This window comes from Mobula birostris, chromosome 31 (genome assembly GCF_030028105.1).
Source record: "Mobula birostris isolate sMobBir1 chromosome 31, sMobBir1.hap1, whole genome shotgun sequence".
Taxonomy (NCBI): Eukaryota; Metazoa; Chordata; class Chondrichthyes; order Myliobatiformes; family Myliobatidae; genus Mobula; species Mobula birostris.
This window is the reverse complement of record NC_092400.1, coordinates 30,779,968-31,024,664: the sequence shown is the minus strand read 5'-3', so window position 1 is coordinate 31,024,664 and position 244,697 is coordinate 30,779,968. Positions and strand designations below refer to the sequence as shown.

General features: G+C 42.8%; 1 protein-coding gene across 1 annotated transcript; it reads right to left on the bottom strand.

Annotated features, from left to right (window-relative positions):
- Positions 1 to 112,497: 112,497 nt before the first annotated feature.
- Positions 112,498 to 243,171, bottom strand: LOC140190729 (2'-5'-oligoadenylate synthase 3-like). The gene is given in 21 exon segments (XM_072247545.1): positions 112,498 to 114,789; positions 117,408 to 117,540; positions 123,789 to 124,042; positions 127,050 to 127,084; positions 127,087 to 127,221; positions 127,401 to 127,695; positions 129,012 to 129,181; positions 156,970 to 157,429; positions 191,053 to 191,185; positions 193,215 to 193,465; positions 194,690 to 194,865; positions 196,385 to 196,682; positions 205,390 to 205,636; positions 209,992 to 210,044; positions 218,767 to 219,237; positions 224,984 to 225,116; positions 227,100 to 227,350; positions 228,591 to 228,766; positions 230,297 to 230,594; positions 238,560 to 238,835; positions 242,981 to 243,171. Coding segments are annotated over 20 exon segments (4,383 nt in total). The 5' UTR covers positions 238,731 to 238,835; positions 242,981 to 243,171; the 3' UTR covers positions 112,498 to 114,546.
- Between the last annotated feature and the right edge of the window lie 1,526 nt (positions 243,172 to 244,697).

Here is a 244,697-nt window from a genome sequence, read left to right as displayed (position 1 = left end):
TTTATAGATCTCTGCCTTAAATATACGTAAAGACTTGGCCCCCACGGCCGCCTGATTCACCACTTTCTGGCTCAAGAAATTCCTCTTCATCTTCATTCTAAAAGGACACTCCTCTATTCTGAGGCTGTGTCCTTTGTCCCTAGACTCTTCCACTATAGGAACCAGCCTCTCCACATCCACTCTATCAAGGCCTTTCAACAGTTGATATGTTTCCCAATTAGTTTATCCCTCATTCTTTTGAATTCCACTGAGTACAGGCCCAGAGCCTTGGAGCATTCTTCATGTGACAAGCCTTTCAATCCCCGAATAATTTTTGTGAATATCCTTTGAACCTTCTCCAGTGCCAACACATCCTTTTTTAGATAAGGGAAGTAAAACTGCTTACAATGCTCCAAGTGAGGCCTCACTGGTGCTTTTTAAAGCCACAATATTACATCCTGGCTTTTATATTCTGGTCCTCTTGAAATTAATGCTAACATTGCATTTGTCTTCACAGACTCAACCTGCAAATTGACCTGTAGGGAATCCTGCACAAGGACTCACAAATCCCTTTGCACCTCAGATTTTTGAATTTTCTCTCCATTTAGAAAAATATTCTACCCTTCTGTTTCTTGTACCAAAGTGCACAACCAAACACTTCCTGACACTGTATTCCATCTGCCGTTTGTTGGCTCATTCTCCTAATCTGTCTCAGTCCTTCTGTAGCCGCTCTACTTCCTCAAAGTGACCTGCTCCTCCACCTACCTTCATATTGTCTGCAAACTTTGCAACAAAGCCATCAATTCCATCATCCAAATCATTGACATATAGCATGAAAAGAATCATTCCCAACACAGATCCCTATGGAACCAGCAGCCAACCAGAGAAGGTTCCCTTTATTCCCACTCTTTGCCTCCTGCCAATCAGCCACTGTTTTATCCATGCTAGAATCTTTCCTGTGATACCATGGGCTCGTAGCTTGTGAAGCAGCCTCATGTGTAGCACCTTGTCAAAAGCCTTCTGAAAATCCAAGTACACAACATCCATCTATTTCCTTTGTCTATCCTGCTTGTTATTTCTTAATGGACATTGTGTCATAGTGTCTACATGATATGCACGCCAGGGCAGTATGATATGGAGAGCAAACTGTTGTCCATGCAGAAGGCTCCCCATGCAGCTGATTGGCATTGGTTTATTATTGTTACATGTACCAAGATAGAGTGAAAAGCTTGTCTTGCAAACTGTTTATACAGTTCGAATCATTACACAGTGTATTGAGGTAAAATAAGTAAAATAATAGCAATGCAGAATAAAGTGTAAAAGTTACCAAAGAAGTGTATTGCAGCTAAACAATAAAGTTCAGGATCAAAACAAATATAGATTCAGATTTATTTAGCATCATCATTATCTGTCATGTTGTATGACGTGGGTGATGATAGTCTTGACCATGATTGTTTTTGGCAAATTTTTCTATGGAAGTTGCTTGCCATTGCCTTCTTCTGGGCAGCGTCTTTACAAGACGGGTGAGCCCAACCGTTATCAATACTTTGCAGAGATTGTCTGCCTGGCGTCAGTGATCACATAACCAGGATGTGTGATGTGCACCAGCTGCTGATACGACCATCCACCACCTGCTCCCGTGGCTTCACCTGCCCCCCGATCGGGTGAGGGGAGGGGAGCTACACTTTGCCCAAGGGGTGACCTGCTAGCTGGCAGAGGGAAGAGCACCTTATACCTCCTTTGTTAGAGATGTACCTCCACCCCACCACCCAGTTATTTATCATATGTACATTGAAACATCCAGTGTTAATGGTGAACACACCCCAGGATGTACAGGGAGCAGCTCGCAAGTGTCGCCACACATTCTGGCGTCAAAATAGCATGTCCAGAATAACGCCAGCAGTAACAATAACAATGACAAAACAAAACAAAATGAAGAAACAACAACCCCATGGGTCTCAGCCTGAAACATCAACTGCTTACTCGTTCCACAGATGCTGCCTGACCCGCTGAGATTTTCCAGCATTTTGAGTGCATGGGTTACGATTTCCTGCATCTGCAGGTTTTCTCGTGTTTGCAACGCCAAAACAAGCCTCTTTCCCAGCCTATCCACACCCATCCACTCACACAAACACACACAAACAGGCTTCCAAGCCCAGGGTAGGCCATCGCTTGGGCCCTCCAGTCCTTGGCTCCAGACTCCAGACTCCAGTCCATTGGCACAGACAATGGGCCTCTGACCTCCAGATAAACTGATCCAAGGACCTTAACTTTTGGACCTTAAACTCCAGATTCACTGACCTCAGTATTCAATATTTGGCTTTCTACCTCTAGAGTTGCCAAGCTCTAAACTTTGACCTTCAGCTTAGTCTATGGACTTCAACGACTTCTGGGTATCAGCCTCAGGACTTGCTGATCCGGTGTTTCAACTTTGGGCCATGACCTGTAGACTCGCATGGACTGTGATCTGGTGGGGGTGGTCACTGGCCCTTATGACCCAAGTGCACACGCACCTCTGACCCGGGACTCAACGACATGACCTCTCTGATTGCTGACCTTCAACCATGGAGCATTCCCATCTGGAATCCAAACACTGGCTTCTGCCCTGACTAGTTATTTACTGCCCCTGACCTCTAACTCTCCCTCATCCCTGTCTCTAAACCCTGACCTGACACCCAATTCTCCGCATTGTCTCCAAAACCATCTCTGAACCTGAAAAAATGCAACTAACTCTGAGACACAACATCAACGGGCATTACAGTTTGATGCCATCTTGATTCAGACAAGGTACAGTAGATTGTGAAGCCGCGAGTCCATGTCATAGCGCAAAACGTCCATTCAGGACACAAACAAGAGAAAATCTGCAGATGCTGGAAATCCAAGCAACACACAAAATGATGGAGGAACTCAGAAGGCCAGGCAGCAGCTATGGAAAAGAGTACAGTCGACATTTCAGGCTGAAACCCTGCAGCAGAACTGGAGAGGAAAAGCTGAGGAGTAGATTGAAAAGGTGGGGGAGGGAGAGAGAGAAATGCCAGGCAACAGGTGAAACTTGGAGGGGGAGGGATGAAGTAAAGAGCTGGGAAGTTGATTGGTGAAAGAAACATGTAACACGCTGTAAGGTTTCACTGCTAATGTAATGCCTCTCTGTAATGTTTCACTGCTAAGGCTGAGGTAATGGTTTCCCTGTAGCAGCAATGTTTGGGTTATGACTAGAGATAACGGGGTATTTTAGCCAATGAGTGGGATGCTGTTCTTTCTTGTGTGTCTGGGAGAGGGATTTCGTGGTCTTTTGTCAGGGAGCAATGAAGAGAGAGGACGCAAATGGAAAGAGTTGGTAGACCACTGGATGGAGTGGACTGAGGACCGAGGGTCTGAGGGTCTGAGGGTTGGCTACACTCGGAGGAGGACGACAGGAACAAATGGACGACACTGTGAGTATCAACGTTTTTGCATTATACTGTTTCATGAGAATCGGCCCTTTTCTTTTTATTTGTTTCTTTACTAACCATATAGTCAAATTAAGAATTATAAAGCTCAATTGTTTAATTGCATATTGTGTACTGTTTGTTATTTCGTGGTACTGATTTGTAACAGGGAACACATCACACAGCATTCACCCAAATGAGATTTCTTTAAGTTTGGCCTATCACCCCTAGATTAAGCCGCCAGCCGAACCGAGGGTCACAGACAGAAGGCCATGGAAGAAAGAAAAAGGTGGGAGAAGCACCAGAGGGAGGCGATGGGCAGGCAAGGAGATAAGGTGAGAGAGGGAAAAAGAGATGGGAAATGGTGAGGGAGCATTCCCGGAAGTATGAGAAATCAATGTTCACGTGGTTGGGTTGGAGGCTACCCAAACGGAATATAAGGCGTTGTTCTTCCAACCTGAGTGTGGCTTTAGCACGACAGTGGAGGAGACCATGGATGGACATATGAAAATGGGAATGGGAAGTGGAATTAAAATGGGCGACCACTGGGAGATCCAGCTTGTTCTGATGGACGGAGTGTAGATGCTCGGTGAAGCCCAACCTAGGTCAAGTCTCACCGATATACGGGGGGCCACACCAGGAGCACCAAACACAGTAAATGACCCCAACAGACTCACAGGTGATGGGTTGCCTCACTCGGAAGGACTGTTTACAGCCCTGAATGGTATTGAGGGAGGAGGTGCAGGGGCAAGTGAAGCACTCGTACCACTTGCAAGGATAAGAGCGAGGAGGGAGATCAATGGGGAAGGACGAATGGACAAGGGAGTCGTGTAGGGAGTGATCCCTGTGGCAAGCAGAAAATGGGGGGGAGGGCAAGATCTGCTTGGTGGTGGGATCCCATTGGAGGTGGCGGAAATTTCAGAGATTTTTTTTGCCGGACGCAAAGGCTGGTGGGGTGGTAGGTAAGGACCAGAGAATCTCTATCCCTGGTAGGGTGGCGGGAAGATAGGGCAAGAGCAGACGTGCATGAAGGTCCATTCAATAGTCTGATAACAGTGGAATAGGAGCTGTCTTTCAGTCTGGTGGTATGTACTTTCAGGCTTTTGTATCTTCTGTCCGATGGAAGATGGGAGAAGCGGGAATTGCCAGGATGGGTGGCATTATACTAGCTACTTTACCAAAGCAGTGAGAAGCATAGACAGAATTCCTAGAGAGGAGGCTTGTTCCTATGATGTGCTGATCTGTGTCCACAACTGACTACAGCAGGGGTTTCCAACCTGGGGATCAGGAACCCTTCAGTTAATGGTAGGAGCATGGCACTAAAAAGGTTGGGAATACCTGCTCCAGAGTTTCTTGAGGTCTCATGTGGAGCAGTTCCCATACCAAACCATTAAGCACCCAGAAAGCTTTCTATGGTGAATCAATAAAATTTGATAAGAATTAACGGGGACATGCCGAATTTCTTCAGATTCCTGAGGAATTACAGGTGTTGGTGAGCTTTCTTGGCTAGGACATCAACGTGGTTGTATCAGAAGGTTAAATCTAGAATTTGAAGATCTCATTCCCCTCAGCCTGAACAACAATGATGTGGACAGGAACAGGTGCTCTACTCACACACACACACCCTCCTGCCTTTCTGAAGTCAATGACCATGACTCCATGTCACCAGGCTCTCTATCTCCTTCCTGTACTCCAACATTGTTATTTGAGGGGAGGCCCACTACAGTGGCATCATCTGGAAACTCAGAGACAGAGTTAGAAGATATTCTGGCCACTCAGTCAAGAGTGTATAGGGAGTAAAGAAGGAGTTAAGGATGCAGCCACATGGAGCAACAGTGTTTAAAAAACTGGAGATGGAGATGTTCCTGACGAAGGGTCTCGGCCTGAAACGTCGACTGCACCTCTTCCTAGAGATGCTGCCTGACCTGCTGCGTTCACCAGCAACTTTTATGTGTGTTGCTTGAATTTCCAGCATCTGCAGAATTCCTGTTGTTTATGTTGCTTGACCCCTATTTTTGTTTATGCTGAATGTTTTATTTCTAACAGAGTAGAATTGACCATCCTTATGTGTTGACTAGATTGACGAAGTACAACAATTTCATTTTTATGACAAGATTCCAAAAACCACTAGTGTTTAACCTCAAATAGATTACACATAATTTCCTGTGTTGCTTTTATGGTAACTACATTACTTCTACAACAATTAGTCATTTTGTGGTTTAATTTATATTGGGTATCTGGCTGATACTGAAAAAACTACAATTTTTTACCTATTCCTTTTAGCCCTTGAGAAAATGCCGGTTGGCCGTTCGGTGTCACCATATTTGTTCCATGGATGATGTACAGGAGGTATCTTGATATGTTCGTGGTCTTCTGCTGCTGTAGCCCATCCACATGTTGTGCACTCAGAGATGTTCTTCCACACACCACTGTTGTTACGGGTAGTTATTTGAGTTTCTGTCAGCTTGAACCAGTCTGGCCATTCTCCTCTGACCTCTCTCATTAACGAGGCATTTTCACCTACAGAAGTGACACTCACTAGACATTTTATGTTTTTCACACCATTCTCTCTAAACTCTAGAGACCTTTGTGCATGGAAATCTGAGGGGATCGGCAGTTTCTGAGATAATCAAACCAACCCACCTTGCTCCAACAATCATTGTACAGTCAAAGTTGCTCAGATCACATTTCTACCCCATTCTGATATTTGGTCTGAACATCTTGACCAGTCTGCATTGAGTTGCTGCCACATGGTTGGCTGATGAGATATTTGCATTAACGAACAGGTATACAGGTGTAAAGAACAAAGTGGCCGCTGAGTGTGACCTCATGGTGCTGTTGGATAGGGACCTGCAGAATTTAGATCCAGCTATGATGAGAGTCTACATGGCAATGTAGTTCCAAGTCAGGATGGTGTGTGGCTTCAAAGGGAACCTGCATTTGGTGGGGTTCCCACGTGCCTGCAGCCTTTATCCTTCTTGATGGTGGAGGTTGTGGGTTTGACAGATGCTATCAGAGCAGCCAGGACAAAAAAATACTGCAGTGCAGTTTGTAAATGGTTTACAGTGGAGCTACTGTGTGAGGGTAATGGAGGGAATCAATGTTTGGAGCTGCTGGTGTATTGCAGCTAAACAATGAAGTGCAAGATCATAACATATACTCATTCAGATTTATTTAGTATTGCCATCATCATTATGTGCTAAGTTGTATAACATTGGCAGTCATGGCCTTTCCATGAGAATGATTGTCCTTGGCAAATTTTTCTACAGAAGTTGGTGCCATTGCCACCTTCTGGGTAGTGTCTTTACAAGACGGGTGACGCCAGCCATTATCAATACTCTTCAGAGATTGTCTGCCTGGTGTCAGTGTTCACATAATCAGGAGTTGTGATGTACACCACCTACTCATACAGCCATCCACCACCTGCTCCCATGGCTTCACTGGACCCTGATCTGGGGGGTACGTAGGTGATATTCCTTGCCCAAGGTTGACCTGCTGGCTAGTGGAGGGAAGGAGTGCCTTACACCTCCTTTGGTAGAGACACATCTCCAGCCCACCACCCATTTATTTATCATATGTACGTCGCAACATCCAATGAAATGTGACATTGGTGTTAATGGTGAACACACCTAAGGATGTGCATGGAGCAGCTCGCAAGTGTCACCACACATTCTGGTGTCAAAATAGCATCTCCAGAATAATGTCAGCAGTAACAATAACAACAACAAAACAAGTTGGATTAGTTGGATGATCAGCCATAATCATACTGACTGGCGGTGCAGGCTCGAAGGGTGAATGGTCTACTCCTGCACCTATTTTCTATGTTTCTATGTTTCTAAAACAAAACAAAACGAAAAAACAACAACTCCAAGGATCTCGGCCAGAAAATGTCGATTGTTTACTCTTTCCACAGATGCTGTCTGACCTGCTGACTTCTTCCAGCAATTTGAGTGTGTGGCTTTCGTTATCCAACATTTGCAGACTTTCTTGTGTTTGCAACAGCAAAACAAGCCTCTTTCCCAGCCTATCCACACACACACACACACACACACACACACACACAGGCTTCCAATCCCAGGATAGTCCATCACCTGGTCCTCCAGTCCTTGGCCACAGGGCTTCAACTTTTAGGCCTCTAACCCAGTTAGCAGGTGGTGGATGGTTGTATGAGTAACATATCACAAGTCCTGGTTATGCCCCTAACTCCAGTCACACTGACCTCAAACTTCAACCTTTGACCTTCTACCTCTAGCGACATCAAGCTCCAAACTTTGACTTTCAGCTTAGCCTCTGAACTTCACTGACTTCTGGGTATTGACCTCAGGACATGCTGATCAGGGGTTTGAATTTTGGGCCATGACTTGCAGACTTGCACCGACTGTGAGTGGAGGAGGTTAGGGTGGGTGGGGGAGGGTGCTCACTCGTCCTTATGACTCCAGCACGTACATACCCCCAACCCGGGACTCACCAACCTGTCCTCTCTGGTTGCTGACTTTCAACCGTGGAGCATTCCCATCTGGAGTCCAAACACTGGCTTCTGCCCCTGACTTGTTATTTACTGCCCTTGACCTCTAAATCTCCCTCATCTCTGTCTCTAAACCCTGACCTGACCCCTAACCCTCTGTGTTGTTCCCAGAACCATCCCTCTGAACCTGAAAAAATACAACTAAATCTGAGCCACTACATGAACAGGCATTACAGTTTGATGCCATCTTGATTCAGACAAGGTTCAGTAGATTGTGAAGCCGAGAGTCCATATTATAGCACAAGAGGTCCATTCAATAGTCTGATAACAGTGGAATAGAAGCTGTCTTTGTGTTTGGTGGTATGTACTTTCAGGCTTTTGTATCTTCTGTCTGATGGAAGATGGGAGAAGCGGGAATTGCCAGGATGGGTGGCATTAAACTAGCTACTTTACCAAAGCAGTAAGAAGCATAGACAGAATTCCTAGAGAGGAGGCTTGTTCCTATGATGTGCTGATCTGTGTCCACAACTGACTACAGCAGGGGTTTCCAACCTGGGGATCAGGAACCCCTCAGTGAACGGTAGGAACATGGCGCTAAAAAGGTTTGGAATACCTGCTCTAGAGTTTCTTGAGGTCTCATGTGGAGCAGTTGCCATGAAAGCCATTAAGCACCGAGAATGCTTTCTATGGTGTATCAATAAAATTTGACAAGAATTGATAGGGACATGCTGATTTTCTTTAGATTCCTGATGAATTAGAGGTGCTGGTGAGCTTTCTTGGCCAGGAAATCATGTCTTTGTGTAAGATGGTTTGACCTAGAACTTGACGACCTCCTTCCCCTCAGCCTGAAGAACAATGATGTAGACAGGAGCAGGTGCTCTACTCGCACACACCCACCCCCGCCTTTCTGAAGTCAATGACCATGACTCCATGTCACTTGGCTCTCTATCTCCTACTTGTACTCCAACATTGCTATTTGAGGGGAGGCCCACTACGCTGGTATCACCTGGAAACTTATAGATAGAGTTAGAAGAGATTCTGGCCACACAGTCATGAGTGTACAGGGAGTAAAGAAGGGGTTGAGGAGGCAGCTTTGTGGGGCACCAGTGTTTCGAATGATGGAGATGGAGATGTTGCCTGACCCCTATTCTTGATTATTTTGAATGTTTTATTTCTAACAGGATACAATTAACCAACTTTATGTATTGGTTAGATTGAGAAAGTACAGCAATTTGATTCTTATGACAGAAAATTCCAAAAACCACTTGTGTTTAACCTCAAATAGATTACACGTAACTTCTTGTGTTGCTTTCATGGTAACTACATCACTATGAAAACAATTAGTCAGTTTGTGGTTTAATTTATTTTGGGTATCAGGCTGATACTGGCAAAACTACAGTTTTTTTGGCTATCCCTTTTAGCCCTTGAGAAAATGCCGATTGGCCGTTTGGTGTCACCGTATTTGTTCCATGGATGATGTACGGGAGGTACCTTGATATGTTCGTGGTCTTCTGCTGCCGTAGCCCATCCACATGTTGTACACTCAGAGATGTTCTTCTACACACCACTGTTGTAACGGGTGGTTATTTGAGTTACTGTCAGCTTGAACCAATCTGGCCATTCTCCTCTGACCTCTCTCATTAACGAGGCGATTTCACTTACAGAAGTGAGACTCACTAGACATTTTATGTTTTTCACACCACTCTCTGTAGACTCCACAGACCTTTATGCATGAAAATTGCAGTAGATCAGCAACTTCTGAGATAAGTGAACCTTTCCACCTGGCACATGGTTGGCTGATGAGGTATTTGCATTTTTGAACAGGTAGACAGGTGTAACTAACAAAGTGGCCACTGAGTGTGACCTCACGGTGCTGTTGGATAGGGATCTGCAGAATCTAGATCCAGCTATGATGAGAGTATACATGGCAATGTCGTTCCAAGTCAGGATGGTGTGTGGCTTCAAAGGGAACCTGCATTTGGTGGGGTTCCCACGTGCCTGCAGCCTTTATCCTTCTTGATGGTGGAGGTTGTGGGTTTGACAGATGCTATCAGAGCAGCCAGGATAAAAAAGTACTGCAGTGCAGTTCGTAAATGGTATATAGTGGGGCTACTGTGAGTGGGTAATGGAGGGAATCAATGTTTGGTGTGTTTGAGGAGCCAGTCAATCTGTTTTTACCAAGATGATGATGGGCTTTTTGAGAATTGTTGGTTTTGCACTCATCCAGTTAAGCAGAGAGTATTCCATCACACTCGTAACCTTTCCTTTGTAGGTGGTGGTGACACTTTGGTGTGGATGGGAGTCACTTACCAAAGGATAACTAACCTCTTACCTTCTCTTAAAGCACAATATTTCTGTGGCTGCTCCATTTACGTTTTGTCAGTGGTAGTCTCCTGGATATTAATGGTGTGAGACTTGGCAATGGTAATGCCATTGAATGTGATGGGTCAGTGGCTACATCTTTCCTTGTTGGTGACAGTTATGCTGTAAGTTCCAGATGTTTGTGGCCATCGATCAGTTGATATGCTGTACGTTGTCTTTGTTTTGCTGTGTGTATGGATATTGTGTCCTGGCTCTCTACACGATATGCAAACCAGGGCAGTACGATGTGGAGAGCAAGCTGTTGCCCATGCAGTAAGCTCCCCCTCTCCGCTCAGCTGAGCGGAATTGGTTTATTATTGTGACACGTACCAAAACAGAGTGAAAAGCTTGTCTGGCAAACTGTTTATACAGATCAAATCATTACACAGCGTACTGAACTAGACTAAGGGAAAATAGTAACAGTTCAAGTGTACTGATTCAACACCCACGTGTAAAGCTACCAAAAAGACGTATTGCAGCTAAACAATATAGTGCAAGATGATAACATATACTCATTCAGATTTATTTAGTATTCCAATCATCATTATATGCTATGTTGTATAACGTTGGCAGTCATGGTCTTTCCATGACTATGATTGCTCTTGGCAAATTTTTCTACAGAAGTGGTTTGCATTGCCTTCTGGGCAGTGTCTTTACAGGACGCATGACACCAGCCATTATCACTACTCTTCAGAGATTGTCTGCTTGGCATCAGTGTTCGCATAAACAGGACTTGCGATATGCACTGGCTACTCATATGACAATCTACCACCTGCTAACATGGCTGCACATGACACTGATCGGTGGGGTTAAGTAGGTGACAGACCTTGCCCAATGGTGATCTGCTGGCTAGTGGAGGGAAGGAGTGTTTACACCTCCTTTGGTAGCGATGTATCTCCACCCCAGCACTCATTTATTTGTCATATGTACGTCAAAACATCCAGTGAAATGTGACATTTGTGTTAATGGTGAACACACCCCAGGATGGACAGGGTGCAGTTCGCAAGTGTTGCCACACATTCTGGCGTCAAAATAGCATGTCCAGAATAACGCCAGCAGTAACAATAACAACGACAAAACAAAACAAAACAAAAATACAACAAAGGCATGGGTCTCGGTCTGAAATGTCGACTGTTTATTCTTTCCACAGATGCTACCTGACCTGCTGAGTTCCTCCAGCATTTTGAGTGTGTGGCTTTTGTTTTCCAGCATCTGCAGATTTTCTTGTGTTTGCATCAGCAAAACAAGCCTCTTTCCCAGCCTATGCACACCCATACAGACACACACACACACACACACACACACACACTCACACACACACACAGGCTTCCAAGCTCAGGGTAGGCCATCACTTGGGCCTCCAGTCCTTGGCCACAGACTTTCAAACTCACAGACATTAGGCCTCTGAACACAAGGGAAACTGATCCAGATCTTCAACTTTTGGGCCTTTAACTCCAGCTGCACTGACCTGAAACTTCAACCTTTGACATTCTACCTCTAGAGACTTCAGCTTAGCCTCCAAACATCACTGACTTCTGGGTATTGACCTCGGGACATGCTGATCTGGGGTTTGAACTTTGGGCCATGACTTGCAGACTTGCACAGACTGTGATCAGAGGGGGTTGGGGTGGGTGGGGGAGGGTGCTCACTCGTCCTTATGACTCCAGCACGTACATACCCCCAACCCGGGACTCACCAACCTGACCTCTCTGATTGCTGACTTTTAACTGTCGAGCATTCCCATCTGGAGTCCAAACACTGGCTTCTGACCTGGCTTGTTATTTACTGCCCCTGATCTCTAACTCTCCCATATTCCTGTCTCTAAACACTGACCTGACCCTGAACCCTCTGTGTTGTTCCCAGAACCATCTCTCTAAACCTGAAAAAGTACAACTAAATCTGATCCACAACGTGGACAGGCATTACAGTTTGATGCCATCTTGATTCAGACAAGGTTCAGTAGATTGTGAAGCCGAGAGTCCATATTATAGCACAAGAGGTCCATTCAATAGTCTGATAACAGTGGATTAGAAGCTGTCTTTGTGTCTGGTGGTATGTACTTTCAGGCTTTTGTATCTTCTGTCCGATGGAAGATGGGAGAAGTGGGAATGGCCAGGATGGGTGGCATTATACTAGCTACTTTACCAAAGCAGTGAGAAGCATAGACAGAATTCCTAGAGAGGAGGCTTGTTCCTATGATGTGCTGATCTGTGTCCACAACTGACTACAGCAGGGGTTTCCAACCTGGGGATCAGGAACCTCTCAGTTAACAGTACGAGCATGGCACTAAAAAGGTTGGGAATACCTGCTCCAGAGTTTGTTGTGGTCTCATGTGGAGCAGTTGCCATGAAAGCCATTAAGCACCCAGAATGCTTTCTATGGTGTATCAAAAAATTTGATAAGAATTGGTGGCAACATGCCAAATTCCTTTAGATTCCTGAGGAATTAGAGGCGTTGGTGAGCTTTCTTGTCCAGGACATCACTTAGTTGTATCAGATGGTTAGACCTAGAACTTGAAGATCTCGTTCCCCTCAGCATGGACAACAATGATGGAGACAGGAGCAGTTGCACAACCCACATTCCCCACCTCGGCCTTTCTGAAGTCAATGACCATGACTTCATGTCACTAAGCTCTCTATCTCCTTCCTGTACTGCAACATTGTTATCTGAGTGAGGCCCACTACACTAGAATCATTTGGAAACTCATAGATAGAGTTAGAAGAAATTCTGGCCACTCAGTCATGAGTGTACAGGGAGTAAAGAAGGGGTTGAGTATGCAGTCTCGTAGAGCACAAGTGTTGAAAAAAATGGAGATGGAAATGTTGCATGGCCCCAATTCTTGTTTGTAGTGAATGTTTTATTTCCTAACAGGGTAGAGTTGACCATCTTTATGTATTGGTGAAATGGAGAAAGTACAGCAATTTCATTCTTATGACATAAGATTCCAAGAACCACTTGTGTTTGACCTCAAATAGATTTCACATAATTTCTGGTGTGGCTTTCATGGTAACTACATTACTTTTAAATCAATTTGTCAGTTTGTGGTTTAATTTATTTTGGGTATCTGGCTGACACTGGCAAAACATACAATTTTTTTGCTTATCCATTTTATCCCTTGAGAAGATGCTGACTGGCCGTTCGGTGCCACCATACTTGTTCCATGGATGATGTACAGGAGGTACCTTGATATGTTCGTGGTCTTCTGCTGCCGTAGCCCATCCACATGTTGTACACTCAGAGATGTTCTTCCACACACCAGCATTGTAACGGGTGGTTATTTGAGTTACTGTCAGCTTGAACCAGTCTGGCCATTCTTCTCTGACCTCTCTCATTAACAAGGCATTATCACCTACAGAAGTGACACTCATTAGACATTTTATGTTTTTCACACCACTCTCTCTAAACTCTACAGACCATTGTGCATGAAAATCCCAGGGATCGGCAGTTTCCAAGATAATCAAACCACCCCATCTGGCACCAACAATCATTCTACAGTCAAAGTTGCTCAGATCACATTTCTACCCTATTCTGATATTTGGTCTGAACATCTTGACCAGTCTGCATTGAGTTGCTGCCACATGGTTGACTGATAAGATATTTGCATTAACGAACAGGTATACAGGTGTAACTAACAAAGTTGCCACTGAGTTTGACCTCATAGTGCTGTTGGACAGGGACCTGCAGAATTTAGATCCAGCTATGATGAGAGTCTACACAGCAATGTCGTTCCAAGTCAGGATGGTGTGTGGCTTCAAAGGGAACCTGCATTTGGTGGGGTTCCCACGTGCCCGCAGCCTTTATCCTTCTTGATGGTGGAGGTTGTGGGTTTGGGAGATGCTATCAGAGCAGCCAGGACAAAAAAATACTGCAGTGCAGTTTGTAAATGGTACATAGTGGGGTTACTGTGTGTGCAGCCAGTCAGTCTTTTTTTACCTGGACAATGATGGGCTTCTTGAGAATTGTTGTTTTTGCACTCATCCAGTTAAGCAGAGAGTATTCCATCACACTTGTAACCCTTGCTTTGTAGATGGTGATGACACTTTGGTGTGGATGGGAGTCACTTACCAAAGGATAACTAACCTCTTACCTTCTCTTAAAGCACAATATTTCAGTGGTGCTCCATTTGTGTTTTGTCAGTGGCAGTCTCCTGGATATTCATGTTCTGAGACGTGGCAATGGTAATGCCATTCAATGTCATGGGTAAGTGGTTATATCTTTCCTTGTTGAAGACAGCTATGCTGTAAGTTCCAGATGTTTGTGGCCATCGATCAGTTGATATGCTGTACGTTGTCTTTGTTTTGCTGTGTGCATGGATATTGTGTCCTGGCTGTCTACACGATATGCAGGCCAGGGCAGTACGATGTGGAGAGCAAGCTGTTGCCCACACAGTAAGCTCCCCCTCTCCGCTCAGCTGAGTGGAATTGGTTTATTATTGTGACACGTACCAAAACAGAGCGAAAAGCTTGTCTGGCACACTGTTAAAACAGATCAAATCATTACACAGTGTATTGAACTAGAATAAGGAAAAATAGTAAAACTGCAAGTGTACTGATTCAACACCCAAGTGTAAAAGCTTCCAAAAAGACGTATTGCAGCTAAACAATATAGTGCAAGATGGTAACATATACTCATTCAGATTTATTTAGTATTCCAATCATCATTATATGCTATGTTGTATAACGTTGGCAATCATGGTCTTTCCAGGACTATGATTGCTGTTGGCAAATTTTTCTACAGAAGTGGTTTGCATTGCCTTCTGGGCAGTGTCCTTACAAGACAGGTGACCCCAGCCATTATCAATACTCTTCAGAGATTGTCTGCTTGGCATCAGTGTTCGCATAACCAGGACTTGTGATACGCACCATCTACTCATACAACCATCCACCACCTGCTATCATCGCTGCACGTGACCCTGATCCAGGGGGCTAATTACGTAATAGATCTTGCCCAAGGGTGACCTGCAGGCTTGTGGAGGGAAAGAGTGCCTTACACCTCCTTTGGTAGAGATCTACAGTATCTCCCCCACCAGCTACTTATTTGTCATATGTATGTCGAAACATCCAGTGAAATGTGATATTTGTGTTAATGGTGAACACACCCATGGATGTACAAGGATCAGCTCGCAAGTGTCACTATGCATTCTAGTGTCAAAATAGCATGTCCAGAATAATGCCAGCAGTATCAATAACGACAAAACAAAACAAACTGAGTAAACAACAATGCCATGGGTCTCGGCCTGAAATGTCGACTGTTTACTCTTTCCACAGATGCTGCCTGACCTGTTGAGTTCCTCCAGCATTTTGAGTGTGTGGCTTTTGATTCTCAGCATCTGCAGAATTTCTTGTGTTTGCAACAGCAAAATAGGCCTCTTTCCCAGACTATCCACACCCATCCACTCACACACACACACAAACAGGCTTCCAAACCCAGGGTAGGCAATCACTTGGGCCTCCAGTCCTTGGCCACAGACTCTCGGACTCACAGACATAAGGCCCCTAAACTCCAGAGGAACTGATCCAGGGCTTCAACTTTTAGGCCTTTAACTCCAGTCGCACTGACCTTAAATTTCAACCTTTGACCTTCTACCTCTAGAGACATCGAATTCCAAACTTTGACCTTTAGCTTAGACTCCAAACTTCACTGACTTCTGGGTATTGAACCCAGGACATTCTGATCAAGAGTTTGAACTTTGGTCCATGACCTGCAGATTTGCACAGACTGTGATCGGAGGGGGTTGGGGTGGGTGGGGAAGGGTGCTCACTTGTCCTTATGACTCCAGCACGTACACACCCCAACCCGGGACTCACCAACCTGACCTCTCTGACTGCTGACTTTCAACCGTGGAGCGTTCCTATCTGGAGTCCAAACACTGGCTTCTGTCCCTGATTTGTTATTTACTGCCCCTGACCTCTAAATCTCCCTCATCCCTGTCTCTCAACCCTGACCTGACCCCTAATCCTCTGTGTTGTTCCCAAAACCATCGCGCTGAACCTGAAAAAATACAACTCAATCTGAGCCACAACATGAACAGGCATTACAGTTTGATGCCATCTTGATTCAGACAGGGTTCAGTAGATTGTGAAGCCGAGAGTCCATATTATAGCACAAGAGGTCCATTCAATAGTCTGATAACAGTGGAATAGAAGCTGTCTTTGAGTCTGGTTTTGTGTACTTTCAGTCTTTTGTATCTTCTGTCTTATGGAAGATGGGAGAAGTGGTAATTGCCAGAATGGGTGGCATAGTACTAGCTACATTGCCAAAGCAGTGAGAAGTATAGATAGAATTCCTAGAGAAGAGGCTTGTTCCTGTGAAGTGCTGATCTGTGTCCGCAACTGACTACAGCAGGGGTTTCCAACCTGGGGATGTGGTATCCCTCAGTTAACGGTAGGAGCAAGGCACTAAAAAGGTTGGGAATATCTGCTCCAGGGTTTGTTGAGGTCTCATGTGGAGCAGTTCCTATGAAAGCCATTAAGCACCCAGAATGCTTTCTATGGTGTATCAAAAAATTTGATAAGAATTGGTGGCAACATGCCAAATTTCTTTAGATTCCTGAGGAATTAGAGGCGTTGGTGAGCTTTCTTGTCCAGGACATCACGTAGTTCTATCAAATGGTTAGACCTAGAACTTGAAGATCTCATTCCCCTCAACGTGAACAACAATGATGTAGTCAAGAACAGGTGCTCTACCCGCACACACCCACACCCACTCTTTCTGAAGCCAATGACCATGACTCCGTGTCACTTGGCTCTCTATCCCATTTCCATACTCCAACACTGTTATTTGAGGGGAGGCCCACTACGGTGGTATCATCTGGAAACTCATAGAAAGAGTTAGAATAGATTCTGGCCTCTCAGTCATGAGTGCATAGGGAGTAAAGAAGGGGATGAGGATGTGGCTTTGGTGGAGCGCCATTGTTTAGAATAATGGAGATGGAGATGTTGCTTGACCCCTATCCTTGTTTGTTTTAAATATTTTATTTCTAACAAGGTAGAATTGACCATCTTTATGTATTGGCTAGATTAAAAAAGCACAGCAATTTCATTCTTATGTCATAAGATTCCAGAAACCACTTGTGTTTAACCTCAAATAGATTACACATAATTTCTTGCGTTGCTTTTATGGTAACTACATTACTTTTAAATCAGTTACTCATTTTGTGGTTTAATTTATATTGGGTATCTGGCTGATACTGGCAAAACTACAATTTTTTGCCTATCCCTTTCAGCCCTTGGGAAAATGCTGATTGGCCGTTCGGTGTCACCGTATTTGTTCCATGGATGATGTACGGAAGGTACCTTGGTATGTTTGTGGTCTTCTGCTGCTGTGGCCCATCCACATGTTGTGCACCCAGAGATGTTCTATACACCACTGTTGTAGTGGGTGGTTAAACTGGACAACAAAGATTTTGCGTATTAATTTACAACCACGTCCTGTTACTGCAATCTTTGGGTTACCAAAGATGGGAGATAGTTACTTGTCCCTTTACGCCTGTCAGATGATTGCTTTTTTAACATTAATGGCTGGAAAATTTATCTTATTGAACTGGAAAGAGGTCAATCCCCCTACTACATTTCAATGGTTTTCTCAAACTACATCTTGTTTAAATTTAGAGAATATTAGAAGTGGCACCTCCGACCCTTCGATTAAATTTGAAGAAACTTGGAGACCATTTATTCAACATTTCCATATGACATAGTTTGACCTTTTCGAATCCTTTTTTTAAAAACTTAAAATACATGGATAGAGGAGTGGATTTAACAACATTAATGATTCTCTCCTTGTAATATGTTAGCCTGTCTTTTTTTCTATAGTTTTATTTTTAGTTTTATTTAGTTTAGGTTAATATCGCCTAGTTTAATTAATATGTCTTTTTTTTCTTTTCTAATTTTGGTTTTCTTTAGATTTTTTCTCATTTATCCCTCTACCATGTAAATACATTTAGAGTTTGGGAAACTTTATACATCCGTATTATTGCCAATGCTATATTTGCAATGTCAATTATTAATAATGTAACCCCAGTCTCTGCTCATTAATATTGTTGTTATGTTCATAACATTGAAAATTAATAAAAAGATTGGAAAAGAAAGATTTTGCTTCCTGAATACCTTTAGGTGTATCTTATGAACTTTGGGCTGCTGATCATGAAAATCACCATGAAATTTCCCTATCACGCACCATTTTTTAATAAACTTACGTTTATTATTTCAATTCATAGTTCAAGTCAATTAAAAATGTTGCCTACAATGCAAGCTGGAAAGTTTCCTATCTTGTCCGGGCATGCTTGGGCATGCTTAGGCAGTGCGGCTGATGCATGGCAGGACAGGTTTTAGTAATAATTATTGGGTTCAGGACTGTAAGGATGGAATTTGCTATCACCAGGCACAAAAATTTCTAGGAAGAATTTTGATATTTGAGACAGACGCTTCCCAGAATAACTGATGCCAAGATTAAGGAAAGTATTTTTGTTGTTCCACAAGTCAAACAGGTCATCAATGACAGGCAATTTGAAGAATTTCTAGTGGGACCGGAGAAAACCACATGGAAGGCATTCAAGGAAGTTGTTGATAATTTTCTCGGCATCTACAGAGCATCAAACTGCATGCAGCTGGTTGAAAGCATACTTCAAGCACATAAAGTCATGAAATGCAACATGTCACTAAAGATTCATTTTCTACATTCCCAATTAGACCTCTTCCCAGCAAATCTTGGTGCCGTTAGTGAAAGGTTTCACCAGGACATTGCGGTCATGGAGAAAAGATATAGGGCAAACTGGAATCCATCAATGCTGGCAAATTACTGTTGGACACTTAAACGAGAAGATTCAGACACGGAGTACAAATGAAAATCATTAACAAAATATTTTAACTTAGTTGAACTGTTGCAAAGCATCAGCACCATTTTGCAATTAAACACATTATATTCAATAGAATTTAATTTGATTTTTCTCCAAATTCCAACGTGATACACATAGTCTGAAATTATATTTGTGTTCATCTTCAAGCAGTCTAGAATAAATAAAAAAAATTCTGAAGAAGCAACACTTTTGAAAAACTTTGTTGTCCAGAGTTATTTGAGTTACTGTCAGCTTGAACCAGTCTGGCCATTCTCCTCTGACCTCACTCATTAATGAGACATTGTCACCTACAGAAGTGACACTCACTTGTCATTTTATGTTTTTCACACCATTCTCTTTAACTCTACAGACCGTTGTGCATGAAAATCCCAGGAGATCAGCAGTTTCTGAGATAATCAAACCACCCCATCTGGCACCAACAATCATTCTACAGTCAAAGTTGCTAAGATCACATTTCTACCCTAGTCTGATATTTGGTCTGAACAACAACTGAACATCTTGACCAGTCTGCATTGAGTTGCTGCCACATGGTTAGCTGATGAGATATTTGCATTAATGAACAGGTATATAGGTGTACCTAACAAAGTTGCCACTGAGTGTGACCTCATGGTGCTGTTGGACAGGGATGTGCAGAATTTAGTTCCAGCTATGATGAGAGTCTACATGGCAATGTCGTTCCAAGTCAGGATAGTGTGTGGCTTCAAAGGGAACCTGTATTTGGTGGGGTTCCCACGTGCCTGCAGCCATTATCCTTCTTGATGGTGGAGGTTGTGGGTTTGACAGATGCTATCAGAGCAGCCAGGACAAAAAATTACTGCAGTGCAGTTTGTAAATGGTACATAGTGGGGCTACTGTGTGTAGGTAATGGAGGGAATCAATGTTTGGTGTGTTTGAGGAGCCAGTCAGTCTTCTTTCACCTGGACGATGATGGGCTTCTTGAGAATTGTTGGTTTTGCACTCATCCAGTTAAGCAGAGAGTATTCCATCACATGAGTGGTGGTAAAATTCTTCTGAGGTGTATATATATTTCAATGCTAGGAGTATTGCGGGGAAGGCGGATGAGTTGAGGTCGTGGATTGACACGTGGAATTATGATGTTATAGCAATTAGTGAAACTTGGCTACAGGAGGGGCAGGACTGGCAGCTTAATATTCCAGGGTTCCGCTGTTTCAGGTGTCATCGAGGCAGAGGAATGACAGGTGGGGGAGTGGCATTGCTTGTTAGGGAAAATATTACAGCAGTGCTCAGGTAGGACAGATTAGAGGGCTTGTCTACTGAGTCCTTATGGGTGGAGCTGAGAAACAGGAAAGGTATGGCCACATTAGTGGGATTGTATTACAGACCACCCAATAGTCAACGAGACTTGGAAGAGCAAATCTGCAGAGAGATAGCAGGCAACTGCAGGAAACAAAGTTGTGGTGGTAGGGGATTTTAATTTTCCATACATTGATTGGGACTCCCATACTGTTAGGGGTCTAGATGGTTTAGAGTTTGTAAAATGTGTTCAGGAAAGTTTTCTAAATCAATATATAGAGGGACCAACTAGAGGGGATGCAATATTGGATCTCCTGTTAGGAAACGAATTAGGACAAGCGACAGAAGTCTGTGTAGGGGAGCACTTTGGTTCCAGTGATCATAACACCATTAGTTTCAACTTGATCATGGACAAGAATAGATCTGGTCCTAGGGTTGAGGTTCTGAACTGGAAGAAGGCCAAATTTGAAGAAATGAGAAAGGATCTAAAAAGCGTGGATTGGGACAGGTTGTTCTCTGGCAAAGATGTGATCGGTAGGTGGGAAGCCTTCAAAGGAGAAATTTTGAGAGTGCAGAGTTTGTATGTTCCTGTCAGGATTAAAGGCAAATTGAATAGGAATAAGGAACCTTGGTTCTCAAGGGATATTGCAACTCTGATAAAGAAGAAGAGGGAGTTGTATGAAACATACAGAAAACAGGGAGTAAATCAAGTGCTTGAGGAGTATAAGAAATGCAAGAAAATACTTAAGAAAGAAATCAGGAGGGCTAAAAGAAGACATGAGGTTGCCTTGGCAGTCAAAGTGAAGGATAATCCAAAGAGCTTTTACAAGTATATTAATTAAGAGCAAAAGGATAGTAAGGGATAAAATTGGTCCTCTTGAAGATCAGAGTGGTCGGCTATGTGCAGAACCAAAGGAAATGAGGGAGATCTTCAACAGGTTTTTTGCGTCTGTATTTACTAAGGAAACTGGCATGAAGTCTATGGAATTGAGGGAATCAAGTAGTGAGATCATGGGAACTGTACAGATTGAAAAGGAGGAGGTGCTTGCTGTCTTGAGGAAAATTAAAGTGGATAAATCCCTGGGACCTGACAGAGTGTTCCCTCGGACCTTGAAGGAGACTAGTGTTGAAATTGCGGGGGCCCTGGCAGAAATATTTTAAATGTCGCTGTCTATGGGTGAAGTGCCTGAGGATTGGAGAGTGGCTCATGTTGTTCCGTTGTTTAAAAAAGGATCAAAAAGTAATCCGGGAAATTATAGGCCGGTGATTTTAACGTCAGTAGTAGGTAAGCTATTGGAGGGAGTACTAAGAGACAGAATCTACAAGCATTTGGATAGACAGGGACTTATTAGGGAGAGTCAACATGGCTTTGTGCGTGGTAGGTCATGTTTGACCAATCTATTGGAGTTTTTCGAGGAGGTTACCAGGAAAGTGGATGAAGGGAAGGCAGTGGATATTATCTACATGGACTTCAGTAAGGCCCTTGACAAGGTCCCGCATGAGAGGTTAGTTAGGAAAATTCAGTCGCTAGGTATACATGGAGAGCTGGTAAATTGGATTAGACATTGGCTCGATGGAAGAAGCCAGAGAGTGGTGGTAGAGAATTGCTTCTCTGAGTGGAGGCCTGTGACTAGTGGTGTGCCACAGGGATCAGTGCTGGGTCCATTGTTATTTGTCATCTATATCAATGATCTGAATGATAATGTGGTAAATTGGATCAGCAAGTTTGTTGATGATACAAAGATTGGAGGTGTAGTAGACAGTGAGGAAGGTTTTCAGAGCCTGCAGAGAGACTTGGACCAGCTGGAAAAATGGGCTGAAAAATGGCAGATAGAGTTTAATACTGAGAAGTGTGAGGTATTGTACGTTGGAAGGACAAACCAATGTAGAACATACAGGGTTAATGGTAAGGCACTGAGGAGTGCAGTGGAACAGAGGGATCTGGGAATACAGATACAAAATTCCCTAAAAGTGTCGTCACAGGTAGGTAGGGTTGTAAAGAGAGCTTTTGGTACATTGGCCTTTATTAATCAAAGTATTGAGTATAAGAGCTGGAATGTTATGATGAGGTTGTATAGGGCATTGGTGAGGTCGAGTCTGGAGTATTGTGTTCAGTTTTGGTCACCAAATTACAGGAAGGATATAAATAAGGTTGAGAGAGTGCAGAGAATGTTTACAAGGATGTTGCCGGGACTTGCGAAACTCAGTTACAGAGAAAGGTTGAATAGGTTAGGACTTTATTCCCTGGAGCGTAGAAGAATGAGGGGAGATTTGATAGAGGTATATAAAATTATGATGAGTATAGATAGAGTGAATGCAAGCAGACTTTTTCCACTGAGGCAAGGGGAGAAAAAAACCAGAGGACATGGGTTAAGGGTGAGGGGGGAAAAGTTTAAAGGGAACATTGGGGGGGCTTCTTCACACAGAGAGTGGTAGGAGTATGGAATGAGCTGCCAGACGAGGTGGTAAATGCGGGTTCTTTTTTAACATTTAAGAATAAATTGGACAGTTACATGGATGGGAGGTGTATGGAGGGATATGGTCCGTGTGCAGGTCAGTGGGACTAGGCAGAAAATGGTTCAGCACAGCCAAGAAGGGCCAAAAGGCCTGTTTCTGTGCTGTAGTTTCTATGGTTTCTATGGTTACTTGTAACCTTTGCTTTCTCGATGGTAGTGACTCTTTAGTCTGGATGGGAGACCCTCACCAAAGAATAATCAAACTCTTACCTTCTCTTAAAACTCAATAGTTCTGTGGTGCTCCATTTGTGTTTTGTCAGTGGTAGTCTCCTGCATATTCATGGTGTCAGACTTGGCAATGGTAATGCCATTATATGTCATGGGTCAGTGGTTACATCTTTCCTTGTTGGAGACAATTATGCTGTAAGTTCCAAATGTTTGTGGCCATCGATCAGTTGATATGCTGTACGTTGTCTTTGTTTGCTGTGTGCATGGATATTGTGTCCTGGCTGTCTACACGATATGCAGGCCAGGGCAGTACGATGTGGAGAGCAAGCTGTTGCCCATGCAGTAAGCTCCCCCTCTCCGCACAGCTGAGTGGAATTGGTTTATTATTGTGACACGTACCAAAACAGAGTGAAAAGCTTGTCTGGCAAACTGTTTATACAGATCAAATCATTACACAGTGTATTAAACTAGGTTAAGAGAAAATAGTAAAACTGCAAGTGTACTGATTCAACACCCAAGTGTGAAAGCTACGAAAAAGACGTATTGCAGCTAAACAATATAGTGCAAGATGATAACATATACTCATTCACATTTATTTAGTATTCCAATCATCATTATATGCTATGTTGTGTAACGTTGGCAATCATGGTCTTTCCATGACTATGATTGCTCTTGGCAAGTTTTTCTACAGAAGTGGTTTGCATTGCCTTTTGGGCAGTGTCTTTGCAAGACAAGTGACCCCAGCCATTATCAATACTCTTCGGAGATTGTCTGCTTGGCATCAGTGTTTGCATAACCAGGACTTGTGATACGCGCCATCCACCACCTGCTATCATGGCTGCACGTGACCCTGATCCAGGGGGCTAAGTACGTAATGGATCTTGCCCAAGGGTGCCCTGCAGGCTTGTGGAGGGAAGGAGTGCCTTACACCTCCTTTGGTAGAGATCTACGGTATCTCCCCCACCAGCCATTTATTTGTCATATGTACATTGAAACATCCAGTGAAATGTGACATTTGTGTTCATGGTGAACACACCCACAGATGTACAAGGATCACCTCGCAAGTGTCACTACACGTTCTAGTGTCAAAATAGCATGTCCAGAATATCGCCAGCAGTAACAATAATGACAAAACAAAACAAACTGAGTAAACAACAATGCCATGGGTCTCAGCCTGAAATGTCAACTGTTTACTCTTTCCACAGATGCTGGCTGACCTGCTGAGTTCCTCCAGCATTTTGAGTGTGTGGCTTTTGATTCCCAGCATCTGCAGAATTTCTTGTGTTTGCAACAGCAAAACAAGCCTCTTTCCCAGACTATCCACACCCATCCACTCACACACACACACAAACAGGCTTCCAAACCCAGGGTAGGCAATCACTTGGGAACCAGTCCTTGGCAACAGACTCTCGGACTCACAGACATGAGGCCCCTAAACTCCAGAGGAACTGATCCAGGGCTTCAACTTTTAGGCCTTTAACTCCAGTCGCACTGACCTGAAATTTCAACCTTTGACCTTCTACCTCTAGAGACATCGAATTCCAAACTTTGACCTTTAACTTAGCCTCCAAACTTCACTGACTTCTGGGTATTGAACCCAGGACATTCTGATCAAGAGTTTGAACTTTGGTCCATGACCTGCAGATTTGCACAGACTGTGATCGGAGGGGGTTGGGGTGGGTGGGGAAGGGTGCTCACTTGTCCTTATGACTCCAGCACGTACACACCCCAACCCGGGACTCACCAACTTGACCTCTCTGACTGCTGACTTTCAACCGTGGAGCGTTCCTATCTGGAGTCCAAACACTGGCTTCTGTCCCTGATTTGTTATTTACTGCCCCTGACCTCTAACTCTCCCTCATCCCTGTCTCTAAACCCTGACCTGACCCCGAACCCTCAGTGTTGTTCCCAAAACCATCTCTGTGAACATGAAAAAATACAACTAAATCTGAGCCACTACATGAACAGGCATTACAGTTTGATGCCATCTTGATTCAGACAAGGTTCAGTAGATTGTGAAGCCGAGAGTCCATATTATAGCACAAGAGTTTGATAACAGTGGAATAGAAGCTGTCTTTGTGTCTGGTGGTATGTACTTTCAGGCTTTTGTATCTTCTGTCCGATGGAAGATGGGAGAAGCAGGAATGGGCAGGATTGGTGGTATTATACTAGCTACTTTACCAAAGCAGTGAGAAGCATAGACAGAATTCCTAGAGAGGAGGCTTGTTCCTATGATGTGCTGATCTGTGTCCACAATTCACTACAGCAGAGGTTTCCAACCTGGGGATCAGGAACCCCTCAGTTAATGGTAGGAACATGGCACTAAAAAGGTTGGGAATACCTGCTCCAGGGTTTGTTGAGGTCTCACCTGGAGCAGTTCTCATAAAAGCCATTAAGCACCCAGAATGCTTTCTATGGTGAAGCAATAAAATTTGATAAGAATTGGTGGCAACATGCCAAATTTCTTTAGATTCCTGATGAATTAGAGGCGTTGGTGAGCTTTCTTGTCCAGGACATCACATGTTTGTATCAGATGGTTAGACCTAGAACTTGATGACCTCATTCCCCTCAACGTGAACAACAATGATGTAGACAGGAACAGGTGCTCTATCTGCACACCCTCCCCCCCCCGCCGCCTTTCTGACATCAATGACCATGACTCCATGTCACTTGGCTCTCTATCTCCTTCCTGTACTCCAACATTGTTATTTGAGGGGAGGCCCACTACGCTGGTTATCATCTAGAAACTCATAGAAAGAGTTAGAAGAGATTCTGGCAACTCAGTCATGAGTGCATAGGGAGTAAAGAAGGGGTTGAGCATGTGGCTTTGGTGGAGCACCATTGTTTAGAATAATGGAGATGGAGATGTTGCTTGACCCCCTAATCTTGTTTGTTTTAAATGTTTTATTTCTAACAGGGTAGAATCGACCATTTTATGTACTGGCTAGATTAAGAAAGCACAGCAATTTCATTCTTATGTCATAAGATTCCAGAAACCACTTGTGTTTAACCTCAAATAGATTACACATAATTTCTTGTGTTGCTTTTATGGTAACTACATTACTTTTAAATCAATTAGTCATTTTGTGGTTTAATTTATTTTGGGTATCTGGCTGATACTGGCAAAACTACAATTTTTTGCCTATCCCTTTTAGCACTTGGGAAAATGCCAACTGGCCATTCGGTGCCACCGTATTTGTTCCATGGATGATGTACAGGAGGTACCTTGATATGTTTGTGGTCTTCTGCTACTGTGGCCCATCCACATGTTGTGCACTCAGGGATGTTCTTCTACACACTGCTGTTGTGTGTGGTTAAACTGGACAACAAAGATTTTGCATATTAATTTACAACCACACCCTGTTCCTGCAATTTTTGGGTTACCAAAGATGGGAGATAGTTACTTGTCCCTTTACGCCTGTCGGATGATTGCTTTTTTAACATTAATGGCTGGAAAATTTATCTTATTGAACTGGAAAGAGGTCAATCCCCCTACTACATTTCAATGCTTTTCTCAAACTACATCTTGTTTAAATTTAGAGAATATTAGAAGTGGCACCTCCGACCCTTCGATTAATTTTGAAGAAACTTGGAGACCATTTATTCAACATTTCCATATGACATAGTTTGACCTTTTCGAATCCTTTTGTTTTAAACTTAAAATACATGGATAAAGGAATGGATTTAACAACATTAATGATTCTCTCCTTGTAATATGTTAGCCTGTCTTTTTTCTATAGTTTTATTTTTAGTTTTATTTAGTTTAGGTTAATATCGCCTAGTTTAATTAATATGTCTTTTTTTTTCTTTTCTAATTTGGGTTTTTTTTAGATTTTTTTCTCATTTATCCCTCTATCATGTAAATACATTTAGAGTTTGGGAAACTTTATACATCCGTATTATTGCCAATGCTATATTTGCAATGTCAATTATTAATAATGTAACCCCAGTCTCTGCTCATTAATATTGTTGTTATGTTCATAATTTTGAAAATTAATAAAAAGATTGGAAAAGAAAGATTTTGCTTCCTGAATACCTTTAGGTGTATCTTATGAACTTTGGGCTGCTGATCATGAAAATCACTATGAAATTTCCCTATCACGCTTTTAATAAACTTTTAATAAGTTTTAATAAACTTATGTTTATTATTTCAATTCATAGTTCAAGTCAATTAAAAATGTTGCCTACAATGTAAGCTGGAAAGTTTCCTATCTTGTCCGGGCATGCTTGGGCATGCTTAGGCAGTGCGGCTGCTGCATGGCAGGACAGGTTTTAGTAATAATTATTGGGTTCAGGACTGTAAGGATGGAATTTGCTATCACCAGGCACAAAAATTTCTAGGAAGAATTTTGATATTTGAGACAGATGCTTCCCAGAATAACTGATGCCAAGATTAAGGAAAGTATTTTTGTTGTTCCACAAGTCAAACAGGTTATCAATGACAGGGAATTTGAAGAATTTCTAGTGGGACCGGAGAAAATCACATGGAAGGCATTCAAGGAATTTGTTGATAATTTTCTCGGCATCTACAGAGCATCAAACTGCATGCAGCTGGTTGAAAGCATACTTCAAGCACATAAAGTCATGAAATGCAACATGTCACTAAAGATTCATTTTCTACATTCCCATTTAGACCTCTTCCCAGCAAATCTTGGCGCCGTTAATGGAAGGTTTCACCAGGACATTGCGGTCATGGAGAAAAGATATAGGGCAAACTGGAAGCCATCAATGCCGGCAATTAATCGGACACTTAAACGAGAAGCCTCAGACACTGAGTACAAATGAAAATCATTAACAAAATATTTTTAACTTAGTTGAACTGTTGCAAAGCATCAGCACCATTATGCAATTAAACACATTATATTCAATAGTGTTAATTTGTTGTTTCTCCAAATTTCAACGTGATACACATAGTCTGAAATTATATTTGTGTTCATCTTCAGCAGTCTAGAATAAATAAAAAAAATTCTGAGGAAGCAACACTTTTGAAAAAATTTGTTGTCCAGAGTTATTTGAGTTACTGTCAGCTTGAACCAGTCTGGCCATTCTCCTCTGACCTCACTCTTAACGAGACATTTTCACCTACAGAAGTAACACTCATTTGTCATTTTATGTTTTTCACACCATTCTCTTTAACTCTACAGAGCGTTGTGCATGAAAATCCCAGGAGATCAGCAGTTTCTGAGATAATCAAACCACCCCATCTGGCACCAACAATCATTCTACAGTCAAAGTTGGTTAGATCACATTTCTAACCTATTCTGATATTTGGTCTGAACAACAACTGAACACCTTGGCCAGTCTGCATTGAGTTGCTGCCACATGGTTGGCTAATGAGATATTTGCATTAATGAACAGGTATATAGGTGTAACTAACAAAGTTGCCACTGAGTGTGACCTCATGGTGCTGTTGGACAGGGATCTGCAGAATTTAGATCCAGCTATGATGAGAGTCTACATGGCAATCTCGTTCCAAGTCAGGATGGTGTGTGGCTTCAAAGGGAACCTGCATTTGGTGGGGTTCCCACATGCCTGCAGCCTTTATCCTTCTTGATGGTGGAGGTTGTGGGTTTGACAGATGCTATCAGAGCAGCCAGGACAAAAAATTACTGCAGTGCAGTTTGTAAATGGTACATAGTGGGGCTACTGTGTGTGGGTAATGGAGGGAATCAATGTTTGGTGTGTTTGAGGAGCCAGTCAGTCTGTTTTTACCTGGACGATGATGGGCTCCTTGAGAATTGTTGGTTTTGCACTCATCCAGTTAAGCAGAGAGTATTCCATCACACTTGTAACCTTTGCTTTCTCGATGGTGATGACACTTTGGTCTGGATGGGAGACCCTCACCAAAGAATAACCAAACTCTTACCTTCTCTTAAAGCACAATATTTCTGTGGCGCTCCGTTTGAGTTTTGGAAGTGGTAGTCTCCTGGATATTCATGGTGTGAGACTTGGCAATGGTAATGTCATGATATGTCATGGGTCAGTGGTTACACCTTTCCTTGCTGGAGACAATTATGCTGTAAGTTCCAGATGTTTGTGGCCATCAATCAGTTGATATGCTGTACGTTGTCTTTGTTTTGCTGTGTGCATGGATATTGTGTCCTGGCTGTCTACACGATATGCAAGCCAGGGCAGTACGATGTGGAGAGCAAGCTGTTGCCCACGCAGTAAGCTCCCCCTCTCCGCGCAGCTGAGTGGAATTGGTTTATTATTGTGACACGTACCATAACAGAGTGAAAAGCTTGTCTGACAAACTGTTTATATAGTACAATCTTTACACAGTGTATTGAACTAGGTTAAGAGAAAATAGTAAAACTGCAAGTGTACTGATTCAACACCCAAGTGTGAAAGCTACGAAAAGGACGTATTGCAGCTAAACAATATAGCGCAAGATGATAACATATACTCATTCACATTTATTTAGTATTCCAATCATCATTATATGCTATGTTGTATAACGTTGGCAATCATGGTCTTTCCATGACAATGATTGCTCTTGGCAAATTTTTCTACAGAAGTGGTTTGCATTGCCTTCTGGGCAGTGTCCTTTCAAGACAGGTGACCCCAGCCATTATCAATACTCTTCAGAGATTGTCTGCTTGGCATCAGTGTTCGCATAACCAGGACTTGTGATACGCACCATCTACTCATACAACCATCCACCACCTGCTATCATGGCTGCACATGACCCTGATCCAGGGGGCTAAGTACGTAATGGATCTTGCCCAAGGGGGACCTGCAGGCTTGTGGAGTGAAGGAGTGCCTTACACCTCCCTTGGTAGAGATCTACAGTATCTCCACCCCACCAGCCATTTATTTGTCATATGTACGTCAAAACATCCAGTGAAATGTGACATTTGTGTTCAGAGTGAACACACCCATGAATGTACAAGGATCACCTCGCAAGTGTCACTACACATTCTAGTGTCAAAATAGCATGTCCAGAATAATGCCAGCAGTAACAATAATGACAAAACAAAACAAAATGGGAAAACAACAATGCCATGTGTCTCAGCCTGAAAATGTGGACTGTTTAAGTCAATTGGAAAAGTAAACTAAATGGAGGGACGGCAGAGCAGAATTGGATGAAATTCCTACAAGAAATAAGGAATGCAGGAAAAATATATTCCAAGAAAAAAGAAAATCATGAATGGAAAAATGGCACAAATGTGGCTAACGAGAGAGGTTAAGGCAAAAATAAAAGCAAAAGAAACAACGTACAAGGAAGCAAAAATTAGTGGGAAAAATGAGGATTGGAAGACCTTTAAAAACTTACAGAAAGAAACTAAGAAAGTCATTAGGAAAGAAAAGATGAATTATGAAAGGAAGTTGGCGATTAACGTAAAAAAGGATACTAAGAGTTTTTTTAAATATATGAAGAGTAAAAGAGTGACAAAGGTAGATATGGGACCAATTGAAAATGACGCTGGAGTAATTATAATGGATAACAAAGAGATGGCAGAGGAACTGAATGAGTATTTTGCATCAGTCTTCACAGTGGAAGACATGAGCAATATACCTGATAGCCAGAGGTATCAGGGAATAGAATTAGGTACAGTCAAGATAACTAGAGAGAAAGTGCTTGGGAAGCTAAGTGGACTAAGAATAGATAAGTCTCCCGGCCCAGATGAGGTGCACCCAAGGGTTCTGAAGGAGGTGGCTTTGGAGATTGTGGAAGCATTGGAAATGATCTTCCAGGAATCAATAGACTCTGGCATGGTTCTGGAGGACTGGAAGGTCACAAATGTAGTTCCGCTATTTAAGAAAGGAAGGAGGTAGCAAAAAGAAAATTACAGACCTATTAGTCTGACATCGGTGGCTGGAAAGATATTGGAGTCAATCCTCAAGGACAAGGTTATGAAATACCTCAAAGTGCATGACAAGATAGGCCAAAGCCAGCATAGTTTCATGAAGGGAAGATCCTGCCTTACCAACTTATTGGAATTTTTTGAGGTAATCTTGAATAAGATTGACAAGGGAGAGGCTGTGGATGTTGTGTATTTGGATTTTCAAAAGGCCTTCGATAAGGTACCGCATATGAGGCTGCTTAATAAGATGAGAGCCCATGGAATTATAGAAAAGATATTGAAATGGGAGGAGCATTGGCTGATAGGCAGAAAGCAAAGGCTGGGAATAAAGGGATCCTATTCTGATTGGTTGCCGGTTACTAATGGTGTTCCGCAGGGGTTGGTGTTGGGGCTGCTTCTTTTTACGATGTATATCGATGATTTGGATTATGGATTAAATGGTTTTGTGGCCAAGTTTGCGGATGACACCAAGATAGGTGGAGGAGCAGGAAATGTTGAAGAAACGGAAAGGTTGCAGAGAGACTTAGTCAGTTTAGGAGAGTGGGCAAAGAAATGGCAGATGAGATACAATGTTGAGAAATGTACGGTTGTACATTTCGGAAGAAGAAATAATCGGGCAGATTATTATTTAGATGGGGAGAAAATTCAAAAATCGGAAGTGCAAAGGGACTTGGGGGTCCTCATGCAGGATACCCTAAAGGTTAACCACCAAGTTGGATTGGCGGTAAGGAAAGCGAATGCTATATTGGCATTCATTTCACGAGGAATAGTGTATAGGAGTAAGGAGGTGTTGATGAGGCTCTATGGGGCATTAGTGAGACCTCATTTGGAATAGTGTGTGCAGTTTCGGGCCCCCTATCTTAGAAAGGATATACTGATGTTGGAGAGAGTTCAGAGAAGATTTACGAGGATGATTCCTGGAATGCAGGGGCTAACATATGAGGAGCGTCTGTCGGCTCTTGGATTGTATTCATTGGAATATAGAAGAATGAGAGGGGATCTCATAGAAATGTTTCGAATGTTGAAAGGGTTGGACAGAGTAGATGTCGAAAGGTTGTTTCCCTTGGTGGGTGAGTCTAGAACAAGAGGCCATAGTCTTAGAATTAGAGGGCACCCAGTTAAAACAGAGATGAGGAGAAATATTGTTTAGCCAGAGGGTTGTGGATTTGTGGAATTCGTTGCCACATACAGCTGTGGAGGCCCGATCATTGAGGGTGTTTAAGGAGGAGATTGACAGGTATCTATTTAGTCAGGGTATCATGGGAAATGGGGAAAAAGCCGGAAATTGGAACTAGATGAGTGAATAGTTTAGCTCATGGGGAAGCTGCGGAGCAGACTCGATGGGCCGAATGGCCTACTTCTGCTCCTTTGTCTTGTGATCTTGTGATCTTTACTCTTTCCACAGGTCCTGCCTGACCTGCTGACTTCTTCCAGCATTTTGAGTGTGTGGCTTTCGATTTCCAGCATCTGGGGGTTTGTTCACAACTGCAAAACAAACCTCTTTCCCAGCCTATCCACACCCATCCACACACACACACACACACACACACACACACACACACACACACACACACACACACACACACACACACACACACAAAAATACAGGCTTGCAAACCCAGGATAGGGCATCACTTGGGCCTCTAGCCCTTGACCACAGACTCTCGAAATCATAGACATTGGGGTTCTGACCTTCAGAGAAGCTGATTCAGGGCTTCAACTTTTGCGCCTCTAAATCCAGTCTTGGTGACGTCAAACTTCAATCTTCGATCTTCTACCTCCAGAGACATTGAGCTCCTAACTTTGTCCTTCATCTTAGCCTTTGACCTTTACTGACTTCTGGGTATTGACCCCAGGACATGCTGATCAAGGGTTTGAACATTGGGCCATGACTTGCAGATTTGTACAGACTGTGATCGGAGGGGGTTGGGGTGGGAGGGGGAGGGTGCTCACTCGTCCTTATGACTCCAGCATGTACACACCCCCAACCCAGGACTCACCAACCTGACCTCTCTGGTTGCTGACTTTCAACTGTGGAGCGTTCCCATCTGGAGTCCAAACACTAGCTTCTGCCCCTGATTTGTTATTTACTGCCCCTGATCTTTAACTCTCCCATATTCCTGTCTCTAAACCCTGACCTGACTACGAACCCTCTGTGTTGTTCCCAGAACTAGCTCTCTGAACATGAAAAAATACAACTAAATCTGAGCCACAACATGAACAGTCATTACAGTTTGATGCCATCTTGATTCAGACAAGGTTCAGTAGATTGTGAAGCCGAGAGTCCATATTATAGCACAAGAGGTCCATTCAATAGTCTGATAACAGTGGATTAGAAGCTGTCTTTGTGTCTGGTGGTATGTACTTTCAGGCTTTTGTATCTTCTGTCTGATGGAAGATGGAAGAAGCAGGAATTGCCAGGATGGGTGGCATTATACTAGCTACTTTACCAAAGCAGTGAGAAGCATAGACAGAATTCCTAGAGAGGAGGCTTGTTCCTATGATGTGCTGATCTGTGTCCGCAACTGACTACAGCAGGGGTTTCCAACATGGGGATCAGGAACCTCTCAGTTATTGGTAGGAGCATGGCACTAAAAAGGTTGGGAATACCTGCTCCAGAGTTTGTTGAGGTCACATGCAGAGCAGTTCTCATGAAATCCATTAAGCACCCAGAATGCTTTCTATGGTGTATCAAAAAATTTGATAAGAATTGGTGGCGACATGCCAAATTTCTATAGATTCCTGAGGAATTAAAGGCATTGGTGAGCTTTCTTGGCCAGGACATCACGTAGTTTTATCAGATGTTTAGACCTAGAACTTGAAAATCTCATTTCTCTCAGCATGGACAACAATGATGGAGACAGGAGCAGTTGCACAACCCACATTCCCCACCTCGGCCTTTCAGAAGTCAATGACCATGACTTCATGTCACTAAGCTCTCTATCTCCTTCCTGTACTGCAACATTGTTATCTGAGTGAGGCCCACTACACTAGAATCATTTGGAAACTCATAGATAGAGTTAGAAGAAATTCTGGCCACTCAGTCATGAGTGTACAGGGAGTAAAGAAGGGGTTGAGGATGCAGCCTTGTGGAGCACCAGTGTTGAAAAAAATGGAGATGGAGATGTTGCATGGCCCCAATTCTTGTTTGTAGTGAATGTTTTATTTCCAACAGGGTAGAGTTGACCATCTTTAGGTATTGGCTAGATAGGGAAAGTATAGCAATTTCATTCTTATGATGTAAGATTCCAAGAACCACTTGTGTTTGACCTCAAATAGATTTCACATAATTTCTGGTGTGGCTTTCATGGTAACTACATTACTTTTAAATCAATTTGTCAGTTTGTGGTTTAATTTATTTTGGGTATCTGGCTGACACTGGCAAAACATACAATTTTTTTGCTTATCCATTTTATTCCTTGAGAAGATGCTGACTGGCCGTTCGGTGCCACCATATTTGTTCCATGGATGATGTACAGGAGGTACCTTGATATGTTTGTGGTCTTCTGCTGCCGTAGCCCATCCACATGTTGTACACTCAGAGATGTTCTTCCACACACCAGCATTGTAACGGGTGGTTATTTGAGTTACTGTCAGCTTGAACCAGTCTGGCCATTCTTCTCTGACCTCTCTCATTAACGAGGCATTTTCACCTACAGAAGTGACACTCATTAGACATTTTATGTTTTTCACACCTTTCTCTGCAGACTCTACAGACCTTTATGCATGAAAATCACAGGAGATGAGCAGTTTCTGAGATAATCAAACCACTCCATCTGGCACCAACAATCATTCTACAGTCAAAGTTGCTTAGATCACATTTATAACCTATTCTGATATTTGGTCTGAACAACAACTGACATCTTGACCAGTCTGCATTGAGTTGCTGCCACATGATTGCCTGATGAGATATTTGCATTAATGAAGAGGTATACAAGTGTAACTAACAAAGTTGCCATTTAGTGTGACCTCATGGTACTGTTGGGATCTGCAGAATTTAGATCCAGCTATGATGAGAGTCTACATGGCAATGTCGTTCCAAGTCAGGATGGTGCGTGGCTTCAAAGGGAACCTGCATTTGGTGGGGTTCCCACGTGCCTACAGCCTTTATCCTTCTTGATGGTGGAGGTTGTGGGTTTGACAGATGCTATCAGAGCAGCCAGGACAAAAAAATACTGCAGTGCAGTTTGTAAATGGTATATAGTGGGGCTACTGTGTGTGGGTAATGGAGGGAATCAATGTTTGGTGTGTTTGAGGAGCCAGTCAGTCTTCTTTCACCTGGACGATGATGGGCTTCTTGAGAATTGTTGGTTTTGCACTCATCCAGTTAAGCAGAGAGTATTCCATCACACTTGTAACCTTTGCTTTGTAGATGTGGTGACACTTTGGTCAGGGGCCAGTCACTTACCAAAGGATAACCAACCTCTTACCTTCTCTTAAAGCACAATATCTCAGTTGCTGATCATTTACGTTTTATAAGTGGTAGTCTCCTGGATATTAATGATGAGAGACTTGGCAATGGTAATGCCATTGAATGTCATGGGTCAGTGGTTACACCTTTCCTTGTTGGAGACAGTTAGGCCGGAAGTCCCAGATGTTTGTGGCCATCGATCAGTTGATATGCTGTAATTTGTCTTAGTTTTGCTGTGTGCATGAATATTGTGTCCTGGGTGTCTACACGATATGCAAGCCAGGGCAGTACGATGTGGAGAGCAAGCTGTTGCCCACGCAGTAAGCTCCCCCTCTCCGCGCAGCTGAGTGGAATTGGTTTATTATTGTCACATGTACCAAAACAGAGTGAAAAGCTTGTCTTGCAAACTGTTTATACAGATCAAGTGAGCACACAGTGTATTGAACTAAAGTAAGAGAAAATAGTAACAGTGAAGAATAATGTGTAAAAGCTACCAAAAAGGTGTATTGCAGCAAAACAATGAAGTGTAAAATCATAACATAGACTCATTCAGATTTATTTAGTATTACCATCATCATTATATGCTATGTTGTATAACGTTTGCGGTCATGGTCTTTCCATGTCCATGATTGTTCTTGGCAAATTTTTCTACAGAAGTGGTTTGCCATTGCTTTCTTCTAGGCAGTGTCTTTACAAGATGGGTGATTCCAGCCAATTATCAATAATCTTTAGAGATTGTCTCCAACCCCCTGCCCATGTATTTGTCATATGTACGTCGAAACATCCAGTGAAATGTGACATTTGTATTAATGGTGAACACACCCCAGGATGGACAGGGAGCAGCTCGCAGGTGTTGCCACACATTCTGGGGTCAAAATAGCATATCCAGAATAACGCCAGCAGTAACAATAACAACGACAAAACAAATGAGAAAACTCCATGGGTCTCAGCTGAAACTTTGACTGTTTACTGTTTCCACAGATGCTGCATGATCTGCTGAGTTCCTCCAGCATTTTGACTGTGTGGCTTTTGATTCCCAGCGTCTGCAGGTTTTCTTATGTTTGCAACAGCAAAACAAGCCTCTTTCCCAGACTATCCACACCCATCCACTCACACACACAAACAGACTTCCAAGCCCAGGGTAGGCAATCACTTGGGCCTCCAGTCCTTGGCAACAGACTCTCGGACTCACAGACTTTGGGTCTCTGACCTTCAGAGAAGCTGATCCAGGGCTTCAACTTCTGGGCTGCTCACTGACCTCAAACTTCAACCTTTGACCTTCTACATCCACAGACATCGAGCTCCAAAATTTGGCCTTGAGCTTAGCCTCCGGACTTCGCTGACTTCTGGGTATTGACCCTAGGACATGCTGATCATGGGTTTGAACTTTGGGCCATGACTTGCTGACTTGCAATGACTCCTTTCTTTTTAAATCTTTTTATTAAATAAGTATACAAAAGGTAAACCATATAGGCACTAATACACTGTTAGAATATAATAAAATTACAGGAAATATTAATACAGAAAAAAATTGATACAAACAGTGCAATTTAAACATAAAATAATAAGGTAAAATAATAGTATACTAATTTATATATATATATATATATATATCAATAGAGAAAAGGAAAAAAAAACCCAAGAAACCCCCCCCAAAAAAAACCCACCATGCAACTAAACTAAAAGCAAAGCAAAGCAATGGGCTAACTTGGAAACAGGTAGAGTTAAAGAACTTAAAATCACGTCCTCAAATCCGACCTCCATTAAAATCAGTTAAAAAAAAAGCAAGAAGGGAATATAAATATGGACCAAAAGAGAAAAACAAATTACATTAAATGAAAATATTGAATAAAAGATCTCCAGGTCTGTTCAAATTTAAGTGAGGAATCATAAAGATTACTTCTAATTTTCTCCAAATTTAAGCGTAATATTGTCTGGGAAAACCAAAAGAAGGTAGTTGGAGCATTAGGCTCTTTCCAATGTTGTAAGATACATCTTTTTGCCATTGAAGTAAGAAATGCAATCATTCTACGGGCTGAAGGAGAAAGATTACTGGAAATTTTAGGTAATCCAAAGATAGCAGCAATAGGATGAGGAGAGATATCTATATTCAATACCTTTGAGATAATATTAAAATTGTCTCTCCAAAAAGTTTCCCGAGTAGGACAAGACCAAAACATATGAGTAAAAGAGGCTATCTGCCCCAGACATCTATCACAAAAAGGATTAATATGAGAATAAAAATGAGCTAGTTTATCTTTGGACATATGTGCTCTATGAACAACTTTAAATTGAATTAGGGAATGTTTAGCACAGATAGAGGAAGTATTGACTAATTGTAAAATTTGCCCCCAGTCATCCACGGAAATAATAGAACCCAATTCCTGTTCCCAATCTGACCTAATCTTATCAAATGGAGCTTTCCTAAGTTTCATAATAATATTATTAATAATAGCCGTTGCACCTTTCTGACATGGATTAAGGTTAATTATAGTATCTAAAATATATGTAGGAGGGAGCATTGGAAAGGAAGAAAGTATAGTACTTAAGAAATTTCTAACTTGAAGATACCTAAAAAAATGTATTCTTGGTAAACCATATTTATTAGATAATTGTTCAAAAGACATAAGGGAACCATCTAAAAATAAATCCAAAAACCGTGAAATACCCTTAGTCTTCCAAATTTGAAAAGCACGATCCGTGAAAGAGGGAGGAAAAAATATGTTACCTAAAATAGGGATCGCTAGCCCAAATTGGTTAAGATCGAAAAATTTTCTGAATTGAAACCAAATACGTAAGGTATATTTAACTATCGGGTTAGAGACCTGTTTGAGGCGTTTCAAATCGAAAGGAAGAGAGGAACCTAAAATAGAGCCAAGTGCATAACCTTGAGCAGATTGTAATTCCAATACTACCCATTTAGGAATGGATAGTGTATCTTGGTCAAGTAACCAAAATTTCATATGTCGAATATTAATTGCCCAATAATAGAATCTAAAGTTAGGTAATGCTAAACCTCCATCGCTCTTAGCTTTCTGTAAATGTATTTTACCCAGTCTCGGGTTTTTATTTTGCCAAATAAATGAGGAAATTTTAGAGTCAACTTTATCAAAAAAAGATTTTGGAACAAAAATCAGTAATGCCTGAAAAATATATAAAAATGTTGGCAGAATAAACATCTTAACTGCATTAATACGACCAATCAAAGTTAAATATAATGGAAACCATTTAGATGAAAGTTGAGTAATATGATCAATTAAGGGTAAAAAATTAGTCTTAAATAAATCTTTGTGTTTACAGGTAATTTTAATCCCAAGATATGAAAAGTAATTATTAATCAATTTAAACGGAAAGTTATGATACAAGGGAAGTTGTTTATTAATCGGGAAAAGTTCACTCTTACTAAGATTTAATTTATAACCTGAAAAAAGACTAAATTGTGCTAATAAATCTAAAGCAGCAGGGATAGATTTTTGAGGATTAGAAATATATAAAAGTAAGTCATCAGCATAAAGTGATATTTTATGGGACTTTAAGCCCCGAGTTATACCAGTAATATTTGAAGATTCTCGAATGGCAATTGCAAGAGGTTCTAATGCAATATCAAATAATAAAGGACTAAGAGGACAACCTTGTCTAGTACCTCGAAAAAGAGGGAAAAAAGTTGAGCTTAAAGAGTTAGTACGGACACAGGCCATAGGAGAATGATATAACAACTTGATCCAGGATATAAATTTCGAGCTAAAATTAAACATTTCAAGCACCTTAAATAAGTAAGGCCATTCTACTCTATCAAAGGCTTTTTCAGCATCTAAAGAGATAACACACTCAGGAACATTTTGTGAGGGGGTATAAACAATATTTAACAGTGTGCGAATGTTAAAGAAAGAGTAACGACCTTTAATAAAACCCGTTTGGTCTTCCGAGATAATAAAAGGAAGTACTTTTTCTAATCTGTTTGCTAATAATTTAGAAAAAATTTTAGAATCAACATTTAATAAAGATATTGGTCTATAAGATGCACATTGAGAAGGATCTTTATCCTTCTTTAATATTAAGAGATTGACGCTCTATAGAAGGATTCGGGAAGTTTACCAAGTTTTAATGAAACCTCCAAAACCCTACAGAACCAAGGGATTAATGAAGGTGCAAAAAACTTATAAAATTCCGCGGTAAACCTATCAGGGCCAGGAGCTTTCCCTAGGTTCACAGAGGAAATAACATTCTTAATCTCATCAGTGGTAATGGGAGTATCTAGCATAGAAGACATATCCTGTGAAATCTCAGGGAAATCTAGGTTATCTAAAAAGTCATTCATATATTTAGAGTCTCGTAAAGACTCTGATTGATATAAGGAAGAATAAAAATCAAAAAAGGTTTGATTAATCTCCGCATGATCAAGTATCGGTCGATCATTTTGATTATAAATCTGATTAATTTGAGATTCAGTATAATTAGACTTCAGTTGGTTAGCCAACAGTTTGCCAACTTTGTCACTATGTACATAAAATTCACTTCTTGTTTTCTTTAATTGGTTTACAATCGAGGACGAAAGTAATAAACTGTATTCCATTTGAAGTTCAGTTCTTTGTTTATACAACTCCTCAGAGGGAGCTGTAACATATTTCTTATCAATTTCCTTAATCTTGTCCACAATTACCAGCTCCTCCTGCTTCAGCTTCTTCCTCAAAGCAGCAGAATACGAGATAATCTGACCACGAATATAAGATTTAAAAGTATCCCAAAGAATGTTCACAGAATTATCCTCTGTGTAGTTGATTGTAAAAAAAAGATCAATCTGTTCATTCATAAAGTTAACAAAATCCAAGTCCTGAAGCAGCAACGAATTAAAACACCATTGTCTATTATTTTGTGTATTGACCTGAATTTTAATAGAAAGCTTAAGTGGAGCATGATTCAGTGATTAAATGTGACTTGCAATGACTCCTGAGGAATCAGAGGCATTGGTAAGCATTCTTGGCCAGGACATCTCATAGTTGTATGAGATGGTTAGATCTGGAAATGGAAGACCTCATTTCTGTCAGCCTAAACACCATTGATGTAGACAGGAGCAGGTGCTCTACTCGCCCACCGCCCCCTATTCCCCGCCTTTCTGAAGTCAACGACCATGACTCCATGTCACTAAGCTCTCTATCTCCTTCCTGTACTCCAACATTGTTATTTGAGGTAGGCCCACTATGCTAGAATCATGTGGAAACTCATAGATAGAGTTAGAAGAGATTCTGGCCACTCAGTCATGAGTGTATAGGGAGTAAAGAAGGGGTAAAGATGAAGTCTCGTGGAGCAGAAGTGTTGAAAAAAATAGAGATGGAGATGTTGCTTGAACCCTATTCTTGATTGTATTGAATGTTTTATTTCTAACAGGGTAGAGTTGACCATCGTTATGTATTGGCTAGATTAAGAAAGTACAGTAATTTCATTATTATGACATAAGATTCCAAAAACCACTTGTGTTTAACCTCAAATAGATTACACATAATGTCTTGTGTTGTTTTTTATGCTAACTACATTACTTTTAAATCAATTAGTCATTTTGCGGTTTAATTTATTTTGGGTATCTGGCTGATACTGGCAAAACTAAAATTTTTTTGCCTATCCCTTTTATTCCTTGAGAAAATGCTGACTGGCCATTCGGTGCCACCGTATTTGTTCCATGGATAATGTACAGGAGGTACCTTGATATGTTCCTGGTCTTCTGCTGCTGTGGCCCATCCACATGTTGTGCATTCAGAGATATTCTTCTACACACCACTGTTGTAGTGGGTGGTTAAACTGGACAACAAATATTTTGCATATTAATTTACAACCATGCCCTGTTACTGCAATTTTTGGGTTATCCCCTTATGCCTGTCAGATGATTGCTTTTTTAACATTAATGGCTGGAAAATTTATCTTATTGAACTGGAAAGAGGTCAATCCCCCTACTACATTTCAATGGTTTTCTCAAACTATATCTTGTTTAAATTTAGAGAATATTGGAAGTGGCATCTCCGACCCTTCGATTAAATTTGAAAAAACTTGGAGACCATTTATTCAACATTTTCATATGATGTAATTTGACCTTTTCGAATCCTTTTTTTAAAACTTAAAATACATGGATAGAGGAATGGATTTAACAACATTGATGATTCTATCCTTGTAATATGTTAGCCTGTCTTTTTTTCTATAGTTTTGTTTTTAGTTTTATTTAGTTTAGGTTAATGTCGCCTAGTTTAATTAATCTGCTTTTTCTTTCTTTTTTAATTTGGGTTTTTTTTTAGATTTTTTTCTCATTTATCCCTCTACCATGTAAATACATTTAGAGTTTGGGAAACTTCATACATCTGTATTATTACCAATGCTATATTTGCAATGCCAATTATTAATAATGTAGCCCCAGTCTCTGCTCATTAATATTGTTGTTATGTTCATAATTTTGAAAATTAATGAAAAGATTGGAAAAGAAAGATTTTGCTTCCTGAATACCTTTAGGTGTATCTCATGAATTTTGGGTAGATCATGAAAATCACCATGAAATTTCCCTATCGCGCACCATTTTTAATAAATATGTTTATTATTTCAATTCATAGTTCAAGTCAATTAAAAATGTTGCCTACAATGCAAGCTGGAAAGTTTCCTATCTTGTCCGGGCATGCTTGGGCATGCCTAGGCAGTGCGGCTGCTGCATGGCAGGACGGGTTTTAGTAATAATTATTGGGTTCAGGACTGTAAGGATGGAATTTGCTATCACCAGGCACAAAAATTTCTAGGAAGAATTTTAATATTTGAGACAGACAATTCCCAGAATAACTGATGCCAAGATTAAGGAAAGTATTTTTGTTGGTCCACAAATCAAACAGGTCATCAATGACAGGCAATTTGAAGAATTTCTAGTGGGACCAGAGAAAATCACATGGAAGGCATTCAAGGAAGTTGCTGATAATTTTCTCGGCATCTACAGAGCATCAAACTGCATGCAGCTGGTTGAAAGCATACTTCAAGCACATAAAGTCATGAAATGCAACACGTCACTAAAGATTCATTTTCTACATTCCCATTTAGACCTCTTCCCAGCAAATATTGGTGCCGTTAGTGAAAGATTTCACCAGGACATTGTGGTCATGGAGAAAAGATACAGGGCAAACTGGAATCCATCAATGCCGGCAAATTATTGTTGGACACTTAAACGAGAAGCCTCAGACACTGATTACAAATGAAAATCATTAACAAAATATTTTTAACTTAGTTGAACTGTTGCAAAGCATCAGCACCATTTTGCAATTAAACACATTATATTCAATAGTGTTAATTTGTTGTTTCTCCAAATTCCAACGTGATACACATAGTCTGAAATTATATTTTGTTCATCTTCAAGCAGTCTAGCATAAATAAAAAAAAACTCTGAGGAAGCAACACTTTTGAAAAAATTTGTTGTCCAGAGTTATTTGAGTTACTGTCAGCTTGAACCAGTCTGGCCATTCTCCTCTGACCTCACTCTTAACGAGACATTTTCACCTACAGAAGTGACACTCACCAGATATTTTATGTTTTTCACACCATTCTCTCTAAACTCTAGAGACTTTTGTGCATGAAAATCCCAGGAGATCAGCAGTTTCTGAAATAATCAAATCATCCCATTGGGATTAACAATCGTTCTACAGTCAAAGTTGCTTAGATCACATTTCTACCCTATTCTGATATTTGGTCTGAACAACAACTGAACATCTTGACCAGTCTGCATTGAGTTGCTGCCACATGGTTAGCTGATGAGATAGTTGCATTACTGAACAGGTATACAGGTGTAACTAACAAAGTTGCCACTGAGTGTGACCTCATGGTGCTGTTGGACAGGGATCTGCAGAATTTAGATCCAGCTATGATGATAGTCTACATGGCAATGTAGTTCCAAGTCAGGCTGGTGTGTGGCTTCAAAGGGAACCTGAATTTGGTGGGGTTCCCATGTATCTGCAGCCTTTATTCTTCTTGATGGTGGAGTTTATGGGTTTGAGAGATGCTGTCAGAGCAGCCAGGACTAAAAAATACTGCAGTGCAGTTTGTAAATGAAACAGAGTGGAGGTGCTGTGTGTGAGTAATGGAGGGAATCAATGTTTGGTGTGTTTGAGGAATCAGTCAGTCTGTGTTCACCTGGATGATCATGGGCTCCTTGAGAATTGTTGGTTTTACACTCATCCAGTTAAGCAGAGAATATTCCATCACATTCGCAACCTTTGCTTTTTTTTTTACCTTTTTATTAATTTTCAGGTTCCTAAACATAGTAACAGCAGTAATACAAAGAGATTGGAATTACATTATTGGTAATAGACATATGCAAATAAAGCTACAGATAATACAAGTATAGTAGACCTCCCAAACTCTCAGTATAGTTAATCATGATAAAAGGAAAAAATTTTAAAAAATCACAAAAAACCCCAAAGTTACAAAAAAAAACTAAATTAAACTAAACCAAAAACTGATCTGAACAAAACAAAACAAAGCTGAGCATATATTACAAATAATACAATCATTAATGTTGTCAACTCCGCTCCTCTATCCATATATTCCAGGCTAATAAAAAGGATTCAGAAAAGGTCAAGCTACATCATATAAAAGTGTTGAATAAATGGCTTCCAAGTCTCTTCAAATTTAACCAACGGATCAAAAATGACACTTCTGATTTTCTTCTGAATTTAAACATGATATAGTTTGGGAAAACCATTGCAATGTAGTAGGGGGATTGGTCTCTTTCCAATTCAATAAAATGGATCTTCTAGCCATTAATGTGACAAATGCAATTATTCAACAAGCTGAAGAGGATAAAGAGCTATGATCCATCATTGGCAAACCAAAAATTGCAGTAATGGGGTGAGGTTGTAAATCAATGCACAAAACTGTTAAAATAATATCAAAAATATCTTTCCAAAACTTTTCCAAAAGAAGGCAAGACCAGAACATATGAGTTAAAGAAGCTACCTCAGAGTGACATTTGTCACAAACAGGATTTATATGAGAGTAAAAACAAGCTAGTTTACCTTTAGACATGTGGGCCCTATGCACCACCTTAAATTATATCAGCGTATGTTTAGCACATATAGAGGAAAAGCTAATTAATTCAAAAATTTTCTCCCATTTCTCTATAGGTAAGTGAAGATGAAGTTCCCTTTCCCATTCATTTTTAATTTTATCAGATATACCTGGCTGTATTTTTATAATTATATCATAAGTAGTTGTTATTAAACCCTAAGCTAAGGATTTAAACCTAATTTTTTTTCCGCGATATCAGTTGAGTATGAATTCGGAAAGGTAGGTAGCATAGTATTTAAAAAGTTTCTTATTTGTAAATATCTAAAAAAAAATGGGATCTGGGCAAATTATATTTATTGAACAACTATTCTAAGGACATGAAACAGTTATCCAAGACCAAATGACGAAAACATATTATACCCTTCATTTTCCATATCAAAAAGGCTTGATCCATTACAGAGGGTTGGAAAAAAATTAGATATAATAGGGCTTGATAAAATAAATGTTTTCAAACCAAAAAAATTACGAGATTGAAACCATATCATAACGTATGTTTAACTATTGGACTAACCATTAGTTTATTCAATTTAGAGAGAACAAATGGAAACAAAGTTCCTAAAATAGAAACCAATGAAAACCCTTGTGCAGAGTAACATTCAAGGTTTACCCATTGTGGACTTGGGATTATATCCCAATTTTGTGTCCATAATATTAAATATTGAATATTAATTGCCCAGTAATAAAATATTAAATTCGGCAATGCCAAACCACCAGCTTTTTTGGACTTCTGTAAGTATTTTTTACTTAATCTAAGGATTTTTATTCTGCCATATATAAGAGGAAATTTTAGAATCAACAGTATCAAAAAAGGATTTAGGAATAAAAATTGGTACCGCTTGAAATGGATGTAAAAATTTAGGTAAAATAATCATTTTAATAGCATTGATTCGGCCAATCAGTGATAAAGACAATGGGGACTATTTAGTAAACAATTGTTTGACCTGATTAATTAATGGTAAAAAATTGAATTTAAATAAATCCTTTTGCTTCTTAGTAATTTTAACACCCAGATAAGTAAAATAGTCAGTATTCAATCTGAATGGTGAACGTCTATAAATGGGAAACTGCATATTTAATGGGAAGAGTTCACTCTAACTAAGATTCAATTTGTAGCCAGAAGAGTTACTAAACTGAGCAAGCAGGGATATTACTGCCGGAATGAATTTCTCAGGGTTGGAGATATATAGTAATAAGTCATCTGCATATAGTGATAACTTGTGTATCTCATTCCCACGGGTAATGCCAAGTATATTAGGTGAGTCACGAATAGCAATAGCTAAAGGTTCCAAGGCAATATTGAATAATAATAGACTAAGAGGGCAACCCTACCTAGTACCATGAAATAACTGAAAAAAGGGAGATCTTTGATTATTGGTAAATACCGAAGCTGAAGGGGTAAAGTATATCAATTTAATCCAAGATATAAATACCAGACTAAAATTGAATTTCTCGTGTATTAAACAAATACGTCCATTCGACTCTGTCAAAAGCTTTCTCAGCATCCAGTGAAGTGACACATTCTGGAGTTCTAGGTGAAGAAGTATAAACAATATTCATTAATTTCCTAACATTAAAGAAAAAATAGTGATTTTTAATAAATCCAGCCTGGTCAACAGAAATAATTCGAGGCAATACATTCTCTAGTCTACAAACGTTTGTAGTTGCCAGCATTTTAGAAAAAATCTTGGAATCCACATTCAGCAAAGATATAGGCCTATATGATGCACACTCAGTAGGATCCTTGTCTGTTTTAAGAATTAGGGAAATAGAAGCTCGATAAAAAGATTGTGGTAATTTACCTATAAATACTGCATCCTTAAAGATTCTACATAACCAGGGAGAAAGTATAGTAGAAAAGGATTTTAAAAATTCTACTGTATAGCCATCTGGACCAGGTGCTTTACCTGAATTCATTGAGGAAATAGCATCCTTTATTTCTTCTTCCGTAATAGGTACATCTAATTTTAAATGTTCATTGGGTGGTAATTTCAGAATATTCAATTTCCTCAAAAATTCATGCGCTACAGTCGGATCACCAGGAAATTCTGATTGATATAAAGAAGTATAAAATTCTCGAAAGGATTTGTTTATCTCATCATGATCAACCGTCAAGAGTACCATCTTTTTTATGAATCTTAATGATCTGGCGTTTAACCGAAGCAGTTTTCAATTGATTAGCCAGTAATTTCCCAGATTTACCTCCATGTATATAAACTGATTCCTAGTTTTAACTAATTGATTTTCGATCGAGGATAATAGTAATAGACTATGCTCCATTTGAAGTTCAACTCTCTCTTTATAAAGCTCCTTATAGGGAGGAATAGAATACTTCTTGTCAATTTCTTTAATCTTGTCAACCAGCATAAGTATTTCATTATTAATTCGATTTTTCAGTCCAGCAGAATATGAAATAATTTGTCCACAGATATATGCTTTAAAAATATCCCATAATACCCCACTGGAAATTTCTTCTGTAAATTTTGTTAAAAAGAAAAAGTCAATCTGTTCCTTAATAAAGATGATAAAGTCCGAGTCTTGAAGCAGAGTGGTATTGAACTGCCATTGTCTAGAGCTAGAAGATGTATCCATTAACTTAACAGACAGTTTCAATGGCAAATGATTGGAAGTAGCAATGGAATCATAGTTACTGTCAATCGCAAATGGGATTAAATGAGAATCAATAAGGATGTAATCAATTCTAGAATAATGATAATATACATGAGAAAAGAATGAAAACTCTTTATCCTTGGGATTTAAAAATCTCCAAATTTCTGAACCTGCATTTGGTGGGGTTCCCACATGCCTACAGCCTTTATCCTTCTGGATGGTGGAGGTTGTGGGTTTGAGAGATACTATCAGAGCAGCCAGGACAAAAAAAAATACTGCAGTGCAGTTTGTAAATAGTATATAGTGGAGCTACTGAGTGTGGGTAATGGAGGGAATCAATGTTTGGTGTGTTTGAATAGCCAGTCAGTCTGTTTCTACCGGGACAATGATGGGCTTCTTGAGAATTGTTGGTTTTGCACTTATCCAGTTAAGCAGAGAGTATTCAATCACACTTGTAACCTTTGCTTTGTAGGTGGTGGTGACACTTTGGTCTGGATGGGAGTCACTCACTAAAGAATAACCAAACTCTTACCTTCTCTTACAGCACAATATTTCTATGTATGATCCATTTATGTTTTGTCAGTGGTAGTCTCCTGGATATTCATGTTCTGAGACTTGGCAATGGTAATGCTATTGAACGTCATGGGTCAGTGGTTACATCTTTCCTTGTTGGAAACAGTTATGCCCGAAGTTCCAGATGTTTGTGGCCATCAATCAGTTGATATGCTGTACGTTGTCTTTGTTTGCTGTGTGCATGTATATTGTGTCCTGGCTGTCTACACGATATGCAAGCCAAGGCAGTACGATGTGGAGAGCAAGCTGTTGCCCATGCAGTAAGCTCCCCCTCTCCGCGCAGCTGAGTGGAATTGGTTTATTATTGTGACACGTACCAAAACAGAGTGAAAAGCTTGTCTGGCAAACTGTTTATACAGATCAAATCATTACACAGTGTATTGAACTAGACTAAGGGAAAATAGTAACAGTGCAGAAGAAAGTGTAAAAACTGCCGAAAAGGTGTATTGCAGCAAAACAATAAAGAGCAAGATCATAATGTATACTTATTCAGATTTATTTAGTATTACAACGTGGGGGATCATGGTCGTTCCACAACCATCATTGTTCTTGGCAAGTTTTTCTACAGAAGTGGTTTGACATTTCCTTCTTCTGGGCAGTGTCTTTACAAGACGGGTGATCCCAGCCATTATCAATAATCTACAGAGATTGTCTGCTTGGCTTCAATGGTTGTATAGCCAGGATTTGTGATGTGCACCACCTGCTCATACGACCATCCACCACCTGCTAACACGGTTTCACATGACCCTGATCCGTGGGGCTATGTAGGTGATACACCTTCCCGAAGGGTGACCTGCAGGCTAGTGGAGGGAAGGAGTGTCTTACACCTCCTTTGAAAGAGACCTATCTCCACCCCACCACCCATTTATTTATCATATGTACGTCGAATCATCCAGTGAAATGTGACATTTGTGTTAATGGAGAACACACCCCAGGATGGACAGGGAACAGCTCGCAAGTGTCGCCTCACATTCTGGCATCAATATAACATGTCCAGAATAACGCCAGCAGTAACAATAACAATGACAGAACAAAACAAAATGTAAAAGCAACAACGCCATCGGTCTCGGCCTGAAATGTCGACTGTTTACTATTTCCATAGATGCTGCCCGACCTGCTGAGTTCTTCCAGCATTTCGAGTCTGTGGCTTTCGCTTTCCAGCATCTACAGATTTTCTTGTGTTTGCAACAGCAAAACAAGCCTCTTTCCCAGCCTATCCACATCCATCCCCACACACACACACACACACACACACACACACACACACACACACACACACACACACACAAACAGGCTTCCAAGCCCAGGGTAAGCCATCACTTGGGCCTTCAGTCCTTGGCCACAGACTCTCGGACTCACAGACACTGGGCCTCTATGACCTCCAGACAAGCTGATACAAGGCTTCAAATTTTGGGCCTCTAACTCCGATCTCACTTAACTCAAACTTCAACCTTTGACCGTCCACCTCTAGAGACATCGAGGTCCAAACTTTGACCTTCAGCTTAGCCTCCGAACTTTACTGACTTCTGGGTATTGACCCCAGGACATGCTGATCAAGGGTCTGAACTTTGGGCCATGACTTGCAGACTTGCACAGACTGTGATGGGAGGGGGATGAGGGTGGGTGGGGGAGGGTGATCACTGGTCCTTATGACTCCAGCACGTACACACCCCCAACCCGGGACTCGCCAACCTGACCTCTCTGATTGCTGGCTTTCAACAGTTGAGCATTCCCATCTGGAGTCCAAACACTGGCTTCTGCCTCTGACTTGTTATTTACTGCCCCTGACCTCTAACTCTCCCTCATCCCTGTCTCTAAACCCTGACCTGACCCCGAATCCTTTGTGTTGTTCCCAGATCCATCTCTCTGAGCCTAAAAAATACAACTAAATCTGAGCCACTACATAAACAGGCATTACAGTTTGATGCCATCTTGATTCAGACAAGGTTCAGTAGATTGTGAAGCCGAGAGTCCGTATTATAGCACAAGGGGTCCATTCAATAGTCTGATAACAGTGGAATAGAAGCTGTCTTTGTGTCTGGTTTTATGTACTTTCAGGCTTTTGTATCTTCTGTCCGATGGAAGATGGGAGAAGTGGGAATGGGCAGTATGGGTGGCATTATACTAGCTACTTTACCAAAGCAGTGAGAAGCATAGACAGAATTCCTAGAGAGGAGGCTTGTTCCTATGATGTGCTGATCTGTGTCCGCAACTGACTACAGCAGGGGTTTCCAACATGGGGATCAGGAACCTCTCAGTTAATGGTAGGAGCATGGCACTAAAAAGGTTTGGAATACCTGCTCTAGAGTTTCTTGAGGTCTCATGTGGAGCAGTTGCCATGAAAGCCATTAAGCACCCAGAATGCTTTCTATGGTGTATCAATAAAAATTGATGGCGACATGCTGAATTTCTGTAGTCTCCTGAGGAATTAGAGGCATTGGTGAGCTTTCTTGGCCAGGACATCAACGCGGTTGTATCAGATGTTTAGACCTAGAACTTGAGGATCTCATTCCCCTCAGCCTGAACAACAATGATGGAGACAGGAGCAGGTTCACTCCTCAAGGACCCCCTGCTTTTCTGACGTCAATGACCATGACTCCATGTCACTAAGCTCTCTATCTCCTTCCTTTACGCTATCATATTGTTATTTGAGGGGAGGCCTGCTATGGTGGTATCATCTGTAAACTCATAGATAGAGTTAGAAGAGATTCTAGCCACTCGGTCATGAATGTACAGGGAGTAAAGAAGGATGCAGGGATGCAGCTTTGTGGAGCACCAGTGTTTCGAATAATGGAGATGGAGATGTTGCTTGACCCCTATTCTTGATCGTACTGAATGCTTTATTTCTAACAGGATAGAATTGACCATCTTTAGGTATTGCCGAGATTGAGAAAATACAGCAATTTCATTCTTATGATGTAAGATTCCAAGAACCACTTGTGTTTGACTTCAAATAGATTTCACATAATTTCTGGTGTGGCTTTCATGGTAACTACATTACTTTTAAATCAATTTGTCAGTTTGTGGTTTCATTTATTTTGGGTATCTGGCTGACACTGGCAAAACATACAATTTTTTTGCTTATCCATTTTATCCCTTGAGAAAATGCTGACTGGCCGTTCGGTGCCACCATACTTGTTCCATGGATGATGTACAGGAGGTACCTTGATAAGTTCGTAGTCTTCTGCTGCCGTAGCCCATCCACATGTTGTACACTCAGAGATGTTCTTCTACACACCACTTTCGTAACAGGTGGTTATTTGAGTTACTGTCAGCTTGAACCTCCTCCAACCTCTCTCATTAATGAGGCGTTTTCACCTACAGAAGTGACACTCATTAGACATTTCATGTATTTCACACCATTCTCCCTAAACTCTAGAGACCTTTGTGCATGAAAATCCCAGGGATCGGCAGTTTCCAAGGTAATCAAACCACCCATCTGGCACCAGCAATCATTCTACAGTCAAAATTGCTCAGATCACATTTCTACCCCATTCTGATATTTGGTCTGAACATCTTGACCAGTCTGCATTGAGTTGCTGCCACATGGTTGGCTGATGAGATATTTGCATTAACGAACAGGTATACAGGTGTAACTAACAAAGTGGTCGCTGAGTTTGACCTCATGGTGCTGTTGGACAGGGATCTGCAGAATTTAGATCCAGCTATGATGAGAGTCTACATGGCAATGTCGTTCCAAGGCAGGATGGTGTGTGGCTTCAAGGAGAACCTGCATTTGGTGGGTTCCCATGTATCTGCAGCATTTATCCTTCTTGATGGTGGAGGTTTTGGGTTTGCAGGATGCTATCAAAGCAGCCAGGACAAAAAAGTACTGCAGTGCAGTTTGTAAATGGTTTACAGTGGAGCTACTGTGTGTGGGTAATGGAGGGAATCAATATTTGGAGCTGCTGGTTTATTGCAGCTAAACAATGAAGTGCAAGATCATAACGTACACTCAAACACGAGAAAATTTGCAGATGCTGGAAATTCAAGCAACACACATAAAAATTGCTGGTGAATGCAGCAGGCCAGACAGCGTCTATAGGAAGAGGTACAGTCGACATTTCAGGCTGAGATCTTTCATTAGGACTAACTGAAAGAAGAGATAGTAAGAGGTTTGAAAGTGGGAGGGGTAGAGGGAGATCCGAAATGATAGGAGAAGACAGGAGGGGGACGGATGGAGCTAAGAGCTGGACAGTTGATTGACGAAAGGGATATGAGAGGATCATGGGATGCGAGGCCTAGGGAGAACGAAGGGGTGAGTGGGGAAGCCCAGAGGATGGGCAAGGAGTATAGTGAGAGGGACAGAAGGAGAAAAAGGAGAGAGAGAAAAAATATATAATAATAAAAGATAAATAAATAACGGATGTGGTACGAAGGGGAGGTGGGGCATTAACGGAAGTTAGAGAAGTCAATGTTCATGCCATCAGGTTGGAGGCTACCGTGGCTTCATCTTGACAGTAGAGGAGGCCGTGGATAGACATATCAGAATGGGAATGGGACGTGGAATTAAAATGTGTGGCCACTGGGAGATCCTGCTTTCTCTGGCAGACAGAGTGTAGGTGTTCAGTGAAACGGTCTCCCAGCCTGCGTCGGGTCTTGCCAATATATAGAAGGCCCCATCGGGAGCACCAGATGTCTTCTCCTATCATTTCTGATCTCCCCCTCCCCCTTCCACTTTCAAATCTCTTACTATCTCTTCTTTCAGTTAGTCCTGACGAAGGTCTCGGCCCGAAACGTTGACTGTACCTCTTCCTATAGATGCTGCCTGGCCTGCTGCGTTCACCAGCAATTTTATGTGTGTTGCATAACATATATTCATTCAGATTTATTTAGTAATACCATCATCATTATGTGCTATGTTTCATAACGTTGGCAATCATGGTCTTTCCATGACAATGATTGTTCTTGGCAAATTTTTCTACAGAAGTAGTTTGCCATTGGCTTCTTCTGGGCAGCGTCTATAAAAGACGGGTGACCCCAGCCATTATCAATACTCTTCAGAGATTGTCTGCCTGCGTCAGTGTTCACATAGCCAGGACTTGTGATACGCACTATCTACTCAAACAAGCATCCACTATCTGCTAACATGGCTTCACGTGACCCAGATCCGTGGGGCAAAGAATGTGACACACCTTCCCAAAGGGTGATCTGCAGGCTAGTGGAGGGAAAGAGTGCCTTACACCTCCTTTGGCAGAGACCTATCTCCAGTCCGCCACCCATTTATTTGTCATGTGCACGTCGAATCACCCAGTGAAATGTGACATTTGTGTTAATGGTGAACACACCCAAGTATGGACAGGGAGCAGCTCGCAAATGTTGCCACACATTCTGGCGTCAATATAGCATGTCCAGAATAATGCCAGCAGTAACAATAACAACAACAAAACAAAACAAAATGAAAAAACAACAAAGCCATGGGTCTCGGCCTGAAATGTCAACTGTTTACTATTTACACAGATGCTGCCTGACCTGCTGAGTTCCTCCAGCATTTTGAGTGTGTGGCTTTTGTTTTCCAGCATCTGCAGATTTTCTTGCGTTTGCAACAGCAAAACAAGCCTCTTTCCCATCCTATCCACACACACACACACACACACACACACACACACACAAACAGGCTTCCATTTCCAGGGTAGGCCATCACTTGGGCCTCCAGCCCTTGACCACAGACTCTCGGACTCACAGACATTGGGGCTCTGACCACCAGAGTAGCTGATCCAGGGCTTCAACTTTTGGGCCTCCCACTTCAGTCGCACTGACCTCAAACCTCAAGCTTTGACCTTCTACCTCTAGAGACATCAAGCTCCAAACTTTGACTTTCAGCGTAGCCTCTGATCTTCACTGACTTCTGGGTATTGACCTCAGGACATGCTGATCAGGGGTTTGACCTTTGGGCCATGACTTGCAGACTTTCATAGACTGTGATCGGAGGTGGTTGGGGGGGGGGTGTAGGGGAGGGGGCTCACTGGTCCTTATGACTTCAACACGTGCACATCCCCAACCCGGGACTCACCAACCTGACCTCTCTGACTGCTGACTTTCAACCGTGGAGCATTCCCATCTGGAGTCCAAACACTGGCTTCTGCCCCTGACTTGTTATTTACTGCCCCTGATCTCTAACTCTCCCTCATCCCTGTCTCTAAACCCTGACCTGACCCCTAACCCTCTGTGTTGTTCCCAGGACCATCTCTCTGAACCCAAAAAAATATAACTAAATCTGAACCACAACATGGACAGGCATTACAGTTTGATGCCATCTTGATTCAGACAAGATTCAAAGGGAACCTGCATTTGGTGGGGTTCCCACGTGCCTGCAGCCTTCTTGATGGTGGAGGTTGTGGGTTTGAGAGATGCAATCACAGCAGCCAGGACAAAAAATACTGCAGTGCAATTTGTAAATGATACATAGTGGAGCTACTGTGTGTGGGTAATGGAGGGAATCAATGTTTGTGTGTTTGAGGAGCCAGTCAGTCTGTTTTTACCTGGACGATGATGGGCTCCTTGAGAATTGTTGGTTTTGCACTCATCCAGTTAAGCAGAGAGTATTCCATCACACTTGTAACCTTTGCTTTGTTGATGGTGGTGGCACTTTGGTCAGGGGCGAGTTACTCACCAAAGGATGTTGTTGGTTTAGGAGTTAGAACATAGAGACATAGAAATCTACAGCACATTACAGGCCCTTCAGCCCACAATGTTGTGCCGACCATGTAACTTAGTCCAGAGACTGCCTAACATTTCTCTACCGCATAGCCCTCTATTTTCCTAAGCTCCATGTACCTATCTAAGAGTCTCTTAAGACTATTGTATCCACCTCTACCGCCATTGCTGGCAGTGCATTCCACGCTCCCACCACTCTGTGTAAAAAAACTTACCTCTGACATCCAAACACCTTAAAACCATGCCCCCTCGTGCTAGCCAAATCAGCCCTGGGAAAAAAACTCTAGCTATCCACATGATCAATGCCTCTTGTCATCTTATAGTCATAGTCATAGTCATAGTCATACTTTATTGATCCCGGGGGAAATTGGTTTTCATTACAGTTGCTCCATAAATAGTAAGTAGTAATAAAACCATAAATAGTTAAGTAGTAATATGTAAATTATGCCAGTAAATTATGAAATAAGTCCAGGACCAGCCTATTGGCTCAGGGTGTCTGAACCTCCAAGGGAGGAGTTGTAAAATTTGTTGACCACAGGCAGGAATGACTTCCTATGACGCTCTGTGCTGCATCTCGGTGGAATGAGTCTCTGGCTGAATGTACTCCTGTGCCCACCCAGCACATTATGTACTGGATGGGAGACATTGACCAAGATGGCATGCAACTTAGACAGCATCCCCTTTTCAGACACCACAGTGAGAGAGTCCAGTTCCATCCCCACAACATCACAGCCTTATACACTTCTGTCTGGTTACCCTTCATCGTCTGTTGCTCCAAGGAGAAAAGGCCAAGTTCACTCAACCTATTCTCATAAGAAATGCTCTCCAATCCAGGCAACATCCTTGTAAATCCCCTTTGCACTCTCTCTATAGTTTCCACATCCTTCCTGTAGTGAGGTGACCAACACTGAACACAGTACTCCAAGTGGGGTCTGACCAGGGTCTTATATAGCTGTAACATTACCTCACAGAGTTGTTGGCATTGTCAATGACAGAACTTCATCACTTTGTAGATTGTAGTGTAATTTGCCGAATTGGATTTGTCCTGGTTACTTCTGGGCAAATTTCCAATTGCTGAACTGATGCCAGTGGAAAACATTGGCTAAAGACATTCTGGTTCATGAGCACAGACCTTCAGCATCGCATCTACAACAGTGCCTGGCCCAGCAGATTTTTGCCATATCCAGTGCTCTCTACTACCTATTGTGTGTTCCCCTATTCTTTCTTCACCTTTCCTGCCTATCACCTCCCTGCCTCCCCTCCCCCACCCCTTTATCTTTCCCCTTACTGGTTTTTCACCTGGAACCTACCAGCCTTCTCCTTCCCACCCTCCCCCCACCTTCTTTATAGGGCCTCTGCCCCTTCCCTCTACAGTCCTGACGAAGGGTTCCGGCCCGAAACGTCGACCAATCTTTTCCACAGATGCTGCCCAACCTGCTGAGTTCCTCCAGTGTGTTGTGAGTGTTTCTTGATACTCTAGCATCACAGATTTTGATCAGATTGTAGTATTTAACATTAAATGACAAAAGCTGTTGGCTAAACTTTCCAATCAAAATGGGGATTGAGTTGATGTTTTAGAACAATCGCTTGATCCAAAGCTATACAATCCGAACACTGAAAGTGACATGACCCTTAGAATGATTCTTGTCCAGTGTTGAGTACGCTGATGTCAGCCAAAGAGAAACCTTGCCAGGCTTGTGCAAACCTACGACTGAGAGCTGAGGGTAAAAGTTGAGGCAGTTGTGGCACCAACCAAAGTGGATTTTCTTGCTCAGTCTAACTTCTCAATAAACAACAGCCCTTGAGAGGAGGCATTGAAGGCTGTCATGTTAAATCAACCCAACTCCAAGTGAGAGTCTGCATCTCGAAGAAAGGAAATTGGAAGATTTTATTGGCAAGTGCGTGTGTTGTTACTAAGATGCCTATTTAGTGTTGAGGTCTTGTTATCAAGAACCACTCTCATTCTCTGTTGCTGGAGGAAGGTGTCTGCGTTCAATTGCTCTCTCTCTTCCCCCCTGCTCGATTCTCCGGCAGGATAGTGCCGGAGTCTTGAGTGTTGGGCAAGGTTTAATTGATGCGCTTTGTGGATTGGACTCTGTCGTTCATGTTATGGCGTGTTTCTGATTTCCGGTTGCTCCATCTTGTTGCTATTTTGAATGATTTTGATCGGGGTGCTCTGGCTCTGCGGCCTGTAGTTAACGAACACCACGGTGCTAAAGTGAACTGAACTGAATATTCCTGGACAGTTTCATTGACTTTGTGGTTTGATGGTTTATATTCTCTGCACTTCCGCTTGTTTCCTTTTCTCCATTTGCGCGATTTGTTCATTTTTTCGCGCATTGGGTGCTCGATGTTTTTTGTCGATCATGTTCCATGGCTTTCTTTGTTTCGTGGCTGTCTGCTGGAGGACAAGTCTCAGGGTGGTACACTGCATATATACCTTGATAATAAATGAACTTTGAATCTTCTGAATTTAACTGAATTCAAACTGCGTTACTGTTTGGTGCCATAAAGCCCACATTAAAATGAAGGAATTCTAGACAATTCAGCAAAAATTATTTAACCTCCTGTGGACTCTAGATTATGAAATCACACTTACAGTTAAATCTGCTTTCATTCGGAAAACTGATGAAAGAAACAGATTAGTGGTAAATTGAATTAGCTCAGGGTGACTTTTATCGCTGATATAAATAACCATTCTTTATATAGTATTATGGGTTTCTGATCTCATCCCTAACAGATGCCTTCAAACACACATTTACATTGACAAGCACATGTTCATCCATACATACTTCCTACATCCAATGCTATGACCAAGCAGCAAACACCGATACAGCAGGCCTGTGTGCAAACACGAGACGACACTACAGAATTTCTGAGAACAAGAACAGAAATGGTGGAAGAAATGGTCGCCTCACTATAGGAAGGATGTGGAAGCATTGGAAAGGGTACAGAGGAGATTTACCAGGATGCTGCCTGGTTTAGAGAGTATGCATTATGATCAGAGATTAAGGGAGCTAGGGCTTTACTCTTTGGAGAGAAGGAGGATGAGAGGAGACATGATAGAGGTGTACAAGATAATAAGAGGAATAGATAGGGTGGATAGCCAGCACCTCTTCCCCAGGGCACCACTGCTCAATACAAGAGGACATGGCTTTAAGGTTAGGGGGGGGGAATTCAAGGGAGATATTAGAGGAAGGTTTTTCACTCAGAGAGTGGTTGGTGCGTGGAATGCACTGCCCGAGTCAGTGGTGGAGGCAGATACATTAGTGAAGTTTAAGAGACTACTAGACAGGTATATGGAGGAACTTAAGGTGGGGGGTTATATGGGAGGCAGGGTTTGAGGGTCGCACAACATTGTGGGACGAAGGGCCTGTAATGTGCTGTACTATTCTATGTTCTATGTTCTATAAGTCAGGCAGACAATCAGCATCTGTGGAAAAAGAAGCTTTCTTGTCAAACAGAGTATGGAAACCTTTTGGGCAGAAATATAAATTCTATGGTGTACCACAATCATTTTTTTGCAACAGAAGGGTAAACTGCTTTGATTTACTCAAAGAATGTCTGGTGCACTGTCGGAAAGTTCGAAGTTTTCTTTAAGTGATCTTCCTGGTGTCTGTTTCCAATGAACACAACTCACCTCCTATGATTCAGGGGGCCCTTGACAACCTCCCATTCTCTCTACCAGACTCCTTCATGTGCAATCTCTGCCTGCCTCAAAGTGTGACCCATGATTCTCATCTCCACTCCCCATCTCATGGTCAACGTGACACTGGGCTGCGATGTCCGTTCTTGGTGTGAGCTTGGAGAGACTAATGGCTGCTAGTCTGAGATTCCAGGGCCAAGGACTGGAGGCCCAGAGTGGCCTGTCCTGGGTCTGGTGGTCTGACTGAAAGGGACTTGAATCACTGTTATTGTCTTGTTGTTGTTCAAAGTTCAAGAGCTCAGAGTTAATTTATCATCAAAGCTCATATATTTCACCATATACAGCCCTAAGATTCAATTTCTTGTGGGCATTCTCAATACATCATTACTATAATAATAACAATAACAGAATTAATGAAAAACCGCATCAACTTGTGTTCATTTGTTGAACATTACGTACATGCTATGTTGTCACCATAATTTGTGACGACACTTGTGGGCTGCCCTCAGCACATCCCCTTCACCACGATCATCAGGAACCCTTGTGCCACAGCTTCATGATCAGCCCTGTACCACATCCTGAGTCCTGAAGAAACGTCCCGGCCCTGCTACGGACCAGGTGAGAGACGCACGCGGAAGCACTACAGTGTGGTTGAGCTCAGCTGGGGCCTAGCCTATCCTGTCAGTGCTGCCCTCTTGTGTCCGAGCAGTGTAATGACAGCCTGGGTTGCATGTGCTGGGAGACTACCATCGATCGCTGGACATTGTCGCTCAGGGTCTTAGACGACATATGTTTTTCTTTCCGAGTGATATGCTTCTTTGCTCAATATTTTAAATTTTATTACTCGATATTTTCTCTGTCTTGTTCAGCTGTATCTATGTATGGTTTGAATGATAATTAAACTTGATTTGGTTTGACTTTGAAATGTTGACTGTCTGTTCGTTTCCATGGATGCTGCCTGACCTGCTGAGTTCCTCCAGCATTTTGTGTGTGTTGCTTGGGCGTGCTGGTCATTAATGCTAATGACACATTACGCTGAATGTTTTGAAATACATGTGAGAAATAAATCTTGATACGAATTGAATCTGAATCTGAATCTCGGCCCAATTAACTCTCTGACCAATCTGGGGTCCATTTCCCAATCTCAGGGGCAATCCTCCTCTCCAACCATCCCAAGGCTGATCTTCCCCCTAAAGCAACCCAGTGCTGATCTCTTAGTTGCCGTGGCCCATTTCTTTTCTAATTGGCCCAGGGCCACTTTCCTCTTCTACCTACCTGTAATTAATCTTCTGCCTGACAGCCTGACTCCAGCTCGATCTCCCCAAGCTGCATTCTTCCAGTCTTCCAATCTTTTGTACTTTCTGTTCTGTCACCACATCTGATCTCTCTAGCCACCAACCTCTTCTTCACTACTATCCTCTCCACCATTTGTGCCACAGCTTCACAATCATCTCTATAGCTTATCCTTGCTTTGGAAGGCAGCCCAACTAATATCCAGCACTTCAAGCAACACACACAAAACACTGGAGGAACTCAACAGGCCAGGCAGCATCTATGGAAAAGAGTACAGTCGAAGTTTCGGGACGAAGCCCTTCGGCAGGACACTAGCAGCACTTCAATGGCAAATTAGGCTTCAGCCCTTTTAGACTCTTCAATTTCTACCATTGTGTCAGGAGCATCAGGGGGCACCCTTGGGCATTATGTAACCCCCCCTCCTCCCACTGATCAGGGTCATGTGAAGCCACAGGAGCAGGTTGTGGATGGTCGTATGAGCAGCCGGTGCACATCACAAGTCCTGGTTATGTGATCACTGATGCCAGGCAGGCAGTCTCTGAAGAGCATTGATAAAGACACTGCCCAGAAAAAAAGCCATTGGCAACCCATTTCTGTAGAAAAACTTGCCAAGAACAATCATGGAAAAGAGTTCTGAATGGGCCATATAGAGTTTGATGTTGAGGTGTTAAGCTTTAATGATTTTAATAATAACCTAGAAAAGGAAGCTGAAGTTTCAAGTCTGGGAATGCTGCCAGAGGATTTGGATTGGGTGACATACCTACTGCCTGTTATGCCACTGGCATTTAGGGCAGTAATGAAGGTCCGCCATCTCTGTCAGTGTTCAAAGCTTCCTTCACTGTGTCAGCAGCTTCTTCTTGGTGTTCACTACTGTCAGTCATACAAGTCCCAGGTGGAGACTCAGGAATACTATCACACTCAGATGTAGAAGGATTCTTCATTGCTGTTTCCGTAACAATTCTGTTTTACCAGTCAGGGTTGTTAGCCCTGAGCTGAAGCCCCCTAACCTGGAGGACAGGTGGACCACTCTTAGTCTGGTCTCTAACCTTCGACCTGTTTGGTATGGGTGGCCCTACCAAGACCCAAAGCATAAAGCCCTGACTCCAGCCAATGTAGCTCTCTGGATCATTGAGGCACGCAAGCCTCCAAACCCAACAACAAGGTTGTGTTCCTCTTGGATGAGTGTTTGGCGTGGTGGAAGGTAAAAGTGGATAAGAAAATTCAAAGATGAAGTTTAAACTTAGGGCATTATATCATAGGATAAGGAATTGAGTGAGAAATATATTCACGGAAATATACAGACCACCATAGTCAAGAAATCGATAGGTGAATAAGATCTCTTGGGAAATTAACCCAATATTTGTCAGCTATCTACAAGCTACACTGAAATTAGGTTGAAGAAAAAGAAGTTTAAAAGGAATATTGCTATTGGTTAGGTTGTGTCAATATGCAGAGAACTGAGATGCTTAGGGTGTCGGGGTGAAGATACATCTCTACCAAAGGAGGTGTAGGTCGCTCCTTTCCTCCGCTAGCCTGCAGGTCACCCTTGGGGAGGATGTAGCACCTGCTCAGCCCCCCAAATCAGGGTCACGTGAAGCCATAGGAGCAGGTGGTGGATGGTTGTATGAGCAACTGGTTCATATCACAAGTCCTGGTTATGCGACAGGCAGACAATCTCTGAAGAGTATTGATAATGGCTGAGGTCACCCGTCTTGTAAAGGCACTGCCCAGAAGAAGGCAATGACAAACCATTTTTGTAGAAAAATTTTCCAAGAACAATCATGGTCAAGGACCGTTGCAACAATGAAAACAACAGTAAAATAAGATTAATTTAAACCGTTATGAAGACAGCATCAGACATTCCCATTCATCAGATTTCATGTTACCTCTATACTTGAAAATAATTCCCTCTCTAGGAGTGTATTTCTAACTTAATCAGTATATATTTTGCAACTCTCAATAAATCTTGCATCACATCCAGTTTCAAGAAAAAGTTTTGGGGTAAAGTTCTGAGAAAAAGTTTTGAGGAAGATTTTGTTTCACATCCAGAGTTCTGAGAAGTTGTTAAAGTGAAATGTTACTTCCATTTTTCCCTTCATATTTGTTGCCTAACCTATTGCATGGCTTTAGTATTATTATAAGACCATAAAACATAGGAGCAGAATTAGGCCATTTGACCCTTCGAGTTCAGTCTGCCATTTGACCATGGCCAGTTCTTTCCCCTCTCAAACCCATTGTCCTTCCTTCTCTCCATAACTTTTGACACCCTTACTATTCAAGAACCTCTTAACCTCTGCTTTAAACACTCCCCTGGATTATCTCTGCAGTTTGGTGGGTCTTGATGTGGAAATGTGGTTGGCATTTTGTAAACACAAGAGATTCTGCAGATGCTGGAAACCCAGAGCAATCCACAGTAATCCACAGCACGAACTGCCAGAGGAACTCTGCGGGTCAGGCAGCATCTGCGGAGAGGAATAAGCAGTTGATGTTTCAGGCTGAGAACTTACATCAGTTTCTTCCTCTCCATAGATGCTGAGGGATGCCTTTGTAAGCTCCAACTCTGCACTAAATTATTATAGAAACAAAGCCAAGTGAACCAGCCAACATCAAGATGGGTACCTGGTACAGTCCTGCAAAGTTCTGCTCAAGAACAACTAGAGATTTGTTCCAAGTCACATCTGAAGATAGAGCACTTACAGAGTGACACTCTAAAAAAAGTTGATGGAGTTAGTGCCGTGACCACCACAGGAGAATGACTCAGGGAACAATCCAGTTGATGAGATTTTTCCGTCTATTATTTTAAATCACTAATAAACCTAGAATTCTTCCTCCCACAACAGAGTTATCAGAAATACATGGGTAAATGGCCAGAATATTAGCAGCAGAGCAGGGGTGATTATCCCAGAATGGAATGCTTGACTGTTCATGAAGATAAAGGGACTAAGTAAAGGACTATTCTCATCCACCAAACAGCTTTTTGATTGTAAACTTCATCTCTCTGGCCATACCACTGCTTCTTGACTGAAAGTTAATCTGGCTGATCATATATTATGATTATGAGGACACACAGTTCCCTTTTATTGTCATTTAGTAATGCATGCATTAAGAAATGATAAAAATGTTTTTCCAGGATGATATCACGAAAACACATGACAATCCGACTTAGAAGCTAACAAAAACCACATAATTATAACATATAGTTACAACAGTGCAAAGCAATACCGAAATTTGATAAGAACAGACCATGGCCCAGTAAAAATCTCAGATAATTAGATATGAGAAAAATGCAAGTCCCTGCTGTCAGTCTTCAGTACAAACTGTGTTCCCTATCCATCGATTTGATCCCTTACTCCAGTCAGAGCCTGAGGATGGACAACATTTTTCAAAACCTTGATCCACAGATGACCTCTTGATCACTTTTTTCAAAGCTACACCTGTCTCAGCTCCTCTGCTTTGAAGGCTTTACCACCCCTGCCTTTGTTTATATCCTAATACCCTGTCATCCAAACCTTGCAGCAAATCTCATTCATCTAAACCCCTAGAGGGTCTGAGTAACTGTCAAGAGTTGTGAATGGGCACGTGGACCATGTAGAGCTTGATGTCAAAGGGTTAATCTTTAATGATTTTAGTAATAATCTAGAAAAGGAAGCTAGTTTTTCAAGTCCAGGAATGCTGCCAGAGGAATTAGGTTGAAGAAAAAGTTTTAAAGGAATATTGTTATTGGTTAGGTTGTGTCAATATGCAGAGATACTGAGGTACTTTGGGTGGTGGGATGAAGATACGTCTCTACCAGGAGGAGTAAGTCACTTCTTCCCTCCACTAACCTGTAGGTCACTCTTGGGCAAAGTGTAGCACCTGCTTAGCCCCCCTCCCCCCCCGATCAGAGTCCCGTGAAGCTATGGGAGCAGCAGTGGATGGTCGTGTGAGCCCCTGGTGCATATCACAAATCCTGGTTATGTGACCACTGACGTCAGGCAGACAGTCTCTGAAGAGAATTGATAATGCTGGGTCACCCATCTTGTAAAGACACCGCCCAGAAGAAGGCAATGGCAAACCACTCGTGAAGAAAAATTTGCCAAGGCAATCATGGTCATCCAATCGTGATCACCCGATGCCTTAACCACTTGGCCACGTGCCACTCCAGTACAACCCAGGATGTAATATTTGAAGAAGTGGGGAAAAAAATGAGTGACCTAAGTGCAGTTTTCAAAGTAATTTCCCAGCACCGTATAGCAGATCCTGTGGCAATGTTTTAACTGGTACGAGAGAGCAAAATGAGGGACAGAGTACAGGGAAAATGTACATGAAAGCGTGCACAGAACATTTACAAGGGTGTTGTCGGGTCAGGAGGACCTGAGTTATAAGAGAAGATTGAATAGGTTAGGACTTTATTCCTTAGAACATAGAAGATTGAGAGGAGATTTGATAGAGGTATACAAAATTATGAGGAGTGTAGATAGGGTAAATGCAAGCAGGCTTTTTCCACTGAGGTTGGGTGGGACTGCAACCAGAGGTCATGGGTTAAGGGTAAAAGGTAAAAAGTTTAAGAAGAACATGAGGGGAAACTTCTTCACATGAGGGTGATGAGAGTGTGGAACGAGCTGCCATGTGAGCTCGATTTCAACATTTAAGGGAAGTTTGGATAGGTACATGGTTAGCAGATCAACAGGAGTAGGCAGTTTATGTGGTTTTGGCATGGACTAGATGGGCCAAAGGGCCTGTTTCTGTGCTCTATGACTCTATGAATGGATATGTAGTCAGAGAAGAAAGGTTTAGCTCAGAGGTTCCCAACCAAGGGTCCTCAGACCCTTCAGTTAATGGAAGGGAATCCATGGCATAAAAACGATTGGGAACTCCTGGTTTATCTGAATGTGGACGGGCGATCTCTGAGCTTCTGTAACTATTTATAAAGTTTTGTGGACAAGAAGCTTATATGAAGATGGGAAAAAGCACAGTCGTATTGTCTGCTGGATAGTATGGAAGTATAAGCCGTCTGGATTAGCTGCCGTGAAAAAGCATCATTGAAATACCCAGTAAAACAAATAAATACCATCAACATTTCCGATGGTTGAAGGAAAAACTCATGGTTGATTACACCTGGCTGGGGTTCAAAGCAGTGTTCTGTTCGTCCGGTAGCTCATAGGTTAAACAAAAATAAAGATCTCCCTGTAAACACCTCCACGGCAGTGCAAGGCAATGTTAAAGTTGGAAAAGAAAACCCCTTTCTCTCATCCTTCTCTGGTTTCCTTCACAGAGTTCCTCATGTTCTGTCAGATAGTGCCTCCAGAGGAGCACAGCTTTGTCGTGGGGTCTGGGGGCTTGCGTTGCTGAATGATCTGGAGAGCTAGATGATCTCTGGACAGACAGAGATGGGAGACCTTCATTCCTGCCCTTAACATCAGCAGCATAACAGGCTTTAGATAATTAAATGTCAGACAGTGACTTTGATGTAAACTAGTGCAATGACCTATGAACCTGTCAACATGTGGTGATCAATGCTCTAGTTGATTCTGCTAACCTTTCCTGTGCCTTCTGATAGCAATCTGTGATTACCAAGGTCAAGTTCACTGTGAAAACATTTTCAAATATCAAGTTTTCTTCATGGTGTTTACAGAGTTCTGAATCTCAGGAGTTAGAAGTTATTACAACTGGTGGGAAAATGTGGAGAGAGGTCCACAGGAAGGAAGTCAGGAGCGGGTGAAACCTGTTGAAAGATCTCATGATGGCATACTTCCCTCCATGAAAGACTCGAGGCTAAATTGCAATTCAGCTCATAATAATGGCCTGTCAGTCAGTGTGCAAACAATGAGCAAATCCTCCAGCAAATTCTTGTCTATTGCTTCACAGGTGTATGTTTAATAAATACAATGAATAAATAAATACATTTATTGTTTTCATTGTTACCATCAGGTAGGAGGTACAGAAGCCCGAAGGCACACACTCAACGATTCAGGAACAGCTTCTTCCCCTCTGCCATCCGAGTCCTAAATTGACATTGAACCCATGAACATTACCTCACAACTTTTTTATTTCTTTCTGTTTTTGCACTTTAACTTAAATATTTAATATACATATATATACTTACGTAATTTACTTTTTTCTACATTTATCATGTATTGTATTGTTCACGACACATGCCGGTGATATTAAACTTGACCCTGAACCGATAATGCACACATGTAGCTAACCGTATTACCACTACATTCGTATAATTTATTCCGCTGTCAAAATATCAAACACAGGAGATTTAGGGGGTAATTTTTTTTCATACTGTTGGATGTTGGAATGCACTGCTGCCAGGCAGGGTACTGGAGGCAAGTGCAAAAGATGGCACTTCGAATGTGCAGAGAATGGAGGGATATGGACATTGCATAGACAGAAGAAATTAGTTCATTTAGGCATCTAATTAATAGTTCATTTAGTTTACCACAACGTTGTTGGGCTAAGGGCGTGTTCCTGTGCTCTACTTTTCCATCTTCTGTTCTGTGTTCTATGACTGATAATGCAGTAATGGTCGTTGACTGCAAAACGTGCATAAAATCACTTGTCTCTGGTGAGTTGTGGGTCCGTTGATTTGACAAACTCACATTCACAGAATGCTGTAAGTCACAAACAAGAGAAAAACAGTGGATGCTGGAATTCCAAAGCAACGCACACAAAATGCTGGAGTAACTCAGCAGGTCAGGCAGCGTCCATTTCGGGCCGAGACCCATCTTCAGGACTGGAGAAGGCATTGTTGCTATAAGTCACCCCTTGAAGAACTGGCTGACAGAGCTCGAACTTGAGTAATTTGCAGTTGTCCTCCAAGGGGACCACAACCTTGTTGCAGCGTCTGGAGGCTTGTGTGCCTCAATGACCCGGAGAGCTGTGTTGGCTGGAATCAGGGCTTTATGCTTTGGGTCCTGGTAGGGTCACCCAAGCCAAACAGGTCAAAGGGTAGAGGCCAGACTAAGAGTGGTCCACCGGCCCTCCAGGTTGGAGGGGTTCAGCTCAGGGCTAACAACCCTGACTGGTCAAACAAAATTGTTATGGAAACAGCAATGAAGAATCCTTCTACATCTGAGTGAGACGATATTCCTGAGTCTCCACCCGGGACGTATAACTGCCAGTAGTGAAAACCGAGAGGAAGCTACGGACATAATGAAGGAAGCCCTGAACACCGCCAGAAATGAAGGACCTTCATTGCTGCCCGCAGTGTAACAAGCGGTAAATAATTAAGCGGTTCTATAACTGACAGTACAGTCATGGCTATTGCATGAAAAACAAGTAGATATCGCCTGTCTCTGTTAAATTGCCGATCTGTCGATTCAACAAACTCACATTCACAAGATGCCCTGAAGAAATGGCTGACTGAGTTCGACCTTGAGTGATTGGCAGCTCACCTGATAAAGCAGTGTGAAATGTAAGAGAAGCAATTTGTGATTGGAGTCTAAGTTGTGGTCGGTAAACTGCGAGACTTTATTTGTGCAGACGGTTTCAGATGGGTCATCATTTAGAAGATAGAGAGTACAGCACAGGGACATACCCTTCACCCCATGATGTCTATGCCAAACACGGTGACCATTTCAACTAGATCTCTTCTGCCTGCACATGATCCATATCCCTTCCATTCCCTGCCAACTCATGAGACTGTCTAAAAGCCTCTTCGTTATCGTATTTGCCTTTACCACTAGCCCTGGCAGCCCATTCCAGGCACCCCACTATTCTCAATGCGTGTGAATCAAACATCTCCACATATCTCCTTTATACTCTCCTCTCTCACATGTCTTAAAGCTTCTCAAGTGTCCGCTGAATGAAAAATCCCAGTTAGCAGAACCACTCCCCCGCCCCAACTAAAAGAAAATCACTGTTTCCCTCTCTTCCTTTCTTCCACTCCCTGGAGCAAAGGTCTGATCCTGCAAACAAGGGCACATGCTTCCAAAAGTGAGACACGAGTAAAGCATTCAGAAGCTGACCAGCAGGGTTTTAGGGTGATTATACCTGCACCTCTAGGTAACAAAGGCAGGGGTGAGGCTTCAGCAACGTGTGAGCTGCCTGCGGTTATCATGGGCAATGGATCTGGGAAACAACAGCACGTTGGAGGAACAAAGAGATGAAAGAGAGGTTGAAGGTGGGGGAGCAGGGTTGAAAGGGTGACAGGTTCAAGTTCGTGAGGAGAGAAATGATGAGAAAACATCGAAAGGAGAAGCAACCGTACCTGAGGGGAGAAAATGTTCACAATATCAAGTAACATGGGGACCATGAAGGGACAATAGGGGCTCAGCAGACCTTAAGTAGAAGTTAGTTTGAGGGGTTAAAGACTGAATGTGGACAATATCAAAGTACAAATTACAATTATTATCGAAGTATGTATATATTATACAACCTCGAGAATCCTGTCTTTTCAGGAAGCCACAGAACAGAAGAACCCATTAAAAGAAAGACTGACAAAACACCCAATGCGCAGAGAGAAGAATGTGGGAGAGAATGTGAAAAAGATGATAATTCAGTGCTTAAGCCAGGGCAGCATTATATATGTGGCACGGTGACAACAGAAATGGTTCCTGGTGTGAGATGCATGGGCTACTTAGGCGTTCAGGAGACTGCAATATTAATGAGGTAAACTCAGAATCAGGTTTAACGTCACCAAGTATTGTGAAATTTGTTGTCGTTGTGGCAGTAGCATGTTGCAATCCTTAATAATTGAGAAAAAAACATTCATTACAGTAAGTATTTTAAATATTAAACTAGCGCAAAAATAGAAATAAAAAAGTAGTGAGGTAGTGTTCATGGGTTCAATGTCCGTTCAGAAATCAGATGGCAGAGGGGAAGAAGCTGTTCCTGAATCATTGAGTGTGGGCCTTCAGGCTTCTGTACCTCCTTCCTGATGGTAGCAATGAGAACAAGGCATGTCCTGGGTGATGGGGATTCTTAATAATGGACGCTGCCTTTATGAGGCATCGCTCCTTGAAGCTGTCCTGGGTATTACGGAGGCTAGTGCCCATGATGGAGATGAGTAAGTTTACAACTGTCTGCAGCTTACTTTGATCCTGTGCAGTCATCCCACCCCTGACACCAGAGAGTGACGCAGCCAGTTAGAATGCTTAGAAAGCTGCCAAAAAAAAACAGAAGAGCCCAACCCTTGTGACATTATCTGACAATTATACTGGAGGTAAGTGGGTGCCTATATTTTATTGAGTGTTAATTTGTACACTAAAAACAGAATACTGCAGTGTTACATTTATTCTATCCTGACTTATGGAAGTGAATGCTGGACCATTTCTCCAGCAATGGAAAAGAGACTAGAAGCAGCTGAATTATGGTTCTACAGGAGAATGTTAAAAATATCATGGACCACACACACATCAAATGAAGAAGTTCTCAGAAGAGCCCAAGCAGTTCGATCACTCATACCAACAATAAGAGAAAGACAACTCAGATTCCTAGGACACATCATGCGGAAAGATGAACTAGAAAAACTCATACTCTCTGGAAAGATTGAGGGGAGCAAACCTAGAGGAAGACCTCAGCTTATGTACATCAAAAACATAGCCAGGTGGCTACACGTCGAGGAAATGGAAGTCATCCAAAAAAGGAAGGATAGATCTATATGGAAAACTATGGTCACCAAAGTCCACATCGGATATGGTACCCAGACAGACAGACAGTGAATTTGTTACTTATTTATTGATTATGATTATGAGGACACACAGTCCCCTTTTATTGTCATTTAGTATTGAATGCATTAAGAAATGATAAAAATGTTTTTCCAGAATGATATCACTAAAACACATGATAAACCGACTTAAAAACTAACAAGAAACACATAATGATAACATATAGTTACAGCAGTGCAAAGCAATACCGTAATTTGATAAGAACAGACCATGGCACAGTAAAAGTCTCAGAGTCTCTCGAAAGTCCCATCATCTTACACAGATGGTAAACCCCCAGCGCCGCCGACTTGCCGATGCAGCATCCTGGAAGCATCTGACCACAGTTCGACCCGAGTCCATCCGAAAAACTCCGAGCCTCTGTTCGCCTCCCGACACCGATGCACGGAGCACCATCTCTGCCGAGCGTTTCGACCCTGGCCCCGGCAACAGGTGCTATGCAAAGCCGAGGATTTGGGGCCTACGTCTCTGGAGATTCTCGTTCGCACAGTAGCAGCGGCAGCTGTTACATGCTTAAGGAGATCTGTTTTTTTTTGTGAGAATGATGTAATAGTCTTTTGGAGGTCACCTGATGTGATTTTCCCGCCGATGTGAGGTCACGTGATGACATGTGCCCCCGTGACTATATAAGGATCGACCCAGGTGACGCAGTAGAGTTTTTGAGTTTGTAGATTTCCAGGTAGAACGTGTTGCGCCTCTGTTTCTGTTGCCTGTTTGTTTTTGGTGACGCAGTTTCATTTTTAAAATGGAGTGTGCGTTCTGTTACAAGATTCCATATTATTGGACTGGAAATTTTTGCTAGATGTATTGATTTACCCAATTCTGACATGAGAAGGGAGAGTGAAGAATTTATCGAAGTTACAGGATCGAAGGATCGAGAGGAGTCAGCATTGTTTGGCAGTTTAATGAAGAATCGACCTTATTGAGTCTTCGCTGGAGGAGTACCTGCATCGAGATAACTCTTGCCAAAAAGAACAAGGAGTTCATGCAAAAAGGTGCTCTCTCTCTCTCTCTAAAGGAATTTAAGGTCAGTTGATTTAAACTGTTTATTTTCGGCATTGTGACTCCTGTGGACAGAACCAGCAGTAAAGTTGCGTCTGTGAAGAAATCCTTCTCCAGAGAAGTCGCTCCCAATTGAACGTGTAAATCTGTTGGACTTTTGAAGTTATCGCTTTAAGAACTATTATTGACTTTATCGCTTTAAGAACTGTTTTCGCATTTAACACTTCAAGAATCAGAGCCGAGTGGCGAGTTGGTGAACGGCTGTATATCTGTTAACTTCCAGTTAAAGTTTTCGTTTGTTTTTATTTCCTCATCGTTTATCCATAATAATAAATTTTGTTTGTTTTTATATAACCTGTCTCGATTGAATTCATTGTTGCCGCTTACGTTACATAAACAGTGGGAGCTCGGCCAGGATATATTCCGATTTTGAGTTTAAGTGCTGGTAATTGCCATTTTGATTTGGAAAAGGGAAATACCCAATTTTTTTTTGGTTTGATTGGTGTGTGTGTTGTATTCGGCAACAATGGATATTAACGGGTTTTTGGAGACGCCTGACTCGGGATCTTTAGAGAATGCGAGAAAACCTGAGGTATTGGAGATTGCTAGGAAGTTGGATATTAAAGGAATTACGAGAAATTCTACGAAGGCTTTCATACAAAGAAAAATCGCTGAACATTATATTAATTTGCAATTGTTTGATGCTGAGGTATTAAATAAATTTCCACTGAGTAATCTGGAAATGCAGTTGCATCTTGAACAGTTAAAGTTTGAAAGATTTAAAGTGGAAATGAAAGAAAGAGAAGCTGAAAACCAAGGAAATTTGAGCTAGAGATGGAGGAAATTAAAGTTCGAGAGTCAGCCTTCTGGTTCTATGAAACAGTTTATTGCTAGTCGTGAGGTTATTTTGGCTCCTCCATTTAATGAAGCCGATGTGGACACATATTTCCAACATTTCAAAACAGTTGCTCTGAGTTTAAGCAACACACATCAAAGTTGCTGGTGAACGCAGCAGGCCAGGCAGCATCTCTAGGAAGAGGTACAGTCGACGTTTCGGGCCGAGACCCTTCGTCAGGACTAACTGAAGGGAGAGTGAGTAAGGGATTTGAAAGTTGGAGGGGGAGGGGGAGATCCAAAATGACAGGAGAAGACAGGAGGGGGAAGGATAGAGCCAAGAGCTGGACAGGTGATAGGCAAAAAGGGGATACAAGAGGATCATGGGACAGGAGGTCCGGGAAGAAAGACAAGGGGGGGGGACCCAGAGGATGGGCAAGAGGTATATTCAGAGGGACAGAGGGAGAAAAAGGAGAGTGAGAGAAAGAATGTGTGCATAAAAATAAGTAACAGATGGGGTACGAGGGGGAGGTGGGGCCTTAGCGGAAGTTAGAGAAGTCGATGTTCATGCCATCAGGTTGGAGGCTACCCAGACGGAATATAAGGTGTTGTTCCTCCAACCTGAGTGTGGCTTCATCTTTACAGTAGAGGAGGCCGTGGATAGACATGTCAGAATGGGAATGGGATGTGGAATTAAAATGTGTGGCCACTGGGAGATCCTGCTTTCTCTGGCGGACAGAGCGTAGATGTTCAGCAAAGCGGTCTCCCAGTCTGCGTCGGGTCTCGCCAATATATAAAAGGCCACATCGGGAGCACCGGACGCAGTATATCACCCCAGTCGACTCACAGGTGAAGTGTTGCCTCACCTGGAAGGACTGTTTGGGGTCACCTGTGTTGCCTCACCTGGAAGGACTGAATGGACAAGGGAGTCGTGTAGGGAGTGATCCCTGCGGAATGCAGGGGGGGAGGGGGAGGGAAAGATGTGCTTAGTGGTGGGATCCCGTTGGAGGTGGTGGAAGTTACGGAGAATAATATGTTGGGCCCGGAGGCTGGTGGGGTGGTAGGTGAGGACCAGGTCGGCTCTCAGGATGAGGCTTTTCATTCTAGGACGAGGGAGATGTCTTCCTTTTTTAGCATCTGCTCTCAGGATGAGGCTTTTCATTCTAGGTCGAAGGAGATGTCTTCCTTTTTTAAAGAAAGGGGCTTCCCTTCCTCCACTATCAACTCTGCTCTTAAACGCATCTCCCCCATTTCACGTACATCTGCTCTCACTCCATCCTCCCGCCACCTCACTAGGAATAGGGTTCCCCTGGTCCTCACCTACCACCCCACACGCCTCCGGGCCCAACATATTATTCTCCGTAACTTCCGCCACCTCCAACGGGATCCCACTACTAAGCACATCTTTCCCTCCCCCCCCCCCTGCATTCCGCAGGGATCGATCCCTACGCAACTCCCTTGTCCATTCGTCCCCCCCCCATCCCTCCCCACTGATCTCCCTCCTGGCACTTATCCGCGTAAGCGGAACAAGTGCTACACATGCCCTTACACTTCCTCCCTTACCACCATTCAGGGCCCCAAACAGTCCTTCCAGGTGAGGCAACACTTCACTTGTGAGTCGACTGGGGTGATATACTGCGTCCGGTGCTCCCGATGTGGCCTTTTATATATTGGCGAGACCCAACGCAGACTGGGAGACCGCTTTGCTGAACACCTACGCTCTGTCCGCCAGAGAAAGCGGGATCTCCCAGTGGCCACACATTTTAATTCCACATCCCATTCTCATTCTGACATGTCTATCCACGGCCTCCTCTACTGTAAAGATGAAGCCACACTCAGGTTGGAGGAACAACACCTTATATTCCGTCTGGGTAGCCTCCTCCCTGATGGCATGAACATCGACTTCTCTAACTTCCGCTAAGGCCCCACCTCCCCCTCGTACCCCATCTGTTACTTATTTTTATGCACACGTTCTTTCTCTCACTCTCCTTTTTCTCCCTCTGTCCCTCTGAATATACCTCTTGCCCATCCTCTGGGTCCCCCCCCCGCTTGTCTTTCTTCCCGGACTTCCTGTCCCATGATCCTCTTGTATCCCCTTTTTGCCTATCACCTGTCCAGCTCTTGGCTCTATCCTCCCCCTCCTGTCTTCTCCTATCATTTTGGATCTCCCTCTCCCCTTCCAACTTTCAAATCCCTTACTCACTCTTCCTTCAGTTAGTCCTGACGAAGGGTCTCGGCCTGAAACGTCGACTGCACCTCTTCCTAGAGATGCTGCCTGGCCTGCTGCGTTCACCAGCAACTTTGATGTGTGTTGCTTGAATTTCCAGCATCTGCAGAATTCCTGTTGTTTGCTCTGAGTTTAAAGTGGCCGAAAGACCAATGGCCAGTGATGTTACAAAGTGTAATTAAAGGCAAGGCACAAGTTTATACAGCTTTAAATGCTTAACAAGCATTGGATTATGATATTGTTAAGCAGCAAATATTAAAGGCATATGAGATGGTTCCGGAAGCGTATAGAGAAAGATTTAGAAGTTTGAAGAAATCGGTGGAAAAAACTTATGTGGAATTTGCCTATGAGAAATCTGTGTGTTTTGAGAGATGGGTTTCCTCTAAAAATGTGAATGGGGAGTATAACAAATTAAAAGAGCTGATTTTGCAGGAGGAATTTAAAAGAAGCATTCCTGTTGAAGTGAGAACATACTTAAATGAACGAGACACTGCTACATTGCAGGAGATTGCTAAATTGGCTGATGAGTATGCTTTAATTCACAAGAATAAATTCTCTCCAGGTAAAATTTTTAAAAGGAAAACTAGCACAGAGAGTCAAGGTAAACCAGAAATTAAATCTGAAGTTAGTGAGAAAAGTAAGGATGAAGGGAGACATGTGAAGGAAAGACATTTTGGTATTATTTGTAATTATTGTAAGAAACCTGGACGTGTAGTATCTAATTGCTTCTGATTGAAACAGAAAGAGAAAGAAGTGGCCCCAGATGCCTATGTGCAGCATATTGGAAAACCTGTAAAGCTACAGGGTTTAGAAAATACTAATGAAGATGTGTCAGAGTCTGAACAAGTTAAGAAGGGATATGAAGCTTTTATAACAGAGGGATTTGTATTCTTGAAAGAAGAATCCAATGCAGTACGAATAAGGATACTTAGAGATACTGGAGCTTCGCAATCACTAATGTTAGACAGTGTGTTAAGGTTTAGTGATGAGTCTGACATTGCTGAGGTAAATTATATAAAAGGAGTAGGAAGTGCCCTTATGCCAGTACATTTACATAGAGTAAATTTAAGGTCGGGATTAGTTACAGGGGTTGTTAAAGTAGGACTACAATCCAGTTTACCTGTGAATGATGTTTCTCTTTTGTTAGGGAGTGATTTAGCAAGTGGACAAGTTTTTCCTGATTTGACAATAAATTCAAATTCTGAGGAACCACAGAGGGATTCTAACACAGATTCTTCCTGTGTTGTAACAAGAGCTATGGCTAAAAAGACTGATGTAAAGGATGAGGTTGTCACCCATGACAGTTCAAATCAAGATTTGAATTTTGAGGATGGTCAGGATTTTGATGGTAAGCCTGATCAGGAAGATTTGTCTTTATCTCGAAAGGAGATGACAGCAGTGCAGGGTAGAGATCCTGAGATAGTTAAGTTAAAAGAACAAGCTCTTCCAGATAGTGAAATTGAAAAAGTGCCTGTTGGATATTATTTTGAAAAGGGGGTATTAATGAGAAAGTGGAGATTGCCTACAATTCCTGCTAGTGAGGAATGGGAAGTTAATCATCAGGTAGCTATTCCTAAAATTTACCGAAATGAGATTTTGACTATGACTCATAGTATTCCTTTGGGTGGTCATTTAGGTGTAAACAAAACTATGAACAAAGTTTCTAAACATTCTTATTGGCCTAGTTTAAGACAAGATGTGGCAACAATTTGTAAAACGTGTCATACGTGTCAAATTGTTGGTAAACCTAATCAGGTTACTCCAGTGGCCCCTCTGCAACCAATTCCTGTATTCGGTGAGCCGTTCTCAAAAATTATTGTAGACTGTGTAGGTCCTTTGACAAAAACTAAAACTGGACATCAATATTTATTAACTATTATGTGCACAGTGTCTAGGTTTCCAGAGGCAGTACCTCTTAGGAATATAACAGCTAAAACTGTGACAAAGGCTCTTATAAAATTCTTTACTTATTTTGAGTTGCCTGAGGAAATACAATCAGATCAAGGTAGTAATTTTATGTCTGGGTTATTTCAGCAGATAGTTTATAAACTGGGAGCAAAACAGATTATTTCCTCAGCCTATCATCCAGAATCACAAGGAGCCTTGGAGAGATTTCATTCTACACTAAAAACTATGATTAGGACATATCGTGTAGAAAATGAAAAGGACTGGGATGAAGGCATACATTTACTACTTTTTGCAGTAAGGGAGGCAGTACAGGAATCCTTTTGAACTTGTGCTTGGACATAGAGTTCGAGGACCTTTGGCTTTGTTGAAGGAACAGTAGATTAATAAGGAAGTACACACTAGTTTGCTAGATTATGTTTTGAAATTTAAAGACAGACTGTACAAAGCTTGTAGCTTGGCCAAGGAAAATTTAAAGTTAGCTCAAGAGAAGATGAAGACGTGGTATGATAAGGAAGCTAGGATGAGGTCATTTAAGCTTGCACATAAGGTGTTGGTTCTTTCCCCAGTGCAAGAGAACCCATTACAAGCCAAATTCCATGGTCCTTATGAGAATAAATCTAAGGTAAATGATGTGGATTATGTGGTAAAAATCCCAGATCGGAGGAAGACAATACAGCTGTGTCATATAAATATGATAAAACTGTATTATGAGAGAGAAGTTGCTACTATGACTGTTGTGATCAATAATGAGTCTGATCTTGATGAAAACTTAATAGAGGATTCATCTGAAACTCATTTTAAACCCAACATTATTTCAGCCAGGTTGCCAAATTCAAAAATTCTGGAAAATATTGATGAAAAATTAGCTCATTTACAGCCAGAGCAGAGAGAGCAGATGAAGCAGTTAAATTTTAAGTATAGAGATTTATTTCCAGATGTCCCTAGAAGAACCACCGTAGCTACACAAAGATGTAGATGTGGGAGATGCAAAACCCATAAAACAACATCTGTATCAAATGAACAGGGAAAAATGTGAACTTGCCGAACAGGAGATTACGTATATGTTAGAGAATGACATTATTAGACATTCTAATTCAAATTGGAGTTCATGGTGTGTTATGGTGCCTAAGCCAGACAATAGTATTAGGCTTTGTACGGATTACAGGAAGGTGAATGCTGTGACAAAAACTGATGCATATCCAATCCCTAGGGTAGATGATTGTGTGGATAAAGTTGGACAGGCCAAATTCCTTACAAAAATTGATTTGTTGAAAAGTTATTGGTGTGTTCCATTGACGGATAGAGGTAGAGAGATTTCAGCATTTGTAACCCCATCTGGGTTATATGAATATAATGTTCTTCCATTTGGGATGAAGAATGCACCAGGTACTTTTCAGAGAATGATTAATGGCGTGATTCAGGGATTAAAAGATACAGATGCCTATATTGATGATTTGGTTACAGGGAATAATACGTGGAAAACACATGTTACTGCGGTAGAGAAATTATTTGAGAGACTTTCAAAAGCTAACTTAACTATTAACAGCTGAAAGTGAATTTGGTCATGCCACTGTGACAGTTAAGGAAAAGGGTTAAGGAAATTAGACTCCAGTTTAATAATCCAATTTAATGTTACAGGAGTACAATATTTTGATCACTCATATTAAAGGTAAAGATAATGTGATCGCTGATTGTCTATCTAGATGTTAAATGGATAATGAAAATTTGTTTTTTTTTTGAGTGAAATTTTAACATTTGCAACACTCCTACTGTACATTAGTTTGTAAAGGGCTGAAAGATAAGATTGTATGTATTGTGTATTTTGTAAATTTTATACCTTTGTATTTTTTTTTGTATACATTGTTAAAATTTTGTTCTTCAAGAGACCAAATTTCTTCTTTTGGAGGGAGGTGTTACATGCTCAAGGAGATCTGTTTTTTTGTGAGAATGATGTAATAGTCTTTTGGAGGTCACCTGATGTGATTTTCCCGCTGATGTGAGGTTACGTGATGACATGTGCCCCGTAACTGTATAAGTGTCGACCCAGGTGATGCAGGGGTTTTTTTTAGTTTGTAGATTTCCAGGTAGAATGTGCTGTATCTCCGTTTCTGTTGCCTGTTTGTTTTTGGTGACGCAGTTTCATTTTTAAAATGGAGTGTGCGTTCTGTTACAAGATTCCATATTATTGGACTGGAAATTTTTGCTAGATGTATTGATTTACCCAATTCCGACATTAGAAGGGAGAGTGAAGAATTTATCGAAGTTACAGGAGCGAAGGATCGAGAGGAGTCGGCATCGTTTGTCAGTTTAGTAAAGGATCGACCTTATTGAGTCTTCGCTGGAGGAGTACCTGCATCGAGATAACTCTTGCCAAAAAGAGCAAGGAGTTCATGCAAAAAGGTGCTCTCTCTCTCTCTCTAAAGGAATTTAAGGTCAGTTGATTTAAACTGTTTATTTTCGGCATCATGAATCCTGTGGACAGAACCAGCAGTAAAGGTGCGTCTGTGAAGAAATCTGCAGAGAAGTCTCTCCCAATTGAATGTGCAAATCTGTTGGACTTTCGAAGCTATCGCTTTAAGAACTATATTTGACTTTATCACTTTAAGAACCAGAGCCGAGTGGTGAGTTGGTGAACGGCTGCTATCTGTTAACTTCCGGTTAAAGTTTTCATTTGTTTTTTTTTCCTTATGGTTTATCCATGTTTAATAAATGTTTGGTTGTTTTTATATAACCTGTCTCGATTGATATTCATTGTTGCCGTTTACGTAACACAGCGAAGCAGGCATTTCAGAAGTTACTCCAGGTGTTCCTTTGCACTTCTCACGGCTGTCTCCATCAAATCCGGATTGATGCACGGCCCCCTAGTTAACACATATCGATATCAATTCGGAACGGCCGTGCGCACTGCATCGCACCGCCATCTTCTCCTCCCTCCTGAGATACATCATGGAGTGGGCTCTTCTAGTCCACCCAGTACCACCCAGCAACCCCTGATTTAACCCTAGCCTAATCATGGGACAATTTACAATGACCGATTAATCCACCAACTGGTGCAACTTTGGACTGTGGGAAGAAACTGGAGCACCTGGAGGAATCCCACGTGATCACGGGGAGAACGCTCCTCACAGGCAGGGGCGGGAATTGAACCCGGGTCTCCTGTAATGTAAAGAGTTGTGCGAACCGCTATGCTACGGTGCTGCCATTTGTGTCTGAATGTATCTGGCTTTCACTCAAAGAGGTTGGTAGGCACTGGGCTCGGGGAAGATCGGGGAGAGGGGGCATCACAAAGTCAACAGATTTTACAGTTTTAGAGCCTTGCATGTATTGCTGGAGGTGATTGCAGGGAGTGAGCCAAAATATATGCAATTGAGAAAAGATACCAGGAATTAAATTTGCATTGTAAAGTGTCCCTGGAATAGTAAACAGCTTTTTCTGATGAGAGAAGAATCTAAGAGAACATTAGGTCTGGTGATAAATGACTAGTCCAGTTCCCTGGTTAGTGGTGACCTGTAGGAGATTGATAAGGAGGGGGGATGCATTGATTGATGACTCTCTTCCTGTCTGCACTGGGGAAAGGTACATTTACCTCAGGGTGCAGTGGATCAAGAAGGTGCCTCACCACCATCTACTCAAAGGCAATTAGGGATAGACTGTAAATCCTGACACAAAATAAAACCAGGTCCCAGAAATGAATGATATCTAAAGCCAACAAACCCATGTGATTTCCAATCTGCTTATCGCACCTGAATGCTTGCTTTTAGTAATTTGGGTGCAAGAGACTTTGGTCACTTTGAACATCAGCAATTGCTCTTTTTTTTTTAAAAGTGGTGTTTGTGTTTTTCTACTGAAGTAGATACGATCGTACCTCCAAGATGACCACAAACTTGTGGTTTGGACACTTGCGTGCCTGAATCACCAGAGAACTACTTTGGCTGGGGTGAGGACTTCATGCTTTGACTCTTGGTAGGGTCACCCGTGCCAAACAGGTCAAAGGGTAGAGGACAGATTAAGAGTGGTTCATTGGTCCACCAGGTTTGGGGGTTCAGCTCAGGGCTAACAACCCAGACTGGTTAAAAAAAAATCTGTTATGGAAACAACGATGAAGAATCTTTCTACATCTGTGTGCGATGGTATTCTTGAGTCTCCATTCGGGAATTGTGAGACTGACAGTAGTGAAAACCAAAAGGAAACTACTGACATGATGAAGGAAGCCCCGAAAACCACCAGAATTAGAGGACCTTCATTGCTGCACCAAATGCCAGTGGCGCAATGGGCAGTAAATTAAAAAAAAGATTTCGAGATAGTTTTTAACATTTTCTCATCTCCCAGTTGTTAGCATGTCTACGTACTCTTGAAGCCTTTAGATCCTCTTGACAGTTGCTCAAGGCCTAACCAAGTGCACCCTTGGACTGTGTGGGAGGTCAGGGAAGAAATCCGTGGAGGCTCTTATAGAGAAATTTGTTTTGCTGTTCGACACTGGCAAAGTTCCGGAAGACTGGAGGCTGGCTGATGTCTTCCATTGTTCAAGAGGGTCACATGGACAGGCCAGTGAGCTTCAGCTGCAAGGAAGTTACTTAAGCAAATTCTGAGAGACAAGACCTACCATCTGTGTCATTGGTTGATTTTTGCGGATGAGTGACATGCAAATTGAACCAATGGAATATGGGTGAAGCAATTGCTGGTGTTATTTACCCAGGACACTTTTTAACTGCACTAATCATGGCTTGTTCTGATATAAATTTCTGTTTTCAAATACACTCAGTGACCATTTTATTAGGTACATTTGTACACTTGCTCATTAACGCAAATATCTAATCAGCCAATCATGTGGCAGCAACTTAATACATAAAAGCACGCAGACATGGTCAAGAGGTTCAGTTGTTGTTCAGACTAAACATCAGAATGGGGAAGAAGTGACTTTGACAGTGGAATGATCGTTGATGTCAGATGGCGTGGTTTGCATATCTCTGAAAATGCTGATCTCCTGGGATTTTCACTCACGTCAATCTCTAGAGTTGAAAGAGACTGGTGTGAAAAACAAAACAAAACATCCAGTGAGTTGCAGCTCTGTGGACAAGAATGACTTGTTAATGAGAGAGATCAGAGGAGAATGGCCAGACTGGTTCAAGCTGACAGGAAGCTGACAATAACTCAGGTAGCTACATGTTACAACTGTGGTGTGCAGAAGAGCATCTCTGAATGCACAGCATGTCAATGGGCTACAGCAGAAGAAGTCCGCCAACATTACCCAGTGACCACTTTTTCAGATTCAGGAGGAACCTGATAAAGGTTCTTTATTTGCACTTAACTGTAAGTGTGCAACTGTGTCGAGCATCCTGCTGTGTCATACTGTTGCCTCCTGGCAGTTCGGTGGCGTCCTCTGAGCTGATGTGCTTGGGTCGGTTTTATGGTGCCCTTCCCGCCATACGTGGTGGAATATTCTACTTCTTTAGCAATGGGGATGTGTAAATGTGTATGTATTGTTTGCCTACTGTATTTAAGGTAGGTACTTCTGTTCATTTTGTAATATGATTGTAACTACATTGTGGGGTGCATCATATTCAAATTCATGTGTCATCTTAAGTTAACTTCGTGGGTCATTAAAGAAGGTGTTTATAAAAGGAGTTCATTGCAGTCAGTATAGATAGACAGATAGATGGATAGATACTTTATTGACCCCAAAGGAATAAACAGACAGTAGCATTACAAGTGCACAGACATAAATATTAGAAGAGAAATAGAAATAATTAAAAAAATTAATTACCTCAAATGGTCTAACAGGAGGGCCTTATCACTTCCCCAGCTATAGGTTTGCTCATTATAGAGATTAATGATCAAGGGTAAGAATGACCTCATATAGCGCTCTTTGGAGCAGTACAGTTGTCTTAGTCACTGACTAAAAGTGCTCCCCGGCTCAGCCAGGGTGGCATGCAGAGGGTGAGAAACATTGTCCAGAATTGTCAGGATTTTCCGTTGTTCTACCACAGACTCCAGTGTGTCCAGTTTGACTCCTATAAAAGAACCAACCTTTCTAATCAGTTTATTGAGCCTGTTGGCATCACCCGTGTTGGTGCCATTGCCCCAGCACACCACTGGTAGAACACGTGAAGGAGAGGCCTGCACACTCCAAAGGACCTCAGTCTCCTCAGGAAGTAGCAGCAACTCCGGCCCTTCTTGTACACAGCCTCTGTATTGGTGCTCCACTCAAGTCTGTCATCCAGGTTCACCCCCTGTAGGTCTTCACCACATTCACGTCCTCACCATCAATAGTAACAGGGAGAAGTGCAGGTTTAGTCTTCCTAAAGCCCATCACCATCTCCTTTGTCTGACTGATGTTGAGCCGTAGATGATTCAGCTTGCACCCTTTGACAAAGTCCTCCACCAGGGTCCTGTATTCATCCTCTCATCCTCCCTTTATACACCCAATTATTGCTGAGTCATCAGAGAATTTCTGCAGATGACATGACTCAGTGTTGTATCTAAAGTCCGAGGTATACAGGGTAAACAGGGAGGGAGCCAATACAGTCCCCTGTGGGGTCCCAGTGCTGCTTATAGCCATGTCTGACACACAGCTCTGAAGCCACACAAACTGTGGTCTGCCAGTCAGAGAGTTCATTATTCAGAATACAATGGAAGAGCCATTCTGCATTCAACAGAACTTTTCCCCCAGCAATGAGGGCTGTATGGTATTGAAGGCACTTGACAAATCAAAAACCATGATCCTCACAGTGCTGCCCAGTTTATCCAAATGAGAGCAAGCTCTGTTCAGCAGGTAGATGACAGCACCACCAACTCCAATGTGCCCCTGGTAGGCAAACTGCAGGGGATCGAGGGGTGATCGGACCAGAGATCAGAGATGAGCCAGGACCAATCTCTCTAGGCTCTTCATGATCTATGAGGTCAGAGCCACTGGATAGTAGTCATTCAAAACTTTGGGTTGGCCCTTCTTGGGTACTGGGACCATACATGATGTTTTCCATACAGTTGGGGCCTTTTCCAGGCTGAGAGAGAGAATGGGGCTGTCAGGAGTCCACACCGGACAGGAACAAGTATGGAGCTATTGTAAGTTTGATTTTTGATGCACTTAATAAACGCCCTTGCACTAAACACCCTGGGGCTAAGTGACTCTAGCCATTTTCCTTCTGGTAAAAGTAAAGGTCATAACCCAAGTTTTTTAGCATATGATACAGGAGGAACCTAATAAAATGGCCACTGAGTGTAACTAGAGTTGTTCTCAGTTTGCTGGCCTTAGTTTTCCACGGTAGATTTTCCCAGGCAAACTATTTTAAAAGAATTGTAAATCTTTGGCTTGTGTGCTTTATCCTACTGCAAATATAATTAAATTAAAACTTCAATAACTCTAATCAAAGAGCAAACAACCAAACATGCAAAAGCAACGTGTTCCATACACAAAGGCAAAAGTTATTGAAATAAATAAAATAAATATGAGATTGTATGCTCGATTATAATTGACTTCTATTATTGCACTTCCCTGCCAATTATTCACTTAAAGTTAGGCTGTCCTGTGCAAATGGATAACCAAGATCGGAGAACAACTCAACCCAACCATTTTCCTCCAAATGCTATCTGAATGTTTTTGAGTAGTCTTCTCATTGCTATTCTTTTGTTGCTTTCTGCTTAGCATGTTCAATGATGGAGTAGTGATTAGCACAATGCTAACACACACAAAAATGCTGGGCCTTGGCCCAAAACCTCAACTGTACTCTTTTCCATAGGTCCTGCCTGCCCTGCTGAGTTCCTCCAGCATTTTGCATTGTGCTGCCCTGGATTTCCAGCACCTGCAGATTCTCCCCTGTTTGTAGCACAATGCCATTACAGCTCGGGACATTCCAGAATTCGGAGCTTAATTCTAGTGCCATCTATAAGAAGTTTGTACGTTCTCCCCATGAACTCCGTGGCTTTCCTGCGGTTGCTCTGGTTTCCTCCCACTGTCCAAAAACGTTCCGGAATTCGTATGTTAGTTGGTCATTGTAAATTGTCCTCTGGTCGGGCTAGTGTTAAACAGGTGGGCTGCTGAGCTGTGCAGCTTGTTGGGCTGGAAAGGCCTGTCCGTTGCTGTATCTCCAAAATATTAAGACGTGTTCATTTATGAGAACCCAGGGCTTTATGAGAAAAGTAGATGAACCAATAAAACCAAATATAGCTTTCATTTTCAGGTGTGCTTCCCTCAAATGTAACACTGAGGTGTTTTCGGCATGCTCTCTTAGTAAAACATCATTCATCTTGTTAACCTTGCTGACTGGACAACAGATTCTTACCCCAGGCTGTTAGAATTCTTGATGCTGTGCTGTCACCATCTCCAAAAGGCACCCTCTCCCTCCGTTCCCAAACTCACAGACTCGCTCTCGTCCTGCACTGGCTGCTTTTCATCTTTTATTGCTGCTGTTTCACATATTTATACATCTGCTTATTTTCTTAAGCTCAAGTTTAATTATCATTCAACCACACATTAATACAGACAAACAAAACAGTATTCCTCCAGGGTCAAGGTGAAAGACAGATTACCAACAGCACACAGCACACTGCATATAGTACAAATAGTTGTAATTTCAGAAAAAAAAATAGTCAGAAATAAAAAATAATTATAATGTAGTCCAAGTTCCTATATGGCTTGGCATGGTAAGTTGTCCTGGTCCAGCTTGTTCTTCTACCAAGCGAACACCAGAGGGCAGCATCGTCTCAGTGTCTCCTCCCCTGGGCAGTTGCAACAGGCAACTCCGTGGCCTCGGCCTAGGCCCAGCCCTTGCCACAACTGAGGCATACTGTCTTTCATGAACATGTACCTCGCATTTCATGGTAACCTGTCAATCTCCAGGCCACGACACTCAGGGACTTGTGCTAATATTATTCTGTGACTGTATGTGCTGGATCGTCAGTGTCTGTGCTGAGTGTGGCTTTATGTACTGTGTTTTGCACTTTGTCCCCAGGAGAATGATGTTTCATTTGGTTGTATACATGTTTATGGTCACAATAAACTGGAATTTGAGCTTGAACTTAAGAGACAAGCAACTACCTTGCCAGACATCCCACCCTGCAAAAACTCATTTCAGGGAGGTAGCACCATCAATTTGCGGGAGACTTCTGGGAGAGGTGGGATGTCTGCAATAGAGTAGCTCCTTAGCAGCTGGCCAGCTAGTGTAAATAACGTTAGCTATGCTAATGAATGAATGACACCTGTTAAGCCCACCTCAACATGTCTTTTACAGTCTTAACCCACCCTGGGCAACAGAAAAGTCACTGTTGCAAACAGGGCAGCGAGCAACACTGTCATTATTTTGACCCCTATTAGGCAGGGCTACACTTTAGGGTAGTCTGGGGTGACGTACGATTTATACTTTCCTTTTTTGGAACACTCTGCCACGGCGCACTCTCTCTCGCTCGCACTCTCTCTCTCTCTCTCTCTCTCTCTCTCTCTCTCTCTCGTGGTCGCTCTCTCTCTCTCACTTGCTTGCTTTCTCTCTCGCTTGTGCACTCTCTCACTCGCTCTCTCCCGTGGTCACTCTCGCACTTTCTCTCTCTCTCGCTCGCTCGCGCTCTCTCCCTCTTGCTTGCTTTCTCTCTTGCTCGCACGCTCTCGCTTGCTTGCTCTTGCGCTCTCTCTCTCTCTCTCGCTTGCTCTCTTTCGTGCTCGCTCTTGCGCTCTCCCCCCCTCTCTCTCACTCGCTCTTTCTCGTGGTCTCTCTCGCGCTTTCTCTTTTATTTTCTCTCTCGCGCTCTCTCACTCGCTCTCAAAAAAATTGATTTCCGTGACATTGTATATAATTTGCGGGCATCAGGGAGCCACTATTAATATGCGGGAGACTCCCAGAATTTCCGGGAGAGGTGGGATGTCTGCCTTGCCACCTTTTGCCAATGATCACCTCCAGCAGGAGAGACCAGGTTTATTGTCAGAGCACCGGACGCGCAAGTAATGTCCCTTTTAATATGATTCTGTGCTTTGCAATCGGCACAGCAGTGGGAACAATTCATACTTACTGACCAAAAATGAAATTTATGCGAAGGACTGTTGTTTCAAAATTACATGCTGCTGTCCTTTTGCAGTTTGTGCGTTGGTCTGCTTGGGGCAGTGGAAAATGCACAGGCTGTGAGTGGTCGCCTTAAAAACTGAATTCCTTATCCTGATTAGCAATAGGGGCAGAGATTTCACCACTTACCTCCTGCACCGGCTGAGTATGTTGAAGTCATGTCTTTAGACCATACAGCAGAACACAGAAAACCACAGGCCCTTCAGCCCACAATATTGTGCTGACCCTTTCACCTATCCAATATCAATCTAACCCGCCTTTCACACATTGAGCTGTATTATTCTTTCACCCATTTGCTGAAGAGTCACTTAAACGTCCGTAATGTATCTGTCTCTACCTCAACCCTCGGCAGTCCATTTAATTCACCCACCACTCTCATCCCTCCTATAACTCACACCCACCCCCCCCCCGACACCTTGAAGTTATACTCTCTTGTAGTAGCCATACGGGACATTTTGAAATCTGTGGAATTCACTGCAATTAAAAAATACATCATTGTGATAATTTGGTTGTTTTGTACAGCATTCAACCAAAAAGGTATTTTGAAGACACCACTGAATGTGAGAGATGGTTGGAAACCATTTTTTTGAGGGTTGGCAAATTGTTTTATTCAATTGCAGGACGTTTGTGTCACTGACATTATTGCCGTCTGTATTTGCCCTTGAAAAGCTGATGGCAATCCAGTCTCTTGTGTGTTAATGGAACAGAGGTCGCACTGTGGATGTTAAAAGTGAACCAATCACACTGTGGATTGGGTGTGCACGGAGTTACAACCAAGAAAAATGGAGGAATGACAATGCATTTCCATGTCAAGACTGTGGACTCCCAACTACCAAGGATATCTTCAAAAGTAATTGCCTCAAAGAGGTGGATTCCATCTTTAGGGACCGTGACACCCAGGACATGGCCTTTTCTCTTTACTATCGTGAGATATCATTAAATATCTTGGCAGCCTAATAACAAGTAATGGCAGGTGCGACACAGATATCAAATACAGAATAGCAATGGTTAAAGAAGCTTTCCAAAAAATGAAGACTGTATTAACAGACAGAAAGATGAGCATGCACACTAAAAGCAGAATACTGCAGTGTTACATTTATTCTATCCTGACTTATGGAAGTGAATGCTGGACCATTTCTCCAGCAATGGAAAAGAGACTAGAAGCAGCTGAATTATGGTTCTACAGGAGAATGTTAAAAATATCATGGACCACACACATATCAAATGAAGAAATTCTCAGAAGAGCCCAAGCAGTTCGATCACTCATACCAACAATAAGAGAAAGGCAACTCAGATTCCTAGGACACATCATGCGGAAAGATGAACTAGAAAAACTCATACTCTCTGGAAAGATTGAGGGGAGCAAACCTAGAGGAAGACCTCGGCTTATGTACATCAAAAGCATAGCCAGGTGGCTACACGTCGAGGAAATGGAAGACATCCAAAAAACGAAGGATAGATCTATATGGAAAACCATGGTCACCAAAGTCCGCATCGGATGTGGTACCCAGACAGACAGACAGATCATTAGAGAAGAGGATCGTTAGAGAGAGAGAGACAGATCGTTAGTTCTGACGAAGGGTCTCGGCCTGAAACGTCGACTGTACCTCTTCCTAGAGATGCTGCCTGGCCTGCTGCGTTCACCAGCAACTTTGATGTGTGTTGCTTGAATTTCCAGCATCTGCAGAATTCCTCTTATTAGAGAGGAGGTGCAGGAGCCTGAAGACACACACTCAATATTTTAGGAACAGCTTCTTCCCCTCCGCCATCAGATTTCTGAATGAACAATGAACCCGTGAACACTGCCCATCTATTTTGCTCACTTTTGCCCTGTTTATTTAATTTAAATTTTAAATATATTCCTTATTGCAATTTATAGTATTGTTATGTATAACACTGTACTACCTCTGCAAAACAGCAAGTTTCACAACATTCAGAATGTCAGTGCTAGTAAATGATTCTGATTTCGAGGGAATGTTCCATGTGCTGGTTGTTTCACGTGCCAGAGGCTCTTGTTTTGCTTGGTGTGGGAGGTCCTGTCAGAGGTGCGTGAGTGAGTAACTGTAGAGTATTTTATAGATGGGACAGCCTCTGCTGTGGTCTGCCAGTGGTGGAGAGGGTGAATATTTATGATGGTGGATATAATGCAATCCAATCAGGTTCTATGGTGTTGCTTTGTGTCATGGCTGCCTGCAAGAAGACATATAACCATAATCATATAACAATTACAGCACGGAAACAGGCCATCTCAGCCCTTCTAGTCCTTCTAATCTCAAGGTTGGATACTGTACACGTACTATGATAATACTGTGATGTGGCCTTTTATATATTGGCGAGACCCGACACAGACAGGGAGACCGCTTTGCTGAACACCTACGCTCTGTCCGCCAGAGAAAGCAGGATCTCCCAGTGGCCACACATTTTAATTCCACATCCCATTCCCATTCTGACATGTCTATCCATGGCCTCCTCTACTGTAAAGATGAAGCCACACTCCAGTTGGAGGAACAACACCTTATATTCCATATGGGTAGCCTCCAACCTGATGGCATGAACATCGACTTCTCTAACTTCCGTTAGGCCCCACCTCCCCCTCGTACCCCATCTGTTATTTATTTTTATGCACACATTCTTTCCCTCACTCTCCTTTTTCTCCCTCTGTCCCTCTGAATATACCCCTTGCCCATCCTCTGGGTCCACCCCCCCTTGTCTTTCTTCCCGGACCTCCTGTCCCATGATCCTCTCGTATCCCTTTTGCCAATCACCTGTCCAGCTCTTGGCTCCATCCCTCCCCCTCCTGTCTTCTCCTAGCATTTCGGATCTCCCCCTCCTTTCAAATCTCTTACTCACTCTTCCTTCGGTTAGTCCTGACGAAGGGTCTCGGCCTGAAACGTCGACTGTACCTCTTCCTACAGATGCTGCCTGGCCTGCTGCGTTCACCAGCACTCTGATGTGTGTGGCTGTGATAATACATATACTTTGAACTTTGTTGGAGCTGCACTCCTTCAGGCAAAGAGTCAGAGTCAGAGAAGTACAGCACAGAAACAGGACCTTCGGCCCATTTAATCCATGCTGAAACCATTTAAGCTGCCTACTCCCATTGACCCGCACCAGGACCATAGCCCTCCATATCCCCACTATCCACGTGCCTATCCAAGCTTCTCTTAAACATTGAAATGGAGCTTGCATGCACCACTTGTGCTGGCAGCTCATTCCACACTCTCACGACCCTCTGAGTTGAAGAAATTTCCCCTCTTGTTCCCCTTAAACTTCTCTCCTTTTACCCTTAACCCATGATCTTTGGTTGTCATCCCACCCAACCACAGTGGAAAAAGCCTGCTTGTATTATCTATTATCTATACACCTCACAATTTTGTATACCTCTACCAAATCCCTCAATCTTCTACATTCCTACAGTCCTAACCTATTCAATTTTTCCTTATAACTCAGGTCCTCCAGACCTGGCAACATCCTTTACATTTTCTCTGCACTCTTTCAACCTTGTTTACCTCTTTCCTGTAGATAGATGACCAAAATTGCACACAATACTCCAAATTAGGCCTCACCAACATCTTATACGACTTCAATGTAACATCCCATCTTCTGTACTCAATACATTGATTTATGAAGGCCAATGTTCCAAAAGCTTTCTTTACAACCCTACCTACCTGTGATGGTGCTTTCAATGAATTATTGACCTGTATTCCCATATCCCTTTCTTCTACTACACTCTTCAATGCCCGACTGTTCACTGTGTAAGACCTACCCTGGTTGGTCCTACTGACGCGAAAAACCTTGCATTTATCTGCATTGAATTCCATCTGCCATTTTTCAGCCCATTTTTCCAGCTGGTGCAGATCCCTCTGCAAACCGCAATAGTTTTCTTCACTGTCCACGACACCCCCAATCTTAGTGTCATCTGCAAACTTAACCACATTATCATCCAATATCATTGATATCACTGATGGGCCCAGCACCAGTCCCTACCGCACACCACTAGTCACGGGCCTCTGATCAGAGAGGCAATCCTCTATGACCACTTACTGGCTTCTCCCACAAAGCCGATGCTTAATCCAATTTACTACCTCATCCCGAGTGCTGAGTGACTGAACCTTTTTGACCAGCCTCCCATGCGGGACCTTGTCAAATGTCTTGCTGAAGTCCATGTAGACAACGTCCACTGACCCTTTCTTCAACCACTTTCCTGGTAACTTCCTCAAAAACTCCATAAAATTGGTTAGACATGACCTACAACGCAGAAAGCCATGCTGACTTTTCTTAATCAGTTCATGTCTATCCAAATACTTATGTAATGGCTTCTTTGTAATGTTTCACTGCTAAGGCTAACGTAATGGCTTCTCTGTAATGTTAACTGCTGAGGTAATGGTTTCTCTGTAGTAGAAATGTTTGGGTTATGGCTGGATATAATTATGCATGTTAGCCAATCAGGTATCTGTTGCCCTGTCTGGTGATTCTGGAAGTTGTTGGTTTCGCGGGCTTTTGCCAGAGGGCGAGAGAGAGATGAAGAGAGAAGACGTGAGTGGAGGGATTCGGTAGGCCGCCAGACGGCGTGGACCCCGAGTGGGGGTCCAAAGGTCTGCGACGCTCGGAGGAGATCGACTGGTGGAAGGAATACGACTGAGTGAGCTCCAACGATTGTGTGCAGACTGTTTAATCAGATTGGTGCCCTTTTTTCTTTTATATTTTGTTCCTCTACTAACCCATAGTCAAAGTAAGAGTTATAAAGCTTAATCATTTAATCACATATTGTGTACGTTTGCTGTTTCAGGGGACTGATTTGTAACAGGGGACACATCGCACAGCATCCACCCAAACGAGATTTTGTAAGTTTGGCCAGGTGGGGGGGTGGGGGTTATTACCCCCGAGATCAAGCCGCTAGGTGAATCGAGTGTTACACTTCTATATCCAGTTCCATAGAGTACCTTCCAATAACTTTCCCACAACCGATGTCAAACTCACTGGCCTATAATTTCCTGGTTTATGTTTAGAGCCTTTTTTAAACAGCGGAATAACCTCCAATTCTCTATTACCTCTCCTGTCGCTAAGAATGTTTTATATATTTCTGCTAGGGCACTGGCAATTTCTGCACTTGCCTCCCATATGGTCTGAGCAACACCTTGTCAGGTCCTGGGGATTTATCCACTCTGATCTGTCTCAGGGTAGCAAACACCTCCTCCTCTGTAATCTGTACAGGTTCATGAATTTGATGCTGTTTGCCTCACTTCTATCGACTCTGTATCTGTCTCCTAAATAAATACAAATGCAAAGAATTAACTTATGATCTCCCCACCTGATTTGGCTCAAAACACATGTAACACTCGGTTCGGCTAGCGGCTTAATCAAGGGGTTGATAGCCCCCGCCCCGCCAAACTTAAGAGATCTCGTTTGGGTGGATGCTGTGCGATGTTTTCCCTGTTACAAATCAGTACCACGAAATAACAAACAGTACACAATATGCAATTAAACAATTGAGCTTTATAATTCTTAATTTGACTATATGGTTAGAAAAGAAACAAATAAAAAGAAAAGGGCCCATTCTCATGAAACAGTCTAATGCGAAAACGTTGAAGCTCACAGTGTCGTCCATTTGTCCCTGTCGTCCTCCTTCGAGTGTAGCCGACCCTCAGACCCTCAGACCCTCGGACCCTCAGACCCTCTGAAAGTCTAATGTGCAATGTTGGAGCTCACTGATAAGGTTGTTTGTCCGCCATCGACCTCCTCCGATTGTCGCTGACCTTCGGACCCTCGCTCTAAGTCCACTTCATCCGGCGGTCTACCAACTCTCTCCATTCCTCATCTCTCCCCGGCAAAAGACCGTGAAATCCCTGATCCCAGACCCACAAGAAAAAACAACATCACACTCATTGGCTAAAATGCTCCGTTATCTCTAGTCATAACCCAAACACTGCTGCTACAGAGAAACCAGTACCTTAGCAGTGGAACATTAAAGAGAAGCCATTACATTAGCCTTAGCAGTGAAATCTTACAGCGTGTTACACATGGATTAGCATTCTGATTTTCTAGAGAACCAATTTTGTTCCTTGCAATCATAGAAAAACATAGAAACATAGAAAACCTAGGCCCTTTGGCCCACAATGCTGTGCCAAACATGTACTTACTTTAGAAATTACCTTGGGTTACCCATCATAGAAACATAGAAACATAGAAAATAGGTGCACGAGTAGGCCATTCAGCCCTTCGAGCCTGCACCACCATTCAGTACAATCATGGCTGATCATCCAACTCAGAATCCTGTACCTGCCTTCGCTCCATACCCCCTGATCCCTTTAGCCACAAGGGCCATATCTAACTCCCTCTCAAATATAGTCAATGAACTGGCCTCAACTGTTTCCTGTGGCAGAGAACTCCACAGATTCACCACTCTCTGTACCTATCCAGAAGCCTCTTTGTAATCCTATTTGTAAGCTTTAGTTTTGCCAAAACAAAGAACAAAAGGTTTTCTAGTACTAAATTAAACTGTGTTGTGGTAAATGTAGTGGTAGTTAATAAAGTTATTCCAGTGCCACTCAGTTAGTCACTCCCACATGGGAGGAGTTCACATTCTGTACAAACGGGGTTGTCAATAAAGTTCAGTTGAATATCCTGCAGGCTGACTGCCTGGCGTGTGCTCTGCACCATCCCTCAGTATCAAACTCAACAGTGAATAAACTTGACTCTATTGCATATGTTTTTGCTTTGAGATTGTGTCATTCCACAACATGGGCCTCTGATGGATGGTGAGAAAACCAACACACAGAGATACTTTCTATTTTGAAATATTTCCTATTTTGCCACATCCTCATGCATGTCTGTCTGTGTGTGACCCTTGCAGTGAGGTTAACCATTATGGTTTGGTTCTATCAAGTGTTAAACAGGATAGATCCGGGACAGAACGAGCAATACAAATTGGGGTCTCATTTTCTAGAGGATTTTTGGGGTTAAGATATATAGCAAATCGCTTCAGCAACTAACTTCAGCCACCAATCTTCAAATCTGAATATGGACTGTAGATTAAATTTAAAATGCAGCTCTGAACAATGGGTTCCTAAAAGCTGTGAATCAAAGTGAAGGGGAAGACCAGACAATGCTGATTATACAAGCACTAGACAGTGGTGCTTGTCAAATTTTCTCTATTTCTGCATAAATATGACCTAAAATGTGATCAGATCTTCACGCAAGTCCTAAAACGAGATGAAGAGAACCCAATTAAATAAATAACACAAAAAACATTACACTTGTTCATTTATTTAATGAGAAAAATTATCCACTATTACATGTATTTGTTGGAAAGAGTATGTGAAACTCTGCTTTCAGAAACCGGTGTACAGCGATAACTTCAACCCCAGTTTCCAGTAACTGTTTATCAGCCCTACACATCGGCTTGGAGGAATTTAGCCCATTCCCCCTTACAAAACTGCTTCAACACTAGGATGTTGGCTGGCATCCTTGCATGAGCTGCTTGCTTCAGGTCATTCCACAACATTTCTATAGGGTTAATGTCAGGACTTTGACTCGACTATTCCAAAACATGAATTTTCTTCTTTTTAAACCATTCTGTTGTTGATTTAATCTTGTCTTACGGATCACTGTCTTGTTACATTATGCAACTTCCATTAAGCTTCAGGTGACGGACTGCTACCCCGGGATTCTCCTGTAAAATGTTTTGATAGAATTTTGAATTCATTGTTCCCTCAACAATTGCAAGCTGTTCAGGCCTTGAGGCTGCATATGTTGTGCTGTGTCTCATTTTGTCAAATAAAGAGGCTTCCTCACATCTATCAGCACTTCCCTCTGGTGACTTTGTTCACACAGGAAGCATTGTGAATGGCATGATAGTGCTGCATCATAATATCTGAATTCACAGCCTGGGATTTCCCTAACACTTAGTTTGATTAGTAGCCACTGTTTTTCTTTTAGCCCAGTGATAAAATGTGAAATTTGTGAAAGAAATAGGTCTTAACTATTTTTGTGTCATAGTTCACATTTTCTTTCAAACATTTATTTTTTATCATCTTTCATGTTTAATGTGAATTTGCGATTAACAGCGGGGCATTTTGTGTTGTAGGGCGCCCTCTGCTGTTTGTATTAAACATCTGCAACAATTTGGAGATCATAACAGCCTTTATTTTACAGGAGTGTCATATTAATCTGAGATAACATGCTAAACCTGCACATTAGAAAATGGCATTTAGATCATACTTTACATGCTAACATATTGCAGGGTGCATTATTTCTTCAGCATAACTCTTTACACTATATCTTTGAATCACTGAAATACACAGAGTGGCCACTTCATTAGGTTCAGGAGTGGAACCCTGTGTGGTTTTCTGCTGCTGTAGCCCAGCCACTTCAAAGTTCAACTCAGTGTGTGCTCAGAGTTGCTCTCCAGCACACCACTGTTGTAAGTTGTGGTCATTTGAGTTACTGTTGCTCTCTGTCTCCTTGAGCCAGTCTCCTCTGACCTCTCTCATTAACAAGGTGTTCATTGGGTTAGGGTTAGGCCTAACCCTAACCCTAACTCATTGAAAGCATTGTCACAGGTAAATAGGGTCATAAAGAAAGCTTTTAGCATATTGCCCTTCATAAATCAAAGCACTAAGTACAGAAGTTGGAATGTTATGTTGAAGTTGTATAAGTTGATGAGGCCTAATTTGGAGTATTGCGTGAAGTTTTGGTCACCTACCTACAGGAAAGATGTGAATAATGTTGAAACAGGACAGAGAAGATTTACGAGGATGTTGCTGGGAAGGGAGGACCTGAGTTATAAGGAAAGATTGAATAGGTTAGGAGTATATTGCTTGGAATGTAGAAGATTGAGGGGAGATGTGATAGAGGTATTCAAAATGATGAGGGGCACAGACAGAGTAAATGCAAGCAGGCTTTTTCCACTGAGGTTGGGTGGGACTCCATTTAGGGGTCATGTGTTAAGGGTGAAAGGTGAAAAGTTTAAGGGGAGCATGAGGGAAATGTCTTCACTCAGAAGGAGTGCATGTGGTGCATGCCAGCGTGATTTCAGTGTTTAAGAAAAGTTTGCAAAGGTACATGGATGGTGGGCATTCGGAGGGCTATGGTCCGGGTGCAGGACAACGGGAGCGGTCAGTTTAAATGGTTCAGCTGACAGGCCTGTTTTTGTGTGTACTTTTCTTCGACGATGAATCTATGATGCACCATCATGGAGTCTATTTGCCGTGACACTCAGGGACTTGGGCTATATATATACTTTTGTCTTTTCTGCCATCATAATTATATGTTCCTTGCGCTGTGTGTTACTGTTGGTGCTGTGGTTTGTACCATGGCCCTGGAAGGATGCGGTTTTGTTAGGCTGTATTCTTGGGTTGATGATTATTAAACTCCAACAGCACTCAACATTCCTTTTGCTGATTCAGAGAATAACGATTTAAAGCAACACACCGCATCACAGGCAGTGGGACGGTGCTGTGAGGGTTACCTATATCAGCTGAGAGCAAGCGCGAGATTTTTTAAAAGTTCGGAATACTAAAGAAAATTATTGAGATGCAGCACAGAATAGGTCATTCTGGTCCTTTGAACTGCACCATCCAACAACCCCCAATTTAGCCCTACAATGACCATTTAACCTCCCAATCAGTACATCTTTGCGCCGTGGGAGGAAATCTATGTGGTCACGGGGAGAATGTTCAAACTCCTTACAGGAGGTGGTGGGAATTGAACCCGGGTCGCCCGTACTGTTGAGCTTTGTGCTAACCACTATGTTACCGTGCCACCCTGACAGTCCATCAGATGCTAACTGCGCAAATGGTAGTGGTGCAGGTTTGGTACGTGAAATCATGCCATGATTGATCCATGTCATATCTGTTTTAAAGTTAAGTAATGGGCAAAATAGATATGGTATTTTAAAACTAAAAATTCAAGACTAGTCTTGTTTTGTCCTTCCTGATACGGTTAGTTATTTTATTTCTAATTACTAGATCTCACTGCTCACTTGTAAGTTCACAGCTGTTTTTGATTACTTATTATTGCGCTGTTAAGCAATTAACCTTCATCAATTTACTAACTCTATTTACCTGTGACAAGGCTTTCAATGAATTAGGGTTAGGGTTAGGCCTAACCCCAACCCAGTGAACACCGTGTTAATGAGAGAGGTCAGAGGAGACTGGCTCAAGGTGACAGAAAGGGACAGTAACAAAAATGACCACAATTTACAACAGTGGTGTGGTGAAGAGCAACTCTGAGCACACACCATGTTCAACCTTGAAGTGACTGGGCTACAGCAGCAGTAGACCACACAGGGTTGCACTCCTGAACTTAATAAAGTGGCCACTCTGTGTATTTCAGTGATTCAGACATATAGTGTAAAGAGTTATGCTGAGCAAATAATGCACCCTGCAATAGGTTAGCATGTAAAGATATGATCTAAATGCAGGTTTCTAATGTGCATGTTACCTCAGATTAATATGACACTCCTGTAAAATAAAGGCCGTTATTGTCTCCAAATTGTTGCAGATGTTTAATACAAACAGCAGAGGGCGCCCTACAACACAAAATGCCCCGCTGTTAATCACAAATTCACATTAAACATGAAAGATGATGAAAAGTAAATGTTTGAAGGAAAATGCGAAGTAGAACACAAATATAGTTAAAACCTATTTCTTTCACAAATTTCACGTTTTATCACTGAGCTAAAAGAAAAGCAGTGGCTACTAATCAAAAGGAGTGTGAGGGAAATCCCAGGCTGTGAATTCAGATATTATGATGCAACACTATCATGCCATTCACAATGCTTCCTGTGTGAACAAAGTCGCCAGAGGGAAGTGCTGATAGATATGAGGAACTCTCTGTATTTGACAAAATGAGACATAGCACAACATATGCAGACATCCCACCTCTCCCGGAAGTTCCAGGAGTCTCCAGCATATTAATAGTGGCTCCCTGATGCCCGCAAATTATATACAATATCACTGAAATCAATCTTTTTGAGAGCGAGAGAGAAAGCAAGCAAGAGCGCGAGAGAGCGTGCGAGTGACCACGAGAGAGAGAGAGAGCCATGGCAGAGTGTTCCAAAGAAAGAAAATATAAAACGTACGTCACCCCAGACTACACTAAAGTGTACCCCTGCCTAATAGGGGCCAAAATAATGACAGTGTTACTCGCTGCACTGTTTGCAACAGTGACTTTTCTATTGCCCATGATGGGTTAAGACTGTAAAAGTCATAGTCATAGTCATAGTCATACTTTATTGATCCCAAGAGAAATTGGTTTTCATTACAGTGGCACCATAAATAATTAAATAGTAATAAAACCATAAATAATTAAATAGTAATATGTAAATTATGCCAGGAAATAAGTCCAGGATCAACCTATTGGCTCAGGATGTCTGACCCTCAGTGTTTTTTGACCAGTCCAGTTTATTGTCAATTCATATCCCCAAGTATTTGTAATTTTCCACCATATCCACAGTGATCCCCTGGATGGAAATAGGGGTCACCGGTGCCTTAGCCCTCCTCAGGTCTACCACCATCTCTTTAGTCTTTTTCACATTAAGCTGCAGATAATTCTGCTCACGCCATGTGACAAAGTTTCCTACTGTAGCCCTGTACTCAGCCTCATCTCTCCTGCTGATGCATCCAACTATGGCAGAGTCATCAGAAAACTTCTGAAGATGACAAGACTCTGTGCAGTAGTTGAAGTCCGAGGTGTAAATGTGGACATGTTGAGGTGAGTTTAACAGGTGTGATTCGTTCATTAGCATAGGTAACATTATTTAAACTAGCAGGCCAGCTGCTGAGGAGCTACTCTATTGCAGACATCCCACCTCTTCCGGAAGTTCTGGGAGTCTCCTGCAAATTGATGGTGGTACCTCCCTGAAATGAGTTTTTGCAGGGTGGGATGTCTGCATATGCTGCCTCAGGGCCTGGACAGCTTGCAGACGTTGAAGGAACAATGAATTCAAAATTCTATCAAAACATTTTACAGGAGAATCTCAGGGTAGCAGTCCGTCACCTGAAGCTTAATGGAAGTTGCATAATGTAACACGACAGTGATCTGTAAGACAGGAGTAAATCAACAGCAGAATATCGACTACCTACAACATATATCACTGAGTCAGATGAGTGTGCTGCTACCAGATTCACTGATGTTAAATTCTCATTGAAGGAGCAACCCTCATAATCTAATCTAATCTCAGTCCTCTCTTATTGTCATTTAGTAATGCATGCATTAAGAAATGATACAATATTCCTCCAGTGTGATATCACAGAAACACAGGACAGACCAAGACTGAAAAACTAACAAAAACACATAATTATAACATATAGTTACAACAGTGTAACAATACCATAACTTGATGAAGAACAGGCCATGGCACAGTAAAAAAGTTTGAAGTCTCTGGAAAGTCCCACACCTCACGCAGACGGGAGAAGGAAGAAAACTCTCCCTGCCATGCCCAACCACAGACCGACTCTGAGTCGTCCGAAAACATCGAGCTCCGATCAGCCCTCCAACACCAAGTACCGAGCACATGTAAATAGTGCATTTGTCATTACGTTCGTGCATTTAAATAGCTTCTGTGGAATTTCTTGCATCTCCAGTGCCAAGGCGTCTGGACCGAGCTTGAAATGTAAATTCAATTTGACTCTCTTAGTTGAACTCTTTGGCTGGTCACATGCAGGAAATAATATTCAGCTTGAAAGTGAGAGATTTATTGGTTCAAATAATATTCGCATGAAACACCGGAATATCATAAACATGAGAAAGTCTACAGATGCCGGAAATCCCAAACAACACACACAAAAGGAGGAACTCAACACGTCAGTCAGAAATTCAGAGTTCAATGTGCAGATTTTGTGATATTATGTGTTTTGTACACAGTACTTATTCTGCCCTTGTACAAGAATTTCCCCGTTTTCTTTAGCTAAGCAGATAGATAAACCCCATTCCCGGCATAGTTGGCAGTTTTATTTTGACCAATGTGTCACAGTATGCAAAGAGCTGAGAAAAAAAGACAGTACTTCTTAACATTCTCTCAACAGGTTCAAGAATTGATTAAAATTTCTTTGACTCCTATTAAAATTCTTTTATCTAATAGCAACTGAATGAAATGTACAAAAGATATAAAAACAGCCAACCTGATGACGAAGGTTAATTGCTTAACAGCGCAATAATAAATAATCAAAAACAGCTGTGGACTTACAAGTGAGCAGTGAGATCCAGTAATTAGAAATAAAATAAACTAACCGTATCAGGAAGGACAAAACCAAACTAGTCTTGAATTTTTAGTTTTAAAATACCATATCCATATTGCCAATTAGTTAACTTTAAAACAGATATGACATGGATCAATCATGGCATGATTTCACGTACCAAACCTGCACCACTACCATTTGGGCAGTTAGCATCTGATGGACTGTCAGGGTGGCACGGTAACATAGTGGTTAGCACAAAGCTCAACAGTACGGGTGACCCGGGTTCAATTCCCACCACCTCCTGTAAGGAGTTTGCACATTCTCCCCGTGACCACGTAGATTTCCTCCCACGGCGCAAAGATGTACTGATTGGGAGGTTAAATGGTCATTGTAGGGCTAAATTGGGGGTTGTTGGATGGTGCAGTTCAAAGGACCAGAATGACCTATTCTGTGCTGCATCTCAATAATTTTCTTTAATATTCCGAACTTTTAAAAAATCTCGCGCTTGCTCTCAGCTGATATAGGTAACCCTCACAGCACCATCCCACTGCCTGTGATGCGGTGTGTTGCTTTAAATCGTTATTCTCTGAATCAGCAAAAGGAATGTTGAGTGCTGTTGGAGTTTAATAATCATCAACCCAAGAATACAGCCTAACAAAACCGCATCCTTCCAGGGCCATGGTACAAACCTCAGCACCAACAGTAACACACAGCACAAGGAACATACAATTATGACGGCAGAAAAGACAAAAGTATAAATATAGCCCAAGTCCCTGAGTGTCACGGCAAATAGACTCCATGATGGTGCATCATAGATTCATCGTCGAAGAAAAGTACACACAAAAACAGGCCTGTCGGCTGAACCATTTAAACTGACCGCTCCCGTTGTCCTGCACCCGGACCATAGCCCTCCGAATGCCCACCATCCATGTACCTTTGCAAACTTTTCTTAAACACTGAAATCACGCTGGCATGCACCACATGCACTCCTTCTGAGTGAAGACATTTCCCTCATGCTCCCCTTAAACTTTTCACCTTTCACCCTTAACACATGACCCCTAAATGGAGTCCCACCCAACCTCAGTGGAAAAAGCCTGCTTGCATTTACCCTGTCTGTGCCCCTCATCATTTTGTATACCTCTATCACATCTCCCCTCAATCTTCTACGTTCCAGGCAATATACTCCTAACCTATTCAATCTTTCCTTATAACTCAGGTCCTCCCTTCCCAGCAACATCCTCGTAAATTTTCTCTGTACTGTTTCAACATTATTCATATCTTTCCTGTAGGTAGGTGACCAAAACTTCACGCAATACTCCAAATTAGGCCTCATCAACTTATACAACTTCAACATAACATTCCAACTTCTGTACTTAGTGCTTTGATTTATGAAGGGCAATATGCTAAAAGCTTTCTTTATGACCCTATTTACCTGTGACAATGCTTTCAATGAGTTAGGGTTAGGGTTAGGCCTAACCCTAACCCAATGAACACCTTGTTAATGAGAGAGGTCAGAGGAGACTGGCTCAAGGAGACAGAGAGCGACAGTAACTCAAATGACCACAACTTACAACAGTGGTGTGCTGGAGAGCAACTCTGAGCACACACTGAGTTGAACTTTGAAGTGGCTGCGCTACAGCAGCAGAAAACCACACAGGGTTCCACTCCTGAGCCTAATGAAGTGGCCACTCTGTGTATGTCAGTGATTCAGAGATATAGTGTAAAGAGTTATGCTGAAGAAATAATGCACCTTGCAATATGTTAGCATGTAAAGTATGATCTAAATGCAAGTTTCTAATGTGCAGGTTTAGCATGTTATCTCAGATTAATATGACACTCCTGTAAAATAAAGCTGTTACTGTCTCCAAATTGTTGCAGATGTTTAATACAAACAGCAGAGGGCGCCCTACAACACAAAATGCCCCGCTGTTAATCACAAATTCACATTAAACATGAAAGATGACAAAAAATAAACATTTGAAAGAAAATGTGAAGTACGACACAAAAATAGTTAAAACCCATTTCTTTAACAAATTTCATGTTTTATCACTGAGCTAAAAGAAAAAACAGTGGCTACTAATTAAAGGAAGTGTTAGGGAAATCCCAAGCTGTGAATTCAGATATTATGATGCAACACTATCATGCCATTCACAATGCTTCCTGTGTGAACAAAGTCACCGGAGGGAAGTGCTGATAGATGTGAGGAACTCTCTGTATTTGACAAAATGAGACATAGCACAACATATGCAGACATCCCACCTCTCCCAGAAGTTCCAGGAGTCTCCCGCATATTAATAGTGGCTCCCTGATGCCCGCAGATTATATACAATATCACGGAAATCAATTTTTTTGAGAGCGACCGAGCAAGAGCGCGAGAGAGCATGCGAGCGAGAGAGAGAGAGAGCGCAAGTGAGAGAGAGGGCGAGAGAGCGCCATGGCAGAGTGTTCCAAAAACAGAAAATATAAAACGTACGTCACTCCAGACTACACTAAAGTGTACCTCTGCCTAATAGGGGTCAAAATAATGACAGTGTTGCTCACTGCACTGTTTGCAACAGTGACTTTTCTATTGCCCATGGTGGGTTAAGACTGTAAAAGTCATAGTCATAGTCATACTTTATTGATCCCGAGGGAAATTGGTTTTCGTTACAGTTGCACCATAAATAATTAAATAGTAATAAAACCATAAATAAAGAAATAGTAATATGTAAATTATGCAAGGAAATAAGTCCAGGATCAACCTATTGGCTCAGGGTGTCTGACCCTCCAAGGGAGGAGTTGTAAATTTTGATGGCCACAGGCAGGAATGACTTCCTATGACGCTCTGTGCTGCATCTCGGTGGAATGAGTCTCTGGCTGAATGTACTCCTGTGCCCAACCATTCCATATGTAGTGGATGGGAGACATTGTCCAAGATGGTATGCAACTTGGACAGCATCCTCTTTTCAGACACCACCATCAGAGAGTCCAGTTCCATCCCCATAACATCACTGGCCTTACGAATGAGTTTGTGGATTCTGTTAGTGTCTGCTACCATCAGCCTGCTGCCCCAGCACACAACAGCAAACATGATAGCACTGGCCACCACAGACTCGTAGATCATCCTCAGCATCGTCCGGCAGATGTTAAACGACCTCAGTCTCCTCAGGAAATAGAGACGGCTCTGACTCTTCTTGTAGACAGCCTCAGTGTTTTCTGACCAGTCCAGTTTATTGTCAATTCGTATCCCCAGGTACTTGTGATCCTCCACCATGTCCACACTGACCCCCTGGATGGAAACAGGGGTCACCGGTGCCTTAGCTCTCCTCAGGTCTACCACCATCTCTTTAGTCTTTTTCACATTAAGCTGCAGATAATTCTGCTCACGCCATGTGACAAAGTTTCCTACCGTTGCCCTGTACTCAGCCTCATCTCCCATGCTGATGCATCCAACTATGGTAGAGTCATCAGAAAACTTCTGAAGATGACAAGACTCTGTGCAGTAGTTGAAGTCCGAGGTGTAAATGTGGACATGTTGAGGTGAGTTTAACAGGTGTCATTCGTTCATTAGCATAGGCAACATTATTTAAACTAGCAGGCTAGCTGCTGAGGAGCTACTCTATTGCAGACATCCCACCTCTTCCGGAAGTTCTGGGAGTCTCCTGCAAATTGATGGTGGTACCTCCCTGAAATGAGTTTTTACAGGGTGGGATGTCTGCATATGCTGCCTCAGGGCCTGGACGGCTTGCAGACGTTGAAGGAACAATGAATTCAAAATTCTATCAAAACATTTTACAGGAGAATCTCAGGGTAGCAGTCCGTCACCTGAAGCTTAATGGAAGTTGCATAATGTAACACGACAGTGATCTGTAAGACAAGAGTAAATCAACAACAGAGTATCGACTAACTACAATATATATCACTGAGTCAGATGAGTGTGCTGCTACCAGATTCACTGATGTTAAATTCTCATTGAAGGAGCAACCCTCATAATCTAATCTAATCTCTATCCTCTCTTATTGTCATTTAGTAATGCATGCATTAAGAAATGATACAATATTCCTCCAGTGTGATATCACAGAAACACAGGACAGACCAAGACTGAAAAACTAACAAAAACACATAATTATAACATATAGTTACAACAGTGTAACAATACCATAACTTGATGAAGAACAGGCCATGGCACAGTAAAAAAGTTTGAAGTCTCTGGAAAGTCCCACACCTCATGCAGACGGGAGAAGGAAGAAAACTCTCCCTGCCATGCCCAACCACAGACCGACTCTGAGTCGTCCGAAAACATCGAGCTCCGATCAGCCCTCCAACACCAAGTACCGAACACATGTAAATAGTGCATTTGTCATTACGTTTGTGCATTTAAATAGCTTCTGTGGAATTTCTTGCATCTCCAGTGCCAAGACGTTTGGACCGAGCTTGAGATGTAAATTCAATTTGACTCTCTTAGTTGAACTCCTTGGCTGGTCACATGCAGGAAATAATATTCAGCTTGAAAGTGAGAGATTTATTGGTTCAAATAATATTCGCATGAAACACCGGAATATCATAAACATGAGAAAGTCTACAGATGCCGGAAATCCCAAACAACACACACAAAAGGAGGAACTCAACACGTCAGTCAGAAATTCAGAGTTCAATGTGCAGATTTTGTGATATTATGTGTTTTGTACACAGTACTTATTCTGCCCTCGTACAAGAATTTCCCCGTTTTCTTTAGCTAAGCAGATAGATAAACCCCATTCCCGACATAGTTGGCAGTTTTATTTTGACCAATGTGTCACAGTATGCAAAGAGCTGAGAAAAAAAGACAGTACTTCTTAACATTCTCTCAACAGGTTCAAGAATTGATTAAAATTTCTTTGACTCCTATTAAAATGCTTTTATCTAATAGCAACTGAATGAAATGTACAAAAGATATAAAAACAGCCAACCTGATGACGAAGGTTAATTGCTTAACAGCGCAATAATAAATAATCAAAAACAGCTGTGGACTTACAAGTGAGCAGTGAGATCCAGTAATTAGAAATAAAATAAACTAACCGTATCAGGAAGGACAAAACCAAACTAGTCTTGAATTTTTAGTTTTAAAATACCATATCCATATTGCCAATTAGTTAACTTTAAAACAGATATGACATGGATCAATCATGGCATGATTTCACGTACCAAACCTGCACCACTACCATTTGGGCAGTTAGCATCTGATGGACTGTCAGGGTGGCACGGTAACATAGTGGTTAGCACAAAGCTCAACAGTACGGGCGACCCGGGTTCAATTCCCACCACCTCCTGTAAGGAGTTTGAACATTCTCCCCGTGACCACGTAGATTTCCTCCCACGGCGCAAAGATGTACTGATTGGGAGGTTAAATGGTCATTGTAGGGCTAAATTGGGGGTTGTTGGATGGTGCAGTTCAAAGGACCAGAATGACCTATTCTGTGCTGCATCTCAATAATTTTCTTTAATATTCCGAACTTTTAAAAAATCTCGCGCTTGCTCTCAGCTGATATAGGTAACCCTCACAGCACCGTCCCACTGCCTGTGATGCGGTGTGTTGCTTTAAATCGTTATTCTCTGAATCAGCAAAAGGAATGTTGAGTGCTGTTGGAGTTTAATAATCATCAACCCAAGAATACAGCCTAACAAAACCGCATCCTTCCAGGGCCATGGTGCAAACCACAGCACCAACAGTAACACACAGCACAAGGAACATATAATTATGACGGCAGAAAAGACAAAAGTATATATATAGCCCAAGTCCCTGAGTGTCACGGCAAATAGACTCCATGATGGTGCATCACAGATTCATCGTCGAAGAAAAGTACACGCAAAAACAGGCCTGTCAGCTGAACCATTTAAACTGACCGCTCCCATTGTCCTGCACCCGGACCATAGCCCTCCGAATGCCCACCATCCATGTACCTTTGCAAACTTTTCTTAAACACTGAAATCACGCTGGCATGCACCACATGCACTCCTTCTGAGTGAAGACATTTCCCTCATGCTCCCCTTAAACTTTTCACCTTTCACCCTTAACACATGACCCCTAAATGGAGTCCCACCCAACCTCAGTGGAAAAAGCCTGCTTGCATTTACTCTGTCTGTGCCCCTCATCATTTTGTATACCTCTATCACATCTCCCCTCAATCTTCTACATTCCAAGCAATATACTCCTAACCTATTCAATCTTTCCTTATAACTCAGGTCCTCCCTTCCCAGCAACATCCTCGTAAATTTTCTCTGTACTGTTTCAACATTATTCACATCTTTCCTGTAGGTAGGTGACCAAAACTTCACACAATACTCCAGATTAGGCCTAATCTACACTATCTTTACAAATCTATTTATCTGTGACAATGTTTTCAATGAGTTAGGGTTAGGGGTAGTTAGGCCTAACCCTAACCCAATGAACACCTTGTTAATGAGAGAGGGTCAGAGGAGACTGGCTCAAGGTGACAGAAAGCGACAGTAACTCAAATGACCACAATTTACAACAGTGGTGTGCTGGAGAGCAACTCTGAGCACACACTGAGTTGAACTTTGAAGTGGCTGGGCTACAGTGGCCACTCTGTGTATGTCAGTGATTCAGAGATATAGTGTAAAGAGTTATGCTGAACAAATAATGCACCCTGCAATATGTTAACATGTAAAGATATGATCTAAATGCCATTTTCTGATGTGCAGGTTTAGCATGTTATCTCAGATTAATATGACACTCCTGTAAAATAAAGCCGTTATTGTCTCCAAATTGTTGCAGATGTTTAATACAAACAGCAGAGGGCGCCCTACAACACAAAATGCCCCACTGTTAATCACAAATTCACATTAAATATGAAAGATGATAAAAAATAAATGTGTGAAAGAAAATGCGAAGTAGAATACAAAAATAGTTAGGACCTATTTCTTTCACAAATTTCACATTTTATCACTGAGCTAAAAGGAAAACAGTGGCTACTAATTAAACGAAGTGTTAGGGAAATCCCAGGCTGTGAATTCAGATATTATGATGCAACACTATCATGCCATTCACAATGCTTCCTGTGTGAACAAAGTCACCGGAGGGAAGTGCCGATAGATGTGAGGAACTCTCTGTATTTAACAAAATGAGACATAGCACAACATATGCAGACATCCCACCTCTCCCAGAAGTTCCAGGAGTCTCCCGCATATTAATAGTGGCTCCCTGATGCCTGCAGATTATATACAATATCACGGAAATCAATTTTTTTGAGAGCGACCGAGCAAGAGCGCGAGAGAGCGTGCGAGCGAGAGAGAGAGAGAGAGAGCGCAAGTGAGAGAGAGGGCGAGAGAGCGCCATGGCAGAGTGTTCCAAAAACAGAAAATATAAAACGTACGTCACTCCAGACTACACTAAAGTGTACCCCTGCCTAATAAGGGTCAAAATAATGACAGTGTTGCTCACTGCACTGTTTGCAACAGTGACTTTTCTATTGCCCATGGTGGGTTAAGACTGTAAAAGTCATAGTCATAGTCATACTTTATTGATCCCAAGTGAAATTGGTTTTCGTTACAGTTGCACCATAAATAATTAAATAGTAATAAAACCATAAATAAAGAAATAGTAATATGTAAATTATGCAAGGAAATAAGTCCAGGATCAACCTATTGGCTCAGGGTGTCTGACCCTCCAAGGGAGGAGTTGTAAAGTTTGATGGCCACAGGCAGGAATGACTTCCTATGACGCTCTGTGCTGCATCTCGGTGGAATGAGTCTCTGGCTGAATGTACTCCTGTGCCCAACCAGTCCGTATGTAGTGGATGGGAGACATTGTCCAAGATGGCATGCAACTTGGACAGCATCCTCTTTTCAGACACCACCATCAGAGAGTCCAGTTCCATCCCCATAACATCACTGGCCTTACGAATGAGTTTGTGGATTCTGTTAGTGTCTGCTACCATCAGCCTGCTGCCCCAGCACACAACAGCAAACATGATAGCACTGGCCACCACAGACTCGTAGATCATCCTCAGCATCGTCCGGCAGATGTTAAACGACCTCAGTCTCCTCAGGAAATAGAGACAGCTCTGACTCTTCTTGTAGACAGCCTCAGTGTTTTCTGACCAGTCCAGTTTATTGTCAATTCGTATCCCCAGGTACTTGTGATCTTCCACCATGTCCACACTGACCCCCTGGATGGAAACAGGGGTCACCGGTGCCTTAGCCCTCCTCAGGTCTACCACCATTTCTTTAGTCTTTTTCACATTAAGCTGCAGATAATTCTGCTCACGCCATGTGACAAAGTTTCCTACCGTTGCCCTGTACTCAGCCTCATCTCCCATGCTGATGCATCCAACTATGGTAGAGTCATCAGAAAACTTCTGAAGATGACAAGACTCTGTGCAGTAGTTGAAGTCCGAGGTGTAAATGTGGACAAGTTGAGGTGAGTTTAACAGGTGTCATTCGTTCATTAGCATAGGTAACGTTATTTAAACTAGCAGGCTAGCTGCTGAGGAGCTACTCTATTGCAGACATCCCACCTCTCCCAGAAGTTCTGGGAGTCTCCCACAAATAGATGGTGGTACCTTCCTGAAATGAGTTTTTGCAGGGTGGGATGTCTGCATATGCTGCCTCAGGGCCTGGACGGCTTGCAAACATTGAAGGAACAATGAATTCAAAATTCTATCAAGACATTTTACAGGAGAATCTCAGGGTAGCAGTCCGTCACCTGAAGCTTAATGGAAGTTGCATAATGTAACACGACAGTGATCTGTAAGACAAGAGTAAATCAACAACAGAGTATCGACTAACTACAACATATATCACTGAGTCAGATGAGTGTGTTGCTACCAGATTCACTGATGTTAAATTCTCATTGAAGGAGCAACCCTCATAATCTAATCTAATCTCAGTCCTCTCTTATTGTCATTTAGTAATGCATGCATTAAAAAATGATACAATATTCCTCCGGTGTGATATCACAGGAACACAGGACAGACCAAGACTGAAAAACTAACAAAAAGCACATAATTATAACATATAGTTACAACAATGCAACAATACCATAACTTGATGAAGAACAGGCCATGGCACAGTAAAAAAGTTCAAAGTCTCTCGAAAGTCCCACATCTCACGCAGACGGGAGAAGGAAGAAAACTCTCCCTGCCATGCCCGACCACAGACCGACTCTGAGTCGTCCGAAATCATCGAGCTCCGATCAGCCCTCCAACACCAAGTACCGAGCACATGTAAATAGTGCATTTGTCATTACGTTTGTGCATTTAAATAGCTACTGTGGAATGTCTTGCATCTCCAGTGCCAAGACGTTTGGACCGAGCTTGAACTGTAAATTCAATTTGACTCTCTTAGTTGAACTCCTTGGCTGGTCACATGCAGGAAATAATATTCAGCTTGAAAGTGAGAGATTTTATTGGTTCAAATAATATTCGCATGAAACACCGGAATATCATAAACATGAGAAAGTCTACAGATGCTGGAAATCCCAAACAACGCACACAAAAGGAGGAACTCAGCACGTCAGTCAGAAATTCAGAGTTCAATGTGCAGATTTTGTGATATTATGTGTTTTGTACACAGTACTTATTCTGCCCTCGTACAAGAATTTCCCCGTTTTCTTTAGCTAAGCAGATAGAGAAACCCCATTCCCGGCATAGTTGGCAGTTTTATTTTGACCAATGTGTCACAGTATGCAAAGAGCTGAGAAAAAAGACAGTACTTCTTAACATTCTCTCAACAGGTTCAAGAATTGATTAAAATTTCTTTGACTCCTATTAAAATGCTTTTATCTAATAGCAATTGAATGAAATGTACAAAAGATATAAAAACAGCCAACCTGATGATGAAGGTTAATTGCTTAACAGCGCAATAATAAATAATCAAAAACAGCTGTGGACTTACAAGTGAGCAGTGAGATCCAGTAATTAGAAATAAAATAAACTAACCGTATCAGGAAGGACAAAACCAAACTAGTCTTGAATTTTTAGTTTTAAAATACCATATCCATATTGCCAATTAGTTAACTTTAAAACAGATATGACATGGATCAATCATGGCATGATTTCACGTACCAAACCTGCACCACTACCATTTGGGCAGTTAGCATCTGATGGACTGTCAGGGTGGCACGGTAACATAGTGGTTAGCACAAAGCTCAACAGTACGGGTGACCCGGGTTCAATTCCCACCACCTCCTGTAAGGAGTTTGCACATTCTCCCCGTGACCACGTAGATTTCCTCCCACGGCGCAAAGATGTACTGATTGGGAGGTTAAATGGTCATTGTAGGGCTAAATTGGGGGTTGTTGGATGGTGCAGTTCAAAGGACCAGAATGACCTATTCTGTGCTGCATCTCAATAATTTTCTTTAATATTCCGAACTTTTAAAAAATCTCGCTCTTGCTCTCAGCTGATATAGGTAACCCTCACAGCACCATCCCACTGCTTGTGATGCGGTGTGTTGCTTTAAATCTTTATTCTCTGAATCAGCAAAAGGAATGTTGAGTGCTGTTGGAGTTTAATAATCATCAACCCAAGAATACAGCCTAACAAAACCGCATCCTTCCAGGGCCATAGTGCAAACCTCAGCACCAACAGTAACACACAGCACAAGGAACATACAATTATGACGGCAGAAAAGACAAAAGTATATATATAGCCCAAGTCCCTGAGTGTCACGGCAAATAGACTCCATGATGGTGCATCATAGATTCATCGTCGAAGAAAAGTACACACAAAAACAGGCCTGTCAGCTGAACCATTTAAACTGACCGCTCCCGTTGTCCTGCACCCGGACCATAGCCCTCCGAATGCCCACCATCCATGTACCTTTGCAAACTTTTCTTAAACACTGAAATCACGCTGGCATGCACCACATGCACTCCTTCTGAGTGAAGACATTTCCCTCATGCTCCCCTTAAACTTTTCACCTTTCACCCTTAACACATGACCCCTAAATGGAGTCCCACCCAACCTCAGTGGAAAAAGCCTGCTTGCATTTACTCTGTCTGTGCCCCTCATCATTTTGTATACCTCTATCACATCTCCCCTCAATCTTCTACATTCCAAGCAATATACTCCTAACCTATTCAATCTTTCCTTATAACTCAGGTCCTCCCTTCCCAGCAACATCCTCCTAAATTTTCTCTGTCCTGTTTCAACATTACTCACATCTTTCCTGTAGGTAGGTGACCAAAACTTCACACAATACTCCAGATTAGGCCTAATCTACACTATCTTTACAAATCTATTTATCTGTGACAATGTTTTCAATGAGTTAGGGTTAGAGGTAGTTAGGCCTAACCCTAACCCAATGAACACCTTGTTAATGAGAGAGGGTCAGAGGAGACTGGCTCAAGGTGACAGAAAGCGACGGTAACTCAAATGACCACAATTTACAACAGTGGTGTGCTGGAGAGCAACTCTGAGCACACACTGAGTTGAACTTTGAAGTGGCTGGGCTACAGCAGCAGAAAACCACACAGGGTTCCACTCCTGAGCCTGATGAAGTGGCCACTTTGTGCATTTCAGTGATTCAGAGATATAGTGTAAAGAGTTATGCTGAACAAATAATGCACCCTGCAATATGTTAACATGTAAAGATATGATCTAAATGCCATTTTCTAATGTGTAGGTTTAGCACGTTATCTCAGATTAATATGACACTCCTGTAAAATAAAGCCGTTATTGTCTCCAAATTGTTGCAGATGTTTAATACAAACAGCAGAGGGCGCCCTACAACACAAAATGCCCCACTGTTAATCACAAATTCACATTAAATATGAAAGATGATAAAAAATAAATGTCTGAAAGAAAATGTGAAGTAGAATACAAAAATAGTTAAGACCTATTTCTTTCACAAATTTCACATTTTATCACTGAGCTAAAAGGAAAACAGTGGCTACTAATTAAACGAAGTGTTAGGAAAATCCCAGGCTGTGAATTCAGATATTATGATGCAACACTATCATGCCATTCACAATGCTTCCTGTGTGAACAAAGTCGCCAGAGGGTTGTGCTGATAGATGTGAGGAACTCTCTGTATTTGACAAAATGAGACTCAGTGTAACATATGCAGACATCCCACCTCTCCCGGAAGTTCCAGGAGTCTCCAGCATATTAATAGTGGCTCCCTGATGCCAGCAATTTATATACAATATCATGGAAGTCAATTTTTTTGAGAGCAAGCGAGCAAGAGAAAGCAAGCGAGAGCGCGAGAGAGTGTGCCAGCAACCACGAGAGAGAGAGAGCGCGAGCGAGAGAGAGAGCGAGAGCGCGCCATGGCAGAGTTTCCAAAAAAAGAAAATATAAAACGTATGTCACTCCAGACTACACTAAAGTGTACCTCTGCCTAATAGGGGTCAAAATAATGACACCATTGCTCTCTGTGACTTTTCTATTGCCCATGGTGGGTTAAGACTGTAAAAGTCATAATCATAGTCATACTTTATTGATCCCGAGGGAAATTGGTTTTCATTACAGTTGCACCATAAATAATTAAATAGTAATAAAACCATAAATAAAGAAATAGTAATATGTAAATTATGCCAGGAAGTAAGTCCAGGACCAGCCTATTGGCTCAGGGTGTCTGACCCTCCAAGGGAGGAGTTGTAAAGTTTGATGGCCACAGGAAGGAATGACTTCCTATGACGCTCTGCGTTGCATCTCGGTGGAATGAGTCTCTGGCTGAATGTATTCTGTGCCCAGCCAGTACATTATGTAGTGGATGGGAGACATTGTCCAAGATGACATGCAACTTGGACAGCATCCTCTTTTCAGACACCACCGTCAGAGAGTCCAGTTCCATCCCCACAACATCACTGGCCTTACAGATGAGTTTGTTGATTCTGTTGGTGTCTGCTACCCTCAGCCTGCTGCCCCAGCACACAACAGCAAACATGATAGCACTGGCCACCACAGACTCGTAGAACATCCTCAGCATCGTCCAACAGATGTTAAAGGACCTTAGTCTCCTCAGGAAATAGAGATGGCTCTGACCCTTCTCGTAGACAGCCTCAGTGTTCATTGACCAGTCCAGTTTATTGTCAATTCATATCCCCAGGTATTTGTAATCCTCCACCATGTCCACACTGACCCCTTGGATGGAAACAGGGGTCACCGGCACCTTAGCCCTCCTCAGGTCTACCTCTTTAGTCTTTTTTACATTAAGCTGCAGATAATTCTGCTCACACCATGTGACAAAGTTTCCTACCGTTGCCCTGTACTCAACCTCATCTCCCTTGCTGATGCATCCAACTATGGCAGAGTCATCAGAAAACTCCTGAAGATGACAAGTCTCTATGCAGTAGTCGAAGTCCGAGGTGTAAATGTGGACATGTTGAGGTAAGTTTAACAGGTGTTATTCGTTCATTAGCATAGCTAACGTTATTTAAACTAGCAGGCTAGCTGCTGAGGAGCTACTCTATTGCAGACATCCCGCCTCTCCCGGAAGTTCCAGGAGTCTCCTGCAAATTGATGGTGGTACCTCCCTGAAATGAGTTTTTGCAGGGTGGGATGTCTTCATATGCTGCCTCAGGGCCTGGATGGCTTGCAAACTTTGAGGGAACAATGAATTCAAAATTCTATCAAAACATTTTACAGGAGAATCTCGGGGTAGCAGTCCATCACCTGAAGCTTAATGGAAGTTGCATAATGTAACAAGACAGTGATCCGTAAGACAAGATTAAATCAACAACAGAATGGTTTAAAAAGAAGAAAATTCATGTTTTGGAATAGTCGAGTCAAAGTCCTGACATTAACCCTATAGAAATGTTGTGGAATGACCTGAAGCAAGCAGCTCATGCAAGGATGCCAGCCAACATCCTAGTGTTGAAGCAGTTTTGTAAGGGGGAATGGGCTAAAATTCCTCCAAGCCGATGCGTAGGGCTGATCAACAGTTTCTGGAAACTGGGGTTGAAGAGATCGCTGTACACCAGTTTTTGAAAGCAGAGTTTCACATACTCTTTCCAACAAATACATGTAATATTGGATCATTTTTCTCAATAAATAAATGAACAAGTATAATGTTTTTTGTGTTATTTATTTAATTGGGTTCTCTTCATCTAGTTTTAGGACTTGCATGAAGATCTGATCACATTTTAGGTCATATTTATGCAGAAATAGAGAAAATTCGACAAGCACCACTGTCTGGTGCTTGTATAATCAGCATTGTCTGGTCTTTCCCTTCACTTTGATTTGCGGCTTTTAGGAACCCATTGTTCAGAGCTGCATTTTAAATTTAATCTACAGTCCATATTCACATTTGAAGATTAGTTGCTGAAGTTAGTTGCTGAAGTGATTTGCTATATATCTTAACCCCAAAAATGCTCTAGAAAATGAGACCCTAATTTGTATTGCTCGTTCTGTCCTGGATCTATCCCGTTTAACACTTGATAGAACCAAACCATAGTGGTTAACCTCACTGCGAGGGTCACACACAGACAGATATGCATGAGCGTGTGGCAAAATAGGAACTATTTCAAAATAGAAAGTATTTCTGTGTGTTGGTTTTCTCACCATCCATCAGAGGCCCATGTTGTGGAATGACACAATCTCAAAGCAAAAACATATGCAACAGAGTCAAGTTTATTTACTGTTGCAGAAACATAGAAACATAGAAAACCCACAGTACAATACAGGCCCTTCGGCCCACAAAGATGTGCCGCACATGTCCTTACCTCAGAAATTACTTAGAGTTACCCATAGCCCTCTATTTTTCTGAGCTCCATGTACCTGTCCAGGAGTCTCTCAGTTGTGTTTGATACTGAGGGATGGTGCAGAGCACACGCCAGGCAGTCAGCCCGCAGGCTATTCAACTGAACTTTATTGACAACCCCGTTTGTACAGAATGTGAACTCCTCCCATGTGGGAGTGACTAACTGAGTGGCACTGGAATAACTTTATTAACTACCACTACATTTACCACAACACAGTTTAATTCAGAACAAGAAAACCTTTTGTTCTTTGTTTTGGCAAAGTTAAAGCTTACAAATAAGATTATAAAGAAGGCATTAGGCCCATTATGCTGAAGCTATGTCTGTAGACTAGTTGCCCATATGACATTATTAACTAGAGATATCCCTATTTAATCAATTATTTCTTAAGACTTTAAATGATGTGTTTCTTGTTTATGGTCACCTTTTTTGTTGCTATTTTGGTGATTTTGAATCAGGGCAGCCTGCAGATATTGTGTGTGTGTTTTTTGCTTTTTTTTGTTACCGTTCGCACGATTTGTTTTCTTTGTGCATGGGGAGAGCTTTGGCGTTTTTCTTTGAATGGGTCCCATGGTTTTCTTTGTTTTGCAGCCGACTGTGGGGAAGATGAAACTCAGGTTTGTATATTTCATACATACTTTGATCATAAATGTACTTTGAATCTTTGAATTTGAAATATTTCCCCTCCAATACATGTGCAAGGCAGCAGTGTCCAAAAGGTCCATTTTTCTGATTACCAATACAGTTACACCCTTATCAGAATTCCACATCTTTACCAAGTCTCCCGGAATCCTCTCTGCCTCAGGCAGAGTGCGCAAACCTCTACAGATTCTTGAGGACACAAATTCTCGTCGGTGTCGCAAACTGAAGTGTAGCGGGAGCCAAGGCTTCGAAGACAGCAAGAGTGGTTGTCAAAGGGTGTTTCATTGGGGATTGATCACTCTCTTTCTTTCTCTCTCTTTCCCTCCCTCTCTCTCTCTCTCTCTCTCACACAATGGTGAGGGAAAGTTTACCTCCGATCCTCGAGTTGGGGAACTTGAAACAAAAAGCAATGCTTCAGATTAACTGTAATGTCAAAACAGCAGCTGTTTGTCTCCCCTGTCACTGTGGAACGAGTGATATCTGTCTCTCCCTTGTTAGTGAGAGAGAGAGACTTCCCTGTCTCTGTGGAACGAGTGATATCTGTCTCTCCCTTGTTAGTGAGAGAGAGAGAGAGAGAGAGAGAGAGAGAGAGAGACTCCCCTGTCACTGTGGAATGAGTGATATCTGTCTCTCCCTTGTTAGTGAGAGAGAGAGAGAGAGAGAGAGAGAGACTCCCCTGTCACTGTGGAACGAGTGATATCTGTCTCTCCCTTGTTAGCGAGAGAGGGAGAGAGAGAGCCTGTGGGACGTTGAAATGCTGGAGGTGAACAGTTAGATTTTGATGGACTGTAGACCATGGTCTCTCTTTGTGGGGCTTTGCTGTTGCTTACATGGTGGGTGGTGGGAATGTTGATGCTTTATGCTAGGATAAGAAGGAGGGAGGGAGAGGGGGAGGGTTGATGCTTTTGTTACTACTTGTGCGTGGGAGGGGGAGGGGGCTGATGGTTTTGGGGTTCTTACATTCATTCTTTGGGGCTTTCTTCTGCTTCGAAGATGTCTGTGAAGAGTAAGAACTTCAGGTTGCGTATTGTCTACATTCTCTGCTATTAAATGGAACTTCTGAACTATTATTGACCTATTATAGAAATTTGAATAATGCATTTGACACCAAAGTTCAGTTTTTTTGGATAACCCAGGTGTAAGTTTAGGTCACTCAGGCACTGTTCGGGATTACACTGCACACAGAAACATCCGCAGTGATTTGTTGTGTTTGGTCGACATTTTCACGTCTGCTTCCATGCTCATCTTGATTCCTTGGACAATTTTTTGTTACAGCAGGATGCACAAAGAGGGTTTCTCCTTCAGTGAGAAATTAACGTCATAGAAAATCCCGCAATCAGACAGTGTCCATGCATCCTGCAGCATCTGGCCGTTCCATTCCAGGTCATAGTTGGACATTGATATTCCAGTCAGGCCCTCAATCATTTGCTTAATGCGTCCAACAGAGCAGAAGGGGTTGACAGGAAACGAATTGATCACAGACGTCACTGAAATTGAAATATGCTTCACAGGCTGAAAAAAAAAACATAAAATAAACAAGGGTTGTCACTCTTTACAAAGTGCTTCACTAAACTTGTCATAATCATGTTGCATTGATAGAAGCACTCTGAGTAAGTCTGTTTCCCGTTTCCCTGAAGGCCGACAACTCCCAATCAAGTTATTGCAAAAGAGACGTCCACATTCATTCATGTTGCTGCTCGTCCCCCTGACACAGGCACTCAGCTTTTGCAGTGTACACCATGCACAACACACAAGCTGCATTGGGTTGTCTCCCAGGCTTATCACTAACACGCTACATGACTTGGAGGCTAAATTATGTTGGAATAAAGATTATGACCCTCCAAGAGGACCACAGCCTTGTCGTAGGGTTTGGAGGCTTGCGTTCTTCAATGACCCGGAGAGCTACGTTGGCTGGAGTCAGGACTTTATGCTTTGGCTCTGGTAGGGTCACCCACGCCAAACAGGTCAAAGAGTAGAGGCCAGAATAAGTGTGCTCCACTGGTCCTCTGGGTACGGGGGTTCAGCTCAGGGCTAACAACCCTGAATGGTCAATAATAAATTATTACGAGAACAGCAATGAAGAATCCTTCTCTATGTGAGTGCCACTGTATTCCTGAGTCTCCACATGGAACCTGCATGACCGAGCTACTGACACGATGAAGGAAGCCCTGAACACCATCTGAGATGGGGGACCTTCATTGATGCCCTCAACGTCAGTGGCAAAGGGGCAATAGAGAGAAGATGAGTGGGTTTGGGAGTGACTTGAGGAACCAAAGGTCTTGCATGTGAATGACGCAGCAATTGGAAATGGAGATATAGAAGGTGCCAGAATTGTTGGAGCAGGCAGATTTTGATGGACTGGGCCACGTGGGAGCTCATTAGTGCTGTGTCTCCATGCAAGACGGACAGGGGCACCAGTTTTCAGACAAAACCGACTTTACATGGAGTGAGGAATAGGGATACTGGTAAAATGGAATCTGGAAGAAACAAAGTCATAGAAAAGGATTTCAGTGGCAAATAGGCAGGGCAGGGGGCAGGTAGTTTGGAGACAGAAGAAGCTGGTCTTGATGGTGGCCAGAAATGGAGTTGGAAGCTTATCTCAGTGTCAAAGAGTGTGGCTCAGAGTTAGGCTTGGACTGCTGCCTGGAAATGGAATCGAGCTGGTACCTAGACACCAGAATTAATATCTTCAGCCTGCAGCAATCAGAAAATAAAATGAAAATGACAGAAAACAGCCCAGAATTGGAGTTCAGGTGATCCAATCCTCACCAGTGTAGAGATGGTTAAATGACATCTCACTGAAGACTCACTGAGCATAATTGTATGCTGTGCGTATTCTTACTGCTTCTTAAAAAGTTCCTGAATTTTGGTATTACAAGGCACAGCAGCATCCTCACTTCTTAAGGAGAGCCCCATGCACAATAACAAGAATGGTCAGGATGGGAAACAGTTTCTTTTCTTCAGCCATTAGGCTTGTGAACTCCCTGCCGCATCGCATTCAAAGTGTCACCGGTGAATCTGTTCTGTACCTTACAATATTTATGTAAGGGGGTTTCATCTCTTATGTTACTGTGTAGGCTAATTAAAATGGCTTCTTTGTTACGTTATACTTGGGAATGCTTCTTTGTTATGTTAAACGCTGAGAAAGTCCTTCCCGCTAGCAGTTTGTTTTGCATTATCTATTGATATGAGGACGAATGAACCAATTGCGATAGTTGTTATGCTTTTGGTGTGTCTGAAGATATTGTATGCACGGGGTTTTGGGGCAGAAGGCTGCAGAGAGAGACAGAGAATGAACCAGGTGCTGTGACTCCGCTAACAGGGTCAGACCCCGAGCGGGGCGTTCGGCGAGGAGGGGAGACGGAGACGGACTCGTGTGGAGCGTCTGGTCGACCACCGTTGTTGGTCTCAGGCGGTTGGTCGAGGTGGTCCGAGGGGTTGCAGGGTGAAGAAGAAGGGTCCCAAGCTCCAACTGTTTGTACACGAAGAGATTGAACTTTGATAAGTGTGGCGCCTTTTATTTTCCTTTTATATTTTATTCTCTATTAATTATATAGTTCTAGTAATATCTATAAACTGTAAATCATTTAATCATATCTGGTGTATTATCTGTTATTTTGATGGGGTGGGGTACATCACACAGCATCCACACAAACTAATTACCCAGTTTGGCTGGGCCGGGGGCTGTTTCCCTAGACGACAGCAAGCCGAGCGACTCTGAGGGTGGCCAGGGGGGCTATATTTAGTTTATGCATTTTAGTTTATTTAAGCTGATTTATGATTTCATCCTTACTTTCATAAGTTATTATGTGTTATGTTTACTACAGTGCTTTACACCTGGTTCGGAGAAACGTCTCATTTGACGGAATACACAAATAAGCAGTATTGTACCCATATTGTACTGTCTCAGTACCTTTGTATTTGTGTGCTGTAGCACTTACTTTTTATTGGCAGGTAGTTTGTAAATAACACTATTCTTTGCATTTCTGGTCAGATGCTAACTGCATTTCATTGGCTTTGTATCTGTACTTGGCACAACAATAAAGTTGAATCTAATCTAATCTAATCTAAAATATAGTTAAATGACAATAAGCTTGACTTGATTTGAATTATTTCCTATGATATTTTACCTGAACATCCCAGGAGCTGACGCCATGCACACAGCTTTGCTCTAAACTTTCTTCAGCAACTTCTGCAACTATATCCCATCTCGCATTTCTGGCAATGTTGCCTGTTGGATCAGCAGGGTCGAGAATCATTGGCCTGAGTGTTCGAAGAATATAAGATTCAAAATTCAAAAAATTTTTAAAATTTGGTTGTTCCATTGATCACAAAAAACAAAAAAAGGCTTTGGGAATTATCCCTAAGGTAAGCTTTTAAAGCTGCTTGGTAATCTACTAGTGATTCAGACAAGGGACAATTGCTTAGCAAATGGATGACATCCAATTCAGGTGTGTTAAACCATTTGGAGCTAATGCCACACTAAGTCCCTTGTAAAGAAAAATAAAACCTGAGTTTTTAAAAACTGCAGTAGGAAACAGCAATACTCTTGCATGCAGACGGAAACAAGTGCTGAAACAGGCTTCAATGTATCAATACAGCTACCAGTAGATGCACTGCCCATGGGAATGAAGGGAGAGAGAGGCTGCAGAGTGACAATCAGGGCAAGAGCAGGAAGATTCCTGCTGGGAGGAGTCCCCTGGTGCCCTGGTGGGAGGAGGGCGGAAAGGCCGGCCAGGATTCCCTCACCAAAACAGGAATCTGACCGTCTCGATGGGCCGAGTGGCCTGTTTCTTTCCTGTACTTATCTATGATTCTATGAGCAATGCAAACAGAAATTTCATTTTCTCACAAGATATGTTCAAAGGTTCAAAGGTTCATTTACTATCAAAGTATACAACTCTGAAACTCTTCTTCTCCAGGTAGCCATGAAACCAAGAAAGAAAAGGAAAAGCAGCACAATCCTCCCCTTCCTGCACGAAAACCGAACAAAAACAGACAGAACAGGCACATCAACCCCCAAATCCCCCCCCCACCCCACACAAAAAACAAACAAAAATGGAACCAGCACATCAACATCCAAATCCCTCCTCCCGCACGAGAAAATGGACAAAATGGAACAGGCACATCGACCCCCAAATCCACACCCCCCCCAATACCACACAAAAAAATGAGAAAGATCGGGCGAAAAACACAGAATACAAAAAACCTACAAAACCTATAGAAGTCTATAGTCCAGGTCCACATCCAAGACGCAGAAAACCTGGGCCACGTTCTCTGGGCACATGCGCTGCAGTATCGACTACCTACAACATATATCACTGAGTCAGATGAGTGTGCTGCTACCAGATTCACTGATGTTAGATTCTCATTGAAGGAGCAACCCTCATAATCTAATCTAATCTCAGTCCTCTTTTATTGTCATTTAGTAATGCATGCATTAAGAAATGATACAATATTCCTCCGGTGTGATATCACAGAAACACAGGACAGACCAAGACTGAAAAACTAACAAAAATCACATAATTATAACATATAGTTACAACAGTGCAACAATACCATAACTTGATGAAGAACAGGCCATGGCACAGTAAGAAAGTTCAAAGTCTCTCGAAAGTCCCACATCTCACGCAGACGGGAGAAGGAAGAAAACTCTCCCTGCCATGCCCGACCACAGACCAAATCTGAGTCATCCGAAAACTTCGAGCTCCGATCAGCCCTCCGACACCAAGTATCGAGCACCATCACTGCCGAACGCTTTGACCCCAGCCTAGGTCACCAGCAGCAGGCAAAGCCAGGGATTTTGGGGCCTTCCCTCTGGAGATTCTCAATCGCACAGTAGCAGCGGCAGCAAACCGGGCATTTCAGAAGTTTCTCCAGATGTTCCTCTGTGCTTCTCACGGCTGTCTCCAGCAAATCAGAATTGTGCACGGCATCCTACTTACAAATACGATATCATTTCACCGGAGAGCTGCGCGCGTTGCATCGCGCCATCTTCTCCTCCCGCCCAAACTGAGGAGGATTAAGCAATTTATTAAAGAATACAGGTTAAGTGAATGGGCAAACTGGTAGAAGGAACAGAAGTGTAAACTGTTTTCTAAATGGGGAGAAAATTCAAAAATCAGAGGTGCAAAGGGACTTGGGAGCCCTTGTGCAGAATTTCTTTAAGACTAATTTGCAGGTTGAGTTGGTTATGAGGAAAGCAAATGCGTTGATAGTATTCATGTTGAGAAAATATAAAAACAAGGATGTAATGTCGAGACTTTACAAAGCGCTGGTGAGGCCTCACTTGGAGTATTGTGAGCCCTTTTCGACCCTTATCTAAGAAAGCATATGTTGACATTTCAGAAGGTTCAAAGGAGGCTAACAAAGATGTTTCCAGGAATGAAAGGGTTATCGTATGAGAAGCAATTTATGGCTCTGGACCTTTACTCACTGGACTTTGGAAGATTGAGTGTGGGGGTGGGTGGGGAGAAGAGATTACATTGAAACTTACCAAATATTGAAAAACCTGGATGGAGTGGATGTGGAGAGGATGTTTCCTGTGGTGGGAGAGTCTAGGACCAGGGGGCACAACTTCTGTAAAGGGACATCTACTTAGAATGGAGATGAGGAGGAATTTCTTTAGCCAGAGGATGGCGAATCTGTGGAATTCATTCCCGCAGGCAGCCGTGGAGGCCAGGTCATTGGGTATATTTAAGACTGAGATTGGTAGATTCTTGATAAGTCAGGGAATGAAAAGCTATGGGGAGAAGGCAGGAGAATGGGGCTGAGAGGGAAATGAAACTTGATGGGCCAAAATAGCCTAATTCTGATCCTATGTATTCATGGTGAAAGGAATACTACAGTGAAAAATAGGCTCTCGCAGCTGATTATTGGCATAATAGTGCAAACTGAGAGCCAGAATTCCCTACCAGTGGGAAAACAAAGGAATGTAACGTTTTGTGCTTCGTGGAGACCTGGCTAATGGAGGAGATACTGGATCATGCTATCCAGCCCTTTGAATTCTCCCTGTTCCGGGCGGACAGGTAAAAAATCCTCTCTGGGAAGCCTAAAGGAGATGGGGTATGCTTCATGGTCAATAATGCTTGGCGCGACCCCCTGGAATGTGCATGCCCTCAAATCCTTTTGTGCCCCAGACCTGGAATATCTGGCCCTGCTGTGCAGACCCTATTGGCTGCTTAGGTAGTTTATGGCTGTTATTATCACAGCTATGTATATTCCGCTGCAGGCTGATACTACCCTGGCTCTCAAGGGAAAGTACAAGACCATCAGCACCCTGGAGACAGCACACCCAGAGGCTGTCTTCATCATTGCCGGAGACTTTAACAGAGCGTCACTGACTAGTCTCTCCAAAGTTTTGTCAACACATCCAGGTGAGCACACGAGGAGATAGCATACTCGACCACTGCTACTCTCCCTTCCACAACTCTTACAAAGTGCTCCTCCATCCGCCAGTTGGAAAGTCTGACCACTCCTCTATCTTGCTGCTACTGAGATGCAGGCAGATTCTGAAACAAGAGGTGGCCACAGTTAAAACTGTCCACTGTTGGTCCGACCAATCGACCTCCATGCTGCAGGACCGCTTTGATGACGCCAACTGGGATGTCTTTTGTGATGAGAATGTCTCCAAGTTCACGGATGGGGTCACAAGCTTCATCTGGAAGTGCATCAGAGATGTTGTACCCCAAAAATCGGTCAGGGTCTATCCAAACCAAAAACCCTAGATCAACAGTTCCGTGCGAGCAGCATTTACCACGCAAGATAGAGCTTACATTGGCGGTAATCAGCAGGAGCTCAGGAAATGTAGCTACGATCTATGCAACGTCATCAAGGCAGTGAAACAACAATACAGGGACAAGATCCAGACACAACTCCCCAACAACAACACACACAACTTACGGTGAGGTCTGCACACCATCACAGACTTCAAAGCTAAGCGCAGTGGTGTGGCCAACATCGCTGCCTCTCTCCCGTAAGAAATAGGAACATAAGAAATAGGAGCAGGAGTAGGCCATCCAGCCCGTCGAGTCTGCCCCAGATGAGCTAAATCTTTTTTACGCTCGGTTTGATGTCGCCAACACTGAGCCCCCGAGGAGAGCAGCTGAAATGACCTGCACCTTGGTTATCCGAGGCTGAAGTATGCAGGTGTTTCCAACGGGTGGACAGTCGCAAGGCTGCGGGACTGGACGACATCCCAGGGCAAGTACTCAAGATGTGCACGGCACAACTGGTAGGTGTGTTTACAGACATTTTTAATCTCTCCCTCTCCCAGTGTAGAGTATCCTCCTGCTTCAAAACATCCACCATTGTTCCTGCACCTAAAAAGACCAAGGTAACTTGTCTGAACAACTGGCATCCTGTCACACTCACCTCAATAATAAGCAAATACTTTGAGAGGCTGGTCATGGACTACATCTGCAGCTTGCTACCACCCACACTGGACCCCCTACATTTCGCCTACCGACACAACCGATTGACAGATGACACAATAGCCACAGCTCTACATACCATCTTTCACATCTGGAGAAGAAGGATGGTTATGTGAGAATGCTGTTCTTGGTCTACAGTTCAGCATTCAATACCATAATTCCCTCCAGGCTTGACAAGAAGTTCAGAGACCTCAGCCTTCACCCTGCCTTGTGCAGCAGCATGCTAGACTTCCTGTCAGCTCACTGGCAGGTGGTAAGAGTGGGCTCCCTCACCTCTGCCCCTCTGACCCTCAACACAGGTGTCCCTCAGGGCTGTGTCCTAAGCCCCCTCCTTTACTCTCTGTATGCCCATGACTGTCACCACCCACAGCTCCAATCTGCTAATTAAATTTGCTGACAACACTACACTGATAGGCCTAATTTCAAATAATAACGAAGCAGCCTGCAGAGAAGAAGTTATCACCCTGACACAGTGGTGTCAAGAAAATAACCTCTCCCTCAATGTCGGAAAAACAAAGGAGATGGTTGTGGACTATAGAAGGAATGGAGACAATAAACCCCTATTGAATCAATAGATCTGGGGTTGAGAGGGTGAACAGCTTTAAGTTCCTCGGCATAAACATCACTGAGGATCTCACATGGTCTGTACATACCGGCTGTGTGGTGAAAAAAGCACAGCAGCGCCTCTTTCACCCCAGACGGCTGAAGAAGTTCGGTGTGAGTCCCCATACCCTAAGAACTTTCTACAGGGGCACAATTGAGAGCATCCTCACTGTCTGCATCACTACCTGGTATGGGAACTGTACTTCCCTCAATCGCAGGACTCCGCAGAGAGTGGTGTGGACAGCCCAGTGCATCTGTAGATGTGAACTTCCCACTATTCGGGACATTTACAGAAACAAGTGTGTAAAAAGGGCCCGAAGGATCATTAGGGACCCAAGTCACCCCAACCACAAACTTTTCCAGCTGCTACCATCTGGGAAATGGTACCGCAGCATAAAAGCCAGGACCAGCAGGCTCCGGGACAGCTTCTTCCACCAGGCCATCAGACTGATTAATTCATGCTGACACAACTGTATTTCTATGCTATATTGACTCTCCTGTTGTACATACTATTTATTGTAAATAGCACGTTGCACATTTAGATGGGGATGTAATGTAAAGATTTGTATCCCTCATGTATGTGAAGGGTGTAAGAAATAAAGTCGACTCAACTCAATTCAATACCATGGAATTGGTACAACTAACTTGAAGAGACAGTCACACTGCACGTGCTAGAACTTGGGGCAACAAATAAAATGTGGGAGGAGTTCAGTAGGTCAGGTGACACCTGTGGGGGAGATGAACATTGTGGATCAGTGTTTTAGGCCAAGACTCTTCTTCTGGGCTGAAAGAGCAGAGGTGAGAGAACAGTATGAAAACGGGAAGAAACCGGGTGGATCAAGAGTTAGCAAGTGAGAGGTGGATCTAGGTGTGGACCCACTGGTTCCAAAATCATCACTATTACCTTAAATCCCCAAACACCCCTCTCAAATTTGCTAATGTCATGGTGTGGACAAGGAACTTTCTAAAGTCCCTCAGCCTGAGACATTTACTTACTGAATCTACCATCATGGAAGCCACTAGATTTCACCTTCCTTGTTTAGTCAATAGGCACTTACTTTCCTGCAACAGTTTGCCAAAAGAAGCAAAGGCTAGATGTTGAGAAATTTTCTTTTTCTTTTACCAAAAGCAGGTTGTTATGTTCAGATTCAATAACAATTCTCAAGATAAATCTGTAGTCCATGCGTTTATCTGTCTATTTGCGCTGCACTTTGTAACTACAACACTGCGTTCTCTTTTTCACTTTGCCACCTTGGTGTATGGCATGATCTGTCTTGATGGCACAAAAACAGAAGTTTTTAATTGTATCGTGATGCTTGTGACAAAACTAATACATTACAATACCATTTTGCAGGGGTCCAGGGAAAGAGTGAGAACAACTTTCAAAAGCATGGGAGTCCAAATAATCTCGCGTGGTGTAGAGACATTCTACAATTCCACAAAGAATAAACAGGTCATAGTTGAAACACAGCTTACCTTTCTTCTTTAAGTTTATTCTTCAGGAACTTGCCAAGTATGCCAGAGTCAAAGTCATAGTTTTCTCTCCAAAACACCCACAAGTACTGGTATTGGACAATCAGTTTCAGAACTGTGCAAAATCCTTCTGCAGTGTTGAAATTCTCACCCTTCTCGGCACTTTCCCATGCATAGATGACCAGCAGCTCCAGAGCATACTTTGGTGGGAGATACTCTCCTCTTTGCAGAGCGGGTTTGTACGGGCGACGGACATACTGTTGGACAAAAATAGATCAGTTTTCGGGTCTGCAATCTTTGAACTTACATGTTTGAAGAAGTACTAATTAATCCAGCTAACATGGCCCGTGCAGGATTTTGAATGATTATGCAAAAAAATATATATTTTAAAAAATTTATTGTTTCTATTGCCAGACAACTCAGCTTTAAACTAAGTAACAAATATTGGCAAGAGAAGAGAATTTTTTTTTTTTGCAATGAACTATAAAGATCTCATATGTATTGTTCTCGGACCAGAATTAGGTATAGGGTATAGGACCAGAATTAAGTGTAGGGTATAGGACCAGAATTAGGTACAGTATAGGGTATAGGAGCAGAATTAGGCTATTTGGCCCATTGAGTCCACTCCACCATTTCATCATACCTGATCCATTTTCCCTCTCCGCCCCAATCTTCTGCTTTCTCCCTGTTGCCCTTCATACCCTGACTGATCAAGAATCTATCAAACTCTGCCTTAAATATACCCAAAAACTTGGCCTCCACAGCTGCCTGTGGCAAAGAATTCCACAGATTCACCACTTTCTGGCTAAAAAAATTCCTCCATTCCAAAAGGATACCCCTCTATTCTGAGGCTGTGTCCTCTTGTCTGAGGCTCCCCCAGTGGTGGTGGAAATAGATCCAATAATAACTGCTGGAAGATAAATGGATCATATATGAGAAAGATTTACCGGACTAGCTGTTGTAATTAATAAGATGAAGATCAGGCAAAACATGCCCTGAATGAGAAGTGAAACTGTGTCTGTCTAATTTCAAACTGCAAACATCGGTTAATACTGAGTTGGATGGGGCTTGTGGGTTGAGACCAGCGCCTGGACCATGAATCAGCTTGTGGCATCCCTGAGTACTATCGTCACGTGCAAGTGCAAATTAGAGTACCGATGGAAAGTCACATTCTCTGAGGAGCCTCAATTATTGATCCAAGCATCAGAAAGCAAGCTCCCAGGGGAGACTTGAAGCAGATACTTGAACTCCCATTAATTTTTCTAACAGTTTTGAGATCTGGTTTGGGCAGATGTGATTGAATTACCTGGAGCTCAAAGCCCAACACATACCTAATGTGAGATGCCCTCCCCCCCCCCACCCCCCCCCACTGAATCTGTTCCGTTTAAATTTAGGCAAGATGAATACCTCAAAAAAGGTTAATAAAAATGAGGTCAGTGAATATGATCATAAGCTGCATAGATAGGAACTCGTTAAAAGGCTCCCACGCCTCCTTGAAGGTTGGCGATGTGGACAGGCACCAAAGGACATCTGTCAACGTTGGGTTGTCCCAAGCAAGTGGATCCCGGGGTTCGATGTCCATTTGAGCTGGCGGCACGAGGGGCTGGAGGTCAATGGGCAGGTGTAGCGGTTCTAGTGGCAGGGATGAGTGCCAGGAGGGAAGGGACGAATGGATAATGGAATAACGGACAGAGCGATCCCTGCAGGAAGTGGAGAGTTGTTGGGGTTGGGGAGTGGGCAGGGGGGAGGTAAAGATGCCGCTGAAGATAGTAGAAGTTGCGGAGAATGATGTGCTGGGTGCAGAGGCTCAGGGGTGGATTAGGTCTCCAATAATCTCCCATTTGGTACTTATCCCTGCAAGAGGAACCGCTAATTCTTCCCATTCAGAGCCCCAGACAATCCTTCCAGGTGAGGCTAAACTTCACCTGCGAATCTGTTGGGGTCATCTCGATGCTCCCGATACGATCTCCTCTACATTGGTGACCCCCAACAAAGTTTGTGGGACCACTTTGTCGAGCACCTTAGCTCCAGCTGAGACAAGCAGAATTACCTGGTTGCCAGCTATTGCAATTCCAGTCCCCGTTTCCATATGGTCCGTGGCCTCCTCTACTGCCATGAGGAAGCCACCCTCAGATTGGAGGAACAACACCTCATATAGTGTCTGGGTTGCCAGATGGCATGAGCATCGATTTCTTTAACTTATAGTCACTTTCCCCCTCCCCCTTCCCTCTTCTTCCACTCCCCACTCAGGCTTCCCTCCTACCTCTTCTCCTCACTTGCCTATCACTTCCCCCAGTACCTTTCCTCCTTTCCTTTCCCCCATGGTCCACTCTCCTATCAGATCCTTCACCTTTTCTACATATCACCTCCCAGCTTCTCACTTCCTCCCGCCACCTTGCGTCACCTATCACCTTCTAGCTTGTACTCCTTCCCCTTCCTCAACCTTCTTATTTCCCAGTCCTGATGAAGAGTCTCGGCCCGAAACTTCAACTGTTTAGTCAGCCGTGGCACGGTCATGTAGTGGTTAGCACAACGCTTTACAGTACCAGCAGCAAGAGTTCATTTCCCGCCCCTGCCGATAAGGAGTTTGTACGTTTTCCCCATTAGCATGTGGGTTTCCTCCGGGTGCTCTGGTTTCCTCCCACAGTCCAAAAACGTACTGGTTAGTAGGTTAATTATCCCATCATCAGGCTAGGATTAAATTGGGGATTGTTGAGCAGCGCAGCTCCAAGGGCTGGAGGAACCTAATCTGCACTGTATCTCAATAAATAAGTAAAATTAAATTTCCAAAGTTGCTGACCCACTGAGTTCCTCCAAAATTTTATGTGTGTTTCTCTGGGTTTCCAGCATCTGCAGGATCTCTTGGGTTTATGATACAAGGTCATGAACCATCACCGAGGAATGGAAATGGCTCCCTTTACTGGTTGGCTTAATGAGCAGGGATGTAGAAGTAAATCTTAAACCAAATGTACAAGGAGGATGTGAGGAAAAGCCATTAAACTCTGGAGCTCAATACTTGTAGTGGCGATGGAAAGAGAATGGACCAGTTTCTTCAAAAGGCAACAGGATGAGCATTTGAGAGGGAAAAATTCACATAGCTACATGGAGTCAGCAGGGGTTTCGAATGAATAGGGTTATTCTGCCAGGAACTGACGCTAATGATGTGCATTAATTACACCTAACCCCTCAAAAGCAATTCAAATTAAAATCAAAAGCACACACATCTTCACAGGACAATTTAACAACAGCCTCCTCCCAATCTACCTCAATATACCAGTGCTTCACAAGTCGGATCAGGATTTAAGTTTCGTAGGACGACGTTTTACAAAGTTCCTTTGAAGTTCAGTGAAACAAGTTGAGAATTCTCCACCAGGCTCTCTAGTTTTAATCAGGTCTTCATACACCCGAGGGTTTGGGCGTGACCATATTAGCTGACCTTTAGGACAAAGAGGTGAAATTTATCACTTGCACAGTTGATGTAACATTAAATTTTATATGACAAAATTATTGACCACTGATACGTGGCCCTTTTTTGGTTGGGGTCAAAGTTCAAAGTGAATTTATTATTAAAGTGCTGTACCTATATGCCACCATATACAATCCTGAGACACTTACCTAAAGCATCAAATGCAGGGAGAACATCAACCTCAACATAATCAAAGTCTTCTGTGGGTCTCAACTGGAAGCTCAGGGAACGAGGAGAAGAATGAGAGGGAATTATTTTGGGCTTTGACATGATGATGTCATGTCCAATGAGATTCCTACATGCCTCCAGCTTCTCATGAATTATTCTCAAATTTTCAGCCCGGTTTCTCTTCTGGTCTTCAAAACATCTGAAGTGGTTGAGAAAGATAACCAGATCTGCATCTGAGCCATTCTTCAAAGCTGTTCCTTTTCCAAGGGAGCCACCCTAAAGAAAACATGTAAAACGTCAACACAAGCTTTTAAGTAAATGGTTTGGAAAATGCACTCAACACTAATTAGGAACAAAATCATCTCTCTGGGTCCAAAATCCTGTGCAACTAATAAATGCTGAAGGAGCTCAGTAGGTCAGGCAGCATCTGTGGAGAGAAATTGACAGTCAATAGTTTGGGTTGAAACTCTTCTTCTGAACTGATGAAGTGTCAATCTGAATTACTGACTCCAGACTTCCCTTCACAGATTCTGCCTGACCCACAAAGTTTCTCTATCACTTTGCCTGAAGCAGACACAAGAAGATTTGCAGATGCCGGAAATCCAAAGCAACACACACGAAATGTTGGAGGGAATCAGAAGGCCAGGCAGCATCTGTGGAAAAGATGTTTCAGGCCGAGACCCTTCCACAGGATTGGCCCAAAACATCGACTGTTTATTCTTTTCCAGCTGCCTGGCCTGCTGAGTTCTTCCAGCATTCCATGTGTGTTACTTTGTCTATGGCTTCAGATTCTTGTGTCTGCCATCTCTTGTGTCTCCAAAATCTTGCGGCCTAAGTTTTATCCATTTGGGCCACATGTGATTCCAAATGAAAGCAGATGAAATGGGCAAGATTATGGCTTCAGCACATTTATCTGGTCCAGGTGTTTCAAAGGAAACAACTGAGTCAATAGGAGAGATACCAAAAGTCTCTGGTGGAGACAATGCATGACTAGGCGTGCCACTTAGAAGTAAATTTAAGATGTACAGTATTTCTTCACCAGAAGTTGTTGAAATCTAGACTTGACCCTTTCACCAGCTGACGTATGCTGGGTCATTTGGATGAATGACAAGTAATTGATTAATGATATCAAGTGCTATTGGAATGAAGGAGTTGAGATTCAAATCATTCATAATTTGACAGAACAGGATTTCATATCTTAGTGACCTGTTTCTAATTGTATCAGAAAATCTAGGTTTAGAGACTCATCTTGGTAGCTACCAGGAATTCACATAAGGGTCACTACCATGCATGAACCCAGGTACTGGGTATTTCTGGGTCAGTTGACAATGAAGGGATATTGTGACCAAGCTTGATCCAGGCAACAATAACTCTTTAGTAGGTCCCATTAGAGGAAGATTATGAAAAGGAAATTGTCACAATACTCTCTTCCTTCCCTTCTGTCCACCACACATAGGCAGAGATTCTTTTTGGCATTGCCACTCTTTAGTTGAAACTGCGGAACTCAGAGAAGCCTCACAGAATCTAGCTCGCTTTGTTTACAACTTGGCACCATTGTTCATTCTTGTTTAGTATGATTCTGCCAGTCTCACCTTCACAGTCTTACTGATCTTAATGGTGTTGCACTGTTGCTTTAAGAAAGAACAGATCCTGTCCACAGTCTCACCAGCTTGCGTCAGAAATTGTTCATCAGGTTGAAGAAACGTGTAAATAAATGTATCCAGTTTACGAGGAGGTGTTCCATACAAATCCATGTTTCGAGCTAGAATTTTGAAATGAAAGAAAAGTTGGAATTCAGTAAACTGGGTAGGACTTCTGCACAGTATCACTAAATCCTTAAGAAATGAAAAGAGACCACTCAGTCTCTGTGCTGAATGCAAATCCAACTAAAGAATCTTGTCAATCTCAATCCTGTTCTTCCCTTTCCACACTGGCCTACCCATTACTCTCTTCCAGGTGCCTACCCAGTTCCCTTTTGAACACACTGACTGATTCTACTCTCACTACTCTAGGTCACAACTACTCTGTGTGAAACTTTTCCATGAAGTTGTATCTTGTCTAAACTTTTATATCTAAGACTCTAGGTTCCCGAAGCACCACTAATGGGAATGGTTTCTCTCCACATAAACCAGCCTTCTCAACCTTTACTTCAAGAACACCACTTCTCCAAATTTGTTCAACTTCCTGTCAAGCTGTATCACCACTTTCAGGAAACTATGTACTTGTACATAGTTTCTCCTTCTTACCCCACCCTTTCTTTCTTTCTTTATTTATTGTTTATTATTTTTCCCCTTTTTTTCTCTCTCTCCTTTTTCTCCCTCTCTCCCTCTCACTATAACCCCTTGCCTGCTCTTCATCTTCCTCTGGGCTCCCCTCCCCCTTTCTTTCTCCCTAGGCCTCCTGTCCCATGATCCTCTCCTTTCTCCAGCCTTCTATCCCTTTTGTCAATCAACTTTTCGCTCTTAGCTCCATCCCTCCCGCTCCTGTCTTCTCCTATCATTTCGGATCTCCCCCTCCCCCTCCCACTTTCAAATCTCTTCTTTCAGTTAGTCCAGACAAAGGGTCTTGGCCCGAAACATCGACTGTACATCTTCCTATAGATGCTGCCTGGCCTGCTGCGTTCCATCAGCATTTTGTGTGTGTTGCTTGAATTTCCAGCATCTGCAGATTTCCTCATGTTTGCGTACTTGTACCCTTTGGTCTTTCTGCTCTATAACACACTCCAAGCCCTGCAATTTACTGGGTAAGCCCAGCCCTGGATTAGCTTACTAAAATATAACCATATAACCATATAACAATTACAGCACGGAAACAGGCCATCTCTGCCCTTCTAGTCCATGCCGAATGCTTACTCTCACCTAGTCCCACCGACCTGCACTCAGCCCATAACCCTCCATTCCTTTCCTGTCCATATAGCTGTCCAGTTTAACTTTAAACGACAACATCGAACCTGCCTCAACCACTTCTGCTGGAAGCTCATTCCACACAGCCACCACTCTCTGAGTAAAGAAGTTCCCCCTCATGTTACCCCTAAACTTTTGTTCTTTAACTCTCAACTCATGTCCTCTTCTTTGAATCTCCCCCACTCTCAATGGAAAAAGCCTATCCACGTCAGCTCTATCTATCCCCCTCATAATTTTAAACACCTCTGTCAAGTTCCCCCCTCAACCTTCTATGCTCCAAAGAATAAAGACCCAATTTGTTCAACCTTTCTCTGTAACTTAGGAGATGAAACCCAGGTAACATTCTAGTAAATCTTCTCTGTACTCTCTGAATTTTGTTGACATCTTTCCTATAATTTGGTGATCAGAACTGTACACAATACTCCAAATTTGGCCTCACCAATGCCTTGTACAATTTTAGCATTACATCCCAACTCCTATACTCAATGCTCTGATTTATAAAGGCCAGCATACCAAAAGCTTTCTTCACCATCCTATCCACATGAGATTCCACCTTCAGGGAACTATGCACAATTATTCCTAGATCCCTCTGTTCTACTGCATTCTTCAATGCCCTACCATTTACCATGTATGTCCTATTTTGATTAGTCCTATCAAAATGTAGCACCTCACATTTATCAGCATTAAGCTCCATCTGCCATCTTTCAGCCCACTCTTCTAACTGGCCAAAATCTCTCTGCAAGCTTTGAAAACCCACTTCATTATCCACAACTCCACCTATCTTAGTATCATCTGCATACTTACTCATCCAATTTACCACCCCATCATCCAGATCATTAATATATATGACAAACAACATTAGACCCAGTACAGATCCCTGAGGCACACCACTAGTCACCGGGCCTCCAATCTGACAAACAGTTATCCACCACTACTCTCTGGCATCTTCCATCCAGCCACTGCTGAATCCATTTTACTACTTCAATATTAATACTTAACGATTGAACCTTCCTAACTAACCTATGTTATGGAACCTTGTCAAAGGCCTTACTGAAGTCCATATAGGCAACATCCACCGCTTTACCCTCGTCAACTTTCTTAGTAACCTCATCAAAAAATTCAATTAGATTTGTCAAACATGACCTTCCACACACAAATCCATGTTGACTGTTCCTAATCAGACCCTGTCTATCCAGGTAATTATATATATCATCTCTAAGAATACTTTCCATCAATTTACCCACCACTGATGTCAAACTTACAGGCCGATAATTGTTAGGTTTACTCTTAGAACCCTTTTTAAACAATGGAACAACATGAGCAATACACCAATCCTTCGGCACCATCCCCGTTTCTAATGACATTTGAAATATTTCTGTCAGAGCCCCTGCTATTTCCACACTAACTTCCCTCAAGGTCCGAGGGAATATCCTGTCAAGACCCGGAGACTTATCCACTTTTATATTCCTTAAAAGCCTCCTCTTTAATCATCATAGTTTCCATAACTACCCTACTTGTTTCCCTTACCTTACACAATTCAATATCCTTCTCCTTAGTGAATGCCGAAGAAAAGAAATTGTTCAAAATCTCCCCCGTCTCTTTTGGCTCCGCACATAGCCATCCACTCTGATTCCCTAAGGGACCAATTTTATCCCTCACCATCCTTTTGCTATTAATATAACTGTTGAAACCTCTTGGATTTATTTTCACCTTACTTGCCAAAGCAACCTCATATCTTCTTTTAGCCTTTCTATTTTCTTTCTTAAGATTCTTTTTACATTCTTTATATTCCTCGAGCACCTCATTTACTCCAAGCTGCCTATATTTATTGTAGATCTCTCTCTTTTTCCAAACCAAGTTTCCAATATCCCTTGAAAACCATGGCTCTCTCAAACTTAGTCCTATCCAGTCCTTAGTCCTTAGTCCAGTCCTATCTTTCTCCGTAATTATATTGAAGCTAATGGTATTGTGATCACTAGACCCGAAGTGCTCCCCAACACATACCTTTGTCACCTGACCTATCTCATCCCCTAACAGGAGATCCAACACTTCCCCTTCTCTAGTTGTTACGTCAATGTATTGCTGCAAAAAACTACCCTGCACACATTTTACAAACTCCAATCCTTTCAGCCCTTTTACAGAATGGGCTTCCCAGTCTATGTGTGGAAAATTAAAATCTCCCACAATCACAACCTTGTGCTTACTACAAATATCTGCTAACTTCTTGCAAATTTGCTCCTCCATTTCTCGCTCCCCATTAAGTGGTCTATAATACACCCCTATAAGCGTTACTACACCTTTCCCATTCCTCAATTCCACCCAAATAGCCTCCCTAGATGAGTCCTCTAATCTATCCTGCCAAAGCGCCACTGTTATATTTTCTCTGACAAGCAATGCAACACCTCCCCCTCTTGCCCCTCCGATTCTATCTCACCTGAAGCAACAAAATCCAGGAATATTTAGTTGCCAATCACACCCCTCCTGCAACCATGTTTCACTAACAGCTGCAACATCATATTTCCAGGTATCAGTCCATGGTCTAAGCTCATCCACCTTTCTTACAATGCTCCTAGCATTAAAATAGATGCATTTAAGAAACTCTCCACCTCCTACTCTCTGTTCATCCTGAATGGTGCAAACAACTTTGTTATCTTTTTGCAACACACATCAAAGTTGCTGGTGAACGCAGCGGGCCAGGCAGCATCTCTAGGAAGAGGTGCAGTCGAAGTTTCAGGCCGAGACCCTTCGTCAGGACTAACTGAAGGAAGAGTGAGTAAGAGATTTGAAAGTTGGAGGGGGAGGGGGAGATCCAAAATGATAGGAGAAGACAGGAGGGGGAGGGATGGAGGTAAGAGCTGGACAGGTGATAGGCAAAAGGGATACGAGAGGATTATGGGACAGGAGGTCCAGGAAGAAAGACGGCGGGGGGGTGGGAAACCCAGAGGATGGGCAAGAGGGATATTCAGAGGGACAGAGGGAGAAAAAGGAGAGTGAGAGAAAGAATGTGTGTATAAAAGTAAGTTACAGATGGGGTACGAGGGGGAGGTGGGGCATTAGCGGAAGTTAGAGAAGTCAATGTTCATGCCATCAGGTTGGAGGCTACCCAGATGGAATATAAGGTGTTGTTCCTCCAACCTGAGTGTGGCTTCATCTGTACAGTAGAGGAGGCCGTGGATAGACATGTCAGAATGGGAATGGGATGTGGAATTAAAATGTGTGGCCACTGGGAGATCCTGTTTTCTCTGGCGGACAGAGCGTAGGTGTTCAGCAAAGCGGTCTCCCAGTCTGCGTCGGGTCTCACCAATATATAAAAGGCCACATGGGGAGCACTGGACGCAGTGTATCACCCCAGCCGACTCATAGGTGAAGTGTCGCCTCACCTGGAAGGACTGTCTGGGGCCCTGAATGGTGGTGAGGGAGGAAGTGTAAGGGCATGTGTAGCACTTGTTCCACTTACACGGATAAGTGCCAGGAGGGAGATCAGTGGGGAGGGATGGGGGGGGACAAATGGACAAGGGAGTCGCGCAGGGAGCAATCCCTGCGGAAAGCAGAGAGAGGTGGGGAGGGAAAGATGTGCTTAGTGTTGGGATCCCGTTGGAGGTGGCGGAAGTTACAGAGAATAATATGTTGGACCCGGAGGCTGGTAGGGTGGTAGGTGAGGACCAGGGGAACCCTATTCCTAGTGGGGTGGCAGGAGGATGGAGTGAGAGCAGATGTACGTGAAATGGGGGAGATGCGTTTAAGAGCAGAGTTGATAGTGGAGGAAGGGAAGCCCCTTTCTTTAAAAAAGGGGCTTCCCTTCCTTACACATTTTAATTCCACATCCCATTCCCATTCTGACATGTCTATCCACGGCCTCCTCTACTCTAAAGATGAAGCCACACTCAGGTTGGAGGAACAACACCTTATATTCCGTCTGGGTAGCCTCCAACCTGATGACATGAACATCGACTTCTCTAACTTCCGCTAATGCCCCACCTCCCTCTCGTACCCCATCTATTACTTACTTTTATACACACATTCTTTCTCTCACTCTCCTTTTTCTCCCTCTGTCCCTCTGAATATCCCCCTTGCCCATCCTCTGGGTTCACTCCCCCCTTGTCTTTCTTCCCGGACCTCCTGTCCCATGATCCTCTCGTATCCCTTTTGCCTATCACCTGTCCAGCTCTTGGCTCCATCCCTCCCCCTCCTGTCTTCTCCTATCATTTTGGATCTCCCCCTCCCCCTCCAACTTTCAAACCTCTTACTAGCTGTTCCTTCAGTTCAGTCCTGACGAAGGGTCTCAGCCTGAAGCGTCGACTGCACCTCTTCCTAGAGATGCTGCCTGGCCTGCTGCTTTCACCAGCAACTTTGATGTGTGTTGCTTGAATTTCCAGCATCTGCAGAATTCCTGTTGTTTTTGTTATCTTTTTCTTCCTTCTCCCCTACATTTTCGGTCTGAACGCTCCCGTTCTCTGTCCCCTGCCTATCCTCCCTCACACACTGTCTACTAGCTTTCTCTATTTGTGAACTAACCTCCTGTCTCCTAGTCTCTTCAATTTGATTCCCACCCCCCAAACATTCTATTTTGAAGTAGCCTTCACTAATCTCCCCGCCAGGATATTGGTACCCCCTGGGATTCAAGTGCAACCCGTCCTTTTTGTACAAGTCACACCTGTGCCAAAAGAGGTCCCAATGATCCAGAAACTTGAATCCCTGCCCTCTGCTCCAATCCCTCAGCCACACATTTATCCTGCACCTCATTCCATTCCTACTCTCGCTGTCGCGTGGCACAGGCAGTAATCCCGAGATTACTACCTTTGCGGTCCTTCTTCTCAACTCCCTTCCTAACTCCCTATGTTCTCCTTTCAGGACCTCTTCCCTTTACCTACCTATGTCATTGGTACCTATATGTACCACGACCTTTGGCTCCTCACCCTTCTGCTCCAGGATATCTTGGACGCGATCAGAAACATGCCAGACCCCGGCACCGGGGAGGCAAACTACCATCTGGGTCTCCTGACTGCATCCACAGAATCGCCTATCTGACCCCCTAACTATCGAGTCCCCTATTACTACTGCCCTCCTCTTCCTTTCCCTACCCTTCTGAGCTACAGGGCTGGACTCTGTGCTGGAGGCACAGCGACTGTTGTTTCCCCCAGATAAGCTGTCCCCCCCAACAGTACTCAAACAGGAGTACTTATTGTCAAGGGGCACAGCCACTAGGGTACTCTCTAGTACCTGACTCTTCCCCTTCCCCCTCCTATCCATGACCCACTTGTCTGCCTCCCGTGGCCCCAGTGTGACCACCTGCCTGTAACTCCTTTCTATCAACTCCTCACTCTCCCTGACCAGACAAAGGTCATCGAGCTGCAGCTCCAGTTCCCTAACGCGGTCCCTTAGGAGCTGCAGCTCCGCGCACCTGTCGCAGGTGTGGTCGTCCGGGAGGCTAGGAGACTCCAGGACCTCCCACATCCGACACCGAGAACAACAAGTTGCCCTCACACTCACACTTCCCCCTTTCCTCAAATAACAGGAAAAATTGAAAACCAAACCTACTTTGCCTCGCCCGTTTCCGCCTAAGCCCGTTGAGCCAAAGCCCCTAAGCTTTCACTCTGCTCCCAGCTCACTCCGCCACCCGCAAAACGACACTGCCCGCTGTATAAGGCTGTGTTCCTTTTAAATCTTCTGTGCTTCACTGCCCGACGTCACACGCCTGCGCGGTCCTGCCTCTCTTAACTCCGATGATAAGAAGAAAAAATCAAAATGGCTCTCGCCGCACTCACACTCCAATTCTCAGACTTCCTTCTCCAAATTAAACCCGAATCAGGATTTCTGACGTTTTGAATCTTCCGCGCTTCACTGCCCGACGTCACACGCCTGCGCAGTTCCGCCTCTCTTAACTCCAATGATAAGAAGAAAAAATCAAAATAGCTCCCGCAATGCAATGTCTTGCATTTGTCTCAGGGGAGCATGGCAATGTAGTGGTTAATTCAATGTTTTATAGTACAGATGATCCCAGTTCAATTCCCACTGCTGCCTGTAAGGAGTTTGTACATCCTCCCCATGACCACATGGGTATCCTCCAGGTGCTCCGGTTTCCTCCCACAATCCAAACATGTACCAGTTGGTAGGTTAATTGGTCATTGTAAATTGTTCCGTCATTAGACTAGGATTAAAATCATGGTATTGCTGGGCAGATTGGCTCAAAGGGCTCGATAGGTCTATTCTGTGCTGTATCTCAAAAAATAAAAAATAAAAATAATTATCATATGCCACTCCTTGGTCTACTTTTCCGGTAATCTATATCATGTTGTAATCCTAATAATCTTCATCACTCTCCACCACATCACAAAATCTGTGCCATCCACAAACTAACCATGCTAACTACATTCTTTTTTTTTTTAATTTTTATTTTTTTTATTTGGATAAGGAATTCACAAATATCATGTACTTTTTTCACACATATAACCTTTTCCAGTTTTTTATATGTATAAAACTATAATTATTTATACATTTTTAAGTACTCATTGAGATGATATAAAAGGAAAATAGACACTTAAATAGATAATTATGTACTGTGGTAATTCTGACCTATTAGGCTAAGTAATGGTATTAGTCATTGAGAAAAATGGTAATAATAGTTACCATATAACTCTTCTGGACCATTTCCACTGGTCCAAAATGTTGTATATAAGCCTATGTAGCAACCATTGTAGGTGTTTATATCCTAATTTGTTCATGCTTGCTCCTGCCCGCAGACATAATTATCCAATCCCTATGTACTTATTTACTTAATTTTTTCATTTTTTTTATCCCTTTCCCAAATCTTTCCCTTTACTTGTGTTAATTCTCTATTTTCCAAAAGAAAACAAAAAAAAAAGACATTTAGACTAGGGGTGCTTACGTTAGCAATATTACTGTGTTGATGAGAAGAGCAGTATAAATCATTAGGAGAGTCATCTAAAGTCTGCTTGCATTGGGGTTATATATTCAATCCATTTATTCCAGATTTGATAAAATTTTTCTTTTTGAATTCTCAGGGAATAAGTCAACTTTTCCATTTTAAATATTTCCAAGATAATTTTGTGCCAATCTTCTAATGTAGGTGGTATTGGATTTAGCCACTTTCTAGTGATTGATTTCTTACTTGCCGCTAAGAGGGCCTGCAGCAACTTTATATCTTCCTTCTGTTCAAGAAACAATACATGCCCCAAATAGAGCGTCTCAAAGTTCAGAGGTATCGGGGACCTAAGTACCTTAACTAATGTTCTATGAATACCTTCCCAATATAGACTTAATTTAAGGCAATCCCAGAAAATATGAAAATGATTTGCCTCCTTGGAGCCGTACCTTCTCCAACATGTCACATTTGTATCTTTATATTTTTCCTGATATGGGGTCTTGAAGTATCTTATAATGTTTTTCCAACAATGTTCTCTCCAAGTCAAAGAATTAGTTGAGGACCATCGAAAGCTGCAGATTTTCCCCCAAGCCTCCTCTGAAAGTACCAACCCCGCTTCTTTCTCCCACTTCTCTTTAATATACAGTGTATTTACATTTTTAGCATGGGAGAGTGAATTATATAATCGAGAAACTGATTTACTAGGTATTGAACTGCAAGCCGAATTCAGAATCTTGAAAAATTCTAATTCTATTGTTGATAGGTCTGTATATCTACAACTCTGGTTAACATAGTTCCGTACTTGAAGGTACCTAAAAAAGTCATTATGTTCTAGGCCATGTTTGTCCTGCAGGATTTGGAAACTTTGTAATACTCTTTTATCTATAAATGAGAGGTAGGTTGTAAGACCTTTCTTTATCCATAGCTCAAATCTTTTATCTTCTCTGTTGGGAAGGAATTCGGTATCATATGCACACCATCTAAAGAGTTTTAACATGTTATTAATTCCACATGAATTAACCACCTTCTGCCATACTTTTAATGTAAGATTTATCCAAGCGTTTTTAAATTTTTCCAACTGGGCCATCAATCCTTTGTCAGCTATTGAGGCCTGAAGAGGAAAACTGTCAACTAATCCAAATTCTATTTCCTTCCATCTAGCCTTATATTCCCTATTACACCAATATAACAGAGGGGTTATCTGTGAGGCATAAAAATAATTTCTCAGGCAAGGAAGAACCATACCTCCTCCTTCCTTCCCTAACTGTAAGGTGTTATATCGAATTCTAGGTTTCTTTCCTTGCCAAATGAAGCGGGAAATCCATTTGTCCCATTCCCTGAATTGATTATCATCCACCTCCACCGGTAAAGTACGGAAAAGATACAATAACCGAGGAAGAATATTCATTTTTATAGTATTTATCCTTGAATTTAAACTTAAAAAGGGGATAAGATTCCATCTATGCATATCTGCTTTTATCTCTGAGATTAATGGCCCATAATTTACCTGTGACAGTGTTGAAAGATCCTTCGGCAGGGTTATTCCTAAATATTTTAATGATTTAGCTTCCCACTTAAGATCGTATGTATCCTGCAATTTTTTGGATGATGTATAATTTGGGGACATAACCTGCGTTTTCTTTACATTTATTTTATAACCTGATATTTTCCCAAAGTCATCCAACAGTGTAAACAATCCTATAAATGATTTTTCTGGTTCACTCAGATAGACCAAAACATCATCTGCGAATAACGCCACTTTCTGTTCAATCCCTGCCACCTTGATACCTTTTACGATTTTGCTCTGTCTTATTAGTTGGGCAAGCGGTTCAATATATAGCGCAAAAAGGAGAGGAGAAATTGGGCATCCCTGTCTAGTGCCTCTCTCTAAGATGAAGAAATCAGAGAGGTCCCCATTTATCTTAATTCGGGCTGTAGGGCTGTCATATAGAGTCTGAATTACTTTAATAAACTTTTCTTGAAAGCCGAATCTTCCTAACACTCTGTATAGGAATGCCCAACTAACCGAATCAAAAGCTTTCTCAGCGTCCAATCCTACTACCATTGTCTCTGTCTTGTTCTTATTAACCTGTTCTAATATGTGCAGAGTTCTCCTTATGTTGTCCTGTGTTTGTCTTTGTTGAATAAATCCAGTCTGGTCTAAGTGGACTAGGCCAGGTAAAAGCTTTTCCAATCTGCGCGCTAATATAGATGTAAATAGTTTGTAATCTAAATTAAGAAAACTAATTGGCCGATAATTGCCACATTCTAGTTTATCTTTACCCTCTTTAGGAATAACTGAAATAATCGCTTCTCTCCAGGAAGGTGGAGTTTCTCCTCTCTGCAAGATCCAATTAAAGGTGTTAAGTAGTAATGGGGCTAACTGTGTCTTCAGGGACTTGTACCACTCTGCGGTAAACCCATCAGAACCCGGGGACTTTCCAGCCTTTAACCTAGAGATGGCCACGTTCAGTTCTTTGACAGTTACTGGTTCTAATAAACTTTCATTTTGTAAATCTGTAAGTTTAGGTAGATCTAAAAAATTCAATACACTGTCTATATAGGGCTCATTGGGGACCCGGGGTTGGGAGTACAGTTCTCGATAATATGTTTCAAAACTCTCTTGAATTTTCCCTATTGTACTCTCTACAAGCTTTGTCTTTGGATTCTTTATTTTATGAATTGTATTGTCTGCTTGTTGTTTTCGTAATTTATATGCTAATAATCTAGCTGATTTACCTCCTACTTCATAATTCTTTTGTCTCAGGTAAAGAAAATTTCTTTGAGTTTCCAACGTATATCGTCAATCTCACTTTGCAATTTCCTAATTTCCTGTTTTCCATTTGAATTACTTTTGTTGCTATCTACAACTTGAAGTTGTTTTAATTTTCCTTGAAGGTCTGCTAATTGGTGCATTAATTTTTTTCATGTGAGTGGTAATGGAAATAGTTTTCCCTCTCAGTACAGCTTTCAATGTATCCCATAAGATCACTGGTGATGTTTCTCCCGTGTCATTAAGGTCTAGATATTCTTTGATTTCTCCCCTTAATCTCTCCATTACTTTCGGGTTATTGAGTATATGTGAGTTTAGCTTCCATAGTGTTTTCCTCATTTTCCTTTCCAGGATTAGAGACATAGAGACTGGGCTATGATCCGACAGATCAATTGTTGCAATATTACAGTTTTTTATCCTGAGTCTATCTGTATTAAAGATAAAGAAATAGTCTATCCTTGAATAGGCTGAATGAGGGAAAGAGTAATATGTATAATCCTTACTAGTAGGGTGTAATTCCCTCCAGACATCTATAATTCCCAACTCCTCCATCAATGGATTCATTTTCTGAGTCAGAGGTTTATTCTGAGTAACTATTCCTGAAGAATCTAATTTAGGATTTAATCTAATATTAAAATCCCCTCCACAAATTACTACCCCTTGAGAACTGACCATTAGGTCAAAAATGTGTCTATAAAATGACCATTCACAACCTGGAGGAGCATAAACATTCAGCAATGTTATTTCTGTACCTTCTATTCTTCCTGTGATTTTTACAAACCGTCCTTCTTTGTCTTTAGTCTCTGAAATAAGCTTATAATTAAGAGTACTTGATATTAAAGTAGTTACCCCTCTTTTGTGACTCAATTTATATGATGAATAAAATACATACTTAAAACCCATTCTTTTTAATTTTCCATGTTCAGATTGGCTGATATGTGTTTCCTGGAGGAAAGCTATTTGTGCCCTCTCTTTTTTCAATTTAGACATAATCTTATTTCTCTTAATTGGATTCAAAACCCCATTAACATTATAGGAAATTATTTTTACCAATTCAGTTTGCATTTTTCTCTAGTAGAAAAAAAACACTCTCCTTTTCTAACCAAACAGTAAGCAATCCCTTCTCAACAGTAAACCAAGACATATAACCACACCCTAGACATTTTTGAACGTGTAACATTGGAAAATTTTTCCCGACTTCCCACAGTGAGGCCTGAGCACCGACCCGCCTCAGTTCAGAGGGATAACCTCTATCTTTACCCTGTGTTAGAGGGCCCTCAGCAGTTTGAATAATAATAGAGAATTTTCTCCTATTTATGTCTCGACCAAATTGCTATCATTCAAGTTATTCTGCCTAGTTTATTTTCAGTTACCAGTTTTCATTTTACCTTTAAGTCCGATTTACTTTTTTCAGTCATTTCTCTTAATTAATCTGTATTCTCTGTACATTCGCGTCTGAATATTTGCAGCTTTTCCTTGTAGCTTGACACTCTGGTTCGTGTGGAGCGTCCTCGCCCCACTAACTGCCACGACTTCTGTCGAATCCTCTCCGGTAGCGACTCCGGTTGGGTGATAACTTTAATAGGTAGTCCCCGGTCCGCCAGGTCCGACGTTGCCTCCTCCACCGTAGCGTAAGTTTTTGTCCCTTCGTCGTAAAAGACTCTCAGCCGAGCTGGATACAGGGTCTGGAATCTGATGTTGTTTTCCTTCAGGACTCTTCGTGTTTCCGTATATTCCTTCCGTCTGGCAAGAATCCCCGGTGCGTAGTCGTGGTCTAAGCTGATTTTACAGTTGGTCCACATGAAACCTTTATTTTGCCATGCCCTTTTAAGCACCTCTTCCTTCGTTCTGTAACTGAGAAATCTGACCAGAATCGATCTGGGCTGGGCGCCTGCCGGAGGCTGTGGTGCCAACGCGCGGTAAGCCCTTTCTATCTGTAGGTCTTTTGCGGCCGGTATGTCAAGGTTCTCTCTAAGCAGCTTCTCTATGAAGGGAATCATCAATCCGGGTTTACCTTCGGTTCCTTCGGGAACTCCGTAAATCCTCACATTTTCCCTTCTTGAGCGGCCTTCTTGATCTATTAGTTTCCACTGGAACTGGTCTTGCAGCTTCAGCATTTCTGCTATCATTCCTCGACGTTTTGTAGCTTCTCTTCAATTCCAACAATCCTCGCTTTGGCTTCATCTATCCGCGAGTTAGTTTTTACTATTTCTCCTTTAATATCCTCCAGCTGTTTGCTGTTATCTTGTCGGAACTCGCGAATCTCTCTGAGAATCAAAGACAGAGTCACCCATTCCCCCTCATTATCTCCGTCCTGGCTTGCCGTGGGGGAGCTAGGCCCATCGCCTTGCTGCGTCTCTTTATGTTTATCAGCCTTCAGAGTGGACTTTTTAATCTTGTTCTTAGACATCATCTTTGCCCCTTTTATTAATATAGTTATGCAATATTAAGTATTTGTCTAAATTCGATTTTGGGGCAGTTTACCTTCTTTTTTGTCGAGAGACCTTTTCCTTAACGCCGCCATTCCCTTGATGACCCGGAAGTCCGCTAATTACGTTCTTAACCAAATCACTAGTATTGACAGGCAACAGAGGACCCATCACAGATTCTTTCTTAGACAAAGCACAATGTTAGCCACACTCTAATTTTCCAGTAGGTCACTATGGCTAATGATGATATAACTATTTTCTTCCAGCAAATCCCATGCTTCTATATCCATCCATTTTCTACAAGTCACCAGAAGAAGTACCAGTAGCCCAAAGACTTGAAGTCCTTCCTCTTTCACCCAGTTCCTCGGCCACACATTCATCAGCCATACTTTCCTATTCCTACCCTCACTAGCATGTTACCCTGGAAGTAATCAAGAGATTACAGCCTCTGAGGTCCTGATTTTTAACCTACATTCACACTTTAATCAATCCTAGGACTGCGCATACCCGTGGGGAGACACGAGGAAATCTGCAGATGCTGGAAATTCAAGCAACACACACAAAAAATGCTGGTGGAACGCAGCAGGCCAGGCAGCATCAATAGGAAGAGGTACAGTCGACGTTTCGGGCCGGGACCCTTCATTAGTCCTGATGAAGGGTCCCGGCCCGAAACATCGACTGTACCTCTTCCTATAGATGCTGCCTGGCCTGCTGCATTCCACCAGCATTTTTTGTGTGCGTCCCATGGGGAGAGATTGAGAAAAAACAGTCCACATACTAGTTGACAAAAGAAAACTTTAAAACGACTCGCAGTTGTGTCACCTCTCTCTTTCACTTGCATCAAGCTTGCAGCATCTGTTCCCCAGAACAATGAGCTGTCAGTCTAGCACATCCCTCAACCATGTTTGTGTTACGGTTTTAATATCCCAATTCCATATATTAGTTATGTGAGTACCATATATGAGTTCATCTGCCTTGCCTGTCAGGCTACTTGCATTGAAATAAAATCAGTTTAGAATAACAGATCTTCAGTCTCTGTCTTGTTTCTGCTTGTGCCACCGACTGAACTTGGTGGCTTTAACTTCAATACTTCCCTCAACTTTCTCATCTGGCTCACTCCTGCTTTGGGTCCCACCCTCTAGCAGATCAGTTTAGCCTTTCCCTAGTAGCACTAGCAAATCTCGCCACCAGGATACTGTATTCATCTCCACCCAGATCTGGTGCAATCCATCTATCTTCTACAGGTCACCAGAAGAGGCATCCGTACCCTAAGGACTGGAACTCCTCCCAGTTCCTCAGCACACATTCATCTGCCCCTTCCTCATATTCCTACCCTCATTATCCTGTGGCACCTGAGGTAGCCAAGGGGTTAAAGCCTTTGAGGTCCTGCTTTTAACTGACATCTACTGTGCAGGACCTCATCTGTTTTCCTAACTATGTCATCAAAGGTACCAATACCACCGGATGCTCACCTTGAGAATGTTCTATAACAGTTTGGAGATATTCTTGACCCAGGCATCATCCAGGAGTCATGTTTGTGGCCACATAAACTCCCATCTATCTTTTAACTATTGATTCTTTTTCACTATTATCCTAACACTACAGCTCTTCTTAATTCCTCTCTCCCCTGCTGTGCATCGGAGCCAGTCGCTGTACCCGAGGCCGGCAAGCTGAAATAGGCTCCTCGGAAAGACGAACCGCTCCCAATCCCAATCCAAAACTAAAGACACTTGATAATGAGGGGAAAGGTCACAAACTGTAAACAACTCTCCTTCATGTTGCAGTCGTCAGTTCCAAACAAAACTGAGAGCAATGTGGGAGTTTTGTTCTGTGGAACATAGAACAGTGCCAGTTTATACTGACGGCATCCTTACCTGGCCTGAATTTCCCGAGTCCGGCACCGTGCGACCGACGCCTGCTTCAGTTCCTGAGGAAAATAAACCGAATCTGGGAGCTGGTTAATTGTAATTGAATTTTTACTTCCTCATTTCCTTTATCGACAGGAGTTTCAACATCTGAGCCAGCCCAGAAACGGCTGAGTCATTAGTGCAAACGTGGAAGGAACACAATGTAAAACAGAGCTCAGCGGCTGGAGGAGAGCAGCGGGTAGTAAAGGCAAAAGGTCCGATGCCTTGAGTCAGTACCGTATCGGGGAGAGAGCAGGTATGAAGCAGTGAAGGCGGAGCAGTCTGCCAGCTGATAGGTGGTCCCAGGGAAAAAGGCATTGAAAGGAAGATGGAGCCAACTGGGGAAGGTGAGGGTGGAGACAGCGGCTGAGATTTGGAGGTTAGAAGTGTCTGCAGATTATGTAATCTGGTAAAAAAAGGGAAGGTGATAAATGGATGTAGAGGAAGCGACATCCCATTCCCACAATGACCTGCCTGTTCTGGACCCTTTCCACTCCCAGGCAGAGGCCAAACACAAACTCGTGGAACAGCGTCACATATTCCGCCTGTGTAGGCTACAATCCCACAGCACGGACACCGAATCTCCAATTTAAGGTCGTCTCTGTTCCCTGTTCTCTGTCCTCTGTCACACACTCTTCCTCCCAAACCCGTCCTTCTCAGCCACATGCCCTCCCCCACATGGTTCCACCTGCCTATCATCAACACGCTCAACCCTGTGGGTCCTGGTGTGGTACCGTGGAGCCAAGGCATATGTACTGCGGAATCAGTCACATTAATACTAAATACATACAGATATGCTGTGCAAACAAAATCCTTGTACCTGGGAACTAATATTCAAAGAATGTTGACTTGGGGACTAAGGAACAGAACAATGCAATATATCTTGTTACAGTAGTTACACGCTTTGCTGTACCTGTCACTCCTGCTTCACCTGCTACAGGACGGATTGAGTTCAGTGATGTATGACACCACTGTGATTATCGCAAAGAACGTACCTGACAAATAGTCACCGAGTGGGTTGCCGTGAAAAATTGAAACTTCGAGCCAGCAGTGTATGCTGCTGTCGAAATACGCGACCCTGCAGATTGTAACATCGCAACAGCCAGCTGCTGGTCTTCTGCTCGTCCGCTGCAGAGCGAGATCTCTCTCCCCGTCACTAGTGAGAAACGGAGCCTGTCTGACACGTCCAAGTGTTGGGGTGGACAGCAGTTTTTTGATGGACGCTAGAAGAGCATGGTCTGTGGGGGCTTTGCATGGTGGGGAGGGGGACAGAGATTGCGATAGACAATAGACAATAGGTGCAGGAATAGGCCATTCAGCCCTTCGAGCCAGTACGGCCATTCACTGTGATCATAGCTGATCATCCACAATCAGTGCCCTGTTCCTGCCTTCTCCCCATATCCCTTGATTCCACTATCTTTAAGAGCTCTATCTAACTCTTTCTTGAAAGCATCTAGAGAAGTGGCCTCCACTGCCTTCTGAAGCAGAGCATTCCACAGATCCACAACTCTTTGGGTGAAAAAGTTTTTCTTCAACTCCGTTCTAAATGGCCTACCCCTTATTCTTAAACTGTGGCCTCTGGTTCTGGACTCCCCCCAACATCGGGAACATGTTTCCTGCTTCTTGCGTGTCCAATCCCCTAATAATCTTATATGTTTCAATCAGATCCCCTCTCATCCTTCTAAATTCCAGTGTATACAAGCCCAGTCACTCCAATCTTTCAACATATGACAGTCCCACCATCCCGGGAATTAACCTCGTGAACCTACGCTGCACTCCCTCAATAGTAAGAATGTCCTTCCTCAAATTTGGAGCCAAAACTGTACACAGTACTCCAGGTGTGGTCTCACCAGGGCCCTGTACAGCTGCAGAAGGACCTCCTTGCTCCTATACTCAACTCCCCTTGTTATGAAGGTCAACATGCCATTAGCTTTCTTCACTGCCTGCTGTACCTGCATGCTTACTTTCAGTGACTGATGAACAAGGACACCTGGATCTCATTGTACTTCCCCTTTTCCTAACTTGCCTGTTCTTGATGCTGCTTGTATGTGGAAGGAAGGGAGAGGGGCCAGACTGGGGAATAGAAGAAGAGGGGAAGGTAAGGGACTTTTTTTTTTACTGGGTGAGGAAATTGATGGTCATGCCATCGGGTTGGAGGCTACGCAGATGAAATATAATCAGAATCTGGTTTAATATCTCCAGTAAACGTTGTGAAATTTATTGCTTTTGCAGCAGCAGTACAATGCAATACATAACAATAATAAAAAAAATTGTGAAATACAGTATATATAATAGTTGAATAAGTGTGCAAAAACGTAGAGGTAGTGTTCATGGGTTGAAAGTTCATTCAGAAATCTGATGGCAGAGAGGAAGAAGCTGTTCCTGAAATGCTGAGTGTGTAAATTAAGGCAGGTACTGAATGATGCCCCAACAATGTTCAAGGATGTCATTGGAAATATCAGACGCATCAAGGGTAAAGTAGTGAAATTGCACACCCAGGCTTTGCAAAGCTCATCCAGTTCCTTATACCGTCCATGATAAAATAGCCAATGAGCTATATCACATGGAGGTTGAAAGAATTCTTTCTAGGTTTGTGTGTATCCCCGGGCAACACCAGTGGCCCCAGTAGCCAAGAGAAATGGCTCTGTTAGGCTCTGAGGAGATATTAAGCTCACCATCAACCCAGTACTGAAAGTAGATCATTACACTCTGCCCAGGATAGAAGACATCTTTGCAAACCTTTCTGGAGGAGAACTCTTCAGCAAAGTGGACTTAGCTGAGGCCTACCTACAGATGGAGATGGAAGAAGAGTCCAAAGTGTTCCTCACCATAAACACTCACAAAGGGCTTTATTGCTATAATAGGCTTATTTTTGGAGTAGCATCTGCACCTGAGCTCTGGCAAGAAGTTATAGACCAAGTGTTGCAAAGCTACCCAGACACTCAGTGTTTCCTGGATGATATCATTGTTACCAGTGAGGTTGACAAGGAACATTCTGAAAACCTCAAGACAGTGTTAAAGAGATTAAAAGGTTATGGGTTTAGACCATGATGCAACAAGTGTGAATTCTTTAAGTCAAGTATCTCTTACTGTGGTCACACCAATAATGCACAATCATTACACAAGTATGCTGAGAAAATCCAAGCAGGGGTGGATACCCCAAGGCCAAAGGACATGTCACGGTTGTGGTCCGTTGTAGGATTTGTCAATTACTAAAACAGGTTCCTGCTAAATCTGGCTACTGTGCTCCACCCCTTGAACCCATTACTGCAGACCAGAAATAAATGACAATGGACAAAGCAGAGTGAGGTGGCGTTGCAAAAGTCGAGGGAAATGGTGATGTCAGACACTGAATTCACACATGATGTGCCACATCATCAAGTGAAGCTTGTTTGTGACTCCTTGCTTTAGGTATAGGTGCAGACAGTCACATGTTATGAGTGGTTGAAGTGAATGTAGAGAATGTGAAGCCTTTGCATCACACTCCCTAACAGCTGAAGAGCAAGATTACACACATATTGACAGAGAAGCCTTGAGTCTGGTTTGGGATGTAAAACGTTTCAACCAGAACCAGTATGGAAGTGTTTACTCTCATTACTGATCATCAACCATTTGTGTCCATTTTCAATCCAGATGGTGTTCCACTAACGCCAGCAGCACAAATTCAGACATGGGCTCTGTTTCTTGGAGGATGCAATTACAAAATCGAATTCAAGAGGGCGATTAATCCTGGAAATGCTGATGGATTGTCTCATTTACACTTGGAAAAGGAAATTCTTGAAAAATATACAAAAGAGGACACTCCTCTTGATGTAGTCTCCGTATTACAGCAGAGATGATCCAAAGGGAAACTAGGAAAGACCTCACACTGTCTCAGGTCTACATGACAATCCAAAATGGCTGGAATGTGCAGCAGAAATTCCAGTTCCCCCAATTTTACCAATGCCTGGATGAACTTGAGTTGCCTTATCTGTGGTTGACAGTTGTACCATCCAAGCTGAGAGCTAAATGCTGGAGGAGCTACATGCCGGTCGTCCAGGCGTGGTCAAACTGAAAGCATTAGCTCGGAGCTTTACCTGGTGGCTGGGATTTTTCAGCAGCTTGCCATGCACTGTTCAGGAATGCCAGCACATCCAAAAGAAAGGTATTCAGAGCTGTTGGAAGCCCTTCCTGCAGGCCCAGAGTCAATTTCTGCAAACACCAGAGTGCAGGCCCCAGAATCTGGGATTGTTCCACAGCCACAAGTCTCACCTCCCAAGCAGAGGCACCTCCCTGGTCAGGAGGGATGTTATCCCACAAGAAAAAGAAATCCTCCACAGCGATTAAATCTTAAGGCCTGAATGGGACACTTTAAAGTTTACTATGCTGTGCATGTCTACATAGGAGTTGTATTATTAGACACACACACACGCGTGCGTGCGCACACATGTAGATAGATAGATATGTATATATAGATATATGGATAGATAGATATAAATTTGGAGTTTTAGCTAAGCAGGGAGGAGCGTTGTGTATTTCATATTTCAGTAATATCGTAAATATATTGTTTGATTAAGCATTCTTTGTTCATTTAAATAATTTATTATGGGTTGTATATAAATGTATATGAATAGCATACATCATAACACCATTACGCCATTCGTGTGTGCCTCAGTAAAGGTGAAACAAAACTAACGTACACAAATTCTGCGCTCTTTGTTTTTCTTTCAATTGCTTTTATATTCCGGAATTAGAAAACATAACAAAACTGAATGAATATTACGTTTGGATAACCCAAAGCAGAAACATACAAAATCCACCACAGCACTGTTGGGAGGTGCAGCTGCCTCAGGACTCATTCCACCAGGTTCTGGGACAGTGTGGATAACTTCCACTCACCTCACCAGAACACCTTCACGACCTATCTCCCTATCATTTATTCATTGAGATACAGTGTGGAATAGGCCCTTCTGGCCCTTTGAGCCACTGTGCCCAGCAAGCTCCAACTCAATCCTAACCGAATCATGGGACAAGTTACAATTAACCGGTAGTCCTTGGACTGTGGGAGGAAACTGGAGCATCCGGAGGCAAACCACACAGTCACGGCGAGAACATTCAAACTCTTTACAGGCAGCAGCGGGAATTGAACCCAGGTTGCTAGTACTATACTGCACTACCGTGACACCCCAGTGCAGTTATCTTGACATAGCTGTCTTGTGAAGGGGCTCCGTAGGACACTCAGTTTAAGCACAATTGAAGTACTCATTAAATGTTAATCCTGGTTGAGATATCAACATCAGGTGAATCAAAAGCACCAATGATTCCTTTACTTCTGTAGAAGCTGCTCAACGCACTGAGTTCCTCCAGCAGATTATTGGTTTCTTAATGTTCATGCCATTGGGTTGTGAGTAAAAACCGTAGTTTGACTTCAACACCAGTCTCTGCAGGACAGTAACTGTTAATGGGAAAAGAGACAGAAGACTACAGTGAGAAGTATTCTGTTCGACTGGAGTCTGTCAGGTGATGGAGCTAATGCAGAAAAATATGGGACCTGAAACTTTTACCTTTAATTCAATTCAAGATTAATTATCATTGAATACAGCCAAATGAGACAACATTATTCTGAGGCCAAGGTACAAAACACAGTACCAAAAGTCACAAACAGCACACAGCTCACATAACACGTGTAAGATAGTAAGCCCTGGTTTACACTTTTACTGCTATGATGTAGGTATTTCATTTAGCAGCTCTATTAGAGTAGTCTGTTCTGCTGTCAGCCTATTTGGGTTATTGTTGAAGATACGGGATGATGAGGAATGTGTGCCATCCAATCAGAATGGTGGAACTGGTGGGGGGGGAGGTTTTATTGGAGAGGGACACTAAGGTTGGTCTTGGGGCTTTTGCTCAGGGGGGGATGAAGAGAGAAGACACTGGGGAGAACCGGTTGTAGGATGTGACCCGATGGGGGACCCACTTGTTCAAGATGGATTGCAAGCGACGTTCGGAAGGTGATGTGTGCTTCCACACAGACCAAGGACCCAGCGCGTGAGTGACGGAGAAGTTCAAAATGAGTTCCAACTTGTGCACCTTTGACTGTTTAATTATATTGGGTCCTTTTTGGGTTTTTTTCTTTCTTTTCTTTACCAACTCTTTAGTTATGTAAGATTCATTAATATAATTCCTTCAGTCATATGCAGTGTGCTGTCTGTTATTTCTTGGCACTGAGTTGTAACAGGGTGGCAAATCACACAGCACCCACACAAACCAGGATTTGGGATGGGAGAGCCTTCACAATCTCATGGGTTTCATGGGACTGGAGTGTGTCTTCCCTAGACTTACGCAGCCAAGGAAACCGGCAGGCTTTCAACCACGCAATAGAAGAGGCCAAACTCGAGCCAGCCAAGGCTGCAGAAATCTGCGGACGACCACAACAGGGCTTGTCTTCTGCTGATCATACACTGTGGGGGACGGCACCAACTCCATGCTGGATGCTGTACCACACTGCTCCCGTCATCGCTTCTCTCCTGGCGGCCATAAACAGACAACACCGAGGCTTGGGGCCTAGTCCTCGCACATGCAAGATAGTAAGCATATATGGGATATCAGTAAAATAGAACCACACAATACATGAATTAATGCTAGTATTCTGTTCACAGACGAAGGGCCTCAGCCAAAACGTCAACTGTAATTCTTCCTATAGATGCTGCCTGGCCTGCTGCGTTCCACCAGCATTTTGTGTAGTACCTTAGCCATGTTGTGTGAATGCAATGTTTTGACACTGGAAAATGGACAAAGAAGTAACACATGGAACACAGTGTAAGGAAGTGTGTGGTCATGCACTTTGGTAGAAGTAATGAAAGCATAGACTAGTTTCTAAACAGGGAAAAATTAAAAAATATGAGGCGTGAATGGACTTGGCAGCCCATGTGTAGGATTCCCTAGAGGCTAACTTGCAGGCTGAGTCGGTGGTGAGGAAGGCAAATACAATATTAACATTCATTTTGGGAGGACAACAATATAGTCATAGTCATACTTTATTGATCCCGGGGGAAATTGGTTTTCGTTACAGTTACAGTTATAAAAGCAGTTACAGTTACAGTTACAGTTATAAATTCTTCCATATACCTGTCTATCAGTCTCTTAAATTTCACTAGTGTCACTGACTCAGGCAGTGCATTCCACGCATCAACCACTCTCTGAGTGAAAAGCCTTCCTCTAATATCCCCTTGAACTTCCCACCCCTTACCTTAAAGCCATGTCCTCTTGTACTGAGTAGTGGTGCCCTGGGGAAGAGGCGCTGGCTGTCCACTCTATCTATTCCTCTTAATATCTTGTACACCTCTATCATGTCTCCTCTCATCCTCCTTCTCTCCAAAGTGTAAAGACCTAGCTCCCTTAATCTCTGATCATAATGCATACTCTCTAAACCAGGCAGCATCCTGGTAAATCTCCTCTGTACCCTTTCCAATGCTTCCACATCCTTCCTATAGTGAGGCAACCAGAACTGGACACAGTACTCCAAGTGTGGCCTAACCAGAGTTTTATAGAGCTGCATCATTACCCCGTGACTCTTAAACCCTATCCCTCAACTTATGAAAAATAACACCCCATAAGCTTTCTTAACTACCTTACATATACAGTTAGTAAATTTGCTGATGACACAAAGGTTGGGGGTGTTGTGGATAGTGCAGAGGGCTGTCAGAGGTTACAGTGGGACATTGATGGGATGCAAAACTGAGAAGTGGCAGATGGAGTTCAACCCAGATAAGTGTGAGGTGGTTCATTTTGGTAGGTCAAATATGATGGCAGAGTATAGCATTAATGGCAAGACTCTTGGTAGTGTGGAGGATCAGAGGAACCTTGGGGTCCGAGTCCATAGGACACTCAAAGCTGCTGCGCAGGTTGACTCTGTGGTTATGAAGGCATAGGGCGCATTGGCCTTCATCAATCGTGGGATTGAGTTTAAGAGCCAAGAGGTAATGTTTCAGCTATATAGGATCCTGGTCAGACCCCACTTGGAGTACTGTGTTCAGTTCTGGTCACCTCACTACAGGAAGGATGTGGAAGCCATAGAAAGGGTACAGAGGAGACTTACAAGGATGTTTCCTGGATTAGAGGGCATGCCTTATGAGAACAGGTTGAGTGAACTCGCCCTTTTTTCCTTGGAGCGACGGAAGATGAGAGGTGACCTGATAGAGGTGTACAAGATAATGAGAGGCTTTGATCCTGTGGATAGTCAGAGGCTTTTTCCCAGGGCTGAAATGGATTGCTTGAGAGGGCATAGTTTTAAGGTGCTTGGAAGGAGGTACATAGGAGATGTCAGGGCTAAGTTGTTTAATGCAGAGTGGTGAGTGCGTGGAATGGGCTGCTGGCGGCGGTGGTGGAGGTGGAAATGATGGGGTCTTTTAAGAGACTGCTGGATAGGTACATGGAGCTCAGAAAAATTGAAGGCTATGGGTAAGCCTAGGTAGTTCTAAGATAAGGACATGTTCAGCACAGCTTTGTGGGCCAAAGGGCCTGTATTGTGTGGTAGGTTTTGTATGTTTCTAATTCATTCCGGAACGAATGGGGACCAGACAGGTTGTAATGAAGTAAATAACCTTTTGCGCAATTTTCATCTTTCCCAATAACGCAGTAAATGGCATTACTTGTTTGAAAGTTTGAATTCATCTAAAAAAAAGACAAATGCTTCAACAAACCATAAACAATTCTTCACTTTTCCACCTTTGGTTTCTGATGAAATTAAGCCCAATCTCGGAGTAGCTTTTACAGAATGCAGGACAGGACCGTTTACAACTTCGTATTGCTCTGTTACCTGGATGGGGTTTGATTGCGGAGCCTGGCACTGCAAACGGCCCTGTAGAACTCGGGACCAGACAGGAGATGCAGGAAACTGGAGGGACAACGATCTGCTGGAGGAACTCAGCTGGTGGAGCAGAACCTATGGGGTGGGGGGGGGGGAAGGAAATGTAGACTTAACAAGTCTGCCCCCTGCATCAGGACTGAGAGGGTAGAGGAGAGACAGCCAGTATAAAGTGGAGAAGGGAGTGGAGCGACTGGAGTCTGAGGTGATTGGTCGACTAAGGAGGATAACTTGTCAGGCAGTTTGCACCTGTGAAGGGATCAGGGGAGGGGTTGAGAGGTGAATAATGGGTAGAGCAGACAAAGAGACTGAGACAGAAAAAAACAACAGGTCAATGAAATGAGGTGGAGGCAGGGTGTATGAGGGTTGGAGACAACTGCCACTAGTACTTCAATTTGATGAGTAAAGGAAGTGATAATGGGAACCAAGGTTGAAGGTTCAAGGTCCATTTATTATCAAAGTATGTATGCAGTATACAACTCTGAGATTCATCTTCTCCAGCTAGCCACAGAACAAAGAAAACTAGGAAAACAGTTCAAAGAAAATCATCAACCCTGCCCCACATGCAAAGGCAACAAGAACATCAAACCCCCACGCAGGCGCAAAAGAAATCACACAAACGGTAACAAGAAAGAACAAGCAATGACATAGAGTATAAAAACATAAAACCAAATGAGTCCATTTGAACTACAGTCCAATCCATAAACTGCAGAGCTAGACTTCGGTGACATCCTCCAAAAGTATCGAGGGAGAGGAAGAGACCATTCAACACAGGGGCCTTCATTTAGGAGCAGTGAGAAGGGAAGAGAGAGATCGTCACACACAGACACCTTTCTCCGGCGGCAGTGAGAGAGGTGAACGGCAGGTGGAACAAGATGGGGGTGTGGGGGGAGAGATAGAGTCACGTGGAATGAAGCCTGTGGGTGAAATGTGTTTGCAGTGGGTAGTCGGAAGCAGGAAGGGTCGGGGGACTAATCTGGGTGATTAGTGGCCAACAAAGTGGTTATTCAGTTTATGTCACCATAATGGCTTCTCTTTGCTTTGTCAGTCTCTCCTGTTTTGTTTTCTGCAGGTTGAATTGAGGTTAATGATATATGTCTCCATAATGCATTACTGTGATTACTGTACAAATTTGCCTGGCAAATAATCGACAGTAAGTAACTTATAATAAATAATTTGAGCAAACGAGTACCTTGTCTCTGATAAACCAGCCTGATAATCATTCAGACATTAAAACAGCTTATTAACACTACTGCATTTGACAGAAAGTACAAGACACACCCAAAAATAACTGATTGGTATTTACTTAATTTTGAGCAGAACTGTTTTCCTGCCATTCATCCATTTGTTGCCATTTCTCTCCCGAAGAGGATTCTCAGTATATCCAAGGAAATCATTTTTCCGATCAAGTGATTTCATATAAAATCCTCACATGCAATTGCACTGAATCAAGTCTCCATGCATAACACTGGACAACAAGGATTTTGCTTCCTGAATACTTTTGGGTATATCTTAAGATTTTGGGCTGCTGATCATGAAAATTATCATGGAAGTTCCCTATTACACATAAATATTTTTGAAGTGCCTATATTTGTATTTCAATTCAAAATTCAAATCAATTAAAATGTTGCCCACAATGTAAGCTGAAGCGTTTTCTATCTTGTCCGGACATGGTTGGCATGCTTAAGCAGGGCAGATGCTGCATGGTAAAATGAGTTTTAGAAAAGCTATAAATTTCCATGAATGATTTTGTTATTTAACTGATGCCAAGATTCAGGAAGGCATATTTTTTGGTTCACAAGTCAAACAGGTCATCAATGTTAGGAAATTCAAAGAACTTCTAATGTGACTGGAAAAAATCACATGGAAGGCGTTCAAGAATGTTGTTGAAAATCTTCTTGGCAACCTCAGAAAACCAAACTATGTGCAGCTGGCTGACAACATGCTTGAAGCAAACAAAACCATGAAGGGCAACATATCACTGAAGATTTAATTTCTGCCTTCCCATTTAGACTTTTTCCCTGAAAATCTTGGCACTATCGGTGACCAGCATTGTGAAAGGTTTCACCAGGACATTGCAGTCATGGAAAACAGTATCAGGGCAACTGGAATCCATCAATGCTGCCTGATTATTGTTGGACACCTAGAAGCCTCAGACATTGAGTACAAATAAAAGTCATCAACAAAACATTTTTAGCTTAGTTGAACTATTGCAAAGTATCAGCACTGTTATGCAATTAAATTGTTCAAATAAAGTTAATTTTTTTTTCTCCAAATTCCTACATGATGCAAGTAGTCTGAAATTACATTTGTATTCAGCTTCAAGTCTATCATAATCCAAAAATGTTTTCAAATTTCTTTTGAAAAACCTGTGCAATCAAAGTGTGTATCTCTCTCTCTCTCTCTCCCTCTCTATAGATAGATATATATATATATATATATATAGATATATATCAGGGGACAGTTGCTGAAAAGTCAAAGGAAATCCAGAGTTTAACAGGCCGGGTGGAAAAGGTGACCCCTGTGTGTGTGTGTGTGTGTGTGTGTGTGTGTGTGTGTGTGTGTGTTTGATTGTGTGTGGGTGTGTTTATTGAGTTATTGAGGAGTGTGAGGAATTCCAACTGACAAAGTAATCGAGGCATTAATCATCATACAAATTGGTGAATCGCCCATTACATTAGCTGTTATTGGTCACATCAGCTGACCTAGATGTTCAGGTGATGAGATCATGTTGAAATAAAATGAAAGTACCATCCAACCAACACAAGTTGTAGAAGATGCTCGATCAAAGCAACCAAGCACAGGGGAGGTGGCGGGGGGTTAATCCTGTATGACACGCCTCCCATTAGAATCCAATAATAAGGTTCAAAGTCAAAGAGATCTAATGATCCTTTATTGAGGAATTTTTAAAACAGTCTTGAAGCGAGACAGACAAATGACACTAAAACTAACGATATAACAAAATAAACAGTTTTAATGTAATAAAAGTACTGAAGCTTTCTTCAACCTAATTAAGCGATGTTTAAGCGTGATTAAGTAATCAACAAAACAGATATCATACATGACTGTCTCTAACTCTAACTGACTAAAACCAAAGCATGAATACGTAACTAAACTCTTTGCTTTTACCACGACCTCACCCACGTGTCCAACCACCCTAATAAACACACAACACAGAATACAACGTAGACAGAAAACAGCTACGTGGCTTCTACATAAGCTAGCGAAGGTAGACGTGGCTTTATGATCAGCACGCTGATCGTAGGCAGGGGAACCTGTTCCTGTGCTATACTCTTCTGTATATCATGTTATCTCATTCTGTTCAGAGTTAAGGGATTTAGCAAAGATTAAAGCAAAAAGTTATTATTTATAGATATTTAGGGACACATAAGACCAGTTCTTACCAGTCACATACTATAGCTACTTTTCAACCTAGTTAAGTGTATCAGAAAGACTTATCAACACTAACGCTTTTCAGACTAATAAAGATAATTCACTGTACTTATTTATTTATTTGTTTATCTACCTATATATCTATTTATTTATTCGTTTGTTTGTTTGTTTATTTATTTATTAAGATACTGCAGTGAATAGGCCCTTTTGGCCTTTCGAGCCCCGCCACCCAGCAATCCCCCAATTTAATCCTGGCCTAATCACGGGACAATTTACAATGACCAATTAACCTACCAACCAGTACGTTTTTGGACTGTGGGAGGAAACTGGGGCACCCGGAGGAAACCCACGTGGTCACGGGGAGAACGTATAAGCTTCTTACAGGCGGCGGATTGTGATCCTCTGCAATGAAAGGTCAATTATCACGTCCACCGCGCAGCCGCAGGTTAACAGTGATGATAGAATTATGCTCAATGCCATAAGATTGTAGTGTACATCCATCCTCAAGTGCCTGTGATTGAAAGGTTAAGTAGTATTGTCTTTTCTGGAGTGACGTCTGAGATTGAATTTGCTCTTTTAAATTTGAAACCTTGTCTATTTGTGAAACTTTGACTGCCCTGTTCCCCTCAGGTAACTGGACAATTATTTCCATTAGCCTGATTAGCTGAATCTCTGTTTCAAAGAAGATGTTGGAATCCAACAAGGTTTTGTCCTCATTCATAATGGTGTCACGGTAAACCAGGTGTTGCAGGGGAGCTGGAATCGTCCACTCTTCCTCGACACTGCGTTTGATCTCGGAGATTCTGGCATGAGCGGTGAAGTGTAGTCGTAGTGATCTGCCATCCAGCGCAGTCACTGTGATGGTAAACTTCTTCACCGGCTGAGGCACACACACAAGACAAAAAATGGAAGAGATAAAATGTTTTCCCTTTCCACTTCAGAGAAGTAACAGAACAGGATAATGAGATGGTAATAACAGTTTCTTTATGGGGTGTGGTGAAGAGGGTATGATGAGTACCCCAGTGCCTAAACCTGCCTTTGCAGAAAGTGCACAGGAACGTGGTGGATGAGGTGAGTGTGTGGACAAGAGTAGTGGAAATTATGGCAGGGACATTGCAGAACAGACTGCCATGGAGGCAATTAACAGACACCACCAATTTGACCAAAATGCTGCCAATCTCCACTCCTCTCTTAATTCTACAGCAAATGGAGGGAGTTCACTTTTGTGTTAAAGGGATCATTACATAACGGACATGTTGATTTTCAATGGCAGAGATCATGCATGGGTGACCTGGGAAGGACAACTCAAGCAATATTAGAATAGAGGGCCTGGAGGCAGATTGCACCATCTCAGCCTTGAAAGCACCAACCTGGGATGTCTATCTTAGCCGGGCTCCGGCAGGGTGGCGGAGATGGGGAATCTTGACATTCCCTTGTATCGTTGATATAAACCAATTGCCTGAACATGCCAAGCCCTGGTGAAGAGACACAAGGCATTCTTAGGCAATTCCTGGCTTCATTTTCCATCAATTCCCAGCCGCCTGATGAAGCCACATTTCCAGTTGGATCAGCTGGGTCCCCAAGTACCTGCCACCCCAGGAAACCACACAACAAGGTGATATTGTCTGACTGGCAAGACCAGGGTTTGCTGCCTATTGTAGTGTTAAGGGGATTGGTCAAAAATGATCAGTTTGACCTATTGTTCTTCTCCGGCCACCGGGACACCAGCAGGCATCTGCCCATTTGCCCTATCGTCCTTAAGCTTTAACCCAGACACCTATGGTGCCAACAGCAGTGAAGTGCTGCAAATGGCTTCCTTCATGTCTCTGACCAGGCTGGGAAGTGATTTTTATCTGAAATCCTGTGACCTAAGGATCCCAAGGACAAAGGTTGTTTGAGGGTGTGATCTCCACCTTGCATCTCCATCTGGTATGGGAGCAGACGAGCGTCGGACCAGAAGTCCCTACAATGGACTGTGAGAGCAGCTGAGAAGATCATAGGAGTCTTCCTACCATCCTTCGGGGACTTTCATCAGGAGCGCTGCATATGCAGGGCCCTTAGTATTATTAAGGATCCCACCCATCCATCCAGCACCCTCTTTGACTTTCTACCATCAGGCAGGAGACTACGATGCATAAAAACAGCAGCAGTTGGGATGAGAAACAGCTTCTTCCCTGGATTTATCAGGCTTCTGAACTCCCTGCCGCATATGCAGTTTATTTGTTTTTTTTTAGCTCCGAGAAAAATGCAGGGAGCAGCAAGTGCCACTATTATGAGCTTTATAGATCATCTCAGCTTTGACACCAACGGCCTGATGTCACAGTGAACGTCTGATAATCCACTGTTTAATTGTTTGGACATCCTGATGGTTTAATCTCTGGCTCTGTGGGGTCCTGTTTCTCAGGCTCCCTTTCAACCAAGAGGTAGGCCTTCATTTCCTGTTCTCCCCTTAAAAACACAAAGTCACTTTTTTCACCACTCTTTAAAACTCACCGAGTTAACTGGAAAAGTTAGTATACCACTCTGTAATATCTCAAAGTGTGTTAAATACCATTAGGAATAATATTCAGTGGTGTGGAAAATCTGCCAGTTCTTCAGCACCAAAGAAAAAAGGGCCGGATTATCAGAGTTTCATACAACTCTGAAACAAGCAATATAATATTGGATACATATTTTTATTGAATACTAAGTCACTCTCCTTACACTTTTCGTCCCTCTTCCCTCCGAGAGAGGGCTCAGGAGCTTGAAGACTCATACGGCCAGATTTGGGAACAGCTTCTTTCCAACTGTGATAAGACCGCTGAACGGATCCTGACCCGGATCTGGGCCGTACCCTCCAAATATCTGGACCTGCCTCTCATTTTTTTTTTTTTGCACTACCTTACTTTCCCTTTCCTATGTTCTATTTATGATTTATAATTTAAATTTTTAATATTTACTATCGATTTGTACTCCAGGGAGCACAAAGAGCAGAATCAAATATCGCTGTGATGATTGAACGCTCTAGTATCAATTGTTTGTAGACAATAAAGTATAAAGTAAAGTAAAGGATCTGACCACTTTAATGTTGGGTTGATAGATGAAACATCGATTCTTTAGAAATTCAGAGAACCTGTGCATGGCCTGTTTCACGTCAGCATTAAATCTGACTGGCTCCAGGTTCCTATTAATAAAATCGCCCAGCTTCCAGGTCTCTTTATGGCACAGGTGCATCTTTACAGAGTGAATGGTCTTTTTCACGGACACCCCTTTGGGACTGAGGACTTACTTCCATTCTGGGTTTGCGGATTCTCAGGTGACCAGTGACAACAAGTGGGAATTGCAGACTCTCCGACAGATGAGGCGAATGAGAAGTTGATGTGACAACAACCTCCTTATAAACTGGTTGCTCTCCCCTCCCTCAAGTCAACATTGTGTAAAGTGAAGATAAACATTTCCCAGTACAATACATTTTATGGCATCACCGATCTGGGTGTTTGCTTTCAGTGGATAAGTGACTTGGAACAAATCCCATGGATTGCAGGATCATGCCTGTTTCGATGTTGGTAGAAAAGTTAATATCTTGAGTTTCATTTCTGTTTCTTTCCTTTGTTTTTGAATTTTGAGCCCTGGTTCCATTAATGGGTGACTGACTGAGTGCTGGTCACTTCTAATTTCTATTTATATCCTCTTCCTTTCATTCACTCTCCCTCCTGATCTTCGGTCATTTGGAGTAAAATTGTAACCCATAGGGCAAACTGCCATGAAGACCTACATCTAATTCAGATCTTTATCTGAATCCCTCCACCCACTGCTCAGGTGGCCCACTTCAGAATTCCTTGCTTCTTTATTTAATTTCTGTCCCTTTACTGTGTCTGATTGGGATATTCACTACTGTTTGAGGTTGTCGCTGAGGCTTTATCAGATGTGTCCTATCTGAGCTTCCATGTAAGATCTGAAAAAAGGCTCAAAGTGCTTCTAGTAGCTCTCCAAGTAAATATTATTAATTTGACATTTTGTGTGCGTTGCTTTGGACTTCCAGCATTTGCAGAATTTCTTGTGTTTATAAATAATATTGGTGGTGTGGTGCCAAGCCAATCAAATTGTTTTTCTCGTATAGGTTGTGATACCTGGCTACATGTCGTGCATGAAAAAAGACATTTACAGCCACTGTAAATGGCTGTACAAATATCTAATCAGCCAAACATATGGCAGCAACTCAATGCATTAAAGCATGCAGACATGGTCAAGAGGTTCAGCTATTCTTCAGACCAAACATCAGAATGGAGAAGAAATGTGGTCTAAGATTCTTTGACCATGGAATGATTGTTTATGCCAGACAGGGAGGTTTGAGAACCTCAGAAACTGCTGATTTGGGATTTTCACATACAACAGTCTGTAGTATTTACAGAGAATGGTGCTAAAAAAAACAGCACATCCAGTGAACAACACTTCTGTGCACAAAAATGCCTTGTCATTGAGAGAGGTCAGAGAAGAATAGCCAGACTTTTTCAAGCTGACAGGAAGACGACAGTAACTCAAGTAACCACGTGTTACAACAGTGGTGTGCAGAAGAGTATCTCCAAATGCACAACATCTCAAAGCTTGAAGTGGATGGGCTACAGCAGCAGAAGACTACGCTGGATTCTACTCCTGTACCTAACATTATGGCTACTGAGTGTATATTTTAAGGTTAGTAGTCAGAATAGTGTGTAAATGGAGAAATTGAAGAAGGCATGCATGTCAACAATTTAATGTGCTATTTAATGCACTCTGAAGTTTCATGCAAAATATTGTTGCATGTTTGAGATACCAGAGAGTTATTAAGGCACCAATCACAGGTTAGAGAAGAGAAATGTAAGAAGTTTATGAGAAAAATACCAGGCATGTCAGATTATCTATATGGAAAAGCTTGGATTATTACCCATACATGAGAATGTTCAAGTATAAACGTGTACAAACTCGTAAATGTCTTTTTCCCATGGGAGTAAATGAAAAACAATTGTTTTCATGTTAGAAGGGTCACAAAGCAGAAGATACTGAGGAAGACCAATGAGAAATAGGATCAGAGATAGAAGAGTTTTTACTAAAGATGGTCATCTTCAATGAACGCCTAAAAGGATATCTAGAAGCATTCTCCATGGTAAATTTCAAAATATCAAAGTTCAAAGTAAAATTATTATTAAAATACATATACATCACAATGTACAACGCTGAGATTCATTTTCTTACAGGCATACTCAATAAATCCATAATAGAGTAATAACCGTAACAGAATCAATGAAAGACTGCACCAACTTGCCCATTCAACCAGTGTACAAAAGACAACAAACTGCGCAAATAGAAAAATAAATAAATAATGAATATAATTAAATAAACAATAAATATTGAGAACATGAGATGAAGAGTCCTTGAAATTGAGACCAGAGGCTGTGGGACAAGTGAAGTTAAGTGAAGTTACATACATAAGAGTTGCTGGTGAACGCAACAGGCCAGGCAGCATCTCTAGGAAGAGGTACAGTCGACGTTGCGGGCCGAGACCCTTCGTCAGGACTTAAATGAAGTTATCCTATTTGGTTCAAGAGCCTGATGGTTGAGTGGCAGTAACTGTTTCTTAACTTGGTAGCATAAGCCCTGAGGCTCCTGTACCTTCTGCCTGATGACGGCAGTGAGAGGAGAACATGTCCTGGGTGGTGGGGGCGTTCCTGATGATAGATGCTGCTTTCCTGTGACAATTCTCCATGTAGACGTGCTCAGTGGTTGGGAGGGCTTTACCCGTGGTGGGCTGGACTGTATCCATTACTTCTTGTAGGATTTTCTATTCAAGGGCATTGGTATTTCCATACCAGGCCGTGATGCAACCCGTCAATATACTCTCCACCGCGCACCTATGGAAGTTTGTCAAAGTTTTAGATGTCATGTTGAACCATTATAAACTACTAAGGAAGTAGAGACACTGCCATGCTTTCTTTGTAAATGCATGTGCTGGGCCCAGGACAGGTGTTGCAAAATAATAACACTGAGGAATTTAAAGTTGCTGACCCGCTCCACCCTGATACTCAAATGAGGACTGGCTCATGGACCTCTGTTTTCCTTCTCCTGAAGTCAATACTCAGCTCTTTGGTCTTGTTGACATTGAGTGAGAGGTTGTTGTGGCACCACTCAGCCAGATTTTCTATATCCCTCCTATATGGGAATTAGATAATGATTTGGTGAAAAAAATAAAATTTCATAGCTCTGCGGAAAGAGGAGGCACATGGTTTTATTTCAATACGTCTACCTATGAGATGGTGTGTACATTATGTCCAATGGCCTCCAAATTGCATCACCTTACGATTCTGTGTCAGTATTTCCAGGAAGAAAGAAGGAAAAATATCTGTAAAGAGAAATCTGTAACTCAATAGCAGTATGCACTTATAGAATGATTTTCATGTCATAAGATATTTAAGGAGAGTATTTTGGCACCAAGCCATTTGGTTTTGATTAAAAGGAAGGAGGAGAGGTGAGAGACAGAATGGTTTTGAGAGAGAAGTGTGTGGTTTACTGCTGGTTGGTGGAGCATTTGATACCACAGAGGATGAGGAAGAGAGTTCTATAGCTAACGTAGCTGCGGTTTTTTCCTGTTTCATGTCTAAGACTCTATCTCAAAACCTGAAGTTGTCATTGGCAACTCTGTTGCCGTTACCTCTGATGCTGCCTGACCTATTGAGTGTTCCTGGAATTTTCCGTATTTTTTTCCTTGGGTCAACATCTCTCATGCCAAGCGGAAGACCGCGTGCTGCAGGGTAGCGGACCTGTCAGGTCCGTGATAACAAGAGCGAAGTGACAGCTCCAGCTACAAGTGATAATCCCCTTGCAATGGTGCAAAGGAAAAATAGATGTTGTAAGACAATAAGACATAGGAGCAGAAGTAGGCCATTCGTCCCATTGAATTGGGTTCACAATTCCATCATGGCGGGTTTATTCTCCCATCTTATTCCAAATCTCCTAAATATGCACCATAACCTTTGACATCCTTACTAATCAAGAACTGATAAAACTCCATTTTAAATAAAACCAATGACTTGACCTCCATAGCCATCTATGGCAATGAATTCCACACATTCACCACCCTCTGGCTAAAGAAATTCCTCTTCATCTTTGTTCTGAGGGGCCATCCCTCTATTCTGAGGCTGTGCCTCTGGTCCTAGACTCTCCCACTACAGGAAACATCCTCCCCTGATCCACTTTATCTGGGCCTTTCATTATTTGATTGGATCCCCCCCCCCCCCATTCTTCTAAACTCCAGTGAGTACAGGCCCAGAGCCATCAAACACTCCTCGTATGTTAACCCTATCATTCCTGGAATCATTCTTGTGAACCTCCTCTGGACCCTCTCCAACGTCAGCACATCCTTTCTGAGGTAAACCCTTCCTTATGTCGACTAATATATGTTTGGGGATCTAATCAGAATCAGAATCAAAACTGGGTTTAAGTATCATCGGCATATGAAATTGGTTAACTTTGTGGCAGCAGTACAATGCAATACATGATAAATATAGAAAAACCTGAATTACAGTAAATATATATTAAATAGTTAAGTTAAAATAAGTAGAGCAAAACCCAGAAATAATTAAGTAAGTGTAGTGAGGTAGTGTCCAAGGATTCAGTGTCCATTTAGAAATCGGATGGCAGAGGGGAAGAAGTTGTTTCTGAATCACTGAGTGTGTACCTTCAGGCTCCTGTTACTCCTTACTGATTGTAACAATGAGAAGGGGGCACGTCTTGGGTGGGGGAGGGTCCTTAATGATGGACGCCACCTCCCTGAGGCACTGCTCCTTGAAGATGGATTCTATGGAGGCGAGTACCCATGATGGAGCTGACTAATTTTACAACTTTCTGGAGCTTACTCCGATCCTGTTCATCAGCACCCCTCCCACCCCCCACCCCATACTAGACAGTGATGCAGCCAATCAGAATGCTCTCCACTGTACATCTGTAGAAGTTTTCAAACTAAATCTCCCCAAACTCCTAAAGAAATATAACTACTGTCTTGCCTTCTTTATGGTTGCATCGATATGTTATGACCAGGTTAGGTCCTCAGAGATAGCGATACCCAGGAACTCAAAATTGCTCATTCTCTCCACTTCTGATCCCTCTATGAGGACTGCTGTGTTTTCCCCCTTCTTACCCTTTCTGAAGTCTACAATCAGTTCTTTGATCTTACTAACATTAAGTGTAAGGTCTTACTATGACACCACTCAACTAGCTGATATGTCTCGCTCCTGTATGCCCTCTCGTCACCATCTGAGAATCTGCCAACAATTTTGTATCATTGTATACGTGTGTACATATCCACAGATCCCTGAAAGTTGCCTCACAGGTAGATAGGGTAGTTAAGAAAGCTTATGGGGTTTTAGCTTTCATAAGTCGAGGGATAGAGTTTAAGAGTCGCGATGTAATGATGCAGCTCTATAAAACTCTGGTTAGGCCACACTTGGAGTACTGTGTCCAGTTTTGGTCGCCTCACTATAGGAAGGATGCGGAAGCATTGGAAAGGGTACAGAGGAGATTTACCAGGATGCTGCCTGGTTTAGAAAGTATGCATTATGATCGGAGATTAAGGGAGCTAGGACTTTACTCTTTGGTGAGAAGGAGGATGAGAGGAGACATGATAGAGGTGTACAAGATATTAAGAGGAATAGATAGAGTGGACAGCCAGAGCCTCTTCCCCAGGGCACCACTGCTCACTACAAGAGGACATGGCTTTAAGTTAAGGGGTGGGAAGTTCAAGGGGGATATTAGAGGGAAGTTTTTACTCAGAGAGTGGTTGGTGCGTGGAATGCACTGCCTGAGTCAGTGGTGGAGGCAGATACACTAGTGAAATTTAAGAGACTACTAGATAGGTATATGGAGGAATTTAAGGTGGGGGGGTTATATGGGAGGCAGGGTTTAAGGGTCGGCACAACATTGTGGGCCGAAGGGCCTGTACTGTGCTGTACTATTCTATGTTCTATTAGTAAATTTAGAAATGGCATTTGACAATATAGATGGCAATCTAGAGTACATGAATAAGAAAATAATAATAGAACAAGTTGAAAATCAAATTAAACCACATCAGAGCTGCTTGATTGTATGAGTAGAAATCATGTTCAGTAAATTTCCATAAATTAATTCAGTATGAGGTGTCCAAATTTAATTAAGGCAAGTCAATAATGAGTTGTTTTGAATTTCTTGAATAAAGTTACTGCACATCTGGGGCAATGCATTCACATGAGAGGGAGGCTGGCCAACTACTGGGAAAGAGATGGGTAGAAGAAATGAATCATTTTCAATATGGCAAGCTGCCATGATGTCACATGAATAAGTGTTGCAACTTCAATCATTGCAATTCATAACATATGAGGAAACTAGTGAACTTGTAGGCAAACTTGCTGGTGACACATACAATGACAGAAAAGCACACTGTAGGAGAATGTAAAGAATCTGTAAAAGGATATATCATAGAGTTTAAGTGCATAGGCTTTATTAGACAGATGGAGAAAAATAGGGGAAATTAGATTATCCTCCTTAATAAAAAAAAATAGAAAATCAGAAGAAGAGATGGTCTTAGAGAATGCTGTCATGCAGAGGGATCATGCTGGAAACATGGGGAGTCAGAATGCTGGAACAATATGTATTTATGAAGGCAAATGGAGTGTTGGCCTTTGCTGGAGTATAAAAGAAAACAAAAGTCTTCACTCAAGTCAACAGGGCATTGGTGAAGCAATGTGTTATTGCTTTGATCTCATTACCTATGGAACATTGAGGGGAATTCACAAGTGGATTCCAGGAATTAAGGATTGGCTTAGGCCATAACAGCACAGACATACGGACAGAATTAGACAATTTGTGCCATCAAGTTTGCTTCTCCATTTGATCAGGTCTGATTTATTATTCCCCTCAGCTCCTCAACCCCATTCTCCTGTCTTCTCTCTGAAACCTCTGACATACTTACTAATCAAGAACCGATCAAACTCCACTTTAAATGTACCCAATGACTTGGCGTCCACAGCCATCCATGGCAATGAATTCCATAGATTCACCACCCTCTGGCTAAAGAAATTCCTCCTCATTGCTGTCTTAAAGGGACGTCCATATATTCTAAGGCCTTTGGTCCTAGACTCCCCCACCATAGGAAACATCCTTTCCACATCCACCCCATCTAGGCCTTTCAATATCCAATAAATTTCAGTGAGGCCCCCATCATTCTTCTAAATTCCAGTGAGTGCAGGCCTGGAAACATCAATCGTCCTCATACGTTAACCTTGCTATCGCAGTCAAAGAGCCTCTGATCAATGCGAGATCCATATCCAATAAGATTTCTATTCTCAATGACTTTTTCACCGCCCAAGGACTGGATTTCTTACTGGTGACGGAAACCTGGCTAAGCACTGGTGAGCTTTCTCCACTTATTGAACTCTGTCCAGATGACTGTAACTTTTTTAGCACACCTAGACCCTCCAGACGCAGAGAGGGTCTAGCTGCTGTGTTTAACAAAACATTTTAATTGATGTCTAGTAAACTCTGATTATTTTTCCAGCTTTGAGGGAAATTAATTAAAGTGGGCCTGGTCAATCCCCTCTTAATTACCCTTGTGTATCGTCCACCAAAAATACATAAAGATTTTATCCCTCAATTTTCGGACTTCCTCTCAAACACTATGCCCAACTTTGATCGAGTTCTGATTCCTGGTGATTTTAATATCCATGTTTGCTGTCCCGCTAAGCCTCTCGTAAGTGATTTTATGCATCTGGTTGAGTCCTTTAATCTTGCTCTGCTTATCATCGGACCCACTCAAACCTCCTCTTATCGTCTGGTTTTCCGATCTGCGGTAATAATTGATGCTTGTCGGTCGGATCAAAGCGCTGTTATATTTGAGGTATCTCTGCCTTTTTCCTTGATTAAATCTCATCTTCCTGTATGTTATTTTTGCTATATTAACTCTTCGACTGCCAGTAAGTTCTCTGAGGCCCTCACAGCTGCTCCTAATACCTGCACTATTGAGGCTTCTCCTTCCCCAATCTCAGCACTGAGGAACTTTCTTCCTTATTTAATACCACCTGCTCTTCTATTCTGAATACAGTTGCTCCCCTTAAATTGAAAATGTCTCGGCCTATAGGTTTGCCTTGGCTTAATGACACCACCAGCAGCCCTGAGGAGGGAGTGCAGAATATCCGAATGAAAGTTGAAGTGTGATAAGCTTCAAATTTATTTTGAAATTTTGAGAAACAATCTTCACAAATACCAGGAAGTGGTTAAAGCTGCAAGAGCAAAATACTTTTCTGACCTAATTTCTAACCACTCTCATAATCCCAAGGTCTTATTCAGTACCATAAATTCTGTCATTTGTCCTGCCCCTAGTATCAGCTTAGATGTGTCCCCAGCTAAGTGCAAAGAATTTTTAAAATTCTTCATTAGCAAAGCTGAGGACATTAGAATGAACATTCACCACCCCCCCACCCCTGACCTAGCTGTTTCACTGGTTTGTTCATCAAACTGGACTCCTTCCAACCCATCACACTTCCTTTCCTTACAAAGATTGTTTCCACCATGAAACCTGCAACCTGCCCCCTAGACATTATCCCCACTGCCCTCCTGAAGGATGTCTTTGACATAGCCGGTCCCAGCATCCTCTCTATTATCAACAGCTCCCTGGCCACTGGGACCGTTCCAACCTGCATCAAGCACGCTGTAGTCCAGCCCCTCCTGAATAAACCCAACCTAGACCTTACCTTACCTAGTAACTACAGACCTATTTCTAAACTTCCATCCCTGTCAAAGGTTCTCGAAAAGGTTATTCTCAGTCAATTGCTGCTCTACTTACACCAAAACAACCTCTTGGAAAGATTTCGGTCAGGTTTTAAGGCCTATCATAGCACAGAGTCTGCCCTGCTGAAAGTGTACAAAGATCTCCTCCTCTTTACTGACTCAGGTGACTCTGCCATCCTAATTCTTCTTGACCTCAGCACAGCGTTCCATATTGTGGGCCATGCCATTTTAATAGACCGTCTCCAATACGGGGTGGGTGTTGATGGAACTGCCTTGAACTGCTTTATATCCTGCCTCAAAAATAGAAGCTTCTCCATCAACATAGGCAAATTTTCCTCTCCCCCAGCTAGTCTCTCCTGCGGGGTCCCACAAGGTTCCATCCTAGGTCCCATTCTTTTCTCTCTCTCTCTCTTTCTCTATATATATATATATATGCTTCCCCTCAGCCAAATCATCCAAAAATACGACATTTCCTTCCATTGTTATGCTGACGACACACAGCTTTATCTCCCCTTGAAACCAAACGACCAGTCAAGTCTAGTCAGCCTCATGAACTGCCTTGAGGACATAAAGTGTTGGATGGCACAAAACTTCCTGCAGCTGAATGAAGGCAAGTCTGAATTTGTCCTATTTGGCCCCCCTGTCTCCATCAAAGTGATTACCAACAGTCTTGGTAACCTGTCCACCCTTGTCAAATCCCATGTCAAAAACCTTGGTGTGATATCTGATTCCACCTTTAAGTTTGACAAGCAAGTTAATGCAGTAGTAAAAGCCAGTTTTTTCCACCTTCGTACTATTGCCAAAATCAAGCAGCTTCTCTCTTTCAAAGATCTTGAGAAAGTCATCCATGCCCTTATATCCTCCCGCTTGGACTACTCCAACTCCCTGTATACTGGGATTAGTCAGTCGTCCCTGTCCCGTCTGCAACTGGTCCAGAACGCCGCAGCCAGGCTCCTGACAGGTGCCTGGAAGAGGGACCATATTACTCCTATCCTGGCCTCCCTCCACTGGCTGCCAGTATGGTTTAGAATTGATTTTAAGATTCTCGTGTTTGTTTATAAAGCCCTAAATGAGCTGCCCCGCCCCTTATATCACAGACATTCTAACCCCTTATTCTACTTCCAGGTCCCTCAGGTCGGCTGACTTGGGGCTCTGGGCTGTCCCGCGATCAAAACTTAAGCTCAGGGGTGACCGTGCCTTTGCTATTGTAGCCCCTAGACTGTGGAACAGCATTCCCCTCCCTATCAGATCTGCCCCCTCCATTGTCTCTTTTAAATCCAGGCTTAAAACTTACTTTTATTCACTAGTGTTTGATTCCTCCTGATGTGGCTGATTTTTGGCTAGTGCCTAGGCCCTTGTGTTGTTTTTTTGTGCCTATAAGTTGCTTGCCCTGTTGGTTATGTCCGCGTTTCTTATATTTGTGATTTTAGCTATCTGCTCTGATCTGTACAGCACTTTGGTCAATGTGAGTTGTTTTTAAGTGTGCTATATAAATAAATTTGACTTGACTCTTCTTTCCTAGGATTGTCCTTGTGTACCTGCTCTGGATCTTTTCCAGGGCCAGCACATCCTTTCTTAGATAAGGGGCCCAAAACTGCTCACAATACTCCAAGCACAGTCTGATCAATTCCTTATAGAGTCTCAGGATTACATCCTTGCTTTTATATTCTAGCCCTCACTACTACTCAATATGCAAGTTAATCTTTAGGGAATCTTTCACTAGGACTCCCAAATCCCTTTGCACCTCTAATTTTTGAATTTGCTCCTCACTTAGAATATAGTCTTCACCTTTATTCCTTCTACCAAAGTGCATGGCCGTACACCTTCCTACATTGTATTCTATCTGCCACTTCTATGTCCAAATCAGACTCCCTGAAAAGGGTCAAGTGGCCTATTTCTGTTCCTATGTCTTATGTCTTATGGCTTCTTCAACCCTACCTGCCCCTCCACCTATCTTTGTATTGTCACAAACTTTGCCTTAAAGCCATCAATTCTGTCATCCACATCATTGACATATAACATGATCCTTGCAGAACACCACTAGTCACCAGAGTCAACCAAAATGAGTCCCTTTTATTCTCACTCTTTGCCTCTTGCCAGTCAGCCAATCTTCTATCTATGTTTGCATTATTCCTGTAATACCATGGGCTCTCATCTCGTTAAGCAGCCTCATGTGTAGCACCTTGTCTAAGGCATTCTGAAAATCCAAGTAAGCAACATCCATAGTCCCTTCTTTGTCCACCTGCCTGTTATTTCCTCAAAGAATTCCAACAGATTTGTCAGGCAGGATTTTCCCTTGAGAAAACCACGCTGACTTTGGCCTATTTTATCATGTGCCTCCAAGCACACTAAAATCTCATCCTTAATAACAGACTCCAACGTCTTCCCAACCACTGTAATCAGGCTAAAAGTTTTATAATTTTTTTGCCTCCCTCCTTTCTTAAAAAATGGAGTGATATTTGCGATTTTCTAGTCCTCCATAACTATTCCAAAATCTAGTGATTCTCGAAAGATCACTACAAATGCATCCTCAATCTCCTCAGCTACCTCAAAGTTCAATATATTATCAAAGTACATATACATCACTAGATACAACCCTAAGATTTGTTTTCTTGAAGGTATATGCAGTAAATCCAGGAAAGAGAAGAGATTCAGTGAAAGACTGAACCCAACAGGGGACAAACAATCAGCGTGCAAATTCAACAGCCTGTGCAAATATAAGACAAAGCAACAAAAATTGAGTACATGAGATGAAGAGTCCTTGAAAGTGTGTCCCTAAGTTGGGAACATTTCAATGATGGAGCAAGTGAAACTGAAGTTTTCTCCTCTTATTCAAGAGGCTGATGGTTGAGGGGTAATAACTGTTCCTGACCCTGGTGACATGGATCTGAAAGCTCCTGACCCTTTTACCTGATGGCAAGTGAGAAGAGAATATGTCCTGGGTGGTGGGGGTGTCCTAATGAGGGATGCTGCTTTCCTGTGACAGCGCTCCAGGAATATGTGCTCAACGGTGGGGAAGATTTTACCCAAGACTGGACTATAGTTTTACTGGACTATATCCACTACTTTTTGTAGGATTTTGTATTCAAGGGCTTTGGTGTTTCCATACCAGGCTGTGATGCAGCCAGTTAATATGCTCTCTACTACACAGCTTGTCAAAGTTTTATATGTCAAGCAAACTCTTTCATAAAGTCCTAAGGAAGTAGAGGCGTTGTTGTGTTTTCTACATAATTGCACATATGTGCTAGGTTCTGGACAGGTCCTCTGAAATGATAGCACCAAGGACTTTAAATTTATTGCCCCTCTCCGCCTCTGATCCCCCAATGAGGACTGGCTCATGGATCTCTGGTTTTCTCCTCCTGAAGTCAATTATCAGCTTCTTGGTCTTGCTGACATTGAGTAAGAGGTTGTTGTTGTGACACCACAGCCAGATTTTCAGTCTCCCTCCTATATATATATATATATAGTGACTTGTCACCGCCTTTGATTCAGCCTATGACAGTGGCATCATCAGCAAACTTGAATATGGCATTGGAGCTGTAACGAAAGTGCTCTGGCTGGTGGTGAACCCATGTGCAGATTAGGGTCAGATTCAGACTCAACGAGACAACAAAATCCAAAGGTGAACTATCAAACCATAGTACTAGAAATGGAACTCCTACAATTGACCACAGAGTGCTCTGCAAAAGGCCTTTGAGTGTAGACTTTCCATGAAGGAACGTGGCAGGCAATAATTGGCAGTCTGAGTCTTAAAGGAACAGCAGGAACTAACCATACTCTGGGGAACTGTGGCGCTGAAATTTGGATGCCTGCCACTGTTCAGTCAGGACCATGACATGGAGCTGTGCTGAACCACAGAGTCAAAAGTATAAAGCGAGTAGAGCAGAGGGCTAAGCACAGAGCATTGTGGCACACCCATGCTGATGGAGATTGCTGAAGAGATATTGATGCTAATCTGAACAGACTGGGGTCTGCAAGTGAGGAAATCAAGGGTCCCATTGCACAAGGAGATATTGAATCCAAGGTCTTGAAGCTTATTGAATAGTTTCGATGGGATGATAGCATTAAATGCTGAGTTGTAGTCGATCCTGATGTATTCATCTTTGCTGTCCAGATTTCTGAATCTCTGCATATGTCAAACCTTGAAATTAATAGGTTACAGCAGCAGAAGACCATGAACATATACTCAGTGAGCACTTTGTTAGGTGCAGGAAGTATCTGAGACCAAGTTGTACAGACCACTGTTCTATTGGAAAGTCAAATGTACTGTGGAATAGGCAGGAATGGTATTCACTTTATTATTGCAACTTGCACTGAGATACAGTGAAAAGCTTTTGTTTGCATGCAATCCAGATGGATTTTCCCATACACAAGCACATCAAAATAGTGAAAAAGGAAAGCAATAACAGGATGCAGAATACATTATTGCAGTTGCAGAGAGGATGCTGCATAGGTAGACAAATAAGGTGGAAGGACTGTGATGATGCAGTTTGGGAGATCGAGTTCACTTTCATCTTGTAAGATGTCTTTTCAAGAAACTTCTAACAGTGGGATAGAAGCTGTCCTGATGATATGTGTTCTAATGTTTGTGTCTTCCCCCCAACGCAAGGTGGAGAAGAGAGAATGACTAGGATGGGAGGGAAAGATTCTGGATTTTGTTGGCTGTCTTCTCAAAGCCAGTGGAAAATATTATCATCATTACGTGCCTTTTCGTATGACATGGGCAATCATGGTCTCATGACCGTGATTGTTCTTGGAAAATTCTTCTGCAGAAGTGGTTTGCCATTGCCTTCTTCTGGGCAGTGTCTTTACAAGATGTGGTGACCCCAGCCATGATCGATACACTTCAGAGATTGTCTGCCTGGCGTCCGTGGTTGCATAACCAGGACATGATATGCACCAGTTGCCCCCATGGCTTCATGTGACCTTGATTTGGGGTAGGGGCTGCTAAGCAGGTGCTACACCTTGCCCAAGGGTGACCTGTAGGCTAGCAGAGGAAAGGAGTGGCTTACACCTCCTTTAGTAGAGATGCATCCTCACCCCACCGCCCGAGTTGGAAGTACAGACAGAAATAATTGAGGGAGGCTGGTTTTTATGGTAGACCAGGCTGTGTTTACAACCCTGCAATTTCTTGTGGTTTTGGGCAGAGTTGTTGCTGTACCAGGTTGTGATGATTCTGTGATACATCTGAGAAAGCTAGTGAGAGTCACTGGAGACATGCCACATTTTTGCCATAGCATCTATGCGGCAGGACCAGGACAAGTAGCAGATGATACCTATCCCAAAGAATTTGAAGCTATCAACCATTTCCATCACAGCACCATTGATCGAGACATGGGTAAGAGCTTGGCCCTGTTTCCAAAAGTTGGTCACCAGCTCATTTGACATTGAGAGAAAGAGAAAGAGAGAGAGACTGTTGACACCATCCCCTCCTGCACCCTGTCTGTTCATAATTTCAGGCCTATCCCTCTCTGTTGGTTTCAGCCATATAGATGGAGTTGGAACAGAATCTGGCCACACAGTACTGAGTGTTTTTGGAGGAAAGTAAGAGGCTCAGGAGCTGCCATGATGCCACATGGATCAGTGACCATAAGACCATAAGACATAGAAGCAGAAATAGGCCATTCAGCCCACTGAGTCTGTTCCTCCATTCAATAAGATCATAAGACCATAAGACATGGGAGTAAAATTAGACCATGTGGCCCATCAAATCTGCTCTGACATTCCATCATGGTTGTGTTTTTATCACTCCTAACCCATTCTTCTGCCTGCTCCCCATAACCTTTGAAGTCTTGATGAATCAAGAACCTATCAACCTCTGCCTTAAATATACTCAAGGACTTGGCCTGTATAGCCATCTGTGGCAATGAATTCCACAGATTCACCACCCTCTGGCTAAAGAAATTTTTCTTCATCTCTGTCCTTCTATTTTGAGGCTGGGTTCTTTGGTCCCTAGAGTCCCCCACAGCAGGAAACATCCTCTCCACATCCACCCTATCCGGGTCTTTCGATATTCAATGGGTTTAAATGGGACCTCCCCTCATTCTTCTAAACTCCAGCAAGTACAGGCTCAGAGCTATCAAATGCTCCTCGCATGTTAACCCTTTCATTCTTGGTATCATTCTTGTGAGCCTCCTCTGGATCCTCTCCAATGCCATCACATCTTTTCTTAAATATGGTGCCCAAAATCACTCGCAATACTCCAAGTGCAGCCTGACGAATGCCTTATAACGCCAGAGCATTACATCCTTGCTTTTGTATTCTGGTTCTCTCGAAATGAACATCAGGGTGCAATGCTGCAATTTCAACTATTTGCAACGTTCGTTCATGACATATGAGGAATGTGAGTATATTGTAAGCAAATCTGCTGTTGATACATACAACATATCGGAGGAGAATGCAAAGAATCTGTAAAAGGATAGGAAGAGTGCACCGCAGTGCCTCTAATTCCTTAGGAGTTTGCAGAGATTTGGCATGTCGTCAAAAACTCTAACAAACTTCTATAGATGTGTAGTGGAGAGAGTATGACTGGCTGTGTCGCAGCCTGGAATAAAAACACCAATGCCTTTGAACAGAAAATCCAACAAAAGCCTGTGGATTCGGCCCAGTACATCACATGTAAAGCCCTCCTAACCATTGAGCACATCTACATGAAACACTGTCGGAGGAAAGCATCCATCAACAGAGATCACCACCACTCAGGTCATGCCCTTTCCTCACTGCTGCCATCAGGAAGAAGGGGCAGGAGCCTCAGGACCTGCACCACCAGGTTCAGCAACAGTTACTACCCCTCAGCCATTGGGCTCTTGAACAAAAAAGATAACTGCATTCATCTATTGAGATGTTCCCAAAACCAATGATCTCACTTTAAGGACTCCTTATCTGGTTATTTCATGTTCTCGTGATTTATTGCTGTTTATATTTGCATTTGCACAGTCTGTTATAGTTGCTGTTCTATAGACTTGCTGAGTGTAGCTGCAAGAAAATGAATCTCCGGGTTGTAAACACGAGGAAATCTGCAGATGCTGGAAATTTAAGCAAAACACATCAAAGTTGCTGGTGAACGCAGCAGGCCAGGCAGCATCTCTAGGAAGAGATACAGTCGACGTTTCGGGCCGAGACCCTTCGTCAGGACTAACTGAGGGGACTTCCGGTAGCGCTCATGGAGTGAAGTCGCGTTCTTGACTCGCTCCATTACCTCTGAGTTTTTCTTCTTATGATGAGCTATATTTTAGTTAACCATTAAGGCATCAACTTTTACAATACTTTGAAACAAATTGGGCTCTTCGATAATCGGATGTTTTTAAGGTCTGCTATGTCTAAGAATGGAAAAAACGGGAAGGACGGCAAACCTCCGGGTAGACCGAAAGGTACCGTTTCCCTCCGACTGAACCACCGGTGACTTTGAAAGCTATATCGGAGCTAATTCGTGAGGAAATTTCAACTAGTTTCCAGAAAATTGCCGATTCAATCGAGAAGATACAAATATCTATTACGGAACATCAGTCAGCTATATCTGATCTTCAAAAATCCATGCAACAAAGTGAGCTCAAGATGGAGAAAATCGAAGAAACAATTAATGTAATGAAGAAGAAACTCGACTTTCTGACCTTTAAAAACTTTGACTTAGAATCCAGAATGCGACGGCAGAATCTTCGAATGATTGGGGTGCGTGAAGCTGTTGAATCTGATAACCCTATGAAGTATTTTTCTCAACTTTTAAAAGATGCATTTCCTACTGTATTTCCTGACCAACCACCGTTATTGGATCGCGTTCACAGAGTTCCATCATACTCGCCTAAGTCAGATAAACCTCGACATGTCACTTTACGTTTTCATTACTTTCAAGACAAGGAGAAACTGTTTCGTTTCGTTCGATCTAAAGGTTACATTGATTTTCTGGATCTTAAGTTCCGATTCGTGGAGGATTTCAGTAAACCAATCCGGGATCAACGGGTTCGTTACAGATCTGTGATGTCGGAACTCTACAAGATGGATTTAAAACCAGCGCTGCTTTACCCTGCACGTCTAAGGATTCGTACGTAGGATGGAGCCCTCCGTTTTTTTGAATCTCCATCGGATGCCCAGAGTTATCTGGATCAATTCTCACCTTCAACATCTTAATCGTAATTTTTAACTATCTCCGTTGATCGGAGGTTGTGAATTTGTCAGTCTTAATTTTTTTTTGCCCTATATGGGCAGAAAAGTTTATTTTTGATTATTTAATATGGTTGCTAAACTTTCTTTTTAACTGCGTCATTTCTTTCTTTTTCCCAGGGGATTCTGGGTGTTATTTCCTCACTGTCATTTTACGTATTTCCTTTGTGGCCTTAAATTTTGTAGTTTTTAAATCTATTTTGTTTTGTAGGTTTTCATAACTAGTTTATGTTAATAATCTCATTTTTTTTGTTTTGTTTACTCATGGGTCTGGGGTTTGTTGCGGTTTTTTTTATATTTTCTGGCTTTTACTCTGTTATATTATGTGTTTGTTTTAATTGAGTTATCTTTTTTTTATTCTTTTACTGTTTTATAATTAGCTGATCTTTTTTATATTTACACTTTTTTTAGGGAGCGTATACCGGAAGTCATGGGGGTAGTTTTAGTGCTTGCTTCTTTTGGGCTGGTCTGCGTTAGATTTAGCCTTGGGGTCATGGGGTGGGGGGTGGTGGGAGGGGCTTCACGTTTTAGTTTCCTTCTTCTTGGGCTATGTACATTATTGAAGTATTGGTTGCGTTCTTCTTCCCGGTATCTCTTGTATGTTCTGTTCCCTTTCCGGGTTCGTGGGTCGAGCCTATCGTCAATCCTCCTTGTTGCAGGTTGACCTTAGGGTTCATGGAGTCTATTATTAATTTTGTCTCCTGGAATACTAATGGTCTTAATCATCCTATTAAAAGGAAAAAAGTTTTTAAAGTGTTCCGGAGACTTAAAGCACAAATTTTATTTTTACAAGAGACCCATGTGCGGAGGGGGGACAGACTACATTTTTTTAAATTCTGGAAGGGTCAACAGTTTCATTCGAACTCCAATACTAAGATTCGAGGCGTCTCTATTTTTATAGACTCCTCAGTTACTTTTATACAACATGATATTATTTCTGATCCGAATGATAGATTTCTATTGGTTAGTGGTCTACTATTTAATAAAAAAGTAGTTTTGGTCAATGTTTATGTTCCTAATATGGACTGTCCGGAATTTTATAAATCATTATTCAATCAGTTCCCGAATTTGAATGAGTTTTCATTGATCTGGGGCGGAGATCTTAATACCTGTTTGTCTCCAGCTTTGGACCGTTCGGCTCCTCTACGGACCTTACCTAATAAATCTGCAACTTTGATTAATTCATTCCTTTCTGATTCTGGGTTGACGGACATTTGGCGTTTTTTGCATCCTCAGGAAAAAGATTTTTCTTTTTTTTCACATGTTCACCATTCCTATTCAAGAATTGATTATTTCTTTATTGATTCTCGTCTTATTTCTTCAGTGATTAAATGTGATTATGACTCTATAACCATTTCGGATCATGCTCCACTTAAGCTTTCTATTAAAATTCTGGCCAATATACAAAATAATAGACAATGGCGTTTCAGTTCGCTGTTGCTTCAGGACTCGGACTTTGTTAGATAGCCTCTTTAACTCATATGTTTTGGTCTTGCCCTACTCTGGAAACATTTTTAATATTATCTCCAAGGTATTGAATATAGATATCTCTCCTCACCCTATTACTGCTATCTTTGGACTACCTAAAATTTCCAGTAATCTTTCTCCTTCAGCCCGTAGAATGATTGCATTTCTTACTTTAATGGCGAAAAGATGTATCTTACAACATTGGAAAGAGCTTAATGCTCCAACTACCTTTTTTTGGTTTTCTCAGACGATATTATGCTTGAATTTGGAGAAAATTAGAAGCAATCTTTATGATTCCTCATTTAAATTTGAATAGACCTGGAGATCTTTTATTCAATATTTTCATTTAATGTAATATATACCCTTCTTGTTTTTTTTTACTGTTTTTAATGGAGGTCGGGATTGACGACGTGATTTTAGGTTTTTTTAACTCTGTTTGGTTTCAAGTTAGCCCATTGCTTTGCTTTGCTTTTAGTTAGTTGCACGGTGGGTTTTTTTTGGGTTTTTTTCCCTTTTCTCTATTGATATATATATAAAAATTAGTATACTATTATGTTACCTTGGTACATTATGTTTAAATTACATTGTTTGTATCTTTTTTTTGTATTAACATCTTCTGTAATTTTATTATATTCTAACAGTGTATTAGTGCCTATATGGCTTACCTTTTTGTATACTTATTCAATAAAAAGATTTAAAAAGAAAAGAAAGGACTAACTGAAGGATGAGCTAGTAAGAGATTTGAAAGTGGGAGGGGGAGGGGGAGATCCAAAATGATAGGGGAAGACAGGAGGGGGAGGGATGGAGCCAAGAGCTGGACAGGTGATTGGCAAAAGGGATATGAGAGGATCATGGGACAGGAGCCCCAGGGAGAAGGAAAAGGGTGGGGGGAACCCAGAGGATGGGCAAGGGGTATAGTCAGAGGGACAGAAGGAGAAAAAGGAGAGAGAGAGAAAGAATGTGTGTATATAAATAAATAATGGATGGGGTACGAGGGGGAGGTGGGGCATTAGTGGAAGTTAGAAAAGTCAATGTTCATGCCATCAGGTTGGAGGCTACCCAGACGGAATATAAAGGTGTTGTTCCTCCAACCTGAGTGTGGCTTCATCTTTACAGTACAGGAGGCCGTGGATAGACATGTCAGAATGGGAATGGGATGTGGAATTAAAATTTGTGGCCACTTGGAACCTCCGGGTTGTATGTGGTGACATGTATGTACTCTGATAATAAAATTTAATTCAAACTTTACAGTCTAAGTACACAGGCTAAATCTGACACAGCAGGTGTCCAAATGAAGGGAGTGTTGTAAAACTAACTCCGGGAAAAAGTTGCCCGCATCACTTAAATAAGGCCTGTGCCCCATTATGATAAGTTGATCTCTGCCTGTACTAGGGCTCATTTCTCATCTGTTTTACGTTGCAAAACACCCAGCCATTGGACAACTGGCGTGTCTATCTTTACAGATCATCCAATTAGAAATTGAGCATATCTGGTCAAACACAAGAGATTCTGCAGATGCTGGAAATCCAAAGTAACACATGCAAAGTGCTGGAGCAACTCAGCAGGTCAGGCAGCATCTATGGAATAGAGTAAACAGTTGATGTTTCAGGCTGAGACCCTTCATCAGGACTGGAAAGGAAGGGGGAATGTGACAGGTCAAAATGGTGGAGGGAGGATTACGAGGTTGTTACAAGGTAATAGGTGAAGCCAGGTGGGTAGGAAAAGTAAAGGGCTGGAGACAAAAGAATCTGATGGCAGAGGAGAGTGGACTGTAGAAGAAAGGGGAGAAGGAGAGGACCTGGGGAGCAGTCATAGGAAGGCGCCTGAGCGATGCTCGACGCTCATAAAACAGTATGAAAATTAACTGTAAAACTAGGGAATAAAGACACTTATTTGAAACCCCTGAAAGCTCTGCCATAACACATCCTATGCCGGAATTACTTCTGGAGTGCAGTGGCCCCTCCATACAAATGCAGATCTCAGCACCGGACATCCCACCTCTCCCAGAAGTTCTGGTAGCCTCCTGCATATTGATAGCGACTCCCTGACGCCCGCAAATTACATACAATATCCCGGAAATCAATTTTTTTGAGAGCGAGTGAGCGAGACGAAGAGAGGGAGAGAGAGACACACAGACAGACAGAGAGAGCAAGTGACAGAGAGAGCATCCTGACTGGTCTGCTAAGTAGACCTATCAGTTTTGTCTGTGGACGGTTCATACAGTCTACCTCTCTCTCTCTTTCATTGTCCATCAACTCAGTTTAGTGTCCTGAAGCGCCATGGCAGAGTGTTCCAAAAAATGAAAATATAAAACGTACTTCACCCCAGATTACAGTAAAGTGTACCCCTGCCTAATAGGGGTAAAAAATAATGACAGTGTTGCTCACTGCACTGTTTGCAACAGTGACTTTTCTATTGCCCATGGTGGGTTAAATGACTGCAAAAGACATGTTGAGGTGAGTTTAACAGGTGTCATTTGTTCATTAGCATAGCTAATGTTATTTAAACTAGCGGCCTAGCTGCTAAGGAGCTACACTGTTGATGTCCGACGTGATGAGGCATAACTCCCTGTAGACTTGCTTAAAGTTGTAATAGAATAAAAAAAAACGACTCCATGATAAAATAATTGTAAAACTGATGTCCTGCAAAATTAACAAGTTCATTGACACAGACTGCTATGAGGTTGAGACTTCCTGCAAAATGCTCAAATCTGCCAAGCAAGCCACATCACAGTACAAGGAAAGTTTGCAAAAGAAATAGAAAAGTTATTTGTATTAGCATTTAGCTACTAGCATTGAGACTGCCAACAAAATACTCAACAAGGAATATGTGTATTTGTACGTGTATAAATTTCCCTCGGGATTAATAAAGTATATCTATCTATCTATGTGTGTGTGTGTGTGTGTGTGTGTGTGTGTGTGTGTGTGTGTGTAAATTGTTTCAATATGTGATCAAATTGTTATGTGCTTTCATAATCAAATATCCGGTATACATACACCCTTGGAGGTCGACGGGGAGGGGGAGGGGGAGGGGACGGGGGTGGTGGTGCTACCTCCCTGAAATGAGTTTTTGCAGGGTGGGATGTCTGGGAAACGAACATACTATAATTCATTGCAAAGCGCACAGCCCAGGGTTAATCATTCCATGGTGTCTCAGACTGGAACGAGTGGCGATAAAACGCCTTTGTTTCGACATCGATAAACTATCTGCGGGTCGATTCGCAGGCTGAAAAAGGCTGACGATCTGCACGCATCTTCGCGCAGGTTGCTGTTTCCCCGTTATCGGGCTAAGTTTCGATTCCGAGGTCTGACGTTGCAACTAACAGGGTGAGAAGCAGGAAACTGCGGTAAATCAATCAACGACTCGGGCGGCAGTGTTTTCGAAATGGTACAGAACATTTATCACGCAAATGTCTACAAATATATCCTGGAGAGCAATCAGACTGGCTGTATTACCCTCTGGTATGGGGGAGGGGGGGGGAACTACTGCTCAAGATGGAAGTAAGCTGCAGAGAGTTGTAAACTTTGTCAGCTCAAAAAGGTGGTGTCTATCATTAAGGAACCCCATCGCCCAGATGCCCTTTTCTCATTACTACCATTAGGGAGAAGGTACAGGAGCCTGAAGGCACATACTCAATGATTCAGGAACAGCTTCTTTCCCTCTGCCATCTGATCCCTGAATGGACATTCAACCCAGAAACACTCACTACCTTTCAAATTTCCATTTTTTGCCATTATTTATTGAACTATTTTATATATATATATATATGTGTGTGTGTGTGTGTGTGTGTGTGTGTGTGTGTGTGTGTGTGTGCGTGTTTACCGTAACTCTCAGTATTTTTCTCTATTATTATGTATTGCATTATACTGCTGCCGCAAAGTTAACAAACTTCACGACTTATGCTGGTGATATTAAACCTGATTCTGATTCTGACCTTTAAGAAAGTAGGAAGTGGACAAATGGAATATTGGACTCTGTGAGGCCAAGGTTACAGCAGCTGTCAAGCAAGATGCAGGAAGGATGTACCGAAACCATGTTTCTTAATGATATAAGCACAGGAAGTATTTTTAGCAATTTAAGTGCTACACTTATACTATCAAGTGAATTAACAAAATGAGTGAAGACTTAAGACTTTGGGAAATAGATATCTAGGTAGGGAATCTTAAGCTCATCTACTTTGTCTTAAATAATGAAAATCTAGAAAGAGGATGATTCAAAGAGGAAGAAATCATTAAAGTATCCTGAACAGGTACAGAAAAGGGCCAAAGGACAGCCGGCCTTTATATCAAGTTCTCAAACAGACAGAGGATGTGCTATACCAATATAAAACCTTGGCTCAGCCACAGAACGAGCAGATCAGGACCGCACGTCACAAAAGGGAGATCATAGCCTGGAGAGAGGGCCGAAGAAATTTAGCAGAATAATAGCAAAAATTGTGGTTTAAATTATGAAGTGAGATGATACAATCTGGGATGAATTTCCAGGAATTTAACAGAGGACATTTGCTATTGCTTGCATGGTGGGGGTGGGATTGGGGAGAGGGGTCGGTGCTTCTGCTGGCGCAGTTGGGGGGGTGGGAATGGTAGAGGGTCTGATTCTTCGGGGGTTCCTGTTTTGTGGATGCCTCTGTGAAGAGTAAGAATTTCAGGTTGTATACTGTATATACAGCGCGTGGCCAAGTGGTTAAGGCATTCGACTGGTGACCTGAAGGTTGTCAGTTCGAGCCCCAGCCGAGGCAGCATGTTGCGTCCTTGAGCAAGGCACCTAGCCACACATTGCTCTGCAACGACACCGGTGCCAAGCTGTATCGGCCTTAGTGCCCTTCCCTCGGACAACATTGGTGGTGTGGAGAGAGGAGACTTGCAGCATGGGCAACTGCCGGTCTTCCATACAACCTTGCCTAGGCCTGCGCCCTGGAAACCTTCCAAGGTGCAAATCCACGGTCTCACGAGACTAACGGATGCCAATTTATTTATACTGTATATGCTCTGTGATATCAAATGGAACAATTTGAACCATTTAAAGGTGATTTGAACATGGCACATAGAACATAATACAGCAATGGAAAGAGGCCTGCGGCCCACAATGATGCCAAATTAAACTGCACATCTGTCAGCAAATGGTGTATATCTCTCCATTTGCTAACAAGAGAAGATCTGCGGATGCTGGAAATCTAAAGCAACCCACACAAAATGCTGGAGGAACTCAGCAGACCAGGCAACATCTATGGAAAAAAGCAAACTGTCAAAGTTTTGGGCCAAGACCTTTCATCAGGGCTGATGGTCTGAGTCCTGATGAGGGGTCTCGGCCCAAGACGTCAACTGTTTCATTTCTTTTAATCAAGTTAGGAAGGGAGTTGAGAAGAAGGACTGCAAAGGTAGTAATCTCAGGATTACTGCCTGTGCTACGCGACAGTGAGAGTAGGAATGGAATGAGGTGGAGGATGAATGTGTGGCTAAGGGATTGGAGCAGGGGGCAGGGATTCAAGTTTCTGGATCATTGGGACCTCTTTTGGCGCAGGTGTGACCTGTACAAAAAGGACGGGTTGCACTTGAATCCTAGGGGGACCAATATCCTGGCGGGGAGATTTGCGAAGGCTACTGGGGAGACTTTAAACTAGAATGGTTGGGGGGTGGGAATCAAAATTGAAGAGACTAGGAGAGAAGAGGTTAGTTCACAAATAGAGAAAGCTAGTAGACAGTGTGTGAGGGAAGATAGGCAGTGGACAGAGAACAGGAGTGTTCAGACTGGAGATGTTGGGGAGAAGGAAGAAAAAGATAACAAAGTTGTTTGCACCATTAGGGATAAACAGAGAGTAAGAGGTGGAGAGTTTCTTAAATGCATCTATTTTAATGCTAGGAGCATTGTAAGAAAGGTGGATGAGCTTAGAGCATGGACTGATACCTGGAAATATGATGTTGTAGCTGTTACTGAAGCATGGTTGCAGGAGGGGTGTGATTGGCAACTAAATATTCGTGGATTTCGTTGCTTCAGGTGTGATAGAATTGGAGGGGCAGAGGGGGAGGTGTTGCACTGCTTGTCAGAGAAAATATTACAGGGGCGCTTTGGTAGGATAGATTAGAGGACTCGTCTAGGGAGGCTATTTGGGTGGAATTGAGGAATGGAAAAGGTGTAGTAACGCTTATAGGGGTGTGTTATAGACCACCTAATGGGGAGCGAGCATTGGAGGAGCAAATTTGTAGGGAGATAGCAGATATTTGTAGTAAGCACAAGGTTGTAATTGTGGGAGATTTTAATTTTCCACACATAGACTGGGAAACCCATTCTGTAAAAGGGTTGGATGGTTTGGAGTTTGTAAAATGTGTGCAAGACAGTTTTTTGCAGCAATACATAGAGGTACCAACTAGAGAAGGGGTCAATGACAGAGATATATGTTGGGGAGCACTTCGGGTCCAGTGATCACAATGTCATTAGTTTCAATATAATTATGGCGAAGAATAGGACTGGACCCAGGGTTGAAATTTTTGATTGGAGAAAGGCTAACTTTGAGGAGATGCGAAAGGATTTAGAAGGAGTGGATTGGGACAATTTGTTTTGTGGGAAGGATGTAATAGAGAAATAGAGGTCATTTAAAGGTGAAAATCTGAGGGTACAGAATCTTTATATTCCTGTTAGGTTGAAAGGAAAAATTAAAAGTTTGAGAGAGCTATGGTTTTCAAGGGATATTGGAAACTTGGTTTGGAAAAAGAGAGAGATCTACAATAAATATAGACAGCTTAGAGTAAATGAGGTGCTCGAAGAATATAAAGAATGTAAAAAGAATCTTAAGAAAGAAATTAGAAAAGCTAAAAGAAGATATGAGGTTGCTTTGGCAAGTAAGGTGAATATAAATCCAAAGGGTTTCTAGAGTTATATTAACAACAAAAGGATAGTGAGGGATAAAATTGGTCCCTTAGAGATTCAGAGTGGACAGCAATGTGTTGAGCCAAAAGAGATGGGGGATATTTTGAACAATTTCTTTTCTTCGGTATTCACTAAGGAGAAGGATATTGAATTGTGCAAGGTAAGGGAAACAAGTAGGGTAGTTATGGAAACTATGATGATTAAAGAGGAGGAAGTACTGGGGCTTTTAAGGAATATAAAAGTGGATAAGTCTCCGGGTCCAGACAGGATATTCCCTAGGACCTTGAGGGAAGTTAGTGTGGAAATAGCAGGGGCTCTGACAGAAATATTTCAAATATCATTAGAAACGGGGATGGTGCCAGAGGATTGGCATATTGCTCATCTTGTTCCATTGTTTAAAAAGAGTTCTAAGAGTAAACCTAGCAATTATCAGCCTGTGAGTTTGATGTCAGTGGTGGGTAAATTGATGGAAAGTATTCTTAGAAGTGGTACATATAATTATCTGGATAGACAGGGTCTGATTAGGAACAGTCAATATGGATTTGTGTGTGGAAAGTAATGTCTGACAAATCTTATTGAATTTTTCAAGTGGTTACTAGGAAAGTTGACGAGGGTAAAGCGGTGGATGTTATCTATATGGACTTCAGTAAGGCCTTTGACAAGATTCCACACGGAAGGTTAGTTAGGAAGGTTCAATCGTTAGGTATTAATATTGAAGTAGTAAAATGGATTCAGCAGTGGCTGGATGTGAGACGCCAGACAGTAAGTAATGGATAACTGCTTGTCAGATTGGAAGCCGGTGACTAGTGGTGTGCCTCAGGGATCTGTACTGGGTCCAATGTTGTTTGTCATATATATTAATGATCTGGATGATGGGGTGGTAAATTGGATGAGTAATTATGCAGATGATACTAAGATAGGTGGAGTTGTGGGTAATGAAGTAGGCTTTCAAAGCCTTCAGAGAGATTTAGGCCAATTAGAAGAGTGGGCTGAAAGATGGCAGATGGAGTTTAATGCTGATAAATGTGAGGTGCTACATTTTGGTAGGACTAATCAAAATGTGACATACATGGTAAATGGTAGGGCATTGGAGAATGTAGTAGAACAGAGGGATCTAGGAAAAACGGTGCATTGTTTCCTGAAGGTGGAATCTCATGTGGATAGGGTGGTGAAGAAAGCTTTTGGTATGCTGGCCTTTATAAATCAGAGCATTGAGTATAGGAGTTGGGATGTAATGTTGAAATTGTACAAGGCATTGGTAAGGCCAAATTTGGAGTATTGTGTTTAGTTCTGATCACCAAATTATAGGAAAGATATCAACAAAATTCAGAGAGTACAGAGAAGATTTTCTAGAATATTACTTGGGTTTCATCTCCTAAGTTACAGAGAAAGGTTGAACAAGTTGGGTCTTTATTCTTTGGAGCGTAGAAAGTTGAGGGGGGACTTGATAGAAGTATTTAAAATTATGAGGGGGATAGATAGAGCTGACGTGGATGGGCTTTTTCCATTGAGTGTGGGGGAGATTCAAACAAGAGGACATGAGTTGAGAGTTAAAGGGCAAAAGTTTAGGGGTAACATGAGGGGGAACTTCTTTACTCAGAGAGTCATAGCTGTGTGGAATGAGCTTCCGGCAGAAGTGGTTGAGGCAGGTTCGATGCTGTCATTTAAAGTTAAATTGGATAGATATATGGACAGGAAAGGAATGGAGGGTTATGGGCTGAGTGCAGGTCAGTGGGACTAGGTGAGGGTAAGAGTTCGGCATGGACTAGAAGGGTCGAGATGGCCTGTTTCCGTGCTGTAATTGTTATATGGTTATATGGTTAAGTGATTTCTGTTGTGTATTTAATATTTCAATAATATTTCAGTAATTTTGTATACACTTTGGTTGATTATTACAAAAAAAATTCTTGCATCGATAAAGCAGTGGCTGATTGACAGGAGGCAAAGAATAAAGGAAGTCTTTTCTGATTGGCTGCCAGTGACTGGTGGTATTCAAACTAAAGGGTCTATGTTGGGACTAATTTTTTTTTACGTTATATGTCAGTAATTTGGATGATGAAATTAACGGCTTTATTGCAAAGTTTTGAGGAAGTAGAGAGGCTATAGAAGGACTTAGACAAGTTAGGAGAATGGGTGAAGAAGTGGCAGATGGAATACAGTGTCAGGATATCTATGGCATGCATTTCGGTAGAAGAAATGAAAGGGTTGACTATTTTCAAAACGGAGAGAAAATACAAAAAACTGAGATGCAAAAGGACTTCAGAGTCCTTGTGCAGAATTCCCTAAAGGTTAATTTGCAGGTTGAGACTGTGGTGATGGAAGCAAATGCAATGTTAGCATTCATTTCAAGAGGACTGGAATATAAAAGCAAATAATGATGAGACTTTATAAAGCACTGATGAGGCCTCACTTGGAGTTTTGTGAGCAGCTCTGGACTCCTTGTGTTAAAAAGGATGTGCTGAAACTGGAGAGGGTTCAAAGGAGGTTAACGAAAATGATTCCAGAATTCAATGGCTTGTAATATGAAGAGTATTTGATGGCTCTGGGCCTGTACTCACGAGAATTCAGAAGAATGAGGGGTGACCTCATTGAAACCTATTGAATGGTGAAAGGCTTTGATTGACTGGAGAGGATGTTTCTTGTGGTTACGCAGCCTCAGTAAGGAGGGGCGTCCTTTTAGAATGGAGATGAGGAGGGAATTCATTACCACAGATAGCTGTAGAGGACAAGTCTTTATGAATATTTCAGGCAGAGGTGAATAGACTCTTGACTGGTCAGGGTATGAATGGATACAGGGAGAAGGCAGAAGATTGGGGCAGAGAGGAAAATTGAACCAGCCATGATGAAATGGCGGAGCTGATTCGATGAACCAAATGGGCTAATTATGGGCTAATTATGCTCCTATGTCTTATGGTCTTATTATTAGGCATTCTTGTTTGTTTAAATAATACGTGAATTGCATATGTCTTCACACTGTTAGCCATGGCGGGTTTAAAACGTTGAATTTGAAGGGGGTCAAGGACAGTGGAAAAAGACAGATCAACTGTCTTTGTTCCTGCCACGTGCTTGGAGATGGAGGCTACCATTTTGTGGAACTGTTTTACATCCTCGATTTTGTTGCTCTGCTCTCTGTGTTTTAAAGTAATCACGATGATGCTGGGTCGGAGATCGTTTTTAAAAATAAGAAGTTGTTTGTGTGGTGTTCTTTGATATAACATAACATGCAGGTTTGTGAATGTTAGGGTAGTGCCTGCCTGGAGTGATTTGAGCTGGTTGCTGAAGATAACAAAGAGCCAGCTTGCTGGGAAGAGGGCATTAAATGGATGCTGACCTGGAGCAGAGCCAATAATAACGTGTTAAAGATTAATCAGATGACCTACAGCCAATGATACTGAAATGCAATATTTGAATTGGTAAGGATGAATAAACTTCGAGCGTGCTATTCAGCAATAACTCTCTCAAGAGACCCACCATTGCAAGGAAAAAACCCCTTGCCAGAGGCTGGGCGAAGAAAGAATCGATCATCTGGCCAATGGAGATCCCCCATTTCAGTGTTACAAATTGGAAAAGTGGCCTGCGTGAGTATTGGTACCAAGGAAGCAGTAGACTTTATGTTCTAAACTGTTGGTCTGGGATCAACATAGTTACATTGTTGTTTGTACAGAGACAATAAAGTGCAAGATTCGATTATTTATGAGTTGCGTAGTGTATTTCCTAACCTAGTTCCATTGACGAACAGTCAACAACACTACCCTGTGGTACGTGCATGCGTCGTTTAAAGGTAAACACAAAGTTAGACCCGCATTCCCAGATTCCCGTGTCTTCCTTTAAATTAGTTTTATGTTTTGAAGTTGCAGGACATAACAATTCCATTTAGTATTCTCATGGAGAAGTCCACTAGGACAAGTCTCCATAGATAATTAAATAGTTTGAAAATTAATAGAATTGATCCTTGCCTGGTTTGTGTGTGTGTGTGTGTGTGTGTGTGTATGTATGTCAGAACAATTGCTTAAAAGGCTAAAGCAGTCCAGAGTTTGAAATGTCATGTGGCAGGGGTGAGTATATATGAACTTGTTGAGACCATGAGCAGTGTGAGGAGATATCCAGTCAATTTCAACATACAAGAGAAGTTTGGATAGGCACATGGAAGGGAGGGGTATGGAGCACTATGTTCCCAGTGCAGGTTGATGGGATTAGGTGGTTTAAATAGTTCAGCCTGGACTCAATGGGTCAAAGGACCTGATTATGTGTTGTCTTTTCTATGACTCTCTACTATAAATTGAGGTATAAATTGTCATCCAGTTTGATGAATCGCCCTTTATGTTGGGAGATGGTCATACCAGCAGACCTGGATGAACAGGTGGAATCATGCTGTAAAGAAAATAAATAAATACATGATATATGCATCTCATCGACATAAGCATTATTTTATTCCTAATATTATTCCTGAATATTGCCAGATGTCAGCATTTAGTTGTAGCGAGCCTTATTCAGGCTAGTTGCAGTGGGTCCAAACGTCTTCACTGGCTAGGATGCACAAAACAAGAGAAGAAATCATAAGTTTCAATCTTCTACTTTGGAGATGAGACACGACAAGAGAATGAGTGGCCCTGTGCCGATATTCACATAAGCTCATAGAGTGTCATGGTCAGTGGGGTGACTGTTGACATATGCACTGGAAGCATTGGCTGGAACAAGGCACGACAGACTGTCAAGGCGCCATTCACCAGACTGTTCGACAGATGCTGCCAATTTGGGGTTCAGCTCTCCACACTCTTAATATTGCACGGTGGAAGATGCATTAAACAGAAGGAAGGAGCTCACTTTTGTGCTGGTTAGAAGGATCACCAAGTCAACACTGGGTAAACACTGCTAGATTTCAGTAGACAAGACCTTGGGAGGACAACACAAACAAACACTAGAACCAGAAGGCCTGGTGGCAGACTGTATCCTCTTGGCCTCAATTCTCCATTCCTCACAGTCTCAGATATTGTCCTTGATCATGTGTATTCCCAAACACTAAAAAAATTGTTCAGGTCAAAGAACATGTTGCAATGCATACAAAACTGCTTATCACTCATGTGCCTTCTTCTCTAGGCTTTTGTTTAGCTCAATTAGAACAAAGAACATAGAAATCTACAGCACATTACAGGCCCTTTGGCCCACAATGTCATGCCAACCATGTAACCTACTCTAGAAACTACCTAGAATTTCCTTACTGTATAGCCCCCTATTTCTCTAAGCTCCATGTACCTATCTAAGAGTCTCTTAAAAAACCCTATTGCATCAACCTCTATCACCTTCGCTGGCAGTGCATTCCACGCTCCCACCACTCTGTGTGGAAAAACTGGCCTCTGACATCACACTTGTACCTATTTTCAAGCACCTTACAACTATACTCCCTCGTGTTAGCCATTCCAGCCCAGGAAAAAAAGCCTCTGGCTATCAACATGATCAATGCCTCTATCATCTTATACACCTCCATCAGGTCACCTCTCATCTTGCGTCACTCCAAGAAGAAAAGCCAAAGTTCAGTCAACCTATTCTCATAGGGCATGCTCTGCAATCTAAGCAACATCTTTGTAAATCTCCTCTGCCCTCTCTCTATAGTTTCCACATCCTTCCTGTGGTGAGGTGACCAGAACTGAGCAAAGTCCTCCAAATGGGATCTAACTAAAGTCTTATATAGCTGTAACATTACCTCACGGCTCTTGAACTCAATCCCACGGTTAGTGAATGCCAACAGAACATACACCTTCTTAACAAGACTGTCAACCTGCACCGCAGCTTTGAGTGTCCTATGGACATGGACCCCAAGATCTCGCCGATCCTCCACACTGTCAAGAGTCCTACCATTGATATTGTATACTGTCTTCAAATTTGACCTACCAAAATGAACCACTTCACATTTATCTGGGTTGAACTCCATCTGTCACTTCAAGCCCACTTCTGCATTCTATCAATGTCATGCTGTAACCATTGACAACACTCCGGACTATCCACTACACCACCGACTTTCGGTTCCAACCAGTGTTCAAAACTGCAGCATGGAAGATCAAGGTTGTGACTTTCAGCACTATGGACAGAAAATGAACCTGAAGGACAACACAAAGGCCTGTGACAGACTGCACCTTCTCCCATGGCCAGGGCAATCTGGGATATCTGTCAACAGCCAGGCATTGGTGCGGTGGAAGAAGTAGGCAAGTAAATGTCTTTCTACATTCATCATTTCCCTAAACCAGTTACCTGGACATTCCATGCCCTGACACTAGAGACACAAGGCATTCTTAGGCACTTCCTGGCTTCATTTTCCATCACGTCCCAGCCATCTGATGAAGCCACATTTCCAGTTGGATTAGCAGGGTCAAGAATTATTGGTCTGAAAAATAAAACCATTCCAACAAGGACCTCGTAAGTTCAACAGCTCAACATCCATCTCATTGAAAGTTTCATGGAGTTGCTGTATACGCCATTTGTTTTCAAAGAAAGCATACACCAAGGAGTACTGGTGGAAAATTTAATACTTTTTGACCAAGCCCCTCAAGTTCAGTTCATGACTAAAGTACCTGCCCACCCCTGGAAACCACAGAACAAGATGCTATTGACTGGCTGGCAAGACCAGGGTTTGCTGCCCATCGTGGTGTGAAGGGGATTGATCAAAACTACTAAGTTTGACCTAATATTGTTCTCCACCCATCAGGAAACCAGTAGGCTTCTCAGTTGTCCGACTGTCTTTCAGGTTTAACCTAGACCCCAATGGAGGCAACAACACTGAAGTACAGCAAATGGCGCCTTCAATTCCAAGCTCCTTTCCCTCATGTCACTGGCTGTACTGGAAGTGAGTTTTATCCACCATTTGTAAAATCCTGTACGTGAGGACACCAAGGACCAGGGTTTTTTGATGGTGTGATTTACGATGGGTTTCAATACTTCAGAAACCAATTCCTGTGTTGGAAATCTGTGCAGCTATCTGCATCTCTGCAGATATTAATCAGTATTCTTCTATATGTCTTGTGAAGAGGAAATGCAATTTGAGCTGTAATAAAATCTGGGGGATAAATGACAAACTCATTGATATGAAGAAGTAACTTTAGAGTGAATAACATATGAAGAATTCCATGAAGTGGAGGTAAGGTTGTTTTTGTAAGTTTTTTGTGCAAGGAAAGGGGGATTTGGAGGCTGATGTTCTTGGTGTGTTTTGTGTGGGGAGAGGGGGATTTGGGGACTGATGTTCTTGTTCCATTTCGTGTGGAGGGAGGGGGGCTTTGGTGATTGAGGATCGTGTAGCCTTTCTTTTTTGCGCAGGGGGTTGGGTTTGCTGTTTCTCTCTGAACTGACTTCTATGGTTTTTCCTTCTTTCATGGCTATCTGGAAAAGAAAAATCTTAGAATTGCATGCTGCATACGTCCTTTAAAAAAATGAACCTTTGAACCTTGCAACACACACAAACTGCTGGAGGAATTCAGCAGGCCAGGCTACGGAAAAGAGTACAGTCGAACTGTTGGGCCGAGACACTTCAGCAGGACTAGAGAAAGAACGATGAGGAGTAGAGTTAAAAGTTGGGGGAGGGGAGGGAGAAACACAAGGTGAAAGGTGAAACCAGGAGGGGGAAGGGTGAAGTTGATTGGAGATGGGAAGTTGATTGGTGAAAGAGAAATGGGGCTGCAGAGGGGGGAATCTAATAGGAGAGGACAGCAGGCCATGGAAGAAAGAAAAGAGGGGAGGAGCACCAGAGGGAGGTGATGGGCAGACAAGGAGAAAGGGTGAGAGAGGGGAAAGGGGATGGGGAATGGTGAAGGATGGAGGGCCGTTACCTTAAGTTTTAGAATTTGATGTTCATTCCATCAGGTTGAAGACTACCCAGACAGAATATAAGGTGTTGTTCCTCCAACCTGAGTGTGGCCTCATTGCAACAGTAAAGGAGGTTATGGATAGACATATCGGATTGGGAATGTGAAGTGGAATTAAAATGGGTGGGTACCAGGAGATCCTGCTTTTTCTGGCGGAAGGGGTTTAGCTGTTCGGCAAAGCGATCTCCCAATCTTGAACCTTTTTAGGTGACTGAAAGGATTACCACTGGTGGAAAAGGAACGGAAGGGGGACTGGCTCACTGGCTAGGAGAGGTTGTAGATGCAGGGTGTGGTGAGGTGATGGATGGTAGGTTGTGGTGTTGGTGAGAAGTGAAAATGAAGGTGACGGTTTGGAATTTAATCACTTCAACAAGGTGAGACAATGCCGGCTGCTTTAGAATTGAGGAACATTTGAAGTGCATTGAAGCATTTTTTATTATGATAAGATTATTTTTTTCTCTCTGTTAGAACTGTCTGTACAGGAATTTGAAAGGGAACATTAACTAAAATAAAAATGTAGCTTTAATAGTCAGTGTGAATTGTGGTCATGCATCTTACCTCCTCTCACGGAGTTTATTGTTTAAAAATTCTGCCAAGGATCCGTTAGTGACATCGTAGTAGTCGGTCCAGTAGATGCAGAGTTCCCGATATCTGCAGATCAATTCCAGCACCGTGCGGAACCCTTCAGCCGTGTCAAAACTCTCCTTGCGATTACCTTGTTCCCAGGCATGGATAGTCAATAACTCTAGGGCATATTTTGGTGGCAGTCGTACTCCAGCTCTCAACTCTGACTTCCGTGGCTTCACATACTAGAGAAAGTTATTGACAAAGATAAATAAATAAATGATGTAAAATATACTCCCTCTGATCCTGTATTTTTGTCTCTACATTTTAATCCTTTGTTATTTGTCTTGAGGAAGATACATGCTTTGGGCACACCCAGATCAATGATGACATGAAAATATCCATTGAACAATCCTTGTGTAGCCCTTAATCCAATATTTCCATCACTCAAACTGCTACATCTAAAATTAATTTTCCTCATAAATATATCCTGAGGCTCAGGCTGCCATCTACAGATCTTTGAGGACCTAACTTAGTCCCAACATATTGATGTAGCTATAAAGAAGGCAAGACAGCGGCTAAATTTCATTAGGAGTTTGTCACCTTCTACAGATGCACTGTGGAGAGCATTCCGACTGGCTGCATCACCATCTGATATGGGTGTGGGGCTACTACACAGGATCAAAGTAAGAGGCAGAGAGTTATAAAATTAGTTAGCGCCATCATGGTCACTTGCTTCCGTAGTATCCAAGACATCTTCAAGGAGCAGTGCCTCAGAAAGGTGACGTCCATCATTAAGGACCCCCACCGCGCAGAACATGTCCTCTTCTCATTGTTACCATCAGGCAGGAGGTACAGAATCCTGAAGGCACACTCTCAGTGATTCAGGAACAGTATCTTCCCCTCTACTGTCCAATTTCTAAATGGACATTGAACCCAGGAACACTACCTCACTAACAAGAGAAAATCTACTGATGCTGGAAATCCAAGCAAATGCTGGAGGGACTCAGCAGGTAAGGCAGCATCTATGGAAAAGTGTATGGTTGATGTTTCTGGCCCAGACCCTTCACCAGGACTAGGGAAAAAAAAGATGAGGAGTCAGAGTTAGAAGCTGGGGGTAGGGGAGGAAAAAACACAAGATGATAGGAGGGGAAGAGGGGTGAAGTAGGGCTGAGAAATTGATTAGTGAAAGAGATACAGAGCAGGAGAAGGGGGAATCTAATGGAAGAAAGAAAAGGGAGGGGGTAGCACCAGACGGAGGTGATGGGAAAGCAAGGAGATAAGGTGAGAGAGGGACTGGGGAATGGTGAAGGAGGAGGGGGGCATTACCTCACTACTTTTCTTTCTGATTTTTGACTTGGCCTCCACAGGAGAGCCTCTGAAGAAAGTGGAAGCTGGATATTAAACAAGCTGTCTGTTTATATTGGTATTACAAAGATTCAGAATGATGCTGTTCTCCAGTAACTTACCAGTATGTACCAATACTTCAGCAGGCGGATCAAATCTTTGACTTTTGAAGTATACTTCTTCACAAATGCTCTCTGAAGTTCAGTAAAGCAGGGAGAAAATTCACCATCTGTGCTCCTGTTTTTGCTTAGAAATCTGATCAATTCACAATGTGCTTCATTTGCGTTGTACTGTCCCTCTGTAAGGAGTAAAATGGTTAACGAGCAACATTTCTGATGACAATCACAGTGCAGTTAATATATCTGAAACCAGGCAGGCGATGCATAGTGCTGCACTGTATTGTTGCCATCCAGTTTAGTAAATCTCATGATTTATAATCCAAAGGTTCTCAAATTTTTTTAGCTAGCTTGCATAGCGTTCCTCAAGGGACAAGGAGGTAACTCAGCCCAAGCTGCTAACTATTGTCATTTAACATATGGCACACAGTTCTGGTCACCCCGCTATAGGAAGGACGTTGAGGCTTCGGAGAGGATGCAAAAGAGGTTTACCAGGATGCTGCCCGGTTTGGAGGATGTGCTCTCACGAGAGTTTGGAAAAACTTGGGTTGTTTTCTCTGGAGTGTCGGAGGCTGAGGAGAGATCTGATGGAGGTTTACAAGATTATGAGAGCATAGATAGAGTAGACAGGGGGTATCTGTTTCCCAGGGTTGAAATGTCTATCATAGTAGATGGCATGCATCGGAGGTGAGAGGATTTATTCGGGAATTTCCCACAGTGGCAGGGGCAGGATTCTCGCAGGTCGGCAATGCATGTTCAAAGTACAGAAGGGACAAGCGGGGGCAACCATTGTCAGGGCAGCAATTGTCGGGGCAGCCATTGTAGGGATTAGGCTAGTGGTGAAAGTAGGAGTGTCAGGCTTTGGCTCAAAGGAGACTTCGGATTGAAAGAGGAATTGGCTCTGGGTGAGTTTCTGTTCAGGTTCCTTTTTCTCCTCTTGCTGTACCTAGTGTAGTAAATGGTTGTTGTGTGTTCTTCATGCTGATTGGATGTTGAGTCCTGGGAGACCCAGAGTCTCCCAGGGTTCTACACCTACATGCAGTGCATCCTGCTGCGGCTCCTTGAAGACCGTGTTAGGGAACTGGAGCAGCAGCTTGGTGACCTTTAGCTTGTACGGGAGAGTGAGAAGATATTCGATCAGAGTTACAGGGAAGTAGTCACCCCGAAGTTGCAGGAGGAGAGAGTTGAGGAACAGATCTGTGGGTGAAAATGCCTTGTTAATGAGAGAGGTCAGAGGAGAATGGCCAGACTGGTTCAAGCTGACAGGAAGGTGACAGTAACTCAAATAAACACACATTACAATAGTGGTGTGCAGAACAGCATCCCTGAACGCACAACTCAACGAACATTAAAGTAGATGAGCTACAGCAGGAGACACCTAATAAAGTGGCCACCGAGTGTGTTCTTCCTGAGTAAAGGTAGCAATAACTAAATATAGAACTCAATTGTCCCATGATCTGAGCCATGAACCAGAAAAGAGACACTGAAGGGAGAAAATCAAACAAGCTCCACTCTTCCCATCCTTCTAGAGCAGTATTTCCCAACCTTTTTTAATACCATAGACTCTAAGCAATAACCAAGGGGTCCATGGAGCCCAGGTTGAGGACAATTGTTCTAGAGCTTACACAAGAATTAAAATTACCTTTCAGATTTAATAATACTTCTAAACATAGGTGAGATAACATTGCTGTAAGTTCTTACTTAATGCATCATAGGTCGGCAGAACATCAAATGACACACTCTCTGAAGACTTCTTTGATTTCAACTCAAAGCTCAGAGATTTTGGTGGGATGCTGCTTTGCTTTGTTGAGGTGATAGTAATATCACGGATCTCATATGCAAGGCTTCTGGAGCATTCTTCCAGAATTTGCTGAATTCCCTCGAGAATTTCAAGCCTGGTGTCTCTCTGGTCCTGGAAACTTTTGAAGCAACTGAGGAAGATGACAAGATCTGCATCTGAGTTCTGTTTTACGGCTGTACCTTTCCCCGATGACCCACCCTGTCAAAAACAATAATGTTTAATTATTTCTGATTATTACAATGATTGGCAAACAGTTCCATTCCAGATATTTGATGTAAACAAATGACCCACATTTATTAGCTTCACTATTGATAGTCATGGGATTACAGTCCATTTACATTGTTACTTTGTTTTCACAATTACACACAGTGGCTGTTTTTCCAGATGCTTGCCATCCAAATATTCCCCTTTTCCAGAAATCATCAATCAGATGGGATGTCCACAACTTTTCCCCAAAGTAGATATTCTATGCGTATGATCATAAATGATCACTGACAGCAGGTTATTGTACTTTATTGGCAAAACATTCAGCCTCATACTCACTGAAGATACAGTTTTTATATTAAAAAAAAGTAAAACAGGAGCGGGAAGACCTGTGCTGATAACTCCATCCTGAATCTGTGAAATGCTCTGCCACAGACTGCAGTGGAGGCCAAATCCGCGGGGATATTTAAAGCAGAAGTTGATAGTTTCCTGATCGGGCTGGGCATCAAAGGATATGACCTGAAGGCAGGTGTATGGGGTTTTGAGTGGAATACAGTATCAGCCATGATGGAATGGAGGAGCAGATTCGATGGGCTGAATGGCCTAATTCTGCTCTTATGTCTTATGGTCTTATGGTCCCTGCAACCAGCACTAAGTGATTCTGCTGGAAGATCTCAGTCAGCGCTGAGAGAATCACTATTGATTGCTCGGAGTAGGGCTACAAAGTTTGAAGATACGAATTTGCAGATAGCGTGTCGGCTAATGAGAATACAGAATGTAGAGGCAGCTCGAAGGGCCCATTGGGAACCTGATCCTGTGAAGGTTCAAGCAATGTTGAGACAGGGCAATGATCCTACTGTGGGGTTGGGAGATGGGGATACCAGGCTGGATGATGAAAATGAGGGGGACAGGGAAGAGTGAACACCTCTGCTTAATCCCTGTGACGATCGCATTCTGCCTTTTGAGTGCAAAACAGTAGGGGCCAGGCCAGTGATTACACGTTTCCACACCAGCCACGGGGGGCATCGGCACACTGCTTCTTCCTCTCAGGGGGTGGGGCCAAGGAGGAGGCTCAGAAATGTGTGAGGGATGGTGTAATGGACACCTTCGACACAACACAGCTCAGAGAATTCTACGACGAGGAATTAGCAAGTTTAGAGGAAAGATAGAGACAAAAGATTGGGGAGCCCTTGGCTGCGTAAAGGTTATTGAGAATATGGGAAGAGGGGGTACCAGAGGGAACCTATCTAACGAAGAGATGGGTGCCTTAAGAAGCCTGTCGTCCCAACATGCAATTGATAATGCCCTGAGAACATGGCATGCTTCTCCTGAGCATGATGCATCACCATGGATTTGAGTAACAGCAGCAGTTCAACTTGGGTATCCCACTCTTACTGAATGGAATTTAAACCCCAAAAGGAGTGGAGCACAGTAGACAAGGCTTCTACACTTCTATGCCAGTGGACTCTTATCAGACCAGAGGATATTGAATTAACTTCTGGAATGTTAGGACACATGGTTACCGAGACAGTTTTCTCAATAAAAGGGCTACTGCTGTCTTTAATAGCACCAGCTGCTGGTCATCCTATAAGTGGAGCGATTCAATTATTACAGGTGTCGAAAATGTAGAAGAGGGTGCCCATAGCCAGGTGCAGAGGTTAATTGGCAGAACACAGTACGTCTACTTGCAACACTGTGCGTACGACACAGTGCTCAGCAGCACTGGGGCTCCACAGAAGACTGTCTTGTCTCCCTTTCTCTTCACCATTTACACCTCGGACTTCAACTACTGCACAGTCTTGTCATCTTCAGAAGATTTCGGATGACTCTGCCATAGTTGGATGCATCAGGAAGGGAGATAAGGCTGAGTACAGGGCTACGGTAGGAAACTTTGTCACATGGTGTGAGCATAATTATCTGCAGCTTAATGTGAAAAAGACTAAGGAGCTGGTGGTAGACCTGAGGAGAGCTAAGGTACCGGTGACCCCTATTTCCATCCAGGGGGTCAGTGTGGACATGGTGGAGGATTACAAATACCTGGCGATACGAATTGACAATAAACTGGACTGGTCAAAGAACACTGAGGCTGTCTACAAGAAGGGGCAGAGCCATCTCTATTTCCTGAGGAGACTGAGGTCCTTTAACATCTGCCGGATGATGCTGAGGACGTTCTATGAGTCTGTGGTGGCCAGTGATATCATGTTTGCTGTTGTGTGCTGGGGCAGCAGGCTGAGGGTAGCAGACACCAACAGAATCAACAAACCTATTCATAAGGCCAGTGATGTTGTGGGGATGGAACTGGACTCTCTCACGGTGGTGTCTGAAAAGAGGATGCTGTCTAAGTTCACAAGATCACAAGACAAAGGGGCAGAAGTAGACCATTCGGCCCATCGAGTCTGCTCTGCAGCTCCCCCATGAGCTAAGCTATTCACCCATCTAGTTCCAATTTCCGGCTTTTTCCTCATATCCCTTGATACCCTGACTAAATAGATACCTGTCAATCTCCTCCTTAAACACCCTCAATGATCGGGCCTCCACAGCTGTATGTGGCAACGAATTCCACAAATCCACGACCCCTTGGCTAAAAAAATTTCTCCTCATCTCTGTTTTAACTGGGTACCCTCTAATTCTAAGACTATAGCCTCTTGTCCTGGACTCACCCACCAAGGGAAACAACCTTTCGACATCTACTCTGTCCAACCCTTTCAACATTCAAAATGTTTCTATGAGATCCCCTCTCATTCTTCTATACTCTAATAAACACAGTCCAAGAGCTGACAAACGCTCCTCATACGTTAGCCCCTGCATTCCAGGAATTATCCTCGTAAATCTTCTCTGAACTCTCTTCAACATCAGTACATCCTTTCTAAGATAGGGGGCCCGAAACTGCACACACTATTCCAAATGAGGTCTCACTAATGCCCCATAGAGCCTCATCAACACCTCCTTACTCTTATACACTATTCCTCTTGAAATGAATGCCAACATAGCATTCGCTTTCCTTACTGCCGATCCAACTTGGCGGTTAACCTGTAGGGTATCCTTCACGAGGACCCCCAAGTCCCTTTGCACTTCCGATTTTTGAATTTTCTCCCCATCTAAATAATAATCTGCCTGATTATTTCTTCTTCCGAAATGTACAACCGTACATTTGTCAACGTTGTATCTCATCTGCCATTTCTTTGCCCACTCTCCTAAACTGACTAAGTCTCTCTGCAACCTTTCCATTTCTTCAACATTTCCTGCTCCTCCACCTATCTTGGTGTCATCCGCAAACTTAGCCACAAAACCATTTAATCCATAATCCAAATCATCGATATACATCGTAAAAAGAAGCGGCCCCAACACCGACCCCTGCGGAACACCACTAGTAACCGGCAACCAATCAGAATAGGATCCCTTTATTCCCACCCTTTGCTTTCTGCCTATCAGCCAATGCTTCACCCATTTCAATATCTTTCCTATAATTCCATGGGCTCTCATCTTATTAAGCAGCCTCATATGCGGCACCTTATCGAAAGCCTTTTGAAAATCCAAATACACAACATCCACAGCCTCTCCCTTGTCAAGTTTATTCGAGATTACCTCAAAAAATTCCTATAGGTTGGTGAGGCAGGGTCTTCCCTTCATGAAACCACGCTGGCTTCGGCCTATCTTGTCATGCACCTCGAGGTATTTCATAACCCGTCCTTGAGGATTGTCTCCAATATCTTTCCAACTACCGATGTCAGACTAATAGGTCCGTAATTTTCTGTTTGCTGCCTCCTTCTTTTCTTAAATAGCGGAACTACATTTGCGACCTTCCAGTCCTCCGGAACCATGCCAGAGTCTATTGATTCCTGGAAGATCATTTCCAATGCTTCCACAATCTCCAAAGCCACCTCCTTCAGAACCCTTGGGTGCACCTCATCCAGATCAGGAGACTTATCTATTCTTAGTCCATTTAGCTTCCCAAGCACTTTCTCTCTAGTAATCTTGACTGTACCTAAATCTATTCCCTGATACCTCTGGCTATCAGGTATATTGCTCATGTCTTCCACTGTGAAGACTGATGCAAAATACTCATTCAGTTCCTCCGCCATCTCTTTGTTATCCATTATAATTTCTCCAGCATCATTTTCAACTGGTCCCGTATCTACCCTTGTCACTCTTTTACTCTTCATATATTTATATAAACGCTTAATATCCTTTTTTATGTTAATCGCCAACTTCCTTTCATAATTCATCTCTTCTTTCCTAATGACTTTCTTAGTTTCCTTCTATAAGTTTTTTAAAGTCTTCCAGTCCTCATATTTCCCACTAATTTTTGCTTCCTTGTACGTTGTTTCTTTGGCTTTTATTTTTGCCTTAACCTCTCTCGTTAGCCACATTTGTGCCATTTTTCCATTCATGATTTTCTTTTTTCTTGGAATATATTTTTCCTGCATTTTCCTTATTTCTTGTAGGAATTTCATCCAATTCTGCTCTGCCGTCCCTCCATTTAGCTTACTTTTCCAATCAACTTGGGCCAGTTCCTCTCTCATACCACTTTAATTTCCCCTGTTCCACTGAAATATTGATACACCTGATACCAGCTTCTCCTTTTCAAATTTGAAACTGAACTCAATCACATTATGATCACTACTTCCAAGGGGTTCCTTTACCTCCAGCTCCCTAATCGCCTCAGGTTCCTTACACAGCACCCAATCCAGAACAGCCTGTCCCCTGGTGGGCTTCTGGACAAGCTGCTCCAAAAAGCCATCTTGTAGGCCTACAAACTCCCTCTCCTGAGATCCATTACCTTCCTGACTTTGCCAATCCACTTTCATATTAAAATCCCCCATAATTATCTTGACATTTTCCTTCTGACATGCTTTTTCTATTTCCAGCTGCAACATGTAGTCCACATCCCGGCTGCTGTTTGGAGGCCTGTATATAACAGCTATTAGTGTCTTTTTACCCTTGCCATTTCTTAATTCTACCCATAAGGATTCTACCTCTTCTGATCTTATGTCCCTTCTTTCTATTGATTTGATATTGTTACTCTGGGTGATCCTGCACATCCCATAAAGAAATATTTGTAGCGTAGTTTAAAGCTGGTATTCCGAAGGAGTAGGTAAATGGGTTTCCTACCCCTAGCCGCTACGCAATGTGGAAATACTATCAGGAAGAGCAAGAAGGGGAAACTGTTGAGGGGGAAGGGTCATTCCCGCCTGTGGCCACCCCCTTTACCTACCTTCCTATCTTTCCTATACACTGTGTATCCTTGGATATTCAGCTCCCAATTACATCCATCATTTAGCCATGACTCGGTGATGGCCACAATGTCATATATTTTAACCTGCAGCTGTGCAGCAAGGTCATCCACTTTATTTCTAATGCTGCATGCATTTAAGTTGCATGCCATCTTGGACAATGTCTCCCATCCACTACATAATGTACTGGGTGGGCACAGGAGTACATTCAGCCAGAGGCTCATTCCACCGAGATGCAGCACAGAGCGTCATAGGAGGTCATTCCCGCCTGTGGCCATCAAACTTTACAACTCCCCCTTGGAGGGTCAGACACCCTGAGCCAATAGGCTGGTCCTGGATTTATTTCATAATTTACTGGCATAATTTACATATTACTATTTAACTATTTATGGTTTTATTACTATTTATTATTTATGCTGCAACTGTAACGAAAACCAATTTCCCCCGGGATCAATAAAGTATGACTATGACTATGACTGTGACTAATTAAACAGATGGAGATTGGGTGATCCTGCACATCCCATAAAGAAATATTTTTAGCGTAGTTTAAAGCTGGTATTCCGAAGGAGTAGGTAAATGGGTTTCCTACCCCTAGCCGCTACGCAATGTGGAAATACTATCAGGAAGAGCAAGAAGGGGAAACTGTTGAGGGGGAAGGGTCATTATTCAAGTCCTATGCAGACAGAGGTCCTTTTGTCCTCTGCCAGATTTTTTTTTCCAAAAATACTTTATTCAGAAATATTACAAAATAAAAATAATTACATACAGGAAAAGAAAACCATTCGTTGACTGTGAGTCCTTATTCAATACAGTTATTAACAATAAAAATTTTGCGTTGACTCTGTTCATTTACAAATGAAAGATGTTTACAGTAAATCATGAGTTTACTCTCAACCCTTGGTCAAGAGTTAAGACTTATTAACAATCAAAATTTTCAACAATAAAGGCAGGCAATGGCTCTAATACTTTCCCAAATTAACAATTCCACCCACTCCTTGGGCACCATGTTGATTATCTGTCCACACCGCTGATGAGGGTAGGTCTCCTCCCCACCCAACCTCACACCCTCCTACGGGTGATGAACGTTAAACTGTGGTCCTTCCCCACCGGGCCTTCGCGGTGGCTGCACCAAGTTTGAGTGCATCCCTCAGAACGTACTTCTGCAGACGAGAGTGTGCCAGTCGGCAGCATTCAGTCACGGACATCTCTGTCAGTGGGTGTCCTCTGCCAGATTCCTCACATTCCATTCAGGGTTCCCTGCGAAGGATATCAGTTCGCCAGCAGTGGGAATTGAGGTGTGGTTAGTACATTCGCGCCTCATCGTTGTAGGGAGGGGTTCATTTGACCTGCATCCCTCTTCCCTGTAAATAGTGTGATTGATCTAAATGTGGAGAAATGCAAGGTGTGGCCACGTGCGCCAGTTATTTTTGTGCGTTTAAAGCCTTGAAGAGATTCTGTGAATGCCTTGGATTCCAGCCATTTGCATTTTCCCTATTAGTTGTTCTCTGATAAGTGTTGTTTCTCTTTGAGAAATGAACTGTCTTTTTTAAGTTTTTGCAGTTTCATAGGAAGTTTTAAAGAGGAGTACTACAGCCAGGCTTTGTGATTTTTGTTTTGTTTTTAATCTGTTACTTTGTTTCTTGTTTTCTAAATCTGTTACATGTTTATTGTGTCTTAATATGTTACTTTGTTATTTGTCTCTCCACATCATTGGTTTATGGATGACTCATTTCATACTGGCCGTATGAAATTTGAGTTGAAATTTGGGCAACTTAATTCCTGATATGAGCTGCCCACATTTCAGAGGGAATTGAGCATCTGGAGAGCAATTCTTATAGTTCTACTGTTTTTGTGTTTTCTAAATGTCCAGTGACAATCAGGATAAATATACCTATTCACAGAGAGTGCTGTCTGTATCACTTGCCAGACCCACAAACCTGATTCTACATTACAGGCATGGCTGCTATACAAGGAAGTAAGGGGACTAGGACCTCGTGATTTATAAGGCAGAGTTTGAACTGGGGCTCCAGTGAGCTAGAAGATAATGTGGGAAATTCGGACCCAGTGGGTTTGATGGCAGGGGATAAACTGGTTACTGGTCAGTTAAAAGGCAGTGTTGCCAGGATTTGGTCTGTTCCCTTCCCTTTGTGCAAGGGTATTAATGGCTTGAAACCTGACGGTGGTTGCTGCAAGTGAGGTGAACTGTGTTATAAGGGAGAAGTAGTTCTTTTGGGAAATGTGGAAGTTCTGGATGCTTATCTACTGCAGACCTGAAACAGATTCCATTGGCAAGACAACCTGATTGACTGGTGAGAGCCCATTCACCTGGCCCCTGCAGCCAGCACCATGTGATTCTGCTGCTAATACAGTGCTGCCCATGATGGGTGTCTTAGTCAAGAGAGGAGGAGGGCAAATCTGATCTCTGTCCTTGGGGAACTGGTAGGAGGACAAAGGAGGGGCAAAGCAGATAAAATACAATTTCCAATTCTAAATAATAATTCAACTGATCAATCATATCACAGTGCTGAATTGCGTCCTCACGCTTTTCCCTGCCTCAATTTATACCAAAATTGTTTAGCTATCCGATTTTCAAAGTTTTAACATCTCAACCAATCCCAAACCGTAATTTTTTTTTGGATGGGACTAGAAAGATGAAACCAAATTTCAAATTGTCACCATTGGCCACCTCATTATCCAGAAAGCTGAAGTAGAGGCAAGCCATTCCTGAGCTCTATCAGCTGTCCAGGAAGACGATGATAGCTAGGATACCTTGGGAGATTTCCCAATGAGCCAAAACAGATTATAATTTAATGTAGTTCTTTGGCAGAAACTCTATAATACTGCTGTACAACTGTTTGCTGCCAAACTTGTTAACATTTTGGGAAACTTCTTTGACGTTCTGGTGTCCTAGAAGAAAACCCATTTTCAACAATTTATCTTCAAATCAGGAGCGAAAAGGGCTGTAAAGTTGGAGATTCAGCCAACACCATTACAGGCACAAACATCCCTACCAATGAGAACATCTTCAAGAGGCAGTTCCTCAAGAAGGTGGCGTCTACCATTAAGGTCCCTCACCATCAGGGACGTGGCCTCTTCTTGTTACTACCATCAGGGAGGTGGTACACATTCAACGTTTTGCCAACAGGTTTTCTCCCTCTGCCATCAAATTTCTGGATTGTTGATGAACCCAAGAACACTGTCTCACTGTTTCTCTTCAGCACTATTTATTTATTTCTTTACTAGTTATAACTTATCGTAATTTTCTCAAGCTTGAACTGCACTGTTACCACAAAATAACAGATTTCACAATGTATGTCAGTGATATAAACCTGATTCTAATATCATCAAATTCATCTGAAAACAACTCCATTCACAAGGAAATGAATTAAAAGATAAATTAAAATAAGAAATTATTCAAATCACTTGGAGGCACAGTAAACGTTTACATTAAAAGCCAAGCAACTTACCTTAACAGCTCTGACCACTTTAATGTTGGGTTGAGACATAAAACATCGATTCTTTAAAAATACACAGATTCTGTGCACAGCCTGCTTCACCTCAGCATTAAATCCGACTGGCTCCAAGTTTCTTTTGATGAAGTCATCCAGTCTCCTGGGCTCTGTGTAGTACAGCTCCATTGTCGCTGAGCGTATGTTCTTCCTCAGGACTGCGGTCTTATCTCTGCCCCACAGATGCAGTGGATGAGGAGCTGAACTTCTTTATAAACTGGTTGTTAGCTCCACCTTCAAATAATAAAAATGCCGTGCAACGTGGAGATAAGCTTTTCTCAGTGCAATAAGATTTGTACACATCACAGTTCAGTGACTGATCCACCCCTGCACTGCCTCGGATGTTTTGGAACACAATGGAAATTAGCTCTCCTAAGTTTCATTTCCTTACTTTGCTCTTCCTGTGACTTTCTATTCCTGGTTCCATTAAGATTTTCCTCACTGCTCTCTGGTCAGTGGCATTTTTCCTTCATTGATCCACATTTCAAGGGTAATTTTGGTAACTGGAATAACACGGGGCAAATGCTAAGAAGTCCTATCCCTGAGACCCATATTGCAACCCAAAAAGGAATCAAATCACAAACAAGAGTAAACCTGCAGATACTGAAAATCCAAAGCAACGCACACAAAATGCTGGAGGAACTCAGCAGGCCAAGCAGCATCAATGGAAAAAAGTGCAGTCAATGTTTCAGACCGAGACTCTTCAGCAGGATGGAGAAAAATAGATCAGAAGTAGACTTAAAAGGTGGGGGAGGAGAGAGAAGCAGAAGGTGAAACTGGGAGGGGGAGGTGTGAAGTAAAGAGCTGGGAAGTCGATAGTTGAAAGAGATACAGTGCTGGAGAAGGGGGAGTCTGATAGTAGGGAACAGAAGGCCATGGAAGAAAGACAAGGCGGGGGAAAGCACCAGAGGGAGGTGATGGGCAGGCAAGGAGATAAGGTGAGAGAGAAAAGGGAATGGGGAATGGTGAATCGTGGGGCGCATTACCAGAACTTTTAGAAATGGATGTTCATGCCTTCTGGTTGGAGGCTACCTAGACAGAATATAAGGTGCTGTTCCTCCAAACTGAGTGTGGCCTCTTCGCGACAGTATAGGTGGCCATGGATTGACATATCGGAATGGGAATGAGAAGTGCAATTAAAATGGGAGATCCCACTTCCACTGGCAGACGAAAAAGTCTCCCAGTCTACGTCAGGTCTCACCGATATACAGGAGGCCAGACCTCTGCAATCAGCTGGACCACATGTCACCTCGGGGTTCTGAAAGAAGAAGCTGAAGAGATTGTAGAGGCATTGGTAATGATCTTTTGAGAATCTCTAGAATTTGGAATGGTTCTGGAGGACTGGTAAATTCCAAATTCATTCCGTTCTTTAAGAAGGGTGGGAGGCAGATGAAAGGTAATTATAGCAACTCACTCAAAACACTGCTGGAACTCAGCCGGCCAGGCAGCATCTAGGCAAACGAGTATAGTCGACACTTTCAATTGCTGGTCCTTAAACTTTCTCACGTCCTGCAAGGAGCAGAGCATTGCCTGTCTACTGACTACAGAACCTGCCGTCTACAACACCGGCAGGCATGGACGTCTCCAGACCGTGACCCCTGTTGCAGGCCTCAATGGCTCTAACGGTCCTGAGCAGATTCAAAACCCAGAATCCATCGCCATCAAAGCGTGTTCCAACAATCTCAGACACCTTCAAGGTACCAATTGTACATTCTCCAACTCCGACTTTATCCTTGACCAACAGCACCTTCAGGCCAGGACTTTTATGAACTCCACTGGAACCCCCGTCTCCCATTCCCCCACCACCACTCTGCAATCCCCTGTCTCTCTCCCAGCACTTGGGTCCTTGGAGATGCTCTCTCCTTCTTACCCCACTTTCCCTGAACACCCCAACCCACCGCTCTCTGACACGACCAACCCCCTTCCCCCCTCTGATCCAAGCTCTCATCCATACCAGGCCTTCACCGTCCCCTCTGACCTTCCCCCCTCTGAGGCAGAACGTTCTGTCCTCAGTAAGGGTCTCACCACTCCTCTTTCCAATTCCAAACTCACTCCTTCCGAATGTACTGCTCTCCACGCACCCCCGGGCTAATCCTAACCTCACCATCAACATCAAACTCACAGATAAGAGGGGTGCTATAGTAGTCTGGCATTGACCCTTACCTTGCTGAGGCCCAGCGACAACTGTCAAGCACCTCCTCTTACTTACCCCATGAACAAGACCCCACTAAGCACCAGGCCTCAAAGCACTCCATTTCTTTCTGGACACCAGACCCAGCCAGTTTCCTTCCACCACCACTTTCCTCCATCTGGCGGAACATCCTCACTCTCAATAAGTTCTTATTTGGCTCCTCCCACTTCCTTCAAACAATAGGTTTAGCAAATGGTACTCGCATGGATCCCAGCTATGCCTGCCTTTTTGTCAACTACATGGAACAGTCTATCTTACTACTCTGACGTCTATTCCCCAACTTTTCCTATGCTACATCGACAACTGCATGGGATCTGCTGCCTGCACCCATGCCCAGCTTATTGACATCATCAACTTTGTCTGAAACTTCCACCCTGACCTCAAATTTAACTGGTCCTTTTCCGACACCTCCCTCCCCTCTCTAGATCGCTCTATCTCTGTCTCTGGAGACAGCTTATCAACTGATGTCTATTATAATACCCGTGACTCTCACAGCTACCTGGACTATACCTCCTCCCACCCTATCACTTGTGAAAATGCCATCACAGTCTCTCAATTCCTCCATCTCCACTGCATCTGCTCTCAGGATGAGGCTTTTCACTGCAGAGCAACGGAGATCTTGTCCTCCTTCAAAGAAAGGGGCTTCCCTTCCTCCACCTTCATCATCGCTGCCCTGAACAGCACCTCTTCTATTTCGCACAAGTCTGCCATCTCCACATCCTCCCACACCCCTACTAGTCCTCATCTACCACCCCACCAGCCTCCACATCCAGCACATAATCCTCCGTCTTTTCGTCATCACCAACAGGATCCCAAGCACATCTTTTCCTCACCCCTACTTTCTGCTCTCCGCAGGGACAAGTAATTGGGAACACAAATGGAACGTTGCTCTTTGTTGCCAATGCGGTGGAGTATGATAGAAGGAAATGTCTCCATACAACTCAACAGGGCATTACTGAGGCAATGTGTGGAGTGCTATCTAAATATTTCTTTGGTCTTCTTATTCATGGGAAGAGAGGAAACAGTTTGTAAGCTTGATTCCTGGGATTAAAAGCTGTTTTATGAGAAAAGGTTGAGGGGGTTGGTCATTTCCTCTTTGGAAATTATACCCACTGGAGTTACAGAAAGATGAGAGGTTTTCTCACTGACAGTCTGAGAGGAATCGACAGGACAGATAGTCAACAAATACATGCCTTGTGAGAGAGGGCATATTTTCAAAAATGAGGAGAGAGATGAAGAATGAATGATTATATATCCCAGACCGAGATGGACACATGGTTGTTCTATGGGGAAGTTCATCACAGGTAAAACCGTGCTGACCACTGAGCACGTTTACATGAAATGCTGTCATAGGAAAGCAGCATCCCTCATCAGAGATCCCCATCTCCCAGGACATGCATTCTTTTCACTTCTGCCATCAGGTAGAAGGCACAAGAGCCTCTGGACTCCCACCACCAGGTTCAGGAACAGTTACTGACCCTTAACCATTAGTCTCGTGAATAAAATGAAGGGCCTCGTGCTTGCCCCATCATTGAAACCTTCCCACAACCACTGATCTCACTTTTAGGGAATCTTTATCTTATCTCATGTTCTTGTTATTTATTACCATTTATTTATACTGTACTTGCATTTGCACAGTTTGTTGTCTTCTGCACTCTGGTTGGTCTTTCATTAATCCTGTTATAGTTACCATTATATAGACAATTCTGTGGAATTGGGCTGGAAAAGGCAGCAGGTGTCCAAATGGAGTGGAATAAAACAAATCCATTATAAAACTGCTCACATCCCTTTTTTTATATAACAGACATCTGTCCGCTTTATCATTCTGAGAAGTTGGTCTGCACCTGCACTTTGGCTCATTCCTCATACGTTACGTTGTCCCAAACATTCAGCCCACTCCCTCTTCTACTGGAAAATAGAATTTTCCAACCCACTCTCTCTTCTATTGGAAAATAGAATAAAATAGAATAGAGTTTTCTATTGGAGAGCTTGCATGCCTATCTTTGCAGCTCATCCAATCAGAAAGGGAACAGATCAGCTCTGTCCGAGTGAGTGATGCTCGATGCGCCGTGAAACTAAACCCTCGGTAGGATGTTTGATACTAACTGTGAAAAAAGAATTAAAATCACTTATTGCAAAGCTCCGAAAGCCCAGGAAACAATGGTGACGCGTTCTGCGTCGTAATTACCTTAGGAGTGCAGTGGCCCCTTTGTGTAAATTCGGACCTCAGCAATAAATGGAAGCAATCCTGCTAAGTTTCACTGGGAAGAGTACAGCCTAGGGTTAATCGAACGAGTGGAGATGAAAGGTGCTGTTTCGACACAAGTAAACAATCTTCGTGTCGATTCACAGGCTGAAGTTCAGCAAACTGTTTTGATTTCCCCGTTCTCGGGCTAAGTTTCGATTTCGAGATCTGACGTTGCTGTTAACAGAGGAAACGTTCAAAGTCAGAAGCAGGAAACTGTGGAAAAAATTATCAGCAGGCAGCAAGTATTAGAGATCGGAGAGAACAAGTTATCGTTAAGTGCAGAGAGCAGACAAAGGGAATTCTGTATCTCTGGTAGAGTGAGGCCACGGTTAAAGTGACTGACAGGCGAGATGCAGTGATGATGTTCCTCTTACTGGGTAGCCTGGGACCAAGGGACATCGTTGACAGGAAGAATTGAACTCTGAGATGGAGAATGGATAACTCTCTACCCCGGAGGGATGTGGAAACCCAGTAAATTTCATCCATTTTCGGTCCGACACCACCAGGTTCAGGGACAGTATTAACACCCACACTTCACTCACCTCAACACTGAACTGATTTCACAGACTATGGACTCATTTTCAATAACTCTACAACTGATGTACTCAGTATTCGTTATATAACTATTTTATAGCATTATTTTATATTTGAACAGTTTCTTTTTATTTGCAAATTGGTTGGCAGTATGTAGTTTTTCATTAATTCTATGCATTTCTGTGTTTTAAATGCCTGCAAGAAAATGTATCTCAGGGCGGTGTATGCTGACAGATACACACTGATAATAAATGTACTTTGAATTTAGAGGTTCACATCTTCTATTGCTGTCAGCATACATTGGCGGGCTGTAATTGCCATAACAATGTGCTTTTTGCAGATAATTACAAGATGAGGAGAAGCATAAGTAAAAATAAACTTAACTTACGTAAATTATCAATAACTTGCACATGTGCAAATTAAACAGTGACACCAGTGTGATTGACAGCAAAAAAAAATACTCTGAGGTTTTTCAGATTGGCTCATGAACTTAATAGCAGTGGGAATGAAACTTTGAGACTTGGGTCTTCAGACTTCTGTTTCTCCTGCCTGATGCCAGCATCCAGTTAGTGGGGATCCCTGATGAGGGATGCTCCTTTCCTGGAACTGTCATACTCCGGTCCGTGAAATCTACATTCCGGTTCATCGATCCTTATTCCGGGTGTTCCTGTTTTCCTTTGATTCTAGTTTTGGACTGGCTACATAAATAGCTCCTCGATTCAGCTTCGGGCACTAGACTGTTCATTTTCTCTCCCTCTCTCACCCTCTCCCCCTCTCCCCCTCCCTCCCTCTCTCTCTCCCTCCCTGCCTCCTTCACTCTCTGTCCCCTTCTCTCCCTCTCCCCCTCCATCTCCATCTCTCTCTCCCCTCAATCTCTCTCTCCCTCTCCCTATCTCTCAATCTCCCTCCCTATCTCTCAGTCCCCCTTCCTCTCCCTCTCTCTCTCTCCCTCCCTCTCCCCTCTCTCCGTCTCTCACTCCCTCTCCCTCCCTCTCTCATTCTCCCGCTCTCTCACTCTCCCTGCCTCCCACTCACCCCTCCTTCTCTCTCTCTCTCTCTCTCCCTCCCTCCATTTTCTCCCTCTCGCTCTCTCCCTCTTCCTCCCTTTCCCTCATTCTCTCCCCCCTCCCTCTCTCCCTCCGTCTCTCTTTCTCCCTCCCTCCTTCCCCCCCTCTCTCTCTCCCCCTTTCACCTCCTCTCCCTCTCACTCCCCCTCCCCCTCCTGCGGCCTAGAAAGGGTCCCATCCCTGTGCTCCAAGGGGGAGTCCCGGTTCCGTACCAAGAGCCTCACTAAGCTGAGTCCAAGATCCGAGCTAAACCTAGTCCAAGAACCACGTCCTCTCCCAGCGCAGGAGTGTCTCACCCAGCCCGGTGCTGGGGATTCCTCCTCCTGTGCTGGAGATTCCCCGTCCTGTCCTGTAGCCATGTCCAAGAACCTCATCCTGTCCAAGCCACTTTCCAGAACCTCGTCCTGTCCAGGTCAAGGCTTTGTGGTTCTTGTTCTGTGCAGGGTTTCTACGTCCTGTCCTGTAGCCACGTCCTGTCCTTGCCAAGGTCTTAGTCCCGAGTCCTAGCCTAGACCCGGGTTCCAGTTCCGAGTCAAGACCCAGGTTCCGAGTCCCAACCAAGACCCAGGTTCCCAGTCCTTGTCCAGGCTCTGGTTCCGGAGATCCGTGTCACTAGTCCAGGCTCCTTCTTCCTAGTTCCTCGTCCAGGTCCCGTGTTTCTGGACAAGTCCAAGCCCAGGCCCTGAATCCTAGTCTCGTCCAGGGCCTGTGTTAATGTCCAGCGTCGTTTCTTCCTGACTCCCCTTGCTTTCCTGATAAATCTTGTCCTGTTCCTAGAACTGCAGTCTCTGTGTCTCGCATTTGGATCCACCATCAACTGAACAGTCCAGCCATACATGGACCCAGCAATAATAAAGGACACTGTCTTTCTGAAGCACCGCTCCTTGAAGATGTTGTGGATGCCATGGACACGAGTACCCAAGATGGAGCTGAATAATTTTACAACTTTCTGTGGCTTCTTTCGGTCCTGTGCAGTAGCCGCCTTCCCCACCCCCACCCAAACAGACGGCGACGCAGCCTGTCAGAATGCTCTCCACGGTGAAGTTTTCGAGTGTTTTAGTTGATAAACCAAATCTCTTCAAACTCCTAATATAGAGAACATGTCTTCTGAGGAAAGGTTGAGCAGGCTGGGGCTTTTCTGTTTGGAGTGAAGAAGGATGAGAGGTGACTTGATAGAGGAGTACAAGATGATAAAAGGCACAGATAGAGTGGACAGCCAGAGACCTTTCCCCAGGCGGAAATGGCCAATACAAGGGTGCATAATTTTAAGGTAATTGGAGGAAAGTTTGGGGGGATAACAGAGGTAGGATTTCACAGAGAGAGAGAGAGAGAGAGAGAGAGGTGGGTATGTGGAACGTGCTGCCAGAGGTGGAGGGAGAGGCAGATACATTGGGGACATTTAAGAGACACTTAGATAGACACATGGATGATAGAAAAATGAAGGGTTATGTCGGAGGGAAGGGTTGGATTGGTCCTGGATGTAGTTTAAAAGGTTGGCACAACATTGTCGGCTGAAGGGCCTGTACTGTGCTGTAATGTTCTATATATTTGGGTCCACCATCACCACCCCCTGTATGACAGGAACATTGCCTCTTGTAGATATCCTCCATGGTGGGAGAGTCGTACCCCCGATGGAACTCTCTGAGTCCACCCTCTCCAACATTCCCACACAACTCTTCACAAAATCTCTGCCAGACTCCCACAGTCTCAATTTTTCCTCGTCTGGCTAAACTGCGACAGCCACAGAGCTCTTTCCCCTTATCCCGCAATACCACTGGCTTTCAACAATCAATCTCAGAATTCAAATTAACAATGAACCTGGCATCAATTACGATATGCAAATGAGAATAAATTTATCCAAGTTTATACCATTGTCTGTTTTGAAATGTTTCCTAAAGTCACTCCTGAAATGAGAATCTAGAACTTTCAGATCATTTACAAAGGGTTGGACTCTCAAAGAGAGATGGGTTTATTTCTATCCAACCATTCACTTCTACTTAACGCAGAATAATATAGCACAGTCCAGACCTTTTGGCCCAAGATGTATGTCAACCTTTTAACCTCGGCCAAGATCACTCGGATGCATACCTCACACAGGGCCCTCTGTTTCTCTTTCATCCATGTGCCTAACTCAAAGACTGTTAAATCTCTATAATGTATTGCCTTTACCCTCACTTCTGACAATGCATTGCACACACTTACCACTCTCTTACACATTCATCCAATCATTTCCACTCTGGAAAAAAAAGGCTCTGGCTGTCTACTCTATCACTGCTTCTTATTATCGTATATAGCTCTGTCAATTATACACCTTTACCTTGGAAACGTAAACCAAGTCACCCTTACCCGGTTAAATTCCAAGGATTTCAAATGAGACTGTTATTTCACCGGATAATTTGACCCTGGAGTCCTGCAATCATTCTGCATTGTGCTCATGTTATTTTGTGACTGTATGTGCTTGGTCATCACTATATGTGCTGTATGTGTTTTGCACCTTGTCCCAGAGGTTGTATACGTATGTATAGTTGAATGACAATAGACCTGAAGTTGAAGTTGAACTTAAGTCTTTGTCGCTCTCTCTGTCTGGGCTATTATATCCCATCTATGCTGGTGCTGTTCAGAAGTACTCATGTGGTGATTGAACCAAAGTTCGTGCAGCCGTAATGAATCCTATGTCCTCCACTGTTCAATACCTCAGTATAAAGGACAACCATCTACTGGCCCTTTGACTGTACCCTGAACCTGTAAAGATCACTTTAATGATTCCATCTTTTAAATACTCATGCTGCACTTCCAATATTTAGGCCAACGTAGATAAACTTAAATTCTCCAGCATGGATATCTTTTTCCCAAAGTATCTCTTGTTCACTCGAAGAATTAATATGACCTGCCAGTGTAAATCTTGCACCTGTTGTCACATGAACAAAGTCACCAGAGAGAAGTAGCTGGTAGATATGAAGCAGCCTCTTGATTCGACAAAATGAGACATGGCAGGCATCATATTGAGACCTTTTCAGAGGAAGAGGTCTGCTCAACGTAAGACTACATGACATTTTATATGCTAAAGATAAAAGGACAATTCTATATTTACAATGTATCTGCAATGCTTTCTTTGAACCACACAAAACTGTCACTTTCGGTTCGGAGCAGGCAGCAAAGTGAGAGGGCTTTGGCAGTAACGGGATGAGCGAAGCAGGTTTACCCGTGTTAATTGTGGAAAGGAAGAATGTGTGTGAGGCCGATTTTCTGTGCTCGGTGTCTGTTGTGGGAGGTCCTGGAGTCTCCCAGCCTCCTAGACGTCCATATCTGCAGCCGGTGTGTCGAGCTGCAGCTCCTAAGGGACCATGTTAGGGAACTGGAGGTGTAGCTCGATGACCTTCGTCTGGTCAGGGAACTGAACTGAAGAGACTGGGGAAGAGGCGGTTGGCTCACAAATAAAGAAAGCTTGGAGACAGTGTGTGAGGGAGGATAGGCAGGTGATAAAGAAGGGAAGCATTCAAACCGATGGTGTCTATTTTAATGCAAGGAGTATTGTGAACAAAGCGGATGAGCTTAGAGCATGGATCAGTACTTGGAGCTATGATGTGGTAGCCATTGCAGAGACTTGGATGGCTCAGGCACAGGAATGGTTACTTCAAGTGCCAGGTTTTAGATGTTTCAGAAAGGACAGGGAGGGAGGTAAAAGAGGTGGGGGCGTGGCACTGTTGATCAGAGATAGTGTCACGGCAGCAGAAAAGGTGGACGTCATGGAAGGATTGTCTATGGAGTCTCTGTGGGTGGAGGTTAGGAACAGGAAGGGGTCAGTAACTATACTGGGTGTTTTTTATAGGCCGCCAATAGTAAAGAGGATATTGAGGAGCAGATAGTGAAACAGATCCTGGACAGGTGTAATAATAACAGTGTTGTCATGGTGGGAGATTTTAATCTCCCAAATGTCAGTTGGCATCTCCCTAGAGCAAGGGGTTTAGATGGGGTGGAGTTTTATAGGTGTGTTCAGGAAGATTTCTTGACACAATATGTAGATAACCCTACAGAGGAGAGACTGTACTTGATTTGTTATTGGGGAATGAACCTGGTCAGGTGTCAGATCTCTCAGTGGGAGAGCATTTTGGAGATAGTGATCATAATTCTACCTCCTTCACAATAGCATTGGAGAGAGATAGGAACAGACAAGTTAGAAAAATGTTTATTTGAAGTAAGGGATATTATGAGACTATCAGGCAGGAACTTGAGGAACTTGGAAGCCTAAATTGGGAACAGATGTTCTCAGGGAAAGGTACGGAAGAAATGTGGCAAATGTTCAGGGGATATTTGTGTGGAGTTCAGCATAAGTACATTCCAATGTGACAGGGAAGTTATGGTAGGGTACAGGAACCATGGTGTGCAAAGGCTGTAGTAAATCTAGTCAAGAAGAAAAGCTTACAAAAGTCTCAGAGAGCTAGGTAATGGTAGAGATCTAGAAGATTATAAGGCTAACAAAAAGGAGCTTGAGAAGGAAATTAGGAGAGCCAGAAGGGGCCATGAGAAGGCCTGGCGGGCGGGAGTAAAGAAAGCCCCAAGGCATTCTACAAGTATGTGAAGAGCAAAAGGATAAGACATGACAGAATAGGACCTATCAAGGGTGACAGTGGGAAAGTGTGTATGGAACCGGAGGAAATAGCAGACATTCTCAATGAATACTTTACTTCAGTATTCACTATGGAAAAGGATCTTGGTGATCGTAGTGATGACTTGCAGTGGACTGAAAAGCTTGAGCATGTAGATATTAAGAAAGAGGATGTGCTGGATCTTTTGAAAAGCATCAAGTTGGATAATTTGCCGGGACTGGATGAGGTGTAGCCAAGGCTACTGTGGGAGGCGAAGGAGGAGATTGCTGAGCCTCTGGCAATGATCTTTGCATCATCAATGGGGATGGGAGAGGTTCCAGAGGTTGTGGATGTTGTTCCCTTTTTCAAGAAAGGGAGTAGAGATAGCCCAGGAAATTATAGACCAGTGAGTCTTACTTCAGTGGTTGGTAAGTTGATGGAGAAGATCCTGAGAGGCAGGATTTATGAACATTTGGAGAGGTATAATATGATTAGGAATAGTCAGTACGGCTTTGTCAAGGGCAGGTCGTGCCTTACAAGCCTGATTAAATATTTTGAAGATGTGACGAAACAAATTGATGGAGGAAGAGCAGTAGATGTAGTGTATATGGATTTCAGCAAGGCATTTGATAAGGTACCCCATGCAAGGCTTATTGAGAAAATAAGGAGGCATGGGATCCAAGGGGACATTGCTTTGTGGATCCAGAACTGGCTTGCCCACGGAAGGCAAAGAGTAGTTGTAGACGGGTCATATTCTGCATGGAGGTCAGTGACCCGTGGTGTGCCTCAGGGATCTGTTCTGGGACCCTTACTCTTCTTGATTTTTATAAATGACCTGGATGGTAAAGTAGTGGGATGGGTTAGTAAGTTTGCTGATGACACAAAGGTTGGGGGTGTTGTGGATAGTGTGGAGGGCTGTCAGAGGTTGCAGCGGGACATTGATAGGATGCAAAACTGGGCTGAGAAGTGGCAAATGGAGTTTAACCCAGATAAGTATGATGTTGTTCAGTTTGGTAGGTCAAATATGATGGCAGAATATAGTATTAATGGTAAGACTCTAGGCAGTGTGGATTAGCGGGATCTTGGAGTCCGAATCCATTGGACACTCAAAGCAGATGTGCAGGTTGACTCTGTGGTTAAGAAGTTTAAGCTTGTTTAACCCCCCCAACCAGTTCGATGACTTCTAACCCATTCTGCCTCACCAGATTCACAGCAATGTGTTGACTTTAAACTGTTCACTGAATTGGCCAGTAAGCCATTCAGGAGTAGTGATGGATAGTCATTTGAATACTGATCTTGTTGGAGATACACACATCGTGTGAATAAAAAAGAAGCGGAGCACACTGATCCTTACAGAATGGACATTTAGAACACAAATGGGAAAATAATTCAGTGGTCATCGATCAGACTACACTTGGAATTCTGTGACCAGTTTTGGGCTCATTATCAGTGAAAAGGATGTGCTGGTATTTGAGAGCATCCAGAGGAGGATCACAAGAATGGTCTGGGAATGAAAGGGTTAACATATGCGGAGCATATGATGGCTCTGGGCTTGTACTCACTGGAGTTTAGAAGAATGAGGGGGAAAATCTCATTGAAACTTATTGAACAGTGAAAGGTCTTAATAGACTGGATGTGGAGAGGATGTCTCCTATAATGGGGCATTCGAGGACCAGGGCGCACAACCTTCAGAACAAAGATGGGGAGGTATTCCTTCAGCGAGACGGTGGTAAATCTGTGGAATTCATTGCTACAGATGGCTGTGGAGGCCAGGTCATTGGGTTTATTTAATGCAGAGTTTGATAGGTTCTCGATTAGTAAAAGCATCAAAGGTTACAGGGAGAAGGCAACAGAATGAGGTTGAGAGGGCATATAATTCAGCCATGATGGAATGGTGGACCAGGCCCCATGGTGCAAATGGCCAAATTCTGTTCCTATCTTTTCTCGTCAGTCAGTTTAAGTAGCCCATAATAGACAATTTTAGATGAATATATGATCTCCGATTGAGCAAAACTAGCCCGATAATCCTTCAAACATTAAAACAGCTTTATTTATTGACTGCCGAATTTCGCACGGTACAAAATAGAATTTACATTATATTAAATTAATATTATTCAGATAATTTGAGCAAAGGTTATTCCCTGCCGTACAGCCAATGGCTGCTATTTTTCACGTTGTACCGATGTGGATTCGCAGAAAAATCTTTTACTCGATTCAAGTCATTATATTTATGATGCTTAAGAGAAGTGCCTTGAGAAAAAAAATTCATAATAATTGAATAGATTCAAAAATCAATAGGCACGTCAATCCACTTTGTACGTGTGTGGTGTAAGAGATGAGAGTTGTGGACAAGCTTAAGGCTTGCCAGAGTTTAAAGTCCACCGTGGGAGAAGTGTCCACATGGGTTTGGTGAGGTCCGAGGGGGGTTGGATTGTGCCTTACAAGGTACCCAAGATGCATAAGTCATCCAAGCTTCCAAATCACCCCCAGTTCCATCAGCAGATATTGGTTACGTTAGCTAACTTGGGTTATGTTCCATCAAAAAGAACACAATATGGAATATGTGTTTCAAGAGTTCCTACCTCACATCAGTTACAGTTAATGTTGATTCGACCAAGGTAATTAACCAATAGTTCCTTAAATGAAAAAACTAATTCAGGTCTTTATCACTGCCATTGATTTTCAAACTGTTTAGTTAGGATCCTCTGCATTAGAAGGTTGAATCTCACTGCCACCACGCAATCTCAGGTTGACAAGGATGGTAGAATTTTGCTTAATGCCATAAGATTGCAGTGTACGTTCATCTTCAAGCGGCATTGATTGAAAGGTTAAGTAGTACTGGCTTCGCCGGATTCGCTCCAGGGATTCAATTTTATCTTTTAAACTTGAAACCTTGTCATTTGGCAAAACCTGGATTGTCAGGTTACGCCCGTTTATTCGGACAATTACACTCAGGGTGACCAGCTGGATTTCTGCATCAAAGAAGATCTTGGCATCCAGCAAGGTGATCCTATCCTCCAGAATGGTGTCTTTGAATAGCAGGCATTGCTGAAGAGCTGGGATGTTCCACTTTTCCTGGATGCCGCGTTTAATCTCAGAGACCTTGTTGTAAATGCTGGCATTTTGCTGTAACGGGTTACAATTCAGGGTCGTCACCGTGACTCGGAATGTCTTCACTGGCTGAGGTAGACAAAACAAAAATGGGCAGAGGTAAAATATGTTCATTTTATACTTCATAGGCAACAGAAAACAAAAGAGGGAGATGGGAAACGACAACTTGAAAGGTAGTTATGGGTGTCGTTAGTGTGCAAAACTACACTTGCACCAAGAGCACTCTGTGGAATAAATTGTGGAGGCTGAAGTGAGGGTGGATGCGTGCCATGGGAATGCGAGCTAGGACAGTGTAGAATAGGCTGTCATGGTCTCAATCAGCAGACAACGCTGATTTGCTGTTCATTTGGAGCTCCATACTCCACTATTTGGCCTGTCACCAAAAGCACCTGCAAATTTCGACAGAGCATTCTACCTGACTGCATCACCGTCTGGTATGGGCGGTGTGGGGGAGAGGAGCTACTGCACAGGATTAGGTAACCAGCACAGAGTTGTAAAATTAGTCCGCTCCATCGTGCGCACTAGCCTTCGTAGTATCCAGGACATCTTCAAGGAACGATGCCTCAAAAGGGTGGCGTCCTTCATTAAAGACCCCCCCTCCCAAGGACATGCCTTCTTGTCATTGCTACCATCAGAGTGGAGGTACAGAAGCCTGAAGGTCACACCCAACAACTTCTTCCTGTCTGAATGGACATTGAAACCACAAACACTACACCACAACTTCTTTTTTGCACTACTTACTTAATTCAACTATTTAAGATATAATATATGCACACACATAATGTAGTTCATATTTTCACTATTATGTACTGCATTGCCGCAAAGATAACAAATTTCATGACATGTGCCTATGATATTAAAACTAGTTCTCATTAATGTTACACAGCTGAAGATACAACCAAAAAAGGAACCCACTTTGGTGTGATCATCAAGTTACAGGTTAGATACTTGTTAATTTCACTTGCTGTAACTCAGTTTTTCTGTTGAATTCTGTAGTCGTTTCTACCAGTCGTGGTCAAGCAGCTGAATGAATCGAACACAAAGAGTACGAGAAAAAGAAATCAACCAAAACTGAACTTTTTTGGCTTGATCTGGGTTAAAGATTAATCAGATGACCTACAGCCAATGATACTGGAATACAATCTTTAAATTGGTAAGGGTGAATAAACTTCGAGCGTTCTATCAGCAATAACTCTCCCAAGAGACCCACCATTGCAAGGAAGAGCCCCCTTGCCAGAGGCTGGGCGAAGAAAGAATCGATCATCTGGGCCAATGGAGATCCCCCATTTCAGTGTTACAAATTGGAAAAGTGGCCTGAGTGAGTATTGGTACCAAGGAAGCAGTAGACTTTATGTTCTAAGCTGTTGGTCTGGGATCAACATAGTTACATTGTTGTTTGTACAGAGACAATAAAGTGCAAGATTAGATTATTTATGAGTTGCGTAGTTTATTTCTTAACCTAGTTCCATTGACGAACAGGCAACAACACTACCATGTGGTATGTGCCTGCCTCGTTTAAAGGTAAACACAAAGTTAGACCCGCATTCCCAGACTCCCGGGTCTTCCTTTGAATTAGTTTTAAGTTTTGAAGTTGTAGGACATAACAATTCCATTTAGTATCCTCATGGAGAAGTCCACTAGGACAAGTCTGCATACATAATTAAATAGTTTGAAAAATAATAGAATTGATCCTTGCATGGTTTATGTGTGTGCGTGTGTGTGTGTGTGTGTGTGTGTGTGTGCGTGTGTGTGTATGTATGTCAGAACAATTGCTTAAAAGGCTAAAGCAGTCCAGAGTTTGAAATGTCATGTGGCAGGGGTGAGTATATATGAACTTGTTGAGACCATGAGCAGTGTGAGGAGATATCCAGTCAATTTCAACATACAAGAGAAGTTTGGATAGGCACATGGAAAGGAAGAGTATAGGGGGGGGGGCGCTATGTTCCCAGTGCAGGTTATTGGGACTAGGTGGTTTAAATTGTTCAGCCTGGATTCGATGGGTCAAAGGGCCTGATTATGTGGTCTTTTCTATGACTTTCTTCTGTAAATTGAGACATAAAATGTCATCCAGTTTGGTGAATCACCCTTTATATTGGTAGGTGGTCACACCAGCAGACCTGGATGAACAGGTGGGATCATGCCGTAAAGAAAATAAATAAATACGTGATATATGCGTCTCATGTTGCTCCATCTCATTGACATAAGCATCATTTTATTCCCAATGTGTTATCTCATTCTCCACAAATGTTCAGTAATGTTGAAAAGATCTGAGCATCTCAGTGGAAACCACTATTTGGAGACATTTAGAGACGGAGTGGGCCATTGATCACCAGCTTTATTTCATTCTGATTCAACCCAAATAATTGTACCTTTAATGAAAACCTAATTCAAAAGTTTTTATGAGACTTCCTGTTGGCAGTGGATGGATTAACAGCTTTGTACAGCCGCTCCTAGTTTACTTTACTTTTCCTACTTTCCAACCTGATCTGACACTATGACTACGAGAACTGCTGAAAGTAATAAAAGAAGAAGATTCTTCTACAGTTTTGCATTCTATTATTGAATTGATGCAAAACCACAGAAAGGAAACCTCCGAGGAATTGCAGTGATTCAGAAAAGAATCCTCCAAGAGTTTCAACAACTTGGCTTTAAAATTAAGCAATTAAGCACAAAACTGGATTCTATGCAAGAAATCCTAACTGAGCACGATAAACGAATAAAAGAGAATGAAGAAACCCTGTCGATTCTGGATGAGAAAATGGACGACCTGCAAAAGCTTTATGAAAAACAATCCAAGGTTAACAACGAACTAAGACAGAAGATTATTGATTTAGAAAACAGAAGTGGAAGGAATAACATATGAATTCTTGGTCTTGAAGAGTTAACTGAAGGCGATTGTCCTACGGAATTTTTTGCAAACCTTCTGGTTCAGATATTTCCTGATATTTTCAATTCGACACCAATGATCGACTGAGCGCATAGAATACCTGGGAACAGAATATTTACAAGCAAACCTCATTCAGTGCTAATCGCTTTTCATGAGTTTCAAACAAAGGACCGTATAATTCGTGAATCTCGTTGGAAAGGTATGATTGACTTTGATGGAAAAATGATTAGAATCGTTGAAGATTTTTCAGCAGATATTATAAGGGAACATGCTAAGTTCAAAAACGTCATATTAGAGTTCCACAAAAAAGATTTAGTTGCAGTGGGTCCAAACTTCTTCACTGGCTAAGATGCACAAGACAAGACAAGAAATCATAAGTTTTGATCTTCTACTTTGGAGATGAGACACGACAAGAGAATGAGTGGCCCTGTGCCGATATTCACATGAGCTCTTAGAGTGTCATGGTGAGTGGGGTGACTGTTGACATATGCACTGGAAGCATTGGCTGGAACAAGGCACGACAGACTGTCAAGGCGCCATTCACCAGACTGCTCGACAGATGCTGCCAATTTGGCATTCAGCTCTCCACACTCTTAATGTTGCACGGTTGAAGATGCATTAAATAGAAGGAAGGAGCTCACTTCTGTCTTGGTTAGAAGGATCACCAAGTCAACACTGGGTAAATACTGTTAGATTTCAGTGGACAAGACCTTGGGAAGACAACACAAACAAACACTAGAACCAGGAGGCCTGGTGGCAGACTGTACCTCTTGGCCTCAATTCTCCTTTCCTCACACTCTCAGATATTGTCCTTGATCATGTGTATTCCCAAACACTAAAAAAATTGTTCAGGTCAAAGAACATGTTGCAGTGCATACAAAACTGTTTATCACTCATGTGCCTTCTTCTCTAGGCTTTTGTTTAGCTCAATTAGAACATAGAACATAGAAATCTACAGCACATTATAGGCCCTTTGGCCCACAATGTCATGCCAACCATGTAACCTACTCTAGAAACCACCAAGAATTTCCTTACCGCATAGACCTCTATTTCTCTAAGCTCCATGTACCTATCTAAGAGTCTCTTAAAAGACTCTGTTGTATCCTGCTCTACCACCTTCACTGGCAGTGCATTCCATGCTCCCACCACGCTCTGTGTGAAAAACTTACCTTTGACATCACCCTTGTACCTACTTCCAAGCACCTTAAAACTATGCTCCCTCGTGTTAGCCATTCCAGCCCAGGGAAAAAAGCCTCTGGCTATCAACATGATCAATGCCTCTCATCATCTTATACACCTCTATCAGGTCACCTCTCATCTTGCGTCACTCCAAGGAGAAAAGCCCAAGTTCAGTCAACCTATTCTCATAGGCCGCGCTCTTCAATCCAAGCGACATCCTTGTAAATCTCCTCTGCACTCTCTCTATAGTTTCCACATCCTTCCTGTAGTGAGGTGACTAGAACTGAGCAAAGTCCTCCAAATGGGATCTAACTAAGGTCTTATATCGCTGTAACATTATCTCACAGCTCTTGAACTCAATCCCACGGTTGGTGAATGCCAACACACCATACACCTTCTTAACAAGACTGTCAAACTGCACCGCAGCTTTAAGTATCCTATGGACATGGACCCCAAGATCTCACCGATCCTCCACACTGTCAAGAGTCCTACCACTGATATTATATACTGTCTTCAAATTTGACCTACCAAAATGAACCACTTCACATTTATCTGGGTTGAACTCCATCTGTCACTTCTCAGCCCAGTTCTGCATTCTATCAATGTCATGCTGTAACCATTGACAACACTCCGGACTATCCACTACACCACCAACTTTCGGGTCTGTGACGAGAATACACAAAGATAAGATGTTAGCTGTCCTGTGTGATCAGCAGTTGGTCTGCCACCTGTCTTCAGGAGAGAGAGAGAGATAAGGAAAACAATGGCGCAGCATTTGGAGATGTGTAATGAAGGGGAAGGAGAGCTGTCAGGAGCGGCTCCTCCTTTGAACCCTGAACTGTTTGAAGTGATGGACAGGCGATACCCCAGCAGGGGGATAAAAAGGGACAGATTCGCTAAGGCAGGACACACACGATACCCCGAGGTAACGAGACCCTGGAAGCGGTGCGCCTCTCACAAGTCGGTGGGAAGCTCTTGGACGGCTGATCGCGGGATCAGCCTTAGACGCTCAGGGTGGAAAGGCACGATCGGCGAGAACCTGGTGTGTGTCCACCCTTGCCTGGGTGCCAGGTTCAGCGCAGAGAAACGGTCGTATCTGGAAACGGAGCGGTCATGGTCGGTGACCTCAGATGATATCACAAAGGGCTCGCCCGAAAATTGACTGCAAAGGTCTGTGTGGAAGCTGTGTTGAATATTCATTCATTTTGCTCTCTCTCCTCCCCCCCATTGTCCATCGCCATGACAACGATTACTGTGAACTGAACTAAATTGAACTAGACTGTGTCACTTTGAAACTGGTCATTTACCCCTAAACAACGATAGAGCTTGATTAATCTTGTTATCTTAATTCTGTGTACATGTGTGTTTATCATTGCTGAACTGTTGCATTTATTATCCTTTTTTGATTAGAGTACTGTGTTGCTTGTTTCTTTAATAAAACTTTCTTAGTTCTAGTAATCCAGACGCCAACTGGAGTGATCCATTTCTGCTGGTTTGGCAACCCAGTTATGGGGTACGTAACAGGTCCAACCAGTGTTCAGAACTGCAGCATGGAAGGTCAAGGTTGTGACTTTCAGCACTATGGACAGAAAATGAACCTGAAGGACAACACAAAGGCCTGTGACAGACTGCACCTTCTCCCATGGCCAGGGCAATCTGGGATATCTGTCAACAGCTAGGCATTGGTGCGGTGGAAGAAGTGGGCAAGTAAATGTCTTTCCACATTCATCATTTCCTTAAACCAGTTACCTGGACATTCCATGCCCTGACACTAGAGACACAAGGTATTCTTAGGCACTTCCTGGCTTCATTTTCCATCACGTCCCAGCCATCTGATGAAGCCACGTTTCCAGTTGGATTAGCAGGGTCAAGAATTATTGGTCTGAAAAATAAAACCATTTCAACAAAGACCTCGTAAGTTCAACAGCTCGACATCCATCTCATTGAAAATGTCATGGAGTTGCTGTATATGCCATTTGTTTTCAAAGTACGCATACACCAAGAAGTACTGATGGAAAATTTAATACTTTTTGACCAAGCCCCTCAAGTTCAGTTCAGGACTAAAATACCTGCCCACCCCTGGAAACCACAGAACAAGATGCTATTGACTGGCTGGCAAGACCAGGGTTTGTTGCCCATCGTGGTGTGAAGGGGATTAGTCAAAACTACTAAGTTTGACCTAATATTCTTCCCTGTTCATCAGGAAACCAGTAGACTTCTCAGTTGTCCTATTGTCTTTCAGGTTTAACCTAGACTCCAATGGAGGCAACAACACTGAAGTACAGCAAATGGCGTCCTCAATTACAAGCTCTTTTCCCTCATGTCACTGGCTGTACTGGAAGTGAGTTTTATCCACCATTTGTAAAATCCTGCACGTGAGGACACCAAGGACCAGGGTTTTTTGATGGTGTGATTCACGATGGGTTTCAATACCTCAGAAGCCAATTCCTGTGTTGAAACTCCGTGCAGCTATCTGTATCTCTGCAACTATTAACCAGTATTTTTCTATATGTCTTGTGAGGAGGAAATGCAATTTGAGCAGTAATAAAATCTGAGTGATAATGGACAAACTCATTGATACAAAGAAGTAACATTAGAGTGAATAACATATGAAGAATTCCATAAAGTGGAGGTAAGGTTGTTTTTGTAAGTTTTTTTACAGGAAAAGGGGGATTTGGGGACTGATGTTCTTGTTCCATTTTGTGTGGAAGGAGGGGGGCTTTGGTGATCGAGGATCGTGTAGCCTTTCTTTTTTGTGCAGGGGGTTGGGGTTGCTGTTTCTCTCTGAAATGACTTCTATGGTTTTTCCTTGTTTCATAGCTACCTGGAAAAGAAAAATCTTAGAATTGTATAATGCATATGTCCTTTAAAAAAATGAACCTTTGAACCTTGCAACACACACAAACTGCTGGAGGAATTCAGCAGGCCAGGCTACGGAAAAGAGTACAGTCGAACTGTTGGGCCGAGACTCTTCAGCAGGACTGGAGAAAAAAACGATGAAGAGTAGAGTTAAAAATTGGGGGAGGGGAGGGAGAAACACAAGGTGAAAGGTGAAACCAGGAGGTGGGAGGGTGAAGTTGATTGGAGCTGGGAAGTTGACTGGTGAAAGAGAAACAGGGCTGCAGAAGGCAGAATCTAATAGGAGAGGACAGCAGGCCATGGAAGAAAGAAAAGAGGGGAGGAACACCAGAGGGAGGTGATGGGCAGACAAGGAGAAAGGGTGAGAGAGGGGAAAGGGGATGGGGAATGGTGAGGGATGGAGGACCATTACCTTAAGTTTTAGAAATTGATGTTCATTCCATCAGGTTGAAGACTACCCAGACAGAATATAAGGTGTTGTTCCTCCAACCTGAGTGTGGCCTCATTGCAACAGTAAAGGAGGTCATGGATAGACATATCAGATTGGGAATGTGAAGTGGAATTAAAATGGGTGGGTACCGGGAGATCCTGCTTTTTCTGGCGGAAGGGGTTTAGCTGTTCGGCAAAGCAATCTCCCAATCTTGAACCCTTTTAGGTGACTGAAAGGATTACCACTGGTGGAAAAGGAACGGAAGGGGGACTGGCTCACTGGCTAGGAGAGGTTGTAGATGCAGGGTGTGGTGCGGTGGTGGAGGGTAGGTTGTGGTGTTGGTGAGAAGTGAAAATGAAGGTGACGGTTTGGAATTTAATCACTTCAACAAGGTGAGACAATGCCGGCTACTTTAGAATTGAGGAACATTTGAAGTGCATTGAAGCATCTTTTATTATGATATGATTATTTTTTTCTCTCTGTTAGAACTGTCTGTACAGGAATTTGAAAGGGAACATTAACTAAAATAAAAATGTAGCTTTAATTATCAGTGTGAATTGTGGTCATGCATCTTACCTCCTGTCACGAAGTTTATTGTTTAAAAATTCTGCCAAGGATCCATTAGTGACATCGTAGTAGTCAGTCCAGTAGATGCAGAGTTCCCGATATCTGCAGATCAATTCCAGGACTGTGCGGAATCCTTCAGCCGTGTCAAAACTCTCCTTGCGATTACCTTGTTCCCAGGCATGGATAGTTAATAACTCTAGGGCATACTTTGGTGGCAGTCGTGCTCCAGCTCTCAACTCTGACTTCCGTGGCTTCACATACTAGAGAAAGTTATTGACAAAAATAAATAAATAAATGATGTTAAATATACTCCCTCCGATCCTGTATTTTTGTCTCTACATTTTAATCCTTTGTTATTTGTCTTGAGGAAGATACATGCTTTGGGCACACCCAGATCAACAATGACATGAAAATATCCATTCAACAATCCTTGTGTAACCCTTAATCCAATATTTCCATCACTCAAACTGCTACATCTAAAATTAATTTTCCTCATAAATATATCCTGAGGCTCAGGCTGCCATCTACAGATCTTTGAGGACCTAACCTAGTCCCAACATATTGATGTAGCTATAAAGAAGGCAAGACAGCGGCTAAATTTCATTAGGAGTTTGTCATCTAATACACTCAATAACTTCTACAGATGCACTGTGGAGAGCATTCCGACTGGCTGCATCACCATCTGATATGGGTGTGGGGCTACTACACAGGATCAAAGTAAGATGCAGAGAGTTATAAAATTAGTTAGCGCCATCATGGTCACTTGCTTCCGTAGTATCCAAGACATCTTCAAGGAGCAGTGCCTCAGAAAGGTGACGTCCATCATTAAGGACCCCCACCACGCAGAACATGTCCTCTTCTCATTGTTACCATCAGGAAGGAGGTACAGAATCCTGAAGGCACACTCTCAGTGATTCAGGAACAGTATCTTCCCCTCTACTGCCCAATTTCTAAATGGACATTGAACCCAGGAACACTACCTCACTAACAAGAGAAAATCTACTGATGCTGCAAATCCAAGCGGTCTACTGGAGGGACTCAGCTGGTAAGGCAGCATCTATGGAAAAGTGTATGGTTGACGTTTCTGGCTGAGACCTTTCATCAGGACTAGCGAAAAAAAGATGAGGAGTCAGAGTTAGAAGCTGGGGGGAGGGGAGGAAAAAACACAAGATGATAGGAGGGGAAGAGGGGTGAAGTGGAGCTGAGAAATTGATTAGTGAAAGAAATACAGAGCAGGAGAAGGGGGAATCTAATGGAAGAAAGAAAAGGGAGGGGGTAGCACCAGAGGGAGGTGATGGGAAAGCAAGGAGATAAGGTGAGAGAGGGACTGGGGAATGGTGAAGGAGGAGGGGGACATTACCTCACTACTTTTCTTTCTGATTTTTGACTTGGCCTCCACAGGAGAGCCTCTGAAGAAAGTGGAAGCTGGATATTAAACAAGCTGTCTGTTTATATTGGTATTAGAAAGATTCAGAATGATGCTGTTCTCCAGTAACTTACCAGTATGTACCAATATTTCAGCAGGCGGATCAAATCTTTGACTTTTGAAGTATACTCCTTCACAAATGCTCTCTGAAGTTCAGTAAAGCAGGGAGAAAATTCACCATCTGTGCTCCTGTTTTTGCTTAGAAATCTGATCAATTCACAATGTGCTTCATTTGCGTTGTACTGTCCCTCTGTAAGGAGTAAAATGGTTAACGAGCAACATTTCTGATGACAATCACAGTGCAGTTAATATATCTGAAACCAGGCAGGCGATGCATAGTGCTGCACTGTATTGTTGCCATCCAGTTTAGTAAATCTCATGATTTATAATCCAAAGGTTCTCAAATTTTTTTAGCTAGCTTGCATAGCGTTCCTCAAGGGACAAGGAGGTAACTCAGCCCAAGCTGCTAACTATTGTCATTTAACATATGGCACACAGTTCTGGTCACCCCGCTATAGGAAGGACGTTGAGGCTTCGGAGAGGATGCAAAAGAGGTTTACCAGGATGCTGCCGGGTTTGGAGGATGTGCTCTCACGAGAGGCTGGATGAACTTGGGTTGTTTTCTCTGGAGTGTCGGAGGCGGACGGGAAATCTGATAGAGGTTTACAAGCTTAAGAGAGCCACAGACAGAGTAGTCAGGGGGTATCTGTTTCCCAGGGTTGAAATGTCTATAATAGTAGAGGGCATGCATCGGAGGTGAGAGGAGGTTATTCGGGAATTTCCCACAGCTCAATCAGTGGCAGGGGCAGGTTTCTCGCAGGTCGGCAACGCATGTTCAAAGTACAGAAGGGACAAGCGGGGGCAACCATTGTCAGGGCAGCAATTGTCGGGGCAGCCATTGTTGGGATTAGGCTAGTGGTGAATGTAGGAGAGTCAGGCGCTGGCTCAAAGGAGACTTCGGATTGAAAGAGGAGTTGGCTCTGGGTGAGTTTCTGTTCAGGTTCCTCTTTTTCCTCTGGCTGTACCTAGTGTAGTGAATGGCTGTTGTGTGTTCTTCATGCTGATTGGATGTTGAGTCCTGGGAGACCCAGAGTCTCCCAGGGTTCTACACCTACATGCAGTGCATCCAGCTGCGGCTCCTGGAAGACCGTGTTAGGGAACTGGAGCAGCAGCTTGGTGACCTTTGGCTTGTACGGGAGAGTGAGGAGATAATCGATCAGAGTTACAGGGAAGTAGTCACCCCGAAGTTGCAGGAGGCGAGAGTTGAGGAACAGATCTGTGGGTGAAAATGCCTTGTTAATGAGAGAGGTCAGAGGAGAATGGCCAGACTGGTTCAAGCTGACAGGAAGGTGACAGTAACTCAAATAAACACACATTACAATAGTGGTGTGCAGAACAGCATCCCTGAACGCACAACTCAACGAACGTTGAAGTAGATGAGCTACAGCAGGAGGCACCTAATAAAGTGGCCACCGAGTGTGTTCTTCCTGAGTAAAGGTAGCAATAACTAAATATAGAACTCAATTGTCCCATGATCTGAGCCATGAACCAGAAAAGAGACACTGAAGGGAGAAAATCAAACAAGCTCCACTCTTCCCATCCTTCCAGAGCAGTATTTCCCAACCTTTTTTAATGCCATAGACTCTAAGCAATAACCAAGGGGTCCATGGACCACAGGTTGAGGACAATTGTTCTAGAGCTTACACAAAGATTAAAGTTACCTTTCAGATTTAATAATACTTATAAACATAGGTGAGATAACATTGCTGCAAGTTCTTACTTAATGCATCATAGGTCGGCAGAACATCAAATGACACACTCTCTGAAGACTTCTTTGATTTCAACTCAAAGCTCAGAGATTTTGGTGGGATGCTGCTTTGCTTTGTTGAGGTGATAGTAATATCACGGATCTCATAGGCAATGCTTCTGGAGCATTCTTCCAGAATTTGCTGAATTCCCTCGAGAATTTCAAGCCTGGTGTCTCTCTGGTCCTGGAAACTTTTGAAGCAACTGAGAAAGACGACAAGATCTGCATCTGAGTTCTGTTTTACGGCTGTACCTTTCCCCGATGACCCACCCTGTCAAAAACAATAATGTTTAATTATTTCTGATTATTACAATGAGTGGCAGACAGTTCCATTCCAGATATATGATGCAAACAAATGACCTCCATTTATTAGCTTCACTATTGATAGTCATGGGATTACAGTCCATTTACATTGTTACTTTGTTTTCACAATTACACACAGTGGCTATTTTTTCAGCTGCTTTCCATCCAAATATTCCCCTTTTCCAGAAATCATCAATCAGATGGGATGTCCACAATTTTTTCCCGAAGTAGATATTCTATGCGTATGATCATAAATGATCACTGACAGCAGGTTATTGTACTTTATTGGCAAAACATCCAGCCTCATACTCACTGAAGATACAGTTTTTATATTAAAAAAAAGTAAAACAGGAGCGGGAAGACCTGTGCTGATAACTCCATCCTGAATCTGTGGAATGCTCTGCCACAGACTGCAGTGGAGGCCAAATCCGCGGGGATATTTAAAGCAGAAGTTGATAGTTTCCTGATCGGGCTGGGCATCAAAGGATATGACCTGAAGGCAGGTGTATGGGGTTTTGAGTGGAATACAGTATCAGCCATGATGGAATGGAGGAGCAGATTCGATGGGCTGAATGGCCTAATTCTGCTCCTATGTCTTACGGTATTATGGTCCCTGCAACCAGCACTAAGTGATTCTGCTGGAAGATCTCAGTCAGCGCTGAGAGAATCACTATTGATTGCTCGGAGTAGGGCTACAAAGTTTGAAGATACGAATTTGCAGATAGCGTGTCGGCTAATGAAAATACAAAATGTAGAGGCAGCTCGAAGGGCCCATTGGGAACCTGATCCTGTGAAGGTTCAAGCAATGTTGAGACAGGGCAATGATCCTACTGTGGGGCTGGTAGATGGGGATACCAGGCTGGATGATGAAAATGAGGGGGACAGGGAAGAGTGAACACCTCTGCTTAATCCTTGTGATGATCGCATTCTCCCTTGTGAGTGCAAAACAGTAGGGACCAGGCCAGTGATTACACGTTTCCACACCAGCCACGGGGGGCATCGGCACACTGCTTCTTCCTCTCAGGGGGTGGGGCCAAGGAGGAGGCTCAGGAATGTGTGAGGGATGGTGTAATGGACACCTTCGACACATCACAGCTCAGAGAATTCTACGACGAGGAATTAGCAAGTTTAGAGGAAAGATAGAGACAAAAGACTGGGGAGCCCTTGGCTGCATAAAGGTTATTGAGAATATGGGAAGAGGGGGTACCAGAGGGAACCTATCTAACGAAGAGATGGGTGCCTTAAGAAGCCTGTCGTCCCAACATGCAATTGATAATGCCCTGAGAACATGGCATGCTTCTCCTGAGCATGATGCATCACCATGGATTTGAGTAACAGCAGCAGTTCAACTTGGGTATCCCACTCTTACTGAATGGAATTTAAACCCCAAAAGGAGTGGAGCACAGTAGACAAGGCAACTACACTTCTATGCCAGTGGACTCTTATCAGACCAGAGGATATTGAATTAACTTCTGGAATGTTAGGACACATGGTTACCGAGACAGTTTTCTCAATAAAAGGGCTACTGCTGTCTTTAATAGCACCAGCAGCTGGTCATCCTATAAGTAGAGCGATTCAATTATTACAGGTGTCGAAAATGTAGAAGAGGGTGCCCATAGCCAGGTGCAGAGGTTAATTGGCAGACCACAGTATGTGTGCCTGCAGACAGAGTGATCAGCAGCACTGGGGCTCCACAGGGGACTGTCTTGTCTCCCTTTCTCTTCACCATTTACACCTCGGACTTCAAATACTGCACAGTCTTGTCATCTTCAGAAGTTTTCAGATGACTCTGCCATACTTGGATGCATCAGCAAGGGAGCTGAGGCTGAGTACAGGGCTACGGTAGGAGACTTTGTCACATGGTGTGAGCAGAATTATCTGCAGCTTAATGTGAAAAAGACTAAGGAGCTGGTGGTAGACCTGAGGAGAGCTAAGGTACCAATGACCCCTGTTTCCATCCAGGGGGTCAGTATGGACATGGCGGAGGATTACAAATACCTGGCAATACAAATTGACAATAAACTGGACTGGTCAAAGAACACTGAGGCTGTCTACAAGAAGGGGCAGAGCCATCTCTATTTCCTGAGGAGACTGAGGTCCTTTAACATCTGCCGGACGATGCTGAGGATGTTCTAGGAGTCTGTGGTGGCCAGTGCTATCATGTTTGCTTTTGTGTGCTGGGGCAGCAGGCTGAGGGTAGCAGACACCAACAGAATCAACAAATTCATTCGTAAGGCCAGTGATGTTGTGGGGATGGAACTGGACTCTCTCACGGTGGTGTCTGAAAAGAGGATGCTGTCTAAGTTCACAGGATCACAAGACAAAGGAGCAGAAGTAGGCCATTTGGCCCATTGAGTCTGCTCCGCAGCTCCCCCATGAGCTAAACTATTCACCCATCTAGTTCCAATTTCTGGCTTTTTCCCCATATCCCTTGATACCCTGACTAATTAGATACCAGTCAATCTACTCTTTAAACACCCTCAATGATCAGGCCTCCACAGCTGTATGTGGCAATGAATTCCACAAATCCACGACCCTCTGGTTAAAAAAAATTCTCCTCATCTCTGTCTTAACTGGATACCTTCTAATTCTAAGACTATGGCCTCTTGTCCTGGACTCACCCACCAAGGGAAACAACCTTTCCACATCTACTCTGTCCAACCCTTTCAACATTCGAAATGTTTCTATGAGATCCCCTCTCATTCTTCTATACTCTAATGAACACAGTCCAAGAGCCGACAAATGCTCCTCATATGTTAGCCCCTGCATTCCAGGAATCATCCTCGTAAATCCTCTCTGAACTCTCTCCAACATCAGTACATCCTTTTTAAGATAGGGGGCCCAAAACTGCACACACTATTCCAAATGAGGTCTCACCAGTGCCCGATAGAGCCTCATCAACACCTTCTTACTCTTATACACTATTCCTCTTGAAATGAGTGCCAACATAGCATTCACTTTCCTTACTGCCGATCCAACTTGGTGGTTAACCTGTAGGGTATCCTGCACGAGGACCCCCAAGTCCCTTTGCACTTCCAATTTTTGAATTTTCTCCCCATCTAAATAATAATCTGCTCGATTATTTCTTCTTCCCAAATGTACAACCGTACATTTGTCAACGTTGTATCTCATCTGCCATTTCTTTGCCCACTCTCCTAAACTGACTAAGTCTCTCTGCAACCTTTCCGTTTCTTCAACATTTCCTGCTCCTCCACCTATCTTGCTGTCATCCGCAAACCCACAAAACCATTTAATCCATAATCCAAATCATTGATATACATCGTAAAAAGAAGCGGCCCCAACACCGACCCCTGTGGAACACCACTAGTAACCGGCAACCAATCAGAATAGGATCCCTTTATTCCCACCCTTTGCTTTCTGCCTATCAGCCAATGCTCCTCCCATTTCAATATCTTTCCTATAATTCCATGGGCTCTCATCTTATTAAGCAGCCTCATATGCGGCAGCTTATCGAAGGCCTCTTGAAAATCCAAATACACAACATCCTCAGCCTCTCCCTTGTCAAGCTTATTCGAGATTACCTCTAAAAATTCCCATAGGTTGGTGAGGCAGGATCTTCCCTTCATGAAACCACGCTGGCTTCGGCCTATCTTGTCATGCACCTCGAGGTATTTCATAACCTCGTCCTTGCGGATTGACTCCAATATCTTTCCAACTACCGATGTCAGACTAATAGGTCTGTAATTTTCTGTTTGCTGCCTCCTTCCTTTCTTAAATAGCGGAACTACATTTGCAACCTTCCAGTCCTCCGGAACCATGCCAGAGTCTATTGATTCCTGGAAGATCATTTCCAATGCTTCCACAATCTCCAAAGCCACCTCCTTCAGAACCCTTGGTTGCACCTCATCCAGACCAGGATACTTATCTATTCTTAGTCCACTTAGCTTCCCAAGCACTTTCTCTCTAGTAATCTTGACCGTACCTAATTCTATTCCTTGATACCTCTGGCTATCAGGTATACTGCTCATGTCTTCCACTGTGAAGACTGATGCATAATACTCATTCAGTTCCTCCGCCATCTCTTTGTTATCCATTATAATTTCTCCAGCATCATTTTCAACTGGTCCCGTATCTACTCTTGTCACTCTTTTACTCTTCATATATTTAAATAAACTCTTAATATCCTTTTTCATGTTAATAGCCAACTTCCTGTCATAATTCATCTTTTCTTTCCTAATGACTTTCTTAGTTTCCTTCTATAAGTTTTTTAAAGTCTTCCAGTCCTCATTTTTCCCACTAATTTTTGCTTCCTTCTACGCCGTTTCTTTTGCTTTTATATTTGCCTTAACTCTCTCGTTAGCCACATTTGTGCCATTTTTCCATTCATGATTTTCTTTTTTCTTGGAATATATTTTTCCTGCATTTTCCTTATTTCTTGTAGGAATTTCATCCAATTCTGCTCTGCCGTCCCTCCATTTAGCTTACTTTTCCAATCGACTTGGGCAAGTTCCGCTCTCATACCACTTTAATTTTCCCTGTTCCACTGAAATACCGATACACCTGATACCAGCTTCTCCTTTTCAAATTTGAAACTGAACTCAATCACATTATGATCACTACTTCCAAGGGGTTCCTTTACCTCCAGCTCCCTAATTGCCTCAGGTTCGTTACACAGCACCCAATCCAAAACAGCCGGTCCCCTGGTGGGCTTATGGACAAGCTGCTCCAAAAAGCCATCCCGTAGGCATTCTACAAACTCCCTCTCCTGAGATCCACTACCTTCCTGACTTTCTCAATCCACTTTCATATTAAAATTCCCCATAATTATCTTGACATTTTCCTTCTGACACGCTTTTTCTATTTCCAGCTGCAACTTGTAGCCCACATCCCGGCTGCTGTTTGGAGGCCTGTATATAACAGCTATTAGTGTCTTTTTACCCTTGCCATTTCTTAATTCTACCCATAAGGATTCTACCTCTTCTGATCCTATGTCCCTTCTTTCTATTAATTTGATATCATTACTTACCATCAGGGCCACGCCACCCCTTTTACCTACCATCCTATCTTTCCTATACACTGTGTATCCTTGGATAGTCAGCTCTCAATCACATCCATCATTTAGCCATGACTCGGTGATGGCCACAATGTCATATCTTTTAACCTGTAGCTGTGCAGCAAGGTTGCATGCCATCTTGGACAATGTCTCCCATCCACTACATAATGTACTGGGTGGGCACAGGAGTACATTCAGCCAGAGGCTCATTCCACCGAGATGCGGCACAGAGCGTCATAGGAAGTCATTCCTGCCGGTGGCCATCAAACTTTTCAACTCCTCCCTTGGAGGGTCAGACACCCTGAGCCAATAAGCTGGTCCTGGCATTATTTCATAACTTAGTGGCATAATTTACATATTACTATTTAACTATTTATGGTTTTTATTACTATTTATTATTTATGGTGCAACCGTAATGAAAACCAATTTCCCCCGGGATCAATAAAGTATGACTCTGACTAATTAAACAGATGGAGATTGGGTGATCCTGCACATCCCATAAAGAAATATTTTTAGCGTAGTTTAAAGCTGGTATTCGGAAGGAGTAAGTAAATGGGTTTCCTACCCCTAGCCGCTACGCAATGTGGAAGTACTATCAGGAAGAGCAAGAAGGCGAAACTGTTGAGGGGGAAGGGTCATTATTCAAGTCCTATGCAGACAGAGGTCCTTTTGTCCTCTGCCAGATTCCTCACATTCCATTCATGGTTCCCTGCGAAGGATATTAGTTCGCCAGCAGTGGGAATTGAGGTGTGGTTAGTACATTCGCGCCTCATCGTTGTAGGGAGGGGTTCATTTGACCTGCATCCCTCTTCCCTGTAAATAGTGTGATTGATCTAAAGGTGGAGAAATGCAAGGTGTGGCCACGTGCGCCAGTTATTTTTGTGCGTTTAAAGCCTTGAAGAGATTCTGTGAATGCCTTGAGTCCCAGCCATTTGCTTTTTCCCTATTAGTTGTTCTCTGATAAGTGTTGTTTCTCTTTGAGAAATGAACTGTCTTTTTTAAGTTTTTGCAGTTTCATAGGAAGTTTTAAAGAGGAGTACTACAGCCAGGCTTTGTGATTTTTGTTTTGTTTTTAATCTGTTACTTTGTTTCTTGTTTTCTAAATCTGTTACATGTTTATTGTGTCTTAATATGTTACTTTGTTATTTGTCTCTCCACATCATTGGTTTATGGATGACTCATTTCATACTGGCCGTATGAAATTTGAGTTGAAATTTGGGCAACTTAATTCCTGATATGAGCTGCCCACATTTCAGAGGGAATTGAGCATCTGGAGAGCAATTCTTATAGTTCTACTGTTTTTGTGTTTTCTAAATGTCCAGTGACAATCAGGATAAATATACCTATTCACAGAGAGTGCTGTCTGTATCACTTGCCAGACCCACAAACCTGATTCTACATTACAGGCATGGCTGCTATACAAGGAAGTAAGGGGACTAGGACCTCGTGATTTATAAGGCAGAGTTTGAACTGGGGCTCCAGTGAGCTAGAAGATAATGTGGGAAATTCGGACCCAGTGGGTTTGATGGCAGGGGATAAACTGGTTACTGGTCAGTTAAAAGGCAGTGTTGCCAGGATTTGGTCTGTTCCCTTCCCTTTGTGCAAGGGTATTAATGGCTTGAAACCTGACGGTGGTTGCTGCAAGTGAGGTGAACTGTGTTATAAGGGAGAAGTAGTTCTTTTGGGAAATGTGGAAGTTCTGGATGCTTATCTACTGCAGACCTGAAACAGATTCCATTGGCAAGACAACCTGATTGACTGGTGAGAGCCCATTCACCTGGCCCCTGCAGCCAGCACCATGTGATTCTGCTGCTAATACAGTGCTGCCCATGATGGGTGTCTTAGTCAAGAGAGGAGGAGGGCAAATCTGATCTCTGTCCTTGGGGAACTGGTAGGAGGACAAAGGAGGGGCAAAGCAGATAAAATACAATTTCCAATTCTAAATAATAATTCAACTGATCAATCATATCACAGTGCTGAATTGCGTCCTCACGCTTTTCCCTGCCTCAATTTATACCAAAATTGTTTAGCTATCCGATTTTCAAAGTTTTAACATCTCAACCAATCCCAAACCGTAATTTTTTTTTGGATGGGACTAGAAAGATGAAACCAAATTTCAAATTGTCACCATTGGCCACCTCATTATCCAGAAAGCTGAAGTAGAGGCAAGCCATTCCTGAGCTCTATCAGCTGTCCAGGAAGACGATGATAGCTAGGATACCTTGGGAGATTTCCCAATGAGCCAAAACAGATTATAATTTAATGTAGTTCTTTGGCAGAAACTCTATAATACTGCTGTACAACTGTTTGCTGCCAAACTTGTTAACATTTTGGGAAACTTCTTTGACATTCTGGTGTCCTAGAAGAAAACCCATTTTCAACAATTTATCTTCAAATCAGGAGCGAAAAGGGCTGTAAAGTTGGAGATTCAGCCAACACCATTACAGGCACAAACATCCCTACCAATGAGAACATCTTCAAGAGGCAGTTCCTCAAGAAGGTGGCGTCTACCATTAAGGTCCCTCACCATCAGGGACGTGGCCTCTTCTTGTTACTACCATCAGGGAGGTGGTACACATTCAACGTTTTGCCAACAGGTTTTCTCCCTCTGCCATCAAATTTCTGGATTGTTGATGAACCCAAGAACACTGTCTCACTGTTTCTCTTCAGCACTATTTATTTATTTCTTTACTAGTTATAACTTATCGTAATTTTCTCAAGCTTGAACTGCACTGTTACCACAAAATAACAGATTTCACAATGTATGTCAGTGATATAAACCTGATTCTAATATCATCAAATTCATCTGAAAACAACTCCATTCACAAGGAAATGAATTAAAAGATAAATTAAAATAAGAAATTATTCAAATCACTTGGAGGCACAGTAAACGTTTACATTAAAAGCCAAGCAACTCACCTTAACAGCTCTGACCACTTTAATGTTGGGTTGAGACATAAAACATCGATTCTTTAAAAATACACAGATTCTGTGCACAGCCTGCTTCACCTCAGCATTAAATCCGACTGGCTCCAAGTTTCTTTTGATGAAGTCATCCAGTCTCCTGGGCTCTGTGTAGTACAGCTCCATTGTCGCTGAGCGTATGTTCTTCCTCAGGACTGCGGTCTTATCTCTGCCCCACAGATGCAGTGGATGAGGAGCTGAACTTCTTTATAAACTGGTTGTTAGCTCCACCTTCAAATAATAAAAATGCCGTGCAACGTGGAGATAAGCTTTTCTCAGTGCAATAAGATTTGTACACATCACAGTTCAGTGACTGATCCACCCCTGCACTGCCTCGGATGTTTTGGAACACAATGGAAATTAGCTCTCCTAAGTTTCATTTCCTTACTGTGCTGTTCCTGTGACTTTCTATTCCTGGTTCCATTAAGATTTTCCTCACTGCCCTCTGGTCAGTGGCATTTTTCCTTCATTGATCCACATTTCAAGGGTAATTTTGGTAACTGGAATAACACGGGGCAAATGCTAAGAAGTCCTATCCCTGAGACCCATATTGCAACCCAAAAAGGAATCAAATCACAAACAAGAGTAAACCTGCAGATACTGAAAATCCAAAGCAACGCACACAAAATGCTGGAGGAACTCAGCAGGCCAAGCAGCATCAATGGAAAAAAGTGCAGTCAATGTTTCGGACCGAGACTCTTCAGCAGGATGGAGAAAAATAGATCAGAAGTAGACTTAAAAGGTGGGGGAGGAGAGAGAAGCAGAAGGTGAAACTGGGAGGGGGAGGTGTGAAGTAAAGAGCTGGGAAGTCGATAGTTGAAAGAGATACAGTGCTGGAGAAGGGGGAGTCTGATAGTAGGGAACAGAAGGCCATGGAAGAAAGACAAGGCGGGGGAAAGCACCAGAGGGAGGTGATGGGCAGGCAAGGAGATAAGGTGAGAGAGAAAAGGGAATGGGGAATGGTGAATCGTGGGGCGCATTACCAGAACTTTTAGAAATGGATGTTCATGCCTTCTGGTTGGAGGCTACCTAGACAGAATATAAGGTGCTGTTCCTCCAAACTGAGTGTGGCCTCTTCGCGACAGTATAGGTGGCCATGGATTGACATATCGGAATGGGAATGAGAAGTGCAATTAAAATGGGAGATCCCACTTCCACTGGCAGACGAAAAAGTCTCCCAGTCTACGTCAGGTCTCACCGATATACAGGAGGCCAGACCTCTGCAATCAGCTGGACCACATGTCACCTCGGGGTTCTGAAAGAAGAAGCTGAAGAGATTGTAGAGGCATTGGTAATGATCTTTTGAGAATCTCTAGAATTTGGAATGGTTCCGGAGGACTGGTAAATTCCAAATTCATTCCGTTCTTTAAGAAGGTTGGGAGGCAGATGAAAGGTAATTATAGCAACACACTCAAAACGCTGCTGGAACTCAGCCGGCCAGGCAGCATCTAGGCAAACGAGTATAGTCGACACTTTCAATTGCTGGTCCTTAAACTTTCTCACGTCCTGCAAGGAGCAGAGCATTGCCTGTCTACTGACTACAGAACCTGCTGTCTACAACACCAGCAGGCATGGACGTCTCCAGACCGTGACCCCTGTTGCAGGCCTCAACGGCTCTAATGGTCCTGAGCAGATTCAAAACCCAGAATCCATCGCCATCAAAGCGTGTTCCAACAATCTCAGACACCTTCAAGGTACCAATTGTACATTCTCCAACTCCAACTTTATCCTTGACCAACAGCACCTTCAGGCCAGGACTTTTATGAACTCCACTGGAACCCCCGTCTCCCATTCCCCCACCACCACTCTGCAATCCCCTGTCTCTCTCCCAGCATTTGGGTCCTTGGAGATGCTTTCTCCTTCTTACCCCACTTTCCCTGAACACCCCAACCCACCGCTCTCTGACACGACCAACCCCCTTCCCCCCTCTGATCCAAGCTCTCATCCATACCAGGCCTTCACCGTCCCCTGCGACCTTCCCCCCTCTGAGGCAGAACGTTCTGTCCTCAGTAAGGGTCTCACCACTCCTCTCTCCAATTCCAAACTCACTCCTTCCGAATGTACTGCTCTCCACGCACCCCCGGGCTAATCCTAACCTCACCATCAACATCAAACTCACAGATAAGAGGGGTGCTATAGTAGTCTGGCATTGACCCTTACCTTGCTGAGGCCCAGCGACAACTGTCAAGCACCTCCTCTTACTTACCCCATGAACAGGACCCCACTAAGCACCAGGCCTCAAAGCACTCCATTTCTTTCTGGACACCAGACCCAGCCAGTTTCCTTCCACCACCACTTTCCTCCATCTGGCGGAACGTCCTCGCTCTCAATAAGTTCTTATTTGGCTCCTCCCACTTCCTTCAAACAAAAGGTTTAGCAAATGGTACTCGCATGGATCCCAGCTATGCCTGCCCTTTCGTCAGCTACATGGAACAGTCTATCTTACTACTCTGACGTCTACTCCCCAACTTTTCCTATGCTACATCGACAACTGCATGGGATCTGCTGCCTGCACCCATGCCCAGCTTATTGACGTCATCAACTTTGTCTGAAACTTCCACCCTGACCTCAAATTTAACTGGTCCTTTTCCGACACCTCCCTCCCCTCTCTAGATCGCTCTATCTCTGTCTCTGGAGACAGCTTATCAACTGATGTCTATTATAAAACCCGTGACTCTCACAGCTACCTGGACTATACCTCCTCCCACCCTATCACTTGTGAAAATGCCATCACAGTCTCTCAATTCCTCCATCTCCGCTGCATCTGCTCTCAGGATGAGGCTTTTCACTGCAGAGCAACGGAGATCTTGTCCTCCTTCAAAGAAAGGGGCTTCCCTTCCTCCACCTTCATCATCGCTGCCCTGAACAGCACCTCTTCTATTTCGCACAAGTCTGCCATCTCCACATCCTCCCACACCCCTACTAGTCCTCATCTACCACCCCACCAGCCTCCACATCCAGCACATAATCCTTCGTCTTTTCGTCATCACCAACAGGATCCCAAGCACATCTTTTCCTCACCCCTACTTTCTGCTCTCCGCAGGGACAAGTAATTGGGAACACAAATGGAACGTTGCTCTTTGTTGCCAATGCGGTGGAGTATGATAGAAGGAAATGTCTCCATACAACTCAACAGGGCATTACTGAGGCAATGTGTGGAGTGCTATCTAAATATTTCTTTGGTCTTCTTATTCATGGGAAGAGAGGAAACAGTTTGTAAGCTTGATTCCTGGGATTAAAAGCTGTTTTATGAGAAAAGGTTGAGGGGGTTGGTCATTTCCTCTTTGGAAATTATACCCACTGGAGTTACAGAAAGATGAGAGGTTTACTCACTGACAGTCTGAGAGGAATCGACAGGACAGATAGTCAACAAATACATGCCTTGTGAGAGAGGGCATATTTTCAAAAATGAGGAGAGAGATGAAGAATGAATGATTATATATCTCAGACCGAGATGGACACATGGTTGTTCTATGGGGAAGTTCATCACAGGTAAAACCGTGCTGACCACTGAGCACGTTTACATGAAATGCTGTCATAGGAAAGCAGCATCCCTCATCAGAGATCCCCATCTCCCAGGACATGCATTCTTTTTGCTTCTGCCATCAGGTAGAAGGCACAAGAGCCTCTGGGCTCCCACCACCAGGTTCAGGAACAGTTACTACCCCCTAACCATTAGTCTCGTGAATAAAATGAAGGGCCTCGTGCTTGCCCCATCATTGAAACCTTCCCACAACCACTGATCTCACTTTTAGGGAATCTTTATCTTATCTCATGTTCTTGTTATTTATTACCATTTATTTATACTGTACTTGCATTTGCACAGTTTGTTGTCTTCTGCACTCTGGTTGGTCTTTCATTAATCCTGTTATAGTTACCATTATATAGACAATTCTGTGGAATTGGGCTGGAAAAGGCAGCAGGTGTCCAAATGGAGTGGAATAAAACAAATCCATTATAAAACTGCTCACATCCCTTTTTTTATATAACAGACATCTGTCCGCTTTATCATTCTGAGAAGTTGGTCTGCACCTGCACTTTGGCTCATTCCTCATACGTTACGTTGTCCCAAACATTCAGCCCACTCCCTCTTCTACTGGAAAATAGAATTTTCCAACCCACTCTCTCTTCTATTGGAAAATAGAATAAAATAGAATAGAGTTTTCTATTGGAGAGCTTGCATGCCTATCTTTGCAGCTCATCCAATCAGAAAGGGAACAGATCAGCTGTGTCCGAGTGAGTGATGCTCGATGCGCCGTGAAACTAAACCCTCGGTAGGATGTTTGATACTAACTGTGAAAAAAGAATTAAAATCACTTATTGCAAAGCTCCGAAAGCCCAGGAAACAATGGTGACGCGTTCTGCGTCGTAATTACCTTAGGAGTGCAGTGGCCCCTTTGTGTAAATTCGGACCTCAGCAATAAATGGAAGCAATCCTGCTAAGTTTCACTGGGAAGAGTACAGCCTAGGGTTAATCGAACGAGTGGAGATGAAAGGTGCTGTTTCGACACAAGTAAACAATATTCGTGTCGATTCACAGGCTGAAGTTCAGCAAACTGTTTTGATTTCCCCGTTCTCGGGCTAAGTTTCGATTTCGAGATCTGACGTTGCTGTTAACAGAGGAAACGTTCAAAGTCAGAAGCAGGAAACTGTGGAAAAAATTATCAGCAGGCAGCAAGTATTAGAGATCGGAGAGAACAAGTTATCGTTAAGTGCAGAGAGCAGACAAAGGGAATTCAGTATCTCTGGTAGAGTGAGGCCACGGTTAAAGTGACTGACAGGTGAGATGCAGTGATAATGTTTCCTCTTACTGGGTAGCCTGGGACCAAGAGACATCGTTGACAGGAAGAATTGAACTCTGAGATGGAGAATGGATAACTCTCTACCCCGGAGGGATGTGGAAACCCAGTAAATTTCATCCATTTTCGGTCCGACACCACCAGGTTCAGGGACAGTATTAACACCCACACTTCACTCACCTCAACACTGAACTGATTTCACAGACTATGGACTCACTTTCAATAACTCTACAACTGATGTTCTCAGTATTCGTTATTTAACTATTTTTATAGCATTATTTTATATTTGAACAGTTTCTTTTTATTTGCAAATTGGTTGGCAGTATGTAGTTTTTCATTAATTCTATGCATTTCTGTGTTTTAAATGCCTGCAAGAAAATGTATCTCAGGGTGGTGTATGCTGACAGATACACACTGATAATAAATGTACTTTGAATTTAGAGGTTCACATCTTCTATTGCTGTCAGCATACATTGGCGTGCTGTAATTGCCATAACAATATTCTTTTTGCAGATAATTACAAGATGAGGAGAAGCATAAGTAAAAATAAACTTAACTTACATAAATTATCAATAACTTGCACATGTGCAAATTAAACAGTGACACCAGTGTGATTGACAGTGAAAAAAATACTCTGAGGTTTTTCAGATTGGCTCATGTACTTAATAGCAGTGGGAATGAAGCTTTGAGACTTGGGTCTTCAGGCTCCTGTTTCTCCTGCCTGATGCCAGCATCCAGTTAGCGGGGATCCCTGATGAGGGATGCTCCTTTCCTGGAACTGTCATGGTCCGGTCCATGAAATCTACATTCCGGTTCATCGATCCTTATTCCGGGTGTTCCTGTTTTCCTTTGATTCTAGTTTTGGACTGGCTACATAAATAGCTCCTCGATTCAGCTTTGGGCGCTAGACTGTTCGTTTTCTCTCCCTCTCTGACCCTCTCCCCCTCTCCCCCTCCCTCCCTCCCTCTCTCTCTCCCTCCCTCCCTCCTTCACTCTCCGTCCCCTTCTCTCCCTCTCCCCCTCCATCTCCATCTCTCTCTCCCCTCAATCTCTCTCTCCCTCTCCCTATCTCTCAATCTCCCTCCCTCTCTCTCAGTCCCCCTTCCTCTCCCTCTCTCTCTCTCCCTCCCTCTCCCTCCTTCTCTCTCCCTCCCTCTCGCTCTCTCTCTCTCTCTCCCTCCCTCCCTCCCTCTCCCCTCTCTCCCTGTCTCTCACTCCCTCTCCCTCCCTCTCTCACTCTCTCGCTCTCTCACTTCCCCTCCCTCTCCCGCTCTCTCACTCTCCCTCCCTCCCA